The following is a 288,358-nucleotide window of genomic DNA, read 5'->3' on the forward strand; positions in this document are numbered from 1 at the left end:
AGAACAATTGCTACCACAATTGTTCCTTCCTCATTCAGCTCATTTCATTATTGGTAGCATATCCCTGATTACACAGGGAGATGTGATGCTGATATTCAAGCAGCTTTCATCCTGATATAAGATGCCCTCTAGCGGAAAAACAAGGGTTTGCTCTTACATATGGTTGACCCGGCCAATCATTGGGAATGAGTGTTCCTATGAGCACTCATTCCTCATAATTGGCCGGAAAATGATGCAGTCTAATAGGACCCTGTCTACGTGCACCACATTTATCACAGCGTCTCATGCTGGATGATGACTTTGCTGCATGGCTAGACACTTTTGTCTAATTTTACACCTACTATTGATCGACTCAGTGTGTAGCGCATTGCACCCGCACTGAATCCGGACCCATTCATTTCAAAGGGGCTGTGTACATGAGCGTTGTTTTTCACGCATCACTTGTGCGTTGCTTGAAAATAGCAGCATGTTCTATATTCTGGGTTTTTCACGCAATGCTGGCCCCATAGAAGTGAATGGGGCTGCGTGAAAATCGCATCGCATCCGAAAGCAAATGCGTTTTTCACGGATGGTTGCTAAGAGATGTTGTTTGTAAACTGTCCGTTTTTTATCACGCGTGTGAAAAACTCATCAATGCGCATTGCACCCGCATGATAAAAACTGAATGAACTTGCTTGCGAACGCATCCGCATCCGGAACGCATCTAGACCGAATCTGTCATGCTCGTCTGCAAGGGGCCTTAAGCCATGCCCCATTGTTGAGCTAGGCACAGAGAATTTCTGTAAAACTAGATGAGCCAAACTGTGCCACAAATGTACCAAATCTGCTGTAAAGCTTAACTCTAACACATAGAGGGACATTTGTCAATAATGGCCTAATTTGCGCCTAAAAAATACTAAACTGGTGATTTGTTTCACCTCATATATCAAAAGCCGCACACCACTTGTAAAATTTGACTTTTTAAAATTTCAACTTGATTATCTGCCTGTTTCTCTTGATTTGTGACATTTTAACACCAACAGCACTAAAATGCGACTTTTTTAAACCAAAATGCGCCATTTCAGCCACCCCCCTGCCAGACTACACTTGAGACTTTTGAGACGTAATTGCGACTTTTGCCACATTTCTACTGTTAAATGGCGACTTTTGTTTCACACTTGGGACGTTTTTGTTATTGTTTTGTTTTTGTTGGATATCACTTTACTGACAAAACCCTGTTGTTTAGCTCATATTAGAAAAAATAGTCGCATCCAGTTTTAATACTTACCTATCACTTGTTCCCACTAGGAGATGGTTTAACTTTTCAAAAATGCGACTTTTTGAGAAAAAGTCACATCTTTATTCTATAAAGATTACACACAAACCACCACCACATAAGCTGGCTTAATTGTCTGCAACAATTTGAGCCATTTCTGCCCATAAGAGAATGATAAATGAGGCGTAATATGCACCGGCTTGATGGCCCCGCCCACTTTGACATTTATAACTTATTTCTGGCGTGACGCGTTCTTTATGGTGAAAATTCTTGAGAAAACAGTGGATATATTTGGTGCAAATCAAAACGCCATTCTTTTTGGTGCATTTTATGCCATAATTCTGATGCAACATACTTAGTGGCTCTCCTTATTAAATCTCCCCCATAGTAACAAAAGAACATCTCTCCCCAAGACAGATCACTTTAAATTTGGGCACCTAAAGCTGGCCATTCACATTACTTTAAAGTTAGTTGAGCCTACAGACCCAGTTAACCATCTAATGTGTAGGTGGGTATCCCAAAAAGGATCGGGTATATTGGATTTCAACTTTGTTTAAGCTTTGTTCTCATGGTAGATACCTCCAGAGCTGTCTGGCAGTAGCTTATTCTGTTTTTCCTATTTTCCCTATGTGTTTTGCTAATTAAGCTTTAACTTAACCACAATGGTTTGGTATGGGGGAAAAAAAGACATTGACAAGGTTGGAGCCACAAATATTTTTTAAATAATGCTAGAACTTTGAATAAAGTTTGTCCAATCTCTACAGTCATCTTGTTGGGATGATGATCCAAATATTTGCCTTCTGAGGTGCAAGGCAAGACTGACACTTGAAACCATTTTTCACATGCTCTGTATAACCAAGTTTTATGGAGTTACAATAGACTGCCATTACAAGAATTATGAACCCTTACAGCCCTCCCATTCCACACAGATGTCTGTTTGTTTGTTTTTGGTAGATTTCACATGAATCCATAGAATAAAGGTTTGTGACATTTGGAAGTCATATATACAGTTTAGAAAAATGACTAAGGGGAGATCTAATAAGGATGCATAAATATATCAGGGGTCAGTACAGAGATCTCTCCCATCATCTATTTATCCCCAGGACTGTGACTGTGACGAGAGGACATCCTCTGCGTCTGGAGGAAAGAAGGTTTGTACACAATCATAGAAAATGATTCTTTACGGTAAGAGCAGTGAGACTATGGAGCTCTCTGCCTGAGGAGGTGGTGATGGTGAGTTCACTAAAAGAGTTCAAGAGGGGCCTGGATGTATTTCTGGAAGGAAATAATATTACAGGTTTTAGTTACTAGATTTCTGGAGAAGGGTCGTTGATCCAGGGAGTTATTCTGATTGCCTGATTGGAGATAAGAAGGATTTTTTTCCCCCTAAAATGAAGAAAATTGGCTTCTATCTCACAGTTTTTTTTACCTTCCTCTGGATCAACTTGCAGGATTAAAGTCTGAACTGGATGGACAAATTAATTTTTTCAGCCTTACAAACTATGTTACTATGTCACATATAAGTACAGAGGCATAGTCAGAATTTTCTTGGCCACAATACAAAACCTGGGTTAGGGTTTCACTTACCATGTGCCATTTATGATACTGAGGATGCTATCTCAGTATACCTTATAGCATCACCCCTGCAAATGTAATCTCTAAAAATAACAGGCTAGACACAGAAAGATTCATAGTAAACATATGGTGGTAGCTCATAGGAACAAGTCGGGATAAGTAGAATTCAGTCAGAGTCAGGATCAGACCAGGATCAGGTCAGTAGACATGGGTCAAATTGGGATAAGATAAACTAACAGGACCTTGTAGTTCAGTCACAATAGTAATACAGTACATCGAGTAAGGCAACATTTAGACATCTCTTCTCTAGAATAGTTGCATATTTTTTTTTAATTTAGTATTAATCTTTATTAATTATATGAAATACAGATACATCAAAAACAATCTTTTTCCCATTTTCTTATTCATTACAGTATAAATAGTAAATGTCAATACACAGTTACATGACCCATTGTGCCTTCCCTGTTGCTTGGTCCTCTCCAGGAGGAGGTGGGGGAAATAATAATATTCATCCTTGCTTCTCCCACTCCTCCTACTGCCCACACCCACCGCGTATCCAACCCCCCCACCCCCCGAGTCCACCACCAGCCAAGCCCGCTATTTCAGCCATGTCTGCCATTTTTTAGCAAATGTATATTTTTTCTTAATTGATACCAAGTGAAATTCCTCTCTAACAAGCGAGAGTCTAGTCAAATTCTCCCATTCATTAACTGTTGGTATTGTTCTGGCTCCCCAATGTGCTACAATACATTTTCTTGCAAAAAATAGAAGTTTGGCTACTACTTCTCGATCTTGAACAATATCTATTTTGTCCATCACTCCCAAAACGCAAACCTCAAGTTTTTATACATGTCCAAAGTATATGGACATCGTCTACTCCCTCTTCCCCACATTTTTTACAATTAAATTGTTTGGTTTTATAACATTTCATTAATATCTTGGGGGAGTAGTATAGACGATATAGTATGTTAAATTGCATAATTCTATAAAAAATATATATTTGACACACTATTTTTGGACCGTATAGACTTTTCCCAAAATTCTAACCGTTGCGAATTAAGTACCTCTTGCCATCTATGATTTAAAGTAGTAACGGCTCTTTTTTTTTGGTCTTCTGATGAAGTAGGCCTCCATATATCCTGGAAACCAATTTCTTCCCTGCAACTAGCTTGGTGATATTAGCTAAGGGTAGTGGGAGGGGGACAATTTGCGTTCCTTTTTTTATCTCTGCTCGTACAGCTTGTTTTAATTGATAATAAAAAAAACTCAAATCTCTATTTCCGGATAAATATTCATTCTTAAGGTCTTGATAAGTAATTATATCTCTCTCTTTCCATGTCTGGCCCAGTTTAAAAATTCCATATTTCCACCAGACTTTTTGTTCTATTGATTAATTAATTAATTCCCTTAGATGAATATTGTCCCATAGCAGCGTATCTGAATGTGGTCCCATCTGGAACCATAATTCCTTTACCCTATTCCAGGATTTAATCCACAACTCAAATAAGGGTAGTTTGTTAGCTTGTTGTTGTGACAAAATATCTGCTTCTAGTAGTTGAAAATATAAGAAATGGAAGTGGGGCACACTCTAAAAGCATAGGGATCTTTAATTATATATAAACACTATTAATAACAGTCAATAAAAATTATACAATGAAATATCAGCATTGTATAATTTTTATTGACTGTTATTAATAGTGTTTATATATAATTAAAGATCCCTATGCTTTTAGAGTGTGCCCCACTTCCATTTCTTATACTATTCACTTTTTTCAGACTGGGTGTTGTCTGTTAGAGGGTGCACCTCTGTTGGATCCCCACCTTATTTTAGTGCGACATTATCTTTATTTTTATACAGTAGTTGAAAATAGTTGCATATTTAATGCCAAGGCAAATCTCATCAAGACAAAGCAAGGAAATGTTTTCGAAATAAAATCTTTGACTAATCTTTCCCTTCTTTGTGCTAAAGAGATCAAGTCCTGTTCTTGCAATTAAGTAAATGGTGAAGTCTCGTCAGAAGCTTCATATTGATTGCTCTTAAGAGAGTAAGAGCTTGTGAGAGATTGCATATAATAAAGGTGGCAATGCTATGTTTCTGCTGGTAAACAGGTGGAAGACACTGTGGAAGAGGAACTGCTTCTTGTAATGTAATAACATGATGTCCATAGCATTAGAGTGAAGGGGTCCATGAAGGTCCAGTGTCAACCTTTCACTACCAGTTACAACTACTGCAGCTCACAAGGGTACCGTGCTATATTACTGTAATGAGAAATCAGCAATTTTTTTTACCCGTTTAATCCTAATTAACCCCCTTCCCCAATGAAAAGAGATAATTTCAGTATAATTTTGGTCTCATACTTTCCCTTTGTCTTTTCTGTAAATGACAAAAGAGAAAAAGGAAGGAATAGAAAGCAACTCTTAGGCCTCTTGCACAAGAGCATGACGGTTTAGGTCAGGATGCGTTCAGGGTGTGTTCAGTGATAATCGCACAATTTTGTTTGCGTCTGGCATCCGTTTTATTCCCAAATTGCATTGGTGCCCTTGACGGGAAGCACATACGGGTTAAGAAGCCACTGAACTCAGGGTCCCAATTCTATAATTATAAACAGTTTTTCTTTGTAGTATTGTTGGCCTTGGCTGACACAAACTACAGGTTTATAATTGTAGATATTGGGTCCTATGGAAGTACTAAAGATGCTCGCATCTTCAGGGCTTCCAGAATGGGTCGGTGGCTTCAGTCCAACCAACTGGACGTACCACAGCCAGCAAACCTTCCTGGATCCTCTAGTCCACCTGCGCTTATGTGGTTTTAGGGGACTAGGGTTTTGCCCTTTCTACCCACCTCATGCATCCCTTTCCTAGGCGAGGTTTGGATGAAAAGAGGCGCACTTTTAATTATCAGTTAAGTAGGGCCAGAATGTTTGTAGAGTGCGCCTTTGGGATTTTTTCTAGTAAATGGTGGGTTTTTCTTTCAGCCATACAGCTGGCCCCAGAAAATGTCAATGTGGTTATCAAAGCGTGTGTAGTGCTGCACAACTACGTACCTATGAGTCAACACCTGATGAAGACGCGCAAGTCTATATTCCGGAAGAGACACTTTCCAACTTGGAAGATCAGGATCGGCTGGACTGAGAGTAAGGGACTTATTTTCAGAATATTTTATGTCCACTTTTGGTTCTTTCCCTTTTCAGCAGTAGTACTTCACTCATGGAAGGTTGTGTTTGGCAGTTATTTTTTTTTAACCTGGATGGTTATTTTTTTTGTTATGTTTTGTATTTTTTAGTTAGGGACTCGCAAGATAATGAGGACCCTTGACGTGGGTTGCGAGCTTACAGATTTTGCTTACATATATTGTTTCGAACAGGGTATGTGAAATATGTACTAATACCTAATTCATTGAAAGTGTAAAATTTCACCCAAAATGTATGCATGTTTTTCCATCATGATTAATAAAGTTGTAGTTGGCCTCATTCTGATGTAATAAAAACCTTGCCAATATGAAGATTCCCCCTGATATTGTGGCCCATATGGCCGAATAGGTGGCCAATAATGATCCCTTGGAGGAGGGAACTATGGGGGACCCTGTGAACCCTGGGAAATTGAGGATCTAAATGTTCCTCCTGCCAGGCTCTAGATAAATACTCCAGAACCTGGGTATTTATGAGAGATTCGGCAGGAGGCATGGCCCGTCGTCTGGCCCGGCTGGGTAGAGCCAAGGGGGGGGGGGGAGAATCCCCCAGAAGCGGCAGGACCACCAGATGCTGCCGTGCAGGGACTTGATTGCTGCAGAGCCGACTCATCCCCTTCCTCCTCTAGGTTGTCCTCCGCTCTTAGAAAAAAAAAAAAAAAATGGACATTACTATATGAGCACTATTTTGTATTATAAATATTCACTTCACATATTACTATAATCAGCAAAATACATTTTGCACATAGTATTACATGAACTAACCAACATATTTCATATGGGGTCATTTAGCAACATTGGGGAAATTAGAAGTGTCATAGCTGCCCATCACAACAAATCCTAATCCACTTGTCATGTTGTTCAACTACTTTTGCAAATGAAAGGAGGAATCGGAATGTTTGCTATTGGCAACTATGATATTTCTAATTTACCAATTGTTACCAATCACATTACCTATATAGTCTACATACAGTGAGTATGAATAAACATGTAGTGGTCGGTGTCTAGAATTAACTTACGGACGCAGCTCCATGACCTCACGGAGGAAGATCAGTTGTTCCTTGAACATATACAGCCTTTTCTTTGGGGGCCCGGAACCACTCCGCCCCTGGTGCTGCATCTCTTTGCAGAACTGGTCCCTGCAGCTACGCCAACGATTCTTGACCTCATCAACTTGTAATAAAAAGACAAGAAAGTAAAATGTAGCCAAATACACAATCCTACAGAGAATAACGTATCACAGGTGCTATACTAGGGAGGATAACGTATGACATGTGCTATACTAGAGAGGACAGCAAGGATCGCACATGTATACATTGGCTACTTACTCAAACTCTGACGACTTTCCCCTTTGGTTTTCTCCTGGTGCACATTATACCTGAAATCTACGCCAGCTCTCTTGTGTATAGGTGTAGATTTTATTTTCTAGCACACGGAACTCCCATATTGGTGCCAGAATTGATAATAATAATCATATTGAGAGATGAGCGAAGTATTGAAAAATTCAATTTGGCTGCTTCGCCAATTTAACAAAAAAATTTGCTTTGTGACAAATTATAACAAAACACATTTCTTTTTTTGTAGTGGGTGCAATGATAGGGAGCGGCGATTGCACCTCCCCCCGTCATTTTACCGTTCAGATGCCGCATTCATAGCTGATCGCCGTATCTGACAACAATATTACAGTGTAAAATAAAATAAAAATTATAAAATCATACTTGCCCTCATCCATTTGATTGCAAAGAGCTGGACGCCGACATCTTGATTGAAGATCTAGCGCGAAAACTGTGAGTTCAAATCCTATCACAAACTTTTTCAGAAATAGAGGTTAAATTAGATTTATATATATATATTATTTTTTTTTGTAATAGTAAAAAATGTATAGCACAAAATAAATGTGTAATTACAATAAAAAAAATTAAATATTTATAAATATATATATATATATATATATATAAATATATATTCATACTTCTGATATATATGAATGCATAATATGTGGGAAACTACTACTGATGTTTTAGCCATAATATATTTATATATATGTAATATAATATATATATAATATATTATATATTCTAAATATATTCTAAATATATAATAATATGTGTAAATATATTATGGCTAAAAACACATATATATATATATATATATATATATATATATATATATATGTTTAAATTAAGTTTAGCCTCTGAAAAAGTTTGAACTCACAGCTTCTGTATCACAGCCCATAACTTTAACCACTAAACTATACTGCTGCATAGCCAGTCACTTAAAAAAAAAAGAAAGAAGAAATATGAGACTTCTACTGTATAGGTCTCAGTAGAAGTACAGTACAGTAGAAGTCTCATTTTTTTTTTTTTTTTTAGTAACTGGCTATGCAGCTATTATAGCTGAGTGATTGAGTGCTTTGCCTCTAATACAGAAGGTTGTGAGTTTGAATCCTGGCAGAAACTTTTCTGAAATACAGGCTAAATTAGATTTAAATACACTGGGGTGTCCCCAAGCACTGACTCCTTATATGGACATAGCTATATATGGAGTCAGAGCAGGGACTCCTAAGCCAAACACCCTCCACTCTTCAAAGTCAATGGAAGAGCCTGGGGTTCTTCCATTGACTTCCATTGTGCTCTGGTGACACCCGAACATCCCGAAGTATTCTACTCGATCACACAAGCACTTTGGTGCTCGCTCAACACTATTCACTAGATAACGACAAATACTTTTTTTTGTGCTACTAATACACGCCAAAAAAGGCTTTAGAAAATATAACTGCACCGCTGAACGGCAAATATGCCCTTATTTTTTTTCACTTATACATGCCACAAAAGGCTTCAGAACTTATAACTGCACCACTGAACGGCAAATAATATATATTTTTTGCCACTAATACATGCCAAAAAAGGGCTATAGAACATATAACTGCTACCGCTGAACGGCAAATATATATTTTTTGCCATTAATACACTCCAAAAAGGCTGTAATTTCTCACTCACCACACACGGCAAATACTTTTTTTTGTGCCACTGATACACCCCAAAAAGGGCTTTAGAACATTTAACTGCACCACTGAATGGCAAATAATATATATTTTTTGCCACTAATACATGCCAAAAAGGGCTGTAATTTTCTCACTTCACCACACAACGGCTAATAAGCTCTTTTTTCCCCCACTAATACAAGCCAAACAATGCTTTAGAACAGGGGTGGCAACCTGCGGCTACGAGCCGCATGCGGCTCCTTGCGCTTTCATTTGCGGCTCGCAGGGGAGGCAGTGCGGCCAGCGATTAGGTCTCCTTCTTTGCAGCGCGTATGTGAAGCGGTGAAAGGCTGAAACGAGGCGGAAGAGTGGAGAGGACTCAGAGCGCGAGAGCGGGCATGTGACTCAGTCACTCCACTGCAGCCTCCGCCTCCTCCGGCAGAGAAGGCGAAGCTGCAGTGCTTATCCCCGTCACCAGCCGCCCACGGCCTCACACCCCTATCTGTGAGTGTGTTTGTGCGTGACCTAATGTCCGCTTTCTAGTCTTCTCAGTGCCAGCCCAACAGCCAGATTCATCAGACCGCAGGCTGGGTCTATGGGGGCGGCAAGAAGTGGCGCAGCAAGCAAGGAGGACCTGCTTCCAGCTCCATAGTAAATTTTAATGAATGTTAATGGTGGACATCAGGGCAGGGCAGTGGGCACTCAATCAGGGCAGCAGTGGCTGAGAGACTCACTGAGGCCAGCAGCAGCCATTTTAGTCTGATTACAGCCACTCTGCAGCTTTGGCTGTAATCTGACTGAAATGACTGCTGCTGGCCTCAGTCTCTCTGCCACTACTGCTCTGTCTTTTTTTTAAAGGTGCCACTGCCCATCACACCAAGTATGTTTGAGCATATGGGCGGTCGTCTAAGCATGAGCAGCCATCTAAGCATGGGGTGTCATCTGAGCATATGGGTGGTCATCTGAGGATAAGGCGGTCATCTGAGGATAAGGCGGTCATCTAAGCATGGGGCGGTCATCTGAGCATGGGGTGGTCATTTGAGCATGGGGCGGTCATCTGAGTATAGGACGGTCATCTCAGCATGGGGCAGTCATCTGAGTATAGGGCAGTCATCTGAGCATGGTGCGGTCATCTGAGCATGGTGCGGTCATCTGAGCATGGGGCGGTCATCTGAGCATGGGGCGGTCATCTGAGCATGGCGGTCATCTGATCATGGGTGGTCATCTGAGCATGGGGCGGTAATCTGAGCATGGGGCGGTCATCTGAGCATGGGGTGTCATGTGAGAAATCTTGAAAAACATAGTGAAAAACAAAGATTGCCAGAAGTCTCACTAAAGCTGTCTACTAGAGTTGAGCGGACACCTGGATGTTCGGATTTGACAGCTGGATGTTCGGGTTCGACGGGTTCGGGCCGAACTTCGAAAAAAATAAGACTTCGGAACCAAACTTGACCCCGAACCCGAACCCCATGAAGTCAATGGGGACCCGAAATTTTGAGTACTAAAATGGCTGTAAAAATGTCATGGAAAGGGCTAGAGGGCTTCAAATGCCATCAAAATGTGGTTAAGAGCATGGCAAGTGCTCTGCAAACAAATGTGGATAGGGAAATGACTTAAAATAACATAAAATATGTAAAAATAAAAAATTATAATCTTGATCTAGGAGGACCAGGTCCATATGGAGTAGGAGGTTGAGGAGGCGGTTGTTGTGGCGGTGTAGGTGGAAGCGCCGGTGGAGGAGGACGATATAGCCAACACAGGTTTTTGGTTTTAATTTAATTTTGTAAAATTAAGGTACACTCCAAAAGAGTGTGAAATATCCAAAATGCAAACATGAGCAATTGCGCTGCAGTATAACAATGGCTGCTTAGTGCCGGTATACATGTCTATTCTGCACAAGGTACGGACAAGTCCTGAGGGATCCATGCCTGGTTCATTTTAATGAACGTGAGCTTGTCCACATTGGCTGTGGACAGGCAGCTGCGCTTGTCTGTGATGACGCCCCCTGCCGTGCTAAACACACGTTCAGATAATACACTGGCTGCAGGGCAGGCCAGCACCTCAGCTCAGGCCATGTGCCCAATTTGGAGACTCAGAAGTTGAAGGGGGCAGACCCGTCATTCAGTACGTGTAGACGTGTGCACACATACTGCACCACCAGGTGAAATGCTGCCTCCTGCTAAGACGTTCCATATCAGCTGATGGTGCTGGTTGTTGTGGCGTGCTGACAAACCTTTTCCACATTTCGGCCATGCTAACCCTGCCTTCTGAGGTGCTGGCGGTGCCCCAGCTGCGTTGGCGACCTCTTCCTTGTCCTCTGACTTCGCCTTGTGCTTCCACTGTGCCCCCGCTGTCAGGTGGGAATGCCACCAGCAGCGCGTCTACCAGCGTGCGCTTGTACTCGCGCATCTTACGATCACGCTCCAGTGAGGGAATTGAGGACGGTACGTTGTCCTTGTAACGGGGATCCAGCAGCATGGCCACCCAGTAATCAGCACAAGTTAGAATGTGGGCAACTCGGCAGTCGTTGCGGAGACACTGCAGCATGTAATCGCTCATGTGTGCCAGGCTGCCCAGAGGCAACGAAAAGCTGTCCTCTGTGGGAGGTGTATCGTCTGTGTCCTCTGTATCCCCCCATCCACGCACCAGTGATGGCCAGGAGCTGGTCTGGGTGCCACCCTGCTGTAAACATGGTTCCTCCTCCTCCATCTCCTCATCCTCCACCTCCTCATCCTCCAGAACTGTGGCCTGGCTGGACAATTGTGTACCTTGGGTTTGTGGGTGCAGGAACCCACCCTCGGAGTCACTTGGGAATGACTGTCCGGAAACCCTACAAAATGATCCCTCTTCCTCCTCCTCCTCCTCCTGTGCCACATCCTCTTCCATCATCTCCAGGAGCGTTTTTTTCAAGGAGGCATAGAAGTGGGATAGTAACGCTGAGAACGGCGTTATCGACACTGGCCATGTTGGTGGAGTACTCACAACAGCGCAAGAAAGAACACAGGTCTCGCATGGAGGCCCAGTCATTGGTGGTAAAGTGGTGCTGTTCCGCCGAGCGACTCACCCGTGGTTGCTGCAGCTGAAACTCCACTATCACCTGCTGCTGCTTGCACAGTCTGGCCAGCATGTGCAAGGTAGAGTTCCACCTAGTGGGCACGTCATATATGAGGCGGTAAGCGGGAAGGCCGAAGTTACGCTGGAGCGCTGACAGGCGAGCAGCAGCAGGGTGAGAATGCCAAAAGCACGCACAGACGGCCCGCACTTTATGCAGCAGCTCTGACATATCGGGGTAATTTTTAAGGAATCGCTGCACCACCAAATTCAGCACATGCGCCAGGCAAGGGATGTGCATCAAACCGGCTAGTCCCAGAGCTGCTCCGAGATTTCGCCCATTATCGCACACCACCAGGCCGGGCTTGAGGCTGACTGGCACAAACCACTCATAAGGTCTGTTGTTCAAGGCCCATCCACAGCTCCTGCGCAGTGTGGGGTTTGTCCCCCAAACAGATAAGTTTTAAAACTGCATGCTGTCGCTTACCCCTGGCTGTGCTGAAGTTGGTGGTGAAGGTGTTACGCTGACCGGATGAGGAGCTGGTAGAGGATAAGGAAGCAGAGTAGGAGGAGGAAGCAACAGGAGGCAAACTGAAGCGCTCTGCAATCCTTGGTGGTGGAAGGACATGCGCAAAACTGCTATCAGCCTCAGGCCCAGCCGCCACTGCATTTACCCAGTGTGCTGTTATGGAGATATAATGGCCCTGACCGTGCTTACTGGTCCACGTATCCGTAGTCAGATGCACCTTGCCACAGATGGCGTTGCGCAGTGCACACCTGATTTTGTCCCCTACTTTGTTGTGCAGGGAAGGGATGGCTCACCTTGAAAAGTAGTGGCGGCTGGGCACGACGTACTGTTGGAGAACCACCGCCATAAGGCCTTTAAAACTATCCGTCTCCACCAGACGGAATGACAGCATTTCAAAGGCCAATAATTTAGAAATTCTGGCATTCAGGGCTAGGGATCACGGGTGGGTAGGGGGGTACTTCCTCTTCCTCTCCAGCGTTTGGGAAGATGGACAGCTGAACGCTTCCGTGGGATATTGTGGAGATGCTTGGTGACCCAGGTGTTGGTGTTGCTGGCATATCCTCTGTTTGCAGGGTGGCAGGTGGCACTGTCACTCCAGAGGTGGATGAAGAGGCCGCGTCTGCAGCAGAAGAGGAAGCAGGAGGAGCCAGAGACCTTTCTTGGTTTTTGAGGTGTCTACTCCACTGCAGCTCGTGCTTTGCACTTAAATGCCTGGTCATGCAGGTTGTGCTCAGGTTGAGAACGTGTACAGTAGGTGAACCCGATTTTGTGTCAATCTCGCTCTCTTTCTCGGCGAGATTGAGCACCTACGAGGCCCATCGCGGGAGCCAGCGCCGAGCTGGCTTGCCGCGATGGAGACAGAGCCGTCATAGAAGCGACGGGAGATCCGACTTGGATTCCCGCCAATTCTACACGTGTGCGGCGTTTGTTATGAATCCTGAGGGGGAAGTCCCCGCCGGATTTTAAATAAAAATCCGGCATGGGTCCCCCCCTCAGGAGCATACCGGGCCCTTAGGTCTGTTATGGGTTGTAAGGAGAGCCCCCCCTACGCCGAAAAAAACGGCGTAGGGGGGTCCCCCTACAATCCATACCAGACCCGTATCCAAAGCACGCTACCCCCGGCCAGCCAGGAAGGGAGTGGGGACGAGCGAGCGCCCCCCCCCCCCCCTCCTGAGCCGTACCAGGCTGCATGCCCTTAACATGGGGGGGTTGGGTGCTCTGGGGCAGGGGGCGCACTGCGGCCCCCCCACCTCAGAGCACCCTGTCCCCATGTTGATGAGGACAGGGCCCCTTCCCGACAACCCTGGCCGTTGGTTGTCGGGGTATGCGGGCGGGAGGCTTAATCGGAATCTGGGAGCCCCCTTTAATAAGTGGGCCCCCAGATACCGGCCCCCCACCCTAAGTGAATGAGTATGGGGTACATCGTACCCCTACCCATTCACCTGCAAGAAAAGTGGTAAAAACACAAATAAACCACACAGTGTATTAAAATATTTTATTTTTCTGCTCCGGAGGCCGCCCCCTGTCTTCTTTATTAGCTCTTTTACCAGGGGGGGCTCTTCTTCTTCCGCTATCCCGACGGGTCTTCTCCGCTATCCCGGGGGGTCTTCTCAACTCTCCGGGGTTCTCCTTCTGTCTTCGCCGCTCTCCGTTGTGACTCGGCGCACCCCGGTTCTTCGTCTCGCGAGATCTCGGATTTAAATAAAAATTTAGCGAGACGAAGAACCGGGGTGCGCCGAGTCAACAACGGAGAGCGGCGAAGACAGAAGGAGAACCCCGGAGAGTTGAGAAGACCCCCCGGATAGCGGAGAAGACCCGTCGGGATAGCGGAAGAAGAAGAGCCCCCCCTGGTAAAAGAGCTAATAAAGAAGACAGGGGGCGGCCTCCGGAGCAGAAAAATAAAATATTTTAATACACTGTGTGGTTTATTTGTGTTTTTACCACTTTTCTTGCAGGTGAATGGGTAGGGGTACGATGTACCCCATACTCATTCACTTAGGGTGGGGGGCCGGTATCTGGGGGCCCCCTTATTAAAGGGGGCTCCCAGATTCCGATAAGCCTCCCGCCCGCATACCCCGACAACCAACGGCCAGGTTAGTCGGGAAGGGGCCCTGTCCTCATCAACATGGGGACAGGGTGCTCTGAGGTGGGGGGGCCGCAGTGCGCCCCCTGCCCCAGAGCACCCAACCCCCCCATGTTGAGGGCATGCAGCCTGGTACGGCTCAGGAGGGGGGGGGGGCGCTCGCTCGTCCCCACTCCCTTCCTGGCTGGCCGGGTAGCGTGCTTTGGATACGGGTCTGGTATGGATTGTAGGGGGACCCCCTACGCCATTTTTTTCGGCGTAGGGGGGGCTCTCCTTACAACCCATAACAGACCTAAGGGCCCGGTATGCTCCTGAGGGGGGGACCCATGCCGGATTTTTATTTAAAATCCGGCGGGGACTTCCCCCTCAGGATTCATAACAAACGCCGCACACGTGTAGAATTGGCGGGAATCCAAGTCGGATCTCCCGTCGCTTCTATGACGCGCTTGCTGGGATGTGCTGTCACTATTCCAGTGAGTGCGAGATCTCGGCACCATGTCGCCGAGTATCAGCGCGACGCTGTCGTGCTAAAAGCACAATATCACAAACACCTACTGTATGCCTCGCTTCAGGCTCTGATTGCACAGCGTGCAAACCACTCGTGTCCTGTCGTCAGCACATTGTCTGAAGAACTGCCACGTCAGGGAACTCCTTGGAGCTGGCTTTGGTGTGCTCGGTCCCTTGCTGCAGTGGGCAGTAGGAGGCGTACTGTCTAGAGGACGGCCGCTCCGCTTTTGCACCCTGCTCCCTCTTCTGCTGTGCTGGTGGCTCTGTGCGACCACCGCCTCTTCCTACGAACTACATAGGTCACTCGCATGACCTTGATTCCATGTGGGGTCGAGGACCTCATCGTCCTCCACATCATCTTCCACCCAGTCTTCACCCCTGCCTTCCTTGTTGGTCTGCACAATTTCGAAAGCCCCAGCAGTTGGCACCTGTGTTTCGTCATCATCCGAGACGTGCTGCGATGGTCCTCCCATGTACTCCTCTTGAAAGATAAGTGGTTGGGCATCGGTGCACTTAATCTCTTGCATTTCTGGGGCAGGGATAGGTGATGGCCCTGGGAAACCCTGCTAACAGAGTCATCAAAAAGCAGAAGAGACTGCTGCATGACTTGGGGCTCAGACTGCTTGGCTGATTTGCAAGGGGGTGAGGTGAAAGACTGATGGACATCGGCTGCAGGTGCCAACTTTGGTCTTTCAGCAGGAGACTGGGTGGGAGACAATGTGAAGGAACTGGATCCACTGTCAGCAACCCAATCTACTATCGCCTGTACTTGTTCAGGCCTCACCATTCGTAGAGCAGCATTAGGCCCGACCAAATACCGATGCAGGTTTTGTTGCCTACTCGCACTAGAGGAAGGGGTTTCACTTGTGCGTGTAGCTGGCACAGATCGACCACGTCCTGTCCCTGCAACAGGAGCTCCACCAGCAGCACCACGACCTGGGCCACGTCCCTTATTTGACGCTCTCCTCATATTTTTTGAATTTAGGATCTTGCCCTAAATGGGTGTTTAAGGCTGCGTTCACACGGGCGAGATTTCTGCGCTGGTGCAATGCGGTAGGTGAATGTATTGCACCCGCACTGAATCCCGACCCATTTATTTCAATGGGGCTGTTCAAATGAGCGGTGATTTTCACGCATCACTTGTGCGTTGTGTGAAAATCGCAGCATGCTCTATATTCTGCGTTTTTCACGCAACGCAGGCCCCATAGAAGTGAATGGGGTTGCGTGAAAATCGCAAGCATCCGCAAGCAAGTGCAGATGCGGTGCGATTTTCACGCATGGTTGCTAGGTGACAGTCTATTCACTGTATTATTTTCCCTTATAACATGGTTATAAGGGAAAATAATAGCATTCTGAAAACAGAATGCTTAGTAGGTGATCAATTGAGGGTTAAAAAAATATAAATAATTTACTCACCTTCTCCTCTTGATCGCGTAGTTGACGGTCTCTTCTTTACTTCTTTAATGATGAGCTGTGGGCTAAAGGACCTGTGGTGACGTCAGATCACATGCTCCAATCACATGGTCCATCACCGTGATGGACCATGTGATTGGAGCATGTGATCTGACGTCACCACAGGTCCTTTAGCCCACAGCTCATCATTAAAGAAGTAAAGAAGAGACCGGCAACTACGCGATCAAGAGGAGAAGGTGAGTTAATTTTTTTTTTTTTTTTTAACCCTCAATTGATCACCTACTAAACATTCTGTTTTCATAATGCTATTATTTTCCCTTATAACCATGTTATAAGGGAAAATAATAACATCTACACAACACCTAACCCAAACCTGAACTTCTGTGAAGAAGTTCGGGTCTGGGTACCACAGTCGGTTTTTTATCACGCGCGTGCAAAACACATTGCACCCGCCCGATAAAAACTGAACATCGGAACGCAATCGCAGTCAAAACTGACTGCAATTGCGTTCCTACTTGCGCGGGTTTGCCGCAATACACCGGGACGCATCCGGACCTAATCCGGACACGCTCGTGTGAACCCAGCCTAATTAATAGTAGAATAGAACGACAGTATGTAAAGGGTGTATCTCACACGGTCTGAACCAGTGTAGGGCTGAATAAAAACAAATTTGGACCAAAATGGCTGTATTTCAAATGGCTGTATTTCAAATCCCTGAATCAAACCCCTGTATGTAGAGGCGGTATCTCACACGATCTGAACCAGTGTAGGCCTGAAGTAAATATTTCTTTGGCCAAAATGGCTGCATTTTCAAATCCCTGAATCAAACCCCTGTATGTAGAGGGAGTATCTCACAGGGCCTGAACCAGTGTAGGCCTGAAGTAAATATTTCTTTGCCCAAAATGGCTGTATTTCAAATGGCTGTATTTCAAATGCCTGATTCAAACCTCTGTATGTAGAGGGGGTATCTCACACGGTCTGAACCAGTGTAGGCCTGAAGTAAATATTTCTTTGCCCTAAATGGCTGTATTTCAAATTGCTGTATTTCAAATCCCTGAATCAAACCCCTGTATGTAGAGGGAGTATCTCACAGGGCCTGAATAAGTGTAGGCCTGAAGTAAATATTTCTTTGCACAAAATGGCTGTATTTCAAATGGCTGTATTTCAAATACCTGAATCAAACCCCTGTATGTAGAGGAAGTATCTCACAGGGCCTGAACCAATGTAGGCCTGAACTAAATATTTATTTGCCCTAAATGAATGGCTGTATTTTAAATGGCTGTATTTCAAATCCCTGAATCAAACCCCTGTATGTAGAGGGAGTATCTCACAGGGCCTGAACCAGTGTAGGCCTGAAGTAAATATTTTTTTGCCCAAAATGGCTGTATTTCAAAAGGCAATATTTCAAATGCCTGATTTAAACCCCTGTATGTAGAGGGGGTATCTCACACGGTCTGAACCAGTGTAGGCCTGAAGTAAATATTTATTTGCCCAAAATGGCTGTATTTCAAATGGCTGTATTTCAAATCCCTGAATCAAACCCCTGTATGTAGAGGGAGTATCTCACAGGGCCTGAACCAGTGTAGGCCTGAACTAAATATTTCTTTGCCCTAAATGAATGGCTGTATTTCAAATCCCTGAATCAAACCCCTGTATGTAGAGGGAGTATCTCACACGGTCTGAACCAGTGTAAGCCTGAAGTAAATATTTCTTTGCCCAAAATGGCTGTATTTCAAATGGCTGTATTTCAAATCAATGAATCAAACCCCTGTATGTAGAGAAAGTATCTCACAGGGCCTGAACCAGTGTAGACCTGAACTAAATATTTCTTTGCCCTAAATGAATGGCTGTATTTCAAATCCCAGAATCAAACCCCTGTATGTAGAGGAAGTATCTCACAGGGCCTGAACCAATGTAGGCCTGAACTAAATATTTATTTGCCCTAAATAAATGGCTGTATTTAAAATGGCTGTATTTCAAATCCCTGAATCAAGCCCCTGTATGTAGAGGGAGTATCTCACAGGGCCTGAACCAGTGTAGGCCTGAAGTAAATATTTTTTTGCCCAAAATGGCTGTATTTCAAAAGGCTATATTTCAAATCCCTGAATCAAACCCCTGTATGTAGACGGAGTATCTCACAGGGCCTGAACCAGTGTAGGCCTGAAGTAAATATTTCTATGCCCAAAATGGCTGTATTTCAAATGGCTGTATTTCAAATGCCTGATTTAAACCCCTATATGTAGAGGGGGTATCTCACACGGTCTGAACCAGTGTAAGCCTGAAGTAAATATTTCTTTGCCCAAAATGGCTGTATTTCAAATGGCTGTATTTCAAATCCCTGAATCAAACCCCTGTATGTAGATGGAGTATCTCACAGGGCCTGAACCAGTGTAGACCTGAACTAAATATTTCTTTGCCCTAAATGAATGGCTGTATTTCAAATCCCTGAATCAAACCCCTGTATGTAGAGGGAGTATCTCACAGGGCCTGAACCAGTGTAGGCCTGAAGTAAATATTTCTTTGCCCAAAATGGCTGTATTTCAAATGGCTGTATTTCAAATCCCTGAATCAAACCCCTGTATGTAGAGGGAGTATCTCACAGTGCCTGAACCAGTGTAAGCCTGAAGTAAATATTTCTATGCCCAAAATGGCTGTATTTAAAATGGCTGTATTTCAAATGCCTGATTCAAACCCCTGTATGTAGAGGGGGTATCTCACACGGTCTGAACCAGTGTAAGCCTGAAGTAAATATATCTTTGCCCAAAATGGCTGATTTTAAATGGCTGTATTTCAAATCCCAGAATAAAACCCCTGTATGTAGAGGGAGTATCTCACAGGGCCTGAACCAGTGTAGGCCTGAACTAAATATTTATTTGCAAAAAATGGCTGTATTTTAAATGGCTGTATTTCAAATCCCAGAATAAAACCCCTGTATGTAGAGGGAGTATCTCACAGGGCCTGAACCAGTGTAGACCTGAACTAAATATTTATTTGCCCTAAATGAATGGCTGTATTTCAAATCCCTGAATCAAACCCCTGTATGTAGAGGGAGTATCTCACAGTGCCTGAACCAGTGTAAGCCTGAAGTAAATATTTCTATGCCAAAAATGGCTGTATTTTAAATGGCTGTATTTCAAATGCCTGATTCAAACCCCTGTATGTAGAGGAGGTATCTCACAGGGCCTGAACCAGTGTAGGCCTGAAGTAAATATTGGTGCACCAAATGGCGGTATTTAAAATCTCTGAATGTAACCCAAATGTATTAAGAGTGTATCTCACAAGGACATCTGCATCAAAGGCTGCCAACAAATTTTTTTGTGCCCAAACGAGTGTTTGTTTAACAACTGAATTTGACAGCAGTATATAAGCCTGTAATTTCACACGTGCTGATGCTGCAAGGCCTGAAAATAGTGTTTTTTTGTCAAAAAAAGTATGTTTTTCAAACCACAGAAAATGATGGGTTTATTTCTAGCTTAAATTGCACACTGACTAATACAGATGTTGTAGATTGCCAAAAAAGTCTTTTTTTGGTAACAGAATATGAAAGCTGTATATATTAAACTTGAATTTAACACTTGCAGATCTAGAAAATACTGTTTTTTGAAAAAAATAGTGTGTTTTTAAAACCCCAGAAAATGATGGGTGTATTTATACCTAAAATTGCACACTGACTAATCCAGATGTTGAAGTTTGCCCAAAAAAATTGTGATTTGCAATGTCCCAAAAGCTCAGATGCAGTGCTGGTGCACTGAGCTTGCATAAAATGGCCGCCGCCACCGCCACCCACCTAACTAACAGAATTATAAAAGTTTCTTTTTTTTTTGGTCAATGGCCTCAGGGCAGGGTATAACGATTGTGCCCTGCACCCACACAACTATTTCTCTGTAGATCGCTGAGTTAGATTCTCTCCTATTCTCTCCCTGAAATCACAAGTCCAGCAGCATCCTCTCCCTACACTTGTAACAGCAGAGTGACATGCAGTGCTACGTGACTCAAGCTTATATAGAGCCTGGGTCACATGCTGCTCTGGCCAATCATAGCCATGCCATTAGTAGGCATGGCTGTGATGGCTTCTAATGTCAGACAGTTAACCGCTTGTTGATTGGCTGCTGTTCAGCCTTTCAAAAAGCACCAAGAAAGCGCCAAACACCAAACCCGAACTCGAACTTTTACGGAAAAGTTTGGGTTCGGGTCCGGGGTCCAAAAATCCTAAAGTTCGGTACGAACCCGAACTTTACAGTTTGGGTTCGCTCAACCCTACTGTCTACACTACAGGTAGGAAAGGTGGTTTAAATGCACTTTTAAATGTTTGATAACTCAAATGCAGTAATACTGCGGTGCGCACGCATATTTGTGTAAACGGGTAGCTTTTGACTCCTGACAGTCATACGATTTTTTTTTCTGGCTCTTTTGAGTCTGTAAGGTTGGCCACCCCTGCTTTAGAACATCTAACTGCACCGCACAAGGGCAAATAAGATGTAGAAATATTTCCTTGTAATAAACCCTGCTAATGGCACTTGCACCTCAATAACAAGAACGGTTTGCTGGAATTACAGAGCTGTATAATGGCAATTTGGATCCGCAGTCAGTGCAGCAAGGTGTAATAGGATTGTGTCTATTACCCAGGCTGTAAACTCCTCTACTGAACCCTGCTCTGCTTCAATACTGTGGAATGATTCCTCCCTATCTTTTCCCTGAACTTCTATACTGGAAAATAAAAGTTTTAAAGTCTTTCCTAGCACTGTCCCTAGCGCCTGCTGATGTATCTCCCTGCATTAAGTACACTGGAATATGGCCGAATCCAAGATGGCTGAGGCTATTTATAGGGCTGTGACACCAAAGGGCTGGCTGACTGCTGATTGGCTGCATGCATGGCATTGTGGGTGATCCCTCGTTCCCAGAGTTCCTTTCTCCATGTCCTAACACGTGCAGCAGCTATTTTAGAAAAAAATGGATCAAATTCCTCTTCGTCAACTTCGATTCGCTCATCTATAATCATTATCCCTTCCACATCAAGTAACAAAACAAAATCTGAGACTGAATAAAAATGCTGAGGTGGTTTATCGCAAGCACAAAATAAATATAATAAAGCATATCCATTTTCCTTTGCTGCAATACGCTCTATTATATCTTTACTAGATCTGTCAACAGATGGCTTCTAAAACTTGATGTGTTTTTTCAAGATACTTTAATGAGATGAAAGATGTTTTACCAGAATATTCTCATTACTGCAGAAGAAAAACATATGATTCATAGACTTAACTATTATTAGCGAAAATACCAAATGAAAGCTTAGCAGTAACTTTAAAGGGGTTTTAAAGGCTCCTGATATTGGTGACTTATCCTCAGGAGAGGTTATTAATATCTGAATGATGAAAGTCCAACACCCTGCACCCACTGATCAGCTGTTTCCTGCCATCTCTGGTGCTGGAACTCACTTATGAATCGAACAGGAAGCACAGCACCGTTCAAAGTGTAGTGGCCGTGTTGGGTTACTGCAGCTTATCTCCCTTTGAAGTGAATGAGAACTGAGATGCAGTAACTAGTTTTGAGCGAAGTTCTCTAAAATTGGATTTGGCTGTTCCACCGAATTCTACAAAAAAAATTGCTTTATGACAAATTACTTTGTCACAAACTGCATTTCATTGTAAGTAGCTGGTGCATTGACAGGGAACAGCCATTGCGCCACTCCCTATCATTGTACCCCTCAGATGCAGTGTTCATGGCTGACCGTGGCACCTGACTTTAATATTTAAGTCTATAATAATTTTAAAAAACTAAATAACATCATACTTACCTCCGAAGAACCCTCCGCTGCCATCATCATTGAAGATCCAGAGCGAGATCATGAGTGGCCCGTGTTGAAGTCACCACGCATGGGATATCACGGGATCTTCAATCAAGATGGTGGCGGCTGTCTCTTCACACTCAAACGGATGACACAGTATGATTTTTTTTTACCCCATTTTGATTCGTTACTACAAAGCACAAGGTAATTCGGCTTAATGATGAATCAAATTTTCCCTGAAATTCAGATCGAAGTCCACTTCACGCACTTCGATTCGCTCAACACTAGCTGTAACCCAGCATGGACATTACACTTTGAATAGATCTCTGCTTCCTGTTCCATTCAAGAGCGAGTTCCAGCACCAGAGATTGCAGGAAACAGCTGATCGGTGGGTGCAGGGTGTTGGACTTTCACCAATTAGACATTAATGACCTATTCTGAAGACAGCAAACATGGACTACAAGTAGCAGCACACTGCTTCATGCACAAAGACACATGCAAACATTGAAAATATGAATAAATGTAAACTGCATTACTGCTATACTTACTATGTGAAAATAAGAAACTATTTGCGCCCATTTAAAAAAAAAGTGTGTCAGGCCTATCTACATACCAGCGACAATGTGGCTTCTAAAAGATAAGACCTACACTGAAACACTTCTATTGGGCTCTTGGCCTACAAAATTCAGGGCAATGTAGAATCCAGCTATGTGATACTCTGATTAACCACCTCCGGACCGCCTAACGCAGATTCGCGTTCCGGAGGTGGCAGCCTTGCGCAGAGTCACGCATATATGCGTCATCTCGCGTGAGCCGAGATTTCCTGTGAACGCGCGAACACAGGCGCGCGCGCTCACAGGAACGGAAGGTAAGAGAGTGGATCTCCAGCCTGCCAGCGGAGATCGTTCGCTGGCAGGCTGGAGATGTGATTTTTTTAACCCCTAACAGGTATATTAGAAGCTGTTTTGAAAACAGCGTCTAATATACCTGCTACCTGGTCCTCTGGTGGTCCCCTTTCTTTGGATCGACCACCAGAGGACACAGGTAGCTCAGTAATATGTTGCACCAAGCACCACTACACTACACCCCCCCCTGTCACTTATTAACCCCTTATTTACCTTTGATCACCCTTGATCACCCCTGATCACCCCATATAGACTCCCTGATCACCCCCCTGTCATTGATTACCCCCCTGTCATTGATCACCCCCCTGTAAAGCTCCATTCAGACGTCCGCATGATTTTTACGGATCCACTGATACATGGATCGGATCCGCAAAACGCATACGGACGTCTGAATGGAGCCTTACAGGGGCGTGATCAATGACGGTGGTGATCACCCCATATAGACTCCCTGATCACCCCCCTGTCATTGATCACCCCCCTGTCATTGATCACCCCCCTGTAAGGCTGCATTCAGATGTCCGTATGATTTTTACGGATCCACTGATACATGGATCGGATCCGCGAAACACGTACGGACATCTGAATGGAGCCTTACAGGGGAGTGATCAATGACGGAGGTGATCACCCCATATAGACTCCCTGATCACCCCCCTGTCATTGATCACCCCCCTGTAAGGCTGCATTCAGATGTCCGTATGATTTTTACGGATCCACTGATACATGGATCGGATCCGCAAATCACATACGGACATCTGAATGGAGCCTTACAGGGGGGTGATCACCCCATATAGACTCCCTGATCACCCCCCTGTCATTGATCACCCCCCTGTCAGGCTGCATTCAGATGTCCGTATGATTTTTACGGATCCACTGATACATGGATCGGATCCGCAAAACACGTACGGACATCTGAAAGGAGCCTTACAGGGGAGTGATCAATGACGGAGGTGATCACCCCATATAGACTCCCTGATCACCCCCCTGTCATTGATCACCACCCTGTAAGGCTGCATTCAGATGTCCGTATGATTTTTACGGATCCACTGATACATGGATCGGATCCGCAAAACACATACGGACATCTGAATGGAGCCTTAAAGGGGGGTGATCACCCCATATAGACTCCCTGATCACCCCCCTGTCATTGATCACCCCCCTGTAAGGCTCCATTCAGATGTCCGTATGATTTTTACGGATCCACTGATGCATGGATCGGATCCGCAAAACACATACGGACATCTGAATGGAGCCTTACAGGGGGGTGATCACCCCATATAGACTCCTTGATCACCCCCCTGTCATTGATCACCCCCCTGTCATTGATCACCCCCCTGTCAGGCTGCATTCAGATGTCCGTATGATTTTTACGGATCCACTGATGCATGGATCGGATCCGCAAAACACATACGGACCTCTGAATGGAGCCTTACAAAGGCGTGATCAATGACGGTGGTGATCACCCCATATAGACTCCCTGATCACCCCCCTGTCATTGATCACCCCCCTGTAAGGCTGCATTCAGATGTCCGTATGATTTTTACGGATCCACTGATACATGGATCGGATCCGCAAAACACGTACGGACATCTGAATGGAGCCTTACAGGGGAGTGATCAATGACGGAGGTGATCACCCCATATAGACTCCCTGATCACCCCCCTGTCATTGATCACCCCCCTGTCATTGATCACCCCCCTGTAAGGCTGCATTCAGATGTCCGTATGATTTTTACGGATCCACTGATACATGGATCGGATCCGCAAAACACGTACGGACATCTGAATGGAGCCTTACAGGGGAGTGATCAATGACGGAGGTGATCACCCCATATAGACTCCCTGATCACCCCCCTGTCATTGATCAGCCCCCTGTAAGGCTGCATTCAGATGTCCGTATGATTTTTACGGATCCACTGATACATGGATCGGATCCGCAAATCACATACGGACATCTGAATGGAGCCTTACAGGGGGGTGATCACCCCATATAGACTCCCTGATCACCCCCCTGTCATTGATCACCCCCCTGTCAGGCTGCATTCAGATGTCTGTATGATTTTTACGGATCCACTGATACATGGATCGGATCCGCAAAACACGTACGGACATCTGAATGGAGCCTTACAGGGGGGTGATCACCCCATATAGACTCCCTGATCACCCCCCTGTCATTGATCACCCCCCTGTCATTGATCACCCCCCTGTAAGGCTGCATTCAGATGTCCGTATGATTTTTACGGATCCACTGATGCATGGATCGGATCCGCAAAACACATACGGACATCTGAATGGAGCCTTACAGGGGGGTGATCACCCCATATAGACTCCCTGATCACCCCCCTGTCATTGATCACCCCCCTGTCATTGATCACCCCCCTGTCATTGATCACCCCCCTGTCAGGCTGCATTCAGATGTCCGTATAATTTTTACGGATCCACTGATGCATGGATCGGATCCGCAAAACACATACGAATGAATGAAGCCTTATAGGGGGGTGATCAATGACAGGGGGGTGATCACCCCATATAGACTCTCTGATCACCCCCCTGTCATTGATCACCCCCCTGTCATTGATCACCCCCCTGTCATTGATCACCCCCCTGTAAGGCTCCATTCAGACATTTTTTTGGCCCAAGTTAGCGGAAATTATTTTTTTTTTTTTACAAAGTCTCATATTCCACTAAAAATAAAATCTCACATGAACTCACCATACCCCTCAGGGAATCCAAATGCGTAAATTTTTTTAGACATTTATATTCCAGACTTCTTCTCACGCTTTAGGGCCCCTAGAATGCCAGGGCAGTATAAATACCCCACATGTGACCCCATTTCGGAAAGAAGACACCCCAAGGTATTCCGTGAGGGGCATATTGAGTCCATGAAAGATTGAAATTTTTGTCCCAAGTTAGCGGAACGGGAGACTTTGTGAGAAAAAATATATATATATCAATTTCCGCTAACTTGTGCCAAAAAAAAATAATTTCTATGAACTCGCCATGCCCCTCATTGAATACCTTGGGGTGTCTTATTTCCAAAATGGGGTCACATGTGGGGTATTTATACTTCCCTGGCATTCTAGGGGCCCTAAAGCGTGAGAAGAAGTCTGGGATCCAAATGTCTAAAAATGCCCTCATAAAATGAATGTGGGCCCCTTTGCGCATCTAGGCTGCAAAAAAGTGTCACACATGTGGTATCGCCGTACTCAGGAGAAGTTGGGCAATGTGTTTTGGGGTGTCATTTTACATATACCCATGCTGGGTGAGATAAATATCTTGGTCAAATGCCAACTTTGTATAAAAAATGGGAAAAGTTGTCTTTTGCCGAGATATTTCTCTCACCCAGCATGAGTTTATGTAAAAAGACACCCCAAAACACATTGCCCAACTTCTCCTGAATACGGCAATACCACATGTGTGACACTTTTTTGCAGCCTAGGTGGGCAAAGGGGCCCACATTCCAAAGAGCACCTTTAGGATTTCACAGGTCATTTACCTACTTACCACACATTAAGGCCCCTGGAAAATGCCAGGGCAGTATAACTACCCCACAAGTGACCCCATTTTGGAAAGAAGACACCCCAAGGTAGTCCGTGAGGGGCATAGCGAGTTCCTAGAATTTTATCTTTTTTGTCACAAGTTAGCGGAAAATGATGATTTTTTTTTTTTTCCTTACAAAGTCTCATATTCCACTAACTTGTGACAAAAAATAAAAACTTCCATGAACTCACTATGCCTATCAGGAAATACCTTGGGGTGTCTTCTTTCCAAAATGGGGTCACTTGTGGGATAGTTATACTGCCCTGGCATTCTAGGGGCCCAAATGTGTGGTAAGAAGTTTGAAATCAAAATGTGTAAAAAATGACTGGTGAAATCCGAAAGGTGCTCTTTGGAATGTGGGCCCCTTTGCCCACCTAGGCTGCAAAAAAGTGTCACACATGTGGTATCTCCGTACTCAGGAGAAGTTGGGGAATGTGTTTTGGGGTGTCATTTTACATATACCCATGCTGGGTGAGAGAAATATCTTGGCAAAAGACAACTTTTCCCATTTTTTTATACAAAGTTGGCATTTGACCAAGATATTTATCTCACCCAGAACTGATGTATATTTACCAGTAATTATTTGATGTCTGTATTTGATCCCTCAGCTGCCATTGGATGAAAATACTCCATTATGTGTCTGTCTATTATGGTCCATTTATATGTAAGTGCTAACATGTCCATTTACACAATAATAACTACAGGGAGTGCAGAATTATTAGGCAAGTTGTATTTTTGAGGATTAATTTTATTATTGAACAACAACCATGTTCTCAATGAACCCAAAAAACTCATTAATATCAAAGCTGAATATTTTTGGAAGTAGTTTTTAGTTTGTTTTTAGTTTTAGCTATTTTAGGGGGATATCTGTGTGTGCAGGTGACTATTACTGTGCATAATTATTAGGCAACTTAACAAAAAACAAATATATACCCATTTCAATTATTTATTTTTACCAGTGAAACCAATAAAACATCTCAACATTCACAAATATACATTTCTGACATTGAAAAACAAAACAAAAACAAATCAGTGACCAATATAGCCACCTTTCTTTGCAAGGACACTCAAAAGCCTGCCATCCATGGATTCTGTCAGTGTTTTGATCTGTTCACCATCAACATTGCGTGCAGCAGCAACCACAGCCTCCCAGACACTGTTCAGAGAGGTGTACTGTGTTCCCTCCTTGTAAATCTCACATTTGATGATGGACCACAGGTTCTCAATGGGGTTCAGATCAGGTGAACAAGGAGGCCATGTCATTAGATTTTCTTCTTTTATACCCTTTCTTGCCAGCCACGCTGTGGAGTACTTGGACGCGTGTGATGGAGCATTGTCCTGCATGAAAATCATGTTTTTCTTGAAGGATGCAGACTTCTTCCTGTACCACTGCTTGAAGAAGGTGTCTTCCAGAAACTGGCAGTAGGACTGGGAGTTGAGCTTGACTCCATCCTCAACCCGAAAAGGCCCCACAAGCTCATCTTTGATGATACCAGCCCAAACCAGTACTCCACCTCCACCTTGCTGGCGTCTGAGTCGGACTGGAGCTCTCTGCCCTTTACCAATCCAGCCACGGGCCCATCCATCTGGCCCATCAAGACTCACTCTCATTTCATCAGTCCATAAAACCTTAGAAAAATCAGTCTTGACGTTTCAGCTTGTGTGTCTTGTTCAGTGGTGGTCGTCTTTCAGCCTTTCTTACCTTGGCCATGTCTCTGAGTATTGCACACCTTGTGCTTTTGGGCACTCCAGTGATGTTGTAGCTCTGAAATATGGCCAAACTGGTGGCAAGTGGCATCTTGGCAGCTGCACGCTTGACTTTTCTCAGTTCATGGGCAGTTATTTTGCGCCTTGTTTTTTCCACACGCTTCTTGCGACCCTGTTGACTATTTTGAATGAAACGCTTGATTGTTCGATGATCATGCTTCAGAAGCTTTGCAACTTTAAGAGTGCTGCATCCCTCTGCAAGATATCTCACTATTTTTGACTTTTCTGAGCCTGTCAAGTCCTTCTTTTGACCCATTTTGCCAAAGGAAAGGAAGTTGCCTAATAATTATGCACACCTAATATAGGGTGTTGATGTCATTAGACCACACCCCTTCTCATTACAGAGATGCACATCACCTAATATGCTTAATTGGTAGTAGGCTTTCGAGCCTATACAGCTTGGAGTAAGACAACATGCATAAAGAGGATGATGTGGTCAAAATACTCATTTGCCTAATAATTCTGCACGCAGTGTAGAAAATTGTGGCCATGTAAAATCCATCTCTCCCCATTTCGCATGTAGAGTTCTCTACAGGTCATATTTATGTTTATTTTACTTGTTATTGACACTTTGTATATGCCTTATTCACATGATGCGTTTCCTCACACCTTGTGCTTGTGCTTGCTCTCTTGATATGTAAAGGCTTTCAGCCATGGTGATATGCACAGTCCAAGCGCAGGGTAGTGCGGAGCGCATCGTGTGGGGCTATTTTAACTAATGTGTTCAACTGAGAATGATACCACAGGTGTGAGTCTCTGGGCTGATTAAGTTATGATGTCATGTTACCACCACCCACTAGATGGGGGAGGGTACATGGGTCTTTACATTTTTCAAACCCTCAGACCACAATTGTTACGACTAAGGAGAAGGTCTCCGAAACGTGTAAACAACTGCTTGTTTGTGATACTGTCCGCATACTTATGCTGTGGTTCAATAAAGAGGAAGATTTTATGGAAAGAAAATACAGTGCCGGAATCGTCTTTTTCATTTCATTTTGCCTACACATCCAGGAACTTGCTGGTTTGATTCCGGGCACACGGGATATCACATGCCGAACAGGTGATTGGGGTCTTGGAGGGTCATTATACACTGTGAGGGGTCCACTGGGAGTCATTACACTGTATGGGGGGGCACTGGGGGTCATTATATTGTTTGAGGAGCTCACAAACAGTATAATGACCCCCGGTGGCCCCTTCACACAGTACAGTGACCCCCCAGTGGCCCCCTCACACAGTTTAATGACCTGCCCAGTGGCCCCCTAACATACCTGTCAATGATGGAGCTCTGGGGAGCCGGCAATTCATTCACTCTCTGAGGGAACTCATCTCTCTGTGCTTCTTCTCCCCTGTAGCCTCGAGGAGAGAAGGAGCGTGGGGCGCTGCGCTACAGTCAGTGAGTGAAAGGACTGCCAGCTTCCCTGTGATCTACCAATCTGTTTTGATGGAAGTGCTCATAGCAGCTGGCACTCCCCTGACAGCTGGCACCCGAGGCGCACCACCCCTCTATCCCCTATAGTACTCAAATTGCATGATTTTATGATTTTGTTAAACAATTATAAGTAGTGGCATGGAAATTGGAAAATATGACCAAACATTCTTTAAAAATATGTCTAACATGAAAGCTTGATTTGCCAGTTCAAGGCCAGGACATTTTGCCCCCTCCATGACCAGGAACATTTTTTTTTTCAGTACAGTTCATGTGGGTTTGAAAACAATAACTCTTCTTTCCATTAAATTTTTTAATTATTTTTGCCTTCCAAACCTTTTTTATAATTTATCAGCTTTCTCTACATTCTGACAGCTGATTGGCATGCCATGTGCCACAATGGGTATTTCTGACCTATCCTCAGGACTGGAGATAAATGTCTGATTGCTCGGGGCATCACCTCTAGGACATCAATGAGTGCTCTTTTCATCAGACCCATAGACATTGAATACAGAGGCAGAGTAAATCAAACTCCTCCTCACTGCAGGAATACAGTGAGGAGAAGGGGGGCTCTGCCTCTGTTCTAGTGATCATTGTTGGTCCTAGTCTAGGGGGCCCCAGCTTTCAAAGAGTTACCACTAGTGTTGAGCGAATCGAAGCTCATGAAGTGGACTTTGATTCTAACTTCAGGAAAAATTCAATTTGCAGTGAAACCAAATGTCCTCGTTCTTCGTGGTAATCAATCGAATTTTTCTGAAATGGTGGTAAAAATAAAATCTTAGTGACGTATGACATCATCACGAGCGACGCGAGATTTCGCACTGTTTTTTTTAAGCAAGATGGCCACTGTGGTTTTTTTTTGTTGATGAACTCCTGAAAGGCTTTATTATTGATCTCAGATGTGCCTCGTAACAAAGTGATTTATTTTAGTAAAATTTTAAAAGCAGCCAAATCGAATTTTTGAGAACTTCGCTCATCTCTAGTTATCACTTATCCACTGGGTGACTATTCATTTTGTCACAACTTATGAATGGACATTTGCTTGCAAACATTCATGCACTTCTTTATTGTGCTAATTATATCTGGGGATATCTCCATAGACATTTCTATTTCTCACTTTAGATATACAATTTTAAATAGTCATGTATACCCAAAAAAGAGGCTAAATATAACTGGACAAGATCATAAAATATATTACACTTTTCTCATCTCTACACAACACTAGCTTTAAAGTGCAGACATTGAACCATATGTCCATAGTGATAACCCAGTGAAGCACTATCTACATGACTGATGGTTGCAGTATATATCAAGAATATCTTGAATTCCTCGCTTTGTGGTCAAGATCTTTGTCTGTGGTAAGACATAAGACATTCTGTGTGATGAATTCTCTCAAGGAGTAATAGTTTTTACCTATGTCATCAATGTTTCTTTCCTTGAAAATGTGATGTCTGCTTTTATAGCTTTTGTGTGAAGGGTAAAAATGTAATTCCTGTTGTAGATATAAGATTCAGAAAATTAACTTGTGTATCATTATGAAATAAATTCTATAGTAGAGAAGAGAGTGTGGGTATAGGACTGAACCCTTTACTTTAGGAAATATGGAAACTGTAAACCTGTATTATATGCCAAAATCAGGAGCGGAACCTACAGAGAGAAAGAATAATGGAAAAGAAATTGGAAAAAATAATGGAAAAATGTGTGCCTCTTCTGTATTTTGGACCCACCCCTGATTTTGGCTTATAAATACTGATGAAAAATAGTGTGAAGACGACTGAAATCTGTAGTCAGTGAACTATTCCTAGTTCTGAGTACATTCATGAAGAACTTTATAAGGGTTTGACTGTGTACAGTGAAGCAAGCAGGGGCATCCACGTATCTCATAGGGCCCAAGAGCCAGTTTCCCAGTACACATGCGTCAAACACTCTGTCACTGTGTGTGGTTCACTGTGACACGGGTTGCCGTCTGTGCTCACTTTAGTTGCTCTGGCGTACTGGCTGCAGGTTTTCTGTGTAGGCTGGTTGCCTTGTGCCCTATATGTGTAATTGCGGCGGCCTGTGTGTGAACTGAGCCTTGTGTATGCATGCTCCCCGTGTCTATCACAGTGTTTTCCTGACACTTGTGCCGTGCAGGCTGGCTGTGTGCACTCTGTGTACTGGCTCTGGGCTGTTATGCCTGCTGGCCTAGTGTGTGTACGTGGGCCTGTGTAAATGTCATACTGTTTTCCCTGTTTGTCTCAGTTCATGTGGGGTTAATGTTCTTGTCCAGATGTGATTTTCTAGGTGTTCAAATTATATTGTTAACCTACTATATTTTCCAGTGAGCCGTGGGTTCGGTGGTCAAGTCTTTGTCTTCAGTCTTGTTGGGTACAGGTCCTGCACCAAACCTGGGATTATTCCAGCTGGCTTGTCAGTGTGGTCACCTAGTGAAACATCAAGGTCACCTTGCCATTGTCTACTGCTTGGTCCCTGCTTGATGTTTCCTTGTATTCATGTTTCTGTCTGTAGTACTTTGTCTATGTTTTGCCTTCGATGAGAGGGCTACTGGATTCTCCAGAGGGAGGACATCTTAGTCCATGTGTGCAGCTCTGACTAGGACCGCTATGTAGCAGTGTTCACAAAGGGTCTAGTCATCTGCTTGTTCTGTGTCTTGTTGTGCAGCTCTATCTGTTTGCCCATGGACTAACTCCACATGGGGGTCAGGCATTTGTTAGTCTATGTGCGCAGCTCTGACTTGGACCGCTATATAGCATTGATGCATACGTCTAGCCATCTGCCTATTCACTGTTTCAGTTGAGTTATGTTTGAGTTCCTGTTCATGTGCCTTGGTTCCATTCTAGTCTCGTGTTTGTCTAGACCACTGGTGCTTGCACCAACGTCAGTCTCTGCAGGTAAGTGTACATGTTCACCGGGACCATCCTGGAGGTGCAACGGGTGAGCCCTTGGCTAAGTTCATCCCCACCATCAGGGGCTCTGTGAAGAACAGTGCTCACTTAGTCTCCACCCTTTAGGTTTGACCCCAAGTAAAACCGGTGCACTTGGTTCACTGGTATTATCTGCCACTATACCCTTACCTGCTGGTCCAGCTTTCTGTCATGTCCGTATCTCATTTTAATAAAATATTTGTTTTGGTCCTTGCTTTGTTGTCTTATTGCTTGCCTTGTTGTATTCCTATGAGATGTCTGAGGTCCATTTGACTACCGATAAAACATGAAACAGCTTTCGTCATATCATATACTATCTTTGTACACATGTGATTAGAAGTTTGACCTTTTAATATTGGAACTGTCATCTGATTATTTCCAAGCCTTGGCATCATAGTGGGCTTTATTAGTATGAAAAATAGGTTCAATGGGTGCACAGCTCCATTTACTTGAATGAGACAGAACTGAAATACCAGACACAGCTCAATTGGTGGTTTTGGGGAAGAAAGCAGCCGATTTCTTTCAAATAATTTGGGATCTTGAATGACAAAGAGACATAAAAAGATAGAACATCAATAAAACATTTAATAACACTAAATTAGTTTACTTTTTCTTACACATGAATGCTCATTAATTTGATAAACTACTTAATAACATAATGTACCTGTCTCTTTAGCCCAGAGTGCCTATGTGTACTCTAAAAAACAATTTTCTACTTAAGAGTCTGGAAATTAACTTTTCCTTGTGACATATTTATGTGTTTCATTATATACCTGCTCAGTGTTACATAATGAATCATCAAACATTTGTGCATTTCCATTAAGATGTGAAACCAAATTGAAGTAGTTCAACCGATGTTCTTCTCTGTAAATAGGAACTTATTCCTGAACTTGTGTATGGATTGTGTTTCTCAAGTACAGTGCAGGAGTATTTTGTAATGACATTGATTGATGATATCCATTAAAAGAAGAAGTATGGCAGCCTTCACATGTCTTGTTATTTTAAATTGGATTTATTGTGAAAGATTAACTTTGAAAAGATGTTTTTCTTCTTTTATACTTAGCTGACCATTTTAGATGTAAAAAAAATCTAAACAGCTCCATTGCAAAAATGACAGTACCTCTACCATTGTGTAGATAAATAGATGGATATAGAAAGTTAGTTAGTTAGTTAGTTAGTTAGTTAGATACCTCCTTCTGTCTCTTCACATGATCAAAGACAGACTTGATGATGTTGAGATCAGGGCTCTGTGGAGTCCATATCATCACATCCAGGACTCCCTGTTCTTCTTCATACTTAAGATAATTCTTAATCACATGGGCTGTAGGTTTGGGGTCATTGTCCTGCATTTTAAATTGATAAAAAGAAACTTTTAACACTTCTATTTTTTAAAGCATTCTTACCTTGCAGCCTTTTTTCCCACACGTGCCTAAAATTAGCATAGAGATGGATAAATAAATAAAAACAAAATCTTTTAAAAATAAGAATATGTGACTGTTGACATCATGGCTGTTTTTGTCCTTCTGCTTTGACATAGGAGCAGAACAATACAAATGATGTAAGTGCCAGATCTGTCACATGACAGATACCATGACGGAATCCTGATTAACCCCATTATAATTAATGGAGTCTGTTGGGTTTCCTAAAGGTGTCTGGTATTTTACCAGACAAAATAGCACAGCATGCTACTCTATTTTGTACAGTTTTTTGTGAATAAAGCCGTATTCAGAATCTTGGTTTCGGTAAGGAATTACGGACAGTCATATAAATTTACCACTATGTTGGTCTCCATCTGGTCTGTAAGTGAGTCATGATCCCAAATCTCTGGTAAGTATGTGGGCTAGTGTTTGTGGTGTTGGCTGCCTCTCCTTATTGTTTTCTTCTTGTGCAGATGTGGGAATTCTGGAAAAAATTTATCTCTGCATGTTACACCTTTGAAGGGGTGGACTGGCCATAGACCCTACAGGGAAATTTCCTAGTGGGCCGATGCCCAGAGGGCCTCCTGAGCCCTCCAAATGGCCACCGGCTGAATACATAAAGGTCTGACGCTCTTAGCATTAATTAATGTAGGAGCAATGTAGGCAATGTAGCAATTAGCATTAATTAATGTAGGAGCAATGTAGGTTTTGCTGGGGCTGTATTTTGTGCTGCCCTATGATATTGCTGGACCCGCCTCCGTTTGTTGTCCTTGCCTACGCCTCCGTTTGTTGTCCCTGCCTACTTATGCTTGCCCTATCTGCTTGTGGTACATAATTACATAGTTACATAGTTAATAAGGTTGAAAAAATACATAAGTCTATCAAGTTCAACCAAGGGATAGATGGGGATGTGAATTTTTGAAAATGGGAGTAAGATCCAGATTTCTACTTATTTTCATAAGCATTAATGTTATTTTCTTTTAAGAATTCATCTAAGCCCTTTTTTTAAACGATCCACTGTTCCTGTTGTGACCACGTCCTGAGGTGACTATTTCACAAATTCACAGTTCTTGCAATAACAAAGCATTGCCGCTTCTGGAAACTGAATTTTTTTCTTCTCCAGACAGAGGCAGTGCCCCCTTGTCTTTTGAGGGAATTTTACATAAAAAATCTTTTGTTATGCCCCACTCTGACTATGTGCGGAGGTCGGCCAGAATAGCAGCATGAGTTTAGTGTTTTGTTTTTGAGCCGTGCTGGATCCGCCTCCCATCAGGTGCACTGGGTGGGGTCATTAGTTTAAATAGCACTCCAGCCCAGTGCTCTGAGCGGATTATAGGAATCACTTTGGTCTTGGAAGCTAGGAAGGAAGGTTGTCTGCTCCAGCTTAGAAAGATGTGTGGTTTTAAGTTTGATAGTTTTGTGTCATCTCTCCCATTCAGGTTCTGTGCAAGCAGGCTGCTCCTATTTCCCCTCTTCACCATCTCAGGGAATTTAGGGTGTTTCAGCCCAGGCACGGGGACACATCATACCTACCACCAAGGTCTGCATGTGGGCTGAGCAGTGCAGGGAGAGAGGTCAGGGATTAGCTAGGAGGTGACCCTTCCCCTGCCTCTCGCCTAGAGCCTGGTTGGTGGTTTATCTGTTAGTCTGAGTGCACGTCCGCCGTGACATTATAATTCACCCAAAACTTTGACTGTCATTACTCAGCGGTTTTGTGATGACGGCAATTGAAGCATTAGTTGACCGCATGCAGGGGCTATCCCTAGAGTTTGTGGAGCTGCGTGGTTCGGTCGCACGGTGTCAGAGTACTCTGGCATCAGGAGGAGGTCAAGTTTGTGTGGAGCTTAAAGTGGCTCTTCCTGATCGATTTTCAGGGGGTACGGATGAATTTGTCCGTTTTAGAGAGTCCTGCAAATTGTACTTTCGGCTGAGTCCATCGTCGTCAGGTGATGAGAGTCAGAGGATAGGTATAATTATTTCTCTGCTTAAAGGGGACGCGCAATCCTGGGCCTTTTCTCTGCCACCTGGTTCTCGGGCGCTCCGGTCGGTGGAGGAATTTTTTAAGGCTCTGGGATTGATCTACGATGACCCAGATCGGGTCTCGATGGCAGAGTCACGATTACGTAATTTGTTTCAGGGGGAACATACTGCAGAGGCTTACTGTGTTGAATTTAGGAGATGGGCTACTTAATCAGAGTGGAATGATCCCGTGTTACGTAGCCAGTTTTGTCAGGGGTTATCTGAAAGATTGAAGGATGCCCTTGCTTTTCATGAATACCCAGACTCTTTGGAGAACGCCATGTCTTTAGCAGTACGGCTAGACAGACGTATCAGAGAGAGGTATAGGACTCCCCCTGCGCAAGGTATCCCTTCTGTGAGTGGTTTCATCTCTACTGCCTCCCCGGGTGATGTTACAGGTAACGCGGGGGTAGCGGAGGAACCCATGCAATTGGGTCAGATTTCTTGCCATTCTGATAGTAGAGACTTTAGGAAATCGCACAAACTATGTTACTATTGTGGAAAGAGTGGTCATTTTGTTTTTGCTTGCCCTTATGTTAAACCGCAGGTGGTAGAGAAAAAGAAAAAAAAAACTTCCCTGACACTTGGTGGCATGAATGGTGTGGTGGAGCAGGCAGGTATGCAAGCTCCCTGCAGTTCCCGTTTTCTCCTTCCAGCTATGGTGGCGTTTGAGTCAAGAAATGTTTTTGTTGAGGTGTTCCTTGATTGTGGTGCTGGGGTAAACCTAATTGACTTTCTTTTCCTTCAAAATCTAGGATTTAGTACTTGCACTTTAGAGAACGAGAATCGTGTTTTTGCAATTGATTCTTCCCCTCTTTCTCAAAGGAGCCTTACTCACATTGTTCATGGTATTCACTTAAGGGTGGGTGATTCACATGTTGAAATTATTTCTTGTTTTGTCTTGAAGGATTTTCCAGCTCCTATAGTTTTGGGGTTGCCATGGTTGACTAAACATAACCCAATTATAGACTGGCAAGCGAGACAAATCATCGGTTGGAGTGAGTTTTGTTCGGACAATTGTCTTGGCACATTGATCTCTGGTGTGTCCATTACGGCTTTACCTCAGTATCTCTCAGATTTTGCGGATGTCTTTTCAGAGGGTGGGGCTCAGGAATTTGCCCCTCATCGTGACTATGATTGTCCAGTTAATCTCATCCCAGGGGCTAAGTTGCCAAAGTCTCGGCTTTATAACCTTTCTCAACCCGAAAGAGAGGTCATGCGAAAGTATATCGCCAAAAGTTTGGCAAAAGGTCATATTAGACCATCTAAGTCTCCAGTGGCAGTGGGTTTGTTCTTTGTGAAGAAAAAGGATGGATCACTGAGACCGTGTTTGGATTTCCGGGAATTGAACCGTATTACAGTCTGGGATCCATATCCCCTGCCTTTGATCTCTGATCTTTTTGATCAGATTGTGGGAGCCAAGGTGTTCTCCAAGTTGGATTTGAGAGGGGCCTACAATCTGATCAGAATCAAAGAGGGGGATGAGTGGAAAACGGCCTTCAATACGCATGAGGGTCATTTTGAGAACCTGGTTATGCCTTTTGGGTTGACGAACGCGCCAGCAGTATTTCAGCGATTCGTCAATGACATTTTTCATCATTTGGTGGGGAGGTTCGTAGTAGTTTACCTGGAAGATATTTTAATTTATTCTCCTGATCTGGAGACCGTGTAGACAAAGATGACCAGTATATGAACAAACGTTTTTTTTTAAACCGCAGTAACCTAATGGCCGTATTTTTGGCCTAAATGTGACTAATCAATGCACGTTTAATCAAAAATAACCAGTATATGAACAAACTTTTTTTTTAACCGCAGTAACCTAATGGCTGTATTTGTGGCCTAAATGTGACTGTCACCTATGCACGTGTAATCAAACATGACCAGTATATGAACAAAAAGTTTTTTTAGGCACAGTCAGCAAAAAAGCTGTATTTCTGGACTAGCAGACATGCAGATGGCTGCCGAATAGGTATTGATAGTGACAAACTGAAGTAAAAAAAAAGTTTGTTTTCTGCAGAAGTTGGCTCAGTGCAGGCTTGAAAAAATTGTGCACTGCACCCACAAAACACATTGGATTTAGATCGCTGAGTAAAAAGGCAGTTCTTCTTAATATTTCTCCCTGATCTCTTCCTGACAGCAGCTGCAGCCTCCTCTCCCTACACTAATTAGAGCAGAGTGACGGGCGGCGCTACGTGACTCCAGCTTAAATAGAGGCTGGGTCACATGCTGCAGCTGGCCAATCATAGCCATGCCAATAGTAGGCATGGCTGTGATGGCTTCTAAGGGCACACAGTTAAACACTTGTTGATTGGCTGCTGTGCAGCCTTTCAAAAAGCGCCAAGAAAGCGCCGAACACCGAACCCGAACCCAAACTTTTACGTAAATGTTCGGGTCCGGGTCCCGAAAAAGCTAAAGTTCGGTACGAACCCGAACTTTACAGTTCAGGTTCGCTCAACTCTAGTCCTAAGTTTATTGGGCCTTACAAGATCTTGTCCGTCATCAATCCCGTTGCCTTCAGTCTTGATCTTCCTCAGACTTGGAAGATCCATAATGTTTTTCACAAGTCCCTATTAAAACCTTATGTCCAACCCACTGTACCCTCCTCTTTGCCTCCTCCTCCGATTATTGTTGATGGTAATCTTGAATTTCAGGTCTCTAGGATTGTGGATTCTCGCATTATCCGCGGTTCTCTTCAGTATCTCGTTCATTGGGAGGGTTATGGTCCTGAGGAGAGGATGTGGGTCCCAGTGGCGGACATTAAGGCCACTCGTCTCATCAGGGCTTTCCGTAGGTCTCATCCTGAGAAGGTGGGCTCTGAGTGTCCGGAGTCCACCCGTAGAGGAAGGGGTACTGTCACTGGCAGTTCTGTGAGAAGGTCTGGCAGACGTTCTTCTCTACCTCTTGTATGATGTTCTTTGTTTTGGTTTCACTTTCCCATCTCCTTTCCTTCTGCCAGGTGTCACTTATTTAGACTAATCGTCTTCCTTTATATTCCCTCCCATACTGCCTCACTTTGCGGTTTATACTACTTCCTGGATGAAGTGTTCACTGCTGGAGGCTGCTTCTGCTGTTTGCTCAGATAAGTCCTTTACTTTATTGTGTTTCCTTTCTGGCTTGATTCTAGGTGACCCTGACTCCGTCCGTATTAAGTGCAGGGAGCCGGTGGTTGTGTCCCCTCACTGTTATAGGGTTTTCAGGTGTCACACAGACTTAGGTACGTGGGCATGCAATCGTCTACCATCGAGACCCTTGCATGTGCATAGCAGTCAGGGAGAGCTCTTAGGGTTTTATAGGTGCAACGGGGTGCCGAAGGCACACTCGGTCTCCCATCAGCTGCAGACCTGCTGCTTAGCTTCAGGGGCGAGGATCTGTGTTTGACCTCGTTCCCAGGGCGGCTTTGCTAGCTTGGAGGCTCCCTGCTCCTAAGTGTGTCTTGAGTGCCGAGCTAATCAGTCGGTGCTCGACTGGTCGGTCTGTCGGTCATGTGATGCTGGCCACGTCACATGACCCTCACTCCCCACTATAAATACAGGCAGCCTGCTGGCCACAGGTTGCCTGTTAATTTAGGTTCCTGGCAGTTGTTGGATACCTGTGTACTTACCTGATCCTGTTCCCTGACTATCCTTTGCCTGCTCCTCCTGTACTGCGCATCCTTCCTGGTATATTGACCTCGGCTTCCTCCTGACTATTCTTTGCGGACTCCTTTGGTACTTCTCGACTCTCCTGTTATTTATGACCCCGGCTTCTCCTGACCTTTTTTTGCTTATCCTTCTGTACTGCGTTGTCCTCTTGGTTTTGACCCGGTCCGTTCACTATCCGTTATTTGTCTTGTCTGTCCTTCCCGCACGTATACTAAGTTAGGGACTGCCATCCAGTTGTCCCCTGTCATCAGGACTCGTGAGGCAAGTAGGCAGGGCCAGGGGTGAGGGTGGAGTGCAGTGGTCACTATCCTCCCCCCTGTGTGTGTGTGTACGTGACCGTTACAATAGGGCTCACCTATAAGCTCCTTGGTTTGGGATCAAGCCAGTCGCTCGTTTATTTATAAGTTCCAGCTATCTGCAAACTTCACCTGTGACACTATGCCTCTGATGCCAGCAGATGTAAGATGTGCTAATTTTCATGTATTTTTCCTAGAAACCCAGAGGAGCGTTGATTGGCTTAGTATACTCCTCATGCATACTCTGCACTCTCCATCAGGGGAAATAGTACCCCAAAAAAGGCCTCTCAGCCAGGCAAGCAAGTTTTTTTTGCTTGGTTATGCTAAAGGATATTTAGTCAGAAAGAGCTGGGTTCCTGGTGAGAGAAACTTATTTTGCTTTTGGAAAGGAGACTAGCTTGCATGTCTATTTTCCAGAGAAGCATTATGTGAGGATTTAAGCCCAGCAATAGATTAAAAATATTATGAAAAAGCACTGATTGAACAGTTTGAGGCTACCCCCATTTTTAGAGAAGTTTCTCTAACTTAACAATGGAGCAATGCTTTTATATGGGAGACTCCTATATCCATTTAGGCAACGGTATGAGTGGTAGTGTATTGAGTTTGACCTGGAAGAAACATTTGTAGGATGCCGAGGAGAAAACAAGGCTGCAAACTTAGATATCAACAGTGTCAGTAGATGTATGCTATGTGCCAGGTCAAGTCCCAGCTGCCAGGAGAGTTGATGGCAAATAATGAATATATTTTTATTCATTATTTATCAGAGTTTCATCATAGTGATTTGGATAACAACTAGTGTAGCATATACGGTATGCCATGAATTTAAAAATGCAGTCATTAATTTTTCCATCAAGTATGAATATCATCAATAACCCCACAATTAAAGATGAGCAAAGTGTTAAAAAATTCAATGTTGGCCCTTTGCCGAATTTTTCATAACAATTTGCTTAGTTCTGAATTAATTTGTCTCGGAGCGTGTTAAATCAGCTATACTCCGGCCTACAGGAAGAGTGTATGTATAACATGCATAGCTAGTCCTTTCTGGTAGTGAAAATGTGTCAGGCAGGTGGACAGCCTAATAACAATAGAATTAGCCAGGTTATTCACCCCAATTTGAGAATCAAGGCCTAATAGAATTGCTTGTATATTAAACAAGGTGGCCACCCCAATAACATTAAAAATAGACAGCTTATTCACCTCAATTGAGAATCAAGGCGTAATGGAATTGCTTATCTATGAAACAAGGTGGGCACCCCAATAATAGTTATTAGAGATGAGCGAAATTCTCAAAGATTCTATTCAGTCAGTTTGCCGAATTTACCAAAAAGATTCGATTCGATCCAAATTTATTAGTGGCGAATTGCGCTAAAAAAAGCAATTTCCTGGCTGCAGAGAGCTTGTATAGTGGTATAGAACACGCATAGGGAGTCTGCTGTGGTAGTGAAACAATATTGTTAGTCAGTATGACATGCAGATGACAGGCGTCACTCTTAGGCCCCTTGCAGACGAGTGATACGGATTAGGTCTGGATGTGTTCAGTTAAAAATGCGCGATTTCGCAAGCAAGTTCATTCAGTTTTGTCTGCGATTGCGTTCAGTTGTTCAGTTTTTATCGCGTGGGTGCAATACGCATTGATGTGTTTTCACGCGAGTGATAAAAAAACTGAAGGTTTGCAACAAAAAAAAAAAGCTACAGTGGGTCATCAGTAAACCACAGGAGCAGAGGAGGCCACTACATTTGAGAGAGAGAGAGAGAGAGGAGGGCGGGGCCAAAGTATTTAAGATCAGTAATGGTCAGTTCGCAGTGTTCGCCAGAGAACACATGCGGGCTGCCATCTTTAGTAAGGTAGACTCACCCGTCCGGCGATGCACAGGTAACCTTTTAACTGTGCCTGTGCCGGGAGCCGGTCTGAAATCAAATGCAGTCACCGGGAGCAGGCAGTTCCGAGAACAGCCGCCGGGGGCCTTCAACGGGCTGTTCTCAGAACTGCCTGCTCCAGGTGACTGCATTTGATTTCAGACCGGCTCCCGACACAGGCACAGGTAAGGGCTTACCTGTGCATCGCCGGATGGGTGAGTCTACCTTACTAAAGATGGCACCCGCATGTGTTCGCTGGCGAACACTGTGAACTGACCATCACTGTTTGAGATTACACAAATCTCATGTAGACTGTGTGAAAAAAAACATAGCGTAATACAGAACCAACAAAGTGCTTGATATTCACCCTTTTCAATAGAAGGGTAAGATCTATGGTAAAATTGTATTAAATTAGCACCAAATTTATGTGCAGATTTCTTACAGATTTTCGGCACACAAATCATCATGTGCAGGCACCATAAGGCCACCAGCACATGGGTGCGGGTTAACGCACATGAGATACGCATGAATTTCTGTGTGGATTTTTGTGGGTTTCGGCACCCTATTTGCATCGAAATCCCCAATGTCTAATTGCGTTTTTTGGTGCGGATTAGATGCCGCGTATCTCACCTTCCTTTGAAAAGGATGAAATCCACAGCTAAAATTGCAAACATAATTTACATGATTTCAATTAGATACTTGAGATTTGTGTAATATCATACACTTTGCTGGTACTGTACTACACTGCAGTTTTTTGGCACAGGAATCCGCTCGGGAAAAAAACCCTGCGTATTCCGTAACGTGTGCAGGTGGCCTAAGGGTGCAGCCACATGTAACATAAAGGCCTCATGCACACGAGGCCGCAAATTGTGCGTCCACCAAAAATAACGAATGAGGCATCAGTTTTTTTTTTTGGAGAATCCGTTTATTTTCCACAGATCCCTTGTAATAAATGCCTATCCTTGTCCGCAAATGTGAAAAAAGTAGGACATGCACTATTTTTTGGCTGAAGGGAAACACGGACAACGGACGCGGAACACAAACGGATGAACTATTAGCATTTGTTGCTGACCCATTGAAATGAATGGGTCCCCATCCTATCCACAAAAAAAACGGAACGGAGGCCGAGAAAAACAACTGTCGTGTGCATGAGGCCAAATGCTGTGGAATTTCTGAAGCAGAATTGCATTTTCACTAATCTCATCCACACTAGAGAATGTCTGCACCACAATCCGCACATAACTTTAAGGGCTCATTCAGACGGACGTATGCTGTCCGACAAAATTGCGGATCCGTTTTTTTGCGGACAGTTCAGCATATCCGCAAAAAAAAAAGGATTTACATAGTAACATAGTACATAAGGCCGAAAAAATAAATTTGTCCATCTAGTTCGGCCTGTTATCCTGCAAGTTGATCCAGAGGAAGGCAAAAAAAAAAAAAAAAACTGTGAGGTTGAAGCCAATTTTCCTCACTTTAGGGGAATAAAAAATTCCTTCCCGACTCCAATCAGGCAATCAGAATAACTCCCTGGAATAACTCCCTCTCTAGTAGCTATAGCCTGTAATATTATTACACTCCAGAAATATATCCAGGCCCCTCTTGAACCCTTTTAGTGAACTCACCATCACCACCTCCTCAGGCAGAGAGTTCCATAGTATCACTGCTCTTACCGTAAAAAATCCTCTTCTATGTTTGTGTACAAACTTTTTTTCCTCCAGATGCAGAGGATGTCCCCTCATCACAGTCACAGTCCTGGGGATAAATAGATGATGGGAGAGATCTCTGTACTGACCCCTGATATATTTATACATAGTAATTAGATCTCCCCTCAGTCGTCAATTTTGATAATCTTTCAGGGTACTGTAGTTGCACCATTCCAGTTATTACTTTAGTTGCTGTTGAGGAACGGTTGAGACATATGCATATATATATCCATGCATGCCTGCAAACACGTGCGGGCATGTATGGTATATATGTGCATACATTAGACATAGCAGCATGGGACGATGTGCGCAGATGTGCCCAGCATCTGCGCACGTCTGCCCATGGTGATCCCCAGGGGCTCATGCTGGCCCCTGTGGGAAATATGTGTCCCCTGATAATGTAGGGGCTTGTGCCCCCTGATAATGTAGGGCCTTGTGCCCCCTGATAATGTAGGGGCTTGTGATGTGCCCCTTATAATATGTGCCCCCTTATATATGTCCCCTGTATGTGATGCCCCAGATATATGCGAGGGTGTGTGTATATATAGATATGTGTGTATGTATTTGCACACGTGTCTATGTATATACACTTATGTCAGCATGACAGTATGTATGTGGGCTTATTGCTGCCCATTCATACCCCCGGTTTTGTATGTGTTTATAGATGAGCCCCCAAACATCTATATGGATGAATATACCTAAGTGCCCCCAGGTTGGGTAGTATATATATATGTATTGATCAGCCTGGTTCGTTTATGACGTGGGAGTGTGTAATGTTATGTGGCAGCAGCTGTGGGCTTACAGCTTGTGCAGGAAGTCCTTTGTTTCAGCTCTAGCATTCCGTCACACGACCCCACGATGATGTCATCACCCTCCTGTTGAAGAAGGAGGAGGGGGGGCTGCTTTTGTGGTATAAAACCCCCAGCATGGCAGACATGCGGTCTCTTGGAACCAGACTAGATTCAGAGACGCAGGGGAGAGAGCAGCTTCATGATGACCACCTGGATAAGGCCTAAGTACCTGTGTAGCCCCTACCTACCCCTCACATATCACCCCTGGTCCTGTAACCCCTTACCCTTGCCTTATTGTATTCCCCTGTTGTACCCCTGATCCTGTGGCCCTATTAGTACCCCTGATTACCCCCACTCCCTGCTGTGTCCCTGATCCCTGCTGTACCCCTGGTAAACCTCAGCACTCACTTGCAAGTAACCCTTGCAGTGCTGAATCTATAGTGTCTGTGGCCTGCACTCCCTTGCAGTGCCACCGTTAACCCCGTAGGGACAGTGAGTACAGACACCCCTGGTTACCCCTGGTTACCCCTGGTCTCCCCTGGTTACCCCTGGTTCCCTGTGTGCCTGCTCTCCCCTGGTTCACCCCCCATAGACCCCTGAACCCTGAATAACCCCTGTTTCCCTGCCTTGGTTCCTTTGTAGAGCATGCTTCTGCTCTGCAAACAAATCCTTATAACCCTTTGTCATACCCCGTAGGGACAGTGTACAGGACAGACGGGTGGGATTGTTATATACTTGTATGTGTGAATTGTCTAGTTAGTTTATGGGTGGAATATGGGAATGTGTTAGTGTAGTTAGTATTGTTACTTATATTGTGGTGTGCTGCTATAAATATATATATCTATTCCATTGATATAGATATATATAATTATAAGCAAATATTAGACTGTCAATGCCTGATCCCTGCTACCACTGTCCTGATAACTCATAACCCTGTGTCCCTTGGCCTGCAGGTAATAACCCCTGCAGAGCCACCATTGTGTTTAACTCCTTGTACCCCTTAGGGACAGTGATTAGTCAGGCGGGTGGGTTGCTGATATTTGTGTGTATGCGAATGTATTATTGTATTATATAGATAGTGTGTGGGGTGGAATTTGGGATTGTGCTGTGTAGTGTAGTTTAGGATTGTATATTTAGTGCTGTATTGTTAGTATTGCGTGCGTATTGTATTGTTAGTAATAAATACTGTGTTTGGTTTATAACTATCTGTGTGGCATGTGGTTATTGGCGATAGTTAGTTTAGTAAGGCGCATGCAGCTAGCATAGTGATCAGTGTAAAGTATAGCGAAGGTATTATTGTTATTATTATATAAAGGCATAAATGGGCGGAGTTATCACTAGATGGCTCCTCCCATTTAGGAATATTAACTATCGATATTTGCATAAATATTGGTGAATAATATTCCCCCTTTACAGTTGCCCTCCTCTGGACTCTCTCCAGCTCTGCTATGTCTGCCTTGTTCACAGGAGCCCAGAACTGTACACATTACTCCATGTGTGGTCTGACTAATGATTTGTAATGATTTCATTCCGTTTTTTTGCTGATCTATAGACTTTAATAGGGCCATGTCCTGATTTTCACAGACAAGTATAGGACATGTTTAATTTTTTTGCTGAGCCGTACAATGGAAGAAAAGTTCCCCATAGAAGTGAATGGGACAGCATCTAATCCGCAAAAAATGGATCCGCATTTTTGCGGACAGCATACGGCCGTCTGAATGAGCCCAAAATCAGAAGGTGAATCTGCGGCAATCTGGCAACATATCCATTAAAATTTTTTCAATATGATCCAGAATTTGCTGCTATAGAAAACCAGCATATCTGTTGCAGATTTTCCACTGCAGAAAACTCCATAGTGGTCCCACCAGATGTGGCCGTACCCTCAAGGTGTAATTACTTGTGGCAGCTTTTTTTGCAGAAATTTCTACAGCTCCCCTTTTCATTTCAATGGGGCCTGCAGAAATCCATGCACATGCTGTAGAAATATCCTCATTCACAAGTATGGAATTGATTTTTGCAAAGGATTATATATATTTGCCCTTACAATCAGCAGGATTGATAAATATTGAACTGATTTTGCTACATTTAAAATAGCACAAGAAGGGGAAAAAATCCCAACATCATTATCAGATTTGGCAAGATTTAAATTTATTAACACAATATCCAGCACTTGTTAATCACTTTCAAACAATGTTGATTTAATTGTCGCATGGAGCTGGTGGCAGCAACACGGTGTGTATTCAGTACAACGTGTGCCAAATCTGAACTACCATTATTTAATGGTTGCTTGAATGCAAATACACAAGGCACATCAATGTGCTAAAACTATTTTGCTGTGTAAACAAAGGGTACTTTTATACGCTGAACCTATAATTCTGAAAATACAACACAAGTGCGGTAGTAACCATCTTTGAATCCAAGAGATTAACGTCTGAATCTGAGCTAATGGTTTTGCAAATCATTCATGTTGAATTAATCAGCTACAAATTTTTTATTCAATCGTTGTTTATGAGTAATTGCAAAAAGAATTACAATACATATTAATTAGAAAGTCAAAGAGAATTACGAGCTCACTCTTTGAACACTCATGTGCAACCTTATACATGTATGACAAAGTGACTCGAGGCACGAATGTGTGAAGCCCATGCCCGTGCTGTGGACCGCAAATTGCACCGTCCGTGCGGCAGGCGCATAGGGATCGCAGACCCATTCACTTGAATGGGTCCGCGATCCTTCCGTTCCGCAAAAAGATAGAGCAAGTTCTATCTTTTTGCGGTGCGGAAGCACGGAACGGAAGCCCAAAAAGCACTCCGTAGTGCTTCCGTAGTGTTCTGTTCCGCATCTCTGGATTTGCGGACCCATTGAAGTGAATAGGTCCGCATCCGTGCTGGGGAATGCACACGGAACGGTGCTCATGTATTGCGGATCCACAAATGTGGTCTGAAATACGGCAACGGGCAGCACACGTTCGTGTGAATGAGCCATAAGGCTGAATTCACACGTTCGTGGAACACGGTCTGTGAGATACCGGACTGGCATCCTGCTTAGCGCAGGAGCGACGGCGTCATTGGTTGCTATGACGCCGTGCGCTTTGTGCCGCCGCCACAGTACAGTAATACACTCGTATGATCTATACAAGTGTATTACTGTACAGCAGTGGCGGCACGAAGCGCACGGCGTCATTCCAACCAATGACGCTGTGCGCTCCTGCACTAAGCAGGATGCCAGTCCGGTATCTCACAGACCGTGTTCCATGGACATGTTAATTCAGCCTAAGGCCTCATGAATATGAACGCATTTTGTTTCCGTGTCCGTTTTTTTTTAGGATGCGGAACCATTCATTTCAATGGGTCCGCAAAAAATGTGTGCTGTCCGCATTCGTATGTTCGTTCTGTAGCCCCACAAAAAAGTGCCATAAAAAAAAACATGTACTATAACGGATAACTGTCCATTTTGCAGACAAGGATAAACATTGTTATAATGGATATGCAAAAAAAAACAATGGATGCAATATGGATGCCGTATTTTTTTGTGGATCCGTGCTTTGCGGGACGCAAAACACAAAGGTCATGTGAATGTAGCCTAATGTTTGACTATTTGTATACTATTTAATTAATAAATATTTTAGACATTACAAATAGAGAAGTTCTTAAAAATTTGATTCAGTTGCTTCACCAAATTTTACAAAAAAATTTGCTTTGTGATGTATTCTTTGTAAGTAGCAAATGGCATGACAGGGAATTGCGATTGCACCGCCTCCCGTCATTTCACACCTTAAATGCCTCGTTCATCGCTGATCATGACATCTGAGATGAATATTAAGTCCTTCCATGGGGTTGATCAGTTATGTGCTATGCAGACCTGTGATCAGAGCGAGGACAGGCAGGAACAGCTATGTGCTAAGCGGGCCTGTGATCAGAGCGAGGACGGGCAGGAACAGCTATGTGCTAAGCAGGTTTGTGATCAGAACGAGGACAGGCAGGAATAGCTATGTGCTAAGCGGGCCTGTGATCAGAGCGAGGACAGGCAGGAACAGCAATGTGCTAAGCGGGCCTGTGATCAGAGCGAGGACGGGCAGGAACAGCTATGTGCTAAGCAGGTTTGTGATCAGAACGAAGACAGGCAGGAACAGCTATGTGCTAAGCGGGCCTGTGATCAGAGCGAGGACAGGCAGGAACAGCAATGTGCTAAGCGGGCCTGTGATCAGAGCGAGGACGGGCAGGAACAGCTATGTGCTAAGCAGGTTTGTGATCAGAATGAGGACAGGCAGGAAAAGCTATATGCTAAGCAGGCCTGTGATCAGAGTGAGGACAGGCAGGAACAGCTATGTGCTAAGAAGGTTTGTGATCGGAGCAAGGACAGAGAGAAGCAGTTATGTGATATGCAGGTTTGTGATCAGTGCGAGGACAGGCAGGAGCAGCTCCTACCAGTATATAGGTCACTGTAGAGCATATTGTAGAACTCATACATCTCATACATGGCTATGGTGTACAGATTTTATATGCATTGTAGTGAAGAGCTCTTACAGAAAGATCCAAACTTTGGCGGTCTGTTTTACTAGAACAATAAAATTAACAAATCAAATATATTATAAAAAATATTTTTAAGTAATTTCTAACAGTTCTACACTACATGCTTGCATCACATCATTGTTGGTAGGGCACAGCAGGATCATAAGGAATAGAAGAAGCAGTAATTATGACAGGCAGACAGGAACTTTCTAACTCATCTCGGAGCATTGGCCATGCAGGGGAGAAGCAGTGAGTGACATACGGGCTCTAAGCGTGGGCGATTCCAGCGCTTTCCTTTTATACTGATGGTATTGCTCATTGGTCTGTCAGTTAACTTAGAACATCACTGAACAGATCATGAGCACTTCCATCAGTATGGAAGGGAAAGTACTCTTGTCTAGTGTTGATCGAGCATGGCCGAATACCGCATGTGCTCGAGCACCATGCTCGAGTCTCCTCCCCGCACATTTCTTGCCTGCTACGCAGCCAATAAACGTGCAGGTAAGTACTGCCCTCACTGTAATGGCAATAGTCATGTTGGCTACTGGAATTACAGTGATTGGCTGGCCGAAACGCTTCATCGGGTGCTATATAGCACCCAATGATGCATGTTCGGCTCATTCGTAGTCAAGGAGAGCTGAGCATAGGAAGGGACAGAGTGTAGGGCGTGTAATTGAATATTTTTTTTTGTACAAAAACCTTACAGAGAGCCAAAAGTCCTTGTAATGACTATTGTGTGTGACAGCAGAAATATATGTTTGTAGCGCAACCTGCGCTTAATTGCTCAGTGTTAGGGAGAGTTGTGCATAGGAAGGGACAGACAGTGTAGGGAGTGTAATAGGAAGATTTTTATACAAAAAGTTTTCATAGACCCAAAAGTCCTTTTAAAGACTATTGTGTGTGACAGCAGCAATATATATTTTTAGCGCATCCTGCGCTAAATACCGTGTAATAGGCCGCTGCGGACAGTTAAATTATTCTCGCCACATCTCCTGTGTAAAGTGTGCACATCCCTAAAATATCAGTGACATCCAGTGTACTTTTTCAGTAGACTGTCTGCTGCGGACAGTTAAATTATCCGTGCCATATCTCCAGTTTAAAGTGTGCGCATCCATAAAATATCAGTGACATTGAGTGTACTTTTTCCGTAGACGGTGTCCGCTGCAGACAGTTAAATTATCCGCGCCATATCTCCGGTTTAAAGTGTGCACATCCCTAAAATATCAGTGACAGTCAGTGTACTGTTTCCGTAGACAGTGTCCGCTGCGGACAGTTAAATTATCTGCTCCAAATCTTCTGTTTAAATTGTGCACATCCCTAAAATATCAGTGACATCCAGTGTACTTTTTGCGTAGACGGTGTCTGCTGCGGACAGTTAAATTATCCGCGCCACATCTCCTGTTTAAAGTGTGAGCATCCCTAAAATATGAGTGACATCCAGTGTACTTTTTCCTCAGACACTGCGAACAGTGATGTTACCTGTGGTACCTGTCCTGTATAACGTTTCCTCATCACAAATAACTTTGTAAATTCTTTTGCACATACACTTCCAAATCCTACGCTACTGTAAGTGTGACATGCTTTCAAGCATATATCACATTTAAAATGAAGAAGACGAGCAGTAAGGGACGCGGAAGTGAAGCTGATGGTGCAGACAGAGGCCGTGGCCCTGGGTGCGGATAAACTGTGCCTGCTGCCAGAGCACAAGAAAAATAATCATCCACAATACCTAGCTTCATGTCCCAGTTTTCAGGGCGTCGCAGGGTAACGCTCGCGAAGTCAGACCTAGTGCGAGCAGGTGGTTGGTTGGATTGCAGCAGATAATGTTTCCAGATGGTTAAGCACCACCCTGTCTTCCGCCAAGTCCAGTCTCAGTAGCCAGGAGTCTGGTCAACACAATCCTCACCATGATCCACCTTCCTCCCACCATGTACAGAATGGCCAAACAAAAGATCCCACACTCGGATATTCCAAAGACCTCTTTTCATCGCCATTACTTGATTTGGCCCTCTCGCCAAGCACGCTTGAAGAGGGACATGAGATCTTGTGCCTTGATTCCCAACCTCTTGAGCATCCACAGTCACAAGAACATGACGGTGGGGAACGGCAATTAGTGTTTAATGAGGTGGATGATGATGAGACACAGTTGCCAATGAGTCAACAGCAATTACTGTCTCAAGAGGTTGATGAAAAGGATGAGACACAGTTGTCAATAACTGAGGTTGTGGTTAGGTGAACAAATCAGGAGGATGATCAGAGTGAGGAAGTGGAAGAGGATGTGTTGGACAATGAGGTCACTGACCCAACCTGAGAAGGTGGAAAGCCAAGTGAGGACAGCAGTACAGAGGGGGAGGGATCTGCAGCACCGCAACAGGCTAGAAAAGGCAGTAGGGTGCCAAAAGGGAGAAGGTGGGCCACACCAAACAGGCCCGCAACTGTTCTACAGAGCACCCCGTTGCAGAATTCTCCCTTGCCAAGGGGTAGATGTTCCACATTATGTTGATTTTTTGAGGAAAGGGCGGACGACAAAAGAATAGCAGTTTGCAACCTCTGTGATACGAAAATGAGTCGGGGCATGAAGACTAGCAACGTCACCACCACCAGCATGATCCGCCACATGGCATCCAAGCACCGTAATAAGATGGACGAATGCCTGGGTCCGGGGGTCACACCACTGCCTCCTTCCCACTATTTTACGTGCTGGCCAATCCCCTGTCAAAGGCAAAGGCCCGGATGCCTTCCACCCTGCACCTGGACCTTCGCGAGCACCATCATCGACCATATCCACTTCCATGTCCCAGCTTAGCGTCCAAAAGTCCTTACCCCAGGCCTTTGAACGCAAGTGATAATACCCAGCCACCCACTCACCCACAGGCCATAGCACTACAGTAAATGCGCAGCTTTCCAAATTACTGGCACTGGAAATTTTTCCATTTAGGCTTGTGGACACTGAGGCCTTCCGCAGCCTGATGTGCGCTGTTCCTTCATTACGCAGTCCCCAGCCTCCACTATTTTTCAAGGTGTGCCGTATCCGCCTTACACCAACATGTGTCCCGTGACATCACACGTGCCCTGACCAACGCAGTTACTGGGAAGGTCCACTTAACCATGGACACATGGACAAGTGCATTCAGACAGAAACGCTACATTTCCCTGATGGCACACTGGGTGAATGTTGTGGAGGCAGGGTGCGAGTCTTACCCTGGGATGGCACAGGTGCTGCCAACGCCAAGGATTGCAGGCCCTACTTCCATCAGGGTTTCCGTCAGCACCTACGTTAGTGGCTCCAAACCCCACTTCTTCTCCTCCTCCTTCACTTCCACCTCTGAATTATCCGCGTGCAGCACCAGTCAGTCATCAGTCGGTAGCTGGGAGCAGTGTAGCACTGCAGTGGGGAAGCAGCAACAGGACGTGCTTAAGCTGACATGCTTAGGGGACAAACAGCACACAGCCGCAGAGCTGTGGCAGGGGATAAGAAACCAGACAGAGCTGTAGCTCTCGCCACTCAACCTACAACCAGGCATAGTTATGTCTGATAATGACCGTAATTTGGTGGCAGTTTTGGACCTCAGCAAGCTCAGACACATCCCATGCCTAGCCCACGTGTTCAACCATATGGTTCAGCGGTTTCTCAAAACCTACCCCAATTTGCCTGAGATACTGGTGAAGGTGCGCCCGCATGTGTGCACAGCTTCAGCCGTTCTGTCAACGCTGCAGCAGCGCTTGAAATTGCCATCTCACCGGCTTTTGTGGGGCTTAAGCACGCGCTGGAACTCCACATTCCACATGTTGACCAGACATTGTGAGCAGCAGAGGTCAGTAGTGGAATAACAGCTGCAACATGGTCATCGCCTTTCCAGTCAGCTTCCGCTATTCACAAGCTAGGAGTGAGCATGGATGTCTGATTTCTGTGAGGTTTTAAGAAACTTTGAGGAATCAACACAGATGGTGAGAGGCGATAACGCTATTATTAGCGTAACCATCCCACTTCTGTGTCTACCCAAACGCTCGCTGCTCACAATTAAGGACGGCACTTTGCATGTGGATGAGGTGGAAATAAGGGAAGACATTACACAGGGTGATTGTCACGGGTGAAGTTGCAGATAGCTGTAACTTATAAATAAACGACTGACTGGCTTGATCCCAAACTAAGGAGCATATAGGTGAGCCCTATAAAACCCTAAGAGCTCTCCCTGACTGCTATGCACATGCAAGGGTCTCAATGGTAGACGATTGCATGCCCAGTTACCTAAGACTGTGTGACACCTGAAAACCCTATAATAGTGAGGGGACATGACCACCGGCTCCCTGCACTTAATACGGACGGAGTCAGGGTCACCTAGAATCAAGCCAGCAAGGAAACACAATAAAGGAAAAGACTTATCTGAGCAAACAGCAGCAGCAGCCTCCAGAAGTGAACACTTCATCCAGGAACTAGTATAAACCGCAAAGTGAGGAAGTATGGGAGGGAATATAAAGGAAGACGATTAGTCTAAATAAGTGACACCTGGCAGAAGGAAAGGAGATGACAAAGTGAAACCAAAACAAAGAACGTCATACAAGAGGTAGAGAAGAACGTCTGTCAGACCTTTTCACAGAACTGACGGTGACAGTGATAGCCAGACCACCCTCAGTTCTTCTTCTCAGCGCAAATTGGACGATGAAGAGGAGGAGGAGCAGGAAACGGTTGCATCAGCTACAGAGGGTAGTCCCCATGGAATGTTAATTCCATCTGTTCAGCGTGGGTGGGCAGAAGAGGAGGAAGAGGATGAGGAGATTGAGAGTCATCCTCATGATGACGACAGCGAAGTCCTGCTTGTTGGTACTCTGGCACACATGGCTGACTTCATGTTAGGCTGCCTTTCACGTGACCAGAGCATTATACACATTTTAGACAACATGGATTACTGGTTGTTCACCCTTCTCGACCCCCCCGCTACAAAGAGAACTTCTCATCTCTCATTTCTATGGTAGAGAGGACGAGCAAAACGGTGCAATACCAGAAGATCCTTGTTGAAAAATTTCTCCAAAAATTTCTATCTCACAACGCTGGCGGCAGAGTCCGTAGTTTGCTTGGCCAACTGAGGAGGGGAGACAAGGGAAACACACAGCAGTTCCAATAGAGGCAGGGAACACTATCCATAGCCTGGGACAGTTTCATGACACCCCGCCAGCACCCTCATCCTGATGCGCGGCCTAGTGTTACAAGGAGGGAATTTTTTTGAAGATGGTGAAGGAGTACATAGCAGACTGTGTCAGTGTCCTCAATGATCACTCAGTGCCTTGCAACTACTGGGTGTCCAAGCTGAACACGTGGCACGAATAGCCGCTCTACGCCTTGGAGGTGCTGGCCTGCCCTTCCACCAGCATTTTGTCTGAGTGGGTATTTAGTGCTGCTGGTGGCATTATAACAGATAAGCGTATCCACTAGTGTTGATCGCGCATCAAAGTGCTCGTGTGCTTGAGCCAAACACATCGTTATGGAAGTCAATGGGAGAACCCCAGGCACCCCCTGCTCGGAAGAGAAGAGGTTGTCTGGTTCACAAAAAAAGGTTAGAAATTGATGGAAACTCCATCAAAATGGTTTGGAAACAGCATTAAAAGGATAGCTGGATGCATCTTGGACTCCTATTATCCACGACATACAATTGGCAACCACACAAAGGCTATATGCCAAAAGCTACGTATGTGCAAGCTATCAATCTATGCATGAGACAGATAACAGGCTTAGTCAGCATACCTTTTAATAGCAGCCTTGTGCACTATGAGACATTCTAAACCAGCTCTCATCTGACTGAGAGCCATTAGGCCTCAAAGTTGCTTCAGATCTGTTGGATGGCTTGGGTGGACCTGCGCACCTAGATCAATATCATTAGGGAGACAAAAAGTTTTCTGATTGTCCTAACATAATATTCAATAACCTTTCTATACAGTTTTGTCATGTAAAAACTAATTTGCATAAACATGGGCATATGGGAAAGACATGCAAAGGAGCAGAATCTGCCTTGTTTTTCAGCTGAAAAACTATTTGCATGGAGAATTCACGATCTACACTACTCATGAACAGTGCCTTCTTTTGGTTTCATAGTCTTATGACAAGATTATTAGTGTAGCCTTTTGCATGGAAAATTTGCGATGAAAATTTGCAATTAGAATATTCGCAATCTACACTACTCATGAACATCACCATCTATTGGATTCTTAGTCTTGTCATAAGACTATGAAACCAATAGATGGCTCTGTTCATGAGTCATTACAAGCAGGGCAATAGTCCTCAGATACACCCTAGCAAGCTTATATGACCGCAGACAAAGTGCTAGATGTGTGAATGATAGCAGCAATCCGATATACACCTCAGTGTTAGCGCAGTCTACTATAGGCTGAGTGCTACATGGTGTGTAGACTCTGTTGAGCAGTCTGCCCCACTTACTAGCGCCCCAACAAGATGAACAGCGCCATCTATTGGTTTCATAGTCTTATGACAAGAGTAATCGTCTTGTCATAAGACTATGAAACCAATAGATGGCGCTGTTCATGAGTAGTGTGGATCGCAAATTTTCCATGTAAATGTTTTGTCAGCTGAAAAACAAGGCAGATTCTTCTCATTTGCATGTCTCTCCCATATGCCCATGTTTATGCAAATGAGTTTTTACATGACAAAACTGTATAGAAAGGTTATTGAATATTATGTTAGGACAATCAGAAAACTTTTTGTCTCCCTAATGATATTAATTTAGGTGTGCAGGTCCACCCAAGCCATCCAACAGATCTGAAGTAACTTTGAGGCTTACTGGCTCTCAGTCAGATGAGAGCTGGCTTGGAATGTCTCATAGTGCTCAAGGCTGCCATTGTAAGGTATGCTGACTAAGCCTGTCATCTGTCAAATGGATAGATTGATGGCTTGCATATAGCCTTTGTGTGATTGTCTATTGTATGTTGTAGATAATAGGAGTCCAAGACGCATCCAGCCATCCTCTTAATGCTGTTTCCAAACCATTTTGATTTGGTTTCCATCAATTTCTGACCTATTTTTGTGAACCAGCCACTCTCTCTTCTTCAGAGCAGGGGGTGCCTGGTTTGAAGCTAGGGTCTCCCATTGACTTTCATTGTATTAAATTGTACTTGAACACCCTCAGTATTCAGCCAAGCACTTGGATGTATCCGCCTGTCAACTGAAAATGCTGATAGGTTGACTCTTATAAAAATGAACAAGGCCTGGATTGACCATGATTTCTCGATTCCACCAGAGTAAAGCTGATGAACATAAAGGCACTTTAAATGTGTTGTTTATAATGTACTGAATACACTGTATTCCCATGCACCCCTTCCACCACAAACAAGGGTATATGGTTGAATCTTCCTTTTCTCATCCTCCTTCTCCTCTTCCATCATATCAACACATGCTTATTCGTCGCATATATACATACATACATATAATTCTCTCGCATATATGCCCTTCGCATATATTGTTTTACAGGGTCAGCTCACCAGCAGGCCCTCACCGACAATGTTTTACAGGGTTAGCTCACCAGCAGGCCCTCGCATATAATGTTTTACAGGGTCAGCTCATCAGCAGGCCCTCACCGACAATGTTTTACAGGGTTAGCTCACCAGCAGGCCCTCGCATATAATGTTTTACAGGGTCAGCTCATCAGCAGGCATTCGCATATAATTTTTTAGAGGGTCAGCTCACCAGCAGGCCCTCGCATATAATGTTTTACAGGGTCAACTCACCAGCAGGCCCTCGCATATAATTTTTTAGAGGGTCAGCTCACCAGCAGACCCGCACCTAAAATCTTTTACAGGGTCAGCTCACCTGCAGGCCCTCACCTAATTATACCTAATAGGTAATTTGCATGCATGCTGCCTTGCTTGGATGTGGTAGCCATAGCTGTTTCTCAGGCTCCCCCTCCGGAATCACACAATGATTGCCCGTTACCCATGGTCTACATGGTTTGGGCTGAAAATAACGTCGAAAGTTGATAGGGCAGACATCCGAATTGATCGTCACCATCACTGGGACGTGCGATCGGCCCCAGGTTATCTAGAGTCACCAAAGCGGCAGCAGGCCCTCGCCCATAATGTTCTAGATAGTCAGATCAGCAGGCCCTTGCTCCAAATGTTTTTGAGGGTCACCAGCAGGCCATCAATCATAATTTTTCAAGGCTGTGTATGATGCCCTCCTTTATGTGTAACAAAGGGTGTATTGGAGTTTCGGTTCCTTTTAATTTTTGGCAGACCTTTCACTTATTGCATAAGCTTTATTAGTGTAGAAGTCCCACTACATGAACAATTGTACCACAATATGAATGAGGCCCTCCTTTATGAGATATACCGGTTGTATCAGAGTGCCTCTTCCTTGTAATTTTTGGCAGCACTTGCACTTTATATACTAGTAAATATACAGGAAAGAATGTTTCCTAACAATTTTTCCTCTAAAATCGATTTTATCTTCGGTTTTGTGCGTATTATTGTCAGTCTGTAAAAGTGGCGTACTACTCGGACAACATCGTTCCCAGCAGCGACCTGGGAGTCCAAGATGCATCCAGACATCCTCCCCATGCTGTTCCCGAACCATTTTGGTGGTGTTTCCATCATTTTCTGACATTTTCCTTTAAACCAGGCACTCTTCAGAGCAGGGGGTGCCTGGTTTAATGCTCAGGTACTCCCATTGACTTCCATTAGTCATGTGTTTGGCCAGATCACCCGAACACTTTGGTGATAGATCAACACTACTCTTGTCCAAACAGCTCCAGGCACACCAGATTGGATTAACTGTCTGGCTGCAGAGGTGTGTATTATAATGCTCTGCAGCAGCCGAGGTGTGTATTATATGATGTTATACAGCAGCTGACGTGTGTATTATGAGGTTCTACAGCAGCTAAGGTGTGTAATATGAGGTTCTGCAGCAGCTTAGGTGTTTATTATGAGTAGTGTTGAGTGAATCTAATATATAACCGTCTGCATCTTGTTGAACTGCTGGCACATTTGCAGTTAATCTGTTAGCTTATATACAGAATTTCTGTGCCTCAGTAGTAAAAGGCTGTCTAATATATCTCCATCTGCATGTTGTTAAACTGCTGGCACATTCACAGTTAATCCGTCAGTTTATAGATAGACTTACTGTGCCTCAGTATTAAAGGGCGATCTAATATATTGCCTTCTGCATCTTGTTGAACTGCTGACACAATCCCTGTTAATTTGTTAGTTTATAGGTAAAATTACTGTGCCTTAGTATTAAAGGGCCTAATATATCACTGTCTGCATCTTGTTGAACTGTTGGCACATTTGCAGTTAATCCTTTAATTTATATATAGAATTACTGTACCTCAGTACTAAAGGGCAGTCTAATATATCACCGTCCGCATCTTGTTGAACTGCTGGCACAATCGCAGTTAATCTGTTTGTGTATATATAGAATTACTGTGCATCAGTATTAAAGGGTGGTCTAATATATAGCCACATTTATCTTGTTCAAAAGCTGACACATTCATAGTTAAGCTGTTACATTACTGATACAGTTACTATGCACAATGGCCCACAGACAGTTGCCTGGGCCCTCCAAAGGAATGGGCAGTGGCAAAAATCTTACTGTAGCTGGTACAAGTAGCAGCAGAAAAAGGGCTGATGGTATCAGCAGCTGCAGCAACAGTACCAAGCTGCCACTGTCATCCAGTGGTCGTGTTTTGATCAACAATCCAGCTGTACTGGCTCTTCAACATCATCTCAAGTGACAACAGATACACACAGCCAGGAATCAATGACACCACGCTTAGTTGACATGGCCAAAAAACTGCCTCTGTGCCTTCACCTGTCCAGAACCTTCCTCTTTCTTTTGCTGCTCTTTCTGCTAGCCTATTAAGGTATGCACCTGGCTCTGCTCCACTTTTCAACGAGGATGAGCTTTGTGGGGACAGTCAGGAGTTACAGGCCAGCACAGGCTTGGAGGAGAGGTCCGCTGCAGACTCCTCTAGGCGTGCAAATACCGTGGGAGCACATGTTTCGAGAGGTCAGGGACATGCATAAGAAACAGGTGAGGGTTACAGAAGTGACTCCCAAACATATGTAGATGATGATGTAACCGTTTGCATGTTGGAGCCGGGTGAAAAAGGGGCATCAGATTCGTCATCATCAGGGGGCGAGGGTGGCAGCGTTCCGTTGACCTAGCAGGGTGAATGCATGTCCGTAAGACAGCAGGGTGGAAACAGAGGGAGATCTGCAGACAAACGCGGTAGGGGTAAACCGTCTGCTACTCGGGAGACTACCTGTGAGGAACACACTAGCAGTGCACGGGTTCATAAAAGCAGCAGCAGGCAGGCATCACACAGTGGTGGAGAGTAGTGATGGACGAACATCTGCCGGGATGGTTCGCGAATGCGCGAACGCGATCAAATGTTCGCAAACCGCAAGTTCGCTGCGGGTCCCATTCATTTTAATGGCAGGCGAACCTGAAAAACCTTCAGCTCATATTTGCAGTCAAGAAATTACTAGAAGTGCACAAATAGGCTCACAAAATGGACAGTGACATACCAGATGTATTATTCGAATTTGCGATCTCCATTCATTATATTGCAAAATATTGGCAATATAATTTTCGCGTACGCGCATGCGCAAATGCACTATACAGTACCCAAATGCACTATAAAGAAAATATATTGGTATATAAAACCCCGCTTCAATCAGTTTTTTTGGGGGGCGACTGGTATATCACACCAGTAGAAATTTTTTGTTCCAATAACGCTTGTCCCTCTATATACTGCAGTATCGCAGCAGAACCGCACACAACTGCCGCACAATACAAATGCACTATAATATACTTTCTAACATAGAAAGTATATTATAACATTGTACACAAAAGGCAATCCATTAGAATATACATAAAGATAAAATGTAACCCTTAATAAAGTTACTGTGAGGGTCCATTCACACGTCCGTAAGTGTTTTGCGGGTCCGCAAAACACGGACACCGGCAATGTGCATTCCGCAATTTGCGGACCGCACATCGCCGGCACTATAATAGAAAATGCCTAATCTTATAGGACATGTTCTATTTTTTTGTGGAAACGGAAGCACAGATGCGGAAGTGCAGATCCGCAAATGCGGATGCGGATCCGCAAATACGGTTGCAGACAGCACATTCCATCCCTATTGAAAATTAATGGGGCTGCACCCGTTCCGCAAAATTGCAGAACGGATGCGGACCCATTTTGCGGACGTGTGAATGGAAAACATATCCCTCAAAATGAAAATAAATTAAATTATGGGCGTGGTCTGAGCATGCAGCCGTGAACAAGCACATTTCAGTGCTCCCGGACCCTGGGCCCCTTTATCTGCTTCTAAAAGCAACGATTTTGCTGTAACTGTCCTGAACAGAATGGTCAGACGTTCGTGGGTCTACATATATGGCCTCGGAACCTCACATCGCGAGGTATTTCTCCTCCACGCCGGCCACCGTGCCAGAACCTTCCAAAATGGCGCAGATGGAGGAAAACACAGCAGAGCCGACCGTTCCTTTGAACCAGGTTGTCAAATTACCGGCTCATACACAAGCGGTCGCCTCATCGCAGCTGCCTCTATCTTCAGACTGGGCTGCAGTGACCTCCGCAACCATTGGTCACACTTACCTACCAGGCAAGAAGTCGTACGTCCAGGCGGCCTAATGGTCCAAGATGGCGCCTGAGGGAGCGCAAGAGATGACTGCTCCCGCCTCCAAGGACTTTGTAAAGGACTCTGCCAAGCTGACGTCCCAGCAGTTGGCCCATGTGCCTTCCGTTTCAGCCTCTGGAGACCCGCATCCGCAGCCCTTTGTGACCACTCCTGGGTCCATGGACACAGACGAGACCTCCACACTTACCCCGGTAAAAGAGATGCACTGTGATGCCGCACCTAGGCCTTGTACCAGTATTTTTACGGCTTCGTCTCATCTTACCTGCTTATCTGAGACTCTGGCCCCACTGTCTGGTGGTATACAGGCCCCGCTAACTGCCCAGCCATTTACACCTCAGCTACAGGCCCAAGGCTGCTCACAGGCCACAAATGGGGATGATCGGCCCTCTTAGATTCTGCCAGTGGATCTCCCCTCTATCCTGGCTATTTTCCATCCTTCAGCCGTTTCTGATTCATCAGAGGCTTCATCCTCTGCCTCCTTTTCTCAAGGTAGACGTTCTAAACGTCCAAAGCTAAGAGATATATGGTCACTCCTTGGCACGCTCCCTACTAAAACGGATCTGGAGGCGATCATACAAAGGGTCAAGGCCAAAAATGATCAGGGAATATAGCAGAGGTCAAGGCTGACCTAACAGATATTTCTACTAAGTTGACTTCACAAGCTCAAGTTTCAAATGAGCTGGATACCCGTCTTACTAATGTGGAAACAATCATTACCTCGCAACAGGCCTTAATCAGACACCTACTTTTTCAGCTAGACAACCAAGAAAACAGAGGCCGACGTAATAATATCAAGCTACGTGGGATCCATGAAGAGGTCTCAGCCACAGAATTACGGAAAGCTGTGTCCGCTATCTTCAACTCTCTTCTCTCCAGACCTGAGGAGTCCGAAATAGAACTGGATAGAGTGCACAGGGTCCTTGGCCCTAGGCGTTCAGAGAATTCGGCTCCACGCGACGTCTTATGTAGAGTTCACTTCTTCAGAGTAAAATAGGAACTTTTACAAAGAGCCTGGAGACAGGGCCCTATAACATTCGCTGGATCACAGATTCAAATCCTATCTGATGTATCTAGGAGAACCTTGCTTATGAGGCGCTCTCTCAAACCTCTCCTGCAAATTATCACCAATGACGGGGCCACTTATCGTTGGGGCCACCCGTTCCACCTGATCGTCCGTAAAAATGGATCTACATTTGCTCTACACTCCCCGGACCAGGTGGGAGAGCTTAGTCAGTTTCTGGACAGCCCACTTATCTCATTACCGGATTGGCTTGACGTTCCAGTTTTCTCATCTCCTGCAACTTGGCCCCCACCACGACTGAGAAGTGGACCCCAACGAGATCATCCCCAAGTTCCACAACCTCCCAGGATAGGGGACTTTCTTTTCAAAAATAGTTCCGGGTCCTATGGGTTGAGAAGAACCCTTGTTATGTGACCTACAATACTTTGTATTGTACTAGATAAGAAGTGGATACAGAGAACAGAGTGTGGTACTGACACGTTCAACGTTTTTTTTTCCCCCGTTGGTAGTTGTTTAATTTTAGTCTTCCTCTGTTCTCCGTGTCTCCTTTCTTAATTCCCTTATCGTTGTTTAAATATGTCTGGGCCGGGGAAAGGGATGCTTTCTAGATAGCTCTCCTTCACCCCTACTAGGACCGTGAGTCTTGGTTCGCTCGAAATGGGCTTACCAAGAATCGCATAGTGGATAACATTTTCCACAATTTTGTTTAATTTTGTTTTATCTGATCTGTATTAGCCGGTTTAGATATTTGACCTTATAAGCATATTTGTCTTTCTTTGATTTGAATTTTGTGTACTGTCCACATATCCTTTTGTCTCTTCCCCCCCCCCCCTCTATTGTCCTTTTTTATCTCTTTTGCTCTTTTACAGGCCCTGACTATGTCCGATATTACCTTTGCGTCAATCAATGCCAACGGGTTGAATACACCTGAGAAACGTTCCTCCATTCTCCGACTCTTGTGGTGTAAAAAGTTACAAATTGCCTTCATTTAAGGGACTCATTTTCGCAGGAATGCTGTACTAAAGTTTAGTTCCCCCAGATACCCAGATGCTTATTATAGCTGTTACAACGTATCAAAATCAAGAGCTGTGAGTATCCTTATTGCTAGATCCACCCCCTGGGAATCTCTGGACACTAGTTCAGATGACACTGGCAGGTTTCTGTTTGTCAAAGGTCGTATAGGAGGTCAGGTGTACACATTGGCTAACATATACCTGCCCAATACTAAACAATTGAGGGCCCTAACTGAAATTCTATCTAAATTAGATGGTTTTGCAGAGGGCACACTTTTGGTCGGAGGAGATCAAAATGTCGCTTTGGACCCACTTGTAGATGTTTCCAAGGGAACCTCTCATCTAGCCTACTCCTATATTCGTCGCATTAAAGGTCTTCATACTTATCAGCTAGTAGATGTTTGGCGAGCAGTTAACCCAGACGCTAGGGATTTCACTTACTACTCTTCGCCCAGAGATGTCTACTCCAGATTGGATTATTTTTTGCTAAGAGACTCGGCAGTTCATAGCCTCTTCCTCAATTGATCCTATAACATTTTCGGATCACACCATGCTACATGTCTCCTTGAAATCCCCTCTTCCGTCTCCCAGATCTTGGCAATGGAGCCTCAATGAGTCGCTGTTGCAGGATTTGGAAGTTTCTCAAGAAATGAGCTTAGCTCTATCTCGCTATTTTGAGGAAAATCAGGTTAACAATGCCTCTCCCCTTACGGTGTGGGCTGCGAACAAATGTGTAAAACAGGGGGAGTTCATCAGACATGGAGCTCGGCGCAAGAAAGAGAGGGCACTTGAAATTTCTCAGATCCTGAAGGAAATTGCAGAGCTGGAGCAGGTTCATAAACGCTCCCATGCGCAATCTGTTCGTTCAGCTGTTTTACTGGACAGGGGTAAACTTAAAGACAAACTAGATATTCGTATGAAATTTGGGGTAGAAGACATTTTTTCGAATATGGTAATAAATGTGGTAGACTGTTGGCCAGATCATTACGTGAACAAAGAGCTAGGAATTATGTCCCCCGAATTGCGCCTCCACGAGGCCATGTTCTGAACAACCCTGATTCCATAACAGAGGCTTTCGCCCACTTCTATCAAAACCTATACAATCTCCCACAGTCTAACCAAACTAGCGTATCCCTAGATCTAGCCATGCGCACATACCTGACCAGATCAGGTCTACCCAAACTCCCGAAAGAGGCCCTTGAGGGTCTGAGTGGCCCGATCACTACTGAAGGAATTGGAGAGGCACTAAAATCAATGCTGCCTAGTAAAGCACCGGGCCCAGATGGCCTTCCAGCTTCATATTATAAGAGATATCTCTCCCTTCTCGATATCCCTCTCACCAATGCCTTGAATAAAATTGGTTCGGGAAACCCCATCCCTTAGGATATGTCACATGCACATATAACGGTAATCCATAAAAAGGATAAGGACCCGACTGCCTGCGCTAGTTACCGCTTCATCTCTTTACTTAATGTTGACATTAAGTTATTTGCGAAGGTATTGGCCACACGTTTAGCCCCTTTCTTGTCCGATCTTATACATACCGATCAGGTGGGTTTTATTCCTTCAAGGGAGGCGAGAGACAATACCACGAAAGTGTTCAAGTTGATTCATCACGCTAAGATACAACGTTCTTCCCTTTGTCTTTTATCCACCGATGGCGAAAAGGCGTTTGACAGAGTGGGATGGCCTTGGTTACTTGCAGTTCTAAACCATGTGGGCATTGAGGGTCCGCTGTTATCATGGATCCGCTCTCTTTATTCCTCACCCTCGGCGTCCACAAAGGTTAATGGTTTGCTCTCGCCCCCTTTTGATATCAGGATTGGTACCCGCCAAGGGTGCCCTTTATCACCCTTAATTTTCGTTCTTACCCTAGAACCCCTACTTAGGACAATTAGGAAAAACCCTGACATCTCGGGTTTGGTAGTGGGCGATCAGGAATTCAAGTTAGCGGCCTATGCGGATGATTTAATGTTTATGATTACCAAACCTCGGATCACCTTCCCTAACCTAATAGCAGAATTTAAGACGTTTCATAACCTATCCAATTTGAAAATTAACTTACAAAAATCTGAGGCTCTTAATATATCCCAACCAAACTCCCTTGAAACTGATCTAGCAAATTCCTTCCCGTTCAAGTGGACGACGGGTTCCATTAGATACTTGGGTACGATGATCCCCAAGGATCTAAAGGAGCTGTTTTCCAGAAATTACACCCCTCTCTTGAGTCGGATTAGGGAAGACCCTAAGAGATGGTCCAAAGGCCTATATACATAGTTTGGTCGTTGTGCTATCTTTAAAATGAATGTTCTCCCGCGTCCGTTATACCTATTCCAGACACTTCCCATCCACGTACCAACTAGTTTCTTTAATACTGCACACCGTGACCTTTCTAAATTCGTTTGGGCAGGGAGGAACTCGAGACTAACCAGATCCCTGCTACATGTTCCGAAGGATAGGGGAGGCTTGGGAATACCTGACTTACAGAAATAATACGCTGCCTCCATGTTTCAGCGGGTGGTAGACTGGTGCCGACATGCTCCATTCAAACAATGGATCTCCATTAAACAACTCTCATCCCAGACCCCACTGGATCTTTTACCATGGACTAATAGGAAAACTTCTTCTACAATTTCTACTCACCCTATCATTGGGCCAACTCTACTTCAATTTCACAAATACCAAAACATTCTCATGATCTCTCCAACACCATCCCCAGACACCCTGACTTCCTGGCGAGTTGTTCGGGGGGCCCATTTGTACAATGGTGATTAAGTGGTAGATGTCGCGCGCCTTTCTTTAGAACTTCCGGACGGTGGTTCACATACACTGAACTTTCGGGGCTGTCTGACCCCTGTACCCTCGGACCATGGAAATCTAGGCAATTACACCAGTTCCTTTCCTCTATTCCCTCTTCCCCGGGCTTTGATAGAGCTCTTATGCCATTTGAAAAAACGTGCATAGGCTCAGGAGTATACCGCCATTCTCTCTCAGAACTCTACAAAGCGCTGGTAATGCCCGAAGCGGATTTTCGCGGATTTCAGGATTTTCAAATTGATATCTCCTCCGACCAATGGTCCAAACTATTTCAATTGGCCCACAAATCCTCCGTTGCCAGTAAATATCAGGAGGCCAGTTATAAAATTCTATCAAGATGGTATTATGGTCCGACCTTATGTTCCGACCCGTCTCCAGAGAATGTTTACGACAACGTCCCCTTTGTGCTGGCGTTGCGAAACATCTCAAGGCTCGTTGCTTCATATTTTCTGGCAGTGTGACAAAGTCAAACACTTCTGGGAATCAATCCATAAGACCTTGGTATCTATTTTCTCTTTTTCCATACCAAACACGCCAGGTTTTTTCTTATTATTTCTCTCGGATTTACCCCTGAGCTTACTCCGTCGGTCCTGCCTGCGCCATTTGGTCATTGCAGCTAGGTTCTGCATTCCAGGGAAATGCAAGTCTCCTACTCCACCATCCACCAAGCTTTGGGTACAGAAAGTGGAAGAGATCCGGAGAATGGAGGAACTAATGGCGTCCTTGATGAACAATCATAAAGCTTTTGTTACTTCTTGGACCCCTTGGTTTGTCTTCCAGGATTCCTTGGAATACCAATCCTTACTGGCTTGAAGTGGTCATTCCTATCATTGTCATCTGCTTAGCCCTTTTATTGTTCTCTTTTACCTTATGTGGCCTTCCCTTCCCTTTTGTGGGTTTGTCTTGTCATCTCCCCTGTATTTGTTCAGTCTTATTATGATTCTTCCCCCTTTTTGTTTTTCTTTTTTCAAAATTCTGGATTAAGCCCTAATGTTTTGTACCGCTCATGGAGCGGTTGTATTGCTTTCTCATGCTAATCTTTCAATATGATGGCTATCATACCTTATATATATTTAGACCTTGATGGCAGGATGTTAATGTGTTACTTATGACTTTTTGTTGGCCTGGTGCCAACATATCCATCCTGTTATATGTGGATCAACATGATGTAACTTTAACCATATTCTTGAAAACTCAAAAATAAAGAATAAAAAATAATAAATTATTAAAGTTAAGCAAAAAGCATAGATGTGGTAGGCAATAACAAGTGCTCGGTTGCACTATATCAGGTGCTCGGCGGCACCAAATCAGAAACCATATGTCCTACCACAATCCGGGGGGTTCCAGTGCACATCCATGAATCCCGGAGGGAAAGCAAAAATTTTTTTTTTCCCTGGGCTAGATGATGATGTGGTATTGAAGGACAGGGTGGGCAAAGAACTGTCCCTGATATTGCCCTACATGGGGGTGCTATTCTGTCCCTGATAGCCTAACCACAGACCACCCGCCTTGATAAGAGCGACCTCGTCCGGAACTTTACCCTATATAAAAATGACCCTAGTAATCCCCTAGCCCCTAGGCCCCTGACTTCCAGGTGATCACTATATATATCTATGTGTTTTTGACTTATTATAAAAGTATATTATAAGTATATCGCACCCCTCTGTGTATCACACCTATCGATAGCAGACCTATACCAGTCCTTAAAATGACTTTTGTGGCCCTATTAGCTAGCGTTTGGTCTCCCTAACAGCCTGCCCCTGCTCCACTCAGCAACCTCTCCCTACACTGGCAAAACACTGAATGTAAAATGGCGGCCAGATCAGGTTTATTTATAAGGTAGGGGGTCCATGTGCTGAAACGTCTCAATTGGCTGTCCTGAACCACCTGTTGGATGTGTCATGGGTCAAAGTTCTTCACAATGTAAAAGAATAAGGCGGGCGCGAATATCTCCAAATGTTCGCATGTTCGGCGAATCACGAACAAGCAAAGTTCGCCATGAAACGACCGCCGGGGGAACCGCAAGGCCATACTTGACAGTTTGGGAATTTTTCACCTGTTCGCTGGGGGACATTAGCGTGGTGGTATGCAGGATATGTGGGCAGATGGTGTGCTGCTGTCAGGGTGCTAATGAGGCACGACGGCCCTGCGTCAACACATGGATCGTCACCATAAAGTAGTGTGGTAAAACCATACCACTCATTTAGTGTTACAGCCTAATGCAGAAACCGCTGCATTTTCCACTGGCCTGCACTCCCTCTCTTGTAGACAGGGCTCTGCAACGTCAACAGAAGGAAGCTGTCATTCCTTCCCATCGACTTCAATGTTGTCTATTGCTCCTGATGCTTCTCCTCCTCCTCTTCCTATTCCTCATCATTTGTTTCGACAGCAATCAATCACTGAGTCGATTGCAAAAAGAAAGCAGTATGCATGCACTCATCCAATGGCGCAGAAGCTGAACATGCACGTGACCAAGTTGCTGGTTCTACAGTTGCTCCCTTTCCATGTAGTTGACTCCAAAACTGGAGAGTGCAAAGACAACTTTATTTTTCCCAAAAACTTGTACTAGCCTTGTACACATACTTTGATCAGAATGTGGGACAGTTCTTGTGTCTCTCTGTGTTTGATAGAGTTCACCCAAGCGCTGATGTATGGAGTTGTAACTATGGACAAGGACAATATATGTTGTTCACAGCCCAATGGATACATGTCGTTCCTGGCAGGCACTCCAGCAACTTGGCCAGTTTATAGCAATGCTGACTCTGCATTGTAATGCTGGGATTTATGCACCATTGTCCTCCTCTGCCTCCCCACCCTCCATCTTGTCCTTACCCTCCACTCTGAGCACAGTTCACAGCGGTCCTCCTACATATCACCTAAGCAAAGCTAGGCACTGTCACGTGCTTCTGCACCTGGTCAGCCTTGGTGATCAGAGCAACATTGGGGAGGACCTGCTCGGCATCATCAAAAAACCACTTGAACACTAGCTGTCTCCTCAGCAACTAGAGATAGGAACCATGGTTACTGACAACATAAAGAACATTTTGTCAGCACTGCATCTGGGAGGGCTAACCCATGCGCCCTGCATGGCGCACGTCTTCAATCTCATTGTCAACCAGTTTCTCAAGTCTTCCACTGGACTGCAAGAGCTGTCAAAAATATCCAGGAAACTGCATTCACTTCAGCCACTCTTACCATGCAAAACACGCCCTTCTTGAGTTGCAAAAGCAAAATGCTCTTCCCTACCAACGTGTGATATGCAACGTTTCCACCCATTTTAAGTCCATGTTCCATATGTCAGACCGCCTGTTTGAACAGAGGAAGGCGGTCAATGATTTATTAATGCTGCAGATGGACAGGTTTACTCCCCAGTGTAACTTCCACACTAGCAGCAGCTCATGCGTGACATGTGTAGTTTGCTCAGGCCCTTTGAGAAGACCACTTCATTTTTCAGTTGGCAGAACTACGGATGAATGATGTCATTCCACTCCTTCACATCCTGTAGGGGATGCTGACAAATCTGATTGGCGAGGGGTCAGAAGATGTGGCACCTCCATTTCATGGCCACGTGAGCCCCAGGGAGGATGATCTGGCAGTGGAGGAGGACATAAACGCCCAGGTATTTTGTGCACAACTAGGTGGTTTATCTGCCCAAGTGACAGGAAAGGATCAGGAGGAGCATGAGGAGCTTGGAGGGCGATGATGAAGATGACGTAGACGACCCCGACAGACAGTGGTAGTATACAGTGGAGATGGAGGCAGGGAGGCCCTCCGAGTTCCTTGCGCAAAAGGCCAGATGCATGCTGTCATGTTTCTTTAGTGACAGCTGCATTGTCATCATTCGGCAGAGAGATGACTACTGGCTACAAATAGATTTTGTTGGGGGGGAAACCGCCATTTGCCTCATCTGCCTGGGGCACAAAAATAACTTGTCCCGGCCCTAGTAGAAGACAATTTTGAGACCTTGAATATGGAGATCTTGCCTGATTCTTTCCATTACCATTATAAAGAGGGCGGGATAGGGTACAACTTTGACATATGACTTGGAAAGTATTCAATTTACTCTTGCAGTAGGTTAATGATTCAAGGAAATATTAGCATCTAGAAAGGGTTCAGAAACGCCAATTTTTTGGCATTTGTCCTGAGAATGAATGGTGTATTATGGCATTTATTTGTTTTATCACCCTGGATGTGTTCTTCCCTTGTCTGCCTTTCAAATATTCAGTTTGTCCTGCACCAATAATGTTTGTCAAGAGACAACCTAACCTAGATGCAAAAGCATTGGCCCTTTAATTCAAGTTCACTTCTGATTAAGAACATTTATAAATGTTTAATTACTGAAGGACCCCACGATTCTTCCTCACTGTACAACCATAGTGAGGAGAAGTTTGAATGGTTCAATCGCTCCATTCAGTTTTAATGAGGCTGATGGAAGCAGTCAAGTACAGCACTCAGCTGTCTGTACTCAGTAATGTTCCTCAGCCCTATAAACAGTGAATGGAGCGTCGGGGCACATTTATGACCACTGGTCCATTCAAGTTTCTCCTCACTGAGGTCATGCACTGAGGATAAATTGAGAGCTTAGGACACTTGTTCTAGTGATCCCCACCCATGATAGGCGATTATTGTCCTTTGTGGGACAACCCCTTTGAAAGGGTTGTCTAACAATAGGGCCTATGGATGACATTCAAACATGAGGGGTTCCTTCACCACTGATCCCCCCCATATGAGCCAGATGAGTACCACTGGGTATTGATGGCTCCCAATCTGGCTGTCCTGTCCATTCCCTGTTTCTTATGCCTACTAGTTCATCTAAATAATTGCCATGTAATAATACATTTCTCTACATCAAAATATATTTTAGATGGTGTTATTTTGAGTATTTCTCAAATCTATTCACCATGTTGTTCTATTCTAATAGCATACCAGCAGCTTATTTCCCTTAGCTCTATAATATTCTTCTCTAATATAGAATAAATCCTTTGAGTTTGCTTCATGCGTGACTCAGTTACCGTGTTCTTCAGCACCAACCTTCCCAAAATGATGTAATATATTCAAATGCTAATAAAGTCAATGTTTTGTTAGTTCATTGCTTTGAATAAAATGCAAACAACAGCTGAGTTAGTTTGGTCAATATAAGCCAAGCAAATGCTTTCATTTGTCAAATGCAAATACATTTCAGAATCATTACAAGAAAAAGTGATGAAGTGAACTCAGCACGGAAACAAGAAATGTACAATATTAAAGGGAACATTAAATGAACATTAATGACCTCTGTCAATGGCAGTGCCAGTGCATGGGAAAAATGGTACTTGTGCCAGACGGTGCCTCAATGTTTTTTTCCATTAATTAAGTTTTTCAGTGTGACAGCATGATGCCAGACTTAAGCTACAATCCCACCATTGTCATTTATCAGTGCCAATTAACTCTAATTAACAGTTTGTTTTTGTCCTGCTATACCCACGCTATTATCTCATTAGTTTATAGGGCAATCAGACTGGAGACACAAGAGGCTTAATAGAGACTCGATTCATATCCGCTCTTAAATGTATGTTCTTCATGGAGCTTAGACAAACACATGTTTTTTTGTTATACTGCCATACAGTTTGTCCATACAGCATACTAAAAATCTGATAGTGTAGGGCAATTATGGTTGAACACCATTTTACATAGGAATTTATATATTCATTTTCTATTACAAGCTAAAGGACCATTTGCTCAACACAATTTTTGAGGACAACATTGCATGGTCTGAAAAATCACGACTGAGGATCTGATGATGATGAACATTACCATCAGTATTTCCCCTACAGCCAATGGGGTAGGATTTCTCACCCTGGACAAGGAATGTCATTGTTGTCAACAGAATGGCTTAAACAGAAGAAAATACGCCTTCTGGAGTGGCCCAGTCAGAGTCCTGACCTCAACCCGATTGAGATGCTGTGGCATGACCTCAAAAAAGCAATTCACACCAGACATCCCAAGAATATTGCTGAACTGAAACAGTTCTGTAAAGAGGAATGGTTAAGAATTACTCCTGACCGTTGTGCACGTCTGATCTGCAACTACAGGAAACGTTTGGTTGAAGTTATTGCTGCCAAAAGAGGTTCAACCAGTTATTAAATCCAAGGGTTCACATACTTTTTCCACCTGCACTGTAAATGTTTACATGGTGTGTTCAATAAAAACATGGTAACATTTAATTATTTGTGTGTTATTAGTTTATGCAGACTGTGATTGTCTATTGTTGTGTCTTAGATGAAGATCAGATCACATTTTATGACCAATTTGTGCAGAAATCCATATCATTCCAAAGGGTCCACATACTTTTTCTTGCAACTGTATAACTACTTCCATTTACCCTTGCTTCTGTTCTAAAAGTGTGGTCTGATACAAATAGCTTTGGGGTGTATTTATTTTAAATATATAAAAATATGCCCATTTATCCTTTCTTCTGGGGTGAATTTGTGGCCTGATACAAACAGTTTTGGGGTGTATTTATTTTATATACACTGAACAAAAATATAAACGCAACACTTTCGGTTTTGCTCCCATTTTGCATGAGCTGAAGATCAAAGATCTGAAACATTTTCTACATACACAAAAGACCCATTACTGTCTAAATCTGTGTTAGTGAGCACTTCTCCTTTGTTGAGATAATCCATCCCACCTCACAGGTGTGGCATATCAAGGTGCTGATTAGATATTGCACAGGTGTGCCTTAGACTGTCCACAATAAAAGGCCACTCTGAAATGTGCAGTTTGATCACACAGCACAATGCCACAGATGTCGCAACGTTTGAGGGAGTGTGCAATTGGCATGCTGACTGCAGGAATGTCTACCAGAGCTGTTGCCCATGCAATGAATGTTCATTTCTCTACCATAAGCCATCTCCAAAGACGTTAAAGAGAATTTGGCAGTACATCCAACTGGCCTCACAACTGCAGACCACGTGAAAACACACCAGCCCAGGACCTCCACATTCAGCATGTTCACCTCCATGATCATCTGAGACCAGCCACCCGGACAGCTACAGCAACAATCGGTTTGCATAACCAAAGAATTTCTGCACAAACTGTCAGAAACCATCTCAGGGAAGCTCATCTGCATGCTAGTTGTCCTCATCGGGGGTCTGGACCTGACTGCAGTTCATCGTCGTAACTGACTTAAGTGGGCAAATGCTCACATCCGATTGCATCTGTCACGTTGGAGAGGCATTCTGTTCATAGATGAGTCCCAGTTTTCAATGTTCAGGGCAGATGGCAGACAGTGTGTGTGGCGTCATGTGGATGAGCGGTTTGCTGACGTCAGCGTTGTGGATTGAGTGGCCCATGGTAGCGGTGGGGTTATGGTATACGACAGCGTGTTCTAGTTCCTGCCAATATTCAGCAAATTCGCACATCTATTGAAGAGAAGTGGGACAACATTCCACAGGCCACAATCAACAACCTGATCAACTATATGCGACGGAGATGTGTTGCACTGCGTGAGGCAAATGGTGGTCACACCAGATACTGACTGTTTTTCTGACCTCCCCCAGTAAGGCAAAACTGTGCACATTTCAGAGTGGACTTTTATTGTGGGCAGTCTATTGCACACCTGTGCAATATTCATGCTGTCTAATCAGCACCTTGATATGCCACACCTGTGAGGTGGGATCGATTATCTCGGAAAAGGAGAAGTGCTTACTAACACAGATTTTGACAGATTTGTGAACAATATTTGAGAGTAATGGGTCTTTTGTGTACGTAGAAAATGTTTCAGATCTTTGAGTTCAACTCATGCAAAAAGGTAGCAAAAACCTGCTGTTGCGTTTATATTTTTGTTCAATGTATATAAAAGTACCCTTGCTTCTGGGGTGAAATTGCAGTTTGAAACAACCAGTTTTGGGGTGTATTAATTTCATATATATATATATATATATATATATATATATATATATATATAAAAGTACTTCCATTCACCCTTGCTTTTAGGGTGAATTTTCAGTCTGATACAACCAGTTTTGGGGTGTATTTATTTTAAATATATAAAAGTGCCTTTCTACCAGAAAATATGGAGAGACTGACCTTTGTGAAGATGAATAAGGCGTGGATCAGCCCAGATTTCCACACGCCAGTGCCTGATGCATCAGACTAGATCATTCTGGGTACCACACCCAAACTTTGTCACAAGAGACCCGTTTCTTCTGGCCACCTGATTCAGCCACTATTCGGATGCTGTCACATGCCTGATGCCACACACCTGCTGCCATGTGCTCCTATTGCCACCAACAATCTTGTGTTGTTTCAGCAACTGTCCCCCCCCCCCCCCCACCTCACCACTGGGCCACTATGTTGACTCCTCATGCTGTTGCCACCTCACCACTCTGTCACTGGGCCACTGTGTTGACTCCTCATACTGTTGCCACCTTAGCACTCTGTCACTGGGCCACTGTGTTGACTCCTAGTGCTGTTGCCACCTCACTGTCAATGACCCACTCATGCTGTTGCCACCCTCACCACTCTGTCACTGGGCCACTGTGCTGACTCCTAATGCTGTTGCCACCTCACCACTCTATGATGGGGCCGCTATTGTCCCTGTTTGGCCTTGTTGACATCACCATTTATTTTATCCTTTTTCTGATCTGTTAGAAGGATGGAAAAATTTGAAACACAACAGATCATGTCTTTAGAGAAGCCACAGGGCCTCTATCACATGGTCCTTATTTTGCACCAGGATTGGTTCATGATTTGGAAGCCAAAAGCAGGAATGGGTACAAAACACAGAAGACATGCAAATATTACATTCATGTTTTGGATCCAATACTGATGGATTACTGACCAAATGCTGACAATCTGAAGGAGGATGTTCAAAAGACAGGATGCATTTTTAGGGGATTGTTCTTATGATGGATCAGAAGAAGGGCAAAATAAACAGTGACGTCAACACAGACTTACTGCTGACACCCTCTCCATTAATGTACTTGGGAGTAGCATTCCTTTTGCCCTTCCTATCTCATAGACCGCCTTGATTAGGTGGTACATATAGGTGTGCTTGCTCCTCCTCCCATTGGTTGCTTGATGCACATAGAGGTGACTAGGAGCATCACACCATATGTGCGGGGTCTGCACTCCTGAACATAGAAGCCCAATGGCTTAGGTAGGTTTAGCGTAGGACCCGCCTGACCTGAGACCACCTTGGCGCTTGGTAGGCGGGCACAGATGTGTTTTGATCAAAATATATTGGCTAAGTGTCTCAGATTTTATCATATCAGAGTGAGCACTTTGTCCATATATAATGCTTGCATCTACTTTATTAAGTGCATTATTACCTTATTTCTGTGATTTTCTTCAATAATATGGCCAGGGACATCCGAACATTTATATATCATACCGTGCAGGATGTTTTTATCTTTGTTCTTTCTGTTATTTTTTTGTTTTTTGCTTTTTTTTTTTTTGCTTTTATGTAGTATATGCTTGAGGGAGTGGCACTTTCAAGTGTGAATGTGCTCCTATTTTATCTTGGGAGTAGCATTCATTTGCACTTTTGCTCCTCCTCCCATTGGTTGCTTGATGCACATAGAGGTGACTAGGAGCAGCACACCATATGTGCGGGGTCTGCGCTCCTGAACATAGAAGCCCAATGGCTTAGGTAGGTTTAGCGTAGGACCCGTCTGACCTGAGACCACCTTGGCGCTTGGTAGGCAGGGAACAGATGTGTTTTGGTCAAAATATATTGGCTAAGTGTTTCAGATTGTATTATATCAGAGTGAGCACTTTGTCCATATATAATGCTTGCATCTACTTTATTAAGTGCATTATTACCTTATTTCTGTGATTTTCTTCAATAATATGGCCAGGTATATCCCCACATTTATTTATCATACCGTGCAGGATGTGTTTTTTCTGTGATTATTGTTTTTGTTTATGTAGTATATGCTTGAGGGAGTGACACCTTCAAGTTTGAATACGCTCCTATTTTATCTTGGGAGTAGCATTCCTTTGCACTTTTGCCCTTCCTATCTCATAGACCGCCTTGATTAGGTGGTACATAGGTGTGCTTGCTCCTCCTCCCATTGGTTGCTTGATGAACATGGAGGTGACTAGGAGCAGCACACCATATGTGCGGGGTCTGCGCTCCTGAACATAGAAGCCCAATGGCTTAGGTAGGTTTAGCGTAGGACCCACCTGACCTGAGACCACCTTGGCGCTTGGTAGGCAGGCACAGATGTGTTTTGATCAAAATATATTGGCTAAGTGTCTCAGATTTCATCATATCAGAGTGACGACTTTGTCCATATATAATGCTTGCATCAACTTTTTTATTATTTTTTTTATTTATATTTTTATTGTAAATTTTCAATTACAACATGAACAGGGGAAAAGACAAGGTACCAAGGTATAGGCACGCAGGCCTTGCTATAGTAGACAAGAGTACAGAATGAGTACATCACAACAGTTTTGTGAAAACATCATCGACAGTTAGTGAGTAAACCAAAAAACTGACATATTTGAGTGAGATGGGCAGAAGGAGATGTGCAGGGGAGAGATTTAAGAGTTATCAATATCACTAGGAGGAGCGAAGATTGACTGAGCAACCCCTTTGGAAGGATCCTATCATGGAAGGTGTGCTGAGCGGTGTGATACAAATCAGTGATTCATTTTGAAATAACTCAGTGTACACAAGAGCTATTTGTATTCCCTAAGATTTTTGGAGCTCTAAAACTAATCCATAGGGACCACTTCTTGAGAAAAGACATATGAGAACGTGTTTCCCAGGAGGACAGCTCCTCAAACCTGCATAGTTAATCCATTTTATGGATCCATTGTTCCCTAGTGGGTACTGAGGGTTGTAGCCAGAGTTTAGGGAGCAAGAGACGGGCCGCTATCAATAATTGTGTAAAGAGAAAGGGTATTTTTAGGTGCTCCTTTCCTTGGGAGAGGGATAGGAGTGCAATCTGTGGGGATGGTTGGAGCAAGGTGCCATAAATCTTGTTGGCAAATGTGAAAATCTCGCACCACCATTTATGAATGAGTGGGCAAGTCCACCAAATATGGAGAAAGGTCCCTTTCGCCCCAAGGCACCTCCAGCACGTGTCCGAAGCAGATGCAAAGTATTTTGATGTCTTATCTGGTGTGTTGTACCATCTGGTGAGGATCTTATAACTATTTTCCTGAATTCGGACACAGTGGGAGGCACGATGTGTCACGGAACCATGAACCAGACGTACAACAAGAGATAAATGAAAATAAGAAGGCTTTATTGAAAATAAAGCTGTAAAGCAAAAGTCCAAACGGATGGTGAAACCGAGCAGAGTCTTTGCGAAGCCAGAGGTCAGGAACCAGAAGGGTAGTCAGACGAAGCCAGGATCAGGAACCAGCAGGGTAGTCAGACGAAGCCAGGATCAGGAACCAGCAGGGTAGTCAGACGAAGCCAGGATCAGGAACCAGCAGGGTAGTCAGACGAAGCCAGGATCAGGAACCAGAAGCAGCAGCAGTCTTAGAAGCATGTGAACACAAGAGGACCAAGCAAGGAACTGAAGCCACAGACCTCCTATATATATGAGCTAGGCATCCAGCTCCTCCCAGGGGAAGGAGGAGCCGCAGGGTGGAAGGCTACAAGAAACCCAGGACCCAAGATGGCCGCCAGCACATGTCAAACGAAGGAGAGCAGCAAGCAGGTAAGACCATGACAGTACCTCCCCCTCAAGGGCCCCTCCTCCGCGGAGCACAAAACGGTTTCTGAGGGAAGCGTGCGTGGAAGGCTCGGAGCAAGGCAGGAGCATGGACATCTGCGGAGGGAACCCAGGAACGCTCCTCTGGACCATAACCACGCCAATGGACCAAAAACTGCAACCGACCGCGGACCAGGCGTGAGTCCAGGATATTGCTCACCTCATATTCCTCACGATTGCCCACTTGGACCGGACGAGGCCGAGGAACCGAGGAAGTGAAACGATTACACACCAGTGGCTTCAACAGGGAGACATGAAACACGTTGGAGATCCGCATGCCAGGAGGAAGCGCAAGGGCATAGGCTACCGGGTTTACCCTGCGAAGCACTCGGAAGGGACCAACAAAGCGAGGCGCCAGCTTGGGAGTGGGCACTCGAAGGTTGAGGTTGCGGGTGGACAACCATACACGGTCTCCGACCTGGTAGGAAGGAGCAGGCGCTCGTCTGCGATCAGCCTGGAATCTCTGGCGCTGCGCAGAGACCTCAAGGGACTTCTGGATCTGTACCCAAGAAGCACGTAGGACGGAAAGGTGATCCTCCACAGCCGGAATATCCTGGGGAGAGAATACCTCCGGTAACACGGCAGGTTGGAACCCATAATTGGCCATGAAGGGAGACGTCCCAGAGGAAGAGTTCACCGCCGTGTTCCTGGCAAACTCAGCCCAAGGCAGGAGGTCAACCCAATTGTCTTGGTGATCGGAGACATAGCAACGAAGGAATTGCTCCAAGGCCTGATTGGATCGTTCTGCGGCCCCATTGGACTGAGGGTGGTAGGCCGAGGAGAAGGAGAGATGAATCCCCAACTGGGAGCAAAAGGCGCGCCAGAACCTGGACACAAACTGACTCCCCCGATCCGACACAATCTCCTTAGGCAAACCGTGCAACCGGAAGACCTCCCTGGCAAAAATCGTGGCCAACTCTTGTGCAGAGGGTAACTTCTTGAGAGGAACACTGTGGCACATTTTGGAAAACCGATCCACAATCATGAGAATGACCGTATGGCCTCGGGATGCAGGGAGGTCCACAATGAAATCCATCCCCAGGTGTGACCATGGGCGCTCCCCGGTGGCTATGGGTTGCAGAAGGCCCAACGGAAGGTGCCGAGGGGACTTACTCTGGGCACAAACGGAGCATGCCGCTACATATGCGGCGATGTCGGAACGTAGGGAAGGCCACCAGAACAGACGTGAAACAGCCCAGGACAGCTGATTCTTTCCAGGATGCCCCGCGGTCTTGGAGTTATGGTAGGTTCGCAACAACCGAGTGCGCAACTCCTCAGGCACAAAACATCTGCCGTTGGGTCTCCCAGAGGGAGCACCAGATTGAGCCGCCAAAATCTGCTCACCCAGGGGAGAGGTCAGGCTGGTGCGAATGGCGGCCAGGATCTGATTCGGAGGTATGACCGAAGTCGGAATCGACTCCTCCCTGGACAGCTCGGAGTACTGCCGTGATAAGGCATCCGCCCTGATGTTCTTGAACCGGGTAGGTAGGAGACCACGTAATTAAACGTGACAAGAACAGAGCCCATCTGGCCTGACGTGGTGTCAATCTCTTGGCCTCAGAAAGGTAGGTCAGATTCTTGTGGTCCGTCAGGATGAGAACCGGAACCACCGAACCCTCGAGCAAGTGCCTCCATTCTTTAAGGGCCTGCACGATGGCCAATAACTCCCTGTCACCAATCTGATAGTTGCACTCCGCGGAAGACAGTTTCCGGGAGTAAAACCCACAAGGAAGCAGAGGACCCTCTGGTGTTCTACGCTGAGACAGAAGGGCGCCTACTCCCGTCTCAGACGCGTCCACCTCGAGGACAAAGGGCAACCCAGGGTTGGGATGCGACAGAATCGGAGCCGACACAAAGGCGGACTTTAGGGCCTCAAAAGCTCGGATGGCCTCGAGCGGCCAGACCTGGGAATTACTGCCCTTCCTGGTCAGATCCGTGAGAGGCTTGGCCAGCATGGAAAAGTCCCTGATGAACTTCCGATAATAATTGGCGAAGCCCAAAAAGCGCTGCAGGGAACGAAGACCACTGGGCTGGGGCCACTGTAAGACAGCCGAAACCTTCTCAGGATCCATGGAGAACCCCTCAGCGAAATGATGTAACCTAAGAAGGTTACCTGGGATCGGTGAAATTCGCATTTCTCAAGCTTACCGAACAGCTTGTTCTCTCGTAACCGTTGCAACACTCGTCTGACATCCAGAATGTGGGCCTCCATGGATTCAGAATATACCAAGATGTCATCCAAATAGACTACCACACACTGCTGCAACAGGTCACGGAAAACATCGTTGATGAATTCCTGAAAGACTGCGGGCGCATTGCACAACCCAAAGGGCATAACCAAGGATTCGTAATGACCGGTCCTGGTGTTAAAACGCGGTCTTCCACTCATCGCCCGCCTTGATCCTTACCAGGTTATATGCCGCCCTCAGGTCGAGTTTGGTAAAGACCGTGGCCCCTTTAAGGCGATCGAACAGCTCGGAAATCAAGGGTATCGGGTAAGCGTTCTTGATCGTGATGCGATTGAGACCCCTGTAATCGATGCAAGGCCTCAACTCACCGCCCTTCTTTTTCACAAAGAAAAATCCAGCCCCTGCCGGGGACGAAGATTTGCGAATGTGTCCGCGTGAAAGCGCCTCCCTCACGTACTCCTCCATGGCCTCATTCTCCGCTACCGACAGTGGATAGACTTTGCCACGAGGAGGAACGGCACCAGATTGTAACTCTATGGCACAATCGTATGGGCGGTGCGGAGGTAGGGCAACCGCGCGCACCTTATCGAATACATCCCGGTACTCCTCGTATTCAGGAGGCAACAGAGAGTCCGAGGAAGTACACAGCAACTTGACAGACCCATGGATGCAACTAGCCCCACACTGCGGTGACCACGAGAGGATCTCGACCGATCTCCAATCGAAAGTCGGATTATGCTTCTGGAGCCAGGGGTACCCCAAGACCACCGAGTAGTGTGGAGACGAAATAACCTGGAGGCGGACCGACTCTCTGTGAACGGCACCAATGGCTATCCCCACTGGAAGGGTCTCATGAGTCACGTGTGGCGGCAGAAGGGGTCTGCCGTCTATCGCCTCAAGAGCCAGTGGGGAACCTCGAGCCTGCAGAGGAATGGAATTGGCGGCAGCGAACACACTATCAATGAACAAACCACCAGCACCAGAGTCCACCAACGCCTGGGTCGTCACCGAGCCCCCGACCCAGGAGAGGACAACAGTGATCAGTGGTTTGTCAACACGGGAAACCGGGGACGAGGAGACTCCACCCAAGATCTGCCCCCGACAGGATCTCAGGGTACGAGCGTTTCCCGGACGGTTCGGACATGCCAACCGAAAATGCCCACCGAGACCACAGTACATGCATCGGCCCTCGCGTCTCCGGAGTGCCCTCTCCCCCTCGGACAGGCGAGCAAACCCCAGCTGCATGGGTTCACCCCCAGACAAGTCATCCCCAGGAGGCGTGGGAGGAGAGGGAGGCACGGGTGGGACAGCAAACGTAGGCACCAATCTGTTAGAAGACCTCCGCAGGTTCTCCTTAAAGGAAGGTCTCTCCCTGAGTCTGGTGTCAATCAAAATCAGGAAAGAAATAAGAGACTCGAGCTCAACTGGTAGGTCCTTAGCTGCAACCTCATCCTTCAAGGCATCCGAGAGACCATGAGAGAAAGCAGCGACCAGAGCCTCATTATTCCAGCCCACCTCTGCTGCAGGGTACGAAACTCAATGGCGTATTCAGCTACGGATCGTGAACCCTGTCTGATGGACATAAGGAGCTTCGCAGCAGAGGCAGCACGAGCCGGCACATCGAATACCTTCCGAAGAGAAGCAACAAAACCGGAAAAACTCGGCAACCACCGGATTGTTGTTCTCCCATAAAGGGCTGGCCCAGGCCAAGGCCTTGTCCGAGAGCAGCGAGATCAAGAAGCCCACCTTTGATCTCTCAGTAGGAAAGGCATGTGGCAGCAACTCGAAATAAATGCCCACCTGGTTAAGGAAACCTCGGCACTGAGTTGGCTCCCCCCAAAGCGCTGTGGAAGAGGGGCAGAACCGGTCATACCCCGAAACACCGCAGGCGCAACAACAGGTGTCGGGGTAGACTCTGGCGCAACAACCGGAGCGGCAGTAGGAGCGAGCCCAGGAGCGACAAACCGACCCATCGGCAACGGGAGCGAAATGAGCGTGCGTTCAAGCAGGGTTTGCAACGCCACAGCGAACCGACCCAACAGGTGATCCTGCTGATCAAGTCTGGCAACCAGCGTGGGTAGCGAGGATGGCCCTGTACCGTCAGAATTCATGGCTTGGTCCTAATGTCACGGAACCATGAACCAGACGTACAACAAGAGATAAGTGAAAATAAGAAGGCTTTATTGAAAATAAAGCTGTAAAGCAAAAGTCCAAACGGATGGTGAAACCGAGCAGAGTCTTTGCGAAGCCAGAGGTCAGGAACCAGAAGGGTAGTCAGACGAAGCCAGGATCAGGAACCAGCAGGGTAGTCAGACGAAGCCAGGATCAGGAACCAGCAGGGTAGTCAGACGAAGCCAGGATCAGGAACCAGCAGGGTAGTCAGACGAAGCCAGGATCAGGAACCAGAAGCAGCAGCAGTCTTAGAAGCATGTGAACACAAGAGGACCAAGCAAGGAACTGAAGCCACAGACCTCCTATATATATGAGCTAGGCATCCAGCTCCTCCCAGGGGAAGGAGGAGCCGCAGGGTGGAGGCTACAAGAAACCCAGGACCCAAGATGGCCGCCAGCACATGTCAAACGAAGGAGAGCAGCAAGCAGGTAAGACCATGGGACACGATGGGGAGAATCTAGCAGTTTGGAAGGAGTTCAAAAGATATGCTGGTGTTTAAGTCTAATTCCCATTGTACCACAAATGAAGGCTTGACTATCAGAGTATGCTGCCGTAGTTTGCTATAACATCTGTGAAGTAAGCTTCCTGGGTGCGGGGTGAAGGGAATCAATTGCTTCAAGCCAAACCAGAGGGCGCATTAGGTCACCCAATTTAATATGTTGATTTAAGTAAGCTCTGAGATAAGCAACAGAACGAAAGTCTTGCAGATGAGGGTTGAGCAAAGCATTTGTGGCTTCTAAGTCCATCCACTCTCCCATGGGTTGCGCCAGTGAAACTATAGGGATTGATGAGGCCATCATCCCTAGGGAAGTCGAAGTTCTCAAAGTAGATGGGGCCGTATTTAAGACATCCTTTACTGATAGTAGAGGAGATGGGAATGGGATGGAGCAATGGGGCAGGAGAGCCATCTCCATGCCTCAATATGCATCAACTTTATTAAGTGCATTATTATCTTATTTCTGTGTTCTTCTTCAATAATATGGCAGGGACATCCGCACATTTATATAACATACCGTGCAGGATGTTTTTGCCTTTGTTTTTTCTGTGATTTTTTTGTTTTTTTGTTTGTGTCTTAAGTACTCACAAGCCATCATGACTTCCAAGATATTGTCAAATTTTGTGGAGTAAAACTTGAGGGGGTAGCAGATTTTCAAGATATTGTCCACATTTTGTGGAGCAAGCACAATTTTTATAGACTTGTTTTAGAAGGAATGTTTGAAATCTGCATCTTTCTCATACTGAGGGTGGTGCAGAGCCTTCCAATGCCACAATACATGTATTTGCTGAGAAAAGTTTAGTTCACATTTCATGTTTGTCTTTGCCTGAACAATATCACTATGAAGACTAATTGCACATTTTAAATACTTTTCTCAAGGTATAAACCAAGCAGACAATGCTAGGAGAACCCCCCATGCGAGCAACAAATGTTGGCTAAGGCTTGTATGCCGACATGCACACCTACTTTCATTTTTCCATAGTTTTTTTAAATGTCTAGAAATGTTTTTCCTGATATTTTTACAAAAACAGCAACAATATTGTTTTGAAAACCTTACTAGAGTATTCTAGAAATGTGACTATTCTGGCAGTGGTTGCTGGATATTTGTAAATGTCCAAAAAAAAAATATTTTTCAAAGGATAAGGCTAGTTTCAGTTGACCATGTGGTCCAACTGCAGGCACTGCAAATTGAATAGTTGGGTAAATGGATATCATCCATCGTAAGCTAAAAGGGTAAATAAGAGGACAATTAACCTTTTAATGTACATGGGGGATTTATAATTGATATTTTTTATTTTTTTACCTTTTTCCTTGTTTTATTTAATCTTATTTTATCTCTTTATTGTTTGGTAAGTGCTGTGCTTTTGGAATCTGTCACCAGTCACTCCTCACTTTTAAATCCTAATGGCTCCAGCACATACCAATGAGTTCATTGCTCTCCCGACCCACTTGCCTATGATTGCTATTTTTTCCCCCCATCTGAATCATCAGCAGGTGGGCGCGGAAAGCCCTGAACTAATGAATATGGGGACTCATTAGCATGTGCTGGAGCTGTTCAATATATTATTTTTGGCAAAACGGCTGGGTCAGTTAAAGAAAGTGACGCAGCATTTTGCTAAGGAGACTTTTCACTAGCTTATGCTGCACTTAGGATACCATAACACTGGTGACAGATTCTATTTAAAGCTTAATATGCTTATTTCTTGTATTCTTTAAATAATCCATAGCCTTTCTTACAAACCGGATTCCAAAAAATTTGGGACACTATACAAATCGTGAATAAAAACTGAATGCAATGATGTGGAGGTGCCAACTTCTAATATTTTATTCAGAATAGAACATAAATCACGGAACAAAAGTTTAAACTGAGAAAATGTACCATTTTAAGGGAAAAATATGTTGAATCAGAATTTCATAGTGTCAACAAAACCCCAAAAAGTTGGGACAAGGCCATTTTCACCACTGTGTGGCATCTCCCCTTCTTCTTACAACACTCAACAGACGTCTGGGGACCGAGGAGACCAGTTTCTCAAGTTTCGAAATAGGAATGCTCTCCCATTCTTGTCTAATACAGGCCTCTAACTGTTCAATGTCTCTTTGCCTTCTTTGTTGCACCTTCCTCTTTATGATGCGCCAAATGCTCTCTATAGTGAAAGATCTGGACTGCAGACTGGCCATTTCAGTACCCGGATCCTTCTCCTACCAGCCATGATGTTGTGATTGATGCAGAATGTGGTCTGGCATTATCTGTTGAAAAATGCAGGGTCTTCCCTGAAAGAGATGACGTCTGGATGGGAGCATATGTTGTTCTAGAACCTGAATATATTTTTCTGCATTGATGGTGCCTTTCCAGACATGCAAGCTGCCCATGCCACACGTACTCATGCAACCCCATACCATCAGAGATGCAGGCTTCTGAACTGAGCGTTGATAACAACTTGGGTTGTCCTTGTCCTCTTTGTCCGGATGACATGGCGTCCCAGATTTCCAAAAAGAACTTCGAATCGTGACTCGTCTGACCACAGAACAGTCTTCCATTTTGCCACACTCCATTTTAAATGATTCCTGGCTCAGTGAAAACGCCTGAGCTTGTGGATCTTGCTTAGAAATTGCTTCTTCTTTGCACTGTAGAGTTTCAGCTGGCAACGGCGGATGGCACGGTGGATTGTGTTCACTGACAATGGTTTCTGGAAGTATTCCTGAGCCCATTCTGTGATTTCCTTTACAGTAGCATTCCTGTTTGTGGTGCAGTGTCGTTTAAGGGCCCGGAGATCACGGGCATCCAGTATGGTTTTACGGCCTTGAATGTTCGGATGATGTTATGCACAGTTGATGATGATAGATGCAAAGTCTTTGCAATTTTTCGCTGGGTAACACCTTTCTGATATTGCTCCACTATCTTTCTGCGCAACATTGTGGGAATTGGTGATCCTCTACCCATCTTGGCTTCTGAGAGACACTGCCACTCTGAGAAGCTCTTTTTATACCCAATCATGTTGCCAATTGGGCCTAATTAGTGTTAATTGGTCTTCCAGCTCTTCGTTATGTTCAAATTTACTTTTTTCCAGCCTCTTATTGCCAGGGCCGGTACAAGGCAGGGGCCGAAGGAGCGGGGTGCCCGGGGCGCTACCATTTGCGGACAGGGGGGGGGGGCGGGTGAAGTGCTGTGCCCCCCATGTGCCCCCCCAACTAAAATGCCCCCCCAAGTGAGCCGCCGCCGCGGGCACAGGGAGATGAGCGCTTCCATTGCGCTCATCTCCTTAGTAATCTGCCTGTGCCAGCGGAGTGCAGGGGAGGGAGAGGCGTGTCCCTTCCCCTTCCTCTGATAGGCTGCAGGCACTAGGACGGCAGCCTATCAGAGGCCGGCGAAGGCGGGGCGATGACGTCATCGCACCGCCCGAGCCTTACAGCGCGGGACACAGGAAGAGTCTGCATCGCAGTCGCTGACACTGAGGTAAGTATAAGTGTTTTTTTCTGTTGTTTTTTTTTTTTTACAATAGTGTTACTGGCATTGGGGGGGGGGCGGCTTATTACAATGGGGGGGGCTTATTACAATGAGGGGGGCTTATTACATGATGGGGGCTTATTACAGTGGGGGGACTTATTACAATGGGGGGGCTTATTACAATGGGGGGACTTATTACAATGGGGGGGCTTATTACAATGGGGGGGCTTATTACAATGAGGGGGCTTATTACAATGGGGGGGCTTATTACAATGGGGGGGATTATTACAATGAGGGGGCTTATTACAATGGAGGGGGCTTATTACAATGGGGGGGGGTTATTACAATGGGGGGCTTATTACAATGAGGGGGGCTTATTACAATGAGGGGGGCTTATTACAATGAGGGGGGGCTTATTACAATGGGGGGGCTTATTACAATGAGGGGGGGCTTATTACAATGGGGGGCATTATTACAATTGAGGGGCTTATTACAATGGAGGGGCTTATTATAATGGGGGGCTTGATTACAAATGGGGGGGCTTATTAGCATTGGGGGGGGGCGTAATACTGGGCACATGATGGGGGGGCTCTTAATACTGGGCGGAGGTCATGAGTGATCGGGGGGGCTTAATAGCTGGCACTATGATAGGATGGGGGGACTTAATACATGGCACAGTGATGGGGGGGCTTAATACTGGCAAGTGATAGGGGGGGGACTTTATACTGGCGATCGTAATGGGGGCTATTACAAGGCTTGGCGTAATGGGGGGCTTATTGCTGGCGGACGTAATGGGGGGGCTTATTACTGACGACGTAATTGGGGGGCTTATTACTGGCACGTAATGGGGGGCTTATTACTGGCAGGGCGTAATGGGGTGGGGGCTTATTACTGGCAGCGTAATGGGGGGGCGCTATTAGCGGGTCTACGTGATGGGGGGCCTTATAACTGGCATACGTGATGGGGGCTTATTGACTGGCAGTGAATGTGGGGGCTTATTACTGGCACGTGATGGGGCTCTTGTTACTGGCACATTGGGGGGCTCTTGTTACTGGCAGTGGCACGTTATTGAGGGCACTTATTACTGGCACATTATTGGTGGGCACTATAGGGGCATCTACTGAGGCCACAAAGAAGGGGTGTTTTATATGGGGGGCTCTGTACAGTAGCATTTTATACTGGGACACATTATGGTGGGTACTATGGAGAAGGGGAGAGAGGAGTACTATGGAGTCATCTACGGGGGGCACTAAGAAGGGGTATTTTATACTTGCAAATTATGGGGGACACTGAGGGCATCTACTGGGGCACGATATATGGGGCATTTTATACTGGTACATTATGGGGGGCACTAGCAGGAAGGGGGGAGAGGAGCACTATGGAGCCATTTACTGGGGCACTATATAGGGGTATTTTATACTGGCACATTATGGGGGACATTAGCTCAACTGGGGGCATTACAAAGGGGTATGTTTTGCACATTATAAAGAGAATTCTTTCTACTGGGGGGCATTATGGTGGGTTTTATTACTCCCCCATGGTATGACCCCCTAGTAGCAGCACCAGCCTCTCCCCGCTCTGCTATCCCTCTGCCCCTTCTCCAAATCCTTATTATGAAATCTTTCTCATTAGGATAAAACACAACATCAGCTCCGCCGAGCCCCCGGCCAAAGTGTTGAAGTGGCGTCCGAGATCCCCAAGGGCCAAGCCAAGTAACTGTAAGTGTTCATGTGAAATATGCTTTTTTTATATATGTACACTCCTGTGAGAGGCGGGGAGGGAGATCTGTGGATGACACTGTTATAGGGAGGGAGATCTGTGGATGACACTGTTATAGGGAGGGAGATCTGTGGATGACACTGTTATAGGGAGGGAGATCTGTGGATGACACTGTTATGGAGGGGGAAATGGGGATGACACTGTCATGGGGTGGATCTGGGGATGACACATATAGCATAAGATGCTATATACGGTATGTGGCATCCACAGATCCCCCCCATAGCAGTGTCATCCACAGATCCCCCTCTCTATAAAAGTGTCATCCACAGACAGCTGGACTTTTCTTCCCTGTTGCGGTTTTAGGTATTGGGTAAAGTATTGTAGCATTTCTAAGCGTACTTGTGTAAATGTATCATTGTTATAGCTGCCCCCCCTACTTTTGTCCTGGCCCCCAGTGTGCCCCCCCAAAATTTGAAAGCTAGAGACGCCACTGCGCCTACACCGTCCACACCAGCCATGTCAGCGCTGCTCCTTCTCTCCCCCTATGAATTTTGTGCCGACTGCGCTCCTGGCTCGGGCTCCCTTTCCTCCTCTGCGTTTCCTCGCCCCCCCCCCATGGAGGATTCATTTGGTTGATACCACCGGCGTGCGCCGTGTGACGTCACGCGGCTCACGCCGGAGGCGAGGTGTGAGGTGAGAGAGGGAGGACTCGCGCAGCCTACAGGGAGCTGTGTCGGCGCGTGAAGAACAAGCCACGAGGAGCCTGCCTTCACTAGCTGCTACTCACACACAGACTGTAAAAAGTAAGAAAAATAATGTATACAAATAACAAAACTAATTTTTTAATAAAAAAAGCAGTTTAAAGAAATGATTTAGTGTTATTTTAGCTTGCCTTTTCTGTAAAAAAAAAAAAACATTAATTGCAGCTTCACTGTGCCATCACATGCAGCCACTCTGTGCCCACCAACCGTAGCCACTGTGCCATCAATTGTCGCCACTATGCCCATCATGCAGCACTGTGCCACCTAACGCAGCACTGTGCCATCACATGCAGCACTGTGCCAACACACTCAGCCACTGTGCCATCAATTGTCGCCACTGTCGCCATCACATGCAGCCCCTGTGCCATCACATGCAGCCCCTGTGCCATCACATGCAGCACTGTTGCAACACACTCAGCCACTGTGCCATCAATTGTCGCCACTGCTGCCATCACATGCAGCCCCCTGTGCCATCACATGCAGCCCCTGTGCCATCACATGCAGCCACTGTGCCATCACACACAGCCACTGTGCCAACACACGCAGCCACTGTGCCACTCGTCAATTTTCGCCACTTTGCCCATCAAACGCAGCCACTGTGCCGATCAAACGCAGCCACTCTGCTCATCAAACGCAGCCACTGTACCCATCAAACGCAGCCACTGTACCCATTAAATGCAGCCACTGTACCCAATAAATGCAGCCACTCTGCCCCTCAAACGCAGCCACTCTGCCCCTCAAACACAGCCACTGTGCCCATCAAACACAGCCACTGTGCCCATCAAACACAGCCACTGTGCCCATCAATTGTTGCCAGTTTGCCCCACTGTGCCCATCAATTGCCGCCAGCGTGCTGCCAGTTTGCCTGATCAATTGCCACCAGTATGCCGGGGGGGGGGGGGTGCAGTTTGCCATCTTCGCCCTGGGCACCAAATGGCCTTGTCCCAGCCCTGCTTATTGCTACTTATCCCAACTTTTTGGGGATTTTTTGACACCGTGAAAATTGGAATCAACGTATTTTTCCTTTAAAATGATACATTTACTCGGATTAAACGTTTGATCTGTCATCTATGTTCTATTACAAATAAAATATTGACATTTGCATCTCCACATCATTGCATTCAATTATTATTCACAATTTGTTTAGTGTCCCAACTTTTTTGGAATCCGGTTTGTAGATTGTTTGAACTCTTTGATTGCTAGAGATTTGTGTGTGTGTTATGGGTACCTATCATCCTAGAATCTCAGTATACATATGGTAGTAGGAAGTGTGCATCTGAGGTGTATGGACTGTGATGGGTACAATTTCTTTTCAATTTGTAACCTGAGTGGAAGGTGAGTGAAAGACTGAGTGAAGGTAAAAAATTAGAGCTACAACCACATCATGTTATATTTACAAGATGTTAACAAAGATTGTCCCAAACTGCTTCGGCCTCATATAGAGCTTAGTGGCACATGATCAGCCATATGTCTCCAAGGTGCAAACCCGTATGGCAATCCATGTAGCTCCATGTGCTTTATACTTCGGTGTTTCCCCAGTTTTCTCCATTTAAGCCAATGTTTCAGGGGCAGTATTTTTCAACTTCTCCATTATATCCAACAGATATTCTCCCTGCATATAGTGAGTGATATAATTCTTACATGGTCTCTCTATCAGAAACACTGGCTATGCTATCTATAATATGGCATGCATTATAGTATAACCCAAATTTTATCCCTTTGCTTTTATGTGAGGCAGATTTGATCTATGTACAAATCCACAGGTGTCTTCAATTTTTTTCTGCAGTTATGATACCCAAAATCCTGTGTGATATGTAGTTAGAATGCCATATGTTGTCACTAAAGAAAATCTTAAAAAATAAATATGCATTAAATGAATGCATAGATGTGGAAATACCAATGCACTATAAAAAATACCAGGGGATTGTACTGCAGAAACTCAGAGTTGCCTTCTAGAAATTTCCATATGTGTTCATTGTTTAAAAAAACATGTAGCCTGCAATTTTAAATCTTGAAATTGTGTTCCTTTTACCTATCACTCTCACCCAATAGGTTTCTTGTTGTACCTTTACACAAGTATATCTATTGAAGTTCTGCATTGTTCACACACAATACAAGCCTCGCAGGCACATTCAGATACCATTCTGTTCATTCCCAGCCAATATTGTAATATTCTAAACATTTGAGCCTCCTCACAGCTGTTTTCATAGATAACATTTGAAAGAATCAACTTCTCCGGGCAGATATTCTGTGATCTTTTGGATTGTCTGAAGGGTACTATTAAGCATTATGTTAGATTTAAATGCAATCCCAGAAATGTTTAGGAAATACCATCTTGATAAGGAACATATTAAATATTTTGAGTCGTGAGAGTGTAACAAGGCATCATGTTGTGCACAAATATGTTATTTAACATAATGATTTCAAGAAAGATGAGGCTGAAGATGTTTAATGAGTTGTTCCGTAAGTGACGGGTAATGCAGGTAGATAATAATATATGAAATGGATCAGGACGATTGGGTTGGGGTGTAGGCTTTGTCACTTACAAGTGTTGTCAAAGAAGAAAAAAATACTTCCATCATTGATTTTTTTCAGCCAATAGATAACAAACCTGTTTAGTTCAAAAATAGCTAAACTCGTCAGATCACCTCTGGAACTGGCACCTACACTGAGAAAGGAGCCCCGAAAGTTATGGAGGGCACACTGCGCATGTGCAGCCGTCCTCCATAAATTTCTATGGGGCTGCCGAAAATAGCAGAGCACTGGCTCAGCTATTTCATTCGCCCCCATGGAAATTAATGGGAGCGGTGGATGCACAAGTGTGGTGCGCTCCCAATTATTACTAGGACTAGAGTGCTTGGTGGAGGCAAGACCACGGAAAAAAATCTTCCCTGCTCAGTTTTCGGTGTAGTTGCGGGTCCCATAACTTTTTTATTTTTCTTTCTAAGACACTGTGTGAGGCTTTATTTTTGTGTGACAAATTGTAGTTTTTATTGGTATCATTTTGGGGTACATAACACTTTTTAATCACTTTTTGATCACTTTTTTGGTGGCAATTAAGCAAAGAGCTGCAATTGTTTTGTTTTTTTGTTTTTTTTATGCTGTTCACCGTACGGAATATTTTTAATATATGTGCGTAGTGTGGGTCATTACGAACGTGGCAATGCCAAATATGTGGAGGTGATTTTATTTTTGCAATTTTTTTTTCATTGAAAAGCGTTTTTTCAATGAAAAAAGTGTATTTTTTATTAGAAATTTTTAAATGGAATAAAAGTTTTTTTCCATTTTTAAACCATTTAATAGTCCCACAAAGGCACTATTATAGGTGATCTTTTGATCGCTTCTAAGGTACAATACACTGGGGGGATTTATCAAACTGGTGTAAAGTAAAACTGTCTTAATTGCCCATAGCAACCAATCAGATTCCATCTTTCATTTTCCAAAGGATCTGTGATAAATGAAAGGCGGCATCTGATTGGTTGCTATGGGCAACTAAGCCAGTTCTACTTTACACCAGTTTGATAAATCTCTCCCACTATTTCTATAGTGCATTGTATTTTAATGTCAGCGTTATACTGGCATTGACCAACAGGCTCAGCCTACTGGAAAACACTGGAGGCAGGATTGGGGCCTTTGCTAGGCCACGGCCTGGTACACGCATAGCGGCACTCCACAATCTCATTGCATGGTGCCAATATGAGACAGAGGGAATCCACTCCCTCTGTAACTACTTACATGCAGTGTGCGCCATTGCCTGCAGTATGTAAGGGGTTAATCAGCCCAGATCAGCGCTCCAGCCAGTCCAGGCCGTTAGAGCCAAGCCCCTGCTCTCTGCTGCACGGGAGACCCGTGCAGCGCTTAGACTGGGCCACTGTAATGTGGCAGCCCAGCCTAAGGCCCCTTAGTGACCTCCATAAAAAGGAGTATGGGTGGTCACTGAGGGGTTAAGATGTATTAACCAAATTAAGATCATTATTATACCTATTGTTACATACTGCTCTTGAAAAGTGCAAGTGGATTAACATACAGTATATACTTATTAAAAAAAATACTGAAAGAAGTGTTTTAGGATAAGGCTACACTGAGACATTTTGTAGCGCGACTGATTGATTTTTACTATTATAGCTGCAGTCCACATGGATGAATTCAGTTGAATGCAATCATGTGGACTGCAGATTGGTGTGACAGATTGATTTTAACTATTCAACTACAGCTGCAGTCCAAATGAATGAACTCACTAGAATGCAATCTTGTAGGCTTCAGATGTCATTCAAAAGTTAAAGATCAATCAGTCGCGCAACAAAAAGTCGCAGTGTAGCCCAGGCCTTATTGCTATCATGTGAACTAATATGATAAAATTGTTATCGCGATATTGTTCAGTGCTGTTTTGTTGATCCTTATGATGTCATCACTGTCTGGAGAACCATTAGAATGTTAAGCCTGTCAGGTAAATCCAAATTATTTTTGCCTTGTTTTGACAACCACTAAAATATTGATCACATATAAACTCATAGTAACCCTTTTAACTGTTCATTTACAAAGCAAAGCATCATGTTTTACAGTTGTCATTAGAGATGAGCAAAGTTATCAAAAATTTGATTAGGACGCTTCGCCAAATTTTTCCAAACAATTTGCTTTGTTCCGAATAATTTTTCATAAAGCGCGTTAAATCAGCTATATCACAACCTTCAGGCAGAGTGTATCTCGGTGTGCATCACTGTTAGGGATGAGCGAATCGACTTCTGATGAAACATCCGAAGTCGATTCGCATAAAACTTCGTTCCAATACTGTATGGAGCAGGAGCTCTGTACAGTATTAGAATGGATTGGCTCTGATGAGCCGAAGTTATTGCTTTGCATAAATTAATCTGTACTGTAAAAAAACTCGGGTTCAGTTCCAAGGTACCACTCTACGAAGACAATCATAACAAGGGCCAAGTAATATCGCCAGACTGCCACCGCGTAATAATTGAACATTACTACTGTACATTACAGTTGCTAAATAAAACACATCAGATAAAGATGGGTATTACCAGCGTGGAGTGACCATACAGTGGTAGATACAAGTTCTACAGGGTGGGCCATTTATATGGATACACCTTAATAAAATGGGAATGGTTAGTGATATTAACTTCCTGTTTGTGGCACATTAGTATATGTGAGGGTGGAAACTTTTCAAGATGGGTGGTGACCATGGCGGCCATTTTGAAGTCGGCCATTTTGAATCCAACTTTTGTTTTTTCAATAGGAAGAGGGTCATGTGACACATCAAACTTATTGGGAATTTCACAAGAAAAACAATGGTGTTTTCAACTGGCCCACAATGACCAATCCACTTTCCAGGAAACTGTTCATCTAGGAATGCTCGGACCTGACACCCATAATGTGGTGGTGCACCATCTTGCTGGAAAAACTCAGGGAACGTGCCAACTAGATGAACAGTTTCTTGGAAAGTAGATTGGTCGTCGTGGGCCAGTTGAATGGCCCCCAAAGTCTCCCGATCTGACCCCCTTAGACTTTTATCTTTGGGGTCATCTGAAGGCAATTGTCTATGCTGTGAAGATACGAGATGTGCAGCACCTGAAACTACGGATACTGGAAGCCTGTGCTACCATTTCTCCTGCGGTTTTGCTATCAGTGTGTGAAGAGTGGGAGAAGAGGGTTGCATTGACAATCCAACACAATGGGCAGCACATTGAACACGTTTTATAAGTGGTCAGAAACTTGTAAATAACTCATGAAAGAATAAAGTTACGTTAAAACCAAGCACACCATTGTTTTTCTTGTAAAATTATCAATAAGTTTGATGTATGACATGACCCTCTTCCTATTGAAAAAACAAAAGTTGGATTCAAAATGGCCGACTTCAAAATGACCGCCATGGTCACCACCCATCTTGAAAAGTTTCCCCCCTCACATATACTAATGGGCCACAAACAGGAAGTTAATATCACTAACCATTCCCATTTTATTAAGGTGTATCCATATAAATGTCCCTCCCTGTACAAATAAAATTTGCAGGCCATATAAGTGACTACAGTACAGTTACATCCAATAACTTATAGGTAATAATAACTTGCAGGTGATGTTTGCTGATTGAAATCATTCATTCTTACTTTTCTTCTCCATCAGACAACCATGTTTTCTCCCAACCATGACTTGTCTATAGGCATCTTTAGCTCCTGACTTTTCAAGCATACCCTCCACCTATTCCTCATCTAATACACAACCCCCCTAGTCATAGTGCCACAAATATTAATAATGCCAACCTTGATACCTCACTTTTGTTCTGTATATAGATATTGGGCAGTCAATAAGAGTGCTGCTATGCTTCACTTAGAGCCCAAAACTGTAATAGTACCCCCTGAGCCCCTAATCAGTAATAATGATCTCTTTGTGCCTCACTCAATAATAATGCCTCATTTTATGCCTCTACTCCGCACTAATATTTGTTTTATCTTCCCACTCACTGCTAATTCCCCCTTTTATGTCCCAATCCAGTAATTAATTTTTTCACAGAGGAATTGAGTTAAAGAGCTAGACTTGATAAGAGACGCATATCTTATACATCTTATATTGGTGAATTGATGCCTCCGTGATGTAAATATACTGAAAAATTGATACCTGCACTGTCTGATGTAAGTAATTATTTTGGGATATATGAACATCAGATACCTTTTTATCAGATGATAGGGAAGAAATTAATAAGATTATGGAATTTTTATTGGCCCTTCACAAACTTGTTCGAAAATGCTGTGTATCCTATAAATACTTTCCAAGATATGGCACAAGTGGTTCATACTGTAAGAGTGACAGCAATTTTACCTTCTCCCAAAGTAGTTATGTATGTATGCTTTCAACTGAGTGCTTTCAATTGCCATTTGCTTACATTATTTTACTGCTATCTATGCATTACATAAAGTGACCTTCACTATATATTGGGTCATTGTAATATGTTTTCCATCAGTGACAGGTTGTCATGTAATATATTTTAATCTGAAGGCAATATTTTTCATTATGCTATACCTGGTTAGTTCACTTTATTTATTTTTTATATTTCACTAGCAGAAGGACCCGGCTCCACACGGGTATATTTCATCTATTGCATTTAATGATGTGCGTGTCGTTAAAAGATATCGGCAGTATCCACTATAACAGTGACAGCTACAGTACCCCGCCCCCTTAACAGTGACCTCCACCGCCTCCCTCCCCTTAACACTGACCCCCCACAGTGCCCCGTCTGCTCAAAATGGGACCTCCACAGCAGCCCACCCCCTTAACTTTGACCTTCACAGCAGCCTGCCCCTTTAACAGTGAGTTTCACAGCACCCCACCCCCTTGAAAGTGACCTCCACAGGGGCACGCCCCCTTAACAGTGACCTCTACAGCACCCACCTCTTAACACTGACCATAGGTTACAGTCCCCTTAACTGACCTCCACCATTCCCAGCCCATTTAACAGAGACCTCCACAGTGACTGCCCCTTTAACAGTGACTGCCACAGTAACCTGCTCTTGTAACTGTGACCTCCACTGTACCCTGCTGCCTTAACAGTGACCTCACAGTACCCTGCTGCCTTAACAGTGACCTCACAGTACCCCACTGCCCCTTTAATAGTAGCCTCCACAGTCCCCTCCTTCCTTAACAGTGACCACCACAGTGCCCGCCACTTTAACAGTGACCTCCACAGCGGCCTGCCCCCCTAACAGTAACATCCACAGCACCCTCACCTTAAACAGTGACTTCCACAGTGGCCACCCCTTTATTAGTGATCTCTACAGTACCCCGTTTAATTAACAGTGATCTCCACAATAATCCGCCCCCAACAGTGACTTCCACAGAGCTCCGTTTCCTTAAAATGTGACCTCCACAACACTCCGCCCCCTTAAGAGTGATCTCTACAGCACCCATCCCCTTAACACTGACCTCCATAGCGGACTGTCCCCTTAACTGCGACCTCCACCGTTCCCTGCCCTCTCAACAGAGACCTTCACAGTGCCCGCCCCTTTAACAGTGACCTCCACAGCATCCCGCCCCATTAACAGTGACCTCCATAGCGGCCCAACCCTTTAACAGTGACCTCAAAAGCAGCCGCCACTTTATTAGTTACCTACACAGTATCCCATCTCCTTAACAGTGATTTCCAAAACACCCTGCCCCTCTACAGCAATCTGCCCCTTAACACTGAGCCAATAAATTTTAATGCTGTACGGAAATAAAGTTTTGAACGAATCAACTTTGGATCTGTGATCCGATGCTCGATTCACTCAAGTCTCAACACTTCATATGGTATTAGACAGTACTGCATGCGTAGTGTTCTGCAAATCATTACTTAACCCCTTCTCGCATTTTCACGTACATGTACAGTCAGGTTCATAAATATTGGGACACCGACACAATTCTAATATTTTTGGCTCTATACACCACCACAATGGATTTGAAATTAAACAAACAAGATGTGCTTTAACTGAGGGTATTTACATCCAAATCAGGTGAACGGTGTAGGAATTACAACAGTTTGCATATGTGCCTCCCACTTGTTAAGGGACCAAAAGTAATGGGACAATTATCTTCTCAGCTGTTCCCTGGCCAGGTGTGTGTTATTCCCTCATTATCCCAATTAAAATTATGAGGCTAAAAGGACCAGAGTTCATTTCAAGTGTGCTATTTGCATTTAGAATCTGTTGCTGTTAACTCTCAAGATGAGATCCAAAGAGCTGTCACTATCAGTGAAGCAAGCCATCATTAGACTGAAAAAACAAAACAAACCCATCAGAGAGATAGCAAAAACATTAGGCATGGCCAAAACAACTGTTTGGAACATCCTCAAAAAGAAGGAATGCACCGGTGAGCTCAGCAACACCAAAAGACTTGGAAGACCACAGAAAACAACTGTGGTGGATGATCGAAGAATTCTTTCCCTGGTGAAGAAAACACCCTTCACAACAGTTGACCAGATCAAGAACACTCTCCAGGAGGTAGGTGTATGTGTGTCAAAGTCAACAATCAAGAGAAGACTTCACCAGAGTGAATACAGAGGGTTCACAACAAGATGTAAACCATTGGTGAGCCTCAAAAACAGGAAGGCCAGATTAGAGTTTGCCAAACAACATCTAAAAAAGCCTTCACAGTTCTGGAACAACATCCAATGGACAGATGAGACCAAGATCAACTTGTACCAGAGTGATGGGAAGAGAAGAGTATGGAGAAGGAAAGGAACTGCTTATGATCCTAAGCATACCACCTCATCAGTGAAGCATGGTGGTGGTAGTGTCATGGTGTAGGCATGTATGGCTGCCAATGGAACTGGTTCTCTTGTATTTATTGATGATGTGACTGCTGACAAAAGCAGCAGGATGAATTCTGAAGTGTTTCGGGCAATATTATCTGCTCATATTCAGCCAAATGCTTCAGAACTCATTGGACAGCGCTTCATAGTGCAGATGGACAATGACCCAAAGCATACAGTAAAAGCAACCAAAGAATTTTTTTAAGGGAAAGAAGTGGAATGTTATGCAATGGCCAAGTCAATGACCTGACCTGAATCCGATTGAGCATGCATTTCACTTGCTAAAGAGAAAATGCCCCAAGAACAAGCAGGAACTGAAGACAGTTGCAGTAGAGGCCTGGCAGAGCATCACCAGGGATGAATCCCAGTGTCTGGTGATGTCTATGCATTCCAGGCTTCAGGCTGTAAATGACTGCAAAGGATTTAAAACCAAGTTGTCACGGTGGGGAGTGGGGGAAACCCCCCACTGTGCAGTGCCAAAGGGTAAAAGGGGATCAGCCTGGCCAAAAGGAGTAATAAGGGAGCAGATCACCTCCTACAGCGTCCCTAATCCTCTCCCTGACTCCTTACCGTGAGAGCGGACCCCGATGGTAGGACGGCTCTTACTCTGGATTCCTAGAGAACCTGAGTCGCCCTGGTAATCCCTCACCAAGGAGCCGGGAAGAGACGACCTGTACATTCCAGTCATGGAGGAACAGGAGTCTCTATCTGAGGCCAGGCTGCAAGGAGAAGGGAACACATATTGCATATGGAGTTGGCAGGTAAGCAAAACTCATAACACACTTACCTGCCACAGCCACACTGACTGGAACCCGTGCAGTAGTGCTGCTGTCCACAGCAACATTAAAGGACACAGCACAAACCACAACCACACAGGAACCCAGGACACCCATAACTGAAATAAACGTGAAACATAGGAATGTCTAGCAAACATGCTGGACACCAAACATCACCAGCCATGTAACACAACACAAGATATACAATATCCAGAACATAACCCACGCAAACCAAAATATAAGAAGGGAAAGAGACACCATAATAACATCAATGACCACAAGGGTGGCCCTCATTGGACAAATGGTAAAAGCCAGGAACAGTGAACCACCAGCATACACCAAGGCTTGAGGAACACTGCGCTTCAGGCATCCAGCAGAGGCTAAATAGCCCAAGCAGCCACACCCACACACACATAAACCCAGTGTTCACAAAACACTAGTAAGGGAGTTAATCCTTCCAACACCAGACAGAGGAAGGAAGCCACAAGTGGAAGTGCACACACAAGCATACCAAACCACACGTTACCACCGGCAACAGCATGTGTGGCAACCATGTCACGGCAATCACCCAGAAGGCAGAGACATTGCCACCACATGCTCCCACAGCAACACGTAGCTGCGGGCAACAATGTCACAGCGCAAAACAAAGGTCGTGACACAAGTATTAAAAAGTGAAAGTTTGAGTTATGATTATTATTGTGTCCCATTACTTTTGGTAAATCACAGAAAAAATGCACCAAACAGATATGCCACTGACTATACTGGCTAGTCATACAAGTAGATATTAAAAGCTGAGACTTTTGCCAATATATTCCTGTCAGGAAAATAACGGAGCCCATCATGCACCACGTCACGGTCACTCAGCATGGCAAGGGGTCCTACCACTACGCTAACTATGGTGTGAACAAAGTCTGAAGGTGATGAAATCCAGCTCACAGCCAATCTTCCACACAACCGCATAGCAGGACAACTAATGCAAAGTGAACAAAGCCAGACTGTAAGCCACACCCATATCAGACCATGTGATGGAGGTTACCAGGTGCAAAAGAATGTTTAAATGCCAGGTGAAGGCACATATACAACATATACAACAAATCACAAAAATATAGTGGCAAATATGGGGGAACTGCTCAAACCCCAAACACTGTAGTGTGTTTCTCATTGGGGGAGCAGTCCCACCGCATGTAGACCGCAGTAACCGACTATCCCCAGCAAAAAAAAAAATGCATACAATGGAGGATGACGGCATGGTCCACATGCACCACAAAGGCATCCTATACACAACGAGGCATTGTGCAGATGAAATTATAATCATATAAATCACAGAAAAAATGCACCAAACGGATATACCACTGACTATACTGGCTAGTCATACAAGTAGATATTAAAAGCTGAGACATCCCAATGAAAAACACGCTACAGTGTTTGGGGTTTGAGCAGTTCCCCCATATTTGCCACGATATTTCTGTGATTTCTTTTTATATGTATTGAATGTGCCTTTACCTGGCATTTAAACATTCTTTTGCACCTGGTAGCCTCCATCACACGGTCTGATATGGGTGTGGCTTACAGTCTTGCTTTGTTCACATTGCATTAGTTGTCCTGCTATGCGGTTGTGTGGAAGCTTGGCTGTGAGCTGGATTTCATCACCTTTCAGACCTTGTTCACACCATAGTTAGCGTAGTGGTAGGACCCCTTGCCATGCTGAGTGACCGTGACGTTGTGCATGATGGGCTCCGATATTTTCCTAACAGGAATATATTGGCAAAAGTCTCAGCTTTTAATATCTACTTGTATGACTAGCTAGTATAGTCAGTGGCATATCCGTTTGGTGCATTTTTTTCTGTGATTTATATGATTATAATTTCATCCGCACAATGCCTCGTTGTGTATAGGATGCCTTTGTGGTGCATGTGGACCGCGCCGTCATCCTCCATTGTATGCATTTTTTTTGCTGGGGATAGTCGGTTACTGCGGTCCACATGCGGTGGGACTGCTCCCCCAATGAAAAACATGCTACAGTGTTTGGGGTTTGAGCAGTTCCCCCATATTTGCCACTATATTTTTGTGATCCATTACTTTTGGTCCCTTAACAAGTGGGAGGCACATATGCAAACTGTTGTAATTCCTACACCGTTCACCTGATTTGGATGTAAATACCCTCAAATTAAAGCTGACAGTCTGCAGTTAAAGCACATCTTGTTTGTTTCATTTAAAATCCATTGTGGTGGTGTATAGAGCCAAAAATGTTAGAATTGTGTCAATGTCCCAATATTTATGGACCTAATTGTGTGTGTATATATACATATATATATATATATATATATATATATATATATAATTTCTAGAGCAATATAACTTGTGTGTCAGCGATCTAACAGTGTGTATTAAGGTGAAATTTATATATAGTTAAGGTGATATATATAGTACAGTCGTGGTCAAAAGTTTTGAGAATGACACAAATATTCGTTTTCACAAAGTTTGCTGCTAAACTGCTTTTAGATCTTTGTTTCAGTTGTTTCTGTGATGTCGTGAAATATAATTACACGCACTTCATACGTTTCAAAGGCTTTTATCGACAATTACATGACATTTATGCAAAGAGTCAGTATTTGCAGTGTTGGCCCTTCTTTTTCAGGACCTCTACAATTCGACTGGGCATGCTCTCAATCAACTTCTGGGCCAATTCCTGACTGATAGCAACCCATTCTTTCATAATCACTTCTTTGAGTTTGTCAGAATTAGTGGGGTTTTGTGTGTCCACCCGCCTCTTGAGGATTGACCACAAGTTCTCAATGGTATTAAGATCTGGGGAGTTTCCAGGCCATGGACCCAAAATGTCAACGTTTTGGTCCCCGAGCCACTTAGTTATCACTTTTGCCTTATGGCACGGTGCTCCATCGTGCTGGAAAATGCATTGTTCTTCACCAAACTGTTGTTGGATTGTTGGAAGAAGTTGCTGTTGGAGGGTGTTTTGGTACCATTCTTTATTCATGGCTGTGTTTTGGGGCAAAATTGTGAGTGAGCCCACTCCCTTGGATGAGAAGCAACCCCACACATGAATGGTCTCAGGATGCTTTACTGTTGGCATGACACAGGACTGATGGTAGCGCTCACCATTTCTTCTCCGGAAAAGCTTTTTTCCAGATGCCCCAAACTATCGGAAAGAGGCTTCATCAGAGAATATGACTTTGCCCCAGTACTTAGCAGTCCATTCACCATACTTTCTGCAGAAGATCAATCTGTCCCTGATGTTTATTTTGGAGAGAAGTGGCTTCTTTGCTGCCCTTTCTTGACACCAGGCCATCTTCCAAAAGTCTTCGCCTCACTGTGCGTGCAGATGTGCTCACACCTGCCTGCTGCCACTCTTGAGCAAGCTCTGCACTGGTGGCACTCCTATCCCGCAGCTGAATCCTCTTTAGGAGACGATCCTGGCGCTTGCTGGACTTTCTTGGGCGCCCTAAAGCCTTCTTAACAAGAATTGAAACTCTTTCCTTGAAGTTCTTGATGTTCCTATAAATTGTTGATTGAGGTGCAATCTTAGTAGCCACAATATCCTTGCCTGTGAAGCCATTTTTATGCAACGCAATGATGGCTGCACGCGTTTCTTTGCAGGTCACCATGGTTAACAATGGAAGAACAATGATTTCAAGCATCACCCTCCTTTTAACATGTCAAGTCTGCCATTTTAACCCAATCAGCTTGACATAATGATCTCCAGCCTTGTGCTCGTCAACATTCTCACCTGAGTTAACAAGACGATTACTGAAATGATCTCAGCAGATCCTTTAATGACAGCAATGAAATGCAGTGGAAAGGTTTTTTGGGGATTAAGTTAATTTTCATGGCAAAGAAAGACTATGCAATTCATCTGATCACTCTTCATAACATTCTGGAGTATATGCAAATTGCTATTATTAAAACTTAAGCAGCAACTTTTCCAATTTCCAATATTTATGTAATTCTCAAAACTTTTGGCCATGACTCTATATGTAGCTTAATTTAATTGAATCCCTCCCCCTGAAAAAAAATGTAATTGCAACTGTGTGGAAACTGAATATACATAAATTGACGATTGAGGCCTCATCCTCAATTTCTTGTTAAAACACACAAGATTGCTGCTATACCTTTTGTCTTGTAGTAATTATATATACATTTAGCAATCCCCCAAAAGATTAAATTCCAACCGTGTGGAAATTGAATATATGTAAAGGACTAGTGGGGCTTGACACAAAATTTCATCTTAATACACGCTGGTAGATTGCTGCCACACCATGGGTATTATTTCAGTAATCATATATATATATATATATATATATATGCAGCTTAACAAAATGTAACTCACAGAAAAAATTGTAATTCTGTGAAAATGGGCGAGAAAAAATAAAGCTATTTGCTTGCAGGTAGCTGCGTTTGAGGTGTACCTACACTTCTGATAGCAGGCACTTTCAGCCACAGCTCCTGTCTGTCAGCTGTAGTGATAAGCGGCATAGGCAAAATTTGTTTTCGTGACATTTCGCTAATTTATGGCCTAATATTCTCCATAAATTCGTGAATTCTAGAATTCCCGATCTCCAGTCATTATTTTCTTGATTGCGAAAATTGGCAATGTAATTTGCGCGTATTGCACGCTCAATGCACGCATGGCTCACTTTTGCTACATTTGTCAAGCTGCTAGTTTCCTGAGACTGCAGAAAATGGTTGGCAGCAACTTTCGTGACTGTGAGGAAGAACTCCTGAGTCCTGATAGAGTTCTCCAATATAATCGTGATTTTGCAAATCGGCACTAATTATGCGCATATTTTTAGTGCAATACATGCAACTTCACATTTTATCAGGTCTGAGTAGATATTATTGATTGGTGCACTAAGTATTGTTGCGATATCATAGCACTATGTCTGTAGCATGTACAGTGGATATAAAAAGTCTACCACCCCTGTTAAAATGTCAGGTTTCTGTGATGTAAAAAAATGAGACAAAGATAAATCATTTCAGAACTTTTTCCACCTTTTAATGTGACCTATAAACTGTACAACTCAATGGAAAAACAAACTTGAAATCTTTTAGGTGGAGGGAAGAAAACAAAAAAAAAAAAATAATGGGGTTGCTTATAACTGGGGATATAGCTGTGTTCAGAATTAAGCAATCACATTCAAAATCATGTTAAATAGGAGTCAGTATACACCGGCCATCATTTAAAGTGCCACTGATTAACCCCAAATAAAGTTCAGCTGCTCTAGTTGGTCTTTCCTAAAATTTTCTTAGTCGCATCCCACAGCAAAAGCCATGGTCCACAGAGAGTGTCCAAAGCATCAGAGGGATCTCATTGTTAAAAGGTATCAGTCAGGAGAAGGGTACAAAAGAATTTCCAAGGCTTTAGATATACCATGGAACACAGTGAAGACAGTCATCATTAAGTGGAGACAATATGGCACAACAGTGACATTACCAAGAACTGTACGTCCCTCCAAAAGATGAGAAGAAAACTGGCCTGGGAGGCTACCAAGTGGCCTACAGCAACATTAAAGGAGCTGCAGGAATATCTGGCAAGTACTGGCTGTGTGGTACATGTGACAACAATCTCCCATATTCTTCATATGTCTGGGCTATGGGGTAGCGTGGCAAGACGAAAGCCTTTTCTTATGAAGAAAAACATCCAAGCCAGGCTACATTTTGCAAGAACAGATCTGAAGTCTCCCAAAAGCATGTGGGGAAAGGTGTTATGGTCTGATGAAACCAAGATTGAACTTTTTGGCCATAATTCCAAAAGATATGTTTGGAGCAAAAACAACACTGCACACCACCAAAAGAACACCATACCCACAGTGAAGCATGGTGGTGGCAGCATCATGCCAAGGGGCTGTTTTTATTCAGCTAGAACTGGGCCTTAGTTATGCTAGAGGGAATTATGAACAGTTACAAATACAAGTCAATATTGGCACAAAACCTTCAGGCTTCTGCTAGAAAGCTGAACATTAAGAGGGAATTCATCTTTCAGCATGACAACGACCCAAAACATGCATCCAAATCAACAAAGGAATGGCTTCACCAAAAGAAGATTAAAGTTTTGGAATGGCCCAGCCAGAGCCCAGACCTGAATCCGATTGAAAATCTGTGGGGTGATCTGAAGAGGGCTGTGCACAGGAGATGCCCTCGCAATCTGACAGATTTGGAGTGTTTTTGCAAAGAAGAGTGGGCAAATCTTGCCAGGTCAAAATGTGCCATGCTGATAGACTCATACTCAAAAAGACTGAGTGCTGTAATAAAATCAAAAGGTGCTTCAACAAAGTATTAGTTTAAGGGTGTGCACACTTATGCAACCATATTATTTTATTTTTATATTTTTTCTTCCCTCTACCTAAAAGATTTCAGTGTGTTTTAATTGAGTTGTACAGTTTATAGGTCACATTAAAGGTGGAAAAAGTTCTGAAATGATTTATCTTTGTCTCATTTTTTAAAATCACAGAAACCTGACATTTTAACAGGGGTGTGTAGACTTTTTATATCCACTGTATGTAACACGTATGTGTGCACAGTAATTCCTATCACACTACCTAACACCCTGCATTGGAACCTATCAGCTACACTATATCACTATCTAACCTACACTGACTATCTCCCACTAACTATCTGTAATATATATATATATATATATATATATATATATATATATATAATGTAATGTAATTAAATAAGGATCCAGATTAGTGTTGATCGAGCATGCTCGGCCGAACACCAGTTCGGCTCGAGCATCTTGATGCTTAGCACAAGGTGGTATTTGGCCGAATACCGCATGTGCTCGAGCGCAATGCTCGACTCTCCTCCCAATTGTTTCTTGGCTGCTATGCAGCCAATAAATGTGCAGGTAAGTACTGCCCTCACTGTAATGTTGTAGCCATGTTGGTTACTGGCATTACAGTGATTGGCTGGCCGGAACGCGTCATCGGGTGTTATATAGCACCCGATGACGCATGTTTGGCTCAGTCTTAGTCAGGGAGAGCTGTGCTGAGGAAGGGACAGACAGTGTAAGTGTCAGACAATAATTTTATTAGAAAAACAGTGACAGTGTAAGACAATAATTTTATTATAAAAACTTTTTAAATACCCAAAAGTCTTTTTAAGGACTATTGTTATGTGTGGCAGCAGCAATATATATTTTTAGTGCAACCTGGGCTAAATTTCTAAAACGTAACAGACCCAAGTCCTTTTAAGGACTATTGCTGTGTGGGGCAGCAGCAATATCTATTTTTAGCGCAAACTGCGCTAAATAGCTAAAACTTTAAAGACCCAAAAGTCCTTTTAAGGACTGTTGTGTGTGGCAGCAATATCTATTTTTAGTGCATCCTGCGCTAAATAGCGTGCAACAGTTAGGCCGTAGCAGACAGCGACATTAGCTGCACCATATCTCCAGTGTAAAGTGTGCACATCCCAAAAATATCTGTGGCATACAGGGCAATTTTTCAATAGACGGTGTCTGCTTCTGACAGTGACATTAGCTGCTCCACATCTCCTGTGTAAAGTGTGCGCATCCCAAAAATGTATCTGTGGTATCCAGTGTACTTTTTCAATAGACGCTGTTGGCTTCTGACAGTGACATTACCAGTGCTACATCTCCAGTGTAACGTGTGCGCTGAAAAAATATATCTGTGACATACAGTGTACTTTTTTCATAGACGCTGCGGACAGTGACATTACCGGTGGTACCTTTCCTGTATAATGTTTCCTCATCCCAAACACCTGTGACAATCCCTGTAATTTTTTATTAGCCGCTGGTGACAGCATTGACATTATCTGTGGGATATCTCCTGTGTGACGTTTCAACATCTCAAATACCTTTTTTAATTTGTTTGCGCATACACTTCCAAATCCTACGATACTGTACAGACTTTCAAGCATATATAACATTTAATATGAAGAAGGCGAACAGTAAAGGACGGGGCAGTGGCCGTGATGTTGATGGTGCACGCAGAGGCCGTGGCCCTGGGCGCGGTGAAACTGTGTCTGCTGCCAGAGCACAAGAAAAACAATCATCCACGATACCTAGCTTCATGTCCCAGTTTGCAGGGCGGTGCAGGACACCACTCTTGAATTCAGAACAGTGTGAAAAGGTGGTCGGTTGGATTGCAGCAGATAATACTTCCAGTCGCTTAAGCATCACTCTGTCTTCCACCAAGTCCAGTCTCCTCACCCTGATCCTCCTTCCTCCCACCATGGAGAGACTGGGCAAACAAGTGATCCCACACTCGGATATTCCGAGGAGCTCTTTTCAGTGTTATTCCTTGATTTGGCCCTCTCGTCAGGCACGCTTGAAGAGGCACAGATCTTGTGCCCTGTTTCCCAAACTTTTGAGTATCCACAGTCACAAGAAGATGACGGTGGGGAACGGCAATTACTGTTTAACCCCTTAAGGACTTAGGACGTATCGGTACGGCATGGGTCCCGAGTCCTTAAGGACCCATGACGTACCGGTACGTCATAACTTGAAATCTGTATTCCGGCGCCCCAGGGGTTAATTGGAACGGGATTTCGGCTGAAATCATTCAGCCGGCATCCCGTAACAATGCAGGGGGGGGTCATTTGACCCCCCCGCATCGGCGATCGCAGAAAACCGCAGGTCAATTCAGACCTGCGGTTTGCTGCGCTTTGTGCAGTTTCTGATCCCCGCGGGCCCTGACCGCGGGGTTTAGAAGCTTTAGTGTCCCTAAAATATATATTTTACACCCCCCCCTGCACCCCTGCATGATTTTTTGCCGGCGTATGGAAAAAGTTAACAGTAAGAGGGAGCTCCCTCCCTCTCCCATCGGGGGGCTGCTGTGCCTTTGCAGCCCCCCGATGGAGAGGGAGAGAGCCCCCAGACAGCCCCCCTCAGCCCTGTGCTTACCCTTCCCCGTCTGCGAAGTTCTGACAACTACTGAGCAGACGGGGAAGGTTCCCATGGCAACAGGACGCCTCTCAGGCATCCTGCTGTCCATGGTGCTGAACAGATCTGTGCTAAAGGCAGAGATCTGTTCAGACAAAGTGTAAGTAAAATACAGTACTGTACAATATATATTGTTCTGTACTGTATTATACAGACATCAGACCCACTGGATCTTCAAGAACCAAGTGGGTCTGGGTCAAAAAAAAAGTGAAAAAAAGTGAAAAAAAAAGTTAAAATCCCAAAACACATTTATCACTGATTAAAAATGAAAAAAATAAAATTCCCTACACATGTTTGGTATCGCCACGTCTGTAACGACCTGATCTATAAAACGGTCATGTTACTTTCCCCGCACGGTGAGCGCCATAAAAATAAAAAAATAAAGACTATTAGGAAATTGAAATTTTGCCCACCTTACTTCCCAAAAAAGGTAATAAAAGTGATCAAAAAAGTCGCATGTACGCCAAAATAGTACCAATCAAACCGTCATCTCATCCCGCAAAAATCATACCCTACCCAAGATAATCGCCCAAAAACTGAAAAAACTATGGCTCTTAGACTATGGAAACACTAAAACATGATTCTTTTGGTTTCAAAAATGAAATCATTGTGTAAAACTTAAATAAATAAATAAAAAGTATACATATTAGGTATTGCCGCGTCCGTATCGACCGGCTCTATAAAAATATCACATGACCTAACCCCTCAGGTGACCACCGTAAAAAAATTAAAATAAAAACGGTGTAAAAAAAGCAATTTTTTGTCATCTTACGTCACAAAAAGTGTAATAGCAAGTGATCAAAAAGTCATATGCCACTCAAACCGTCATCTCATCCCGCAAAAAATGAGACCCTACTTAAGATAATCGCCCAAAAACTGAAAAAACTATGGCTCTTAGACTATGGAGACACTAAAACATTTTTTTTGTCTTAAAAATGAAATCATTGTGTAAAACTTACATAAATAAAAAAAATTGTATACATATTAGGTATCGCCGCGTCCGTGACAACCTGCTCTATAAAATTACCACATGATCTAACCTGTCAGATGAATGTTGTAAATAACAAAAAAAAAAAAACGTGCCAAAAAATCTATTTCTTGTTACCTTGCCGCACAAAAAAGTGTAATATAGAGCAACCAAAAATCATATGTACCCTAAACTAGTACCAACAAAACTGCCACCCTATCCCGTAGTTTCTAAAATGGGGTCACTTTTTTGGAGTTTCTACTCTAGGGGTGCATCAGGGGGGCTTCAAATGGGACATGGTGTCAAAAAAACCAGTCCAGCAAAATCTGTCTTCCAAAAACCGTATGGCATTCCTTTCCTTCTGCGCCCTGCCGTGTGCCCGTACAGCGGTTTACGACCACATATGGGGTGTTTCTGTAAACTACAGAATCAGGGCCATAAATAATGAGTTTTGTTTGGCTGTTAACTCTTGCTTTGTAACTGGAAAAAAAATATTAAAATGGAAAATCTGCCCAAAAAGTGAAATTTTGAAATTGTATCTCTATTTTCCATTAAATCTTGTGCAACACCTAAAGGGTTAACAAAGTTTGTAAAATCTGTTTTGAATACCTTGAGGGGTGTAGTTTCTTAGATGGGGTCACTTTTATGGAGTTTCTACTCTAGGGGTGCATCAGGGGGGCTTCAAATGGGACATGGTGTCAAAAAAGCAGTCCAGCAAAATCTGGCTTCCAAAAACCATACGGCGCACCTTTCCCTCTACGCCCTACTGTGTGCCCGTACAGTAGTTTACGGCCACATATTGGGTGTTTCTGTAAACTACAGAATCAGGGCCATAAATAATGAGTTTTGTTTGGCTGTTAACCCTTGCTTTGTAACTGGAAAAAAAATATTAAAATGGAAAATCTGCCAAAAAAGTTAAATTTTGAAATTGTATCTCTATTTTCCATTAAATCTTGTGCAACACCTAAAGGGTTAACGACGTTTGTAAAATCAGTTTTGAATACCTTGAGGAGTGTAGTTTCTTAGATGGGGTCACTTTTATGGAGTTTCTACTCTAGGGGTGCATCAGGGGGGCTTCAAATGGGACATGGTGTCAAAAAAACAGTCCAGCAAAATCTGGCTTCCAAAAACCATACGGCGCACCTTTCACTCTACGCCCCGCTGTGTGGCCGTACAGTAGTTTACGGTCACATATGGGGTGTTTCTGTAAACGGCAGAGTCAGGGCAATAAAGATACAGTCTTGTTTGGCTGTTAACCCTTGCTTTGTTAGTGGAAAAAATGGGTTAAAATGGAAAATTAGGCAAAAAAAAGAAATTCGCAAATTTCATCCCCATTTGCCAATAACTCTTGTGCAACACCTAAAGTGTTAACGAAGTTTGTAAAATCAGTTTTGAATACCTTGAGGGGTGTAGTTTATAGAATGGGGTCATTTTTGGGCAGTTTCTATTATTTAAGCCTCGCAAAGTGACTTCAGATCTGTAGTGGTCCCTAAAAATTGGGTTTTTGTAAATTTCTGAAAAATTTCAAGATTTGCTTCTAAACTTCTAAGTCTTGTAACATCCCCAAAAAAATAAAATATAATTCCCAAAATGCTACAAACATGAAGTAGACATATGGGGAATGTAAAGTAATCACAATTTTTGGGGGTATTACTATGTATTACTGAAGTAGAGAAACTGAAAGTTTGAAATTTGCTAATTTTTCAAAATTTTTGGTAAATATGGTATTTTTTTATGCAAAAAAATTAACTTTTTTGACCCAATTTTAGCAGTGTCATGAAGTACAATATGTGACAAAAAAACAATCTCAGAACGACCTGGATAAGTCAATGTGTTTTAAAGTTATGAGCACTTAAAGTGACACTGGTCAGATTTGCAAAAAATGGCCAAGTCCTTAAGGTGAAATAGGGCTGAGTCCTTAAGGGGTTAATGAGGTGGATGATGATGAGACACAGTTGCCAATAAGTCAACAGCAATTACTGTCTCAAGAGGTTGATGAAAAGGATGAGACACAGTTGTCAATCACTGAGGTTGTGGTTAGGTCAACAAGTCAGGAGCATGAGCAGAGTGAGGAAGTGGAAGAGGACGTGGTAGACAATGAAGTCACTGACCCAACCTGGGAAGGTGGAAAGCCGAGCGAGGACAACAGTACAGAGGGGGAGGGATCTGCTGCACAGCAACAGGCTGGAAGAGGCAGTGGGGTGCCAAAAGGGAGAAGGCGGGCCACACCAAACAGGCCCGCAACTGTTCCACGGAGCACCTCCTTGCGGAAATCTACCTTGCCATGTGGTAGGTGTTCCGCAGTATGGCGCTTTTTTTAAGAAAGTGTGGACGACAAAAGAATAGTAGTTTGCAACCTGTGCCGTACCAAAATGAGCCACATGGCATCCAAGCACTGTAATAAGTGGGCCAAACGTCTGGGTCCACAATCTGTGTCTGCGGGTAACACCACTGCATCCACTTCCCATGTGTTACGTGCTAGCCAATCCCCTGCCTAGATGCCTTCCGCCCTGCACCTGGACCTTTGCAAGCACCATCAGAGACCACATCCATTTCCGTGTGCCACCACAGTGTACAAATGTCCTTATCCCAGGCATTTGAACGCAAGCGCAAATACCCAGCTACCCACCCACAGGCCATAGCACTAAATGCGCAACTTTCCAAATTACCCTGAAAATTTTGCCATTTTGGCTTGTGGACACTGAGGCCTTCCGCAGCCTGATGTCATTACGCAGTCCCCAGCCTCCACTATTTTTCAAGGTGTGCCGTGCCCACCTTACACCGACATGTGTCCCGTAACATCACACGCGCCCTGACCAATGCAGTTACTGAGAAGGTCAACTTAACCACGGACACATGGACAAGTGCATTTGACCAGGGACGCTACATTTCCCTGACGGCACACTGGGTGACCGTTGTGGAGGCCAAGAGCGAGTCGTACCCTGGGATGGCACAGGTACTACCCACGTCAAGGATTGCGGGCCCTACGTTGATCAGGGTTTCCGCCAGCACCTACGTTAGTGGCTCCAACCCTCACTTCTTCTTTTCCGCCTCCTCCTTCACTTCCACCTCTGAATTATCCACGTGCAGCACCAGTCAGCCATCAGTTGGTAGCATGTAGCAGTGCAGAGGGGAAGCGGCAACAGGCCACGCTGCAGCTGATATGGTTAGGGGACAAAAGGCACACCGTCGAAGAGCTGTGGCAGGGGATAAGAGACCAGACTGAGCATGGTTGTGTCTGATAATGGCCGTAATTTGGTGGTGGCTTTGGAGCTCGGCAAGCTCACAAACATCCCATACCTAGCCCACATCTTAAACTTAGTAGTTCAGCGGTTTCTCAAAATCTACCCCAATTTGCCTGAGCTACTGGTGAAGGTGTGCCGCATGTGTGCACAGTTCCGCAAGTCATCGACAGCTTCAGCCCAGTCTGTCAATGCTGCAGTAGCCTTGGAAATTAACAGCTCACAGGCTGTTGTGTGACGTGAGCACGCGCTGGAACTCGACGTTCCACATGTTGGCCAGGCTTTGTGAGCAGCAGGGGGCAGTAGTGGAATACCAGCTGCAACATGGTCGTCGCCTTTCCAGTCAGCGAGGAGTGGGCATGGATGTCTGACCTATGTGAGGTTTTAATAAACTTTGATGTATTAACACAAGAGGTTGAGCAGCAATAACGCTATTATCAGCGTAACCATCCCACTTCTGTGTCTACTCAAACACTCGCTGCTCACAATTAAGGACTACACTTTGCATGTGGAAGAGATGGAAATGGGGGAAGACATTACACATGGTGATAGCCAGACCACCCTAAGTTTGTCTTCTCAGCGCAAATTGAACAATGAAGAGGAGGAGGAGCAGGAGGAGAAGCAGGAGAAGGTTGCCCACTGCGCTACAGAGGGTAGTACCCATGGAAGTTTAACGCCATCTGTTCTGCGTGGGTGGGCAGAATAGGAGGTAGAGGATGAGGATATTGAGAGTCATCCTTCTGATGATGACAGCGAAGTCTTGCCTGTTGGTACTCCTGCACACCTGGCTGACTTCATGTTAGGCTGACTTTCCAGCGACACTTGCGTATACACATTTTAGACACACGGATTACTGTTGTTCACTCTTCTCGACCCCCGCTACAAAGAGAACTCATCTCTCATCCTCTGGTGGAGAGGACGAGCAAAACGGTGCAATGCCAGACGGTCACTGTTGAAAAAATTGCTCCAAAGATTTCCATCTGACAACGCTGGCGCAGAGTCTGTAGTTCCTTGGGCAACCGAGAAAGGTAAAACCCAGCTAGTTCCTAACAGATCTAGGGCAACACTCTCCAACGCCTGGGACAGTGGTGAAGGAGTAAATAGCAGACCGTGTCAGCATCCTCAATGATCCTTCAATTCCTTACAACTACTGAGAGTCCAAGCTGGACACGTGGCACGAATCTGGCGCTCTACGGCCTTGAAGGTTCTGGCCTGCATCGAGCATTCCGAGGTGTTTGCCCTAGCACCCAAGCACTTCGGTGCTCGATCAACACTAATCCAGATGAGTCTGCAAAGCAGTGATGAGCGGCAGGGGCAATATTAAATTTCCTGATATTTCACAAATATTTGGGCGAATATTCGTCATATATTCACAAATTTGAGAGATCGGGATCTACAGTCATTATTTTCTTGATTACGAAAATCATCAATTGGAAAATTCGCTATAAAATTCACGATACGAAAATTTGCGATCAACATTACTCCTATAGGCAACTTTCCTATTGGTTGCTAGGGGTGTTGCTAAGTACCGATTTTCACAATAAATTTGCGATTAGAATATTTGTGAATACGAATATATAGCACTATATTCTAAATATTCGTGAATTCTCGAAGTGGCGATATTCACGATTAAAATTTGACATTTGAATATTCGTGCTCAACAAACTGCAAAGCACAGAGAACAGTAATGTCACTGCTCTCTCTCTCAAAAAATAGCAGAAAATGACCGCTAGGGGGTTTCTTATATAGTAAAGGGGTAGGCAACTTCCCTATTGGTTGCTAGGGATGTTGCTAAGCTCTGACAAAGATACTGCAGCCTTCTCATTGGCCCACAAGCATGAAGGGAGGTTACTGATGGAAAAAAAAAAGCTAGAATATTCGCAATTACGAATATATAGCACAATATTTTAGATTTTTTGCAAAATTTTCAAAGTGCCGATATTTGCGAAAAATTTTGCGATAGAATATTCGCGCTCAACCCTAGTTAGCTTCCCTGCTTCTCTCAATTCTACACAACACGCACATTTCTTTTTGGAATCCTAGCCTTTCCCTTCACTCTCCCTGGCAAAAAGCTTAATTGATTTCTGACTGTCCCTGATAATTTTTTTTTTCACTCTCCCTGACTCCCTAAGATCATTTTCCTGGCAGACCCTGTAATACCCAATCACCTTCATCACAGCCCTTACACAGAATGGCATTCTGCTCATTCCGCTAGGGCACCATCCTGCCTGCTGCAGCACTGATTGGCTCATGCAGGCTGTTTGTCTCAGCCTGGGAGCCCAATCAGGCATGCCCTTTTCCCCACTTACTCTCAGGTCATGTGAGAACCTTTTTCTTCCTCCTAGTCCTTTTTTTACGGCGACATGTGCATAAAAATGCTGCCACGTGCGTTTTAGGGATTTGTCCAAAACAAACCTGAAAATATTCGGGTTTGTCTGCATCTGAAAAATAACAAAGTTTAGACCAAACCAACTTCTTTCTGCACTGGTTTCGCTGTCTTCCTTATACCACATTGCCAAATAGTTTTAGGAAATTTGGTGGGAAAAATGCTCAGAGACATTCAGCCAATGCCATTAAGAACTATCTTCAGTGTTAAGAAGAACAAGGAGTGATGATATAGCCCCCACAGAGCCCTAATATCAACATCATTGAGTCTGTCTGGGATTACATGAAGAGACAGAAGGATTTTGGCAAACCTACATGTCTTTTTTGGAATCCTAGCCTTTCCCTTCACTCTCCCTGGCAAAAAGCTTGATTGATTTCTGACTGTCCCTGATTGTTTTTTTTTTCACTATCCCTGACTCCTACGATGATAATAAAGCCCCCCACAGAGCCCTGATCTCAAACATCATTGAGTCCTTCTGGGATTATATGAAGAGACAGAAGGATTTTGGCAAGCCTACATACACAGAAGATATGCGTTTAGTTCTACAACATTTTTTGGAGCAACCTCCCTGCCGAGTTTCCCTCAAAAACTTTGTGCAAGTGTACCTAGAAGAACTGATGCTGAACTCAATGGGTTGGACACGGTGTAATTATGATTTGATTTAAAATTCTCCTGTTAGTCTCATTTTGTTAATTGATAAAAAATAAAGTAATTGCCACTTTTATTTTTAAGAGCATTCTTACTTTGCTGCATTTTTTCCCACGGCTGCCTAAAACCTTTGGACAGTTCTGTATATATGTACAATAGAAACAACAAAATAAGAAATTCCCATCCATAACATTTTATTTTTGATTCTATATTTTATGACATATTTATAAAAAATAATTAAAAATCTGGTGAAATTTCCATTTATCAAGAATTTTCTACAAACCTTGAGTTACTTTTTTATTCCTTTAAGGATAAAAGGCTATAAATAAATGTATTAGAATTCTAAAGTCTTTGATCAGGCAGCTTGAAAACATGATCTCTAGTCCTGGGATGAAAAATATTGGTTAACAGATACCCTGCCTGGAAGCATCTGTATCACATCAAAACATCTCTAATCCCTTGTGGCGAAGGCAACAGATATCTATTTTTCAGGTCACAGCACCTGAGAACAGCTAGTTCTTTTCAATAGCCTCAGATTTAATGATCTGTGGAAATATTTGTTTTATACAAGAGATTCAGTTTACCTTATGCTGCTGTTGTTGTTTTTCTGCAAGATGTTCCATGTAACTTGGAGATCGATAGTCTATTGAAAGTTTAGAGACAATCATTCAAAATCCATATGACAAGGCTTTTGATTCATGATAATTTATTTAGAGACAGTAGCAAGACATGATTGGTGGATCTTTAATTTTGGAAGGAAAATTGAATTTCCCTGGCAGAATTAGAGTTATAGTATATCCACGCTTATCCTCTTTTTTCACATTCAAATACTTAAAGGGGTTGTCCTATGATTAATGTAAACAATGAAAATCAGATATCATATAATACATGACAATCTCTTTCTAACAAAGCTAGAACCAGCCCTGTACCTCACATGGATCCAGAGATATCTCTATTCATTGCTCTGCTTGATTTATATCAAGCTGGCAGCTCAAGGGAAGTGTATTTTCTGCTGCAGTTAAGGGGGCGAGTCTCAGCTCTCCCTATCACAGCTCAGGACGCAGTTGAACGATGAAATTGAGCATGTGCGGCCTTCTCAATGAGCCGGACAAAAAAAAAAAATAAAAAAATAAACAGCAGGTGGCACTGTACATATGCTACATTTTTTATTACAAGCAATTACAAAAGTATTCAGATCCAGGTTTTGGTTTGAAAACTATAGAATATTATTCATGGGACAATCCCTTTAAAGACTATGACAATTTTTTTAATAATTGCATTCTACTTATTTTGAGTTAAAATGATTTTTAAAATTGGTCTTTATTAACAATTTTCAACCATTTTGTCACATCTGTGACAGGTCCCAGAAGGTCTGAAAGATTATGTATGCATTAGTGATCTGACAGCCTCTTTTGGTTTCACTTTGTCTGTGTGTTGCTGGTATGTCCACACCTCCTGTTCAGGTGTGGATCATGTGACCTCTACCACACCCTATTTAGTCTGACTTTTCCCATCACTCCTTGCTTGCGATAGCTTCATTTGGTCTTGGAAGAGCTGGAGTGTGGTTCGTGTTGATGTCCTGTTCATCCTTCATCCTCTGAAGTTAAGTGTTCCGCTTGTCGTGTTTTGTATTCCCCCCCCTACCCTGGTTGTTTACTAGGCCTCAGTGAGACGCTAGTTCCTTCACCAGGGAAGGAACAGGTGGTCTCTGACCTGTTATTATATTTAGGGCATCTGAGGGTCACCAGGGTTTTCTAGGTTCCCGTGTATGGGTATCTCTACCATCGAGAGGTGCCCATACGGATAGGAGTTAGGGCCAGGAGCAGGGTTTTATAGGTGGTGACCCTTTTCCTTCCCTAGTGTGAGGCTAGTGTCTTTCCCCTTCCTTCGTGTATTGTCTTTTGGTGTTTCTCCCCTACTACATCCGTGACACATTTCTCTTTACAGCCTTCAGTATCAGAGTATATGCAGACACTATTTTCTGTTTTATAGAGAATCTGTCAGGCAGGTGCTCTGACTGCTGAATATAAAGCACTTATCTCTGAAATTTAAATAAAATTTTAGTTATAATGAGTGTTTACGAGCTGTCAGAAGTTGAGAATATAAGGGCATTGTATAGAGCCATCAGAGTAGATGCCTAATGTATTCTCTGTAAAGCAAAAAGGAAGATAGTCTGCAGATACACTGAACCTGAATGTTGTAGACTAGAAACTGTTGAAAATATTTACTAAAGATCCATTGAAAATGTTTTTATCTTGGGGGCGGAGCCTGACCGCTGAGCGAGATGGAGGTCTGAGACAGAGCTCCTGCTCCACAGACCCGTGCCAAGCTACAAGCACAAACAAAATGGCGCCGCTACCTGACTCAGAGGAGGATGCTGTAGCCAGTGGCGGACAAAAAGAGAAGGAGGATTCTCAAGCAGAATAAAACAAGGTCCTTCCTGAGAGAGTCCCTTTCCCAAGCGTTAGCCCCCCTGCTGCAGGAGGTAAGAGATATGCGCCATGATATGCGGTCGCTGGATCAGAGGGTGGAAACCTTAGAGGCTAACCAGGGGCAATTCACAGAACACAGTGCTGCAATATCTAAGCGACTGGGGATCCAAATAGACTCTCTCAATAGCGATTTTCTCCTGATAGAAGATCAGGAGTAGAAGGAAAAATATAAGAATGAAGGACTGCCAGAAACTATTGAGCCTAACGCTTACATATAGCAGTGGAACAAATTTGCACTGACCTACTTGGAGGAGAAAGAGCACAGCATATCATCATAGAAAGGATCCATAGGTCCATGCGCCTGATTCTAGGAAAGGGAGACCCTACTTAGTTTCCGGGACACTGCACCCTTACTCCGAGCAGCAAAAGAGAGAAAAGAACTTCTTCATGATGGGGCGGCAATTCATATGTACCAAGATATAGACCCCACAACACTAAATTAAAGGTGCATCCTCAAGCCCCTTACAGAATACCTGAGGGGCTACAAAATAATGTACCGCTGGCTTTACACATTTGGCCTTACCTTCAGCAAAGAAGGAAAAAGGTACACAGTTCGCACACCATCGGACTTATCGGAAATATAGACTCACCTTGGAACCAATGCATATAGATTCCTGGCTACCTCTGGACAGCACAGCGCTAAAACTACCCCCACTGACTAGGATGGAACTATGGTTGGTAGTCACCAAGCACAAGTTGCCGGGCACCAGAAGAAGAAAGGATTGAATACACAAAATCCATTGCCATGTTCAGATAATGTGTACCCATTCTCTTGCTGTGTCTCCTTTGCTTCCTCTCTTTACCATCATTCATATGTCTACCCCTCTCTCCTTCCACTATATCATTGTCTCTACATTCCTTTTATTTCAACCTTCAAACTCTAATTATTGAGCCCACTGTGCATCCTCTCATACTTCTGTAAGAGCTTAACCCCACAGTGACACCCCCCCTAAAATGAGTCCACTAACGATTGGGTTCTTGTCATACCTTAGCTTAAGGTACAGTGAGAGCCATGCCAGTACTTAATGTGGTGTATCTAAAAACAAATAATCTAAGATGCTCTTACTCCTTATGACTTTCCCTCTAAATCCTCCACACTTTACCAATCTATGCTTTAAATCTGCTTACTAAATATCATAACTCATATGGATCATTTATGGGCTAAACTCTCCAAGGAGGGTGAGATGTACGGTAGACTACCTTAGCCCATGCATGACTAAATGATAAATACCCACCACTTTATGTAGCACGGGTCTGTGGCGCCAGATCAGGAGGTTTATTAACCACCCTTTGCCTCCACACACTCAAATCTACATGGTGAGCACTGATTTACATATCTTGCCTCCCATTCCCTGTGATAATATGTGTCTCATCTTTAATAATTTGAGTGTTTGATTTTTGTTTAATAATTTACAAGTTATGCTTTTGTTATGTACCCTTACACAGGCCGCTCCCAGGAGCAACTGCACCAATAAGTCCACTCATATCCATGGTTCATCATCATGGCAACTCTGACCACCACCTCCTTCAATGTCAGAGGCTTCAACACACTGCAAAAAAGATCCCAGCTATTTACCCTCCTGAGGAAGAACAGATCAGACATCTGCTTTCTGCAGGAGACCAACCTTAAAACTAACAAGATCCCTAAATACTACTCACACACTATAGCTAAATAAGTGCCATTTGAGCCCATCCAAATGCAATCAGACCAGAAGGAAGATATGGTCTTTGTGAAAGGGAAAATTGGACATGTTATGGTCTCCCTAGCTTAGCCTTCATGCTCCCAATACTCATTAGACATGCTCCAACGCTCCGTTATTGGCTCAATAACAATATCAGACCATGTTCCAGTTTCAACATCCATATCCTTCCTATCTCTTCCCCCCAGAGAATGAACCTGGCGCCTAAACAAAACCCTGGTAGACTCAGAAGAAGCTTTGAAAAACATTAGTCAAAAACTTACCTGATACTTTCAAGATAACATTCCAACAGATACCTCCCAGGCCATAGTCTGGAGAGGCACACATAGCTTACATTAGAGGAGAGTTTGAGGGCGTTGGGCGCTAAGATAAAAAAAGACAGGCAAAAAATGCTGAACTTCGCTGCTATCCAAATTGCTACAATAGAAGCCATCCAGAAACAATCTAAAGCGAGAAATATGCACACAGATTGGCCGCCCTACGCCGGAAACCTAAAAGAACTACTCAACATCAAATGTGCCAAAGCATACCAACACGCAAGGTTTATATACTACGCACATGGGGACAAAGGTAACAAGTTGATGACTTACTTAATTAAAAAGCGGAAAGACTCTCAATACATAAAAAGTATGAAGACTCACACGGGATCTATTACTAACGAAACTAAAAATATTGCAGTGGAGTTCAGACAATTCTACCAACAACTGTATAATATTCCAACACAACTAACAGCAAACAAAGATCACGCTAAAAAAGATCAATTCCTATCCACTCTTAAATTACCCTCGATATCTAAAGAGGACAGCTCCCTCTTGCTATCCCCCATCACATCAGAGGAAATCACTAGTATTATCACTTTGCTACCACACGGGAAAGCGCCAGGCTCCGACGGCCTACCTGCAGGGTACTATAAGAAACTTCTACCTATTCAACTTCCTCATATTACCGCATGGTGTCAATCACTAATAGAAGGAACAACTCCTCCGAAACAAACTCTTGAGGCGACCATAACTTTATTAGCTAAAGAAGGAAAGGCTGATTCGGTCTTTAGCAACTATAGGCCCATTTCCCTTCTTAACCTAGATGTTAAGATCTGGGCAAAAATCCTAGCAAATAGACAAAATTTTATTATCCCTAGCAGGGAAGGGAATTTCCACTCCTGCAGAATACTCAATGCCATCAAACTAGCAACTAACAAAACATTTCCCCTATATTTTACTCAGTACCGAATCCGAAAAAGCGTTTGACCGAGTCAACTGGATTTATATGCAGCAACCTCTACACAGATTTGGAATACCTGACCCATTTATTAAAGCTATAATGACATTATACAGCTGCCCTAGTGCCAGAGTAAGGGTTAATGGCACTCTTTCGAAAACCCTTGACATTAGTAATGGAACCCATTAGGGATGCCCACTATCACCAACTATATTGATTATTACTATGGAGACCCTGTTACAAACAATCAGAGACAATCCATCTATTAGAGGATTGAGGGTTAAAGAGACTAAACACAAATGCACAGCCTTTGCAGATGACCTCCTGTTAATGCTTACGAACCCTACTCAGGCATTCCCATTGCTAATCAAAATATTTAAGGGATTTCTATGAGCAATTTTAAAATTAATTATACTAAATCTAAAGCACTAAACATTACTCTCCCACACCCACAAAATCAAAAACTACATGAACTCCTTTTCCCTTCAAATGGCAGCAAGACAAAATCTAGGATTATCTAACTGCAAATTCTCTAAATTATACTCAGCAAACTACTTCACCCTTCTAAAAACAAGTCAAAGATCAGCTAAAGTGTCTATCACTACCATATATCTCATGGCTAGTGTAGAAACAAAACTTGCTACAGACCTATATCATGCCAAAATTCTATACTTGCTACAAATGGTACCCATATACCTTGCTCAAAGCTTCTTTACGTCAGTACGCTCCATATTAACAAACTTTCCTATGTAAAGGTAGAAAGCCAAGAAATAGCATATGATAGACAAACTAAAGAACGCTCTAATGGAGGATTCGCCTTCCAGACGCAAAAACTTGTTACTGGCCAATACAACTAAAGAGATGGCTTCAGATATGCATCCCCAAATTCAGGATACTAGGGTCAGATATAGAATTGGCAAGCCTCTCTGATAGACAATTAGCAGGAATGTGGAGCATTGGCTGGTCCTAACCACTGCCAGATGGCCTAACGAAGGGTGTTCCTACTACCATTAAACTTCTTCAAACAGATAAGGCTACTTTCACACTGGCGTTTTGGTTTCCTCTTGTGAGATCCGTTTGAGGGCTCTCACAAGCGGTCCAAAACGGATCAGTTTTTCCCTAATGCATTCTGAATGGATAAGGATCTGTTCATAATGCATCAGTTTGCCTCAGTTTCGCCTCCATTCCGTTCTGGAGGCGGACACCAAAACGCTGCTTGCATACAGATATATTTGATAGAATAGCCCATTGGCAATAGTAAATGTTTAATTACATGTAATTACAAAGGTAGAATATGTTTCATGACACAACCCCTTTAAGTCAGTATAGCATTGGTGACTTGTATACACCTCAGCACCTGGTGACCCCGCTGTCACAGTGCGGTTCACTCTGACACTAGTTGTCATGCAAGCTGGCTGCCTGCGCTCTTGTGTACTGGCTGCCAGCTGTTTCCCGCATATGCTGGTTGTTTGGGTGCTGCGTGCTGGCTTCGGCCTTATAGTATGTGAACTGTGTCCTGCGAATTATGTACTCCCTGTCTCTTGTTTGTATCACAGTGCAGTTTATTGTGACACTGTGTTGCTGTGTAGGTTGGCTGCCTGAGCTTGCGTACTGGCTGCAGTTGACTATTCCCGTGTATTCTGGTTGCTTGTGTGGTGTGTGCTGGCTGCAGTGTTCTGTGGCTATGTGTGAACTGTCTCCTGTGACATATATGCTATGTTCACATAGGATTAATATTTCCCTGGTCTGTGTGTTTGATTACCAGGGGGTCAGGTGCTCTAATTACCAGCTATTTAGTCCTGTGAGCTATATGCCTGACAGGAGTCTGTTTCCCCGGATTGTTGTGTGCAGGGGGCTTGATCCTGACCTGGGTGTTTGTCATTCTACCCTGATCTGTGTGGCCGTCTGGTATTTCATCAATGCCATGTAAGAGAGTGTCTGGAGTGGTAGTGGATGGAAGTTACGTGCCACCGGGGGTCGTGGCCCCAGTGGAGTAAGAGCCGGGTCTTTTGTCTTTTGTCAGCAGTGAGTGCTGTCACACAGCGGTCCGGGCCGGCTCTTACTGGGGACAGGCAAAGAGCAGGGTGGGTGTCTGTTCCCCACGGACCACCACGGGGGGGTTTCGGTTGTTGGTGTCAGTCTACACTGATCCTGGCAGGTTGGTTATCTCTGGCCTTAGTTGGGTAGGGAAGGAGTTAATCCTTCACTATGCTCGGTGGGTGTGGTCTGCCTGCTACACCCAGGGCTGTGAATATAAGTTTGATGCTCACTGACTGTGGGGCTGATGAAGTGTGGTCTCCTGTCTCACTGCAGGGAGCTGTACGGGAGGCTGACCGCACAGTTGGGCTGAGCTCTGTAGTCCACTCGTCTAACAAAGATTGCCTAATTGCTGCAGGCTCAATGAAGGACCAAAAGAAGGGATCCTGTGGCCGGAGCCAATCCCTTGTCCAGGCCGACAAGTGGCCTGTCTAACTTGCACGAACTTGGACAAACCCGCCCCACAACAAGGTGTAGTACTGATCACAGATGTGAGAGACTGTGTGAACAGATACTAAGACGCCTGCAGCGTTTGGGGCTCCGTTGTGGGAGGTGGGGTTTATGAACATTGCTGTTGTGTGAATTGCACAGTTTTGATGTGATGCACTGGAGTGAATAAAAGAGCACGGTTTGGACACAAAGCCTGTCCCCTGAGCCTCTATACTGCCACCGCTACCACCTGCCTACCAGAGCGATCCCCACAATTGGTGGCTTCAGCGGGCAAACGGCAGTGAGGCCGAAAATTGGGTTGTTTGGACTGTATGTCATATATTAAGCCGGCAAGTTTTGTGGCTCCAGATAAGATGGAGGAGGCCATTAGACACTTGGTACAAAGTAATGAGAAGGCTATTCGGAGACATGAGGAAGCCCTGAGAGACCAGCGGCAGTTGAATAGTCTACTGGCCCAGCAACTGGCGACTATGCAGGAGTCCATGCGTGTGTTACAACAACAAGCCGTCCCGGGGGACACCCAGTTAAGGCATTGCTGGACTCAGGGAGTTTAGTGACCCTCGTACACGAGTCCCTGGTGGCCAGTCGCGCCCAGGCAAGCAAACCATCAGTATTGTGTGTATTCATGGGGACTGGCGAGAATATCCTACAACCTGTGTGACCCTGTCTACCCTCGGAAGGGAGATACAGCAGGTGGTTGGGGTGGGGCAACAAATCCCTTACGCTGCCATCCTAGGTAGGGATTGTCCCCTGTTTTGGTCTCTCTGGGAAGGACGGGGTGCAGAGCCGGTGCCCGTTGATCCTGAAGAGGGGCTACCAGCTGTAGGGGTCACCATTAAGGAGGAAGTGTGTCACCCCGATAGCTTGTCCCTAGAAGGGTTTGCTGGTGAGCCGGTGGCAGCCCCATCTGTTCCAGAGCTAGAAGTATCACATTCGGGACCGCCCAGCTCCAGGATCCTACATTGTCACGGGCCAGAGAAGGGGTGACTGTCATCAATGGAGTGGCTCAGCACCCGGGAGCCGACTCGGAATTTCCCCACCTGGCCTGTAACCAGGACCTACTGTACCGGGTAGACAAAGTCCAGTAAGAGGTAATAGAACAGTTGATGGTACCCCAGCCGTACCGCCGCATGGTATTAGACCTAGCGCATACTCATGTGTTAGGAGGACATCTGGTGGTCCAGAAAACTCAGGAACGTATACTGCAGCGTTTCTATTGGCCGGGGATATATGAGGAAATCAGGAGGTTTTGCCAGTCCTGTCCAGAGTGTCAGAGGACCAGCCCCCAGCCTCACTATCGTAGTCCCCTGGTGCCCATGCCCATTATTGAAGTACCTTTCGAAAGTGTCGCTATTAAATTACTATTACTTGTAAAGTGATTATCCAGGATATTTTGGTTACCTTGGTTAATTTTTGTATGTAACAGGTTCTTGTTACCAGCAGTTCTATTTTTTTTATAAATGTATAGTTATACCCAGTCTTCTCCATATTTTTCTTGATAACCCCAGCCCCCACTAAATCCCCACTGTCCACTTCAATAACCCATGTTGCAGGTTTGTTTGCCTTGTTCCTGTTTTGTTATGTGCCTGGACCGCTCATGTCATGCAAAAGCATCATTTGCCTTTCAGGTTTCAGCCAAGCGTACCGATACCATCCCAGGAGGTAACAGTCTGGTTGTTCCCCTGCAGCGAAGGCCAGATCCCTGTATAGGAGTTAAAGGTGAAAGCCAGTGAAGAACCAGAATAACACCCTTAGGCTGTGGCCCTAAGTCAAACCAATCATTTACAGTTGTGTTCAAAATTATTCAACCCCCAATGCTGTAAAGGGTTTTAGGGAATTTAGTGTACATTTTTAATTGTGTTCAGAATGAAATCTTACAAGGACTTTTTAAAGAACCAAATGCAACTAAAATGACATCAATTGTTTTTGTAATACAGTATTAAATGTTTTTTTTTGTGATTTCTTCATTGACACAATTATTCAACCCCTTAAAGACTACCACTCTTAAGAATAGAGGTTCATTCAAGTGTTTTCGATCAGGTATTGAAAACACCTATGGATGTCAAGGAGCAGCAATCAAGCATAATAAGCACCAATTAGGCAGATTTAAAAGGACTGTGATACTCAGCTCCTTCTAGACATTTACTGGTGTGTTTACAAACATGGTGAAGTCAAGAGAATTGTCCAGGAAGACAAGAGAAGAGGTGATTTCTCTTCACAGGAAGGGCAATGGCTATAAGAAGATTGCAAAGATGTTAAACATACCAAGAGACACCATAGGAAGCATCATTCGCAAATTCAAGGCAAAGGGCACTGTTGAAACGCTACCTGGTCGTGGCAGAAAGAAGATGTTGACTTCGACTGCTGTGCGCTACCTGAAGCACAAAGTGAAGAAAAGTCCCCGTGTGACTGCTGAGGAACTGAAAAAAGATTTGTCAGATGTGGGTACTGAAGTTTCAGCTCAGACAATAAGGCGCACACTGCGTAATGAAGGCCTCCATGCCAGAACTCCCAGGCGCACCCCCTTGCTGTCTCCAAAGAATAAGAAGAGTCGACTGCAGTATGCCAAAAGTCATGTGGACAAACCACAAAAGTTTTGGGAGAGTGTTCTGTGGACTGATGAAACAAAATTAGAACTGTTTGGGCCCATGGATCAACGCTATGTTTGGAGGAGGAAGAACAAGGCCTATGAAGAAAAGAACACCTTGCCTACTGTGAAGCATGGCGGGGGGTCAATCATGCTTTGGGCTGTTTTGCTTCTACAGGTACAGGGAAGCTTCAGCGTGTGCAAGGTACCATGAATTCTCTTCAGTACCAGGAGATATTGGATGAAAATGTGATGCAGTCCGTCACAAACCTGAGGCTTGGGAGACGTTGGACCTTTCAACAGGACAATGATCCCAAGCATACCTCCAAGTCCACTAGAGCATGGTTGCAGATTAAAGGCTGGAACATTTTGAAGTGGCCATCGCAGTCACCAGACTTAAATCCAATTGAGAACCTCTGGTGGGACTTAAAGAAAGCAGTTGCAGCGCGCAAGCCTAAGAATGTGACTGAACTGGAGGCTTTTGCCCATGAAGAATGGGCGAAGATACCCATAGATCGCTGCAAGACACTTGTGTCAAGCTATGCTTCACGTTTAAAAGCTGTTATAACTGGAAAAGGATGTTGTACTAAGTACTAAGATTGAATGTCACTTGGGGGTTGAATAAAACTGATAATGATGTGAGCACAGAAAATACATTTGTGGGTATTTCATTATAAATGTTATGTTATATTTGTCTGACTTACAAGTGCCTCTTTGATTTAATTGTAAACAAGATGACTGAAATGATCAAAATCAATGTCAAACTGGCCAAAACACTCAATTTCAGTGGGGGTTGAACAATTTTGAACACAACTGTAGTCCAGTTTCTATATCTGCCACTGTTCCGTACCTGTTTGTCCAGGATTATGCCAGTTGTGCTTTCTCAATACTTGTTAATATAGTATTCATTTTGGCTCTCCAGTTTGTCTGTTTTTATGTATGCTTATGTTATGTTCTAGGGTTCTCCCGACCCTCTAGAACTTGACACTTGCTCTACAAATCTACCTGGTCTCTTTTTTATGGCTAGTTGCTGTGGTTCCTAAATGCTTCCACTTTGCAATACCACTTACAGATGCTAGAGAAATATCTAGGAGAGAAAGAGAATACATTTGGTGACATCCTATTATAGGATCACTCTGGAATTCAGTGAGCTCTTTAGAATGACCCAATCTTTCACAAATATTTCTAATGGCAGATTGCCTCCTTAGATGTTTCATTTTATACACCCATGACAATGGGACTGAATAAAAGATCTAAATTACATTTTTAAAAGGTGCATCCCAATATTTATCTCCACATAGTGAATACATAGAATACAACACACTACATTGTGGTATCAGTACTAGTATATTTATTATCCTTATTTATTTTAATACTTATTTGGTATTATCAGCTCTGTAAAACCTGTATAATGTGAAGATCAGTTTATGCTGTAAAGAAAAATTGAATAAAATGACTTGAGCAGAAATGTTTTTTAGCATTTAGCCTAAATAAAAGTTATTTTCTAAAATCACTTTATTAGAAGTTAATCTTAGTGTTGAGTGAATCAAAGTCCACGTAGTGGATTTCGATCCCAATTTCAGGGAGAATTCCTGAAAGACTTCCAAGACTTCCATTGATACAAAAATCTGTTGATGGAGGGGTTTTCCCATGCTGAAATCTCCTCAACTCTATAAAGATGATCAACTATCCCAGTCTATTGGGCTGTAGATTGAAGGTCAGTGGAGAACCAATAAAGTGGAGCCAATAGGTGAGCAGCAATAAGGAGCATCTTAAAAAGAGAGGAAAGGCACGGAAGCAGAGTTGGTGAGATTCTCAATAAAGTTAGGGAGAAAGTGGCATAGCAGAATTACTAATGATGTTGCATTGAGCAAAAATCTCAGCCTACCAAGACTGAATCAGGGGAAGGTCCACCACACATGGAAAAAAATGCCACAAACAAGTATCCGAGGCAGAGGCACTATAGAGACAGGTAATATCAGGTGTTTTATACCATCTAGTAAGAACCTTGTAACCATTCTCCTATAGCTGCACACATCTAGAGAATAGATAAGATAAAAGAAAGAGGGAAGTCAACTCTGTAGCTATAAAAGAAACTCCCAAATCCCTCTCCCAGAGACCCACAAAAGCTGGTTTTGACATAATAACAGGAGTGCACAGTCATTTATAGAATTATTAGATAAGTTTGGTAGGGAAGGACTTGTTTAGGGATATGGTGGGAAATGACCGAGTGAAGAAATGTGGTCAGAGTTGGATGGAAGCTAACATATGACAAAAACTTAAACAAGTCACACCCCTCCCCCTAAAACCACACCTCCATCATCTTATAGAGAAAGGACAGAGATCATAGAGGTATGAATTGAGTTAGGGAGACTCTCGGCCAATGCGGCAGGAGCCATGGCAATGTCTCTTACCTGTATTAGCTGGGAAGGTAAAGGAATCCTGCTCTGTGAAGTCTGAAACCAATTCCATGCCAAGACGGTGGCTCCGTCCACTGGATTTAGATCCCATAGGGCGCCAAGGGTTCCAACTTCTCCCACCAGTAGGCATCTAAAAAGAGTATGGAAGTTCAATTGTTTGATAGCCACCCAAGACTTATGGGAGGCATACAGATCTAGTCCACCACTCTTTATAGGAGGATGGCTTTGCCATACAGAATAGGATCCGGTAACCCATTTCCACCAAAAAGTTAAGGCCTGCCAAGAGTCGAAGATGCTATGCAAGGTTTGGATGGGCTAGATTTGCTGCAAGTAATTCAATCTCGGCATCCAAAATTAAACTGATCAAAACATGGCAATCCAAAATTAAACTGAATATAAATTAAATACTGATGTACATGTACCAAAACATGGCATTGAAATAAAGTAAAACTTGTCTCACATGAAAGAAAAGCTGCATACAAATATGTTGCACAAAAATAAAAAGTTATGATCATCAAATTGCAAAGTTGCAATGTACTAAATTTGGTCACATCTTAAAGAAGTTAAAGATAATATGTTTACAGAGAAATGTATGAATCTATTATGTTATGACTGAATTGCTACCAGTTTTCAATCAAGGTTTACAAGGGTATTACAAGTTGGTGGGGTGTCCCTGCACAGTCTGATACTGGCAGCACTGATTGAATAGTATCAGACTGTGCAGGATCATACCCCCAACTGATAACACCCTTCTGAACCTGCATAGCAATCCATTAGTATCTCTTTCATAACTTCTAGAAGGAATAATAAGGGAATGGCATAACATAGGGTCATAAGAATTGATGCTCCAGAAGTGTTATTACATGGGGAATACGAGTAGTTGCTAAAACAGACATGTCTGGAGAAGTGACAGGTCCTATTTAAAGTTATAATGATTTTTAGGCAAGTTTCTTCAGCCTGCCTCCTGAAACAGATGATTATTGGTCCTCTGTGCTGCCTCTGCTGTCTCCATCTTTCGATCTCTGCACTGTTTTCATCTAGTGGTGCAAGGGCATGGTAACATCCCCGCTCAAGCCAATGATTAGCTTCAGTAGCTTAAGCTGAAGCTAGTCATTGGCTAGAGCTCGATGGGACAATGCCCATGCACTACCTGTCAGGAGAGGGCACAAGTCCTGTTTAAATACAGAATACCACATCCTTAAATATAGCTTTTGTGTTTGCTCTTTCCTCCTTCTATCTGTTTTAGCAGGCAGTCTGCTGGCACATTCATAAAAATCATTCCACCTGTAAGACTCCTTTAAAAAAGTGGAAAAATGGAACATAAAATGTTAAAATCAGCATACTCAGGTATAAAAAAAGGTGAAGGTTAAATGACATAAAAAAAAACTAAGTTGCACAATAGAGACTGTATCTCCTTCTGTTGTTGTTTCATTTAATATAATATCATGGAAATTATTGGCTGTAGGGATGGCTTTACATTCTACTACTTGATAATATAGCAGTATTTGAGGTCATTGTTCCCCTCTCTGGAGCAGCAGCTTCTTTTCAGAACATTGAGTAACATTGTTGAATGGTATTTTTAATAGCAAACTGCTATAGAAAACAATAGCTATCTAGTAAAATACAATCCGTTATCTTTACTGTGGCCCGGCAGTAGGAAGGCAATGTTTATAATAATTTAACATCTACTTTTTTCCCTTATTAACAAGAGAAATTTTGCTGCATTGTTTTAGATCGGATATCGTAACAACCAATTTTTTTTATATTGTCAAATTTACCGTATATACCATAATAATTGCAAAATACTAAATAGAATCACAAAAAAAATCTGAATTGTGCTTACTGTGTAAGTTCATTTTGCTTACTGTATGTACATCTTTATTGCCGCAGTGTGCTGCGTTGTACTGTACTGCAGAGCTTTTTGGCAATAAAAAGATCAATATTTGAGGTACTGTGCTTGCTGTTAAATGATTCCACCTGCAGTCCTGGCAACATCATAATGAAAGGGCCATAAACACTGTAAGCTGATCCAAGACTTTCAGTAAATATGGCAATAAGAACAAATTTTAAAATCTGTTTCTGTAATTCCATACTTGGCACGGAGCAATTTGTGTTGAGCGCTCAAAAAATTAATTGCTTTATCATCTGCAGTGAAATATTAGGACGGTTCTATTGCTGCTGTAGCGGGATTAGCTCACGGGACCGCCGTCTCCTGGGATAGACGGGCGCTATAGGCACATAAAACACAGTCCAGTCCAAGCAAGTATGGTGCAACTGGCCTCAGCCAGTTTTATTGACTTTTGCAGAAAAAGAATTAAACAAAACAGTTCAAAACAAATGAAACACCTGGCCGTCTGGCCACTACTTCTAGACAGGTAGTAGTCCCTAACTACATGAAACTGAGCCTTGTGCCCAGCTCCATCAACAAAACACACTGTTGTTTTTACTCACACAAAAGGGTTCTTCCCAGGAGCAGAGAGATCAGCTAGTGAGCTGTTTGCCCTTTTATAGCACACTCAGGTTCCAAGGTGATTAGCCACAGTTACACTGAATACCTGGAGTGGCTAATTGGAGCAGGGACCCACCCAACTCTCCCTGCCCCAAGCAGCCAGGCCCTTCTAACCAGGTTTTTAAACAAAACCCTTGCAAAGAGAAAACCTAGTTTTCCTTGCTGTCAATTCCCTGGCTGCTTTTTAGAACGTATAGGACAGGAACCTAGGTGAAATGTAGACTCCTTCCACCACTTTCCCCCTGGTCCTGTCACATATCCTCCCCCCCTGTTTCGACCTTGGGGTAGGAACACTCTGTGCCCTTAAACAGTACATCCTGGACAGGGCATCTGCGTTTCCAAGCTGACGCCCGGGCCTATGTTCAACTGTAAAACTATAATCTTGAAGAGACATGAACCATCGGGTCACTCGCCTGTTTTTCTCACGGTTTTGGCACATCCATTTAAGGGGGGCATGGTCAGTTACCAGTTTGAATGTTCTCCCTACCAAATAATACCTGAGAGCTTCTATGGCCCACTTAACTGCCAAACACTCCTTTTCTACAATGGAGTATTTCTTTTCATGTTCATTTAACTTTTTACTCAGGTATACTACAGGATGCTCTTCCCCAGCCCTTACTTGCGACAACACAGCCCCTATACCAACATCCGAGGCATCTGTTTGCACAATGAACTCCTTTTTAAAATCTGGTGTGACTAACACTGGGTGGGCACATAGAGCCTGCTTCAGGTTCTGAAAGGCCTGTTCCGCTTCCGTGGTCCATTTGACCATGGTTGAATCCTTCCCTTTTGTAAGGTCTGTTAAAGGGCTCGCAATGCTGGCAAAATTTTCAATAAAACGCCTATAATAACCAGTTAAACCTAGGAATGCTCTGACTTGTTTTTTGTTCAAAGGCCTTGGCCAGCTCTGGATGGCTTCCACTTTGTTTATTTGAGGTTTTATAACTCCTCGCCCAATCATGTACCCCAAGTACTTTGCCTCTTCTTGCCCAATGGCACATTTTTTTAGATTCGCTGTTAACCCCGCTTCCCTAATAGAATTCAGGACGGCTTCTACCCTGGGTAGATGACTTTCCCAATCCGTGCTATGGATTATCACATCATCTAAATAGGCAGCTGCGTATCTACGATGTGGTCTTAAAATTTTGTCCATCATCCTCTGAAATGTGGCCGGGGCCCCATGCAAACCAAAGGGAAGGACTACATACTGAAAATGGCCATCAGGGACACTAAAAGCAGTTTTTTCTTTGGCCCCCTCAGTCAACGGTACTTGCCAGTAACCTTTTGTAAGATCTAATGTGGTAAAGAACCTAGCATTACCAAGCCTATCAATCAGCTCATCCACTCGAGGCATTGGGTAAGCATCAAACTTTGAGACAGTGTTCAGTTTCCTGAAGTCATTACAGAAACGTATGGTGCCATCAGGTTTGGGAACCAAGACTATAGGACTAGACCAGTCACTATGGGATTCCTCTATAACCCCTAACTGAAGCATTGTTTGGACTTCTTGGGAGACAGCTTTACGTCTAGCCTCAGGTATTCTATAAGGCTTTTGGTTGACTCTGACCCCTGGTTCGGTTACAATATCATGTTCAATTATATCTGTTCGACCAGGTAGCTCAGAAAATACATCTTTATTTTTTATTACAAACTCCTTTGCCTCTTGGGTTTGAGATCCTGACAAAGTGTCTGCAATTTTTACCTCTGGTATCTCAAAGCTACATTCCTTTTTCCCACTGCTGTAAGCTGCTAACACCTCTCGGTCCTTCCAGGGTTTGATCAGGTTCACATGATAAATTTGGTAGGGCTTACGTCTACCTGGTTGGTGAACCCGGTAATTCACCTCTCCGACCTTCTCAACTATTTCATAAGGTCCTTGCCATTTGGCCAAAAATTTACTTTCTACTGTGGGGACAAGGATTAATACCCTATCCCCAGGGTTGAAGTTTCTTACTTTAGCCGACCTGTTGTAAACCCGGGACTGACTCTCCTGGGCCTGCAGCAAGTGTTCTTTTACAATGGGCATTACTTTTCCAATCCTTTCCTGCATTTGGGACAAGTGTTCAATCACACTTTTGTAGGGTGTAGCCTCACTCTCCCAGGTCTCTTTGGCAATATCCAAAAGACCCCGAGGGTGCCGACCATACACTAGCTCGAACGGAGAAAATCCGGTAGATGCTTGAGGCACCTCCCGTACAGAAAACATAAGATATGGTAAAAGACAATCCCAGTCTTTCCCATCCTGTGCCACCACTTTTCTGAGCATCCCTTTTAAGGTTTTGTTGAACCTTTCAACTAATCCATCCGTTTGGGGATGATAAACTGAGGTACGCAAGTGAGTTATTTTCAACAGTTTACACAACTCTTTTGTAACCTTTGACATAAAGGGCGTCCCCTGGTCAGTGAGTACTTCTTTAGGTATGCCCACTCTAGTAAACATCTGGAACAACTCCTTGGCTATCACTTTTGCAGAGGTTTTCCTTAGAGGTATTGCTTCAGGATAGCGGGTAGCATAATCAAGGACAACCAAAATGTATTGGTGACCTCTGGCAGACTTAACAAGAGGTCCCACCAAATCCATTGCAATCCTCTCAAAGGGAGTTTCAATAATCGGGAGTGGTACTAACGGACTCCTAAAGGTCGCTACCGGGTTGTGTAATTGACACTCTGGGCATGAATCACAGTATTCTTTTATCTCTTTATGTACCCCGGGCCAATAAAACCTCTGCAAAATCCGGTCTTTGGTTTTTTCATAGGCCAAGTGCCCTCCCAGCACATGTGAATGGGCTAGATCCATCACCTTTTGGCGATGCGATTTTGGGACCACAAGTTGCTCCACAACCTGCCCATTTTGCTCATCAACTCTATATAAGAGTTCATTCTCTATAGAAAAATGGGGAAATATTTTCTCTACCCCAGTATCTTGAGGTACCCCATTGACTACTTTCACACTTTGCCATGCGTGGGTTAATGTTGGGTCCCTGAGTTGAGCTGTCCCAAAGTTATCATTGGAGACTGGCAAGTCAGGGAGACCAATTTCCGGGACATCATCAGTATCACCTGCAAGCACTGCTAAGGGAAAATTCTCGGTTTCACTCTGGGTCACCCCTACTGTTTGCACATTTTCAGTCTCAGCCAGGGGAATGGGATCTACAGCAGACCCACTTAAACACTTATCAAGCATATTCCACATTTTCCAAAACAGAGGAAAATCACACCCCACAATGACAGTATGCAACAGACTGTTTACAACCCCCACTTCATGGGTTACTTTCCCGCACGGGGTTTCAAAAGAGACTATAGCAGTGGGGTACTCTTTTGTATCCCCATGTATGCAGATGACCCCCATCTGTCTCTTTTGCAGCTTCCTAGTGTCCACCAGGCTGCCATGCACAAGAGTCACTAGACTACCAGAGTCCAACAGAGCTTGAACTGAGTGTCCTTCAATCACCAAGCTGCAAGTTTGTCGCTCCATATCTGGGGTCGGCAAGGCAGAGTAGGCAGGTCCCGCAAACAATGACCTCCTCCGCCCACTGTCACACTCCATAGGCTCAGCCAAAGGACAGTTGGCAGCCACGTGGCCCAGTCCTTGACATCGCCAGCAAACAATGTTTTTGAACGCCCAAGGCTGTCTAGGGCTAACTGGCTTAAGAGGTCTGGCTAATAGGTCGGTCTCAGTTCCTACTTTACGGCCCTCCCTCGCCCCCTTTAGATTAGGAACAGTCTTACCGCGATCAGTAGACTTCTGGCTCCCTGGGGCCGGCCAAGTAGGAGAGAGGTCTTGGAGATACTCCTCGGTGTTCAGATACCGCTCCACTAGGGCGACGAGCTGATCCACATCCCTGGGGTCCGCTTGTCCCACACAGCGCTGTATCCGAACTGGTAGAGCACAAACAAACCGGTCCAGGACCACTCTTTCCACCACCTGAGTGGCTGTAGATACCTCTGGCTGTAGCCATTTTTTAGCCAGGTGAAAAAGATCATACATTTGCGACCTCGCTGGTTTATCCAATTGGAAAGTCCAGTTGTGCACTCGCTGGGCTCTGACCGCAGATGTTACACCCAAGCGAGCGAGAATTTCTGCTTTCAGTTTTGGGTACTGTCTGGCATCCTGCTCACTCAAATCATAGTAGGCTTTCTGTGGCTCCCCACTCAGGAAAGGAGCAAGGGTGTCTACCCACTGTTCGGCTGGGAGTTTCTCTCTTTCAGCGGCTCTTTCAAAAATGGTGAGGTAGGTCTCCACATCATCCCCTGCTACCATTTTTTGAAGGGAAGCTTGCACTCTCCTCCCAACAGAGATGGATTCCTCCTGGACATGGGGCCTTTCAGCCAGCACCGCTATCTGCTCCACCAGACTTTTATTAAGCGATTGCTGTTCTCTGAAACCAGCTTGCGTAGTCTCCATGAACAACCGATTGGTTTCCTGCTGGTTAGCATTCGCCTTTTGGAGCTGTATGTTAGCCTGGATCAGCTGTTTCAGCACTTCCTCCATATCTGCACTGTTTGTTTTTTTCAGAACAGCAGACTTAACCCAGGACATAAAACTTGCTGGATTTTTGTGCCAGCGCAGCCTCCACCATATGTAGCGGGATTAGCTCACGGGACCGCCGTCTCCTGGGATAGACGGGCGCTATAGGCACATAAAACACAGTCCAGTCCAAGCAAGTATGGTGCAACTGGCCTCAGCCAGTTTTATTGACTTTTGCAGAAAAAGAATTAAACAAAACAGTTCAAAACAAATGAAACACCTGGCCGTCTGGCCACTACTTCTAGACAGGTAGTAGTCCCTAACTACATGAAACTGAGCCTTGTGCCCAGCTCCATCAACAAAACACACTGTTGTTTTTACTCACACAAAAGGGTTCTTCCCAGGAGCAGAGAGATCAGCTAGTGAGCTGTTTGCCCTTTTATAGCACACTCAGGTTCCAAGGTGATTAGCCACAGTTACACTGAATACCTGGAGTGGCTAATTGGAGCAGGGACCCACCCAACTCTCCCTGCCCCAAGCAGCCAGGCCCTTCTAACCAGGTTTTTAACAAAACCCTTGCAAAGAGAAAACCTAGTTTTCCTTGCTGTCAATTCCCTGGCTGCTTTTTAGAACGTATAGGACAGGAACCTAGGTGAAATGTAGACTCCTTCCACCACTTTCCCCCTGGTCCTGTCACACTGCATAGAGAAAATAAAGAATTAAATGCAGTATAAAATGTGATGAAAAAGCAACTGAACGGATGATCGGCAAACTATCTAGTCCATAAATGCATACTGTGTAGTCAACGTTTTTTTATGCAGTTCTGACTGCACTGTCCAAAGCATTTGGGCATGTGAATCCTGACATATACTGCAAACTAATAGAATATTACTGGAAAAGATACAAAACATCCTGCACTATATGATAAATGAATATGTGGATGTGCATGGCTACATTTATAAATGAAGACTCACAGAGAATAATGCACTAACACAATAGATGCAAACATTATATATGGGATAATAACGGCATAGATAGGTTTAGAGTAGGATCTGTCTGACTGAGACCACCTTGGCGTGGGTAGGCGGGCACATATGTGTTAGAGGAGGGCAACTAAAGTAATAACTGGAATGGGTGGACTACAGTACCCTGAAATATAATCAAAATTAGGGTTATTCACTTAAAAAAAAGACGACTTGCCTTCCTCTGGTTCAACTTGCAGTATTACAGGCCGAACAGGAAGGACAGAGGCTCCTTTCAGCCCTATAAACTATGTTTGCATCTATTGTGCGTTATCTGTTTCCTGTGGTTTTTCCTGACATATACTGTCCACAAGCAGGCTACAAGGACACCCTATTGACATGTTTGGCCAAGTCTATGGGAAAGTGTGCAGTCTACAGTGGGAGATTGTGGTGATCTACAGGGTGGGCCATTTATATGGATACACCTTAATAAAATGGGAATGGTTGGTGATATTAACTTCCTGTTTGTGGCACATTAGTATATGTTAGGGGGGAAACTTTCAAGATGGGTGGTGACCATGGCGGCCATTTTGAAGGTGGCCATTTTGAATCCAACTTTTGTTTTTTCAATAGGAAGAGGGTCATGTGACACATCAATCTTATTGGGAATTTCACACTAAAAACAATGGTGTGCTTGGTTTTAACGTAACTTTATTCTTTCATGAGTTATTTACAAGTTTCTCTTTCTTTACAGCCATTGACTTGTCGCCGAGGTTAACACGTGAGGAGCGGATAGAAATTGTGTTGATGTCTGGTGAACGCAGTAACCGGGTCATTGCAGCAGATTTCAATGCAAGACACCCTACGAGACCACCCATCTCCCATGCTACAGTTAGCAAACTGCTTGCTAAGTTTTGTGAAACTGGTTCAGTGTTGTATTTGCCAAAATGTGGACGCATGAAATCTGTCTCTAACGAAGAAACATCAGTGGCTGTCCTAGCTTCATTCAGCAAGAGCCCACGGCGTAGCACTCGCCGCATGTCACTGGAGAGTGGCATTAGTCGAACATCCCTTCGGCAGATATTAGCTACTCAAAAATGGCGCCCTTACAAACTCCAGCTACTGCAGCATCTCAACGAGGATGACCCAGATCGGCGCACTGAATTTGCAGAATGGGCAAAGCAAAAATTGGAACAGGACCCTCAGTTTACGCAGAAGATTTTCTTCAGTGATGAGGCAAACTTTTATGTGAATGGTGAAGTTAACAAACAAAACCACCGCTATTGGTCTGACACTAGCCCACATTGGATAGATCCCTGTTGGAACAAAAAAATTTATGGTATGGTGTGGTATATGGGGTACAAAGATAGTGGGGCCATTCTTCATCAATGGAAACCTCAAGGCCACTGGATATGCGAAATTGCTACATGATGATGTGTTTCCCTCTTTATGCACTGAAGCTGGCACGTTCCCAGAGTTTTTCCAGCAAGATGGTGCACCACCACATTATGGGTGTCAGGTCCGAGCATTCCTAGATGAACAGTTTCCTGGAAAGTGGATTGGTCGTCGTGGGCCAGTTAAATGGCCCCCAAGGTCTCCCGATCTGATCCCCTTAGACTTTTATCTTTGGGGTCATCTGAAGGCAATTGTCTATGCTGTGAAGATACGAGATGTGCAGCACCTGAAACTACGGATACTGGAAGCCTGTGCTAGCATTTCTCCTGCGGTGTTGCTGTCAGTGTGTGAAGAGTGGGAGAAGAGGGTTGCATTGACAATCCAACACAATGGGCAGCACATTGAACACATTTTATAAGTGGTCAGAAACTTGTAAATAACTCATGAAAGAATAAAGTTACGTTAAAACCAAGCACACCATTGTTTTTCTTGTGAAATTCCCAATAAGTTTGATGTGACACATGACCCTCTTCCTATTGAAAAAACAAAAGTTGGATTCAAAATGACCGCCTTTAAAATGGCCGCCATGGTCACCACCCATCTTGAAAAGTTTCCCCCCTCACATATACTAATGTGCCACAAACAGGAAGCTAATATCACCAACCATTCCCATTTTATTAAGGTGTATCCATATAAATCGCCCACCCTGTATATGCCGACAGTGTAACACATACATGGTGTGAATTTAGCTTAAAGGTAGTCTTTCACCTAATATAACTAACAGTTATGGCCATCAGAATGTTGGATAAGCAGTGTTCACATACTTGTATTTAATTTGTGTGTGAATGCAATGTTCAGAAAAAGCATTTTTTTCCTTTGTAAAACAGCTTTCAAGTGCCCAGGTAGGTGGTCTTTCCTGATAAACGTGCCCAAACTGCCTGCGTTCCCTGATGTTTGACCCTCCTCATAGCCTCCTAATGCTTCCTCCCCCTCCCTTGACATCAGAAAATGGAGCTCCATATATCACAAGGTGCCGTATGCTGCGCTTCCAATCTTCACAAGTAGCGCCTGCGCATAGCAGCTCCTTGAACCAATCGCCCACAGTAGGGAATGTAATGGGCAGGCGCTGAAAGTGCACCAGATGGCGCCTACGCAAGATATAAAGCTGCATCGGCTGACGAGGAAAGAGCATGCTTTGGGAGGCATTGGGGAGAAGCAGACATTGGGAAAGGTGGGCAGTTTTTGGCACTTTGAACAGGAAAGCCATCCTACCTGGACACTTACAACCCGTTTTACAAATAAATAACAAAATAAATGAAGATTGAAATAACACACATATTACATACAGGTGTTTTAAAGGGGTTGTCTGGCCATACATATTGATGACCTATCCTCAGGATAGATCATCACTATATGATCGATGGGGGTCCAATACCCGGCACCCCCGCTGATTAGCTGTTTGACGAGGAGGTGGCGCTCCATGCGAGTGCTTCTTTCTGGTCATTCCACTATGTGTTCCTGTGGAACGGTGTTGTAGTGTAATTACAAGTACTCACTTCATTGTCATGCCCCACTCTGACGATGTGCGGAGGTCGGCCAGGATAGCAGCACGAGTTTAGTATTTGTTTTGGTGCGCGCCTCTCATCAGGTGCACTGGGTGGAGTCATTAGTTTAAATGGTCTCCAGCTAAGTGCTCTGAGCGGATTATACTGATCATTCTGGTCAGGGAAGTTTGGAGGGAAGGTTGGCTGTCAGTTCCTGCTCTCAAGAGATAAGTGTCATTTCTAGTTTGGTTGTTGGTGTCATCTTTCCCATCCAGGTTCTGTGTGAGCAGGCTGCTCCTATCTCCCCACTTCACCATCTCAGGGAGTTCAGGGTTTTGTCAGTCCAGGCTGGAGGACACAGCACACCTACCTTCAAGGTCTGCCTGTGGGCTGAGCAGTGCAGGGAAAGAGGTCAGGGATAAACTAGGAGGTGACCCTTCCCCTGTCTCTCGTCCAGAGCCTGGTTGGAGTGTTATCTTTTATACTGTGCACGTCTGCCGTGACATTCATTCACTTGACAAAGTGTAATGAACGAAAAGTAGTGCTTGCATGGAGCACCGCCTCCTCTTCAAGAAGCTGATCGACAGATCCCCACCCCCTCACCCCGCTGATAAAACATTGATATTGATCCTAGCAATAGGTCATCAATATATATGGCTGGACAACCCCTTTAACAATGCTTATCCAATAGAAAACCTATACAGTCTCACACATATATAGTAAATCATGTAAAACATGTTTGGTTGTCAATGCTTATCCAATGTTCTGATGGCCATTACTGTTAGTTATATTAGTAAAATATACAGTGCCTTGCAAAAGTGTTTTTCGGATTTTGTTATATTACAGCCTTAAATTCAATGTTTTCTTAATCAGAATTTTATGTGATGGACCAGAACACAATAGTCTAAGTTGGTGAAGTGAAATGATAAAAATATATAAATAAAACTATAGTTTAGAAATAGAAAACAGAAAATTGGCATGTGTGTATGTATTCAGCCCTTTTGTTAGGAAGACCATAAAATGCTCTGGTGCAACCAATTACATTCAGAAGTCACATAATTAGTGAAATGATGTCCACCTGTGTGCAATCTTAGTGTCACATGATCTGTCATTACATATACACACCTTTTTTGTAAGGCCCCAGAGGCTGCAACACCTATGCAAGAGGCATCACTAACCAAACACTGCCATGAAGACTAAGGAACTCTCCAAACAAATAAGGGACAATGTTGTTGAGAAGTACAAGCCAGGGTTAGGTTATAAATAAATATCCAAATCTTTGATGATCCCCAGGAGCACCATCAAATCTATCATAACCAAATGGAAAGAACATGGCACAACAGCAAACCTTCCAAGAGACGGCCGCCCACCAAAACTCACGGACCGGGCAAGGAGGGCATTAGTCAGAGAGGAAGCACAGAGACCTAAGGTAACCCTGGAGGAGCTGCAGAGTTCCACAGAAGAGACTGGAGTATCTGTACATAGGACGACAATAAGCCGTACGCTCCATAGAGTTAGCCTTTATGGCAGAGTGGCCAGAAGAAAGCCCTTACTTTCAGATAAAAACAAAAATGTATGAAGGAAGCTGCTCTGGTCTGATGAGACTAAAATTGAACTTTTCGGTCATCAAAGAAAACGCTATGTCTGGCACAAACCCTCATCACATCACTCAAAGAACACCATCCCCACAGTGAAACATGGTGGTGGCAGCATCATGCTGTGGGGATGTTTTTCAGCAGCCGGGACTGGGAAACTGGTCAGAGTTGAGGCAAAGATGGATGGTGCTAAATACAGGGATATTCTTAAGCAAAACCTGTACCACTCTGCATGATTTGAGGCTAGGACGGAGGTTCACCTTCCAGCAGGACAATGACCCCAAACACACTGCTAAAGCAACATTTGAGTGGTTTAAGGGGAAACATGTAAATGTGTTGTAATAGCCTAGTCAAAGCCCAGATCTGAATACAATAGAAAATCTGTGGTCAGACTTAAAGCTTGCTGTTCACAAGCGCAAACCATCCAACTTGAAGGAGCTGGAGCAGTTTTGCAAGGAGGAATGGGCAAAAATCCCAGTGATAAGATGTGACTCATAGAGACTTATCAAAAGCAACTTGGAGCTGTGATTGCCGCAAAAAGTGGCTCTACAAAGTATTGACTTTAGGGGGGATGAATAGTTATGCACATTGACCTTTTCTGTTATTTTGTCGTATTTGCAGTTTGCTTCACAATAAAAAAAAATTATAAAAAAAATCTTCAAAGTTGTCAGCATGTTCTGTAAACTAACCCCTTAAGGACCAATGACGTACCGTATATGTACGTCATCTCTGGCCGTGACTTAAGGACCAGAGAAGTAAATATACTTCAAGGTGATCGGGCGGGTGCAGGAGCTGCGCCCGCCCGATCAGTGGCAGGGATCCGGAAGTCACTGATATCCGGACCGCTGCTGCATGCGCCGGCATTGGTGAAATCACCTATGCCGGCGCATTAACCCCTGCACAGCCGCGATCAGCGCTGACCGCGGCACATGCGTTGTCCGTGCAGGGACAAAGCAGCTATCAGGTCCCCTTCCTTAGGCATCGTGGCTGCCTTCCGGTAGAGCCTGTGTTCTCACAGGCAGGAAGGCTGTAAGTGTATTAGGGTGCATTCACACGTCAGTATTTTTACCTTTCCAGATAAACGTTCCTGTTTTTTGCGGATCCGTTTTTCAGTACAACCTTCCGTTTTTTTTAATAAAGTGCTTCCGAATCCGTTCCGTGTTTCCGTGATTCCGTTTTTTTTTTTTTTTTCTCAAAACAAAAAAGAGGAGGAGGAAAAGATGTTGCTAGGGTACCAAAAAAAAAAAAGTGGTGAAAACAGAGGACATCTTCTAGAACAGGTGCCATTTTATTGTGCTATTGGTGTAGTAGGAGCTGTGTTAGAAATCTCTGCCTTGCTCGCTTAGTTTTCGACAGTTATCTCACCGATCGTCATGTCTGAAGACTTGAATAATGTACTCCTTCACTGGCTTATTTCTCGGCGATTCGGACGGCAATCAGCTATGTTGGACGAAGAGCCGGGGACAAAGAGGAGACGACACTGGGTCCATCCGATTATTGCTCAGAGACTTCAGAAAGGTCAATTCCACACATTATTTAATGACCTGCGACAGGACCCCTATAAGTTCAAATCTTACTGCCGTATGTCCATGGAGGCTTTTGACCATCTTCTGGTCTCTCTCCACCCTGACCTCAGTTTCCAGGACACAAGTATGCGGCGCTGTATATCTCCAGAGCAAAGGTTGATAGTCACCTTGAGGTAAGTGTATTTTTCTTATTAAAATGAATATATCTAATATCTAATATAATAATTTTTACAAATGATTGTTAGCAAACAAATTTTTTTTTTTTTTTTTTTTCTTTCAGATTCCTTGCTACTGGTAACTCATTTGCTTCTCTGCACTTTGAGTTTCTACTAGGAATCTCTACAATCTCTGGGATTGTCTGTCATACCTGTAAAGTTATATGGCAGCGTCTCAGAGAAGCGGTGATGCCCACCCCCAAGGCGGAAGATTGGCTACGGATCGCCGAGGGATTTTACCAATCAGCGCAGTTTCCTAACTGCATTGGGGCACTGGACGGTAAGCATATCCGTGTGAAGAAGCCGCCTCACTCAGGGTCCCGGTTCTTCAATTACAAGCAATATTTTTCTGTAGTTCTGATGGCCCTTGCAGACAGTAACTACAGGTTTGTAATTGTGGATATCGGGGCCTATGGGAGCACTGCAGACGCCCGCATCTTTAGTTCTTCCAGAATGGGTGAACGGCTTCAGACAAACCAGCTTGCCCTGCCAGAGCCCAGTAGACTGCCCGGATCTGCAGGTCCGCCGGCTCCATTTGTGATCGTGGCAGACGAAGGATTCGCATTGTCACCCCACATGATGCGGCCCTTCCCTAGACGCGATCTAGATGACAGGAAGCGCATCTTCAACTATCGCTTGACTCGCGCCCGTCGATATGTGGAGTGCGCTTTTGGAATACTGTCCAGTAAGTGGAGAGTATTCTTGTCATCTATACAGATGAATCCGGAGAATGCCACCCTGGTGATACAGGCTTGTGTACTGCTACACAACTTCACCAGGATCCATGATGCCTCCACAGATGCAGAATTGGGCCTAAATATGACTTCTCCTGTCAGTTTAGACCTGAGCCGGCCTGGACGACCTGGAACAGCTGGACTAGCTGTTCGGGAACTCTATGCCGACTACTTCTGCAGCCCTGAGGGGGCATTATCGTGGCAGGTGGATGCCATCCGTGGCAGACGTTGATTTCAGCTGGAATCTGGTTAAAATTATTCCAACATTTAAGAAATATTAGTTTAGTTAGATCCCCGGTTGTTAGTTTAGATTAGGGACTCGCAAGAGATTGAGGACCCTTGACGTGGGCTTGCGGGCTGAGGTATTTTGTAAAAACCCAATTTTTGGTGAAAATACCTTCTAATACCTCATTTTAAATTACGACTCATTTCATAAATTTCAAGTTGTCCAGGTTCAGATCTGAACTCTAATATGTCCCATATGTACTAATTTATAAATGGAATATGTCTGGGTTCATATCTGAATTTGAACAACACATGATGTAATCAGACCCACAATCCACAAAGAATGAACTTCTATGCATACTAGGTAAGTATAGAACATCAGAATTTAAAGGGGACAGCACATGTTTTTTTTATGGTTTGTAGTAAGCTACATTCTGTACATGCATTCTAGAGTTTTAAAGGGAACCTGTCACCAGGATTTTGGGTATAGAACTGAGGTTATGGGTTGCTAGATGTCCGCTAGCACATCCGCAATACCCAGTCCCCATAGCTCTGTGTGCTTTTATTGTGTAAAAAAACCGATTTGATACATATGCAAATTAACATAAAAGAGTCATATCTCACTTGCGTGACCAGAGAAGAGTCATATTTTCAAGCTCTGACTCATCTCAGGTTAATTTGCATATGTATCAAATCGGTTTTTATACACAATAAAAGCACACAGAGCTATGGGGACTGGATATTGCGGATGTGCTAACGGCCATCTAGCAACCCATGTCCTCTGCTCTATACCCAAAATCCTGGTGACAGGTTCCCTTTAAACAATGCAAGCCATCATGTACTGTTTAATTGAAACCAGATTTTTCGCCGAGGTTTTTTTTAGAAAAACAATTAATTATTTTATGTTATTGACCTACACTAATAGTAGTTCATTAATATAAAATGGTATTTTGCTTATAAAAATCTGCATGTTCCGTTGATGGAACAGCCGGCCAATTCCGTGCAGAATCTATACAACTCTTGCGCTACTTTTCTGCTCCAGCCCCATTCATTGTATAATGTAATTGTGCACAAGTGAATGGGGCCAGTGCAGAAATATAACATCAGATTGATCTACATAAATGGATTGTAAAGACAGATCCCATGCAGGAACACGGGTCCAGCACACTCCATTGTGTTTTTGTTTTTTTTTGTTTATCTTAATAAATGATGTGCAATATCATTGTTATAAAAATTTTTATTTAACAGTTAACTTTTGAACCATATTTTATTTTAATGTAATAAAATTAACATGAAATAATTTTTTTTTTGGATAACCCAAAAATTTTAATATCAAATAAATCCCTGGAAAAGGGGCCCGGGGTATGGATCACAGGAGGTTGTGGTCTATTTAGCCTGTAAACTGGCGTTTCAATATTTTGTTGCTGATCTCGCAGCAGCTCCATCCGATGGACAATTTCGAATGGTTCACTGTGTTGGTATAAATCTATTAATAAACACAGTGAGGAGAGACAACGGGTTTGCCGTTCCTCAGGCACACGAGAAAGACTGGAGGCCATACTTCTTATAGTCTGTTCCTCTAAACTGTTTGACCGATTCTGATTTAGAAATTGGAGAACCCGAGAATCAATCAGGTTCCGAACTTCTAAATCAGAATCGGCCGCGTGTCTGCGCCGTCGTCTACCTGAGGAAGGGCGAACCGGTTGCTCTTGCACAGGAGCAGTATCCACGTTAGCATTCATTTCTGGTGAAGAAGTAGCAATTGGCTCTGAAGGAATTTCGGAATTTTCTTCTGTTCTTTCTTCACGTGGTGCCTGGGAGGCCTCTTGGGAAATATTCCCTGTTTCTTCCGGATTTTGTGTTGATTCCGTAGACAGATTATCAACAGTTCTATAAAGTAAAAAAAAATATTCAAAAATGTAGGAACAAGTCCTGTCTGAAGCGCTATGTCCGTCTAGGTCGTCGGTCATGCATGACCAGTGCCAAACTGGGTACACACACACGGACACCGCGCTATCACACAGAAATTTTATTACATGGTATATATAATTTAAATTTAGAAATCTTACCTCCTTACTTCCATAAGCGGTTTTAGAAATTCCAGCTGCCGAGTATACAGATATGTTTTTTTTTTTAAGAATCCATCGCCACTACGTGCTTTCAAGTTTTGTTCGCGGCGGTACTGGTCCCGGCATGAGTACCAGCGTTTTTTTAAGTCTTTTACAGTTTTTAAAAAAACAAACAAAAATAATTATTATTTTTAAAAAAAGAAACTAGCATAATCCTTGCAGCTAACACAATCAATTAAAAACCAATTTTGGACAAATGCATCCATGAGCCATCACAATAAATAACAAAATCCATATGACCCTATCAGCGCCTACACTACAAATGTCCAGCCTGTGGCTATCCTGATGGTAAGAACCTACTACTCCCATCATTGCCGCATAGCCCACAGCTATCAGCCTACCGAAGGCCATGCTGGGAGTAGTAGTTTTCCATCTGCGGGATAGCTGCATGTTCTATATAAATCCAGAAAAGTGACTATATTAACCTTAAATTTTTTGCAAAAAACAAAAAAGATCTATGCAATATGAAGGAGTTAATGGCTTTGCAAATAGTTTAAACCACAGTTGCTAGGCAACCGCAGGTGGCATTGCACAAAAGGAAACACCAAAGTTTGCAAAGCAAAAAAGACTAGGCCTTGTACAATAAAATCTAAACCATGCATGCACAACCTGTGTTCCTCCAGCTTTTGCAAAACTACTACTCCCATCATTGCCGCATACCCCACAGCTATCAGCCTACTGAAGGCCATGCTGGGAGTAGTAGTATTACAACAACTAGAGGTCCGCAGGTTGAACATCTCTGAACTACAAATCACAGTGATTGTCCATGTCCAGAAGCAGCATAGAAAATGTTCTAATGAGCACCCAAATATCACTGACACTCAAAAGTACACTTTCTATGCTCTTCCAGGACAGATAAGACGCAAAAAACGGACCGAATATCGACTCTGTACACAACAAAATTACACAATCCAAATATACTCACTAATTTTGTCACGCTTGGCAATATTAGCTGACTCCCAGGCTGCAGACATCAATTCGGTCGCTATCTCCTCCCAACAGCGGTCCTTTAATGCCCGGTCCTGATACTGGTCCGTTCGGGAATCCCACAAGGATGGCCGCTCCTGGATCATAATTATCAGACGCTCGACTTCATAGGCCATTTTTGCAATTACTTTAAAAAATCACTGGATCCTGGAAGCAGACACTATGCACAGCAGACAGGATACAGGATACAGCTTTCCCTGGTGCTGAAAGCACATGGCACAGGGGGCTGGCCTATTTTTTTTTATTTCCTGTAAACGGATCCGAAAATCTGGATGACATAAGGATGCTTTTAGCATGTCATCCGATTTTTTGACGGATCCATTGACTATAATGGGATGACGGAACGCAAAAACGGACAAATAGTAGGACAGGTATATTTTTTTTCCAGGATCCGAAAAACGGAACCAACGGAACGGAACGGAATCACGGAAACGGAGAGCACCATGAGTGCTCTCCGTTTTTTTTTGCGGATTCCATTGAAAATGAATGGTTCCACCAGGGCGGCGGGATGACGTGAGTGTACGTCGCGTCTCGATCTCCCCCACTGCTGGCCTTCCCCTTCCAGGCCGATGTCGAACAGCTGATGCTGATGCCGAAACAGCCGAGATGGAACAGCTGATGCCCTGAGTTGTGAGCCGCGACGCGCCACTATACTCCACCTGGTCTTGTCGCTGGATCGTCTCTGCTGATTGTGGGGAGTTGTCTGGCTGCTGCCGTTGCTGGATACCGCTCCGGCACTGCTCCTGTCCCTCGACTGGGCTCCATCGCTGCCCCGCTTCTGGTTCCTCCATTTGCCGTCCTCGCTCGCTGCCACTCTGCCTGCTCTGTCTGCGTGCTGTCGTTCGGCTCTGTCTCCCCGGCTCCGATCGATTGGTCTTGCCTGGCTGCTGGCTCCATCTGCTGCCTCCTGCTCTTCTTGCCACTGGACCGCCTGATTCCACCTTGCCGCTCCTGCTCCTGCCTGCTACCGGACTGCCGCCCTGTTGGATATCTCAACTGTTGGATACCTCGGCTGTCTCCCCTTTACTTCGCCACTGCACCGCCACAGTCACGGCGTGCTTCGGGATTAGGCCTCCGGACACGTGAGAATAGCAATTCCATTCAGTTATTCTATACCTGCCGTACTGTTGATTTTTCTGCTATATTGTTGCAAGAGGGATAGCAGTGTATATTGCTGTGAAGAGGGCATAGTTTTGTTTATGTTGAAATCTTGTGCCGTCTGGGGAAAAGGGGATAAGGAGGAGACAGGGTGAGAAAGGAAAAGTGGGAAAAGAGGGCACAAAGGGAAAAAAAAAAAAAAAAAAAAGGGGGGAAAAAAAAGGGAAAGAAGAGACAGAAAAAAGGGTTAATAGGTGAAAGAAAATATATATAAAAATAAAATAAAAATGAAAACCTGGTAGGGGGAGAAGGGAAAGGAAGACTAAAGCAGAAACTTAAGCAGAAGGTTAGGGGGGGGGGGCAATTGGGGAGAATGCCCCCAAAGCGACGCTCAGTTGATTCCTCTTCAATTAAGTCTGGGACTAAGACCCCAGAGAACAAAATCGACAAGTTTCTGAAATCGCCCTTTTCAAATGAAAAGAACCTAGCCAAAACTAAACCCCCTGCCAAACTGAAAAAATTCGCTAAAACTTCCCAAAATGATGAACTTTCTGAGGATGGACTGGAGGGGGCAGACCAGGAGGCAGGCGAGGACTGTCTCTCTGCACAAATGCGAACTGAATACGACCCATCTGTCTTGGACAAAATCCTATGCGCTGTGGAAAATAATGGCACTTTAGTGCAAGAAATGTCAACCCAATTGGGGTCAGTGCAGAGCGATATTTCATTAATAAGAGAAGACCTAGTAAAGATCCGGGACCGAGTTCTTAGTGTGGAAAAAACTGTCGACTTTTTGCAAACGGACATGGATACGTTAAAGTCTAAAACTCTGCTTCTAGCCTCAGAAAATCAAGCACTTCAAAACAAACTAGAGGACTTAGAAAATAGGTCAAGGCGCAACAATGTCCGCATAATTGGTTTCCCAGAAGGAGTGGAAGGCCGACAGCTGGAGGAACAACTTAAAGATGTGATTATGCATAGTTTCGGCAGCGATAATTTCTCTTCTATGTTTCAAATAGAAAGAGCCCACCGAATTCCAGGAGGGAAATTGATTCCGGGGAGACCGCCGCGTGCAGTGTTAATCAAATTACTACTATCCGCGGACAGAGATATGATCCTGAAAAGAGCAAGAGAATGTACACCTATTGAATACCAGGGCACTAATCTGCTCTTTTTTCCTGACTTTGCGCGGCAGACCCAGGAAAAAAGGAAAAGCTTTATAGAGATAAAGAAACGCTTGGCGGCTAAGGAGATTAAATATTCCCTACAGTATCCTGTGAAATTAAGAGTAATTCACAATGGGACTTCTCTTTTTTTTGAGACACCACAACAGGCATCAGACTGGATGGATCAAATAGGCATTTGAAATTGTGTATTACTATGATCGGAGGGATGGAAGGGGGGGGGCCAGGCTGGGGGAGAACGGCCGGTGGTTAGAGGTTCGCTGAGTAGTTCGGGCGGATCAATGGATAGGGGGGGGAGGGGTACCCACCTTGCAGGAATGTTTTTTTTTTTCTTTTTTTTTTTTTTTTTTTTTTTTTTTTTTTTTTTTTTTTTTTTTTTTTTTTTTTTTTTCTTTTTTTTCGGTGAGCGATGTCCACTAGAATAGTAGCTTGGAATGTCAGAGGACTTGGGGAAAGAGTTAAAAGGCAAGCGATCATGGATGCATTAAAAAGATATCTTCCAGCAATTATTTGTATAGTAGAAACCCATTTAACTAAAGAAACCTTGTTCCGTCTGACAACGGGATGGCAGTCCCAATCGTATCACTCCACCTTTACTGGCTCCTCTAGGGGTATTTCGGTTCTTATTCATAACTCCATAGATTTCACCCTTATAAAATCCTACATAGATGCTCAGGGTAGATTTATCTTCTTGCATGGTAAGCTGCATGGCGACAGCTATATTCTTGCCTTTTTTTATATACCTCCGCCATTCTCAATGTACCCACTGCTTCAACTAATGTTATTTTTTGAAAAAAGACCAGAATGCCGCTTAATCCTGATGGGGGATTTTAATGCGGTCCTTGACCCTAATAAAGATAGATTTTCAATAGATGCAGGAAGGGGGAGGAATTTCTGTAATTCCCCGCTGTCTCAATTTTGTTTAGAGGTTGGAGTGGTGGATATATGGGAATATCTTGGCGGTGGAAAGAGAGTATATTCTTGTGTCAGCAGGGGGGGTAGAGCAATGTCTAGGATCGATTTAGCACTCACCAATGAGAGCAACTTGAGTAATATCTGCAAGATGCGATACGGAATAAGAACAGTTTCGGACCACTCACCCGTACTGATTGAGGTTTCCAGCGGGGAGAATAAGGATATTAGGGGGCTAGGATTTAAGTTGAATCCATACTGGCTCACTATTATGGACAACCTGCAGTCGATTAAACTATTGATGTCCTCCTTTTGGGAGGTCAATCTTCCCTCCGCCAGTATCAATACAGTATGGGATGCCTCGAAAGCATATTTGAGGGGGGTTTTTATAAGTGAGATTGTCGCAGCAAAGAGAATATTTAGGAAGAAAGAGGAGGAATTGGTTCAGATTGCTGTACTTACAACTGAGAGATATACTAGCCATCCAACTGAACACAACAGGGAAGAGATGCAGAAGGCTAGCTGCTCTCTGGAGAAATATGTAACAGAGAAAGCAAACCACAGGGTATTTTTTAAGGGGCTTAATTACTTCATCGAGTCTGGACGCCCGGGGAAACTTTTAGCTAGAATTATTTCACAACAAGATAAGAAAAAACTATCCATTACTTCGATCCGTAATGCAGAGGGCAAAACCATAACAGATTTAGAGGGAATTGAGAATACTTTTTTACAATACTTTGCCCAGACATATAGATCTTCCCCTGGTCTGTCAGCTGAACTGGCGATGCGTTTCCTGGAGAAAATTTCATTTTCTACTTTAAATGAAGTTCAGAGGGAATATCTTGAGGAGGAGATGTCTCTTATGGAGCTGCAGGAGGCCCTTGGGTCTGTCTCGGGGAACTCCTCGCCAGGAGTGGATGGCCTTCCATATGAGGTCTATCGCAAGTATAGTGATGTCATCCTCCCTCAGTTGCTAGAGGTTTTCTCCCAGGCAACACAGGGAGGGAGACTACCACACTCTATGATGGAGGCTCTTATTGTTTTAATTCTAAAAAAGGACAAAGACCCGGCAGAATTGAGCTCCTACAGACCAATATCATTATTAAATACCGATGTTAAGTTACTATCAAAAGTTCTGGCTAGGAGGCTTTCGCGGGTTATGCCCACGATTATTCACCCAGATCAAAATGGCTTTATGCCAAATAGGGGTACTCATCATAATCTGCATAGGCTATTTATGAATATTCAGTCCCCAGGGCGTGGTGCCCGCTCCATCCTGTCGTTGGACGCTACTAAAGCCTTCGACAGGGTGGAGTGGATTTTTCTCTGGGAGGTAATGAAAAGAATGGGCTTTGGCCCAAGATTTATGGCGATGGTCCAGCTACTTTACAATTCCCCAGTTGCCAGGATCAGGATCAATGATTCGACGACAGAGAGTTTCACTTTGGGAAGAGGTACCCGTCAAGGCTGTCCCCTTTCCCCCTTTTTATTTAATATTTATATTGAACCTTTAGCGGCTTTGATAAGACAGGACTCGGAGGTGGTTGGTTTTGGCATAATGGGGCAGCATGACCGCGTATCTCTTTACGCAGATGATATCCTGGTTTTCATCCATCAAACAGATACGACTCTTCCTCGTATAATGGACTTGGTTGGCCACTTCTCCGAGTTATCTGGACTTGAGATCAACTGGGATAAGACCGTCCTTCTTCCTATAGATGAGTTGCGAGGCGAACTTAATAATCAGGTAATGATCTCTGATTCAATAAAGTACCTGGGGATAACAGTTTCTGCTAAACCTCAAGAATATTTACAACTTAACCTAATTCCTTTGTTAGTAAAGTTAAGAGCAAAAATTAAGATATGGCAAAAAATTCTTCTAGCAAGAGCGGATAGAATTTCAATAATAAAAATGGTAGTGCTTCCCCAGGTTCTTTATGTCTTGCGCAACTCGCCTATATGGATTACAGATAAACACTTTAGATTGATAGAGCGGGTGCTCAATGATTTATTATGGGGGAGGAAGCGCGTGAGATTGAAGGCACTCTATTTTTCTATGCCCTACAATCGGGGAGGTCTTAACCTCCCCTATTTTAGGGGCTACTTTGTGGCCTCCCAACTCTGCCTTTTTAATGATTGGGAAAATAGCCCCTTCTGCAGTAAAGTGGTGAAAGATGCAGCTTTTTCCGATTTTTTTACCGTACTGGAATCTGATTATTTGTCAAATTCTATAAGAGGGTTTACACTGTTCTGCAGAATGGCTATAAAGACTTGGTCGGCCATAAGGAGCTGGTGTGGAGTTAAGGCATCGCTTATTTGCACCCCATTATGGCATAACCAAAAACTTCTTAATTTAAAAGACTTAAGTTGCCGCCAGTACTGGAGGACCAAAAATGTGCAATACTTACATCAAGTAGTTAGTGGAGGACAAATTTTGCCCCTTATGGAACTAAGGGCAAATTTAGGCGAGGTGGCTTGGTATGCATATTTCCAACTGAGGTCAGCACTTTCTAATACTTTGAATAGTCACCTTTTTATTATAGATACTTCTGTATTTTTACAGGACTTAATTTGTAAGAAAATTGTCACGAGAATTAAACTATCTCACTGTTACAGACACTTAATGGATAATTTTTTTTTGGATGTTTTCTCTCCGGGACAGAGAGCCTGGTCTTCTCTTCTTTCAGAGGCAGGCCCTCCTAACTGGGAGAATATAGGGGAAAGTTTAAAATTGGTTTCACATAATTTTAACCACACTGTTGTACAATTTAATATTTTGCACAAAATTTATGTAACACCCATATGGTTATATAGAAGAGGACTCAGGGCTTCCTCTGACTGCCCCCGTTGTGGCGAGCCCGAGGCAGATCATCTACATCTGTTCTGGGACTGCCCAATGGTGAGTAGTTATTGGAGCATGGTCCAAAAGAACCTGGCGAGTAAACTTAGAATTGTGGTTCCCTTGTCTCCCAGGATATGGGTCCTGGGAGATTTATCTGAGGTTAATTATCAACCCATAAAAAGCCATTTGTTGACTAAGGTGATGTTCTTAGCTAGGCTCCTGATTTCTAGATCCTGGTTTTGTTCTTCCGCCCCAGACTGTAATAACTGGCTGGGCTTGGTAGAGAAAGTGAAAAGTTACGAGAAGATCCTGTACAAAAAAAGAGGATCCTATTTAAAGTGGAATAGCTTATGGAAAGATTGGGATACGACTAATTAATTATGATCCCTTTTTCTTTTTTTTTTTTTTTTTTTTTTCTTTTTTTTCCCTGCAAGGTGGGGGGGGGGGTGGGTTTATGGGGTGAGTTGGGGAAAATTCTAGCTGTCCGGCTTTTCTGTATGTATTATATTGATTAAGAATGTGGAGGTATATTGGAAGCATGGGAGGGTCTCCAGGACTGAAAGAGGGGGGACTTCCCGGTATTAAATAATGGTAAAAAAATTTTTATCCAGGTATAATATCGAGCGGTACATGGGTAGGGGACCGTGGCTCGAGGTCTGGAGGTGCCCGGATATCGGGCGCGGCTCGGGATACGGCTCTTCCCGTCAGACATGGGGCTCGATTGCGGGCAGGGAGGTGACACACGCGGTGGGCGCGCTACTATGTGCTCATTTTAAGAGACAGAGCAGGTATCTGGCTTTGTTTTTTGCTTATATCCTTTTTAATTGCTGAGTGACACTCGGTTCGAGTTCTCTGTCGCATGAAATATCAATGCGAATAAACGCAAAGTATGGTGAACCATGCAACCGATAGCTGACTTAATCATATGGGGATGAGGCAGTAAAATATACGAGTGGGTTTCTACCACTGTGGTAAAAGACTGCTGGACTCCCCTCTCTGGTTTTTGCTTTATCAAATGCCTGCGATTAAAGATCGCTGCAAGCTCGCCTTTAGGCAGCATGTGAGCATAAAGCGATCGGCCACATGAGTGCCAGTCCTTCCGCTCGTACTTGCCCGTGTCTGGGGGAGGGCGTGCGCGAGCGGCGCTCGCTGCCGGGCGGCTGTCTGGATTTCGGGCCCCTATCCCTGTAGCGAATGGAGAACCTGGGCTAAGTGGGTTGCTTTTTCCACTTGCATTATCAAGCCTAGGATGTCGGGTGAGCCCTGTCACCCTCCCCAGTAGGAGACCTCCCTTTGATTTTCAAATACTGACATATTATGGATATCTGCATGAAATTATTGTCAATTATGTTTACAGATCAGAATTGGCGGATCTATGGAATTTATAATATCAAGTATGTAATATGGATTTAAATTTTTGTATTATAACAATAAAATATTTATAAAAAAAAAAAAAAAAAAAAAAAAAAAAGAAAATGAATGGTTCCGCATAACGTTCCGTTTTTAATCGGAACGGATGCGGAACACCAAAACGGACGTGTGAATGGACCCTTACAGTGTGTAATAAACTTACAGCCAATGCATGACAATACAGAAGTATTGTCATGCATTGTAAAGGGGATCAGATCCCCAAAAGTTGAAGTCCCAGAGTGGGACAAAAAAGAAAGTGAAAAAAAAAGTTTAAAAAATAAAGTTTTCCCCCAAAAAATATAAAAAGTTGCAAGTAAAAAAATAAAATAAAAATATCCCTTTGCCAGAATAAAGGGAAATTTAGTAGACATATTAGGTATCACCACCTCCGTATCGACCGACTCTATAAAACTATCACATGACCTAATTCCTCAGTTGAACACCGTCAAAGAAATAAAATAAAAACTCTGCTAAATAAACCATTTTTTTGTCACCTTACATCACTAAAAGTGCAACACCAAGAGATCAAAAAGTCTTATACCCCCAAAAATAGTACCAATCTAACCGTCACCTCATCCCGCGAAAAAATAGCTCCTACCTAAGACAATCGCCCAAAAATAAAAAAAAACTATGGCTCAGAATATGGAGACACTAAAACATCTTTTTTTTTTGTTTAAAAAATGCTGTTATTGTGTAAAACGTAAGTAAATAAAAAAAGTATACATATTAGGTATTGCCGCATCCGTAAGAACATGGTCTATAAAAATACCACATGACCTTATTCCTCAGGTAACCACCGTAAAAAAAGTGGGAGGCACATATGCAAACTGTTGTAATTCCTACACCGTTCACCTGATCTGGATGTAAATACCATCAAATTAAAGCTGACAGTCTGCAGTTAAAGCACATCTTGTTCGTTTTATTTCAAATCCATTGTGGTGGTGTATAGAGCCAAAAATGATAGAATTGATGTCCCAATTGATGTCCCAATATTTATGGACCTGACTGTATAGGCTCCAGGTCACAAGGTGTCCCATAATTCTGCAACCCTTTCAGCATCTATCCCACTTCTGATGCTGATGCATAAGCTCCAATAAAGCTAAGCAATCCAGCTTTGGATAGAATTTCATTTTCAGTTTATTATAACATTATAAATTCACTTTTTTAACGCAGAAACTGAGCTACGCATTTCAGATGTAAAGTGTGTCCTTAATCATGGCAAAATATCCCAGGAATCATTTCATCTACTGAAAAAAAAACATCAAACTAATCAGTATTTGAAAAACAATTAAAATTATTAATTATAAAAACATAGATGACACCCTTTAATAAGTAGCCACAAAACTTCTAGGACTATCTGACATGAATATATATTATCTAACCCTGTCTGTATATATGTGTAACCCAGTTTACTGTTGCTGGGAAAGCAAACGCTAATGGTAACAATTTCTAACACTGAGTGTGAATTGACTAAAAGGGGTTGTCCTATCTGGATGTTTGTGGTATATCGATGGGATATGCCATAAATGTCCAAAAGGGGCGAGTGCAACTTCTGGGATCCTATTTCAAAATCAGGGCCCTGTTAAGAATGAAGAGCAAAACCCCGGTCTTAATAAACGTGCCCCATAGTCTCCTACGGGACTGAAGTATCCCAAAAGTGTGTCTTTTTTACAGTACGGAAAAGCATAATCTTCTTCACTTTACAAAGCAACGGTAGAACCAATAAAATACATTTCAAAATAAACATATTAGGGGACACTTAATAAATCTGCTACACCAGTTTTGTGGCCTAAAAATGTTGCAAGTGATCTTGAGTGAGACATTATGTGCAGTTTTTTATTTTTTTACTTTTTGTAAAATGTTGTGACTTGAAGAGTTTTGCCGTTTTAAAAAGTGGAGTGAAACGTTGTTTGAAATTACAGATTAGAAACATTTTTCTGTCTCATTTATAATGTGTGACTTTTTAAAAAGTCACAAAAAATTATCATCTCCATTCCAGGCAACCCCCTGGCGTACTTTTACTGACAGTGGCTAGACTACACACTTGTGCCAAAATTTAATAAAACCGAGTGCCATCTTCATAAATTTGACATAGGACTGCAAAGCAACTTCAGTCTGAAAAAAAGCCTCAATGATAAATTCTCCCAATTTTTTCATAATAACCAAAAGTGTGATTATATTATCTTTGCATAAAAGAAGTTTGAAATCCATCTGAAGAAAACTAAATAAAGCCTAAAAAGCAGTAGAATTGCTGTCTTTGGCAAAGCTTACTTTAGCCTCCTGTACTTTGTACTTAATAAATCGCTTGCAAAACGTTTGATATTTCTTATGCACTTTTGCTTATGCTCAAAAAAGCATATTCTAAAGACGCTTATGTCAGTAAATTTATCTTCTGCCATCACGGATTACCCTATGGCAAATAACTAGTTCTTTACCAAAATGGCTTCAAGTGCTCCAAAACTTCACATGAATGCATTTCTATATAAAAAAAAGAAAGATTTATAATTTTCTCTTTCAGTGCAGCAAAGAGGTGTCATCTATAAAATGACATTTGACATTTACTGTTGATGTGTTTGCATTCCCTTTCCTACACTTGATAAACTAAAAAAAGTCTTTAAAAAACATAAGTCGGAAAAAGGCAAAACATGGTCTTTTCAAGATGTTATAATATTACTCAATAAATGTTTTCAGAGGTTACATTTTACATAGAGTAAAATATAATATTTATCTGCATGATGTACAGTCATGAGAAAAAAGTACACCCTCTATTCTATGTACATCTACTCTATGTTTTAATTTATCAGCACATAATGAAAAAAAACATCTTGTGCTCGGAAGACCTCAAAATTGGGTAAATACAGCCTCAAAATAAACAACATACAATAGATTCCACAGTTTCATTATTTATTTAACAAAAATGAAGCCAAAAGGGAAAAGCCATGTGTGGAAAAACTACTTACACCTCATGTATACACTAGCAATAACTTTAAGCAATAATTTTGCATGAATTTATTAGTCTCTTCCATCAGTCAGGCTACCACCAGGGGAAAATCTTATCTTGAAAAAATACTGATTGCACTAAAAATCTACCCCTGGTGGTAGCCTCAAACCGCTCAATCAGTGCTTTTTCACAATAACAGTTCCACCTAGTGGTAGCCTCAAACTGCTCAAACATTGCTTTTTTATAATAGGATTTTCTCCTGGTCATAGCCTAGTATATCCCTTTAAATATGTACATTGCATTGGAATGAATGGTGCTTGAAAATAAATAAATACATAGAATAATAATAATACATTTGGTAATTACATATTTTGTTGCATTATTCTGAAAATATAAAACTATGTATGTATTTGATCCAATGCAATTAAACATGCATCGTACAGAAATCTCAAATCTGCAGATAAACTTAATTGTTTCATTAAACCAAAATTTAGAAAATATTTTAAGGTTTGAGTTTGATCTCTTTAATTTGATGATGCTTGTTACAAAGTCAACATGCCTGCCAATATCTCATCACAGAGAGCAAGACAAACAACTATTGGAATCTAAATTACAGGCCGAGTATTACTCTGCTTTTATCATACCTGAATTAATTAGACTTGTGTTGATTGCACAATTTTGGTAAAAGATTTGACTTGAATATAAAGTAATTTAACTAAAGGAGAGGCCTTTTTTTATGTATTTCAAAAGCAAAATGTATGATTAAAATCAACCTAGAGCTACAAATAAACCCTTTTATCTCTCCCACCCTCATCCTCTACCCTCCATAAATACCCAAGCAATTGTATTTATTGCATTTTCACAAAAATAAGTATATATTTTCCCCCTTTGTAGTATTATTTGCTGATGAGTAGCTCAGTAAAAGAATTTCAAGAAGTTCCCTCATTGGAGTTCATGGTCTACTCAATGACTGTAAGATGCCTAGGTCCTGTAGCTGAAACAAGCCCAAATCATCAACTTTCCACCACCATGATGTTTTAGCATATTTATTTTTTATTTTCTCCAAATTTTACTTTCTCCAAAGTGACGCAGTGCATTATGGTCAAACATTTACACTTTGGTCTGCCTAAAAAACATTGTTCCAGAAGTCTTGCAGCCTACAGTATATTCTCCAACATCAATAAATCTTTTAAGAATACATTGATGCAATTAATTGCAGGGTGACCATTTGACAGTCAGGGATGTAAGTAGTATTTTGGTCAGCATTTTTTATCAGTATTCTCACATCTCCACACAGTCATAGCTCTTCTCCAGTCCCTTGGTTTCCTGGTGAATTGGGGAAAATCCCAGCTTTCTCCGACGAGGTCAAAGAAGTTCCTGGGGTTATTAATAGACACCCGCTGCATGAAAATTTTTCTTCCACCGGAGAAGATTCAGACTCTGAGACAGGAAGTAAGGACTTTAATGTCACAAGCCATCTGTCCGCAGAGTAATGAAAACTGTGGGACATCTGACTTCTACTATAGATGCAGTGCCATGGGTGAAAAAACGCATGCAAGACCTCCAGTTAAGTATGATCCAAGCGAAGCGTGCCAATCATCACAACCTGGAGGGAAGATTCAGCCTGAAACCGGCAGTAATCCTCAGTCTGAACTGGTGGTTACAAACCAGAAATCTGACCAAAATCTGACCAAAGGAAGGTCATTTCAATATGTTCCTCCGATAATGATAACAACCGATGCGTCAGCCAAAGGCTGGGGGGGCCTATGTGTAGAACAAATGGATCCAAGGGAAGTGGTCGCACCAGGATCTGCAGCAGTCTTCAAACTTCAAGGAAATGAAGACAGTACTGAAGTCGCTGTGCCATTTTCAACCACTCCTAGAAGGGAGATCTGTATTGATCAGGTCAGACAATCTCGCTACTGTGTTTTATCTAAACAAACAAGGAGGAACGTGGAGCCTGTCCTTGATAAGATTATGCAAGCAAATATTCATCTGGGCCGAATCAGATCTTTTGGAATTGAGAGCGATTCATATAAGAGGCTGTTGCAATACACAAGCAGATCTTCTGAGTCGGACAACGATGAATCCAGCAGAATGGGAACTGAATCCAATCTACTTCAATCAAGTAATAACCTGGGACTTGATGGCATCCAGACAAAACAGGAAGCTGCAGAAGTTCTGTTCCCTGAACAGGTGCGACCGGCCGACAGTGGTGGATGCCTTTTCGATGTCTTGGAGTCATCAGTTTGTGTACATATTTCCACCAGTCCCTCTCATCTTGAAGGTCCTACAGAAGATTGTAGTAGAGAAGCCGAGAGCAATACTGATCGCACCATTCTGGCCCCGGAGGTCATGGTTTCCTCTTCTTCTTCAGCTATCCAGAGGGAATTTTTGGAAACTTCCAAAAGCCCCCGATTTGCTCCTCCAACAGGGACTATACCATCAGAATCTGGACAGGCTTCATCTCACGGAATGGATGTTGAGAGAACCAGATTAGAAGGAAGGGGTTTTCCAGATGCAGTTATTGAGACACTACTGAATTCCCGCAAGTAGGGATGAGCGAACCCGAACTGTATAGTTCGGGTTCGTACCGAATTTTGGGGTGTCCGTGACACGGACCCGAACATTTTCGTAAAAGTCCGGGTTCGGGTTCGGTGTTCGGAGCTTTCTTGGCGCTTTTTGAAAGGCTGCAAAGCAGCCAATCAACAAGCGTCATACTACTTGGCCCAAGAGGCCATCACAGCCATACCTACTATTGGCATGGCTGTGATTGGCCAGTGCACCATGTGACCCAGCCTCTATTTAAGCTGGAGTCACGTAGCGCCGCACGTCACTCTGCTATGATCAGTATAGGGAGAGGTTGCAGCTGCGACGTTAGGGCGAGATTAGGCAGATTAACTCCTCCAAAAGACTTCATTCTGTGATCGATCTGCAGCTGTGGATCATTGAAGTGCTATTATTGACTTGCTCACTTTTTTGAGGCTGCCCAGAGAGTTTTTAGATCACTTTTTTTCTGGGGTGATCGGCGGCCATTTTGTGACTTGTGGTGCGCCAGCACGAGCTATCACCAAGTGTATTTAACCATCGAAAGTGTGGTTATTTTGTGCTATATCCTACATCAGCTGCAGGCTGAGCCTGTGTCACCCAAGTGCATTTAACCATCAACAGTCTGATTATTTTTTGGCCATATACTACAACTGGTGCAGGCTGAGCCTGTGTCACCCAAGTGCATTTAGCCATCAACAGTCTGATTATTTTTTGGCCATATACTACATCTGGTGCAGGCTGAGCCTGTGTCACCCAAGTGCATTTAACCATCAACAGTGTGGTTATTTTTTGGCCATATATTACATCAGGGGCAAGTTGAGCCTGTCACCCAGCGCCTAAAAAATAGACCTGACATTTCTATTCAACCAAATCTGTACTGTTTTAGCTGGTCAAGTTATTTGTATTGACCGTAAAAGCACACTTTTTTTTCTGGGTTGAAAAAGCATTCCCAAATTTGCCATTCTCAAAATAACTAGTTTCTGGTATTTGAGGCCTACTTGAAATCTATCCCAAAAAGAAAATCTTACATTGAAGGTATTGATAGTGTCATTCAGAAAAACCTAAGACACACGCTAGCGTGCTGATAGAAGTGTGATTCTGTGATTAAACCTATACCTGTCACAGAGCGCAAAAAAAAACAGGTCTCACATCTCTATTCAACCAAATCTGCACTGTTTTAGCTGGTCAAGTTATTTGTAGTGACTGTAAAAGCAGACTTTTTGTTCTGGGTTGAAAAAGCATTCCCAAATTTGCCATTCTCAAAATAACTAGTTTCTGGTATTTGAGGCCTACTTGAAATCTATCCCAAAAAGAAAATCTTACATTGAAGGTATTGATAGTGTCATTCAGAAAAACCTAAGACACACGCTAGCGTGCTGATAGAAGTGTGATTCTGTGATTAAACCTATACATGTCACACAGCGCAAAAAAAAACAGGTCTCACATCTCTATTCAACCAAATCTGCACTGTTTTAGCTGGTCAAGTTATTTGTAGTGATCGTAAAAGCAGACTTTTTGTTCTGGGTTGAAAAAGCATTCCCAAATTTGCCATTCTCAAAATAACTAGTTTCTGGTATTTGAGGCCTACTTGAAATCTATCCCAAAAAGAAAATCTTACATTGAAGGTATTGATAGTGTCATTCAGAAAAACCTAAGACACACGCTAGCGTGCTGATAGAAGTGTGATTCTGTGATTAAACCTATACCTGTCACACAGCGCAAAAAAAAACAGGTCTCACATCTCTATTCAACCAAATCTGCACTGTTTTAGCTGGTCAAGTTATTTGTAGTGATCGTAAAAGCAGACTTTTTGTTCTGGGTTGAAAAAGCATTCCCAAATTTGCCATTCTCAAAATAACTAGTTTCTGGTATTTGAGGCCTACTTGAAATCTATCCCAAAAAGAAAATCTTACATTGAAGGTATTGATAGTGTCATTCAGAAAAACCTAAGACACACGCTAGCGTGCTGATAGAAGTGTGATTCTGTGATTAAACCTATACCTGTCACAGAGCGCAAAAAAAAACAGGTCTCACATCTCTATTCAACCAAATCTGCACTGTTTTAGCTGGTCAAGTTATTTGTAGTGACCGTAAAAGCACACTTTTTGTTCTGGGTTGAAAAAGCATTCCCAAATTTGCCATTCTAAAAATAACTAGTTTCTGGTATTTGAGGCCTACTTGAAATCTATCCCAAAAAGAAAATCTTACATTGAAGGTATTGATAGTGTCATTCAGAAAAACCTAAGACACACGCTAGCGTGCTGATAGAAGTGTGATTCTGTGATTAAACCTATACCTGTCACACAGCGCAAAAAAAAACAGGTCTCACATCTCTATTCAACCAAATCTGCACTGTTTTAGCTGGTCAAGTTATTTGTAGTGACCGTAAAAGCACACTTTTTGTTCTGGGTTGAAAAAGCATTCCCAAATTTGCCATTCTCAAAATAACTAGTTTCTGGTATTTGAGGCCTACTTGAAATATATCCCAAAAAGAAAATCTTACATTGAAGGTATTGATAGTGTCATTCAGAAAAACCTAAGACACACACTAGCGTGCTGATAGAAGTGTGATTCTGTGATTAAACCTATACCTGTCACACAGCGCAAAAAAAAACAGGTCTCACATCTCTATTCAACCAAATCTGCACTGTTTTAGCTGGTCAAGTTATTTGTAGTGATCGTAAAAGCAGACTTTTTGTTCTGGGTTGAAAAAGCATTCCCAAATTTGCCATTCTCAAAATAACTAGTTTCTGGTATTTGAGGCCTACTTGAAATCTATCCCAAAAAGAAAATCTTACATTGAAGGTATTGATAGTGTCATTCAGAAAAACCTAAGACACACGCTAGCGTGCTGATAGAAGTGTGATTCTGTGATTAAACCTATACCTGTCACAGAGCGCAAAAAAAACCAGGTCTCACATCTCTATTCAACCAAATCTGCACTGTTTTAGCTGGTCAAGTTATTTGTAGTGACCGTAAAAGCACACTTTTTGTTCTGGGTTGAAAAAGCATTCCCAAATTTGCCATTCTAAAAATAACTAGTTTCTGGTATTTGAGGCCTACTTGAAATCTATCCCAAAAAGAAAATCTTACATTGAAGGTATTGATAGTGTCATTCAGAAAAACCTAAGACACACGCTAGCGTGCTGATAGAAGTGTGATTCTGTGATTAAACCTATACCTGTCACACAGCGCAAAAAAAAACAGGTCTCACATCTCTATTCAACCAAATCTGCACTGTTTTAGCTGGTCAAGTTATTTGTAGTGACCGTAAAAGCACACTTTTTGTTCTGGGTTGAAAAAGCATTCCCAAGGGGGCGGAGCTAGCGCCGGACGGAGATGGCTGCATAGTTCACAGCTCTCCTAAGAGGTCTGAGCATAACACCAGCTACCAGCAGCTTCTTCGGGCGAGAATGGTTAAAATTGGTAACCAAAAGCAAGGTGAACACTCCACCATATCTAAAAATCAAATTCCTCCTGGAGAAATGGAGAAATTCCTTAAAAAAGCTGCCGCAACGGTCGCACAGAGAGAAGCCAAGATGGCGCCGACACTACAGGCAAAAGCCCAGAAACGTGCCCCGGCTCTCTCGGAGGGAGAAAGTGAAGCGGAGGAACCGCAGGCCAGTAATGACCTTCCCCTCACCAGAAAATACCTGGATCGAGCCCTGAGCAGGGTCATGGAACCCATTCTCACGGAAATCTCTGCGTTCAGGCAGGAGTTAAAGCACATCGGAGATAGAGTTGAATCCGTGGAGTCTCTCCAGGCGGCGTCACTAAACCACCAAGCCGCTACGACAGATGCCCTAAACAGATGCTCTACTTACCTAAACGGGCTCCATAACATGATCGAAGATCAAGAAAATAGAGGGCGCCGCAATAACCTAAGGATTCGTGGGATACCGGAAACGATATTACCAGGTGACATTCCGACTACTGTCCTTACTATCTGCAGCTCTCTTTTGGGGCCTGACTTCCCACAAGATGTGATTATAGAAAGGGCGCACAGGGCTCTCCGCCCGAAACCCAAGCCCTCTGACCCACCCAGAGACATTATTTGCAAGTTTCTGAATTTTCCGGTCAAATCCGCCATCTTGGAGGCAGCACGCAACGCAACAGATTTATCGTATGAAGACTCCAAACTTGAAATATACCAAGATTTGGCCCCCTCTACCTTGAGGAAACGACGTGCACTGAAGCCATTGACCGACTGGCTCAGGTCTCACAAAATCTTATATCGGTGGTCTTACCCATTCGGACTCTCATTCTCCGTTTCTGGAAAAAAAGTTTTCATCACTTCCTTCACTGACCTGTTTGCTACCTACGACATCTTAAATATCGACCCATTACCAATTGAGAACTGGGAACTCTATCAAGACCTGAGAGATCTTCCAGAATTGCCCAAAATAGTTCCTTTTGAGGTCCCACGCACCCCGAAGAACTCCAGATCCAGAAAGAGAGGTTTACAGTTCACACCAAGAAGCTCCTCCCAAGATCCTTAACTCAGGACATAGGAATCCATTTCAGTAGGAACGGGACTGTATATTACTATTCTCTTACTTTTTCTCTCCTGAGTAGGTCCCGGAATATATGTCTACTAAAATGTTAATATAGGTGAAGCTGCTTAATTGTTTATTCTTACCCAACTTTCTGGAAGACGCTCCATCCCTGATAATTTTATAGCACTAGCTGAGGTGTTATATGACCTCTTTATCGGTCACAAGACCACATTTCCCCCTAATGAGTGTAGCATATACATGTATGCTTAGTTCTTTATTGTTTGTTTTTTCTTGTTATGTTCTATATTCTTATCCTGTTTCTTCCCCAAGGTATGAGACGCTTCTACCCACTACACATGGTCACAGTGGTACACTGACATTTGCTGCATATCCAGAAAAGAGAACGCTTGACAATCTGTTGCTCTCCTGGAGGAGACACCACCAGCATAGAGGTACCTACACCTACATCTCACAGTATGGCTAACTTACACATTGCTTCCTACAATGTCAAAGGCTTTCACTCCCCTTCTAAAAGGAGTCAGGTTTTTGCCATTTTGAGGAAAGCGAAGGCTGAAGTGGTGTTCCTCCAGGAGACACATTACAGGTTCAATCGTTACCCCAACATGCAGTTCTCCTATTACTCAGAATGGTTCCATTGCGGGGGCAATTCCTCCGCTTCATGTGGGGTTAGCATAGGCTTCCACAAAAAGATCCCATTTAAGCTAACAGATCAAATTTTGGACCCAGAAGGGAGGTATATGCTGATTAAGGGCTTTATTGGCCAACAAATATATACTTTCATCAACATATACGGTCCTAACACCAATCAACCTCAGTGGATCGCAAATATTGTCCCAATTGTTAACCCTTTCAAAGAAGGGATCGTGATAATGGGAGGAGACCTAAATGTGGCCCTATTCCCTCAGTTAGATATATCATCACACAAATCTTCCCACTCAGGCAAATCCCTTAAATTCATCAGGAAAAACTTGTGGGACCTTCACCTAGTCGACTCATGGCGCTCCTTCCATCCTAACGCACTAGATTACTCCTTCTACTCTTCAGCCCATGACACATACCACCGGCTGGACTACTTGTTCATATCTAAGGAACACCTCCACCTTTGTAGCACAGCATCAATAGGATCTATTCATCTATCAGACCACTCCCCTATATTTATTAAGATTCTAGCTCCCTCCAAAAACCCTACATGTTTCAATTGGCGTCTAAATGAAACTCTATTGGACTCCCAAAAGCTGATAGATCAAGCTTCCAAACACCTAGCGGATTATTTCTCACTGAACGACAGTGCAGATACCTCTATCAATACCTTGTGGGATGCCCATAAACCAGTTATTAGGGGCCACTTCATTAGTATGGGTTCTTTCAAAAAGAAATCGCAAGAGAAAGCAATAGATGAGGTCCTCAAAAAAATACAGAGTCTCGAGTCTTGCCACAAATCTTCCCCCTTAAACTCACAGCTAAAAGAACTTTCTGAATATAGAGCGAAACTCAAATCTCTCTTATCAGCTAAAACAGCAAAGTACTTTATGAGCATACAACACAAGTTCTTTGCTCATGGAGATAAGGCCACAAAATTCTTGATGAACAGGATCAAGGGAAGGAGGTCTTCCAATTATGTTCACCAATTATCATCATCGGATGGTAAATCGATTTTTTCTATAGCCCAGATTGCTGCGCAATTTCGGGACTACTATAGTAACCTGTATAACCTACCACCCACAGAACCTATTGACAAAAGAACTTCAGTTATAGGAAGCTTCCTGGACTCATCCAAAATACCCTATCTCTCACCAGAACAAAAATCTAAACTAGAAGCCCCTTTTACCAATCTAGAACTCAAAAACGCAATGCTACAAATGCCAACTGGAAAGAGCCCAGGTCCAGATGGTCTCCCTCTCACATATTATAAAGCCTTTCAAGGAATTCTCCTCCCCCGCCTTTTGAGGGTTTGTAACCAATCCCTGTTGGGTTGCCCATTATCAAGAGACATGACTATGGCACACATTACCCTCATACCAAAAGAAGGGAAAGATCCTAAACAATGCTCCAGCTATAGGCCCATATCCCTCCTAAACATAGATCTCAAGCTCTTAGCTAAGATGTTAGCAAATAGACTAGCCTCTCTTCTACCCACTCTTATACATGGGGACCAGGTAGGCTTTATCCGCGCAAGAGAGGGCAAAGATAACACATCCAGAGTGATAAATGTCATCTGTCATGCCAAGAGACTTTCCTCCCCTTTACTCCTTCTGAGTACAGACGCGGAGAAGGCATTTGATAGGGTAAATTGGCAATACCTAAAACTTACTCTTCAGAGATTCGGCCTGCCTGGTCCCTTCATAGAGGCAACATTCGCTATGTATGAGCAGGCGTCAGCAAGAGTACAAATTAACGGAAGCCTATCCGCCCCTTTCTTGATAAGCAATGGGACAAGACAAGGCTGCCCCCTTTCACCCCTCTTATTTATATTGGCACTAGAGCCTCTCCTTGCTAACATAAGAAGAGACGGAGAGATTTCAGGTCTATGTTTGGGAGGCAGGGAGCAAAAAGTTGCAGCATTTGCGGATGACGTCCTTATAATGACAAACAACCCTAAAGTTTCCCTTCCACGTATTCAATCCCACTTGAATAGCTTCAGTATAGTTTCAGACTTTAAAATCAACGCGGGTAAATCACTAGTCCTTTGTATGGGAGTACCCCAATCTACAAAGAATCAGTTGATGGTAGATTCACCCTTTAACTGGTCCTCAAATACTATCACATACTTAGGAGTAAAACTCAGCCCTAACATACATGATCTCTTTTCCCTCAACTATACTCCTCTAAGGAAATCCTTATTTGAATCCATAGACAAACTGGCGCAAGCCAACCCAACTCTCTCTTGGTTCGGGCGCAAAAACCTTCTGGCATCTCTAATCCTCCCTCGACTAACCTACATGCAACAGGTACTACCCATTACGGTCCCCAGACATTACTATGAGCAAATAGCCAAAAAGTTTAGATCTTTTATTTGGAATAACAAAAAGGCTAGGTTGTCTTATTCTCTGCTCACTAGACCTAGACATGAAGGAGGGATTGGCTTGCCAAACCCAGAAAACTATGGCAGGGCTATCCTCCTTGTTCGAGTAGTGGCCTGGTTGCGACCCTCCCCTCAATCGCTTTGGGTGGAAGCAGAAGTAGATATTTTAAAGAGCCCCCCTAGAGCACTACTCCTTGGTTCCCAAACGATTATTCCAGGCCAATTTGCTCATTACCCATTAATAAAAGCAGCGCTAGAGGTCTGGAAATGGTTTTTGTCCTCACATGGCTCTGTCCCTTTTCCCTCCCCTCTTCTGACAGTAAAGGACATTATTGATACAGCTCCCCCTACCTTAAGATCCGCCACCTCCCAAGGGCTCAAGTCCTCAGTATTGCAAGTGGGGAACCTGGCACTACCTACGGGGGATTGGTTAGACCATCAATCAATGAACGCCCTCCTAAATCCACACCCATGTGACACCTTTACCATTATATACATCAGAGCTTACTTAAAACAACACATAAATATAGGTGACCTACATCGCCCCATAGTGTGGTTTGAATCAATCATATCAACTCCTTCCCCACCTAAGAAACTCATCTCGATGATACATAGCAAACTCCGCTCGCCACCTATACTTGCTAAGCCATCATTCATCTTTGGGTGGGAAAGAGATCTCAATATAGTGATCCCGTTTCACAGTCTCCCCAAAATCCTGAGCTCTCCCCATGGGGCCTCCCGCTGCGTCCGGATCCAAGAGAATAATTACAAGATTCTTACCAGATGGTATAAAACACCAGACAAAACATCACTATACTCCGCCTCCGCTTCGGACGTATGCTGGAGGTGTCATGGGGGAAGAGGTACCTTCTTGCATATATGGTGGACTTGCCCTACCATCCACAAATGGTGGATAGAGATATTCGCACAATCAAACAAGATATGTGGGACCTCTATCCAAATTTCACCACAACTGGCCCTCCTATCCCTTCCTTCAGCTGATCAAAAGGTGAAGCCACCTTATGTGTTTACCCAAATGTTGATTGCAGCGCGCCTTCTGCTCCCCAAGCACTGGCTTCAACCCCACATCCCAACTACAGAAGATTGGATCCAAAAAATAGATCAAATTCACAGGTTTGAAGAATTATCTTCATGGGAGATGCGATCACATAGCACATTTCTGAAAAAATGGCTTCTCTGGTCAGCCTACAGAAACCCACAAAAGTAAAAGTATTTAGTAACCTTGCTCAATGACACCCCACAACATGACTTAGGTTTATTACCTTTACAGTGACTGAGTCCCCTGTAGGAAACCTTTACACTAGTGGCAATGGGAGACAGGAATTAACTCAGAGAAATAAGCTAGTATACATAAAAATTAGTCCTTTTCCCTCCCCCTCTCACAACGGAAATTGAGCCCTGGCCGACTTGATCCCCACATGCACCAACACAAATGCAAACATCGACTTAAAGCTTGGTGAATTAATCTAATATTAGGTTATTCATTCTCCAGTATAAGGTCACACAGCCTGACAAAATGAGGCTTTTTGGTGTCTTGAATATGCAATTTAAACTTATGGTGTAATGCTAAGTAATAATGCAATGTACTCATTTGTGACTCCGGAAAGGCCTGCGTGCCTCAACCTTGGTACCCTGTTACCCTCTGTTCTTTGTTGAAAAACTAATAAAAACATAAATTAAAAAAAAAAAAAAGCATTCCCAAATTTGCCATTCTCAAAATAACTAGTTTCTGGTATTTGAGGCCTACTTGAAATATATCCCAAAAAGAAAATCTTACATTGAAGGTATTGATAGTGTCATTCAGAAAAACCTAAGACACACACTAGCGTGCTGATAGAAGTGTGATTCTGTGATTAAACCTATACCTGTCACACAGCGCAAAAAAAAACAGGTCTCACATCTCTATTCAACCAAATCTGCACTGTTTTAGCTGGTCAAGTTATTTGTAGTGATCGTAAAAGCAGACTTTTTCAAAATTTGCCATTCTCAAAATAACTAGTTTCTGGTATTATCACGGTCGGCGTGACTATCACATACGTGACGCAGAGGGAGGGAACAAGGAAGGCCCTGCCCAAGTGAGAGGGAAGGTGGTGACCCCTGACTCACCTAGCGGCTGGCACCTGGCTGCCCTGACGTTGCTAGACGGGTTCCTCACCCGTACGCCGATCACGTGCCTAAAGCCCTGGCTTTCCCTAAGCTGAGCCCTAGATAGTGAACAGGGCGGTGGGAACACTAGTCCGCACCACTAGCTCTAAAGGAAAACACCAAGGGAAGGACAGACAATACAAACTCAACATATAATCCCAGGTGGGCGACAACAGGAGACAACAAGAAGCCCAACAGGGATCCGGAGGGTAGCACTCTGGAACGACAACCAGGATTCACAACTCCAGTGGGTCAGTATAGATGTCCAGGCAGGAAGCTCTATAACTGGCAACTAGAGAAGAGTGAGGGGAGAATATAAGGAGGTTGGGAGTGGCAGACAAGAAACAGCTGAGGAGGAGAAGCTACGGATCCCTGATTGAGACAAAAAGGATAGCAAGGCAAACACAGAAAACAATCACTAAGAAACAACGTGATCTTTAGATATAGAGCGCGCAGCAACCCGCTGCGACCTCCTGACCCCGGGTATAACGGAGTCAGACGTGGCTCTTCATACCCTCGTGACAGTACCCCCCCTTTCACGAGGGGCCTCCGGACACTCAGGACCAGGTCTCTCCGGATGAGAGGCATGGAAAGCCTGAATTAACCTGTTGGCGTTTACCTCTGACGCTGGAACCCACATTCTTTCCTCGGGACCGTAACCCCTCCAATGCACCAGATACTGAAGAGAGCGGCGGACCCGACGAGAATCAACAATTCTGGCTATTTGAAACTCCAGATTACCATCCACAATAACAGGAGGAGGTGGCAGCGGTGATGATTCTAGAGGTGGAACATACTTCTTGAGTAACGATTTATGGAAGACGTTATGGATCTTAAAAGTCTGAGGTAGCTCCAGGCGAAAAGCCACAGGGTTAATGACGGCTACTATTTTATAAGGACCAATGAACCTAGGGCCCAGTTTCCAAGAGGGAACCTTCAACTTAATATTCCTAGTAGACAACCACACATAGTCATTCACCCCTAGGTCCGGACCTGGCGACCGTTTCTTATCGGCCATGCATTTATATTTGCCACTCATCTTTTTCAAGTTAACTTGCACCTTCTGCCATACCGAAGAAAGAGATGAAGAAAACCTTTCCTCTTCGGGAACCCCAGAAGACCCCCCCTCTTTGAAAGTACAAAATTGGGGATGAAAACTGTATGCACCAAGGAATGGTGACTTGCCAGTGGACTCCTGATAATGATTATTTATAGCAAACTCAGCTAACGGTAAATATGATGACCACAACTCTTGGTTTTCAGACACAAAACACCTTAAATATGTTTCTAGGTTTTGGTTGGTACGCTCAGTCTGTCCATTCGACTGAGGATGGAAAGCTGAGGAAAAGGACAAGTGTACCCCCAAACGGGAACAAAAAGCTTTCCAAAACTTAGAAATAAACTGGGTTCCCCGATCCGAAACCACATCGGAAGGGACCCCGTGAAGCTTCACGATTTCACTGATAAACACCTGAGCAAGAGTTTTAGCATTAGGAAGTGCGGGTAGCGCAATAAAGTGTACCATTTTGCTAAACCTGTCTACTACTACCAAAATAACTGTTTTACCCGCAGACAACGGTAAGTCAGTGATGAAAGCCATTGACAGATGTGTCCATGGCCTATTGGGGATAAAAAGAGGCAATAAAGACCCTGCTGGACGTGTATGAGAGACTTTCGCGTGTGCACAAGTAGAGCAAGTAGACACGAAATCCATTACATCCTGACGCAACCTTGGCCACCAAAAACGACGAGATAATAGCTCCAAGGTTGCTTTACTACCCGGGTGCCCAGCAAGTGCCGAATTATGATGTTCTTTTAATAATTCAAGACGCAGGTTTAATGGTACAAACAATTTCTCTGAGGGGCAAGAGGCCGGGGCGTCCCCCTGGGCCTCTAACACCTTTCCCTCTAGAACAGAGTGTACAGCAGAGACAACCACTCCTCTTTGTAAAATTGGTACCGGATCACTAGCATTACCCCCTCCAGGGAAACTACGAGATAACGCGTCTGCCTTGGTATTTTTTGCCCCAGGACGATAGGTGATTACAAAGTTAAATCTGGTAAAGAATAGCGACCACCTAGCTTGTCTAGGGGTGAGACGCTTAGCCGATTCTAGGTACAGAAGGTTTTTGTGATCCATAATCACCGTGACGGGGTGGATTGCTCCCTCTAAGAAGTGACGCCACTCTTCAAGCGCCAGCTTAATCGCCAACAGTTCCCTATTTCCAACATCATAGTTCTTCTCTGCAGAAGATAATTTTTTGGAAAAGAAAGCGCAAGGGCGCCATTTGCCAGGAGACGGACCCTGAGACAATACAGCCCCCACTCCCACCTCTGACGCATCTACCTCAACAATAAAAGGCTGGGAGACATCAGGTTGAATTAGAACAGGTGCCGAGGTAAACCTCTCTTTTAGAGAGGAAAATGCATTTTTAGCGGCGTCAGACCATTTAGAAAAATCAGTCCCCTTCCTAGTCATGTCGGTAAGGGGTTTAACGATCACTGAATAATTTTTAATGAACTTTCTATAGAAATTTGCGAAACCCAAAAAACGTTGTAGGGCTTTAAGGTTCTCAGGAAGATCCCAATCTAAAATTGCCTGGACCTTCCCAGGATCCATACGGAAACCTGAAGCAGATAATAGATATCCCAGGAACAGTATTTCCTGAACTGCGAAGACACATTTTTCAATTTTCGCATATAATTTATTCGTCCGTAGGACCTGCAGTACTTGCCTGACATGCACCTCATGTGTTTTCAGATCAGCCGAATAAATTAAGATATCATCTAGGTATATGACTACAAACCTGCCGATGAGATGACTAAAAATATCATTAACGAAATGTTGGAAGACAGCGGGGGCATTGGTCAGACCGAAAGGCATAACTAGATTTTCATAATGCCCCTCAGGGGTGTTAAAAGCTGTCTTCCACTCATCCCCTTCCCTGATACGAATCAGATTGTAGGCCCCCCTAAGATCAAGTTTGGAGAACCACCTAGCACCCGCAATCTGATTAAAAAGGTCAGGAATGAGAGGAAGAGGGTATGGGTCTCGGATGGTTATCTGGTTTAGCTCACGGAAATCTAGGCAAGGACGCAGGCCCCCATCTTTCTTTTTAACAAAGAAAAACCCTGCAGCCACGGGTGAAGAAGAGGGTCTGATGTGTCCCTTAGCCAGACTCTCGGAGATATAATCTTTCATGGCTTGTCTCTCGGGACCCGAAAGATTATACAACCTGGACTTGGGTAATTTTGCACCGGGAATCAGGTTAACCGGGCAATCATAAGGACGATGAGGTGGTAGCTTCTGACAACCCTTTTCAGAAAAAACGTCCTCAAAGTCCGAAATAAATGTAGGACAGATTCTGCGCTGACATAAGGCCAGATTCTCTGTTACGGGACCGCTCTCCTCTGTCTGGGTGCCGGGGCCTAAATGTGTGACAGTGGCCTGTTCCAGTGGTGGGTGACGTGAAGCCTGATTCTCTGCTATGACATGAAGACTGATTCTGCGCTGACATGAAGCCAGATTCTCTGCTATGGCATGAAGAGACTGATTCTCTGCTGACATGAAGCCAGATTCTTTGCTATGGCATGAAGAGACTGATTCTCTGCTGATGTGAAGCCAGATTCTCTGCTATGGGACCTCTGTCCAATTGATATTGGTTCATTTTTATTTTTTTAATTTTAATTTTAATTCATTTCCCTATCCACATTTGTTTGCAGGGGATTTACCTACATGTTGCTGCCTTTTGCAGCCCTCCAGCTCTTTCCTGGGCTGTTTTACAGCCTTTTTAGTGCCCAAAAGTTCGGGTCCCCATTGACTTCAAAGGGGTTCGGGTTCGGGACGAAGTTCGGATCGGGTTCGGATCCCGAACCCGAACATTTACGGGAAGTTCGGCCAAACTTCTCGAACCCGAACATCCAGGTGTTCGCTCAACTCTACCCGCAAGCACTCGACAAATTTGAGATATGCCAAAGTTTTGAAAAAATTTGGAGCGTGGTTGTCTGAAAATAATTATGATGAAGTTGATATATCTATAATTCTTCAGTTCCTTCAGGAATGATTTGACAAGTGCTTGAAACCAAATACCTTGAAATCCCAGATGACTGCCATCAGTATCATGACAGAGAACAAATTCATCTCTCATCCCCTGATATCTAGGTTCTTCAAAGCCTTAAAAATATTAAGACCTGTGGTACACGAACCATTTCCAGTATGGGATTTATCCTTAGTGTTGAGAGGGCTTACCAAGCCGCCTTTGAACCATTGGAGCAAGTGGACATCAGGTTCCTTTACTGCAAAGTCTTATTCCTGGTGGCAATAACCTCAGCAAAGAGGTTAGGAGAGCTGCAGGCCCTCTCATCCAAATATCCATATTTACGGATGCTTCCCGATGGACTTTTCTTCCGGTGTTCTTTCCTAACCCGACGAATGAAGAGGAAGTCCAGTTTCATACGCTTGAGGTGAAAAGAGCGTGAAAAGATTCTCTCACCCGGTGGATAAGAACTACAATCATGGAAACCTACTTGCTAGAAGGAGAGACTCCACCCCTGTCCATCAAGGCGCATTCCACGAGAGCTGCAGCGGCCTCCTGGGCAGAATACGCTCAAGTATCCATACAAGAAATCTGCTACGCAGCGTCGTGGTCCACTCCTTTGACCTTTGCAAAACATTATCGTCTGGACATCGACTCCAGGGGCTCAGCCTTTGGCACAGGCGTTCTGAATTCGGTACTGGTCTAAACCACCCCCCCTTTGAAATCTATGAAAATCCCATTCTGTGCTGCCGAGGACGATAAGGGAAAGAAGAAAATTAGTACCTGGAATTTTTGTTTCCTTGAGTCCGAAGGCAGCACAACGATACCCTCCCTAATAAATCTTTTCATTATTTTTGCTGCAACTGTGTGAATCTATTTTTTTAATACAAAGAGCAGTTGCATTCAGTACCTATTTATAGCCATGTTAATCAGTTAGTTGTTAATTGTTTAATCTAGTTGGGCGGTCCTACAGACTGATGAGGCCAACATTTAACCCATTATGTGCTGCCTTCGGACTTAAGGAAACAAAAATTCCAGTTACTAATTTTCTTATATACGCTTTTAAAAGAAATAACTGCAACAGTGCAGTGCATATATATTTATATTTTTTACTGTAATACGCCCCTATACGCTTTCACCAGAAATAACTGCAGACGTGACCTGAGAATATATATTTCTTGTTGGAATAAAATAGGCCACTATACGCTTTAACCAGAAAACAATTAAATAGTGCAGTGCGCATATATTTTCTGGTATTACTGAAATACGCCCCTATACGCTTTCACCAGAAATAACTGCAACAGTGCAGTGCGTATATATTTGTCTTTTTTTACAGTAATATGCCCCTATACACTTTTACCAGAAATAACTGCAACAGTGCAGTGCGTATATATTTTTCTTTGTTACTGAAATACACCCCTATACACTTTCAACAGAAATAACTGCAGAAGTAAAATGTATTATAAATAAATTATATTTTTCTTGTAGTACTGAATAAGATACTAAGACATAAGCCTCTAAAGGCTTTTCAACACTTGCAGACGACCAATAACAAAAAGCTTGAATGACAGAGCTGTCTAATGACTATTTGGATTAATAAATAATCGTTCCCTGCACTTATAAATCACTTTCCTATCAATATCCCTAGCACCTTCTGACGTCTCTCCCTGCACTAAGATGCTCTGAAATGATTCTCTTTTTTTTCCACAATCTTTTTTCCAATAGCTGTCTCTAGCACCTTCACACATCTGTCCCTGCACTCTGAATGCTGGAAAATGTCTGACTGTAAGATGGCCGACTTATTTATAGGGCTGTGACATCACAGGGCTGGTTGGTTGCTGAATGGCTGCATGTAGGCATGTAAATCTGGGTGATCCCGCCTTCCTTGCCCCATGTCCTCAGTCCTCACACATGTAGCCACCATTTTAGGAAAAACGTGATTCATTACCACGAAGAGCGAAGAAATTCGCATTCGTTGCAAATTGAATTTTTCCTGAAATTCAAAACGAATTCCACTTCGTCAGCTTCGCTTTGCTCATCTCTAGTCTTCACAATCATCTCATGTTGCAACAGATACACACAGCCAGGAATCAGTGGGTTCCTCTGACACCATGCTTAGTTGGCATGGCCTAGGAACTGCCTCTATGACTTCACCTGTCCTGAATCTGCCTATTTTTTCCTCCTTTTGCTGCTCCTTCCGATAGCCAAGTAACGTCAGCCTTCGGCTCTGCTCCACTTTACAGTGATAATAATAATATAAATAATAATAATTTTTATTTATATAATGATGATTATGACCTTTGTGAGTCAGCAGTTACAGGCCAAAACAGACTTGGAGGAGAGGTCCACTGCGGACTCCTTTAGGGGTGCACCTACTGATGATGCTAGTCAAGTGGGAGCACATATTGCTAAGGATATGCATGCCAGTGGACCTTGCTATCACACTGCTGTTGTTGGGTTCTAATACTATTGTGATCTGCCACCATCTTTTGCTATATGCCATTGCTGCTGCTCCCCCCTTCTCCTGTATATGTAATAAATTTGTTCACGTACGGGAAGCAAGATATCCAGGTAGATGGAATGGTCTTTGAAATATACAGTCAAGGAAAAAGTCATAGGGTACCAGTTATATGGTATCCATCCTGTTTGTCTGCCTCCCAAATAATATGGATCTAGCCTCCACTATACTGGGATCATTGGAATCTGTACATGTTTTATACACATATACCTGGTACCCTATGACTTTTTCCTTGACTGTATATTTTTAAGGACCATTCCATCTACCTGGATATCTTGCTTCCAGTACGTCCTTTCAAAAATAGCTGATTATGTTAACTAGTGTGATACATTTTGGTTGCAAAATTGCAGCTCTTTATAATGTATTGGTTCACTGGATTATCTGCTTACTATTTTCTTTATGTTACTTGTCGTCCAATAGTACGATATGTTATATATATTTATGTGAACACTTTGCACATGATACTATTGCTTTACTTTTCATAGTGTCTGATGAAGGCTAATGTAGCCGAAAACACGTTAACACGTTATTGCCGCATTTCACTGTATCACAAAATAAATTGAAAATTAAGGAATCTTCTCTACTGCTGTGACTCCTCTCCTGTATGCCACTACTGCTGCTACGCTCCCCACTCTGTCATGGGGCCACTATAGTGACTGTTATTGCCACTGCTGCTGCCACCTTCCCCACTCTTTCATGTTGGTAAAAAATACTGCGTTATACAGCTGTAAGTTCCAAGCCTTCATACTCAGATTGGGCCACCAAGGGTGGATTCACACTAGCATTTCCCTGGTTTTCAGCCTTATGTCTGATGGATCTGCCTGCCTGTTCTTTAAATCGGAAACAAATGTTTCCTTTTTATTTAACCTACACTTCAATAAAGGACGTATGTCATTGTATTGAAATTCTCTTGCTTCAATTCAATCCATTCCAACTCTGTTTTTATGCCAGATATGAAAATGGCGCTTTTAGGCAGATTGGCCTGGGTATACCTTATTTATAGAGATTTGTGACAAATTAATTCATAATGAATCAAATTTCAAAATCAATCAAACTTCGGCTAAGTTGCCAAGTAGAATTTTTCAAAACTTCTCACATGTCTACTTCTTATTTATTTATAAATAACTAGCTTCATTTGATTGTGAGTAGTGTTGAGTGCGAATATTCAAATAACGAATTCTAATCGTGAATATCGGCACTTCGATAATTCGCGAATATTTAGAATGTAGTGCTATATATTCGTTATATCAAATATTCGTCATTTTTTACATCTGAACACATGATTCCTCCCTGCTTCTTGCTTGTGGGCCAATGATGTCATTGACCCACAAGCAAGAAGCAGGGAAGAATCATGTGTTCACTTCAGATTGGAAAAAATTACGAATATTCTAAAAAAACTAATATATAGGACTATATTGAATATTGTGCTATATATTAGTTTTCTAGAATATTCGTCATTTTTTTCCTTCTGAAGTCATGATTCCTCCTTGCTTAAGTTGCTTGTGGGCCAATGACTCATTGGCCTTCAAGCAAGAAGCAGGGAGAAATCATGTGTTCAGATGCAAAAAATGATGAATATTCGTAAAAACAAATATATAGCACTATATTCTGCAGTGCTATATATTCGTTTTTGACCCACACCTGTATTGAGCGCATAATATTCGCATATTGCGCGATCATTACCTTGCCAATTTTCACGTAAAAATAAATGTAGAATATAACGAATATACGAATTCGAGAATATATGACAAATATTCTACAAAATATTCGCAGAATATCACAAATTCAAATATGACCCCTGCCGCTCATGTACTGTATCTGATGCCACTTACTTGGGCTACATTTTTGAATGCCTTTGGATATTTGCGAATGGTATTTTTATGCATTATCAACTACTGAGTGTGTTTCTATTATGATAAATGTGAAGAGTTTTGTTAAAAAGAAACGTATCGTGACATATCAGGGTTTATTATATTCCTCTGATTATGAGACACACCACAGGTTTAGACAACAGAAAACTAGAAATAAAATAAAATAAAAATTTCTACTTATTAAAACTTCCCTGGTAGTTTAACCCTTTTGCTGCCAAGGGAGTGTAGACATTTTACACATCTGGTAGACATTTCACACTCTTGACATGTACAAATATAATCTGAATTACAGAATAAAGAAAAATCATACTAACCCCCCCATACCTATACCACCATGTAATTGTTCATAAGCAAAAAGTTACTGCATATGCGCCACACCTAAATCACCAGAACTGAAAAGACAAAAAATCTGGTTTTAAGCTGGAAATTTAAAAAAAGTTTTAATCTATAAAATTCAAGGATTACAGTCATTTAAAAGTAAGAGAACCCCTAAATCTATATATAGTTCCTAAAAGCAGACAACCTGACTATTGCAGTTATCTTCACAACCACCTTTATACTGTATAACCTTGTGACAAACAGGAATTATTTTTAAAAATGCATAAAAATTATAAGTTTGCTCCGAAATCTCACATCCAAGCAGAGGTTTACAAATAAAAACAATGTAAGAGTAATATACTGAGGTGTGCAAGTCTCATATATACCACATGTATACACATAACAAACTTGCTCTATTAAAAACACTGGTGTAGAGACCAATATTTGGCTGTCATTTACAAATGTGTTTAAAATATACACTGTACGTCGTAAACAGCTGCTTTGTTGCGCAAAACTACATCTTCTTAGTGTGCACAGCATGCCATATATAAAAATACAGCCAGGTAGCTAATACACACAGCTACCTTCATGCAACTTTGCATGAAAAATGGGAAAAATATTGACATCGGCGACTAAAGTGCATAACCCAACAGAGTCCTTATGTAAATAAAATATGGTCTACAAAAAAACTGTAGGATGTGAGAACCACTCAATGCTGCCTGTTAAAGAAATGCAAAACCCACAGGAATGCACCAACCAACCTTTGCATGCAAATAATTAAATATGATAAATTCTCGGGAGTTAACTCATCCTTTTACACTGGAGGGACTGACAAAAGCTTTGAAATCCTCCCCAGTACACAAAAGTCTTGGGCCAAATGAACTGTCCATGAAGTACTATGACACCTTTCAATCTTTATTGTTTCCAAAACTGCTGCCAGTGTGCAATTTGATTCGGGCAGGTCAAGCTCTACACCTACAAACACTGGCGGCTCAAATCACCATAATTCCCAAAGAGGGCAAAGATTCGACCCTATATGCCAGCTACTGATCAATATCCTTACTCAATAATGAAACTTTTAATAAATTTAAAGCTTTTAGCTAAGACGCTGACCCTTAGACTACAACCCCTTCTCCCGCGCCTGATTCATATGGAACAAGTGGTCTTTGTAAGTGGCCGAGAAGGCCGGATGAACACTAACCAGATTATGAATGTCCTCCAATATTCTCATAACACCTCCACACGCTTGGTCCTTCTTGGCATCATTGCAAAGCATTTGACAAAGTAGACTGGGTGTTTGTGATGAGAGCTCTCCACTCCTTTATCAGCACTATAATGGCTATGTATCAAAGCCCTAGTGCAAGAGTCCTAGTGAATAATGTTTTATCCCCAGCTTTTAAAATCAGTAATGAAACTAGACAAGGATGCCCACTGTCACTGGCTGTTATTTGTGTAACAATTGAGCCTCTTCTGCAGGCTATTAGGAGAGATGATAGGGTTAAGGGAGTGGGGATTCATCAAGCTGCATTTGCAGACGACTTGTCAATTATCACTAGCCCCACTAAGGCCCCTTTCACACGGGCGAGCATTCCGCGCGGATGCAATGCGTGAGTTGAACGCATTGCACCCGCACTGAATCATGACCCATTCATTTCTATGGGGCTGTGCACACGAGCAGTGATTTTCACGCATCACTTGTGCATTGCGTGAAAATCGCAGCATGTTCTATATTCTGCGTTTTTCACTCAAACGTAGGCCCCATAGAAGTTAATTGGGTTGCGTGAAAATCGCAAGCATCCGCAAGCAAGTGCGGATGCGGTGCGATTTTCACGCACGGTTGCTAGGTGACGATCGGGATGGGGACCCGATCATTATTATTTCCCCTTATAACATGGTTATAAGGGAAAATAATAGCATTCTGAATACAGAATGCATAGTACAATAGGGCTGGAGGGGTTAAAAAAATAAATTAAAAAAATTAACTCACCTTAATCCACTTGTTCGCGCAACCCGGCATCTCTTCTGTCTTTAACTGTGAGCAATAGGATCTTTGATGACATCACTAAGCTCATCACATGATCCATCACCATGGTGATGGATCATGTGATGGACCATGTGATGAACGCAGTGACATCATCACAGGTCCTATTGCTCACAGTTAAAGACAGAAGAGATACCGGCTGCGCGAACAAGTGGATTAAGGTGAGTTAAATTTTTATTTTTATTTTTTTTAACCCCTCCAGCCTTATTTTACTATGCATTCTGTATTCAGAATGCTATTACTTTCCCTTATAACCATGATATAAGGGAAAATAATACAATCTACAGAACACCGATCCCAAGCCTGAACTTCTGTGAAGAAGTTCGGGTTTGGGTACCAAACATGCGTGAGTTTTCTCACGCGAGTGCAAAACACATTACAATGTTTTGCACTCGTGCGGAAAAGTCGTGCATGTTCCCGCAACGCACCCGCACCTTTTCCCGCAACGCGGTGTGAAACCAACCTAAGGCTTTTCCTGCTATCCATGCAATACTGAATCATTTTAGTGACCTTTCCAATTTTTTAGGGGAACCTTAATAAATCTTGAGTGCTAAACATGGCTTTAGAGCCTGATGTGCTGAAAACACTAGAACTATGCACTCCGTTTGTATGGTCCTCCCTAGTAATGAGCAAAGTTTCTGGGTTTCTGGGGAAAGGTTAAGCAAATTGGCTTTCTTTTTAAATTGAAAAACGTCCAGACTAGCACCTCTAATCAATATGAAATAAAGTACAATTGCATGCTACCAAGGCTTTCATGCAAAAGCAAACTGGCACTATATGTAGCAGCACACTGCTCCATGCGTAAAGACACACACAAACAGAAACATAGGTTAATCTGAACTGCATTACTCCTATTTAAATAGAGCACAGTATAGCTTGGACTCTACATTGCTCTTAATTTTGTAGGCCTAGGCCTAGGAGAAGCAAGTCTGATGGTGTAGGTTCCCATCTGCAGAAGACATCTTGCCATTGGTAGATGGGCCTAACACTATTTTGATAAAAAATGTGAGCAAAAAGCTTTTTTTTATGCACAGTGACTTTAAGAAATTTTCTCAACCTTAATATATATATATTCACACACACACACACACACATTTTGGACTGTTACATGTAATGATATTTTTTAACCCTAGCAGAAACCATAAAAGTAAATTAATACAAGAATGATAAAAAAAAAGATGCAAACATTTATTGGAAATGTGGTTGAAAAAGATGTGCACTAAAGAACTGTTTGGTATAGATAGCAAGTCTAATCCCATAATATTTTCAAGTACATACATAGAAAAAAATTAAATCTGATACTAGTCCACCACAGTGATAGACTGGAGTATTGCTTTGTGGAGATAAAGGGAAAGCATGCCTCTTTTTGCGAATGTTCACACAGCAGGAGAAATTCCTTGTAAGAAAACCCTTACTGGCCTTTACACATTACTTTTCTACCACAAGAATAAATGTGTATGTATTTAAACCAGATTAAGATAGATAAATTACCAGACCCTGCTGACATCAACCATGTGCTCCTGGGTGCTTACATTGTTGGTGTTTTAGTATTTTACTGGAAGATATTCTTATATATAACTGTGAAATCAAGACTATATGCATTATACTGTAAAAAAAAATATATGAAAAAATTTGTAACAATACTTAAAATAGAAGTAAAAGTCATTTATAGAAAACTGCTATTTTTCTCCTCACTGTTTGTCATCTTTTTTAAATTATTCTTTCCAAAATGGTTGTGGCCATTGCAAGTCTTTGGGCTGGGGCATGGATTGTCTATATCACTATTTTATATGGATAGGGATAAAAAGGCATGTTAACTCATTAGATTGCCCAGGGGTCAAACCATTTTTAAGGCCCACCCCCATTCAGTTGGTGACCTACGCTGGTCCCAGTGTGTGACTGCAGCACCTGGCAGAGACCCAACCTTATTAAATGCTTATTAAAGGGGTTGCCTCCCTTAAGCAAATAGCCTTTATCATGTACACAAAGTTAATACACTAACTCGGTGGCTCAGTGGTTAGCATTGGTGCCTTGCAACACTGGGGTCCTAGGTTTAAATCCGACAAATGACATCTGTATGGAGTTTGTATGTTCTCCATGTGTGGGTTTCCTCTGGGTACTCCGGTTACCTCCCACACTCCATACTAATAGGGACCCACTGAAGACAGCGTGATGCTAATGTCTGTAAAGTGCTGTGGATTATGTCAGCACTATATAAGTGCATAAAATAAAATAATAAAAATAATACAAGGCACTTACTAATATATTGTGACCAGCTGAAGGACCCGGCTTCACTCAGGTGTATTTAAAGGGAACCTGTCACCGGGATTTTGTGTATAGAGCTGAGGACATGGACTGCTAGATTGCCGTTAGCACATCCGCAATACCCAGTCCCCATAGCTCTGTGTGCTTTTATTGTGTAAAAAAAAAACGATTTGATACATATGCAAATTAACCTGAGATGAGTCCTGTCCTTGACTCATCTCAGGGACAGGACTCATCTCAGGTTAATATGCACATGTATCAAATCAGTTTTTTTACACAATAAAAGCACACAGAGCTATGGGGACTGGGTATTGCAGATGTGCTAGCGGCCATCTAGAAACCATGTCCTCAGCTCTATACCCAAAATCCAGGTGACAGGTTCCCTTTAATCTATTTCATTTAATATTTGTGTGTCGTTAAAATATATCAACACTATCCACTATAACAGTGACATCTACAGCACCCCACCGCCTTAACATTGACCTCCACAGCCCTAAACCTCTTAACACTGACCCCCCCCCCCCCACAGTGCCACCGTCCCTCAAAATTGGACCTTCACAGCAGCCCACCCCCTTAACTTTGAACTTTAGAGCAGCCTTTCCCTCTAAGGCTACATTCACACGTCAGTATTTTTCTATAATCCGATTTTCTGTCCGTTTTTTGCGGATCCGTTGTTCCTGAAAATGTTTCCGTATGTCATCCGTATGTCATCCGTTTTTTGAGGATCCGCAAAAAACGGAAACATGTATAAATTTCAATAAGCAAATAAAGTTGTTAGGATTTCTTTTAAAAAAAAAATTTTTTTTTAAAAATTAAAATGTCATTTCCAGGAACGGATTCCGTATAAAACGGATGACATAAGGAATGACATCCGTATGTCATCCGTTTTTTGCGGATCCATTGACTTTGTATTGTACCAGGATCCAATTTTTCAGGAAAAGAATAGGACATGTTTTATATTTAAACGGACATGCGGAAGGGAACAACGGAAACGGACAGCACACATTGTGCTGTCCGTTTTTTTCCAGGACCCTTTGAAAATGAATGGGTCCAGATCTGGTCCAGAAAAAACGGAACAGATCAGGAAAGAAAAAACGGACGTGTGAATGGACCCTAACAGTGAGTTTCACAGCACACCACCCCCTTTACATTGACCTCCACAGGGGCCCACCCCTTAACAGTGGCCTTTACAGCAATCTGCCCCTTAACACTGATCTCCATAGCGCACCATCCCCTTAACTATGACCTCCACAGCAGCCTGCCCCTAGGGTGGCCAGAGGTCCAGTTTTAGGCCGGACAGTCTGGCTTTCAGACTCCCTGTTCTCCGTCTGGCTCAGGGCCTGGATGGACACAAGGATGTACTTTTGAACAGATCCCACTCAGACAGCAACACTATGCTGTCTGAGTGTGAGCTGCAGGAAGAAAGTCACCATCTCTCCCACCTCTGCAGCTGACAGAAGTTGATTTTTAACTTCATTTTTTCAATCCCTGGTGGCTGAAGCGTGGGAGGGTGTGTGGCCTAACTGGATTGGGGCGTGTCCTTTAGAACATCTCACTCTAAGACAGCATCACTGTACTGTCTGAGTGTGAGCTACAGGGAGAAATTCACCCTTCCTCCCACCTCTGTAGCTGACAGAAGTAAAAAAAAACATATTATTAACAATTTTATTGTTTTAAGGATATATATCAATTATATAAAAGATATATTACAACAATTATGTAGACATAGTGACAGATCAATGTAAAGACAATCATAGATCAAATATAGCAACATATTTGATTACTAGTGAAGTGTTAGCTTTTGATAATGGAGCATAAAGTGAGGATCATAATGAAAGTAGGTCTGACATGTTGTAATGTTTTAACACATAATAAAAAGGGAACATAATAGAACAATTGGGCATGATTAATGCAATGTATACCATTTAGCCACAAATGCATCTTAATAAGATAAGTAATCTTAAAGGATACTTTGGTATGTAAAGGGTAAGTGGAGGGTGAGGGGGGGTGGATCAGAGAAAACCTCTGATTTTTTTCCAAGGAGACCAAATAGCCAGAAAAGAAGATCGCGAGTGGAGTTTCCAGTGGGAGAGTTCTTCTAATCTGTAGATCTGGTCTACTTTTTGAATCCATTTGGCTAAATCTGGGACCTCTGTGGAAAGCCAGGAGGACGCTACCAGGATTCTGGCTGCAGCTAGCAGCATAAGGAATAATGATCTGCACCATTTTTTTAAACCTTTGAGGCCTAGATTGAGGAGGGTTAGGTCTGGGGAACAGGGTAGAGTGGTTCTACAAATATGGTTGCATTTTTTTTTATTATGTTGCACCACCAGTCCTTAATGGTTTAACAACTCCACCAAATGTGGAAGAAAGAGCCTTTATAGGCTTTGCATTTCCAACATAAGTCGGAACTACTTGGGAAGTAAATAGAGATTGTATCTGGTGTTTTGTACCATGTCGTCATAATTTTATAACCGTTCTCTTGAATTCTAATACATCTAGATATTTTGTGAGGGGTTGAAAAGACCGTCGAGATCTCTGTAGGAGATAGAGAATGGCCCAAGTCTTTCTCCCAGGTTCCAATTATTGCTGGTTTAATAAGAGATATGGGAGTTTTTAATTGGTTATATAAGGTTGAGATGACTCTTTGGGGGGATTGTTTTGCACCAAGTGTTGTGTCAAACCAAGAGGACAGGGGTTGTAAAGGGGATGTCTTAAGCAAGGATGTGATCTCAGAGTTGAGGTAATTTTGTATGAAGGTAAGAACCATGGATTTCCCCAGGTCTTTAAAGAGGTGTGGCAGGGGACTGACACAACCTTCATTGTTCAGTAGTTCTGATATAGGTATATTTGAATATCTAACTGGAAGAGGACACATCTCCTTCAAGGCTATGGGGGCTAAATCTATTATGTCTTTTAAGGTGAGGAGAGGAGAGGGAGTAGTTAGTGTGTTATTATGCGAGGAGAACCAGTCCCAGACTGATAAAGTGCTCCGTATCATAGGGTTCGGAATTTGTTGGGGTGATGGGAGGGTTTTGCCTGCTAGCAAGAGAGCTCGGGGAGAGGAAGGGAGGAAAAATTTGTCCATGTGGATCCATACTTTATGTGGAGGAGATCTAATCCAGTCCACTACTCTGGCTAGATGTATGGCTTTCATATACATTTCTGGATCTGGAAGACCAATTCCTCCCAGTCATTTAGGCTTAGTGAGAGTGTCGAAGGAGATTCTAGAACGACGTCCTTTCCAGATGAACTTACAACTGCTTTAATAAAATTAATAAAAAAGTATTTCGGTATTTTGATTGGGAGGGATTGCATTACATAAGTCAGTCTGGCTAGAACCAGCGCAGAGACCATGTTTTTCCTGCCAAACCATGATAGGTATGGGAGGTCCAATGAGTCTATCTGAGAGAGCGGTAGGTAATTGAGTTTGTATAAGTCTGCAATGTTGGGAAAAAATTTTCACGCCAAGATAAGTTAGTTGTTGTGTGGACCAATTAAATGGAGAGTGAGATTTGAGGGACTTAATAGTTGGCAGGGGAAAACCTTTGTGAAGGAGTTGGGATTTAGCAGGGTTGACTTTAACGTAAGATAAGGAAAGTTCAAGTAGAGATAAAATGGCTGGGAGGGATTTTTTCGGGTTAGTTGTAAGGATCAAAAGGTCGTCGGCGAAGGCAGCCAGTTTGATCTCTTGATCCCCAACAGTGAGACCCATAATATCTTTTTGTTGTCTTAAGGCCTGTAATAACGTTTCCATGACCAATACAAAGATAAGGGGAGATAGGGGGCAGCCCTGTCTAGTGCCATTTTTAATGCGAAAGCTAGGGGATAGAGTGCCATTTACTGATACAGATGCCGAAGAAGAGTGTTACATAGCCGTAACCGCGTTAGAGAATTGTTCCGGAATATTAAATTGTGCAAGGGTAAGGTTAATATATAACCAGTCAATTCTGTTGAAAGCTTTTTTGGCATCTGTACCTAGCATGACTAGAGGGATCTCCTTATGGGATGAAAAATATAAAGCATTTAGTATTTTCATTACATTATCTTTCCCCTCTCTCCCTTTTACAAATCCTACCTGATCTGGATGAACTAAAGAGGGAAGGAACTTTTGTAGTCTATTAGCTAACATTTTGGCCAGTAATTTAAGGTCAGTATTTAGTAAAGAGATGGGGCGGTAATTGGAACAGAATGAAGGATCTTTGCCAGGTTTGGGGATGATTGTTATTGTGGCTCTCGACATGTCAGCTGAAATAGGGGTGTTAAGGAGGGTACTGTTGCATATTGGGAGAAATTGAGGTAGGAGGATATCAGAAAAAGATCAGTAATAATACAGAGGTAAGCCGTCTGGGCCTGGACATTTCCCTGATGGGGAGGATTTTAGCGCCTCCTGTAGGTCAGACAAGGTAAAGGGAGCAGCAAGTAAGTCATATTGCGGAGATGAGAGGGTTGGGAGATCTAATGAGTTGAGGAAGGAGGATATATTGTGCTTTTTGTCATACCGATGGTCTGGGAGGGGTGGAGAGGGAAGGTGTTAGTGGGATTCATAATAGAGTTTAAATTGTTCTGCTATCTCTTCGGTTCGAAACAGCGTGGAACCAGAAGGGGCAGTAATGCTCTGCACATAATTTGCGAGTTTTCTACGTTTAATTCTCTGCATTTGGCATTTTGTAGCTTTGTCTCCATGAGCAAAGATTTTTTGTTAAGAGGATAAGAACTTAGCAGAACGCTCATTTAGCATATTTTTTTATTCAGTTTTAAGGGATATCAACTCAGATAGATGGAGCTGGAGTAGGGATATTTTGTGAGTTTTTTCTAGGGAGTTGATCCTAGAGAGAAGGGAGTTTAACTTTTTTTCAGATTCTTTTTTCAGATAGGAGCCAAGACTAATTAATTGACCTCTTATATAGGCTTTCTGTGCATCCCACAAAACATTAGAAGTGGAGGGGGCTCTATTGATGTAGAAATATTATTTTAGGAGAGATGTTATATGGTTTTTATGTATATCATTATTCAGAATGGACTCATTGAACCTCCAGCAGGATTTCTTACCCGATCCCGAGGGGTGGCGGAGGGTGCAGAAGACGGGTGAGTGGTCCGAGAGCGTCATAGCCCATATTCGTGCTGAGGAACAAAGTTGTAGATGCTCCTTCGACATCAGTATATAGTCAATTCTGCTGTAAGAATTGTTAGCTGAAAAAAAGAAAGAGTAATCAATTACATTAGGATTCAAGCATCTCCATATGTCAACAAGCCCTAGGTTGAACATTCTAGCCAGAGTAGCGCGGATTGCCCTAGATGATAAGGCTGATTTTTTTTGAAGAAGTGTCAATCAGGGGATTCAGGGCTATATTTAGATCTCCTGCCAAAATTAGGATGCCCTCACTATGGGTCTCCACTAGAGAGAGGAGTTCAGCAATCCATCTAGATTGGTCAGCATTGGGGGCATAGGCATTAACAAAAGTATAGAGCGTCTGGCCTATTTTACCTTTCAGGATAATGTAACGACCCTCTCGGTCCTGAATGTGATTTATATATGTGAAAGGGATACCTCTGCGGAAACCAATGCTGACCCCTCTACAGGCCGCTCCATTAGCGCCACAGTGATACCATATCGGAAATTTAGAAAAAGAAAGTTATTGTGTTTGTAGTGGGTTTCTTGCAGGAATACTACTGAACATTTTTCTTTCCATAGAAGGGAGAAAATTTGGCAACGCTTAGAGGGAGACCTTAAACCCTTTACATTGTAGGAAACTATATTCAAGTCTGACATGACTTGATTGCGTTAAAGCGGAGGATAAGGCTGAGAGTAGGTATTGTGGCAATTGCAGGGAGCCCAACAATATAACTATGAAAAATAAGAACTAAAACATAGAACCTTAATGGATAGGTAAGTACCATAATGAATGATTTTATGGTTAATAACCAGAGACTGTTAGGGGGAAAGTGAATAGTAATTCACATGTAACCTGCAGCAAGGTGGGGAGTTAAAAGGATGGAAAAAAAATATAAAATCACAAAATGGGGGTTGGAGAGGAGGGCAATGAAGAAATTAAGGTGATGGTAAGTGGACTTAGATCGGAGGGAACAAAAAGGAAGGAAACAGATGCAAAGGTAAGTGGAGAGAGGTATGAAGGTTATGAAAGGGTAGCCCCTAATATACCTACTAGTGGTATATATAGAAGGGGACAGAGGTAGAGACAGGACAGGTTAGAGAGTCCTGGAGAGGGTGAATACTGTTTTAGATGCGGGTAGTTCAGGAACCGTCATGAGAAGTGTGCGGTTTCTTAGGTGTTGCTGAGTCCTTGTTCTTCTTGGACCTTTGCTTCTTTGGAGTGGTAGAAAGTTCCCAAGGTTGAAGGACTGGAAGAGGAGGCAAGGAAGAGATATTTTAAACTTTATCCCAGTCTGGAATATTCAGTGGAGAAATGTCCAGCGCGTTGTAGGCCTCTGTAAGATCCGAAAAGGAGGAGATGGTAATCCCTCTTCCAGAGACAATAAAAGAAAGTCCAAATGGAAAGTCCCATCTGTAGGGAATCTGCTTCTCTTTAAGGAGAGATGTGAGAGGCCTTAAGAATCTGCATTTTTGCAGAGTGGTTGGAGATAAGTCCTGGTATATCTGAATAGGGACCTCATCCAGGAGAATGGAAGGTGCAGCTCTGGCCGCTTTCAGAATCGCTTCTTATTCCTCGAAATTCAGGAAACGGCTGATAATGTCCCTTGAAGTATTGTTTTCTTTGGGACGCGGGCGTAATGCTCGGTGTGCCCTTTCAATTATTAACATGGAAGGATCGAAGTCCCCTAGAAGGGAGGCGACTATCTTCATGATAGCGGCTGGGATATCAGTGGCTGTGACCGATTCAGGGATCCCTCTGAAACAGAGGTTGTTTCACCTGCCACGATTCTCCTGGTCCTCCAGGGATGCATATAGCTGATATATACACTCACCTAAAGAATTATTAGGAACACCTGTTCTATTTCTCATTAATGCAATTATCTAGTCAACCAATCACATGGCAGTTGCTTCAATGCATTTAGGGGGGTGGTCCTGGTCAAGACAATTTCCTGAACTCCAAACTGAATGTCAGAATGGGAAAGAAAGGTGATTTAAGCAATTTTGAGCGTAGCATGGTTGTTGGTGCCAGACGGGCCGGTCTGAGTATTTCACAATCTGCTCAGTTACTGGGATTTTCATGCACAACCATTTCTAGGGTTTACAAAGAATGGTGTGAAAAGGGAAAAACATCCAGTATGCGGCAGTCCTGTGGGCAAAAATGCCTTGTGGATGCTAGAGGTCAGAGGAGAATGGGCTGACTGATTCAAGCTGATAGAAGAGCAACGTTGACTGAAATAACCACTCGTTACAACCGAGGTATGCAGCAAAGCATTTGTGAAGCCACAACACGCACAACCTTGAGGCGGATGGGCTACAACAGCAGAAGACCCCACCGGGTATCACTCATCTCCACTACAAATAGGAAAAATAGGCTACAATTTGCACGAGCTCACCAAAATTGGACTGTTGAAGACTGGAAAAATGTTGCCTGGTCTGATGAGTCTCAATTTCTGTTGAGACATTCAAATGGTAGAGTCCAAATTTGCCGTAAACAGAATGAGAACATGTATTCATCCTCTGATGGCTACTTCCAGCAGGATAATGCACCATGTCACAAAGCTCGAATCATTTCAAATTGGTTTCTTGAACATGACAATGAGTTCACTGTACTAAAATGGCCCCCACAGTCACCAGATCTCAACCCAATAGAGCATCTTTGGGATGTGGTGGAACGGGAGCTTCGTGCCCTGGATGTGCATCCCTCAAATCTCCATCAACTGCAAGATGCTATCCTATCAATATGGGCCAACATTTCTAAAGAATGCTATCAGCACCTTGTGGAATCAATGCCACGTAGAATTAAGGCAGTTCTGAAGGCAAAAGGGGGTCCAACACCGTATTAGTATGGTGTTCCTAATAATTCTTTAGGTGAGTGTATGTGTTTGGCATATTGACAGAGATTGTGAGACCGCAGCGCTGTGGTCTAGGGTCGCAGCTTGCGTAGTTTCCAGTGAGTCCACTCTGTGGCCTATCTGTTGGATTTCATGGGCCAACTTGGAGTATATGGGGTGTAAAGCCTCTTCCAGGGCTTGTTTAATGAAGCGGCGGGAGATCGGGAGGTTTTGCGACTCACCGGCTTCTCCCGAATCAGCCTCGCAGTCGGATTGGCTTGGTGCACGGCAACACGCAGAGCTGTTGAGAGCCGCGGCCATCTTGGGATCCTTAGTCGGTCTGGCTGCTTGCTGCTTTTTTAAGATTTTGGTCATATCTGACACAGCGGGGGATACTTTAGCTTGCGGGGAGGGATCCCTATGCTTAGGTCCACTATATTTGACCATTTTGCAATCTGTAGGCTCAAGAATGCCGTCCCCACAGCAGGTTGAAAGCAGGAGCTTCAGCCGGATGCAGCCATTCATTACAGGCGCATTTTTAACTTCATTTTATCAATCCCTGTTGGCTGAAGCGTGGGAGGGGGCATGGCCTAACTGGATCAGAGGCGTGTCCTTTTGAACAGCTAACTTTAACACAGCAGCACCGTGCTGTCTGAGTGTCAGCTGTAGGGAGAAAGTCACCCTCCCTCCCACCCCTGCAGCTGACACAAGTTGATTTTTGCCTTCATTTTTTCAATCCCCGTCGGCTGAGAAGCGGGAGGGGCATGGCCTAACCGGATCATGGGCGTGGATTAGCGGGCCTGGGGGCAGGGTTTTAAGTTCATCTTTTAAGGGTGGACACATTGTGGCAGGGGGGCGTGTCTGGGCTCCTTCCTGCAAGAGTGACGACCCTCTGGGCAACATACTGTCTCATTTGCATACCAAATAAACTGGATTTTCAGAGGATAAAAACATCTATTACTGGAACAAAGGCACATCTTGAAATAAGGTACTAAGTGCTATTAGGCCATGGCTTTACTTCAATAGCGATTATCTTGGTGACAGATTTCCTTTAAAGCTCACCTACAGCAGTGAAGAAAAATGGCTGGGTTGTTATGGAAACCTGTGTATGTGGAGGCTAATGGCCTGCAAGCTTCTATTCACTGATAAGGGTCATGTGACTAAGCTTCTATTGGCTAATGCATTTTTGGGAATATCTCAGGAACGGAACGTCCTAGAGAGCTGAGACCTGGTCTAAAACCTTCCCGGACACCTGATGTACCGTATTTTTCGCCCCATAAGACGCACTTTTTCTCCCCCCAAAATGGGGGGGGAAATGCCCCTGCGTCTTATGGCGCGAATGCTGGCAGTTTTACATCGCAAACTGCAATGTACGAGCGAGCGGGGGAGGGACTGGGAGGAGGAGCTGGGGGCCGGCAATAGCGGCGGGGCGGTGCAGTCAGTGTACTATAGCCCCGCCCCGCCGCTCCGGTATACTAATATAAAATGTCTTATTCAATTAATAGTTATTAAACATGCCCCCCAACTCCTAATAGTACCTTACATCCTAACCGCTTCTGTAGAATGCAGGCAGGCAGGCCGGGCGGGCGGCAGCGTAACTCCCTGATGTCACGTGCCTGCGCCGCCTACTTTATGAATGAAGCAGGCGGCGCAGGCAAGTGACGTCAGTGAGGGACGCGCTGGCCGCCCGGCCTGTCTGCCGGCATTGTACAGAAGCGGTTAGGATGTAAGGTACTATTAGGAGTTGGGGGGCATGTTTAATAACTATAAATTGAATAAGACATTTTATATTAGTATACTGGAGCGGCGGGGGGGGATCTGTAGATGACATTTTTATGGGGGACATCTGTGGATGGCACAGTTATGGGCTGGGGGGGTCTGTGGATGGCACTGTTATGGGCTGGGGGGGTCTGTGGATGGCACTGTTATGGGGTTGGGGGTCTGTGGATGGCACATATATAACAGTGCCACCCACAGATCCCCCCTCTAACAGTGCCATCCACAGATCCCCCCCTGTAACAGTACCAGCCACAGATCCCCCTGTAACAGGGCAAGCCACAGATCTCCCCCCCATAAGTGTCCGTCATCCACAGATCCCCCCATAACAGTGTCCGTCATCCACAGATCCCCCCATAACAGTGTCCGTCATCCACAGATCCCCCCATAACAGTGTCCGTCATCCACAGATCCCCCCATAACAGTGTCCATCATCTACAGATCCCCCCATAACAGTGTCCGTCATCCACAGATCCCCCCATAACAGTGTCCGTCATCCACAGATCCCCCTATACCAGTGTCCGTCATCCACAGATCCCCCCATAACAGTGTCCTTCACAGATCCCCAGTAATAGTGCCATCCACAGACCACCATTAGTTCCAAACCCACCAAAAGCACACCTTTTGGTTAAAAATATTTTTTTTCTTATTTTCCTCCCCAAAAACCTAGGTGCGTCTTATGGGCCGGTACGTCTTATAGGGCGAAAAATACGGTACCTGTGTGCCAAATTTTGTGATTGTAAATGCAACGGTGCAGATTAGTTTAGCGGAAATACACACACACATACACTAAGCTTTATATATTAGACTGTCTATATTGCTTCCTTGGCTGGCTTCATTCATTTTTCATCACACTGTACATTGTTTGAATCCACGGGTTATGGCTACCCTGCAATCTATCAGCGGTGGCCATGCTTGCACAATATAGGAAAATGCACCAACCTCTCGGGTGGCCGGGACTGCAGGAGGTCGCATGGGCATGCATGCATAGCAGTCGGATATACGATGTATCACCCATGACTCTTGCCCAGAAGTAAAACTCCTGTCATCTTCTCTGAATAGCAAACAAAGAGGTTATCAACCTAGAAGTAACTAGTGCCGCCTACATAATAAGCATTAAAAAAGCCAGTCTAACTATAAGTGTAGGATCAGAGCCTAATATAGCAACAAATCAAGCCAACAATTAAATGTGAATATACAGAAGATACTGAAAACCATGAGAAGACTGGTCATATTCTCTATAGAAGATTAATTTCTCTAAAGTCTGTGAGGTGTAAATCCAAAAAGCTTCACGCTTCTTTAGCAGCGCCATCCAATCGCCGCGACTACGTGCAATGGGAATTTGCTCAATAACTTGAAACCTTAATTGTGAAATCCTGTGCTGTCATAAATTAAAATGGAATTGTATGGGATGAAGGCTCTTTTCTCAAATGGTCAATTTATGATAGCAGATGCAATCCCATTTTTGCTATATTTTCTCCCCTACATATGCCAGGTTACAAGGGTACTTAATTAAATAAATAAAAAAACTACACTATATTATTGCTGGCCCTGCCTACTTCTGTTGTTTCTGCCTACTTCTGTTGGCCATGCCTACTTGTGCTGCTTCACCTTTTGTCAATCTGGACCCACCTACAACATGGAGCCACTTTTTTTTTTTTCATAGTCCACCCCTGAGAAAGTTTGTGACTTTTGCTCTTTTAAGCTGCCTTTGTCCACCTTAACTGAGATATGTAATATTTTTATCCCTTTTATAACATTACATGGGGGACACTGAAATTTCTTGATGACTTCACATGAATTCTGGTTTGGAGAAATGCTTTAAGTAAGAGCCAATGACGTCTGAGAATATGTACTATTTTTAGACTGTATGGTTGATTTTTGTGTATGAAGAGGATGCATTTGGTGTTCGATATTGCTTTTTCAGTATTTTTTTGTTTTAATAATTGATGGAGAATCTTGTTAGGGTAACCTCGACATTTAATATGTTCCACCATCTTCTGTGTACATTTTTTGTGTTAAATGGGGTCAGATACAACACTTTCAATACAGTAAAATTGGAATGTTGGTAATGCTTTTGATGCTAGGTGGATGGAACAGTTGGTTTGCGATAATAGTCAATAGTAATATATACCCTACTGTCCTTGGTGACTAGTGTATCCAGGAAATTCATGTGATGTTCAATGTTTTGATAAATAATGAATTGGAGTTTTGGATACATATTGATATAGATAATATTGAGAAAGGCATGAAATTGTGTAAGGGAATCCAGTGGGCTACCCCAGATACAAAAGATTTAATCAATGTAGCGATGCCAACTTATGGTGTATTTTTAAACACTGACCTAAGATATACAGTACAGACCAAAAGTTTGGACACACCTTCTCATTCAAAGAGTTTTCTTTTTTTTCATGACTATGAAAATTGTAGATTCACACTGAAGGCATCAAAACTATGAATTAACACATGTGGAATTATATACATAACAAACAAGTGTGAAACAACTGAAAATATGTCATATTCTAGGTTCTTCAAAGTAGCCACCTTTTGCTTTGATTACTGCTTTGCACACTCTTGGCATTCTCTTGATGAGCTTCAAGAGGTAGTCCCCTGAAATGGTTTTCACTTCATAGGTGTGCCCTGTCAGGTTTAATAAGTGGGATTTCTTGCCTTATAAATGGGGTTGGGACCATCAGTGGCGTTGAGGAGAAGTCAGGTGGATACACAGCTGATAGTCCTACTGAATAGACTGTTAGAATTTGTATTATGGCAAGAAAAAAGCAGCTAAGTAAAGAAAAACGAGTGGCCATCATTACTTTAAGAAATGAAGGTCAGTCAGTCAGCCGAAAAATTGGGAAACCTTTGAAAGTAAGGGCTATTTGACCATGAAGGAGAGTGATGGGGTGCTGCGCCAGATGACCTGGCCTCCACAGTCACCGGACATGAACCCAATCGAGATTGTTTGGGGTGAGCTGGACCGCAGAGTGAAGGCAAAAGGGCCAACAAGTGCTAAGCATCTCTGGGAACTCCTTCAAGACTGTTGGAAGACCATTTCAGGGGACTACCTCTTGAAGCTCATCAAGAGAATGCCAAGAGTGTGCAAAGCAGTAATCAAAGCAAAAGGTGGCTACTTTGAAGAACCTAGAATATGACATATTTTCAGTTGTTTCACACTTGTTTGTTATGTATATAATTCCACATGTGTTAATTCATAGTTTTGATGCCTTCATAGTCATGAAAATAAAGAAAACTCTTTGAATGAGAAGGTGTGTCCAAACTTTTGGTCTGTACTGTATATAAAATCCTCCTCATAAAAAGCCATGTAGATGTTAGCATACTGGGACGCCACATTAGATCCCATAATGGTCCCCTGTTTCTGGAGGTATAATTTATCCCCCCAATAAAAGTTATTCATCAACACACTTTCTAGTAGATCTAGACAAAATTGTTTGGCCTCCTGGGACAATTCATATATGTCAATAAAATGCGACACTGCTTGGAGACCTTTAGAATGCTGTATAGAAGTACCGTATTTTTCGCTTTATAAGATGCAATTTTTTCCCCTCCAAAGTGAGGGGGAAAAGTCAGTGCGTCTTATAAAGCGAAGGTGACGCAAAGCAGGATGGCCGTTACTATTAAAGTAGCTCAGGAGCTCTCATTAAAGGCTCCTGAGCCTGCGATTAAACTGCTGGGCGGGCTGGCGGCTTCAGTGAAGCCTAACTTCCGCCGCCATCCCACACACTATTGAAGGAGCTCCACGATTAAACAGTTGAGCTGGTGGCAGCAGTTAACATTTAGTGAAGCCGCCAGACCGTGCCTCCTTTTCATGCCCCGCACTATTGAAGGAGAACAGGAGCTTTGCACATAGGGAACTGAGGTGCAGCGGGAGACAATTAGCTGCCCCCAATCCATGCCGTGCTGATTGCTGACAGCTTCAACAGGAGGTTTCATAGCTTCAACAAGGACCGGCCGCAGTTGAGCGCCATGTTATATGGTGGAGGCTGACAGACGACATGAGAGAATAACCTTCTCCTCTGTGCTGTACCCTTGTCGTTTGGCTGATTGGTGGTGAGTGCAGCGGGAACTGCTCATGCTCCCCCCCACTGTACCAGCTCTGCTCCTGCTGTGTGCAGTGGTTTGTGGTCCTGTGTTGTCTGTGACCTAAAGTCCCTGGGTGAGTGCAGCTCAGGGGTAATATACGGTTAAAATGAAATGTGTGTCAAGTATGACCATAACTCCCATCATCTATCCATGTACTGCAGTATATTGGTGGATTCCCATAGATGAGGGGGGTTATAGTCATATTTAATATAAACACTGTCCAGCGACTGTTCTGTAATTCGCATGTGTTTATGTTTATATTAAATATGACTATATGGATGACCGAAGTTATAGTCTTATTACATGCCAATTACTGAATAGTACCTGGACAGTGGTTATATTTAATGTGACTATAACTCCCCTCATCCTTATGAATACACCAATTTTTACCAATTCTTTAGGATGATTGGGGTTATAATCACATAACTGTGCATCATCCACAGGTCCCCTATAACAGTGTGTCATCCACAGATCCCAATTACATTGTCATTAGTGATGAGCGGCAGGTCCCATATTCAAATTCGCTATGTTTCGTGAATATTCGCCAGAATATTTGTTTCATATTCGCGAATATTTGTATTCGAGATTATTTTCGCAATTGCGATGCTTCTAAAATGTAAAAATCGCGTAATGCGAAGTTGATTAAAAAATAATATATAGCAGTAAATATAGTGCTATATATTCGTTTTAAGGGCTCTTTCACACCTGCGTTATTGTCTTCCGGCATAGAGTTCCGTCGTCGGGACTCTATGCCGGAAGAATACTGATCAGGATTATCCTAATGCATTCTGAATGGAGAGTAATCCGTTCAGGATGCATCAGGATGTCTTCAGTTCCGGTACGGAACGTTTTTTGGCCGGAGAAAATACCGCAGCATGCTGCGCTTTTTGCTCCGGCCAAAAATCCTGAAGACTTGCCGCAAGGCCGGATCCGGGATCAATGCCCATTGAAAGGCATTGATCCGGATCCGGCCTTAAGCTAAACGTCGTTTCGGCGCATTGCCGGACCCGACGTTTAGCTTTTTCTGAATAGTTACCATGGCTGCCGGGACGCTAAAGTCCTGACAGCCATGGTAAGTGTAGCGGGGAGCAGGGGAGCAGCATACTTACCGTCCGTGCGGCTCCCCGGGCGCTCCAGAGTGACGTCAGGGCGCCCCAAGCGCATGGATCACGTGATCACATGGATCACGTCATCCATGCGCATGGGGCGCTCTGACGTCATTCTGGAGCGCCCGGGGAGCCGCACGGACTGTAAGTATACCGCTCCCCCGCTCCCCGCTCCTACTATGGCAACCAGGACTTTAATAGCGTCCTGGGTGCCATAGTAACACTGAAAGCATTTGGAAGACGGTTCCGTCTTCAAATGCTTTCAGTACACTTGCGTTGTTACGGATCCGGCAGGCACCTCCGGCAACGGAAGTGCATGCCGGATCCCAACAACGCAAGTGTGAAAGAGGCCTAAGAATATTTGTCATATTCTAAAACAATATATAACAATATAGCGAATATTCCAGAAAATACAGAGCAATTTAGCTAGGCTAATATAGTGCAATAATATTTTTTTTAATAGTGTACATTTTTTCCAAATCTGAAGCTCAAAAGAGAAAAAAAAAATAACACTATAAAAAAAGGTTATAGCACTATATTAGCTAAATTGCTCTATATTTGTATTTAGCGAATATTCGCTATATTGCTATATATTCTTGTTTTAGAATATGCCGAATATTCTAAAAAACAAATATATAGCGAATATTCGCAAAATACACATATAGACTGCAATTTAGCTAATATAATGCAATAACCTTTTTTTTTTAAAGTTGTAATTTTTCTTCAAATCAGAAGTTCATAAGAGAAATAAAATACTACTATGAAAAAAAGTTTATAGCACTACATTAGCTAAATTGCAGTCTATATGTGTATTTTACGAATATTCGCTATATTGCTATATATTCTTGTTTTACGAATATTCTAAAAAACAAATATATTGCAATATAGCGAATATATTCGTTATTTAGAATATTCGCCTTTTTTTTTTTTAACCTGTACAATTGTTCGGCATACACATCCCCGACAAGCGTCCACGTCACCATGGGAACGCCTGTGGGTTAGAATATACCATCGGATCTGAGTTTTCAATATTCGTAATTTTTTTTTCCATATGAAAACATGATTCCTTCCTGCTTAAGTTGCTTGTGGGCCAATGACTCATTGGCCCACAAGCAAGAAGCAGTGCTAAATCATGCTTTCAGATGTTAAAAAATGACAAATATTCGATATAGCAAATATATAGAGCACTGTATTAGAAATATTCGCAAAAAAAATTAGTTATTCGAATATTCGCGCTCAACTCTAATTGTCATGCACAGATCCCTCCATAACAGTATCATCCACAGACCACCATCAGTTCAAAACCCACCAAAAGCACACCTTTTGGTTCAAAATATTTGTTTTCTTATTTTCCTCCTCAAAAACCTAGGTGTGTCTTATCATCAGGTGCATCTTATAAAGCGAAAAATACGGTATATAAACTGCATATATCCCTGACAAGATGGTTAGTGGTTCAGCCATGAAAATGTCCCTGAAGAATCCAAGTTTTTTGCTCTCCATGTGTCATCCGTATTCCACATACACTGCTAGGCTTAAACTTAATTTCCAGAGCAATGATCCATGAAATCCATGGATAAAACATTGGTGGCATCCAAGGTTTTCAAAAAATCATAAACTATAATGTGTGTGATCCATAATCATGGAAAAAATAGGGCATGCTTCCATGGTGTCATCACAGATCCACGATCAGTGGAAAACCGCTGGTGTGTGAATATATAGATTCAAGTCATGAAAGAGACCTTATAGCCTAAGCTACTTTATGGGGTAGATGGTATAACTTTATGTGCCAGAGTTTCTCTATAAATTACATTACACGCAGATCCTGACTTTTCGCAACAACATCGTGGTTCCGATTATTGACATTGATAGGCAGAATGGCATAGTCTGCTGTAGATTTTTGCCTGGTAAAATTAAGCAGAACACTGAGACCCATAAGAATTCATGAGATCCATGATATCATGGATTCATTTATTTAGTTGTTTACTCTCTTTTAACCTTATTACAATCCGTTCCCCGTTAATGATTTGGGAATTCATTTTTACGTTAGAACATTCTTGTAAATGGAACAATGAGTAAGTTTTATTTATTTGTATTTCATGATAGATTTTTATTTCATTTGTGATGTTAAACACAAAATTCTGTTTTGTACTAAACATACCAAACCCCAGGCCTCAGTAAATATAACTAAACGTGAATTGCAGTCTTTAAATAGGAATTAAATTTCTAAGCTATTTTAATTCACAATTTTCTGCACGTTGATTGCGACTGTCATGTCAAATTCTCCCTCTTTTCAAGACATTTAATGACGGCTGTAATTTTGTCTTGACATTGATCACTGCTCAGCAGTCAAAATGCTTTTAGGAATAGTCTCAAATATTTCTTGTCTTTGTTTCAGATTACAGTTAAATATAATTTGATAGAAATATATCTGAAATAGAATCTAAGAAAAACAACAATAGTTGGAGCTTGTACCAAAAAGAATGAATATTTAAAGAACTGCATTGTTCCAGATTTAATAAGGGAACTTTTTTTTTGATTCTTACAGGATTTTGTGTTAGTTTTAGCCTGTTACGTTGGTGGTTTTCTGGTGTTTGTAGTTTTTTAGTGTTACCATTTGTTACTCTTTAAATAAACCATGAAAAAAGTTTGAGGTACAGTATAAATATAACTGAATCTGTTGACTTCTCCAAAAACCCTTTAACTATGCAGCTCTGACATGGGTTCTCTATTTACAAAAAATAAATAAATACATTAGCTTTATGTACTGTATGTCTCATATCCCAGCTTGCTTTAAAGTCCATCTGTCAGCAGATTTTGTACCTGGCTGACCTGTTACATGTGCGCTTGGCAGCTGAAGACATCTGTGTTGGCCCCATGTTCATATGTGCCCACATTGCTGAGAAAAACAAAGTTGTAATATAGGGGCGTTGCCATTGCACCTAAAAGCTCTGCTCTTTGCAAGTGCCACTCCCTTTGCACTTTGACATGACCAGGCGTGATCAATAAATGTGGAGAGGGCGCAGCAGTTGCAGAGAGAGCAGAGCCTATAGGGGTAACGGTAACGCCCCCGTTGCTCAAAGAGGTTCAGTTGCATATATTAAAACATCATTTTTCTCAGCACCGAGGGAACATATGAACATGGGAGCAACACAGATGCCTTCAGCTGCCAAGTGCACATGTAACAGGTCAGCCAGTTTCATATGCTGGATCCAGTGCTGGAATCAGAACTTTAAATGGTGAAGAAAGTAAAGCTCCAATCAAAGTGTACTACAGCTTAGCTCCTATTGAAGTGGATGGCTACTTAGCTGCAGTAACCTGGCACAACCACTACACTTTAAACAAAACTGGGTTTCCTTCTCCATTCAAATTGCTAGTTTCGGTTCTGGGGGCTGCTGGGAATAGCCGATCATAAGGGTGTGGCGTGTCAGACCCTCACCAATTTGATATTAAAGATATTAAAGATCTATCCTGAGGATAGGTGATTAATATCAAGAACTTGGAAAATTGCTTTAAGAAACTAGTTTACAAGGCTGTGAACCAGCTTCATCTTTTTTTTTTTTTTTACAATAAATTTATGACTAGTGATGAGCAAATTTCTTGAAAAGGCTATGAGTAAATGCATTGCTGCTGGTGGTAACAAACATCCTCTTTAAAAACAAACTGTGATGTGAGATTATGTTAAAAAATGGTCCAGAAAATGTCTTCATTTGGGCTGCTATTGCCTGCCGTAGTGTACATACACACATTGTCTGGGGCCATGTGATCCTCTTTCATCTTTTCTCACTACTGAGCTGAAAATGACATTGCCATTTTGAGAAATTACCCGAATCAAATTGCTAAAATTTAGATTTTACCCAAATTTTTTTCAAAATTCTGATGAAATTTGATTGGTTTAGAATGAATTCTCTCATTTCAATTTACAACACGCATAGCATTTGGACACAGGTAAAGGCCATATTAGGAACTTATCTGCAGCTGCTAATAGACAATTGTTCTATTACTGACAAAATGGGTGCGCCAACCAAGTTGCACAATTAATTTTTCAGCTTCTTGACTTAAAGGTCATTGGGTGATTAGTACAGGGGACCTCTACACATATGTCCATGGGTGTTGTCTGAAACTGACATTTTTTCATAGCAGTATGGCAGTATTTTGTGCTCCAATACAATATTGCTGGCCCTGCCTACTTATATTGACCCTGCTTTCTGCAAATGTGGGCCCACTTACAACATAGGGCCACTTTAAGGTATTTTTTTTTCCAGTGCCACTTTAAGTTCTCAGTCCACCCCTGCTTGTGGTTGTCACCCAAGGATTGTGGAATGATAGAAAATCTCAGAAATTTCAACACAAACAGGCATTTATTCACTATTGAGGCAACTAGTGTGGTGACAACAATCTCTTAGTCAGGAATCATGATCCTGAATATAGGTGAATCTCTGTAGGAATAGAGATGATGAGGAGACATGAGAGGAGGGTGAGGTGTGGCTAATGAGCAGCAGCACTTGTTTACAGTCTCCATTACCACAGTCTGTCCTGTCCATCCTCTCTGTACTTCATGTCTCCTCATGAACTAAATTCCCCAGAGATTCAGCTAAAGTTCTTATCATCTGTATTCAGGATCATAATCCCTGACAAGTAGAGAAGAGAGGATGATAAATCAGCTCTTTACCTCAGTGTTGTAAAGTAACTTGTCCTCATGTGTGATCAGGACAGGTTTTGTTTATACTAATGGGACAGCGGCCATTTTGTTTCCCCTGATGATTGCTCCCCAGACAAAACGAGCTATTATAAATAATGAAAGGTATTTGAGAATATATTTATAATAAAGTAATATTTAAGTATTTTCATTTTCTTAATTCCCGGAGGACCCCTTTAAGGGGATAATATAGCATCTGATTAAAAAAAAAACAATACAATTTTCTTTTTCATAAGGATTCTGATGTTCTGTATTATTTGTGTATGAAATTGGAGGAATGATGAGGTATAACAATGCCCATAAACTTCAGGTACAGTATTGAGGTTTTGTGCAATGCTACAATATACACATCAATTTAGAGTGTGACATTTAATTCTAGCACCAGAGATTGAGTCTCTTTGGAGCTCTGTTTTTTTTTTACCCTTGTGCTATTTTGAAAACTCATATATCAAGGTGATAATTTCTTGACCTCTTTTGTCATTAGATTTATTTCCTTTCTCTGACTGCAAATGTGATGCCTTGGGTTCTTTCTGTTGAAAGCCATGATTGTTTCTGTCCTGTTGAGGGTTGTCTCAAGGTTAGCTTCAATTTGCAATCCTCATTGTAAGAAAAACTTCCTTGTATAGTAGAAAACAAAAAGGCAAAGGATTAAACAAGTGTAATTGCCTATTATACCACTTCTCGGCAGGAGAAATGTGGTGTTCCATGGCATTAATATAATACATAATCTTGCCAAGTAACATCTTGGGGAAGAGAGGCACAATAGTTTGGCATAGGCAGGAGTCCTCGGAGGACCTACACCATAGTATATTAGCATGCTGATTGTGGGAGAATTGCCATGGTGCCCTTGAGATAAGAACAACAGTTATTTATTTCATTGATTACCTGAAAATGTAGCATTTTGACCTTTATTTTATTAATATGACTTTTGTCATGTAATTATGCCATATTTATTCCACTATGTTGCGTGTGTGCCAAAACTCAGAAAACATTCATACACCATTTTTTGCAAATAAAATTATTAAGCCTAATTTGATCCTTTATTATTACATCAAGATTTAAAGAGTTTAAAAAGAATATATTTCCAGGAATTAATTAAATTAAGTTTTTATTATAAACTGTGGGACTGAAATATTCTAGTTTTTACACTGGTCAATGGGGCACACTCAATAGGCTTTGGCTGGCTTAGCTATACACACATGATATTTGTTGTATGTGCCCTAGGCCAACAGCTCTCAAGATCTGCACCCATACATTTGCCCACATGGTTCTTCCAAGAATGCATATGGTTTTAATGCGGAACAGGGAGACAAAGTTTGCCAGACGTCTCTGGCAGAACTTTTCCCTCGGAGAACAAACATTCATATTTATCTTCCCAATCTGGTAGGAAAACACAGGGTCAGGTTTCTGATGCAGTTTTGGGAGCCAAAATAAGGAGTGGATAATAAAAGGAGAGAAAGTGTAATTGACAGATATGACTTCTCCTTCTTTGAATTCACTCCTGGTGTTGGCTTCCAAAACTGCATGCAGAATCCTGACTGTGTGGCTGTACCCTTATATCTCATGACATCTGCCATTGGAAGAGAGTCAGTATGCCCCCATACACATTAGATAATCTGCTGGTTCTGGATTAGACAACATTTATCTAATGTATATGAATTGTTTAACCTACTGGCAGAATGCAGGAATTCATGCTGCAAACCCAATGAACCTCACTATAAAGAATGGGATCCTTTGGGCACCAAATCCAGGGAACAGGATATCAAATCTTGTCCGCAGATGTGAAACTAGCCTTAGTCTATTGACATTTTTGTAACCATTAACTTGCATTCATTGCTGCTATCTTAAAATGCAAAGGATATTAGCAAAGGTATGTGTGACTCCAATATGGCCACCACCATAAAATGTTTTTGTTGATATGTAAAATAGCCAACTACCTTGCTTTTAACCCCTTCCCTGTATAAATTTTTGATTTAATGACCAAGCATTTTTTTGGTAATTTTTTGATTGTTGCATTCCAAGAGCTATACCTTTTTTATTTTTCCATCAATATAGCCATATTAGGGTTTGTTTTTTGCAGGACGAGTTTTTGTTTTTAATGAAGCAAAATTACTGGGGTACACATAATTACTGATGAACTTTTATTACATTTTTATGGGAGTTTTCTAGAAAACAAATTAACAGCAATACCGCCATTGTCTTTTTAGTTTATAAGGTTGAGATGTTCACGTTGAGGCATGAAAAACATGATAACTTTACTCTCTGGGTCAGTAAGATTACAGTGATATCAAATACTGTACATATATTCATTTTTAATTTTTGCTACTTGTAGAATAAAAATAATTTTGTTTTTTAAATCTTTGCATTGCCGCATCCCAAGACCAATAACTTTAATTTTTTTTCTATGGAGATGTCTGAGGGCTTTATTTTTGCGAAATGACTTAGTTTTCATTGGTTTCATTGTAGGATATATCGTATTGATAGCATTTTATTTAGTTTTTACAGGGTTGTGGATTTTATTTTTTGCAATTTTTTCATTGAAAAGCAGTTTTTCAGTGGCAAAATTTGTATTTTTAGACTTTTTTTAACTAAAACTTTATGTCTTTGTTTTATCAAGTATAAGTCCCATAAGGGGACTTTGACACATGATTCTCATGATTGCTCACATAGTACATTATACTACTTATGTAGTACAGTGTACTATGTTGACATAAACTGACAGGGACTCTATATAGCTACGCAGCATACACTGAGGGTAGATCTGGGGGCCTTCATTAGCTCCCCAGCTGCTGTGTACAGACATAGGCACCCATCACTCTTATTCGCAGACATTGCTAATAACTGATAGAGGGAGCCCCCTCTCTCTGAAACCACTGAGATGCTGCGGTTGGTACTAACAGTGGTATCTAAGAGCTTAAATGGCCTGGATAAGCTCTTCTGCCTATCCAGGCTGTTAGAGCAGGTGCCCAGCTAAAATAAAAGAACCAAGCTCCTGCTCTTTATTGCAATGCAGACCTGTTCAGAACTTAGACTAAGCTGCTATAAAAATCTGCTGGCCTATAATAAGGCCCCTTAATGATCTCCATAAAACGGTGTATGGGTTGTCATTAAAAATAGTAATAAGGAGATAGAGATAAAAGAATTCTTCAAAGTTTGGTTAAATATGGACAAATCAGTTGACAGATTTGATTTGTATCTAAGTCAATTCTAACCAAATCAAGAGTGGGTTGGTCTGAAAACTTGTGCTTTATTAAAAACGTATTAACTTTTTAACTTTTTATTTTAAAAAATTGCCTGAATATATTTTGAGGTCTTCTAGGACTTATATTTTGTCCCAAAAATTTGGGTAAAATCTGATCAGTTTAGAATCGATTAATTTTCCTCTGTAACCAGAATATTTACTTTTTACAAACTTACATTTTATTAAAGAGGTTGTCTGGGAATAAAATGCTTTTAGCGAATGCAAGCAGACTGCTTCAGTAAACAGAAGATTTCTACTTACCTGTTCTCCGCTGCTCTGGTCCATTGCAATGGTATGCTGATCTTCAGGTCTGTGGCTTGTTTTCTTCCCGCACTACATAGCCATAGTTAGATACTCGCCTGCAGCCTATGACTGGCTTCAGTAGTGACATACCACTTGTGGATATGTCACTGAAGACAGTTATAGGATGCAGAGGAGCATGTAGCCATGCTCATGTTGGGCATTGAAGGAAACAAGCTATGGACCGGAAAATAGGCACACCATGGCCATCATGACGGATAAAAGAAGTGAGGAGTAGGTGAGTATGAACTTTTAACTTATTGAGGCAGGCTGATGGCATTAGCTAACAATTACTTATTTCTAGACAACCACTTGAATGAAATGTAAGTTTGTAAAAATAAAAGGTTATAGAGATGAGAATTTTTGTTCTAAACTAATCGGATTCTACCTGAAATTTGTAAGAATTCAAGATGGACTCAAATCCAATTTTTGGGTGATTTGGAGAAAGAGAAAAAAAGAAATTAAACTAACATACAATACTGTCCCTAAAACTATGGGGATGGTTGAGCGTACACATATACAGTGCTGGCCATAATTATTCATACCCCTGGCAAATTTTGACTTAAAGTTACTTTTATTCAACCAGCAAGTAATTTTTTGATGGGAAATTACATAGGTGTCTACCAAAAGATAATAAGACGATGTACAAGAGGCATTATTGTGGAAAAAAAAAATTCTCAGTTTTTATTTACATTTGAGCAAAAAGTGTCCAGTCCAAAATTATTCATAAGCTTCACAAATTGTCACAGTCTGTGGGAAAATCAAAAGTTCTATACCATTCCAAATAGTCCAAGCTGTTCTAAAGCATCCTAATGACCCTGATTAATTGGGAAAAGCTGTTTTAATCAACTCAACAGGTGAAAAACAGCAACTGCAGTTGGTTTGTGGACAGTCATGGTTAAGAAAGGGCTACAAGGCCATTTCTAAATGTTTTCAAGTTCCAGTGGCTACAGTGCAAAGTATTATTAAAAAATACAAGACGTTCCGCACTGTGGAAAATCTCAGAGGACGTGGTCGGAAGCCAAAAGTGACACCTGTGCTGGCCAGGAGGATAGTTAGAGAGGTGAAAAAGAATCCAAGGATCCACCACCAAGGCCATCCTGGTGAATCTGGGCTCTGCTGGTGGCAATGTCTCAAGGCAGACAATCCGGAGGACACTGCACACTGCTGGGTTCCACGGATGCAGACCAAGGAGGATGCCACTTCTCCAGATAAGGCACACAAAAGCTTGCTTGGCCTTTTGCAAAAGCTCATCTGGAGAAAGAAGACTTTTGGTCTTCTGTGTTATGGTCAGATGAAACAAAAATGTAATTGTTTGGTCACAATGATGTTTCCTTCATTTGGCGTAAAAAAGTAGAAGCCTTCAACCCAAAGAACACCATCCCCACTGTCAAACATGGTGGTGGGAAGCTAATGCTTTGTTTTTGTTTTTCAGCCAATGGACCAGGGAACCTATCACAGTAAACGGCACCATAAAAAAAGAGCAATACATGAGGAATCTTAACGAACACATCAGGCTGTCTGCAGAGACACTTGGCCTTGGGCACCAGTGGACATTTCAGCATGAGAAATGGTTAGCAGAAAACAACATTAACGTTTTGGAGTGACCCAGCCAGAGTCCAGACTTGAATCCAATTGAGAATCTGTGGAGGGAGCTAAAGATCAGGGTGATGGCAAAAAGACCCTCCAACCTGAAAGATTTGGAGCTCATTGCTAAAGATGAATGGGCAAAAATACCTGTGGAGACATGCAAAAAACTGATCTGCAATTATAGGAAGTGTTTGATTGCTGTAATAGCCAATAAAGGCTTTTCTATTGATTATTGAGAAGGGTATGAATAATTTTGGACTGGACACTTTTTGCTCAAAAGAAGAGAAATGTTTTTTTTTTCCACAATAATGCCTCTTGTACATCGTCTTATTATCTTTTTGGAGACACATATGTCATTTCCCGTCAAAAAATTACTTGCTGGTTGAATAAAAGTAACTTTAAGTCAAAATTTGCCTGGGGTATGAATAATTATGGGCAGCACTGTTTCTATCTATATACAAGGATCTAGGTGGCATCTGGTTTGTCCATATTAGAGCTAACTACAATGCTTGCTTTATAAAGTTGTGGCTTTCATGCACAGCTTGATGCACGGCTTCACCTGTCCCTTGTTTGCCTCCAGATTCTAAAAAGCCGAACAATGCAAATACTACTAGATGACAGAGAAAGCACCTGCTGCTTTAAAAAAAAAAAAAAAGTCGTGAGAAGATCCCTTGTTTGTTTTGTGAGCACTCAGGGGTATGATTAAGTCTCTGCATTGACGTTAACAATACTGATGATGATTAAGGGAGCCCTTTCACATGAAAATTCGCTGGAGAGAAAATGTTTTGCAGATGTACTGAAGAATACTGTATCACTAAAGTACCACTCCAAATAGTTTTCTAGACTAAAACACCTTTATTTCGCTTCTTGGCGCACCGCCAGGTTCACTGCTTGCTTGAAAAGAATTCTATAGCTTGAGGCTAAAGCAAAAACTGCAATGATTTAAAAGAGAATTGGCTACAGTGCCAATGATAATGTACCGTATCGTTAAAATGCAACTGGCATTGTGGGCCTTCTTACAGCTTGGAGGAAACAAAAAAAACAGCAATTAACTATTTCATCATATCGACAGACACGAGTCCTAAGCTAAATGTGAAACAAAGCTATAGAACATATTTTGGGTAACAGCTTGCATGTTTGCCACGTAATAAAGAACAATCAGCAATGTGGGCTCATTCCAGGAGATACAGAATCACTTTGCTTCGAGATTGTCTCATTTACCGTGCAAGAGCACAAAAGAAATCTTTGCAATAGCGATCTTCAATAGCAATCAGGGAGACGGTATAGATGGTTACGGACGGTGACTGCATGTTATTTTATTTTTAAAAAAGAGGTTACACAGAACCAAATATTTGATTTTATCATTTAGATCACACAATAGGATCAGCATTGCTATAGAAAAACATTTCTGAAGGTATTGATTTTATTGAGCAGTGTAATATGTGATGAATTCACACAATAATGTAAAAAAATGAACATTATTATAAAGAGCAGCATATGATGTCATTGATGTCAATGCAGGTCTGACCATCTAATGTGTATGGGGGATCTCCTGACTCTCCCCCAATGGCAGATGTTGGGCCACATAAGTATTACGCAGTTGGATTTCAGCAAGATCAATGCTTTTGTTCACAGGGAAGATAAGATAAAGTTTATTAATCTCTAAAATAGAGAAAATTCTTATCACATTAGCAGCATAATATACTCACACTCAAAAAAATAACAATACAATACACATAAAATGATACATTTAACAAAAAATCCACTTATAATCAATATAATTAGTGTAGATACTTATTTATTTACACCATCTCTAATACAATTCAATACTTCACCACAGTTGTCTATTATACAGGGCAATAGCCATCAGCAAAAAAGGACTTTCTAAACCTATCTGTCCCATAGGTCCTCTGGATAAAACTACTGCGGTGACTTTGCACTAATACATTTAAGGGATGGTAATGATTATTGGCAATACATCTAAAATTAATAAAGTTTTATTTCAATCATCAATTAAGAAGGGTTCTTATATCAAAATCAATTAAAAACAAGGCATACAGGAAACAGAGATTGTAGAGAGGACTTACAAAGATGCCATCTACACATGGGATGACCTGACAAACAGCCCAAAGTATGTTTGCAGTGAATATGCTCACTGTGGTATGTATTGATGAATACAAGTGAACTGTGCTGACTACAACGGCCACTAGAGGCAGGGAATCACAACAACTGACTAGTTGATATTATGTATCTATCCCTGTATTCATGCCCTATACTGGTCAGTGGATGGGAGCAACAGCCTGTTAGGAACCTCAGTATCAGGCAGCAGATTAGTATCACTGCCTAGTGAGCTCTATCTCTGTGTACATTTGTTCATATGGTCGGCGCGTTTCTGTGTGGATATGACGTTCCATGTTTCCTCAGGAGCAATAAAAATTATGCTACAATGCCATTTGATACATTATGACCGCACTGTTGCGTGCTGGTCTTGGCGCTGTGATGGTCGTGAACGGTCCAACACACGCCAAACTGATATCATCTAAACCCCTCCCCCTGGGGGGTGTGCCATCGCAAAGGACCAATCAGAAACGGAGGCTCGTCACCTGACATGCCTATCCAGTTAACAACGCAAATGATTCAGCATAACAGGGTCGGAGCTGAGCGCATGCACACTCTAAAGGTAAGGGGGAATCGAAGATGCGGCTTACAGTAGTGCAGCGCAGAGAACGAGTGTGCATAGGTGGAACCAATCAGGGGGAGATATAAATCAACTACTACACATTAGAACTGAGTAGGGGAGAAAACAAATGTCCAGTTTATATAGAGCCAAAATAAGGCTGGCAGGGGGCCAATCGTATGGATAACACCGGCTTATAGGGTCTTATCATGAAATCTGATATAAAGGATATATGTAGTAAAGTGTACGCTTGGCTCAAAAAGACACATGAAAATAGGAACGTCCTCGCATATCAGCAGGACGTACCAGAGTGGACCTGAATAATAATGTGTCCTAAATAAAGCACGCAAAAGAGATCACCTCATTGAGTCCTTTGGGACTCACTGTACATTCACTGTACGTCATTTGAAAATCCATTGCGTTTCTTTACGGAGTAACACCGCATCAATATTACCTCTGCGAATTGATCTTTTGATGTGTTCTATCCCTTGGACTCTGAGTACATCTGTCCTCGCGTCAGTACATCACGTGCTACAGATGTCAAGGTTGTTTCTGATATCTGATAGATGTTCGCCTATATGCCTCCTTAGTTCACGCCTGGTTTTGCCCACGTATTGTAGACAGCATTAACAGGTAAGAAGGTAAATGACCCCCACTGATGTACAACTACAGGGAGGGCAGAATTATTAGGCAAGTTGTATTTTTGAGGATTAATTTTATTATTGAACAACAACCATGTTCTCAATGAACCCAAAAAACTCATTAATATCAAAGCTGAATATTTTTGGAAGTAGTTTTTAGTTTGTTTTTAGTTTTAGCTATTTTAGGGGGATATCTGTGTGTGCAGGTGACTATTACTGTGCATAATTATTAGGCAACTTAACAAAAAACAAATATATACCCATTTCAATTATTTATTTTTACCAGTGAAACCAATATAACATCTCAACATTCACAAATATACATTTCTGACATTCAAAAACAAAACAAAAACAAATCAGTGACCAATATAGCCACCTTTCTTTGCAAGGACACTCAAAAGCCTGCCATCCATGGATTCTGTCAGTGTTTTGATCTGTTCACCATCAACATTGCGTGCAGCAGCAACCACAGCCTCCCAGACACTGTTCAGAGAGGTGTACTGTTTTCCCTCCTTGTAAATCTCACATTTGATGATGGACCACAGGTTCTCAATGGGGTTCAGATCAGGTGAACAAGGAGGCCATGTCATTAGATTTTCTTCTTTTATACCCTTTCTTGCCAGCCACGCTGTGGAGTACTTGGACGCGTGTGATGGAGCATTGTCCTGCATGAAAATCATGTTTTTCTTGAAGGATGCAGACTTCTTCCTGTACCACTGCTTGAAGAAGGTGTCTTCCAGAAACTGGCAGTAGGACTGGGAGTTGAGCTTGACTCCATCCTCAACCCGAAAAGGCCCCCACAAGCTCATCTTTGATGATACCAGCCCAAACCAGTACTCCACCTCCACCTTGCTGGCGTCTGAGTCGGACTGGAGCTCTCTGCCCTTTACCAATCCAGCCACGGGCCCATCCATCTGGCCCATCAAGACTCACTCTCATTTCATCAGTCCATAAAACCTTAGAAAAATCAGTCTTGAGATATTTCTTGGCCCAGTCTTGACGTTTCAGCTTGTGTGTCTTGTTCAGTGGTGGTCGTCTTTCAGCCTTTCTTACCTTGGCCATGTCTCTGAGTATTGCACACCTTGTGCTTTTGGGCACTCCAGTGATGTTGCAGCTCTGAAATATGGCCAAACTGGTGGCAAGTGGCATCTTGGCAGCTGCACGCTTGACTTTTCTCAGTTCATGGGCAGTTATTTTGCGCCTTGGTTTTTCCACACGCTTCTTGCGACCCTGTTGACTATTTTGAATGAAACGCTTGATTGTTCGATGATCACGCTTCATAAGCTTTGCAATTTTAAGAGTGCTGCATCCCTCTGCAAGATATCTCACTATTTTTGACTTTTCTGAGCCTGTCAAGTCCTTCTTTTGACCCATTTTGCCAATTATGCACACCTAATAATTATGCACACCTGATATAGGGTGTTGATGCTATTAGACCACACCCCTTCTCATTACAGAGATGCACATCACCTAATATGCTTAATTGGTAATAGGCTTTCGAGCCTATACAGCTTGGAGTAAGACAACATGCATAAAGAGGATGATGTGGTCAAAATACTCATTTGCCTAATAATTCTGCACACAGTGTAATGAAGGATTGGATAGAATATCTCTCACCTGTCACCTGACTGGTGAAAGATGCGCCTTTTATTATGTTGCCACATATGACACAAGAGCCACAAGGGAATGCACCCGTCAGTGTGCTTTTAAGCCATGTACTTGATGTCGGATGTTGATATTAGTGTTCAGCACGAATATTCATGACTTCAGATGGAAAAAAATGACGAATATTCTAAAAAACTAGTATATAGCACTATATTTATTTTAGTGCTATATATTCATATTTTAGAATATTTGTCATTTTTATAGGCTGTGGACTAATCGGTCATGTAGGTTAGAGCCACGACGGTACGTAATGGACGGATGTTCAGACATCAGATCTCCAATGTCAGGGTCAGACTGCAAAATTGACCAATGCGTCTGTAGGATCTCACGGATTTGTCTATGTGCTTTATCATATGTGCCAATAATTCTGGGAATATTGTTGCCTTGAGCCCTGATTGTTGGGCTTAGGAGTTGCTCACGGCCTGTGCTCATAGAGTTATGAAATGCCTCTTTGAGAATATATTGTGGGTAACCTTGATTTATAAAATGGGTCCTCAAATCACATGCCGCTGCCTTAATATCACTCAACTCCGAGCAGTTCCTCCTAGCCCTCAAGTACTGTCCCTTGGGGATCCCTTTTTTTAGGGCTAGGGGATGACTGCTAGGGGATGACGATCCTACCATCTGTCCCTACTGAAATGGTAAGATCCAGGAACGTAATTTCACGTTCATTAATGTCATACGTGAAGAACAGACTCTGCTGATTTACATTTAATTCTGCTACAAATTGGACGAACATTGCTTCACTGAAAATGACCTCTCTTTCCTACCAGCCCAGGTAGAGATTTGCGTAAGTAGTGGGACACGGACTGCCCACCGTATCCCATGAGCTGCTGGAATACTTGACGGTCAAACAAGTACACATTATGTGTCAAAACAAATTCCAGTAAATCCACCAGAAAGATGTTATGCCGGTTACAGTATTCTCCCCTTTGTTGGAGGAAGGCCTTGATGGCTCGACAACCAGTGTCGTGAGGTATAGAACTGTATAACGCCTCAACATCTAAACTTACCAGCCATTTATCGCCGTCACACTGGATGCCGTCCAATCACTGCAGAACATCCATTTTATTCCTGGCGTAGGACGGTGAACTCGCCACAAATGGTCTCCATACTACATCAATATATGTACTGATTTTTGCAGTCAGACAGCCCACGCCAGATACAATGGGTCTACATTTCATCGGTGTGCCTTGTTTATGTAGCTTGGGTAAGCTATAAAAGGCAGCAAGTACCGGAAACTTCGGTAGTAGAAAGATATATAGCTCACTAGGCAGGGCAATTAGCAGTAATACTAATCTGCTGCCTGATACCGAGGTTCCTAACAGGCTGTTGCTCCATTGCACTGATCAGTATAGAGCATGAATATAGGGATGGATTGGATACATAATAGCAACTAGTCAGTTTTTGTGATTCCCTGCCTCTAGTGGCCGTTGTAGTCAGCACAGTTCACTTGTATTCATCAATACATACCACAGTGAGCATATTCACTGCAAACGTACTTTGGGCTGTTTGTCAGGTCATCCCATGTGTAGATTGCAACTTTTTAAGTCCCTCTCTACAATCTCTGTTTCCTGTATGCCTTGTTTTTAATTGATTTTGATATAAGAACCCTTCTTAATTGATGATTGAAATAAAACTTTATTATTTTTGTTTTTTGGTTGAAACGTTCTATCAGGCTGTGATTATACAGGGTGGGCAATTTTTATGTATATAAATGGGAATGGTTGGTGATATTAACTTACTGTTTGTGGCACATTAGTATATGTGAGGGGGGAAACTTTTCAAGATGGGTGGTGACCATGGTGGCCATTTTGAAGTCGGCCATTTTGAATCCAACTTTTGTTTTATAAATAGGAAGAGGGTCATGTGACACATCAAACTTATTGGGAATTTCACACAAAAAACAATGGTGTGCTTGGTTTTAATGTAACTTTATTATTTCATGAGTTATTTACAAGTTTCTCTTTGTTTACAGCCATTTACATGTCGCCGAGGTTAACACGTGAGGAGCGGATAGAAATTGTGTTGATGTCTGGTGAACGCAGTAACCGGGTCATTGCAGCAGATTTTAATGCAAGACACCCTACGAGACCACCCATCTCCCATGCTACAGTTAGCAAACTGCTTGCTAAGTTTCGTGAAACTGGTTCAGTGTTGGATTTGCCAAAATTTGGACGCATGAAATCTGTCTCTAATGAAGAAACATCAGTGGCTGTCATAGCTTCATTCAGCAAGAGCCCACAGCGTAGCACTCGCTGCATGTCACTGGAGAGTGGCATTAGTCAAACATCCCTTCGGCGGATATTAGCTACTCACAAATGGCACCCTTACAAACTCCAGCTACTGCAGCATCTCAACGAGGATGACCCTGATCGGCGCACTGAATTTGCAGAATGGGCAAAACTAAAATTGGAACAGGACCCTCAGTTTACACAGAAGATTTTGTTCAGTGATGAGGCAAACTTTTATGTGAATGGTGAAGTTAACAAACAAAACCACCGCTATTGGTCTGACACTAACCCACATTGGATAGATTTTTTTCCTAATTGTGAACCACCCATAGAGGGTGGGTCAAGTTATTAAAGTTCCAGAATCCAAGGAAGGCAGCAATACAGGACTCTTAAGATGCCCTGTTATTGGAATGAGTAATAAAAAAATTACAGGGAATGTCACTGCAGTATTTTGAATGAGGTAACCTTATACAGGAGAGGCCCTGCTGCCGCTTTGTTGACTCTAGATAACTTCTGCCTGATCGCACGTCCCTGTGACGTTCACAATCCAATTGGATATCTTCCCTATCAACTTACGATGTTCTTTTATGCGCCTACCATAGTGATCACGGGTAACAGGGAATCAGGGTTCCATGCCGGAGAGGGAGCCTGAGAAAGGGATACCACATCCAATGGAGGTTGAATGGCTGAAATCTGATCGGGTGGAAGTGTGGGACAAGTTATTAAAGCGGAAGAATCTAAGGAAAGGAGGGGTCGCTCGGCAATTACCCACTCCCGACTCGAGGAGGTAGTGACGATAAATAACAATACAGGACTGTTAATATGCCCTGTTATTGGAATGAGTAATAAAAAATTACAGGGAATGTCATTGCGGCATTTTGGATGAGCAAACGTTATACAGGAGAGGCCATGCTGCCGCTTTGTTGACTTTAGATAACTTCTGCCAGATCGCATGTCCCCGTGACGTCCATGATCCATTTTTATATCTTCCCAATCAAATTTCGATGTACTTTTATGCGCCTAACATGGTGAACACCGGTAATGGAAAATCATTGTTCGATTTTGGAGAGGGAGCCTGATAAACGGCTATGGCTACAACTTCAAAGCAAGGCAGCATGAGTTGCGGGCCTGCAGGTGAGCTGACCCAGTAATAGATTTTAGGTGCGGGTCTGCTGGTGAGCTGACCCTGTAAAACATTATATGTGAGGGCCTGCAGTTGAGCTGGCCCTGTAAAACATTATATGCGAGGGCCTGCAGTTGAGCTGACCCTCTAAAACATTAGGGGCGAGAGCCTGCTGGTGAGCTGACGCTCTAAACATTATATGCAAGTGCCTGCTGGTGAACTGACGCTCTAAAACATTATATTCGAGTGCCTGCTGGTGAGCTGAGGTTTTAAAACATTATATGCGAGTGCCTGCTGGTGAGCTGACGCTCTAAAACATTATGTGCGAGGGCCTGCTGCTGAGCTGACCCTCTAAAACATTAGGGGCGAGGTCCTGCTGGTGAGCTGACCCTGTAAAACATTATATGCAAGGGCCTGCTGCTGAGCTGACCTCTAAAACATTAGGGGCGAGGGCCTGCTGCTGAGCTGACGCTCTAAAACATTATATGCAAGTGCATGCTGTTCAGCTGACCCTATAAAAAAAAATTTAGCTGAGGGCCTGCAGTTAAGCTGACCCTATTAAAAAAAAATTTGAGTGGAGGAAATATATACAATCTGGAGGAGGAGGAGGAGGAGGAGGAGAAAACAAGATTCAACCATATACTCTTTTTTGTGGTAGAAAAGGTGCATGGGAATACACTACAATATATTGAGTACATTATAAATGATAGATTGAAATTGCTTTATGTCAATCATCAGCTCAGCTCTCCTCTGGTGGAGTTGGTGGAGTTGAGAAGTCAGGGGCAATCCAGGCCTTGTTCATTTTTATCAGATTTAACCTATCAGCATTGCCAGTGGACAAGCGGATATGCTTATCTGTTACAATGCCACCAGCAGCACTAAATACACGCTCAGACAAAACGCTGGCGTCAAGTCAGGCCAGCACCTTCAAGGCGTAGAGCGCAAGTTTGTGCCACATGTCCAGCTTGGACACCCAGTAGTTGTAAGGCACTGAGGGATCATTTTGGATGCTGACACGGTCTGCTATGTTTTCCTTCACCATCCTCCAAAACTTTTTCCTCCTTGTACCAATAGGCCGCGCTTCAGGGTGAGGTTGCTGGTGGGGTGTCATTAAAGTGTCCCATGCCTTGGAGAATGTTGCCCTGCCTTTGTTGGAACTGCTGTGTGTTCCCCTTGTCTCCCTTTCTTGGTTGCCTAAGGAAGTACGGCCACCAGCGTTGTCAGATGGAAAATTTTGGAGCAATTTTTCAACAAGTACCTTCTGGTATTGCACCATTTTTTGAACACCCAGTAATCCGTGTTATCTAAAATGCGTATAACGCGAGGGTTGCGGGAAAGGCAGCCTAACATGAAGCCAGCCATGTGTGCCAGAGTACCAACAGGCAAGACGTCAATGTCGACATCAGGATGACTCTCCATCTCCTTCTTCTCCTCCTCCTTTTCTGCCTATCCACGCTGAACAGATAGAATTAAAGTTCCATGGGTAATACGCTCTGTAGCAGAGGCAACTATCTCCAGCTCCTCCTCCTCCTCTTCATGGTCCAATTCACGCTAAGGAGACGAACTGAGGGTTGGCTGGCTAGCACCCTGTGTAATATCCTCCCCAATTTCCTCGTCTGCCACATTAAGAGTGTTGTCCTTAATTGTGAGCAGCGATCGTTTGAGTAGACACAGCAGTGGGATGGTTACGCTGATAATAGCGTTATCGCCACTAACCATCTGTGTGGATTCATCAAAGTTTTTTAAAACCTCACAGAGGTCTGACATCAATGCACACTCCTCTGCTGCTCACAAAGCCTGGCCAACATGTGGAATGTAGAGTTCCAGCGCGTGCTCACGTCGCACAACAGTCGGTGAGCTGGAAGCCGCAAGCGCTGCTGCAGCATTGACAGACCGGTGGAAACTGTGGACAACTTGCGGAAATGGGCACACACACCGTGCACCTTCACTAGTAGCTCTGGCAAATTGGGGTAGGTTTTGATAAGCTACTGAACCACTAAGTTTAAGAGTTGGGCTAGGCATGGGATGTGTGTCACCAAGTTACGGCCATTGTCAGACACAACCATGCCTGGTTGTAGGTTGAGTGGCGAGAGCCACAGCTCGGTCTGGTCTTTTATACCTCTGCCACAGCTATGCGGCGGTGTGATGTTTGTCCTCTAAACAGATAAACTTCAGCACGGCCTGTTGACGTTTACCCACAGCAGTGCTACACTGCTTCCAGCTAGCGACTGATGGCTGACTGCTGCTGGAGGTGGAAGTGGAGGAGGAGGTGGCGGAGGAGGAGAAGTGGGGGTTGGAGCCAGTAACATAGCTGCTAGCGGAGACCCTGATGGACGTAGGGCCCACAATCCTGGGCATGGGTAGCACCTGTGCCATCCCAGGGTACGACTCACTCCCAGCCTCCATAACATTCACCCAGTGTGCAGTAAGGGAAATGTAGCATCCCTGGCCATCAGCACTTGTTCATGTGTCCGTGGTTAAGTGGCCCTTCCCAGTAACTGCGTTGGTCAGGGCACGGGTGATGTTCTGGGACACATGCTGGCGTAAGGCGGGCACGGCACACCGTGAAAAATAGTGTCGGCTGGGGACTGCGTACCGAGGGACGTCTGCCAACATCAGGCTGCAGAAGGCCTCAGTGTCCAGTGGCAACATTTCAAGGGCCAGTAATTTGGAAAGTTTCACATTTAGTGCTATGGCCTGTGGGTGGGTGGGTGCGTATTTGCGCTTGCGTTCAAAGGACTTTGTTATGGACATTTGGATGCTGCGCTGGGACAGGGAAGTGGATGCTGTTCATGCAAAGGTCCAGGTGCAGGGCGAGGGGCATCCGGGCCTGTGCCTTTGCCAGGGAATTGGCCAGCAGTGCGTAACACAGGAGAAGAGGAGCCAGTGGTGTGATCCGCAGACACAGATTGTGGACCCAGGCGTTCGGCCCACTTATTAGGGTGCTTGGATGCCATGTGGCGGATCATGCTGGTGGTGGTGAGGTTGGTAGTGTTCGCGCCCCGGCTCATTTTGGTACGGCAGAGGTTGCAAACTACCACTCTTTTGTCGTCTGCACTTTCCTAAAAAAAGCGCCATACTGCAGAACACCTACCCCTTGGCAAGGTAGATTTACGTACGGGGGTTCTCGGTGTAACGGTTGCCGGCCTGTTTGATGTGGGACGACTTCTCCCTTTTGCAACCCTACTACCTATTCCAGCCTGTTGCGATGCTGCGGATCCCTCCCCCTCTGTACTGCTGTCCTCGCTTGGCTTTTCACCTTCCCATGTTGGGTCAGTGACCTCATCGGCAACCACCTCCTCTTCCACTTACTCACTTTGCTCATCCTCCTAACTTGACCTAACCACAACCTCAGTGATTAGTAACTGTGTCTCATTATCATCCACCTCATGAACAAATGATGGCCGTTCACCACCGTGAGACTGTGAAGGCTAGGAATTAGAGCACAATATCTCTGGTCCCTCTTTAAGTGTGTGCTGGGCCCGAGGGCCAAATGTAATAGTGGCTCTGGAAAGAGCTCCTCGGAATATCCGAGTGTGGGATCACTCGTTTGGCAAGCCTCTCCATGGTGGGACGAAGGATGATCAGAGAGAGGATTTGGTTGACCAGACTCTTGGCTACAGAGACTGGACTTGGTGAAAGAGAGAGTGGTGCTTAACCGACTGGAAGCATTATCTTCAGCAATCCAACCGACCAACTGTTCGCACTGGCCCGACTTAGACAATGTTGTCCTGCGCTGCCCAGCTAAGTGGGTACATGAAGCTGGGTACGGTGGATGTTTTTTTTTTTTTCTGGTGCACTGGCAGCAGGCACAGTTTTATTGGGCCCAGGGCCACGGCACCATCAGCATCACGCCCACTTCCCCGTTCCTTAGTGCTCGCCTTCTTCATATTAATGGTTTTGTCACTAGATGTGGTGCAGATTGTTTTACAGTCTGCTAAAGACACTGTTTTCTGATGCAGGACAGTATATGTCACAGAAACACACAGAATATGGGAATTATATTTGGCCCAGATTATTGGAATTTTCCCCAAAGAAAGAGTTTTCGGATGGAGTACTATATATGTCACAGAAAGCCACGCAATATGGACCGTAGATTAGGCCCATATTATTGGAATTTGCCCTAAAGAAACAGTTTTCGGATGGAGAACTGTATATGTCACAGAAAGCCACACACTATAGACCGTAGATTAGGCCCAGTTTTTGGGAATTTGCAATACAAACGTATTTTTCGGATGCAGGATAGTATATGTCACAGAAACACACAGAATATGGACACTAGATTAGGCCCAGATTTTTTGAATTTGCCCTAAAGAAACAGTTTTTGGATTGAGTACTGTATATGTCACAGAAAGCCACACTCTATGGACTGTAGATTAGGCCCAGATTTTTTAAATTTGCAATACAAACTCAGTTTTCGGATGCAGGACAGTATATGTCACAGAAACACACAGAATATGGACACTAGATTAGGCCCAGATTTTTTGAATTTGCAATAAAAACTCAGTTTTTGGATGCAGGACAGTATATATCACAGAAACACACAGAATATGGACACTAGATTAGGTCTAGATTTTTAGAATTTGCAATACAAACTTAGTTTTCGGATGCAGGACAGTATATGTCACAGAAACACACAGAATATGGACAGTAGATTAGGCCCAGATTATTGGAATTTTCCCTAAAGAAACAGTTTTTGGATGGAGTACTGTATATGTCACAGAACACCACAGAATATGGACACTATTTCAGGCCCAGATTATTAGAATCTGCACTGACACTGTTTTCTGATGTAGTTTATATTTATATTAATATTTTTCCCTATATCTGGGACTGACAACCACACAAGGTGTTGAAGAGCAGATGACACAATTCATGGATTACACCGTTGACAACAAAAATGTGGACAGATTATGGGAAGAAAAATAGTTTTCTGTATTTTTAATTTTTCCCTATATATGGGCCTGACAACCACACAAGGTATTGAAGCACAGATCACACAATTCACGGATTACACCGTTGACAGCAAAAATGTCAATAGATTATGGGAAAAAAATTATTTTCTGTATTTTACATTTTTTTCCCTACATCTAGGCCTGACAACCACACAAGGTAATGAAGCGCAGATCACACAATTCACGGATTACACCGTTGACAAAAAAAATGTGGATAGATTATGGGAAAAAAATAGTGTTTTCTGTATTATAATTTTTTCCCTATATCTGGGCCTGACAACCACACAAGGTGTTGAAGCACAGATCACACAATTCACGGATTACACCTTTGACAGCAAAAATGTGGATAGATTATGGGGAAAAATTATTGTTTTCACTAATATTCTTCCTATCTCTGACCCTGACACACAGAAGGTATTGCTGCACAGATGTCACAAGTCACTGCAGACACCTTCTATATAGCAATAGAATCGCTATTTCGCAAAGTATAAAAAAAATAATTTGAGTACTACTTTGCACAATTAAATTGCTGCCACCACACACAATAGTCCTTAAAAGGACTTTTGGGTCTTTGAAACGTTATTCACTGGAATATATTGCGATCACAATCTCCCTAAACTATCTGTCCCGCCCTAAGCGCAGCTCTTCCTGACTCGCAATGATATAGCACCCGATGGCGCGTTCCGGCCAGCCAATCACTGTAATGCCAGCAGCCAACATGGCTACTGCCATTACAGTGATGGCAGTAACTTACCTGGACGTTTATTGGTTGCTTAGCAGCCGCAAAACTTGCGGGGAAGAGACTCGAGCATGGCGCTCGACCAATGTGGTACTCGGCTGACTACCGCCATGTACCGAGCATAGCGATGCTCGAGTCGAACAGGTATTCGGCCGAGCATGCTTGCTGATCACTAGTCAGAATATAATGATAAAAAAATATATTTTTTCCAAAGATTTCTTTTTTTTTGTATTAAAAAGTAAGAACAGCTGTATAAGTATTGTATTCAATATATTGAAAATATTGTGATTAGGGATGAGCAAAGCGACTTTGGATGCTACATCCGAAGTTGCTTTGCTAAAAAATTTCTTGTAATTCTGTAATTTTGTAGTTATGCATTAGAATGCACTGTCTCTGGTGAGGCGAAGTCCATTATTCATGAAGTCGAGCAAGACTTTGTTGAATAACTTCGGTAATTTATTATTACAGTAAAAAACCTTGGAACCGAATTTGTCTTTGGTTCCAAGGTACAGTCCTGATCAAAAGTTTAAGACCACTTGAAAAATGGCAAAAAAAATCATATTTAGCATGGCTGGATATTAACAAGGTTCCAAGTAGAGCTTCAACATGCAACAAGAAGAAATGGGAGTGAGACAAAACATTTTTTGAGCATTCAATTTAAGGAAAACAACGAATAAACTGAAACAGGCTGTTTTTCAGCTGATCAAAAGTTTAGGACCACACCTCCAAACCACACCTCCAAAAAAAAACTAAACCCCCCCAAAACAGAAATCCAACTTCCAAACATGAACTCAGTAATGAGTAGCTCCGCCGTTATTGTTTATCACTTCAAAAATTTGTTTCGGCATGCTTGATGCAAGCGTTTCCATGAGGTGAGTGGAAACATTTCTCCAAGTGGTGAAGACGGCCGCACGAAGGCCATCTACTGTCTGGAACTGTTGTCCATTTTTGTAAACGTCCCTTGCCAACCATCCCCAAAGGTACTCAATTGGATTTAGATCAGGGAAACACGCAGGATAGGCCAAAGGAGTGATTTTATTCTCCTGGAAGAAGTCCCTTGTCCAGCAGGCATTGTGTACTGTAGCGTTTTCCTGTTGAAAAACCCAGTCGTTACCACACAGACGAGGGCCCTCAGTCATGAGGAATGCTCTCTGCAACATCTGGACATAGCCAGCAGCCGTTTGACGCCCCTGCACTTCCTGAAGCTCCATTGTTCCACTGAAGGAAAAAGCACCCCAGACCATTATGGCGACCCCTTCACTGTGGCACGTAGGAAACATCTCAGGTGGGATCTGCTTATCATGCCAGTAATGTTGGAAACCATCAGGACCATCAAGGTTACATTTTTTCTAATCACAGAATAAAACTTTCTTCCACCTTTGAATGTCCCTTGTTTGGTGCTCTCTTGCAAAGTCCAAGCGAGCAGTTCTGTGGTGTTCAAGGAGATGAGGTCTTTGAAGACGTTTTTTGTTTTTGAAGCCCTTCAGTCTCAGATGCCGTCTGATGGTTATGGGGCTGCAATCAGCACCAGTAAGGGCCTTCATTTGGGTCGAGGATCGTCGAGTGTCTTGATGGACAGACAATTGGATCCTCTGGCTCAGTGCTGATAAAAAATTTTGGGTTTTCCACTTGACTTTTTTGTTCCATAATGCTTAGGATCATTTAAGAAATTCCAAATGACTGTCTTACTGCGTCCCACCTCAGCAGCGATGGCGCGCTGTGAGAGACCCTGCTTATGCAGTTCAACAACCCGACCATGTTCAAAAAGGGATATTTTTTTTGCCTTTGCCATCACAACGTGTGACTACCTGACAGAAAATGACCATGAATCCACATCTTTGCACAGATTTTGTCTTTTAAAATTTTGATCAGCTGAAAAACAGCCTGTTTCAGTTTAATCGTTATTTTTTATTAATTGAATGCTCAAAAAATGTTTTGTCTCACTTTCATTTCTTCTTGTTGCATGTTGAGGCTCTAATTGGAACCTTGTTTTTTGCCATTTTTCAAGTGGTCTTAAACTTTTGATCAGGACTGTGCCATTCGGAACCAAAGCCAAGTTTGGTTCCAAGTTGTGAAGTTGTTTTTCACTGTAATAATTAATTACCGAAGTTATTCAATGAAGTCTTGCGCAACTTCGTGAATAATGGACTTCGCCTCATCGGAGACAGTACATTCTAAATGGTGTATGGAGAAGGATCTCTATACAGAATTATAACAAATTTTTTTAGCGAAGCTGTTTCATATGTAGCATCAGAAGCTCACTTTGCTCATCTCTAATTGTGATCATACTGACCCAGAGAGTGCAGTATAAATCTGTTTTAATGCATAGGGAAATCCGTAAAAACAAAAACCATAAAATGGTGGCAGAATTGTATTTTTTTCCAATTCCACCCAATTTGGATTTTTTTTTTCCAGCTTTCCACTATGCAATATGCAACAGTAAATGGTACCATTAGAAAGTACAACTTGTCCCACAAAAAACAAGTCCTTATACGGCTATAACAATGGAAAAATAATAGTTAAGCTCTGTAAAGGAAGAAGGTGAAAAACAAAAAGGCAAAAATGTAAAATGGCTCAGTTATATCATGACCTATTTGTGAAGTGATAAACTCTGTGGGCCATGCAGTGTATATTGCCTATAATTGATAAAAGGAACATTATTTCTGAATTTATGTTCCAGGCTAATTTATCGGATAAGCTGTGATCCTTTTGCGGATATTTTTTTTGTTAACTACTCATTATAGTCTTGTTGATCAGAACTCACTCTGGCATCTTAGTGGGAAATGCTAAAATGTATTGACGTCAACTCTCTTCCCTTATCATAGTGTGTTTGTCTGCAGCTCTGTAATAATAATTCCATGAATAAAAGATAGTGAAATTTAATTAAAACTCTATATAATGAAATACACTTGATGTATCCCCTGCCTGTGTATCTCATATAATAAGCACATTCTGTTTGAATAGTGAACTGCAAGCCATTAAGCATTGCTTTTAATTAAACAATAAAGAATACAACCCGTTTTCCTGTTAATGTGTTAGTATTTGCTAGCATGATGTGCTTCCTTAAAAATTAATTGTCTAGGAGTGTACTTAAGTATTATTGATCTTGCTGATATGCAATGTTTAACCTAACATTTAAAATAGATTTTATTCCATTATACGTTTGTGATGCAAGAATAAAAACAAAGTAGGAAACAAATGGGCACTTGGATTCTAATAGCAATAAGCAATAAATGTCAGGCAACGGAAAATGATGGTCCCAATTTCATCTCAGCACACTTTGTTCTTCTATTATGCCTGCATGAATTTTGCTACAGGCAAAATCTATTACAGATAACAGTTAAGAAGCATTCTAATCTACACAGATAGTCATGGTAAAATGCTAGGAAAAGAATTGTTAGAAAATGTAATGTTGTAGTGTAAAATTGACACTTGTGGAAGCCAATGTGTTTTCTTCCCGTTTACTGCCTTATTTAGCCTCGCAAGTGATCATATATTAGGGTAGAAATGCATCATTACACCACAGATAGCCCACTCTCTGATAGATATGACCTTGGCCAAGGGCAAATAACTTTTGCTGTACATTGTTAGCTTTTGCATCTTTTGTAGATGGGTAAATCATTTATGGTTAGGTACACGCACCTTAACATTAATTAGCAAACTGTGGTATCAGAGATATTTTATCTAAGTGAATATATAGGGGAAAAGTTTGTGAAAATAATGTAAAATTTTAGTCTGGAATTCTGGCAAGTAAAATCAAACTAGATTTTTAGAGGTCAGTAAATTTCTCGAAGTTTGTTTAGGCTCTAATTTTAACAAATCGGTCACCAGATTCGAAAAAAATGTTTAGATTGCCCTGAAAATTTGTGTATAACAGTCCAGGGTCTCCTAGGACAGTATCCAACTAATTTTAAGCTTCTTAACAACAAGACAGCATTAGTATTGTCAGTGACATATGTGGCTATGGGAAAATAGATGGTAGCGGGTGGTAACACATAGCATGTTTAATAACACACTGCTCTGTCAATTTTTTTATATATTTTTTTTCCAGGTAAAACATGTTCTACAAATTATCCCTTTTTGGTGGTAGATGTCTACTTCTCTGTCTTCTGACCTGTAAATGGTGACCATCATTATCAGAGATTCATCTAAATCGGAACACAAAAGATTTGGACTTCTGAATTTTTTAAAATTTTTTGACTAATTTGATTGGTTTAGAATTAATTCAGTTATCACTATTGATAGAATTTTTAATGATCCTGATTCACAGAAGATAGATATCTCTTATCTTGCATTTTCTTAGATCCTACCAGTATTAGAATATGTCATGTGATTTACGTTAAGTAAAGGTCCATATGTAAAGCCCCTTTTGAAAAATATTTACAGGAACTTCATTGGGATTGGAAATCATAGCCAGTATCTCTACATAGGAACTCTAAATATCCAGAGATATGTTGAGAATATGCTCAACATTTTTACTTTTGATTCAATCTTGAACTGTTTTCCAAACTATTATCATTCTAGAAAAATATAGGTGAGTTGAGAAAAACAGATCAAAGCCTTTCACCTAGATAAGACAATTTTTTCTGCCCTGCACTGATGAGCAGCAATAACCCCAAAACAGCTGTCTGCAGATGAGATGCTTAGCTATTATCAAAGTTCTGCTTGAATGCCTGCTTAAAAGGTTCACTATTGACTAATAGGAAAACTACCTTACATCTGGTGGCATCATAAGCTTAGCTTTCTTTTCCTTTTGGCAGGAGAGCTAATTTTCATATCCTCCCCAGAAACCTAGAAACCCAGAGTAAACCCATTGCTTGGCCTAAAAGACTCATCATGCCTACTAAGCTCTGTATCAGGGGGGAACTAACTTCCCTTAGGGAGAGAGCACCTTAATCGGTGTGAGGAGACTTATAGGCCATACATGCTCCTCTGGAATTCTGGGAGGGAAAGGATGCAAATGAGCTCTTAACAAGCTCTGCCTCTAATGCCACCATATGTAAGGCAGCTATCCTATAAGTCAATGTTCAGCTCTTAAAATAAGCCTTGAGACATGACTTGGATATTAAATAAGCCAGCACCTCATCTGCAGACAGCTGTTTCAGGGTGATTGCCCCTCATCAGTGCAGAGCAGAGAGTACTGGCTTAACAGGGTGAGAGGCCTTACACCTGGTAGCATTAGAGGCAGAGCTTGTTAAGAGCTCATTTGCATCCCTTCCCTACTAGGCACTGTACATATGGAGAAAATCTCTCTCTATCTCTCGCTTTCTTTTCCTTTCAAATTTCCCAGCCATTAAAACTACTTTAGATTTCAGTAGAATCAATTTGTACCTGAATCAAATTTCTTTGCCAATTTGGACTATCGGGACAAAATAAATTTTAGAAATTCTGACACAAAATTTGAATTATTGACTTTTGATTAGTCCAGTAACTATAGATCAAAACTTAGTGTGTCCTATAAGATTCTGAGTATAGAATATTCTAAAAAGCATCCCCCTTGCTATGGCAAAAGAGTATTTTGGCTGGAATTCTCCATTAGCTTCTTGGCATATACCATGACGTGTTTGTGATTGACAACCCCATTCCTGCTACAATGAATACATACCGTGTTTAATCTAAATAATTTTTTACTTTAATGGCTATGGACACCTGTCCAACCATTTTATTACTCCAAAGCATCCAATATGAAAAGTAAAACAACCTTACAAAAAAAGTTTTTGTACCTATCATTTTGTGGCCTAACAGCCACAATCCTTCTGTCGTTCGACCCTTTTTGTCTTCTTCTGGCACCTAAAGACAAAGTATCGTGCATAGAATCTATAAAATCTGGGACAGTTCAATTAACCGACATAATGAGATGCAACAGAAGTGACAGATGAATTGAATGAAGAACAACTACAGTAGCTGTTTCTCTTGTTCTGCTGTTTAGATCTACCCAATGCACATAACTTTATTGTACTAATTCAAGACTTTTAGAGTTTATATTATATTATATTATATTTTCTAATAATTGTTTTTTTTATTGATGGGAGTATGATGTAAGTTTTATTTTCTAATTTAAATTCTAATCTAAATCCTAATTTATAACTCACTATATCTTATTAATTAGGTGTTGCTATAAGTTAAGTATTGGTAATGGCATGTATAACAGTGAATGCAATGTGTGTTGGAAGGTAACCTGAAGCTCTAGGCAACCAAACTACAGACAGCTGTATGTGTAATAGCTATTCTAACCATTTCTATAAAGCAGCCACTTCAGGTAAAGCTTATATATAAAGCATATATACTGTCTTTGAAGTGTGTGTTAGTCTTTTAAATGTTTACAGTATTTGATATTATGAACTGCTTATGTCAATACCTCTTTAATACATTTAAAGGGGCTGTCTCACTTTAGCAAATATCATTTATCATGTAGAGAAAGTTAATATAAGACACTTACTAATAATGTATTTTGATTGTCCATATTGCCTCCTTTCCTGGCTTGATTCGTTTTCTATCACATTATACATTACTCATATCCATAGGTTATAAACACCATGTAATCCAGCAGCAGTGGCTGTACTTGCACACTATAAGAAAAAACACAACACCACTGCCTGTTTTTCCCAACATATTGCAGCAAAACATAAAGAATATGCCAAAATGTTTATCTTTTAGATATATCAAAATGCCCTGTTCGATGAAAAAAGACAATATATAGCTATGGAGAATAAATATAAGTGCTGTAAAAGCATAAAACAAATAACCTAATCCAATGTCTTTTAGAGGCCAATAATTGTTTTGAATTCTTCTAGTTACGACCCATAAGCACACTGAAGTTTTATATTCAGCATGAAAAATTTTATGCATACATTCCAGGTGAGCTGATTTTATGCTAAGACTAAAGTGGCCAATAGAAGCCAAATAGTAGTGGTTGTCATGTCTCTATAATGGCTAGAAATTAGGAAATTGGTTTGCTCTCTAGAAATGTAATATTATCCTTTAATGATGTGACAGCTCCCTATCAACTGCCCATCACCTTTTGATGGTGGGCAGAGCAAGTCCTGAATCTCTAGCAAATCACATCACTGACATCACTGGTATAAGGATCTGGTGATCTAGGAGCAAAATGGGTCCTCGAAGATATAAACTGTTTTTAACTGCATCTGCATTCTCTTTTCCAGGCTACATAACACTCAATGAGCACTAAGAGGTAAATAGAAGAAGCAGCTACTGGGTCTTAGCAGACTTGACCAAGGACAGCTTTTTCAGTGTAATGTACCATGGACTTTTTGCTCTTGTAACTTGGGCTCCGATGGATGCCCAAGTTACAGTGGAAAAGTGCAAATAAATGACAATGTACTTTTTTTTTTTTTAGCTTTTATGACTTTGGACATATAGCGTGAACTAAAAAATATAAATATATATAAGTAAAAAAAGTATATAAAAATATATAAATAAAGGAATAAAATGGCCAAACTGTTGCCATACCAGCCCTGTCCATACCAAGACTGTATATTGTAGAAATCAAAACTACACCACATTTATACAATTTATTTTGGTTAGGGATGAGTGGAACCGTGGATGTCTGGGTTCGCCAGGTTTGGCAGAAATTCAGGTCAAAGTTTGGGTTCGGGACCCAAACTTGACCCGAACTCGAAGCCGAACCCCATTGAAGTCAATGGGGACCAGAATTTTGGTGCACTAAAATGGCTGTAAAATAGTCATAGTAAGGGCTAGAGGGCTGCAAAAGGAAGCAAAATAGGGTTAAGAGCAGGACAAGTGCCCTGCAAACAAATGTGGATATGGAAATGACTTAAAATAACACAGAATAGAAAAAAATAATAATCTTGAACAAGGAGGCAGAGGTCAAACTGGAGTAGGGGGTTGAGGAGGCGGTAGATGTGGCAGTGTAGTTGGAAGCGGCAGTGGAAGGCCCCAAAACATAGAAAAATGGAAAATAGAATGCAAAGAGAAAGTGCACTGGAGTATAACAATGGCTGGCTGAGGCTGGAATACTTGTCTATTCAGGACAAGGTACGAACAAGTGGGATACATGCCTGGTTCATTTTAATGAATGTGAGCTTGTCCACATTGGCTGTGGACATGCGGCTGCACTTGTCTGTGATCAGCCCCCCTGCCATGCTAAACACACGTTCAGACATTATACTGGTCGCAGGGCAGGCCAGCACCTCCAAGGCTTAAAGGGCAAGCTCAGGCTATGTGCCCAATATGGAGATCTAGAAGTTGAATGGAACAGACCCATCAGTCAGTACGTGTAGGCATGTGCACCTGTACTGTTCCACCATGTTGCTTAAATGCTGCCTCCTGCTAAGACGTTCTGTATCAGCTTGTGGTGCTAGTTGTTGCGACTTGCTGACAAAGCTTTTCTACATTTTGGCCATGCTAACCCTCCCTTCTGAGGTGCTGGCGGTGTCCCAGCTGCGTTGGTGACTTCTTCATTCTCCTCTGCCTCGCCTTGTGCTTCCACTGAGCCCCCGCACTGGTTAGAATGTGTGCAATTTGGCGGTCGTTGCGCAGGCATTGCAGCATGTAGTCGCTCATGTGTGCCAGGCTGCCCAGACAAGCTGTCCTCTGTGGGAGGTGTATCGTCTGTGTCCTCTCTATCTCCCCAGCCACACTTCAGTGATGCCCATGAGCTGCTTTGGGTGCCACCCTGCTATGAACACAGTTCCTCCTCCTTATCATCCTCCTCATCCTCCAGAAATATGTCCTGGCTGGACAGTTGTGTACCTGGCCTATGTTAGTGCAGGAACCCACTCTATAAGCCACTTGTGAATGACTGGCCTTTTAACCATAGAAATGACCCCTCTTCATCCTGTGCCACATCCTTTTCCATCATAGCCCGAAGCGTTTTTTTTAAGGAGACATAGAAGTGAGATAGAAATGCTAAGGACTGCGTCATCGGCACTGGCCATGTTGGTGAAGTACTCAAAACAGTGCAACACTGCACACACGTTGGCTCAGTGGCACCGACCACTCATTGGTCTGTTGTTCCATGCCGGTACAAAGCTCCTGCACAGTGTGTTTCCCCCCCCCCCAAACAGATGAGTTTCAAAACAGCCTGCTATAGTTTCTTCCTGGATGTGCTGAAGTGTCACGGCTGTATGTGAGCAACAATAGTATACACAGTAAAAGAGCTACTGACCGGACCCAAACTAGGGAGGATAAAGGGTGACCCCTGTCTGACCCTCAAAGCTCTCCCTATGCTGCTAAAGCACATGCCCGGATCCAAATGGCGGAACGAGGCATGCCCACGTGCCTAAGAATGATGACCACTGTAACCCCTACAATAGTGGAAGGGGCACGGCCACCGGTGCCCTACTCAGTATATGGAGGGAACCGTGGCCACCTCAGATCCAGTCAGAAAATAATCAGGTATACAACAATGTCTGTACACTTAGCTGAAGGTGTTGCAGCCGCAGAGAAGACGGATCCAAGGACAGCTGGCAATATCCGGAGTGCTTGCTGCAGCAGAACACAGGTCCAGTGAACTGATAGCTACAAGTGAAGATACTAAAGCAAGAGCTACAACTGAAATGAGAACTATAATCCACGCCCTACAATAGGAGGAGGGGTGATATAAAGAGAGGGAAATCAAACGCATGAGGAACAGCTGGGAGGAAGGAAACCAAAAGTAAACAGAGCAGTGAGAACTCCTCCCAGCTCTAGTAGTGAAATCATCACAGGGGTGGAGAAACAGAGCTGTGAGAACGTCCCAAAGCTCTGGTAGTGACAGTACCCCCCCCCTCTACGGGTGGACTCCGGACACCCAGGACCCACCTTCTCAGGATGAGCCCTATGAAATGCCCTGATGAGGCGAGTGGCTTTAATGTCCGACACCGGAACCCACATCCTCTCCTCAGGACCATTACCCTCCCAATGAACGAGGTACTGAAGAGAACCGCGGACAATGCGAGAGTCCACAATTCTGGAAACCTCAAACTCCAGATTGCCATCAACCAAAATCGGAGGAGGAGGCAAAGAGGAGGGTACCGTGGGCTGGACATATGGTTTTAAGAGAGATCTGTGAAATACATTATGTATCTTCCAAACCCGTGGAAGATCAAGACGGAAGGCAACAGGATTGATGACTGACAAGATTTTATAAGGCCCAATAAACTTGGGACCCAATTTCCAGGAGGGAACCTTCAGTTTAATGTTTCTTGTAGACAACCACACCAGATCACCCACATTCAGGTCCTGACCAGGCACACGTCTCTTATCAGACACACGCCTATACCTCTCACTCATCTTTTTAAGATTACTCTGAATCTTTTGCCAAATGGTAGACAAAGACGAGGAAAATCTCTCCTCCTCAGGTAAACCAGAAAGAGCCCCTCCCGAGAATGTCCCAAACTGCGGATGGAATCCATATGCACCTAAGAATGGTGACTTATCAGAAGATTCCTGACGACGGTTGTTCAGAGCAAACTCAGCAAGAGGGAGAAATGAACACCAATCCTCCTGGTTCTCTGCCACAAAACAGCGCAAATATGTCTCCAGATTCTGATTGAGGCGCTCAGTCTGACCATTCGACTGCGGGTGAAAAGCAGAAGAGAAGGACAGCCGAACCCCCAGGCGAGAACAGAAAGCCTTCCAGAACCTGGACACAAACTGCGTGCCTCTATCGGAAACAATATCAGAGGGAATGCCGTGCAATTTAACAATATGGTCGACAAAAGCTTGCGCCAACGTTTTAGCATTGGGTAAACCAGGGAAAGGTACGAAATGAGCCATCTTGCTAAAACGGTCCACCACCACCAGGATCACCGACTTCCCCGAGGAACGAGGAAGATCCGTGATAAAGTCCATGGACAGATGTGTCCAAGGACGGGAAGGTATGGGTAACGGGAGAAGGGAACCTGAAGGCCGTGAACGAGGGACCTTAGCGCGAGCGCACGTCTCACAAGCAGCCACAAAACCCTCCACCGACTTACGAAGAGCCGGCCACCAAAATCTCTGAGCAATGAGATCTACCGTGGCTCTACTCCCGGGGTGACCAGCAAGAACCGTATCATGGTGCTCCTTAAAGAGTTTGTGACGTAGCTCAGGAGGCACGAACAACTTCCCAAAAGGACAACGGGCAGGTGCCTCAGTCTGGGCAGCCTGGACCTCGGCCTCCAAATCGGAATATAGAGCAGAAACAACTACCCCCTCCGCCAAAATGGGACCCGGGTCCTCAGAGTTTCCTCCTCCCGGAAAAAAGCGAGAGAGAACATCAGCCTTCACATTTTTTATCCCAGGTCGGAATGTAACAACAAAATTGAATCTGGAGAAGAACAGAGACCATCTGGCCTGTCTCGGATTCATACGCCTGGCCGACTCCAAGTATGCCAGATTCTTATGGTCGGTAAAAACGGTGATAGGGTGCCTGGCCCCCTCCAACCAATGGCGCCATTCCTCGAAAGCCAACAACTCCCTATCTCCCACATCATAGTTTCTCTCTGCCGGGGAGAGTTTTTTAGAGAAAAAGGCACAGGGTCGCCATTTGGCAGGAGAAGGGCCCTGGGACAAAACCGCACCCACACCCACCTCGGAAGCATCCACCTCAACAATAAAAGGTAAGGAAACATCGGGATGCACCAAGACGGGAGCAGATGCAAAACTCTCTTTAATCTTAGAAAAGGCTGCAAGCGCCTCCTCCGACCAAGAGGAAAAATCCGCCCCCTTTTTTGTCATGTCAGTGAGGGGTTTGACAACAGAGGAATAATTCAAAATGAACTTTCTGTAATAGTTCGCAAAACCCAGAAAGCGCATCAATGCCTTTTGATTCTCAGGAAGCTCCCACTCAAGTACAGCACGGACCTTCTCCGGATCCATGCGAAAACCAGAAGCAGAGAGGAGAAAACCCAGAAATTGAATCTCCGATACCATAAAAAGACATTTCTCCAGCTTGGCGTACAATTTATTTTCCCGCAGAATCTGCAGAACCTGAAAAAGATGATCCTGATGGGTCTGAACATCAGGGGAAAAAATCAAAATATCATCAAGATACACCAATACAAATTTCCCCATTAAATGGTAGAAAATACTATTAACAAAATGCTGAAAGACGGCCGGAGCATTCATCAGGCCGAAAGGCATAACGAGATTCTCGAAATGCCCATTAGGGGTATTAAAGGCCGTTTTCCATTCATCCCCCTCTCTGACCCTGACCAGGTTGTACGCGCCTCTCAAATCCAATTTGGAAAACACCTTGGCCCCAACAATTTGGTTGAAGAGGTCCGGGATCAGACGAAGGGGATAGGGATCGCGAATCGTGATACGGTTCAGCTCCCTAAAATCTAGGCAAGGTCTCAGAGAGCCATCTTTTTTTTTAACAAAAAAAAAAACACGCGGCCACAGGTGACTTTGAGGGACGAATATGCCCCTTCTCGAGACTCTCGGAGATATAAGTTCGCATTGCGATTCTTTCCGGTTGTGAGAGATTGTAGAGGCGTGCTTTTGGCAGCTTGGCGCCGGGAATGAGGTTAATGGGACAGTCAAACTCCCGGTGAGGAGGTAGCTCCTGAACACCGCTCTCGGAAAACACGTCCGAGAAATCAGAGAGAAATGATGGCACAGTTTTAGTAGACACCTCTGCAAAAGTCGCTGTGAGACAATTCTCTCTACAAAAGTCACTCCACTCATTTATTTGCCTTCCTTGCCAATCAATAGTGGGGTTATGTCTAGTGAGCCAGGGTAACCCCAAAACTAGAGGAGAAGGCAATCCGTTAAGGACAAAACAAGATATATCCTCCACATGAGTGTCACCTACAGCTAGCCGGATATTGTGAACAATGCCCTTCAGAGATCTCTGTGAGAGTGGAGCAGAGTCAATAGCAAAAACAGGTATATCCTTTTCTACAGGGAGTGCAGAATTATTAGGCAAGTTGTATTTTTGAGGATTAATTTTATTATTGAACAACAACCATGTTCTCAATGAACCCAAAAAACTCATTAATATCAAAGCTGAATATTTTTGGAAGTAGTTTTTAGTTTGTTTTTAGTTTTAGCTATTTTAGGGGGATATCTGTGTGTGCAGGTGACTATTACTGTGCATAATTATTAGGCAACTTAACAAAAAACAAATATATACCCATTTCAATTATTTATTTTTACCAGTGAAACCAATATAACATCTCAACATTCACAAATATACATTTCTGACATTCAAAAACAAAACAAAAACAAATCAGTGACCAATATAGCCACCTTTCTTTGCAAGGACACTCAAAAGCCTGCCATCCATGGATTCTGTCAGTGTTTTGATCTGTTCACCATCAACATTGCGTGCAGCAGCAACCACAGCCTCCCAGACACTGTTCAGAGAGGTGTACTGTTTTCCCTCCTTGTAAATCTCACATTTGATGATGGACCACAGGTTCTCAATGGGGTTCAGATCAGGTGAACAAGGAGGCCATGTCATTAGATTTTCTTCTTTTATACCCTTTCTTGCCAGCCACGCTGTGGAGTACTTGGACGCGTGTGATGGAGCATTGTCCTGCATGAAAATCATGTTTTTCTTGAAGGATGCAGATTTCTTCCTGTACCACTGCTTGAAGAAGGTGTCTTCCAGAAACTGGCAGTAGGACTGGGAGTTAAGCTTGACTCCATCCTCAACCCGAAAAGGCCCCACAAGCTCATCTTTGATGATACCAGCCCAAACCAGTACTCCACCTCCACCTTGCTGGCGTCTGAGTCGGACTGGAGCTCTCTGCCCTTTACCAATCCAGCCACGGGCCCATCCATCTGGCCCATCAAGACTCACTCTCATTTCATCAGTCCATAAAACCTTAGAAAAATCAGTCTTGAGATATTTCTTGGCCCAGTCTTGACGTTTCAGCTTGTGTGTCTTGTTCAGTGGTGGTCGTCTTTCAGCCTTTTTTACCTTGGCCATGTCTCTGAGTATTGCACACCTTGTGCTTTTGGGCACTCCAGTGATGTTGCAGCTCTGAAATATGGCCAAACTGGTGGCAAGTGGCATCTTGGCAGCTGCACGCTTGACTTTTCTCAGTTCACGGGCAGTTATTTTGCGCCTTGGTTTTTCCACACGCTTCTTGCGACCCTGTTGACTATTTTGAATGAAACGCTTGATTGTTCGATGATCACGCTTCAGAAGCTTTGCAATTTTAAGAGTGCTGCATCCCTCTGCAAGATATCTCACTATTTTTGACTTTTCTGAGCCTGTCAAGTCCTTCTTTTGACCCATTTTGCCAAAGGAAAGGAAGTTGCCTAATAATTATGCACACCTAATATAGGGTGTTGATGTCATTAGACCACACTCCTTCTCATTACAGAGATGCACATCACCTAATATGCTTAATTGGTAGTAGGCTTTCGAGCCTATACAGCTTGGAGTAAGACAACATGCATAAAGAGGATGATGTGGTCAAAATACTCATTTGCCTAATAATTCTGCACGCAGTGTAATGTGCAAACCTGAAAACCATGCATGGCTACAAATTGAGTGTCAATAAGATTGACGGCCGCTCCACTATCGACAAAAATCTCACAAGAAATTACTTTGCTCTCTAGCACCACCCTGGCAGACAGGAGAAAACGGGAACTGCAGGTCACAGGAAAAGCATCAATTCCTACATCAACTTTGCCTAAAGTAGCAGATGAAGCAGAACTTGATGAATTACCTTTTGAGGTTTTTCTCTTATTATCGCTCTTAGTACAGTTCAAGAATCTCCTAGACGGACAAACATTTGCCAAATGACCTATGCCCCCACAACAAAAACACACCATACTCTGAGGACTAAATCCTCTTTTATCAGGGGCAAGTCGACCTAGCTGCATGGGCTCCTCCTCAGAGGGGAGCGAGACAGGATGAGGCCCCTGCACACTGAATGAGTCCGCACCACTGCCCCTAGACTGACAATGGCTGGACAGAGAGGTCTCGTTTCTTTCTCTTAGATGCCTGTCAAGGCGTACCGCCAATGACATGGCAGACTCTAAGGACGTTGGTCTCTCATGGAAAGCAAACGCATCTTTCAATCTCTCTGAGAGACCATGACAGAACTGATTCCGGAGTGCAGCATCATTCCAACCCGAATCAGCTGCCCATCTCCGAAATTCAGAACAATAAAGCTCCGCAGACAGTTTGTTCTGGCATAAAACACGTAAGTTAGATTCGGCCAGAGCAACACGATCCGGGTTATCATAAATCTGCCCCAGGGCCACAAAAAATCTTTCCATGGATCGAAGGGAGGGATCCCCTGATGGCAGCGAAAAAGCCCAAGTCTGAGCATTACCCCTGAGCAGGGAGATGACAATCCTCACCCTCTGCTCCTCCTTACCAGAGGAGTGGGCACACAAGCAAAAATGGAGTTTGCATGCCTCTCTGAAGCGAACAAAATTCTCACTGCCCCCGGAGAACGTTTCTGGAAGTGAGACCTTTGGCTCGCAACAGACTCCATGAGCCGGAGCAGAGCCCAATGCTTGAAGCTGAGTCATAGATTGACGGAGATCCGCTACTTCCAAAGAAAGACCCTGCATGCGGTCAACCAGGCCAGAAAGCGGATCCATGTCAAAAAAGGACGGTTTTGGTGGATTATAATGTCACGGCTGTATGTGAGCAACAATAGTATACACAGTAAAAGAGCTACTGACCAGACCCAAACTAGGGAGGATAAAGGGTGACCCCTGTCCGACCCTCAAAGCTCTCCCTATGCTGCTAAAGCACATGCCCGGATCCAAATGGCGGAACGAGGCATGCCCACGTGCCTAAGACTGATGACCACTGTAACCCCTACAATAGTGGAAGGGGCACGGCCACCGGTGCCCTACTCAGTATATGGAGGGAACCGTGGCCACCTCAGATCCAGTCAGAAAATAATCAGGTACACAACAATGTCTGTACACTTAGCTGAAGGTGTTGCAGCCGCAGAGAAGACGGATCCAAGGACAGCTGGCAATATCCGGAGTGCATGCTGCAGCAGAACACAGGTCTAGTGAACTGATAGCTACAAGTGAAGATACTAAAGCAAGAGCTACAACTGAAATGAGAACTATAATCCACGCTCTACAATAGGAGGAGGGGTGATATAAAGAGAGGGAAATCAAACGCATGAGGTACAGCTGGGAGGAAGGAAACCAAAAGTAAACAGAGCAGTGAGAACTCCTCCCAGCTCTAGTAGTGAAATCATCACAGGGGTGGAGAAACAGAGCTGTGAGAACGTCCCAAAGCTCTGGTAGTGACATGAAGTTGGTGGTGTAGGTGTTATGCTGACCGGATAAGGAGGCGGTAGAGGAGAAAGCAGAGTAGGAGGAGAAGGCAACAGGAGGCAACAAGAAACGTCCTGCAATCCTCGGTTGTGGAAGGACATGCACCAAACTGCTATCCACCTCAGGCCCAGCTGCCACTGCATTTACCCAGTGTGCAGTTAGGGAGATATAACGTCCCAGCCCGTGCTTACTGGTCCATGTATTGGTGGTAATTTGCAGCTTGCCACAGATGGCGTTGCGCAGTGCACGCCTGATTTTGTCCGCCGCTTGGTTGTGCAGGGCAGGGATGGCTCACCTGGAAATTTAGTGGTGGCTGGGAACCACGTACTGTTGCAAACCACTCGCGTTTAACTGTCACACCAGGGAACTCCTTGGAAATGGCTTTGGTGTGCTCAGTCCCTGGGTGCGGTTGGCAGTAGCAGGCGTACTGACTAGGTGATGGCCACTCTGCTTTTGCTCCCTGCTTCCTCTTTTGCTGTGCGTCTGGCGCTATGTGTCCACCACCTCTTCCTCTGAACTGCACACGTCACTCGCATGACCTTGATTTCATGTGGGGTCTAGGACCTCATCATACTCCACATCAAGGGTGGACAACCTTACAGACACAAAGAGACAGAAAAAAACAAACGTATGACTGCCAGGAGCCACAAGCTATACATTTACACAAATATGCGTGCACATGACAGTATTACTGTAATTGAGTTTTCAAACATTTAAAAGTGTATTTAAACCACCTTTCCTACCTGTAATGTAGACAGCTTTGTTTTTCACAATGTGTTTCAAATCTAGCTTGTATTCAGTCCGCCTCATGCTCAGATGACCGCCCCATGCACAGATGACTACCCCATGCACAGATGACACCCTCATGCTCGAATGACCCTTTCACCCCCATTCTGAGATCATGTTTGTGGGGGTGATTGGACATAGCGGAGATGTGAGCATGGGGTGTCTGATTTTAGGTGTCTTAAGTGGGCACTGGGGGGCTTATTTTGTGGGTCTGATGAGGATTTGGGGGTCTTATCTGAGCTGGCACCCCCCTACAATACTTTAAAAAAAATTGTACCCCCTCACAGTAGTATTGCCCTTATTGTACAACCTTCACAGTAGTTTTGTACAGATGTGTGCCCCATCACAGTAATTATGCCCACATTGTGCCCTCTCACAGTAGTTATTCCCTCTGTGCCCCTTTCACAGTTGTAATGCCCTCTTTGTGCCCCCTTCACAGTAATAATCCCCATTGTGCCCTCTTCACAGTAATAATGCCCACTGTGCTAGTAATGCCCTCTTTGCCCCCTCCATAGTAGAAATCCCCATTGTGCCCCCTTCACATAATAATGCCCACTGTGCCCCTTCACAGTAATAATGCCCACTGTGCCCCCTTCACAGTAATAATGCCCACTGTGCCCCCTTCACAGTAATAATGCCCTCTGTGTCCCCTTCATTGTAGTAATGCCCTCTGGCTTTGTGCCCCCCCATAGTAGAAATGCCAATTGTGCCCCCTCCACATTAGTAATGCCCTCTGTGCCCCCTCCATAGTAGTAATGCCCTCTGTGCCCCCTCCATAGTAATAAAGTCCTCTGTGCCCCCTCTATAGTAATAAATCCCTCTGAGCCCCCTCTATAGTAATAAAGTCCTCTGTGCTCCCTCCATAGTAATAAAGTCCTCTGTGCCCCCTCTGTAATAAAAACAAAAAAACACAGTAACTACTCACCTTGTCCCGCTCCTGAAGCTCAGTAGTTCTCTCTTCCCTGAGGGCACAGATCGCTCTGCAGCAATGTGTTGGCAGAGCTTATGGCAATTACCGGGCTACAGGCTTCGCCTACACATGCCGGCAGCGCGATCCGTGTCTGCAGGCTGAATGGTGGAGCAGGGAGAATTCTTCCTGCTCCACCATTCACAGCACCGCTGGCCTGAAGGAGGGGAGGAGCGCAGGGAGCAGAGCGGTGAGTGACAGGACTACAGCTCCCTGCGCTCCAGCAATGAGCGCTGTCCATCTGTATTCTGTGTTTGGGCACCTCCTGAGAGCGGCACCCAGGGCGGACCGCCCTCATGCCTAACGCCCCCCCAGCATGCCACTGGAGAGCGCTGCTGAGACAAGCGCAAAGTAGAGGAATAGCTGGCACACTCCCCTGCGAGCTGCATATGTAGACAGAGGAGAGTAAGAGCTGGATGGACCGCTACCCTGCGAGCCGCATATAAAGATGCAAGGAGCCACATGCGGTTCGCGAGCCACAGGTTGGCCACCTCTGCTCCACATCATCTTTCACTCACTACTCATCCCTGCCCTCCTTGCCGGTCTGCACACTGCAGAAAGCCACAGAAGTTGGCACCTATGTTTCGTCATCATCAGAGACGTGCTGCGGTGGTCCTCCCATGTCTATATCCTGAAACATAAGTGGTTGGGCATCAGTGCACTCAATCTCTTCCACTTTTGGGGCACGGCTAGGTGGATGGCCCACGGAAACCCTGCCAGCGGAGTCATCAAAAATCATAAGAGACTGCTGCATGACTTGGGGCTCAAACTGCATGGCTGATTTGAAAGGGAATGAGGTGAAAGACAGAGGCCCATGGGCTGCAGGTGCCAAGTCTGCGCTTTCAGCAGGGGACCGGGTGGGAGACAATTAGAAGGAACTGGAGTCACTGTCAGCCACCCAATCTACTACCGCCTCACCATTCGTACACCGGTATTCGGGCCTACAAAATAATGCTGAACGTTCTGTCGCTTATGTGCACCTGAGGAAGGTGTTTAATTTGGGCGTGTAGCTGGCACAGATTGTCCACGTCCTCTCCCTGCAACAGGAGCTCCACCAACACCAGCAGCACCACGACCAGGGCCACGTCCTTTAGTTGATGCTCTCCTCATTCTTTGAGATCACTCACTGAACTAACAGACAGATTAACTATATTAATTTTCCTGTCATGTATACAGTGCAGGTGTACCTCACACCAAAAATGGGTATATGTCACCCACCAATCTAACATACGGATTAACTATATTAATTTCCCTGTCACAGATGCAGTGCAGGTGTGCTTAACACAAAAAATGGGTATATGTCGCCCACCGAACTAACAGATGGATTAAAGGGTTTCTGTCATGAGAAATAATGTTATGTAGCTGACTGACATTAGCGATGTGCTAATGTCAGCAGAATATAACAGTATGCTTTATAACTCCCTGCCTGCCCCCGTTCTCTTATAATAAAGACTTTTAAAATATGCTAATGAGCCTCTATGTGCTATTAGGGCATTGCTTCAGCACCTAGAGGCTCGGTCTACGCACCCTTTGGCACGCCCAGGTCCAGTTGATTGACTTTCAAGTTCTCCTCAGTGTCCCATAAATCCCGCACCTGCGCCGTCCCTTTTAGTATTGGGTGCAGGCGCAGTGAGTGAAGGACGCTCTCCTGCTGCCAGCTTCCTTCCTTCGGCGCAGGCACAGTGAGGAAGCCGGCAGCAGGAGCGCGTCCTTCACTCACTGCGCCTGCGCCGAATACTAAAAGGGACGGTGCAGGCGCGGGGTTTACTGGACACTGAGGAGAACTCGAAAGTCAATCAACTGGACCTGGGCATGCCAAAGGGTGCGTAGACCGAGCCTCTAGGTGCTGAACAACACCCTAATAGGACATAGAGGCTCATTAACATATTTTAAAAGTGTTTATTTTAAGAGAACGGCTGCAGACAGGGGGTTATAAAGCACACTGTTATGTACTGCTGTATTAGCACATGTCAGTCAGCTACATAACGTTATTTATCATGACAGAAACCCTTTAACTATATTAATTTCACTGTCACGGAAGCAGTGCAGGTCTACCTCACACCAAAAATTGGTATGTCACCCACTGAACTAACAGACGGATTAACTATTATATTTTTATGTCAGGCGTACAAAGATGGTGCATTGGACCCACAAAAAAATCACTATAGTTCACCCACAGAATTAACAGCCAGATTAATTGTTATATTTCTGTGTCAGGGGTGCAAAGATGGTGCATTGCACCCACAAAAGATCGCTACAGGTCACCCACAGAATTAACAGCCAGATTAATTATTATATTTCTGTGTCATGGGGTCCAAAGCTGATGTATTGCACCCACAATAAAAAATTACTATAGGTCACCAACAGAATAAATAGCCAGATGAGATTCCTAACACTCTCCCTGACTTCAGCTGCTTGCTTCCTGTCCCTGCACTACTCCAGCTTGAATAGAGGCTGGGTCACATGATGCACCGGCCAATCACAGCCATGCCATTACATGGCATGGCTGTAATGGCTTCTAAGTGCCCACAGGTTAAAAGCTTGTTGACTGGCTGCTCTGCTTTATTAAATGCCCGAGCACCGAACTCGAACCCGAACTTTTGCAGGTCAGGTTCGCTCAACATTAATTTTGGTGTTAATTTGTAAATGTAAAACATTCATTTTTAAATGCAAAAAAAAAAGTATAAGCAAACTTCTGTGTCAGAAAAATAAAATTTAAAAAAATTATTTTGAAAGCCCAAAAAATAAATTCAGTTAGGGCCTTAATTTGACCAATATCTCTAAAGTTTCAAGACTAATTTTTTATGAATTTGTACATAAATGCAACTGGAGTAATGTTTTTCCATCTATTGTACAAAGTTTGTTGTGTATCCGGTAATGAACTTCCAACTAAAAAGAGTACAAGATAATCCCTTATTTGACTTGAAGGGGTTCTCCAAGACTATTGATTTTGTTAAGCAGGGTGTAGGGATTAAAAAAAATAAAAATAAACCTCACCTGTCACTGATGCTCTGGTTCCAGTGGCCAGCATCCTTCTCCTCCGCTTCCAATCCCAGCTGGACCAACAGTGTAATGTGCCATCTACACACACACATCACCGCCACCAGTCATTCAGTGGTCTTAACGGTGATGGTTGCATTTTCCCCAACTGAAGCCACTGATTTGCTCAAACCTATGACGGTATGTCACATTTCTGGTTCATTGAGAAGGGAGCTCCGCACTGGTACTGTACTCTTTGTGAATCTTTTTTTTAAGCCCTTCACCCTACCTGACATTATTAAAAGGGGTTCCTGCTCTCAGAGAACCCCTTTTAACTGACCATGCAAATTAGGTATTACAGTTTTAACAAATCAAGGTTATTCTTTGAAAATTAATGTCTTCTAAATTCTTCACTTTACTTTCTATATCACTTAATCATGTGATGGATGCAAGGTTGTATGTCCCATTAATTTACAAAGCTTTGAGAACTGTACTGGAGCTGTAACCAGTCCTGCATCTGTTTTGCCATCACATATGTAACAATGTACTCATTTTCATTGATTGGAAATAAATAGGAGGTTCCTATGGAATCGCAGGAAGCAGAGATCTTGAAAGCAGATTTACTCATGAAAATGTATACAGGGTGCCTTCACAACTGGTAGATTTTGTTTAAGAACTTTATAACTGAAATCATTTCCATTCATCTAGATGGTAAGAAGCACATGGATGTCTGCTATCCTAATTAGGGATGAGAGCATTGATACCTACAAAGCAATTCATCTTATTTACCAGTTCTTCATCTGCAAAGGGCTTTCCTAACAGGTGAAGCTACTCCTTCTGCTGCTTAATTTACACCGCAAGACATCTCAGCATGCCCTGACAAGTTTATGCCTGCATGCCTGACTAGTGATATGAGCGCAGAGGCTCTGCTTCTACTTCCAGAGCAGCGACTGTTTATGTGCCCCTACACGGAAAGTGTTGCGGTGCATGGCCAGTCACTTATCCAGTAGCAGAAGCAGAGCCTTGGCACTTGCACCTCTACTCAGAGCTGCAGTCCAGGCGTGAGATTTCAAGGCATGAGATTAACTCTGGTTTATAAGATCAATTTGTATTGTACAAATTGATATGCTCATCCATAATTCTAATTCAAATAAATGAAACGGATTTTAATCTGCAGAAATTTCTGATACAGAATTTGGCATGGGTGAAGGGACCCTTATTTTCTTAGAAACTTTTTGTTCCAAATCCAACCATGAGTTAAAAGAGTTTCCGATATTTTTATACTGATGACCTATCCTCTGGATAGGTCATCAGTATCTGATCTGTGGGGGTCCGACACCCGGGAACCCCGCTAATCAGCTGTTGGAGAAGGCACCCACACTCCTGTAAGTGCCCTTGCCTTCTCGTAACTCACCAAGCACAGCGCTGTACATTGAACATTGGCTGTGCTTGGTTTCTCGCTTAGCTTCTCCTAGGCCATATGACACATGAACATGTAGTTACTCAGCCTAGGAAAAGCTGAGAAAAGGCTGTGGAACTCACAGGAGCTCCAGTGCCTTCTCAAACAGCTTATAGGCTGGGGGTCCCGGGTGTCGGACCCACACCAATCACATACTGATAACTATCCAGAGGATAGGTCATCAGTATAAAAATCTAGGAAAAAAAGGCTTTTAGGGAAAGATAATGGCCTAAGATGTGACATCTTGCACCAAAATTGCCCCAAATTCGTTTGATCATAACTAATAGATGGTAGTAGCTGGTATAAACTTATTCTAAAGGAATGCTAGACTTATAATCCAGCACCAGCCATTGTGATAAATCTGGCACATCTTTAGATTGTCTAATCTAACTTTACACTAAGTATTAAACAAGTTTATGATTGTATTAGTAAATCTGCCACTGTAAGTTATTGACATAAAAAGGTAAAGGTTTCATTTAATTACAGGCTATTGGTCTTGTTATCTAAACCTCTTTAGTTCGAGATCTTTTTCATTAACAGTTAAAAATGTGAAAGTGTTAGAAGTACAATATTTTTCAACTTTTCCTAATCCACCCAATATCCAGCACAATATCTGTACGGTTTTCCAAAAGGTATTTATCTCAGTTTATTTTCTGCTGTTAACTTCTACACAAAGTGTTTACTAGGTTCACATTCCGGTACATTTAGCTTTCTTAGAAAAAAAGTTTTTTCATTTCTTACTCAAACATCTGGACACTGAACAACTCTGAGGCTTTGGTGACATGTTCTTAAAGACACTGTCAGAGTTGTCAGTATTCATCCTTTTGGAAAACAGATCTAGCACTTCATCTATCCTGTTAGAAACAGAAGCTATAACACTAATGTAAACATAGCCTATGTAATATAAATTTATTTTTCCCAAAAAAATATTCCAATATTTTAAGAAGGCATTTATCAGCTCTTTCTATGATTTTCATGAACCTTAATGGAAAAGACTGCATATAGGAATGTCACAGAGATGAAGGGACATCCTTTACATCTAGAGCAGCAGTCCCCAACCACCGGGCCCTGGAAGATTGTTTGCAGGGCCGCGGCAATACAGAGGAGGGGAGACGCCAGGACAGGGGCGGGCAGGCAAGGGGGAGGGCCCGCGGCCCCGCAAGTGCTTTTTTTTCAGTGCGGCGGCCGGCCCCTTCTTATATTTTGAGTGCGCCTGCACTGCGCTTCATAACCTGTTATAATCCCGCGAGACCCGTGACCTCCTGCGGCGGGTCTCGCGGGATCACTGCTGGAATGACACGGCGGTGCGCCGCAGGCAGGGCCACAGGATTGCACACCAAACTGAAGACCGCCACAGCCTGCAAGTACAGGGGGGCAGATGATCAGTGGCACTAATGTTTGAATTCAGAAAGGGGGGAGCCCGCACCGGCCATATGAGGGCAGGGCAGGGACAGCAAAAACTGAAATATATTGAGAATGGGGGCAAAATGAAATATAGGTAGAGAGGGGCTTCTGACAAAACATTGGCAATTATAACTGGGTTATTATTGCCAAAGTTTTGTCAGTGGCCCCTCTCTACCTATATTTCATTTTGCCCCCATTCTCTATATATTTCCTTTTCATTTTGCCCCCTCATTATTTGCTGCCCCTGCCCTAATATCATATCACATTATAATAACCGGCACTAATGTCTGAATTCAGAAAGGGGGGCCCACGCCGGCCATATGAGGGCAGGGGCAGCAAATAATCAGGGGGCAAAATGAAAAGGAAATATATACAGAGAGGGGCAAAAAATGAAATATATAGGAGTGGGGGCAAAATGAAATATAGTGAGAAAGGGGGCGACTGACAAAACTTTGGCAATAATAACCACATGAGGGACACGGTGGTGCTCATGGTTATTATTGCCACAGGGGGGGCTCAAATTCAAAGGTTGCCCTGGGGCCCATAGAATTCTAGTTACGCCACTGCGCCAGACGCATGCGTGCCCGACGCGCATATCACACACAGCGTGCGGCCTTACAGCGTTCCTTCCAACTGTGATGCTGGCCAGCCACTGCCACCAATATGAAAGCTGAAAAGGGCTAGTGAGGGAGGGATTGGTTAGGTCTCATTGCCCCACCAATGGAAATGAACATGAAGGCGGGGGGGGGGGAATTTGTCGGCATCCAGTTTCACACACTAAGCCCCGCCCACTCCCTAAGCCCCGCCCAAGACTCCCCCAACCCCTCCCCCCCGGTCCCTGGGAAAATTGTCTGACATGAAACTGGTCCTTGGTGCGAAAAAGGTTGGGGACCACTGATCTAGAGGAAAGAAGGTTACTACATCAATATACAGGGTGGTCCATGTAAAAGTAGCCCACCTCCAATATCTCCTAATAAAACTGCCTAATAGTAAATCTGTATTAGTTGTCCATAGCAACCAGAGCTCAGCTTTCCTGTTTTCAGAGCTCTGTAGGAACTGAAAGCTGAGCACTGATTGGTTGTTATGGACAACTAAGACTGATTTATTATTCAATTTGATAAAAGTGGCCTACTGTGTAAGAAAGATTGTGTTCTCCCTGGGACAGCGAATAGAGATTGTTAAAGGCTATGTGTGAAGCAGAACGATTAAGAAAACAAAAGAGACCTTTGCTGACAAGTACCCAGGAGCAAAACCATCAGCTAAACGTATTCAGAGTCTGGTTCGGAAATGGCATCAAACTGGCTCTGTTGAAAACATGAAGAAACAGAGGCTTCCATCATCAGGACGGTTGAAGTTGTGCATAAAATTATTTACAAGTAGCGCCCAAAAATCAACTCAAAGACTGTCCCAGCAAGTTGGTGTATTACGAACGACGCGTCAGCGAGTGCTAAAATCTCTGAACCTGAAACCGTACTGAATAATGTGTTTGCATGAACTGAAAGAGTCTGACAAAGCTAAAGGCGAAAATTACTGGACTTGGTTGCTGACTATGATTGCTGACAGACATTTGGACCCATTGCTGTACTTCTTGATGGACAAAGCTTGCTTTCATTTATCAGGTCATGGAAAAACCTAGAATAAGGGTTATTGGTCCTCTGAAAATGATCATTTGACTCATGAAACACCACGTCACGACCAGAAAATTGATGTATGGTGTGCAGTGTCAGGAACACAAATAGTAAGCCCAATTTTCTTCAAATCAACTGTGAATACTGCAATTTACATGTACATCTTTGAACAGTTTTATAACCAACTAACATCAGAAGAAAAAATGGAGGAGCGAACTTTGAGCAAGGGGTTATAGCCACCACGTTCCCCAGACTTGTCCATATGTGATTTTTATCTGTGGTGAAATTTAAAACAAAATGTGTACGCTAACGCTGAAGAATTGCAAGCAGTAACAGCCAACATAATTTGACCTGCCCAAAGATGCATAGACATGAACGGGGACCACTTTTGGCATCTTTTGTGACTTGTAAGTCATAATAAAACAATAAAAAAATACACTTGCTCTTTTATCTTGTCATACTATTACTGGAGGTGAGCTACTTTTTCATGGGCAACCCTGTAGAAGAGGATTCTTTACGGTAAGAGCAGTGAGACTATGGAACTCTCTGCCTGAGGAGATGGTGACGGTGAATTCACTAAAAGAGTTCAAGAACGGCCTGGATGTATTTCTGGAGTGTAACAATATTATAGACTATGGTTACTAGTAGAGAGGAGCGAATCGAATCCCACGAAGTGGAATTCGATCCGAATTTCAAGATAAATTCGATTCACCTCGAAGCCGAATTTCCTCATGCTTCATGGTAACGAATCGATTTAACCTGAAATAGTGTAAAAAAATGAAACAATTCTAACTTACCGCCTCTATTTGCTTGCGACGGGGCGCCAACGGCCATCTTGATTGAAGATCTCGGCTGAAATCCCATGTGTGCCAGATCTTCAAGCAACATGGCAGCGGCCGGCCCATCGCGAGCGAATGGAGGTGGTACGTTTGATAAAAAAAAAATGAATGTTATTATTACAATGTTTTTAGACTCAGATGCCGTGATTATGTATGAACGCGGCATCTGAAGGGTACAATGATGAGGAGCAACCCAATCGCAGCTCCCCATCATTGCGCCCGCTAGTTACAAAAAAATGCGCTTTGTGATGAAGTAATTTGTCACAAAGCAAATTTCAAATTTTGCAAAATTCGTCGAATCAGCTGAATCTAATTTTTCAATAATTCTCTTATCTCTAGTTATAGAGTTCTAGAATTTATAGATTTCATTTACCGCTGTTCAACTTCCAATCCTCATTTGCTTATACATCTAAAAATCACTAATTATAAGTCACACTTCCTGGAAAGGGAACATTTATAGTCATACTGTAACTAAAAGATTCATATAAAAGCCCTATAAAATAGATAAAGTACAATAAGTTATAAGTAATAAATACTGAAAAATAAACCAATAGATGTTCTTTGATACCAAGAACGCACGATACATAACAAAACACTTTTATGTATATTTTATATGTTAATAATCTAAAACATGTCAAGTTCAATAAAAATGGTATATGAATGACTGAGTCTGAGTTGCAATAATAGATACGACCAATAGCCAACAGCTGCACTGTTTGTGAAAAAACAAGAGAACTCACATTTTCTAGTATCAGGTAAGCTTTTAAATCACCATATTCCATAAAAAATAAACTTCCAAGTATTTAACATTAAAAAAGGTCCTTCAGTAAAACAATAATAAAGAAGCACTCTTTGAGCCTGTTTATATTTAAACTAAAAATGTTCTGTTTAATGCTTAATTTACCTAATAACAGAGAACCTTAAAAGCTATGCAAAAAATGTGGTGCATGTTAAACATTTTCATCCATTTTGTCGTTTTAATAAATGAAATATGGAAAATTAATTGGCACCATATTAAGAAGCAATTAGACATTATTTTATAGCTACTTAATTATCCAGGCTAGCTCATTACATTTCAATCATGCCTATTAGAGACGCTTCACTTTAGATATTGCAATTTAATTGAAAAAGCTCTGCCTAATTTAAGCATGAGTATTATTTAAATACTTGTGTAATGGACACATATACATACAAACATACGTACACACACATAATATTAAAGAGGTTCTTCGGCTCCAGGTTCAAAAATTTTCTTGAACTTTAGCTGTGGAGAAATTAGGCAGCTATAATTACCCACTGCAACGCAGGCGTTCCCAGGATCCTCTTCATGCTCACGTGACCCCTTTTGCAGGGCTTTTCAAGGATTCCGGCCCCTCACCACCTTCTTCTCTTCCTCTCCTAAGCAGAAGGGCAGCGCATCATCACTGACCTCACCGCCTCCTGCCAGGCTTCCTAGTTGCCGACACCTGCACACTAGTGCACATGTGCCGGCACTGCTAGCCGTCTATTCAGTATGATGTAAGTGCTGTGCATGAGTGACAGCATAGCAATCAACCTCTGTGATGTCTATATGCTGAGGCACTGTGGGTGTCACTTGGGTAGTTCTGTGGATGTCACTAGGGCACTGTGGATGTCACGGCAGGCACTGGATGTCACTTGGGGGCACTGTATATCACTTGGGGCACTGTGTATGTCACTTGGGGGGCACTATAGATGTCACTTGGGGGGCACTGTGGATGTCACTTGGGGGCATTAGATGTCACTTTGGGGAGCACTGTGGATATCACTTGGGGCACTGTGTATGTCACTTGGGGGGCACTATAGATGTCACTTGGGGCACTGGATGTCACTTGGGGGCACTGTAGATGTTACTTGGGGAGTACTGTGCATGTCGCTTAGGAAGACACTGTGGATGTCCCTTGGGGGGCACTTTTGATGTCACTTGGGGGGCACTGTAGATGTCACTTGGGGGCACTGTGGATGTTAGTTGGGGGCACTGTGGATATAACTCGGGTGAACTAGATGTCACTTTGGGGGCACTGTGGATGTGACTTGGGGGCACAGCATATCTCTTGGGGCACTGTGGATGTCACTTGGGGGGCACTGTGGATGTCAGTTAGGGGCACTAGATGTCAGTTAGGGGCACTGGATGTCACTTGAGGGGGCACTGTAGATATCACTTGGGGAGTACTGTGCATGCCCCATAGGGAGATGCTGTGGATGTCACTTAGGTGAGTTGTAAATGAGATTTGGGGGCAGAACACAGTGGATATCAATGTCAGAGGGCACTATGGATGTCACTTATGGGGGGCATTGTGGATGTCACTCTTATGGGAGCACTGTGGATGTCACTGTTATGGGGACACTGTGGATGTCCCTTAGGGGGGAGCTGTGGATGAGACTTGGGGGGCATTGTGGATGTCATTTAGGGACAATAGATGTCACTTTGGGGCACTGTGGATGTCACTTATCAGAACACAATGGATATCAGTGTTATAGGACGGATGTCACTTATGGGGGCGCTGTGGATGTCTTTGTTATGGGGGCACTGTGGATATCAATGTTATAGGGAAATATGGATGTCACTGTTATGGGGGCACTGTGGATATCACTATTATGTAGACACTGGGGATGTCACTGTTATGGGGCACTGTGGATGTCAATGTTATAGGGCGCTATGGATGTCTCTTTGATGGGGGCACTGTGGATGTCAGTGTTATGGGGGTGCTGTGGATGTCACTGTTATGGAGGTGCCATGGATGGCACTGTCATGGGAGCTCAATAAAAGTGATAGGGCTCATGCAAAGGACTGATCGGCCCAGGAATCATGGTCCATGTGTCGGCTACATTTTCCAGGCCGACCGCGGCTCCTTTGACCTGCACTACCTGTATAATAGTAATGTATGATACCACCAGTTTTTATCTGACCGCTTAGTCATTGTCGTGTACTCATAATCTTTTATACATACCTCAGGATCAGATACAGGTTGTATCATAAATTAATGTGATTTAGGGTCAGAAGAGTGTGGTCGGCCTGGAAGATGCAGCTGACACATGGACTGAATCCCGGGCTGATCATGGTCGTATCACGTGGCGTATCACACATGATAGGCCAAAATAAAGACAGCAGGTAGTGATGGACGAACATCGACCAGGACGATGCGATCGTGCGAACGCGATCAAATGTTCGCGAACCGTGCGTTCTCGGCGGGCCCCATTCACTTAAATGGCAGGCGAACCTGAAAAACTTTCAGGTCTTATTTGCAGCCAGCAAACACTTACACTAGAAGTACACAAATAGTCCCACAACATGGACAGTGACATATCAGAGGGGAATCAATGGCAAAAATTCCCACTAAAAATATGTATTTTAATCAGGGGCCATTTTTATGCATCTTAAAGGGAAGCTCTCAAAAATGTGCCCTGCTGGAGCATAGAAAAATGTTATTTCCTATTGGTTTGATTAAAAAAAATGCATACGTTAACGTAATTTTTTTTCTACCATGGAACTGTATGGTGAATGGACTCCACTGAGGCAGCTGTTAACGCATACATTTTTGGTATGCATTAAATGGATGGCAAAAATAGGATGTTAACCCAGCCCTAGTGTCAGAATAAGCACCAGTACACAGCGGAGCAGCGTGGTGGAGAGGGGAGGCCGCCATGTACTGACTGAGCGCTACCTGGTCCTGGTGGTCAGGGATGAGGACTGTGCTTCCCAAGGATCATTTTCTACTGGGAAATACAGGGCACAGTATAATACACTAGAATCAATATAATATAAAGATATTAGCCCTACCCCCGAATAATAATATAATTAGGTAGTCATTTATTATATAGAAATAAGTCTATGGTCTATGTTAGGTGTATTTCTGTTACAGATTGTGGCGCAAAAGTCCTTAGCACCGCAATCTGCATATTTTTTCCGCTCATGCCAGGTCTAAAAAAGGATGACGTGGGCAGGGAAAGGGATGAAGTTATGGCCTTCCAGTTATTGGATACCACCGCCATACATTGACCGGATAACACCTCTATACAGTGACTGGATAACACCGCCATACCGTGACCGGATAAATAGGGTATAAGAGGGCACAGTACAGGGAATGACTAGGGGCACTGCACAGGGTGTAGTAAGAGGGAGCAAGGGTGGGGGGCACAGTCACATGACCCTGTGACATTAGAAGGTCCTTATCGTGAATTTGGTTCATACGCCACCATAATAAGAGGCAGAAAGTGAGACAAAGATGAGATTATGTGGCTAGAGATATAAAATGTATATATAAAATTTTTGGGGCCAGTACAGGCCCCAAAAATTAGCCAATAGGCATTCACCTGACAGCAAAGAACTTTGGATTCTGTGGCTGGAGGTACATTAGGAGGTCACAGGATGAAAATGTAACTGTCGGCCAGTACTGGCCGCAAAAATTAGGCATTCACCTGACATAAAAGGCCTTTTATGAAGCTGTATATACATAAGGCAAGGACCATACTTTATTCTGTGTGGTGGCGCATATGTGTGGGCTGGCATAAGGAAATTCAATTACACTTGTTCATCGCAGGTGTTGAATTCCTCAGAGATCTATGCCTCATTAATTTTTAAAAATGTGAGGTAGTCCACACTATCATGAGCTAGGAGAGTGTGCTTATCTGTCACGATCCCCCCTGCTGAGCTGAACGTCCTTTCAGACAGGACACTCAACTAGGGGCAAGCCAAGAGTTCCATTGCAAATTGTGCCAGGTCTGTCCACATCAAGCATGCACACCCAGTAGTCAAGGGGTTCCTCGCTTTTCAGAGCGTCCACATCGGCCGTTAACCCGATGTAGTCGGACACCTGTAGGTCTAGGCATTCCCTGAGGCTGGATCCGGTGGTCGGCTGTCGATGGGTTGGCTGCAAGAATGCTCTCATATCCAAAGTGACCAACAGATCTTCAAACCACCATCTTTTTGCAGGCGCGGTAGAATTGGTACCCGCACCTGTTTCGCTGTGGGTGAAAATTCCTCTGCCATTGACCACAACAGCATAATGCAGCATCTCTCGCAGAAAGGCCTGGAAATGCTGCATTCTGGGAGCCCTCTGTGATGCTGGTAACATGTCCGCCATTTTGTGTTTGTACCGGGGGTCTAAGTACGTTGCCACCCAGTATAGGTCCTTCACCTTTATGCTTTTTATACGGGGGTCCCTCTTCAAACACTGGAGCATGAAGGCCCCCATTTGCACTAAATTGGAAGTGGTGGAGTGCCCTGGTTCCTGCTCATTGCCCAGGAGAATGTCGTCCTCGGTCTCCTCCCCACAGCCACGGACAACACCAGGGATCCCAAAAAAGTTTAAAGCATGCTCTTCTTGCTCCTCCTCCTCCTCCCCCCAGCCACCATCCTCCTCTGACTCCTCTTCAGACTCCTGATGACTTGTCTCAGATGGAGTAGCCCCCCTGGGAATTAATTCAGCATTGCTACTTCCTCATCTTCCAGCTCCTGCTCCTCGACGGCTTGATCAATGACACGACGCAATTCACGCTCCAGAATAAAAGCATAAGGTACGATGTCACTGATGGTGCTCTGGCTGCGACTGACCAGTTTGGTGATCTCATCAAATGGAGTCTGCATGCGTCACGCATAAGCAGCCATGCTGTGAAAAGAATACAAGCTCCCCAGAACCTGTACTGCAGCAGAGTTCGTGCAGATAGTCATTAACTGCACGTTTCTGCTAGAGCAGCCTATCAAGCATATACAAGGCGGAGTTCCAGTGCGTCGGGCAGTCACAAATCAGATGTCTGACGGAAAAGTGGTGTCGCTGCTGAACGTCAGCAAGGCGACCCATGGCCGTGTAAGATCTTCTAAAATGGCCAGAGATTTTCCTGACCTGCTGCAAGACGTCCTGGTATTTGGCAGTGAATCGCTGCACGACTAAGTTCAGGACGTGTGCCATGCATGGCATGTGTGTCATTTTTCCCTATTTCAGTGCGCTTAGCAGATTGGCACCATTGTCGCACACCACTTTACTAACAGTCAAATTGAGCGGGGTTAGCCACTGACCGGCCTGTGACCGCAGAGCTGAACGCTATTAAGGACCGGTGTGGATCTTGGCTTCCAGGCACAACAGCCACAGCACAGCATTGCAACGTCTCACCTGGCACATTGCATAGGTTCTGGGGAGCTTGGGGGGTGCAGCGGAAGAGGCGGTAGCAGTGGAAAAGGAGGAGTCGGCCGAGGAGGAGAATGAGGATGGAGTAGGAGGAGGATAAGAAGAGGCCCGCCTGCATGCACTCCGTGGCTGTAACACCAAATTCACAGAGGTGTCACAGGTTGAATGCTTGATGGCCATCAGAAGGTTCACCCAGTGGGCAGTAAAAGTTTTGTCCTTCCTTTACCTTCCCTGCCCATGTTTGCTAGACCATGTGTCTGTGGTCAGATGTATCTTGGCACCGACACTGTGTGCCAGAGATATATTAACTTGCTGCTGAACATGGCCATATAGTTCAGGGATGCCCTTCTGCGAGAAATATTTCCTTCTGGGGACCTTCCATTGCGGTGTGCCAATAGCCATAAATTTTCTAAAGGCCTCTGAGTCCACCAATTTATATGGCAGTAGTTGGTGGGATAGCCGTTCTGACAAGCCAGCGGTCAGTCGTTGGGCAAGAGGATTATCCGGCATCATCATTTTTTTTAGGCTCAAACTTTTGGGCCAAGGAAGTCTGCCTTGTGCCAGATGAACATGACGATGACACGAGGGAAGGTGGACTGGAGGACAAATGGGAGGATAGAGGAGAAGGAGAAGGATAAGAGGCAGGACATGGAGCGCCGGGAGAGTGGCTTTGTGGGTTCTGACGGTGTTGCTCTCACTGGGCTCGGTGATGGAAAGTCAATAGCTCTGCAAAAAAAATACGGATCGCATATGAACTGTATCCTTCTTTTGCAAATACACAATTTGTAGACTGCAAAATGAATACGTTGTGTGCATGAGACCTTAGATACATACTTCAGTAGGCAGCATCACACATAAGAATCTTTGATACAGGGAGAGTAGACTGTATCGCAGATGATAGATTTAGAAACAGAGGCAAAGCAGACAGTATCTGACATGATAAGCTTAGATACACACCACACCTAATAGTATCGTACAAGGTGGAATTAAATACATAGCTCAACAGGCAGTATCGCACACAACAGGCTACAGTAAGTATCTGGCACAGCAGGCTGTATCATAGACGATAGGATTAGATACAGATATGTTTGGATATGCTTCCTGATTCAATCTGTTTATTTTACTCTGGAGATGGTGAGGAAAGAGCCTGTGGACTGTCAGTGATGTGATTTAGAATTTGACTAGTATTATTCATGTATGGGTGTAGTAACATGGCCACAGGAGGTGTAGTGGGCAGAGCTCCCACAGAATGATTAGTGTGGTGGGAGGAGTCAGTCTGTGACTCATCTCTCTGCAGAGCAGCCATGTAAATAGGAAGCTCTGAATGTAAACAGACCTGCCAGGATAGTCTGATGCCCAGACTGGGGGGAATAAAGCACAAACATGAAAAATAGGTATTAGGGGCATATATATTCATAATGAGGAGCACATAAAAAAAAATTGGGGATTTGACAACCTGTTTAACCTTTTGCCTATCGCCTATCGAAGGAGTTCCCAGAGATGCTTAGCACTTGTTGGCCCTTTTGACTTCAATCTGCGGTCCAGCTCACCCCAAACCATCTCGATTGGGTTCAGGTCCGGTGACTGTGGAGGCCAGGTCATCTGGGGCAGCACCCCATCACTCTCCTTCATGGTCAAATAGCCCTTACTTTCAAAGTTTTCCCAATTTTTCGGCTGACTGACTGACCTTCATTTCTTAAAGTAATGATGGCCACTCGTTTTTCTTTACTTAGCTGCTTTTTTCTTGCCATAATACAAATTCTAACAGTCTATTCAGTAGGACTATCAGCTGTGTATCCACCTGACTTCTCCTCAACGCAACTGATGGTCCCAACCCCATTTATAAGGCAAGAAATCCCACTTATTAAACCTGACAGGGCACACCTGTGAAGTGAAAACCATTTCAGGTGATTACCTCTTGAAGCTCACCAAGAGAATGCCAAGAGTGTGCAAAGCAGTAATCAAAGCAAAAGGTGGCCACTTTGAAGAACCTAGAATATGACATATTTTCAGTTGTTTCACACTTGTTTGTTATGAATATAATTCCACATGTGTTAATTCATAGATTTGATGCCTTCAGTGTGAATCTACAATTTTCATAGTCATAAAAATAAAGAAAACTCTTTGAATGAGAAGGTGTGTCCAAACTTTTGGTCTGTACTGTATATATATATATATATATTTTTTATTTTTTTTTATTTTTTTTTATTTTATTATTATTATGTCTGTCATCTAATGGCACAAAAGAGAGGTCTAAGATATGCCATGAAAAATCATATTAAATATACACTCACCTAAAGAATTATTAGGAACACCATACTAATACGGTGTTGCCTTCAGAACTGCCTTAATTCTACGTGGCATTGATTCAACAAGGTGCTGATAGCATTCTTTAGAAATGTTGGCCCATATTGATAGGATAGCATCTTGCAGTTGATGGAGATTTGAGGGATGCACATCCAGGGCACGAAGCTCCCGTTCCACCACATCCCAAAGATGCTCTATTGGGTTGAGATCTGGTGACTGTGGGGGCCATTTTAGTACAGTGAACTCATTGTCCTGTTCAAGAAACCAATTTGAAATGATTCGAGCTTTGTGACATGGTGCATTATCCTGCTGGAAGTAGCCATCAGAGGATGGGTACATGGTGGTCATGAAGGGATGGACATGGTCAGAAACAATGCTCAGGTAGCCCGTGGCATTTAAACGATGCCCAATTGGCACTAAGGGGCCTAAGTGTGCCCAGAAAACATCCCCCACACCATTACACCACCAGCCTGCACAGTGGTAACAAGGCATGATGGATACATGTTCTCATTCTGTTTACGCCAAATTCGGACTCTACCATTTGAATGTCTCAACAGAAATCAAGATTTATCAGACCAGGCAACATTTTTCCAGTCTTCAACAGTCCAATTTTGGTGAGCTCGTGCAAATTGTAGCCTCTTTTTCCTATTTGTAGTGGAGATGAGTGGTACCCGGTGGGGTCTTCTGCTGTTGTAGCCCATCCGCCTCAAGGTTGTGCATGTTGTGGCTTCACAAATGCTTTGCTGCATACCTCGGTTGTAACGAGTGGTTATTTCAGTCAACATTGCTCTTCTATCAGCTTGAATCAGTCGGCCCATTCTCCTCTGACCTCTAGCATCCACAAGGCATTTTTGCCCACAGGACTGCCGCATACTGGATGTTTTTCCCTTTTCACACCATTCTTTGTAAACCCTAGAAATGGTTGTGCATGAAAATCCCAGTAACTGAGCAGATTGTGAAATACTCAGACCGGCCCGTCTGGCACCAACAACCATGCCACGCTCAAAATTGCTTAAATCACCTTTCTTTCCCATTCTGACATTCAGTTTGGAGTTCAGGAGATTGTCTTGACCAGGACCACACCCCTAAATGCATTGAAGCAACTGCCATGTGATTGGTTGACTAGATAATTGCATTAATGAGAAATAGAACAGGTGTTCCTAATAATTCTTTAGGAGAGTGTATATAGGTTGGCACAGAAATTAATTAGTTATTTGCCTTAAGATAGGCGCATGGCTAAAAGGGAAAAATTGTCCTGTTAGGAAGGGGAGTAAACACTCCTCTAATGAAGCAGTTAAAGTTTAACAGTTTTTTTAGTTTTTTTTTACTTTTCAGAATAAGCTCTCATGCATATGCACATGAGATATTACACTATATCTAGTCATTAAATTATTTATATTTTGCATTTATCATCAGTTTTCCGTTCTGTGGGTTCCACTTCTAATTCTCAGTTAAACCTCAGCTAGTGAATGGAGACTAGATGCTTTTATGTCTTCCATACACATGACACAGAGAAGATGAGATTATATCCCCCTATCTCTCTAAAGAACACCCTCTGAAGCAACAGACACATGGAGGACATTGTTCAGCAGCCATGAGCAGTGTACCTGTGAATCTAGGAATGGTGGTAGAAATAACTTTTGCAGCCACCTCTCTGATTCATTTTTTTGTGTCTCGTGCTGATATTTATTGAAGACTTAATACAAAGTATGGAAAAAGTGTTGTTTGACAAAGAAGTGAATATGAATAGATAGAGATGTTCTAAGATGGCTACAAGTGCCAGTCAAGAGAAACAGCTGGATGCACATCCGTGTCCACAACTGATAATAACATTGAGTATTCAAATAAACTGATTCTGTCGAGTGACAGTGGATTATAGGGCAAATCATTTGCAAATCAGCCTTGGTTCTGCCTATGCAATAATCCACTACGTTGCATTCATGGCTCACAGCTCGTTTAACTATTAAGGTGACTGTCGCTAAAATGTAACTTTTATTAAGATAGCTTAAAAGATGGATAATTCAAATTAGGTATATACGTAAAAAAAAACTATATGTCGTCCTGGATCACATTAGTCCTAAGTGTGAGTATTGTCTCTTATACTGGGACCTGATCCTAGGTCTGTGTATAGACAAGGGGCCGATTGAGCGTCAGGAAGTGTATAAGACTAAATATTCCGCACAGCCCTCACACACAATTTACTGCACTGAACCCTGGCCTGCTCCCCTAGGTAACACACTTAAGAACTGGCTACACTGTAATTCTGCTTCCTGACATAGAGGCACTCCCCTATATCACAGTGGGCAACTGAGCCTGTGTAATTCTCGAACGCTTAACGCGTTTCTTAGCTGCTGTATTCTGCAGCTTAATCATCAGGAGTACATATTATACGGTTGGAAGCCGATATAAACAAACAAACAGATACAGCTTGGTAATGGTGCTTTCGACTATCTTTCCTTTCTTAATGGCCTTGCATGCCACACATCCACTAAAGTTGTATGTGCCCAGTGGTCTATTATGTAACCAAGTATCCAATGCTGGGGTGGAGAAGGCACTATGAAACAGTTTGTCCCTCAGGTTGCCACCTCGTCGGAACCTAATCAATGGATAATTCCCCACGAGGTGTCCCACAACAGGGTCCGACTTCAAAAGGCCCCAACTGTCCCTAAGAATCTCTCGTACTTCATTGTGTGCTACATCAAACGTCCCAATGATTCTCATTTTAGAGTCATCAATGGTGCTGGCTTTAGGATTACATCCTAAAGCCAGCACCATTGATGAATCTAAAATGATTATCCATTGATTACGTTCCGACGAGGTCGCAACCTGAGGGAAAAACTCGTTCATAGTGCCTTCTCCACCCCAGCATTGGATAATTGGGTACCCAATAGACCACCGGGCACATACAACTGTAGTGGATGCGTGGCATGCAAGGCCATTAAGAAAGGAAAGATAGTCGAAAGCACCATTACCAAGAAAAGATATATGATTTGGTCTTTTATAAATTGCAGAACCGTTGGTGTTGTGTATGTGGCAACCTGCGTTCGCAATTTACAGTATGTGGGCAAAACTAAGCGAGGGTTCAGGCACCGTTTCGGGGAACATCTGTGGGATATTGTGAACCAATCCGACACCCCGATTGCCCAACACATATTTAAATACCATCCTGATGAAACCGATTGTATCAAATTTCAGGGCATTGAACATGTTAAAACTTCTGTGCGAGGAGGTGATGAGAATAACCTCCTCCTCCGGAAAGAGGCCCAATGGACCTTTACCTTGCAGACCACTAAACCCTACGAATTGAATGATTTTATTTCATATACCAGTTTCATGCAGTGATACTTTTGGCCATATGACATTCTTCTATGGCTGCAATGTGCCTTGTTTCTCCTTCATTAAACTGCCCTCTACACCAGTTGCTTATATGACTGGCATGATGTTATCTCCTTTTGATGTTACCTCTGTGACATCATTGTTTCGATAATGGGGACTGTATTTATTGATAGTAAAGATCTTTTATGAAGTTTTATGGTAACTAGGCGTTTAAAGGCGTATCATCTTATTGTGCCGTGTTACCATGCACTTATAGTATAGTTAGGAGGCGGGGTAGGGGCGGGCCGGTTCCCGGCAGTGTCCCTGATTTATTGGCTCCCGCTCTGCTTTGGTCAGCCAAGGGGGCATGGCTTTTTCTTCTTCTTTAAGAGCGGTAGCTGTATCTGTTTGTTTGTTTGTTCATATCGGTTTCCAACCGTATAATATGTGCTCCTGATGATTAAGCAGCAGAATACAGCAGCTAAGAAATGCGTAGAGCATTAGAGAATTACACAGGCTCAGTTGCCCACTGTGATATAGGGGAGTGCCTCTATGTCAGGAAGCAGAATTACAGTGTAGCCAGTTCTTAAGTGTGTTACCTAGGGGAACATTCCAGGGTTCAGTTGCAGATGGTCTTAATAGTTATACCCTGTTTTTGTTCAGTGCAGTAAATTGTGTGTGGGGGCTGTGTGGAATACATAGTCTTATACACTTCCTGACACTCAATTAGCCCCTTGTGTATACAAAGACCTAGGATCAGGTCCCAGTATAAGAGACAATACTCACACTTTGGACTAATGTGATCCAGGACGACATATAGTTTTTTTTTAACGTATATACCTAATTTGAATTATCCATCTTTTAAGCTATCTTAATAAAAGTTACATTTTAGCGACAGTCACCTTAATAGTTAAACGACTATCCCTTGCAGTCGCCTACCTATTAGAGTACTATATAGTTAAGCATGGCTCACAGCTCAGCCTAAAACTTTTATTGTAATGATGGAAGACGAAAACTTGCTGGCAGATGGACACTGTATATTGAAATCAGGAAGAATATTATAAAAGATTATGGGGGAGATTTATCAAACCAGGTGTAAAGTAAAACTGGCTTAGTTGCCCATAGCAACCAATCAGATTCCACCTTACATTTTGCAAAGGAGCTGTGAAAAATGAAAGGTGGAATCTGATTGGTTGTCGTGGGCAACTAAGCCATTTTCCTTTATACAAGTTTTGATAAATCTCCCCCTATGTATTCGCCTTTTCGGAAAGTTGATTAAAATAAATTCTAAAGCCAGAGTGCAGATAATTTTGGACTCACCCTTGTGCATTTATGATTTAATCGCAAGATTAACATGTGTAGTCAAAAACACAAACTGTTGCAGACACCCACACTTGACCCATGTCTGTGTCATGCTTAATGGATATTACACTTTTATTAGGTGGAATTAGGTGGATTACATTGTCAGTATTATATTACAGTTAATCATCAGGCAAAATTTCATGTGCTCATACTTTGTTATAAAAATGGTATTATTGTAATTTTTTGACATCTTTGGGCTGGACTGAAATGGAAAAGTAAAATACATTTTTGTACTATAATTACATGTATTGAAAATGAAATGACTGAGAACACTATCTTCTCAGCAACACATACTAAGCATAGTTAAGTTTTCCCTTTAAAGGGCTTGCCAAATTTCTCTTTTCATGTTAGAAAATCATTTTAGTCTTTCATCTAAAATTATAAAACATTTTGATAGTTAATATACTAGAATGTTTAAAAAGGTGGCTTCAAAAGAATTATAAATTATAGGAACAAAGAAACATGAGAGGAGAAATGGAGTTTATAAAGTGCAAGCTATGCTATTACTAGGACATGTTATGGAGAAGAGAGTGAAAAACTACTTTGTGAGAAGAGAGTAACAAGAACCAAAACCACCATGTCATTAATCTATGCTACCTAAATTCCATAAAAAGGTGATATGATTTCTTTCCATCTCAGTCTCTATCTAGATTGCCATGGTCCTCAAAATTAGCCAAAAAGTCTAACTTATGCCCCCACTCTGTAAGAAGATTCTCATCAGAGATTAGAGATGAGTGAACAATTCTAAATTAATCAAATCCATCTCAGATTTCCCCAAATTTTGGATTCCAGTTGAATTTCAATCTTTTCCTATTCAATTCGGACAAATCTCTCAAAAGTATGGTCCTTTTACAGGTCAGAAGACAGAGAAAAAGGAATTTGCCACCAAAAAGGCATAATTTATGAACCACGTGCTAATCTAAAAATAAACTATGATGGTGCAGTGTGTGATAAAACAGTTTTTTACCACCCTCTACCTTCTATTTACCCCATGTCATGTATTCCACCATCACATTACTATTAATAATGCTATATTGGCATTAAAGTGCTTAAAGGGGTACGGATATAGCCATGGGAGACGTCAAAGTGTCATATAAAACTCTTTAGGGTAATGTAAGCACTTTTTTATTTGAGTCAAATTTTTTTATACCAGAATCAAATCTGAATCTGAAACTGTTTAATTGGACATGAAGCAAATTTGAGGCAATTCACACATCTCTTCCAGGGACCTAATGAGCATCTGAATTTTGACAGATGTCCTTAGAGATGTTTGGTTTCAAAATATTTATATCTTAAAAGGCTTGGCAAAAAAGATAAGTAGATAATTTTTCAAATTTTTTTACGATTAGGGTCATATCTAGTGCCATAGGGTCAAATCTTTCTGATCAAGTCAAACAAAGTAACAATAGTTACTTAAAGAGGACCTTTCACTAGATTAAAAAATCTAAACTAAGTATACAGACATGGAGAGCGGCGCCCAGGGATCCCCCTGCACTTACTGTTATACCTGGGCGCCGCTCCGTACTCCCGGTATAGGCTCCGGTATCTTCATATGTTAGGCTCCACCCCGTGGAACCTGCCGTCGTCTCTTTCTCCCATGCTGTAGCGCTGGCCAATCGCAGCGCTCAGCTCATAGCCTGAGAGGTTTTTTTTTGGCCAGCGCTACAGCATGGGAGAAGGAGACGCCGGCAGGTTCCACTGGGTGGAGCCTTACATATGAAGATACCGGAGCCTATACTGGGAGAACGGAGCAGCGCCCAGGGATAATAGTAAGTGCAGGGGGATCCCTGGGCGCTGCTCTCCATGCCTGTATACTTAGTTTAGATTTTTTAATCTAGTGAAAGGTCCTCTTTAAGCTTAAATTCACTGTCCCCTTTCCTCAATTTATAATAGTAATGAATTCACCCGTGAAGAGAATTTCACTGCAAATATTGCAATACTGAGATGACATTTTTTAATTAGCATGACCCTATAAACTTGTCTTTTCCAATCTACCAATAAGGGAGATAACCATTTGCAAATAACTAATATACTGTATCTGGCTATAAAATCACTGAATCAGAAATCATATATTTTCTAAATATAACCCTAATAAAAAATATCCATGTGCTTTTTCCAAGTTCACGTCTAGAACAGTATTTAAAGGAAATCGTACTTGATCCCAATATTGATGGAGCTTGGAGGTTTTTTAGAGTAAGTGCACAAGGTCAATATCACAAAAGTTACATTTTAAACAATCAGCTGTTTTGCTTCAAACAAATCGATTTAGTAATGTCATAGTATAATCTGTGGTTAACCATAAAGTGTGTGCAACCAGAAAAGCTCTTGGAAATATGTCTCATATCTCTGTTAATATTTATCCATTGAATTATTTATACTTAGCTATACCTTGAGACCACTTTTGTAAAATTTTTATAACCTCTTTTCTACAACTCCAGTTTAACAATTGTCTATATTCTTTGTATTTCAGTTCTATTCTCTTCTCCCTTTTGCAAATGTCATCATAAATTTGAAACATCACTTTCAATTTATATTTTTCTTCTAGAAAATGAAATGTATTGAGTTGCACATAAAGAAAAAATGGAATAATAAGTAATTGCCATTTTAACATATCAAGGCCTTTTATAATGCCATGCCAAAGCAAATGGGCAATATTCTTAACTCCATAGTTAACTAGTGATAAGAAAATTTCTTGAAATTCAATTCAGATTTGATTTGTTTCAAGTCCGATTCTAATAAGTCAGTTGACAGATTTGATTCTGGTATGAATAAAATTAACTCAATTGTTCCAATTGCCCTGGAAAGCCAGGTGTATACAAAAACTATCTGGGTCATGTAATCGTTATTCTTCACCTTTTCTGTCTTCTGATCTCAAAAATGGCTGATGCAAAAATTCTGAATTGATTCAGAATTTACAAAAATTTTTAAACATTCAAGTCAAATTTGATTAGTTTAGAATCAATGCACTTACTATCTTTAACTCAAAATGTATAATTTGGGAATTCCCTTAAAGTGCTCTCTAAACCTAATTCTCAAAATTGTTATTATCTCTATAAAACCTCTTAATCCTCCAGTGTATTTTATCATGTGCCATAATCTGTATTACATTGCAATTTATCCCCTCCTCCCCCACAAATCCAGGGATCTGTCATATTATAATGAACCACCTGTTTTAATCAATAAACAATGCATTCGGAAGTCTTCAGACACTTTCACTTTATTCACATTTTGTTATGTTATGGCCTTATGCCAAAATAAAATACAAAATCATGTTTTTCCCCACTCATTCCCCCATAATGAGAAAGTGAAAACAGAATGTTCACACTCTTTGCTAATTTATTGAAAAGAAAAAAACTTACATTTTGCATTGACTTAAGTATTAAGAACCTTTACTTGAAGCACCTTTGGAAGCAATTACAGCCTCTAGTATTCTTGGGTATGATGCCACAAGGTTTAAACACCTGGATATGGGAATTTTATCCCATTCTTCTCTGTAGACCCACTCAAGCTCTGTCAGGTTGGTTGGGTCAGAGAACAGTCATTTCACGTCTCTCCAGAGTAATTCGATTGGTTTCAAGTGTGGGCTGTGACAGGGCCACTGAAATACATTTACAGAGTTGTCCCTATTCTGTGTTATCTTAGCTGTGTGCATAGGGTCATTATCTTGTTGGAAGTTAACCTTCAGCCCAGTCTGAGGTCCAGAGCACTCTAGATCAGGTTTTAATTAATATCTCTGTACTTTGCTATATTAAGCTTTCCCTTAACCGTGATCAGTCTTCCTGTCCCAGCTACTCAAAAGCACTTCCACAGCATGATGCTGCCACCACCATGCTTCACTGTAGGGAATGAGCAGTGCCTGGTTTCCTCCAGACATTATGCTTAGAATTGAGGCCAAAAAGTTAAATCTTGGTTTCACCAGATAAGATATTCTTGTTTCTCACAGTGTGAGAGTACTTTTGGTAATTTTTGCAAACTCCAGGTAGGCTTTTGTGTATCTTTTACTGATGAGAAGCTTCTTTCTGGCCACTCTGCCATAAAGTCCAGATTGGTAGAGTGCTACAGTGATGATTGGCCTTCTGGAAGTTTCTCCCATCTGCACACAGGATCTTGGGAGCTCGGCCAGAATCAAAAATTGAGTTATTGTACACGTCTCTTACTATGGCCCTTCTCTCTCCATTACTTAGTTTGGTGGGGTTTCCAGCTAAAAGAAGAGTCCTGTCTGTGCCAAACGTCTTCCATTTAAGAATTATGGAGGCCAGTGTGCTCATAAAAACATTTAAGACAGCAGAAGTTTTTTGTACCCTTCTCCATATTTATACCCCCACACAATGCTGTTTCTGAGCTCTAAGGGCAGTTCTTTCCTCCTCATGGCTTGGTTTATGCATTGTCAGTTGTGAGACCTTATGTAGAAAACTGAATTTGCCACAGGAGGACTCAAGTCACGGTATAGAAACTTCTCAAAGAGAAATGGGAGGCCCCAGAGCTAAATTTTAAGTGTCATAGCAAAGGGTATAAATACATATGTCAACACTGTTTTCTTTTTGTCATGGGAAAACTTTAATTATTTTTTTTATTTTTATTTTATTTTACCACAAAAGCCGCAACATAAAAAATGTGAAAAAAGTGAAAGGGTCTGCATTGTACATCTTTACATTCATCTTCCACTAAACTATAGTATAATTCAAAGTCTGTAAATTAAAGTACCCCTTCTTCCTTTCAAGATGTAAAAGAGTTTTGCCCCTCCGGATTCACTTTTCCTACCAGACAAATTAATTTGTTATAGTTAAATAGTTTTAAGTATTGTTTGTGGTAACAAGATAGTAACCAAGAAATTAAAAACTTTTGGTAGTATAATTTTTTTTAATTAATGCAGTGCTAGTACCTTTGAGTGGCCTACTCCATTGCCCTTAAAAGTAGTATGAAACCATTTGTTTCACCTGTTTTAAAGGGACACTGTCACCCCCCCAATTCAACTATTTGCCCATAGCTATGGATCACCTCTTTAAAACACTGTTTTTCTTTTGTTGATCTGAGGCTTCATTCCCAAGTCATGATACTTTTTAATATGCAAATTAGGTCTTTGTGTAATGAGGGCATCACCAATGCTCTTGTTGCACATAAGCCCCACTCCTTTCTTTGGATAGCCCCTCCCTGGCTGCTTTGATTGACAGGGCAGGGAGTGGCAAAGCTCTTTTGTCTGACACAATGCATTTTGTAATCAATCTGCCGACTTCCTCAGGCCATTCTAATTCCAATGCTCCGTGGGTCCCCTGCCAGTCTGAACTTCCTGGTCCCTCTCAACAGTAAAATTTATCTATAAAAGAAAGTACTTACCTCTTCAGTCCCCTGCCAATGCAGAAATGATACTCTGGTAGTAGCTTCTCCTCCCCCGATCTTGCTAAGGATCTTGGTGGCTCTTTTGATTTATTTGTTTAAATACCGGGTAACACCTTTAGCAACAACTATTGAAACACTTCAAGAAACAATACATTACAAAACAACTATTGACCACTGAGGAAGGGAGAGTGAATCTACCCGTAACGCGTATGGTGAAACAAGTGATGTACCTGCATTGAAAAGCCTCCGATAATACTGTATGGCCATACAGAAAAAAATCTCTACAGTAAAGGATTAACTATTCTTATCGTCGAAAGCTGCACCAAAGGAAATTGCAGAACAGAGTGGCAACTCCTGCGATCTTTGGAACTCCCGCGAAATTCAAACCAGCTTGCTGTATGGAGCGACTGAATAGCCGGCAAATATTTAAAGCTCCATTGAAGCAATAGGGAGACAGCAGACGCTAGACGGTAAGCCAAACATCGATTTAAAGTTTTCTTCAATCCAAAGCTCATATCGAGCTTAAAAGGATATGCTATAAGAGACTTTTCACATTATCAGGATTCCTGTGGACACTTTATGAACATATTGCGCTCCCAGTGAATACACCTACAACATTTTCAGTGACATTCAGTTTCCCAAATTGGGATAGAGCTCTAGAAGATAATACCCCATCTTTCCCAAATAACAGCGTATACTTGAAGTTTTTTGGTGTGATATATATTATTGAATTTATCGACACTATTGAGTCATATGAATATAGTGTCGATCATATCTACCACAATATATGTGACTGTAATGTTGTATATTATTGCTACATTGTTCTTATAAATTTTATTACTTGTATTTTATGGGGATTTAATAAATATTTTCTGCATATGTCAATCTGGTTGCCAAGTGTATGAGTGCTCGCTCATTATTCTATTACTACATTTGCCTTTAAAAGAGGGTGGGGTGATTCCCTCTATATGAGCTTGCAGCACCATACCTTAACTACTTGCTCGTGAGCCACCACAACCTACCACTATTTTTTGTACAAAACAGAAAGTATTCACCATAAATGAAGCCTTATAAGTGCTTATTTGTATGTGAAAGTTCCCATACCATGATTGATTTTGAAGTGCTTGACATTGAATTTATATTTGCTATAAAGCTGAGTATAGACCATTGTTTTCTGCTATCAGGTTTAAAGAAGCTTCCTGCAGAGTCCTTCAATAGGCTTAAAGCTAGACAGTCTGAAGTGAAGCAGAAAACAGTATTTCACACAATTACATTTTTAAATAAAATAAAATGTTCTGAACAAATTACTTGAATGTTCACATATCTCTTTTGTTGTTACTATGACCTCATTTACAGTATGTCCATGCATTTATTTTTTTATATTACTTAGTTAAAACTTCAGGGTTGAGTTTGTAATTACATAACAATGAGGAAAATTTACTAATCATGTCTAAAATATAAATTAGATAACTTGGGGTTGTACAAACTGTACAAATGATGAGGTGCTTCGGTGGAGTGGATATGATCCAAACTTAAATAAAAAAGAGAACCACTGCACATTCACGAGTTATATGCAAAAGAGGTTATTTATTTAGACAAGCCCTCCAAAAGCAGCAAAATTACAAGGAACAATTGCCAATAATTAGAGTGTGACTGGTATCTTGACGTTTCGGTCACAATAGGACCTTGGTCACAAGAGTCGCTAAAAGAAAATGGAACACATTAGTGATAAGGAAAGGTGGGATTCAAATAGAAAGTAACAATGTAAAAAAAAATATGTAAAAGAGAAAACTAATGTATAAAAGATGGAAAGAAATAATAGATATGGTCTATATATAGAATAGAAAGGCTACGGCCTATGTTGGAGCTACAATATATATCCTGAGATAGAGTCCTGAATAAAATGATTGCAGTATTCTGGTACAGGTGTGAAAAGGCTTGATTAAATCTCAGGAGCATAGGAGATACTTAGTGGTAATATTTGATGGTAGAGAAGGAAACATGCTGAAACACAAATAAAGAAGGTGTGTGCAAGGTCAGGGATAAGTCCTATAGTAGTAATAGGAGAGTAGTGTAGGATCTAAGGAAAGGCTGGTAATAGATATATAGCCATTGGGGAGCATACTGGCAGTATGTAGGTAACCTTATAATGAAGTAGGGAGAAGAGCTAGCAATCAATAGGCAGCATGTAGGAAAAGCTGGTAATAAATGAGTAACCTTTGGAGGGTATACTGGCAGTGTATAAGCAACCTTATAATGATGAAATAGGGGGAGGGGATAGCAATCCATAGGTAACATGCAAATAGTACATAGATATAAGTAGTACATTGGTGGTCAGGGTGTCACCTGGAGGAGGGCAGCAGCCCCAGTGCTGGCACGAAAGGGATAGGAGGCTTACCAGAGTAGGAAGGAGAGGTGGACGAGGTGGTCCCCGTGGCACAGTTGGAGGCATGTGTGAAGGAGACGCCAGGAGCTGTGTCTATAAGGCCGTGTTTTGGGCCAGAGCGCGCCAAATACCACGGGATCTCAAGAGATCTCGGGCGCTCCAATGTGTGTAAAAGCACGGTGATCGAGAATGCGGCCATATTGGAGAAGGGAGGGAGGGTAAAAAATATGGCAAAGATGTGTTAATGAGTGAAAGGAATGTACTGTACAACAAAGAAAATAGGGAGGAGAGGATTATGTGAATAAGTTGATAAAATAATTATGTCAATGGCGTAAATAAGTGAATATGTAAATGAAGTAAATGTGGTGAAGTGAGAGGAGGGATAAATGAAAAAGAGGGGCATGTGCATGAGAGTGAAGTGGCATGTACGTGTGGTGTAATGTGAATGTGTAAGCATAGTATGGAATAAATATGCATGTATGTGTATATTGTGTAGAGAGGGGTTAAGTGTGTGTAGTGTGTGACAAGTGTAATATGTGATAAAAGAGAAAAGAGAGGAGAGTGTGTGGAACTCGGTGTAGTGCGTGACAAGTGTGATGTATAAGGAAAGGAAAGAGAAGAATAAGGGGTGACAGAAGGTTACCGGCCTGGGGTGCATACTACCTTGGGAGTTCCACGGGAGATCATTGGGTCTGCAAATTAAAATATCATACATTAATGAAGAAAATAAACGGTTACATGAAAGGCAGTATGTACATACTATGGAAGTAACATAAATGTTTAAATATAAGGATTAAAGTCCCAATTAAGGCCTTTCAGAGAAAGGCTTAGAAGCTTATGGATCCAAAATTCTTCACGTTCCTTGAGTAGACATATGTGGTTACCGCCACGTCGTGGGCGTCATACTTTTTTGATCACCTGAAACTTTAATTGTGCGATATTATGGTGAGTATTATTAAAGTGGTCGGGAAATGGTAGAAAATTCTTCTTACATCTAATGGTTGATTTATGGCTGATGCGTCACGTATAGGGATGAGCGAACCCGAACTGTATAGTTCGGGTTCGTACCTAATTTTGGGGTGTCCGTGACACGGACCCGAACATTTTCGTAAAAGTCCGTGTTCGGGTTCGGTGTTCGGCGCTTTCTTGGCGCTTTTTGAAAGGCTGCAAAGCAGCCAATCAACAAGCGTCATACTACTTGCCCCAAGAGGCCATCACAGCCTTGCCTACTATTGGCATGGCTGTGATTGGCCAGTGCAGCATGTGACCCAGCCTCTATATAAGCTTGGGTCACGTTGCGCTGCACGTCACTCTGCTGATTCAAGCATAGGGAGAGGTTGCAGCTGCGACGTTAGGGCGAGATTAGGCAGTGATTAACTCCTCCAAAAGACTTCATTCTGTGATCGATCTGCAGCTCTGGATCATTGAAGTGCTAGTATTGACTTGCTCACTTTTTTTAGGTTGCCCAGAGCGTTTTTAGATCACTTTTTTTCTGGGGTGATCGGCGGCCATTTCGTGACTTGTGGTGCGCCAGCACAAGCTATCACCAAGTGTATTTAACCATCAATAGTGTGGTTATTTTGTGCTATATCCTACATCAGCTGCAGGCTGAGCCTGTGTCACCGAAGTGCATTTAACCATCAACAGTCTGGTTATTTTTTGGCCATATACTACATCAGCTGCAGGCTGAGCCTGTGTCACCGAAGTGCATTTAACCATCAACAGTCTGATTATTTTTTGGCCATATACTACATCTGGTGCAGGCTGAGCCTGTGTCACCCAAGTGCATTTAACCATCAACAGTGTCAGGGGCGTAGCTATAGGGGGTGCAGAGGTAGCAGTCGCTACCGGGCCCAGGAGCCTGAGGGGGCCCAAAGACCCTTGTGCCACATAAGACACTAGCATTATAGAAAGTGCATACTGGTCAATTTACACCTCTGGCTGGAGGGAAGGGGTTAGGTTAAGAATTTGGCATGAGGGGGTGCCCTTTCAATGTTTGCCTCAGGCAGCAGGAAGGCTATGTGCTCCCCTGCCCCTTGCCAACAAGCACTGAGGGACGGGGGCCCAAGCTGAACTCTTGCACCAGGGCCCATGAGCTTTTAGCTACGCCCCTGAACAGTGTGGTTATTTTTTGGCCATATACTACATCAGGGGCAAGTTGAGCCTGTCACCCAGCGCCTAAAAAATAGACCTGACATTTCTATTCAACCAAATCTGTACTGTTTTAGCTGGTCAAGTTATTTGTAGTGACCGTAAAAGCACACTTTTTTTTCTGGGTTGAAAAACTATTCCCAAATTTGCCATTCTCCAAATAACTAGTTTCTGGTATTTGAGGCCTACTTGAAATCTATCCCAAAAGGATATCTTACATTGAAGGTGCTGATAGTGTCATTCAGAAAAACCTAAGACACACGCTACCGTGCAGATAGAAGTCTGATTCTGAGATTAAACCTTAACCTGTCACACAGTGCAAAAAAAAACAGGTCTCACATTTCTATTCAAGCAAATCTGTACTGTTTTAGCTGCTCAAGTTATTTGTAGTGACTGTAAAAGCACACTTTTTTTTCTGGGTTGAAAAACTATTCCCAAATTTGCCATTCTCAAAATAACTAGTTTCTGGTATTTGAGGCCTACTTGAAATCTATCCCAAAAAGGATATCTTACATTGAAGGTACTGATAGTGTCATTCAGAAAAACCTAAGACACACGCTACCGTGCAGATAGAAGTCTGATTCTGAGATTAAATCTTAACCTGTCACACAGTGCAAAAAAAAACAGGTCTCACATATTTATTCAAGCAAATCTGTACTGTTTTAGCTGGTCAAGTTATTTGTAGCGACCGTAAAAGCACACTTTTTTTTCTGGGTTGAAAAACTATTCCCAAATTTGCCATTCTCAAAATTGTGGTAAACGGGAACAATGAGGAAAACATCTAATAAGGGACACGGACGCGGACGTGGACATGGTCGTGGTGGTGTTAGTGGACCCTCTAGTGCTGGGAGAGGACGTGGCCGTTCTGCCACAGCCACACGTCCTAGTGTACCAACTACCTCAGGTCCAGTAGCCGCCAGAATTTACAGGGATATTTGGTGGGGCCCAATGCCGTTCTAAGGATGGTAAGGCCTGAGCAGGTACAGGCATTAGTCAATTGGGTGGCCGACAGTGCATCCAGCACGTTCACATTATCTCCCACCCAGTCTTCTGCAGAAAGCGCACAGATGGCGCATGAAAACCAAGTCCATCAGTCTGTCACATAACCCCCATGCATATCAGGGAAACTGTCTGAGCCTCAAGTTATGCAGCAGTCTCTTATGCTGTTTGAAGACTCTGCTGCAAGGGTTTCCCAAGGGCATCCACCTAGCTCTTCACCAGGGGTGGAAGAGATAGAATGCACTAACGCACAACCACTTATGTTTCCTGATGATGAGGACATGGGAATACCACCTCAGCACGTCTCTGATAATGACGAAACACAGGTGCCAACTGCTGCGTCTTTCTGCAGTGTGCAGACTGAACAGGAGGTCAGGGATCAAGACTGGGTGGAAGACGATGCAGGGGACGATGAGGTCCTAGACCCCACATGGAATGAAGGTCGTGCCACTGACTTTCAGAGTTCGGAGGAAGAGGCAGTGGTGAGACCGAGCCAACAGCGTAGCAAAAGAGGGAGCAGTGGGCAAAATCAGAACACCCGCCGCCAAGAGACTCCGCCTGCTACTGACCGCCGCCATCTGGGACCGAGCACCCCAAAGGCAGCTTCAAGGAGTTCCCTGGCATGGCATTTCTTCAAACAATGTGCTGACGACAAGACCTGAGTGGTTTGCACGCTGTGCCATCAGAGCCTGAAGCGAGGCATTAACGTTCTGAACCTTAGCACAACCTGCATGACCAGGCACCTGCATGCAAAGCATGAACTGCAGTGGAGTAAACACCTTAAAAACAAGGAAGTCACTCAGGCTCCCCCTGCTGCCTCTTCTGCTGCTGCCGCCTCGGCCTCTTCTGCTGCTGCCGCCGCCTCGGCCTCTTCTGCTGCTGCCGCCGCCTCGGCCTCTTCTGCTGCTGCTGCCGCCGCCTCGGCCTCTTGCTCTGCCTCTGGAGGAACGTTGGCACCTGCCGCCCAGCCAACATGGGATGTACCACCAACACCACCACCTGCGTCACCAAGCATCTCAACCATGTCACACGGCAGCGTTCAGCTCTCCATCTCACAAACATTTGAGAGAAAGCGTAAATTCCCACCTAGCCACGCTCGATCCCTGGCCCTGAATGCCAGCATTTCTAAACTACTGGCCTATGAAATGCTGTCATTTAGGCTGGTGGACACACACAGCTTCAAACAGCTCATTTCGCTTGCTGTCCCACAGTATGTTGTTCCCAGCCGCCACTACTTCTCCAAGAGAGCCGTGCCTTCCCTGCACAAACAAGTGTCCGATAAAATCAAGTGTGCACCTAACCACAGATACGTGGACCAGTAAGCACAGCCAGGGACGCTATATCTCCCTAACTGCACACTGGGTAAATGTAGTGGCGGCTGGGCCCCAGGCGGAGAGCTGTTTGGCGCACGTCCTTCCGCCGCCAAGGATCGCAGGGCAACATTCTTTGCCTCCTGTCTCCTCCTCCTCCTACTCAGCTTCCTCCTCCTCTTCTTCCACCTGCTCATCCAGTCAGCCACACACCTTCACCACCAACTTCAGCACAGCCCGGGGTAAACGTCAGCAGGCCATTCTGAAACTCATATGTTTGGGGGACAGGCCCCACACCGCACAGGAGTTGTGGCGGGGTATAGAACAACAGACCGATGAGTGGTTGCTGCCGGTGAGCCTCAAGCCCGGCCTGGTGGTGTGCGATAATGGGCGAAATCTCGTTGCAGCTCTGGGACTAGCCGGTTTGACGCACATCCCTTGCCTGGCGCATGTGCTGAATTTGGTGGTGTAGAGGTTCATTCGCAACTACCCCAACATGTTAGAGCTGCTGCATAAAGTGCGGGCCGTCTGTTCGCGCTTCCGGCGTTCACACCCTGCCGCTGCTCGCCTGTCTGCGCTACAGCGTAACTTCGGCCTTCCTGCTCACCGCCTCATATGCGACGTACCCACCAGGTGGAACTCCACCTTGCATATGCTGGTCAGACTGTGCGAGCAGCAGCAGGCCATAGTGGAGTTTCAGCTGCAGCACGCACGGGTCAGTCGCACTGCGGATCAGACACACTTCACCGCCAATGACTGGGCCTCCATGCGAGACCTGTGTGCCCTGTTGCGCTGTTTCGAGTACTCCACCAACATGGCCAGTGGCGATGACGCCGTTATCAGCGTTACAATACCACTTCTATGTCTCCTTGAGAAAACACTTAGGGTGATGATGGAAGAGGAGGTGGCCCAGGAGGAAGAGGAGAAAGAGGGGTCATTTTTAGCACTTTCAGGCCAGTCTCTTCGAAGTGACTCAGAGGGAGGTTTTTTGCAACACCAGAGGCCAGGTGCAAATGTGGCCAGACAGGGCCCACTACTGGAGGACGAGGAGGACGAGGATGAGGAGGAGGTGGAGGAGGATGAGGATGAAGCATGTTCACAGCGGGGTGGCACCCAAAGCAGCTCGGGCCCATCACTGGTGCGTGGCTGGGGGGAAACACAGGACGATGATGATACGCCTCCCACAGAGGACAGCTTATCCTTACCTCTGGGCAGTGCCTGCGCAACGACAGCAGAGTTGCCCACATTTTAACGTGTGCGGACAATGTGCCCACCTTACTTCCTACACTGGAGCGTGATAGGAAGATGCGCGAGTACAAGCGCACGTTGGTAGACGCGCTACTGAGAGCATTCCCAAATGTCACAGGGGAACCAGTGGAAGCCCAAGGCGAAGGCAGAGGAGGAGCAAGAGGTCGCCAACGCAGCTGTGTCACGGCCAGCTCCTCTGAGTGCAGGGTTAGCATGGCAGATATGTGGAAAAGTTTTTTCACCACGCCACAGCTAACTGCACCACCACCTGATATGGAACGTGTTAGCAGGAGGCAACATTTCACTAACATGGTGGAACAGTACCTGTGCACACCCCTCCACGTACTGACTGATGGTTCGGCCCCATTCAACTTCTGGGACTCCAAATTGTCCACGTGGTCAGAGCTAGCCTTTTATGCCTTGGAGGTGCTGGCCTGCCTGGCGGCCAGCGTTTTGTCTGAATGTGTATTCAGCACGGCAGGGGGCGTCATTACAGACAAACGCAGCCGCCTGTCTACAGCCAATGTGGACAAGCTGACGTTCATAAAAATGAACCAGGCATGGATCCCACAGGACCTGTCCATCCCTTGTGCAGATTAGATATTAACTACCTCCCCTTAACAATATATTATTCTACTCCAGGGCACTTCCTCATTCAATACTATTTTTTATTTCATTTTACTATTATATTGCGGGGCAACCCAAAGTTGAATGAACCTCTCCTCTGTCTGGGTGCCAGGGCCTAAATGTGTGACAGTGGCCTGTTCCAGTGGTGGGTGACATGAAGCCTGATTCTCTGCTATGACAGGAAGACTTATTCTGTGCTGACATGAAGCCAGATTCACTGTTACGGGACCTCTCTCCTCTGCCTGGGTGCCTGGGCCTAAATGTGTGACAGTGGCCTGTTCCAGTGGTGGGTGACGTGAAGCCTGATTATCTGCTATGACATGAAGACAGATTCTGCGCTGACATAAGGCCAGATTCTCTGTTACGGGACCTCTTTCCTCTGCCTGGGTGCCTGGGCCTAAATGTGTGACAGTGGCCTGTTCCAGTGGTGGGTGACGTGAAGCCTGATTCTCTGCTATGACATGAAGACAGATTCTGCGCTGACATAAAGCCAGATTCTCTGTTACGGGACCTCTCTCCTCTGCCTGGGTGCCTGGGCCTAAATGTGTGACAGTGGCCTGTTCCAGTGGTGGGTGACGTGAAGCCTGATTCTCTGCTATGACATGAAGACAGATTCTGCGCTAACATAAGGCCAGATTCTCTGTTACGGGACCTCTCTCCTCTGCCTGGGTGCCTGGGCCTAAATGTGTGACAGTGGCCTGTTCCAGTGGTGGGTGACGTGAAGACTGATTCTCTGCTATGACATGAAGACAGATTCTGCGCTGACATAAGGCCAGATTCTCTGTTACGGGACCTCTCTCCTCTGCCTGGGTGCCTGGGCCTAAATGTGTGACAGTGGCCTGTTCCAGTGGTGGGTGACGTGAAGCCTGATTCTCTGCTATGACATGAAGACAGATTCTGCGCTGACATAAGGCCAGATTCTCTGTTACAGGACCTCTCTCCTCTGCCTGGGTGCCTGGGCCTAAATGTGTGACAGTGGCCTGTTCCAGTGGTGGGTGACGTGAAGCCTGATTCTCTGCTATGACATGAAGACAGATTCTGTGCTGACATAAGGCCAGATTCTCTGTTACGGGACCTCTCTCCTCTGCCTGGGTGCCTGGGCCTAAATGTGTGACAGTGGCCTGTTCCAGTGGTGGGTGACGTGAAGCCTGATTCTCTGCTATGACATGAAGACAGATTCTGCGCTGACATAAGGCCAGATTCTCTGTTACGGGACCGCTCTCCTCTGTCTGGGTCCCGGGGCCTAAATATGTGACAGTGGCCTCTTCCAGTGGTGGGTGACGTGAAGCCAGATTCTCTGCTATGGCATGAAGAGACTGATTCTCTGCTGACATGAAGCCAGATTCTTTGCTATGGCATGAAGAGACTGATTCTCTGCTGACGTGAAGCCAGATTCTCTGCTATGGGACCTCTGTCCAATTGATATTGGGTCATTTTTATTTTTTTTATTTTAATTTTAATTCATTTCCCTATCCACATTTGTTTGCAGGGGATTTACCTACATGTTGCTGCCTTTTGCAGCCCTCTAGCTCTTTCCTGGGCTGTTTTACAGCCTTTTTAGTGCCAAAAAGTTCGGGTCCCCATTGACTTCAATGGGGTTTGGGTTCGGGACGAAGTTCGGGTCGGGTTCGGATCCCGAACCCGAACACTTCCGGGAAGTTCGGCCGAACTTCTCGAACCCGAACATCCAGGTGTTCGCTCAACTCTAGTCACGTATTAATTGTGTAGATTCTCCCACATAGAGGAGTCCACAGGGACATTTAATCAGGTATACAACGAATGTTGAATCACAAGTAAAAAAGTCCTTGACAGGGTAAGATTTGCCAATGTGGGGATGTGTGATGTAGTCAACTTTTATGATGTTAGAACAGCAGCTGCAATAGAGGCAAGGGAACGTTCTGTGACGTTGGGTTTTGAGAAAAGTTTGTCTCAGTTGTACTGTTTGGCTGCCGATATCGGCTTTAATGAGTTTGTCCCTATGGTTGCGGGATCTTTTGAGGCACATTAGGGGTTGAGTTTGGAAGGATGGGATGGTGGGATAAGAGGTTTTTTAAGTAGAGGCCAATGTTTCTTAATCATATGTTCAATTTTAGGCATCAGAGGGTGTATAAAGGGGACTCATTCAGGGGTTTCTTTGGTGGGTTTGGTCTGAAGTGGTGTGTAAGCCATTTCTTTGTCCAGTAGGTTTTTTGGATAGCCTCTTTCGAGGAATTTATTGGCCATGGTTTGGAGTTGTGTTTGACTGTTAAGAGGATCAATTAATAACAGGTCGGCACTGCTTTCTTGTGAAGTTGCGGTGCACATGTCAGTGGGTTAGCGTCCAAGGAAACAATGTAGCGGAATTGAATAACCAAATGAATTGGATAATATCCTTTTGTATAATTCACATTATATTGCCTATTGTCGTCACTGAGGGGGAGGAGCCCTGCTGATGACGTCAGTTCCTTTGTATTTCATTTGTCTATTTAAAAGAACCGATGTGAGATGTTTGTGCATAGTCTGAAGAAAGCACATTGGTGCTGAAACACGTCACTATGACATAATATGTGACCAATAAATTCACTGATTGATCGAAATCTATGCCAGTCTTTTCGCTACATTGTTTCCTTGGACGCTAACCCACTGACATGTGCACCGCAACTTCACAAGAAAGCAGTGTTAACCTGTTATTAATTGTAACGAATTTGGCATTGGTGTACGAGCACGCTTATATCATCCGGACTTCAGATGAATACCTTTGCTTATACAGAGGATCAGGCACAAGATATTGTGTCTAAAATCACCGCTCCCTCCGATTTCTTGAGGATTCCTCCCAGTGAATTAAAGAGCAGGAGTCTGATTAAGGAGGCAAGGCACCTTGTTTCACTTGAATTAAATGCGGCCACTCTGGCTGAATATCACCGTACTCAGAAGATACCACGCGGTTTGCGGGTCAACTTATGACCCACTTTTTTCTGCAACAACTTGGATTACTGCACTCGTTTTGCGAGCATTCTTAATAAGTGTTCATCGGATCTTATGGTACTCACACTTGAACACCTATCCACATCAATCAGTGAGTGCAACGCTAACATCGCAGCAGCTAAAGAGCAACTGAGGGATAGTCTTTTAAAATAGAGGATTTTACGTCCCTTCAAGAAAACTTGGAGAAACAATGTACTGAATTAAGAAGCAAAATCGAGCTAACCAAAAGATCCAAATACCTCAGGGACACGGAGGATTATACATCACACCGGGTCTACAGATGGCAGGACGCTTCTGGTACTGCGATTCCCACGTCACGTCCAAGATTTCGACAAGCCGGTTCAATATCATCTGGCTCTGGCAGCGAGGCCTCAAATAGATCTCAGGGGCCTTTTTTAAGCAAACGCCGTACAAAAAGACCAACACCAGTAGAGCAGGTCGTCACCACAAGTGAGGCAGACGCTCCGAGGAAAAATTGGTTACAGGTACGGCGAAAAACTTAGTATTGAATCTATCATCTAAAAGCCTAAGTCCTGCCCAGATGAACTTATTGAAAAAAGGCTTGTCCTTTAGCCCGACTGGCGGCTTTGATACGTTCACCTTGGACACTGATTTACACAGTTTTTTTCATAATTTACGCCTGAGAGCTCACTTTAGTGGTGATGAAAGCGTCTCCCAGTTGAATTTGGATCAGGTGGATGATTTCTCCTCTACCAACGCATTGACTGTGAAACAATTTAATTTGAAATTGAGGAGTAACTATACACCACCGAAAACACACCATCCGATTGAGACTTTTGTTAATTTAGTGTAGCGAGATGTTGATAAATTGTTGCAACAATGTAAACAAGGAATGTTTCATATACAACATAATTTACCTATGGAAGAGAAGCATGCCCTTGATCACTTGTTAGATGAAAAGTCTTTAATATTTAAACCCGCTGACAGGGGGGGGGGCTATTGTAGTCTTGGATAAAGAATACTATGTCGCTGAAATCCTGCAACAATTACAGGACAGCAGTACCCACCAAATATTACAAAATTACCCTGTTTACCGTATTAAAGAGATCCTACAGAAAGTGGTCAATGAAGCTGAAGAGAATGGAGTTGTAGATGCCAAATTGGGTGACTTTCTTATTAATCAACACCCTATTACTCCTGTTTTTTTATACTTTACCGAAAGTGCACAAGTCACTCACTAAATCTCCTGGTCGCCTTATTGTGGCATCTACAGACTCCATTCTCTCCTCTCCTGCTATTCTTCTTGAGAAGGTATTAACACCTTTAACTCAACAAGCACCGTCATATATACGTGATACCGTCCATTTTCTGTCAGAGATTGGCTCACTTCAGGTGGATGAGGGCTGCATACTGGTCATTCTTGATGTGTGCAGCCTTTATACATCGATTATATATGAGAAGGGCATTAGAGCAGTCGCAGGTCTCTTAGACACTAGCGTATATAAAAAAATAGAGAAAGATTTCTTTCTGAAACTTTTGAGAATAGTACTTAAGCAAAATTGCTTTTTGTTTCAGGACTCTTTTTATCAGCAGTGTCGTGGGACCGCGATGGAATCGAAAATCGCACCACCATACGCAAATACATATATGGCGCAATTTGAGAGCCAGTTTGTCTATTCTAATTTACTGTACTAGCAACACTGTATATTCTGGCGTCGTTTTATCGACGATATTTTTTATGCGTGTGGCGAGGCGACGTTCAATCCCTCACGGAGTTCACTACGTATTTGAATTCCATCTGGGAGGAGCTGAAATTTACAGTACACCATGACATGTATAAGATTTAATTTTTGGACACCTGGGTGATAAAGAGGACAGATGGTAAGGTACAGACAGATTTATTCACTAAAAGTACTGACAGAAAAGTTTGCTTACTTTCTCTAGTAGTCATCCAGCATCCATAAAAAAAATCTATTCCCTATTCCCAATACCAAAGGGTGAAACGTATCGTTAGTAACAAGGGTACATGTCAAAAAAGACTAGATGATATGATTAGCAAATTTTGAGAGAGAGGTTACCCCTTGGAGTTATTGAAGGCACAGAGGGATAGGGTAGAGAATACACAGGTGGTTAAAAATAAAAAGGAACCACGGATCCCTTTAGTGTTCAAATACCACCCATAGACCCAACGCCTGAGGACTATTGTTAATAAACATTGGCACATTTTATCTAAATCCTACCCACAGATAGGTGAATTTCAGAGACCTCCTAGGATGTGTTATAAACGTGCCGATAACATCAGAGATAAAATAGTTCGGGCTGATGTAGGTAGTAGCAGAACAGAAGGTACATTTCCCTGCCTCAATTGTGTAAATTGCTCCAGTGTCATCAAGGGCTCATGTTTTTCTCACCCACATTCAGGTGAAAAGTTTCCAATACGGGGCACATTTACATGTGATAGTAGATTTGTGATTTACATTCTCAAGTGTCCCTGTGGATTGTTATATGTGGGGGAAACCTCAATGAGAATGAAGGACAGACTGAGTAAACAGAAATCTACTATCAGAAAAGGTAATTTACTACTCCCAGTACCCCTTCATTTTCACCCACAAAAACATAATATCGCACAACTGCGTTATCAAATTATTGAGGGTGTTTCGTTACCCCGTCGTGGGGGTGACAGAAATAAATTGTTACTAAAGAGAGAGGCCTACTGGATCCATCGTTTACAAACAATGGAACCCAGGGGCCTCAATCACGAATACAATGTATCTTGTTTTCTTTGATGAATCCTGTTTATTATTTGGAATAATAAGTATACAATCGATAAATGTTTTTCTTTTTTTCTCTAGCGGAATTCAATAACCAAATGAATTGGATAATATCCTTTTGTATACTTCACACTATATTGCCTATTGTCGTCACTGAGGGGGAGGAGCCCTGCTGATGACGTCAGTTCCTTTGTATTTCATTTGTCTATTTAAAAGAACAGATGTGAGATGTTTGTGCATAGTCTGATGAAAGCACATTGGTGCTGAAATGCGTCACTATGACATAATATGTGACCAATAAATTCACAGATTGATTGAAATCTATGTGAAGTGCCGGTTAAGAGGATCAGAGACAATTGAAATTGTGATCATGGAAGAGAATTTTTGATTGAAACGGGATGACAGCTAGAGTAATGTAAGAGTCCATTGTGATTGGTCTGTTTGGTGTATAAATCTGTACTGATGTTGCCCATGTTGTCTTTTAAAACCTTTGTATCCAGGAAACTGATACAAGCTGTATCGTAATTTAAGGTAAATTGCAGTTCTGGTCCCTTCAAAGTGGGCCATATATCCATTGGCGTAGGGCGGTGTCACGTTCGCGCCCATTGCGGTCCTGCATGTATGTAGATAAAAGGTATCCCCGTAAAGGAAAACATTGTCTCTTAGGACAATTTCTAGGAGTTCGAGTGTGAGTGGAATTGTATTACGGTCGTGGGTAGATTGTTCTAAGAGTGATTTTGTGGAAAGAATGCCTTTGTCGTGTTTGATACTGGTGTACAAGCTGTTGCTATCGAAGGTCAGTAAGAAGCTATCTGGGGTTACCGGTGAGAGGTCTTGAAGTGATTAGTGTCTAATATGTAAAATTTGTCTTTTTGAGTAAGGGGAGTGAGAATTTTTTTAAGTAAAATGGAAATTGGGGCCAGAATGGAATCGGTTGAAGCAACCTTTGGGCGTCCAGGTGGTTTTTGTAAGGATTTGTGTATTTTGGATAAGATGTATATAACGTGTGTTATTGGATAGTGGTTGGTGAGAAATTCAGCTGTCTTTTGATCAATGGTGCCATATGTGAGGTGTTTATCAAGAACGGATTGGATCTTGAGGCGGATTGTTTGTGTATGGTCATTTTGTGGTATAGTGTATGTGTTAGTGTCAGATAACTGGCGTTCTAGTTCTTCTTTGTAGTCCTTGGTATTAAGGACTACTATTGGACCGCCTTTATCCGCCGGTTTGATGGTAATGTCCCGATTGTTCTGGAGATTCTTAATTGATTGTCTTTCAATTGGTGTGAGGTTATTCCGAGAAGTAAAGTAGCCGCGTTTGTAGTCGGCAACAATTTTGTTAATGACTCCGTGCATAAGTTCAATCACAGTTTCTGTAGCATGATAGCTTTTGGGGGTTAACATTACTTGGTTTGCTGAGCCCAAGTTCTTCAATGGAAATAGATGGCCGGGTAGATGTATCCGTATTGGTGGCTGAAAGATTAGTTAGAGAGTTTTCAAGATTACCAAAATGTGTTTTGAGTCTTATTGTCCGAAAAAAGCGTTGAAGTTCCTGTTCTAGCCGTTAAATCGTTAAGTTGGGGTGTGGGATAAAAGGTAAGACCTTTTTGTAATGTAAGTTCAGTAGGTGTGAGAGTGTAAGATAAAATATAAATTACTAAATTGGAAGTCCTACCTGTGAACGGGTCTGGATCCGAGTCTCCGGATTGACATCTTGGTTTCTTACAGCCCCTTCTCGTCGGTTTGGTTGGCGGCCTCATTGTCCTATATTCTGTTGGCCGGATCTTGTGAAAGAAGCATCGCTGTCGGAACTGTTGAAGCTGTGGTGGAAGTGTTCACGGCGGGTCAGGTTCCAAGGTTTCGGTTGGTGGTCTGCCATCTGTAAAAGCGGTCATTGGTATAGGGTCATTGGTATAGTCTTCGGTGTCTCTCAGGAACTTGTCCCGTTTTCTCTTCTCTGTAGTTTTTATGAAGTCCGAGAATGATTTGTCAAGCTTGGTTTTGGATTCAAGCCATTTAGTGGTGGAAAGTATAGATGTTAGCTGATGTTCTATTGCTGTAATCTTTGTTTTGAGATCATTGGTGGATTTTTACAAAAATTCAATTGTCAGCAATATTAGATCCAGAGAGCACTTGTTTAGTATATTTTAAGGCCCTCATACACATAAGACTATTGTTAACCAAAATCATCATTTTCAGCAGGATAGGGCAACAGTCTAATGTGTATGTGGGTCTCCCAAATCTGCTGATATTGGGGAGAAATAAATTAGGTGCTTTGAATTTTAAATCCCAATCCTTTTTTCTCCCAGCAGTTAGCCATTGCCTCTTTCCACATACATACTTGGCAGAAATGAGCAAGTATGTGCATGGTGGAATCAAGAGAGAGAGAGAGAGAGAGAGCTGTTGGCCAAATCAGTGTTTGGCTGACAGCTACTGATTGTATATGGGCACCTTTAGACAGGTAGTCTAGATTCGCCAAATTTATCACAGTGGCTTTGGTTGGATGATAAATTTGACCCATAGGTACTTTCTTATAACTTTACACCACCCATAGTTTGGCATAAATTGGCACACAATTTTCCCACAAAGCCGTGCCCCTTTGGCATATGAGGGGCCGTCAATTTTTTTTGCTTACTTGTTTAATAAAACAGTATGTCTAAAATGATATCTTCCAATTTGCTCCAAAAACATTCCAATTTTAATACAAATTATATCAGCATTCAAGACCAGCCACAATAGTAAATATTGGGCAATTTTTGTAATCCGTGGTGTTAAATGACTATATAAATGTACCACAATATGTTAACTAACATAGTTATTATAGCCCAAAAGAAACAGTTCAATAATTCAAAAGTTATCTTTGGCTTTAAACATTATGGCCATACATCAAATGCGCAATGGGGATGTCCCAACTTAGCACAGGTGTTGACTAAAGGTTAAAAGGGTCAGGCATGTTAAACTTCAATATGACCTATCTTTTTGTTCACAGTGGAGATAAGGTAATGGCACAGATATCTGGAAGCGGTGTGCCCCCACCCCACCCCTTCCCAGGGCAGACTGGGAACTTAAAGTGGCCCTGGAAAAAACATAGAAGTGGCCCCAAGTTGTAGGCAGGTTCAAACTGACAGAAGGTGGGGCAATGCACGTAGGCAGAGCCAAACCAAACCACAAGAAGTTAGAGATAACAGAAGTAGCCGTGGCCAGCAATACCGTAGTGCCCCACAAAATACCGCCCCAGCAAATCCAAATACTACAGCGTGGCAAAAAATACTGCCCTATTACTGTACTGAGGACGGTGATACAGTGGAATTCACAAGGGCATCTGCGGCTAGTGGCCAGGTGCATAAGTACCTGATGCTCCTAGCATTAATGCTAAGATCATCTGATCAATATGTACCTAGGCAGCAGCAGAGAGGAGGGCTCAGGTGACCCACTGGGCATATGCTTACCAGGAAATTTTGCTGTAGGATATATGGCAAGCCCACCCCTCTTCCCCCCTGTCTATTCAGTGCACATACATGCTTGGAAGCATTAGTTGTCAAGGGATTATCTACCATGATAGACAAACTCTTATTTCTGCTATTTACGTCTGTTTTAGTAACTACTTGCATTAGACATTAAGTAACAATTCTGAAGCATCTTTACTTATAGCTGTATGTTGTGTAGTTCCCTTATTACAGTCCTGATTAAAAGTTTAAGACCACTTGAAAAATGGCAAAAAATCATATTTTACATTGTTGGATATTAACAAGGTTCCAAGTGGAGCTTCAACATGCAACAAGAAGAAATGAGAGTGAGACAAAACATTTTTTGAGCATTTAATTAATTAACAATAACGATTAAACTGAAACAGGCTGTTTTTCAGCTGATCCAAATTTAAGGACCACATGCCTTTAAAAGGCCAAATCTGTGCAAAGATTTGGATTCATTGTCATTTTCTGTCAGGTAGTCACACGTTGTGATGGCAAAGGCAAAAAAACTCTCCCTTTTTGAACATGGTCGGGTTGTTGAACTGCATAAGCAGGGTCTCTCACAGTGCGCCATCGCTGCTGAGGTGGGACGCAGTAAGACAGTCATTTGGAAGTTCTTAAATGATCCTGAGGGTTATGTAACAAAAAAGTCAAGTGGAAGACCCCAAAAAATTTCATCAGTACTGAGCCGGAGGATCCAATTGGCTGTCTGTCAAGACACTGGACGATCCTCGACCCAAATTAAGGCCCTTACTGGTGCGGACTGCAGCCCCATAACCATCAGATGGCATCTGAGACTGAAGGGCTTCAATAACAAAAAAACGTCTTTAAAGACCTCGTCTCCTTGAATGCCACAGAACTGCTCGCTTGGACTTTGCAAGAGAGCACCAAACATGAGACATTCAAAGGTGGAAGAAAGTTTTATTCTCTGATGAGAAAAAATGTAACCTTGATGGTCCTGATGGTTTCCAACGTTACTGACATGACAAGCAGATCCCACCTGAGATTTTTTCTACGCACCACAGTGGAGGGGGCGCCGTAATGGTCTGGTGTGCTTTTTCCTTCAGTGGAACAATCGAGCTTCAGGAAGTGCAGGGGCGTCAATCTGCCGCTGGCTATGTCCAGATGTTGCAGAGAGCATTCCTCATGACTGAGGGGCCTCGTCTGTGTGGTAATGACTGGGTTTTTCAACAGGACAACGCTACAGTACACAATGCCCGCAGGACAAGGGACTTCTTCCAGGAGAATAACATCACTCTTTTGGCCCATCCTGCGTGTTCCCCTGATCTAAATACAATTGAGAACCTTTGGGGATGGATGGCAAGGGAAGTTTACAAATATTGACAACATTTCCAGACAGTAGATGGCCTTCGTGAGGCCGTCTTCATCACTTGGAGAAATGTTCCCACTCACCTCATGGAAACACTTGCATCAAGCATGCCGAAACGAATTTTTGAAGTGATCAACAATAACGGCTGAGCTACTCATTACTGAGTTCATGTTTGGAAGTTGGATTTCTGTTTTTGGGGGGGTTTAGTTTTTTTTTGAAGGTGTGGTCCTAAACTTTTGATCAGCTGAAAAACAGCCTGTTTCAGTTTATTTGTTGTTTTCATTAAATTGAATGCTCAAAAAATGTTTTGTCTCACTCCCATTTCTTCTTGTTGCATGTTGAAGCTCTACTTGGAACCTTGTTAAGATCCAGCCATGCTAAATATGATTTTTTGCCATTTTTCAAGTGGTCTTAAACTTTTGATCAGGACTGTATATTTACTATACATTTATTAATAAAATTGCCTACTGGGTGTTACCCTTCCTCTAGTCTAAGGCCCCTTTCACACAAACGAGTTCCACCTGACCTCCCAGCACTGATGGGTCTCATAGCATCATATTGATTTATGATGCTATGTAACACTTAGAGGTCCGGAATGTATTGGATAACACTCACATAATGCTGTCATTGTTATACAATACATTCCAGAACTGTAAGGGTTACATAGCATCATAAATCAATATAATACTATGCGACCACTGACAGCATTATGTTAGTGTTATCAAAGTATTAAAACACAAGACAAAACTACATAAATGTGGTATCGCTATATCCATACTGACCCGGAGAATGAAGGGAACAGGTCAGTTTTACCTTATACTGAATGCTGTAAAAACAAAATCCATAAAACTTTCAGAATTGCATTTTGTGTTCCAATTCCACCAAATTTGGGTTTCCCCCCCCCCCCACCTTTTTACAACATCAAATGCATAAAATATTATGGCTCTTGGAAGGAAGGGAATAAAAAAAAAACAAGTACACAAAATTGGAAAATCGTAAGGTGATAAAGGGTTAAGGAGCTCAACATGGGAAGATAATTGCCCACATTAATATTCACATGAACAATCGGAACACTTGTGGCGGCATTGATTTACATTGATGTCGGCAGCTGATTCCCTGTTTTCACGAGATGTTCTGCCAACAACAAATAATTCTTACGCAGGCACAAGAGACCTGATTATTTGCCCTTTTGTCAGGCACTTCACAAAAGCCAGAGATTGGGATCCTTTTGGCCTTTGATTAGCCCATTTAAAATGCCTTTTAATCCATTATGGGGGATTTCTGGTTTTCATCAATATCCTTTAAAATAGTTTAGTCAGTTCTAAAAAAGGAAAAAGTCCACCTCTACAAATCCACTAGGCTCTTCATATGGTAAATATGCCAATAAAACACTTTAGTTAATTTTCAAAAAAAAATGTTTGCAGAAAGAACTTGAGTATCTAATTAGTTGCAATAGCAGGAAATAGCTACATGTAATAGTTGCTTTCACATCGATTTCTGGGGCAGATCATTAAACTTTGTATACCAGAAGACGCATTCTTTTTAAAATATTATGATTTTCCCATTAACTTCACATAGTAATTATTCACGTAGACTTACATCAATCCGGTACTAGGTCCTTATGTTTGTCTACTTAGCAGTTTTGCTGCATGACTTCCTCGTGAAAGCAGTTGTGCAGAATAGTACAATTCAATAGATAGATTGTTGGTTATTGACATCAGACACATTTCATTATCTTGTCAAGAATGTGGTTTGCCAGTCAATGACTGATGGGATTGACAGATTTAAAAAGTTGTTTCCCATTAAATGCTTTTCCGAGCTCTGGGAGATTAATAAAAGTCATACTTCTCCAGAATCCTGATGTACATCTCTGTTCATGAAAGCAACAAAAAATGTCCAGCACTGAGATGAATAAAAGTCTTCAATCTTTATTCCATAAATTTAAAAGAATAAGCGGTAACGCTACCAACGCGTTTCAATCTATCAGATCTTAATCGTGGTATGGGTCAAATGCAAGTATAGTACTCATATACCTGGAATGAAAATGGCTCCACCAACCAGGTTCGAATTGCAATTACCACACAGGTGGTTGCGATATCAGCCATTCCTTGCATTTAACCCCCGCTGGTCACAATTACATGGATATTTCAATGCAACACAATAGCCCCTAACGTTCTAAATATGAAGCGTGAAATAATGTATCACTACTAACCCAATTGGTCTACAAAAATAAAATATAATATTTTAAACACCCTGAGGTCATTCGCCATTGTACACGACACACAATTTAATTTTGGAATGTATTTTGTGAAAAATGTATGGGGCATAGATGAATTGCTGTACAATGTCATGGAATTCAATATGGTGGCCCTGATATGCTCATGTGCCTCAGTGGACCCTGGCAGAGAAATAATGTAATTTCCCAAAGCTATGCATGTTTATATATGCTCATGTAATATCCCAGTTTATAAAGGGCAATTTCCTTTTTATACTGAGTTTTGGATTTTTGGATTTGCCTCATCAAAGTTTAAAAACATATGCAACTGGGTGTCAGATGTTCTGTTGCACATTTATTTTATTTTATATGACATTGTTTTTATATGTATATGTATGGACCGGGTTCTTGCACGAGAGGCAATATGGGGAGCGCTGACTTACCTTTTTGACCTTCACATCTCTGTTCATCCAGATTGTGCTATTTGCAGTCTTTAAATAGTTGCAGTAAACATTGTTCTCAGAAAATGCTAGACTTCTGAGGTTTAGGCATTATGTTTACCACATTTCACACCTATTATATCATTCTCTATCCTTCAATCAATGTGATTTGATCTATGGGGGGAAATTTTTTAAGATAACCCATAACTAACATATTATTCAGTGCGCCTTGTACTTAAAGGAGTTTTCCAGTTTGAATCAACATCCTTTAAAAAACTCCTCTGAATTAAAATCCTTTAAAATATAGGTAGCTTTAATTTTGGGATGTATTTCCTTTTCCTTTATTGCTCTCCTCTACTGTTGTGGGCGTGGTCACACGACCATGTCCATGCAGTTCTTTCTTTCTTACTGCGATGTTATGTCCATAGGTGGGACAGTGAAGGGGAGTGTCTATGTAAATAGCTGGATGGGAGGAGCCTTAAACTTGCTGACTTTGTTAGGGTTGGCGCTAGATATGTGGTAGAGAAAGGAGAAGTACATCATGGGTTTGGTTGGATACAGCCACAGGAAGTGTTACTGTCAAGTTCCTGCATCTGCAGACAAGCTTCTCCACAGCGCTGCAGTCCAGTTGCTAGTAAGACAGGCTGGGTCTCCATATGAAGGAGCTCCTGCCAATTACTGATGGCACTGACATGCCAGGCACTCTGACCTCACTGGTCACGTGACACCATGTGCATCATGTGACCAGGAAGCGTGGCCTATTTAAACAGGAAACCTGCTGGCCACAGGTTGCCTATGAATGGTGTTACTGTATCTCCTGTGATTACCTCAATAGCCCTACTGTTCAAACACTGCTGTCTCTATCTCTGACCCCTGGATTGGACCCTGATTCTGCATCTGCCTGACAATTTGGACCCTGATGTGACATCTTTGTATTGACCCAGCTTGATATCATATTTCTCTTGATTGCTGATTTTGGCTCTTATAGTATTTCCTGTTTTTTAACTGGTTCATTTGTTATGGTTTTGCTTGTTGCTTCTGGTGTATTTTTTGTTGCTCTTGTCTGTCACTACAAGAGATGAGCAAATTTCTCAAAAATTCGATTCAGCCAGTTTGCGGAATTTTTTGAAAAAAATTGCTTTGATAAAAAAAATTGCGGTGAATCGCGTTCAAAAATGGCTATTTGCTGGCTGCAGAGAGCCTTTATAGTGGTGTAGAACACTGTGCCTTGCAGTAACACGCATAGGGAGTCTGCTGTGGTAGTGAAATAATACTGTGAGTCAGTATGACATGCAGATGATAGGTGTCGGAGGGTGGGAACAGCATGAGAACTCCACAGAGTGGCCCTATGACATAGTGGTGAGGTGGAAGCAGCATGAGGAGACCACAGACTGGCCCAATGACAGAGTCTGGAGGTGGCAGCAGCCTCAGCAGGAGGCCACAGAGTGGCACAATGACAGTGTGGAGGTGGCGGCAGCATCAGGAGACCACAGAGTGGCAAGGTGACATAGGGTGGAGGTGATAGCAGCATCAGGAGACCACAGAGTGGCAAGATGACATAGTGTGGAGGTGGCAGCAGCACCAGGAGACCACAGAGTGACCCAATGACATAGTGGGGAGGTGGGTGACAATATGAGTACCAGCTGAAGATGGTGGGTGA

The sequence above is a fragment of the Bufo bufo genome, chromosome 10 (genome assembly GCF_905171765.1).
Source record: "Bufo bufo chromosome 10, aBufBuf1.1, whole genome shotgun sequence".
Classification (NCBI taxonomy): domain Eukaryota; kingdom Metazoa; phylum Chordata; class Amphibia; order Anura; family Bufonidae; genus Bufo; species Bufo bufo.